We start from the raw sequence: 287,950 nt of genomic DNA, 5'->3' as shown, positions 1-287,950 counted from the left end.
TATTAAGACATTTTGCTTTACTCTTTGTCAAAAAATGAAAAAGAAATTACACTGATTGATAGAAGCTTTTCTCATGGTCACCAAGAACGAGAAACCACCATCCACCAAAAGATGAATGGATATGAAATGCACCCCTGCTCTGCTATGCCCAGAAATGAACTATTGATAAATGCTGTGGTATCTATGGCAATGTCAGATGCATAAAGACGAATGAAAGAAGCTAAACTCAAATGGTCTGACTCCCTTCCTTCTGAAAAAGGCATGCAGATGGGGACAAACCAGTATTTACCTGGTGTTGGCGGGCAGAGGAGGGCTATTGCAAAGGGCATAAAAGAACTTTGAAAGGCATGGGGCTGTCCTATATCATGATGCGCCGATAGCTACACATGACTATGCTTGAAATGTACTTCTCAGTGGAGCAAACTTCAATTGTGTGATAATATTTCAATACACCCGATGCTTAAGAGGAATGTGGTAATAAAGGAAAAAGCAAGCACACAAAACGTATACCCTGGTGAATTGTTAAGTGGTGAATACTGCTGTGATTGCTACTCGGTCCAAAAATAGAACTCTCTGGGCAACCTCAGAAGCCCCTTCACATATCCAACCCCACCACGGCCCCTCCCTTCCCCCCTCCACATACCCAACCCCACCACGGCCCCTCCCTTCCCCCTCCACATACCCAACCCCACCACAGCCCCTCCCTTCCCCTAGGTGAAGCGTCCACCTGGCCTTGCTTTTTATTTTCATTCTTTGTTTGTTTGTTTGTTTTTTTGACAGGCAGAGTGGACAGTGAGAGAGAGAGAGACACAGAGAAAGGTCTTCCTTTTCAGTTGGTTCACCCTCCAGTGGCCACCACGGCCGGCACACCATGCTGATCCGAAGGCAGGAGCCAGGTACTTCTCCTGGTCTCCCATGGGGTGCAGGGCCCAAGCACTCGGGCCATCCTCCACTGCACTCCCGGGCCACAGCAGAGAGCTGGCCTGGAAGAGGGGCAACTGGGACAGAATCCGGCTCCCTGACCGGGACTAGAACCCAGTGTGCCAGCGCCACAGGTGGAGGATTAGCCTATTGAGCCACTAATAGACTTTTATTTATTTTTGAAGAACAGTTTTAGGTTTATTAAAAAGAAAGTGAAATTCCCAGGGCTGATGTTGTGGCATAGCAGGTAAAGCCAACACTTGTGATGCCAACATTCCATACGGCCACCAATTTGAGTCTCCATTTCTAATCGAGTTCCCTGCTAGTGGCCTGGGGGATAAACGCAGAAGATGGCCCAAGTGTTTCAGCCACCGCCACCCTGTGGAAGACCTGAAAGAGACTCCTTGCTCGCAGCTTCAGCCTGACCCAGGCCTGGCTGTGGCAGCCCTCTGGAGATTTAACCAGTGGATGGACCAGCTCTTTCTCCCTATCTTTTCCTCTCATTCTGTTAACTGTGCTAAATAAATAAGTAAATCTTATTGGCCGGCGCCGCGGCTCACTAGGCTAATCCTCCGCCTTGCAGCACTGGCACACCGGGTTCTAGTCCCGGTCGGGGCGCCAGATTCTGTCCCGGTTGCCCCTCTTCCAGGCCAGCTCTCTGCTGTGGCCCGGGAGTGCAGTGGAGGATGGCCCAAGTGCTTGGGCCCTGCACCCCATGGGAGACCAGGAAAAAGCACCTGGCTCCTGGCTTCGGATCAGCGCGGTATGCCGGCTGCAGTGGCCATTGGAGGGTGAACCAACGGCAAAGGAAGACCTTTCTCTCTGTCTCTCTCTCTCACTGTCCACTGTGCCTGTCAAAAAAATAAATAAATAAATCTTATTGTAAAAAAAATGAAACGGATGTTAAGTTCCCATAAGCTCCTACCCAACCAGCGGCTTTAACTATTATGCCTTTATCTCGATTATGCATTTGCTAACTGAATATCAGTGATGCAGCTTAGCGTGTTTCCCTGTCCTCTGCACTTCCTGCGCATCCTTGGCTGGACACAGAACCTTACTGCGATGTATGAGATGTGTGCCCTACCCCTTTGGCAGACTGTGGGTGCCTTCTTCCCAGAGGAAACATATGTGTTGTGAGGGGCCAGAGCCACGCCATGACAGGCTTCTCACAAGACAAAAAAAACTGCCTAGGCCCAGGATGTGCCTGGTGTGAGAAGATGAAACCTGACACCGGGCAGTCCTTGGTCTGGTCCGCAGGACCAGGTGGAGGCAACCAATAAGGTGGGCCGTCCTTGGTCCTGCAGGGCCAGGGGAAGGAAGGAATGCGGACGTAATACTTGTTTGCCTGGGAACTATAAAAACCCCCGAGAACAAAGAGAAGGGGGTCTTGGTCTCCCAGCACTACACTGAGCGGGAGGTCAGGCCCCAGAGTGCTGGACCTACAAATAAAGCCCCTTTGTTCTTTGCATTACGGTGAGTCTCGCTGGTTCTTTCTATCTGGGCAATCCGGAACACAACAGTGTCTGTTTTTCACACTCTGTTAATGTTAACAGTCCTTGTTTCTCAAAACCTACATTACTTTATTGGGGCTTTCACAGTGAAAATATACTGATTCTATCATTTTGTTTATGGACATGAGTTATAGACATAATTGTGTAAGGCGACACCTCGTAAGAGTGATTCGGTTAACTCAGGGAAGGAAGGATTAAAGCTCTCCTTTTATATGACATAACCAGTTTCCAACATGATCAGTTACTTGTCTTCCCAGAAAGTAAACATTGACTGATGTTTTTAATGACTAAAGATGTGGATATATGGAGTCCTGCTTAGTGGCACAAAGGGTTAAGCCTCTGCCTGCAGCACCAGCATCCCATAGGAGAATCAGTGGCCATTCCACTTCTAATCCAGCTCCCTGTTAATGTGTCTGGGAAAGCAACAGAAGATGGTCCAAATACTTAGGCCCCTGCCACCCACATGGGAATCCCAGATGTACCTCCTGTCTCCTGGCTTTGGCCTTGTCCAACCCTTGGCCATTGCATCCATTTGGGGAGTGAACCAGCAGATGGGAGATTTCTCTGTGTCTCTCTTCTCTGTAACTCTGCCTTTCAAATGAAACAAATCTTTGTTTAAAAAATGAATTTTAGCATATTTTATGAGTTTTAATTCATTACAATTTTCATCACTGTTGAAACTTAAGTTGTCTCATTTTTGACCAATGAGTGCATCTCCGTAAGAATTCCTGTCCTTTTGAGATGACCTTGAATAATTCACTTACCATTTTGCATACCAAGATGATTCAGTTCCATCTTGTAAATTTCCTACACTGGTCAGCAATCAGAATCTGTTATGTGTCCAGGAAGTCTTCAGTTCTTTTCATGCTAAATGGTATTGGTTCATTCCCCAAATAGCCACAACAACTGAAGACAGCCCAGGCCAAACCAAGGAGCCAGGAACTCCATCTGGGTCTCCCATGTGGGTGGTAGGGGCCCTAGTACATGGGCAACTTCTCCTGCTGTTTTCCCAGGCGCTTTAGCAGGAAGCTGGATTGGAAGCAGAGTAGCCAAGACTGGGACTGAAACTCTGATATGGTATACCAGCCTTGCAGACTGCAACTGAGCCCACTACACCACAACACTGGCCCCAGAGCCACTTGTACTCCAATGAATGCCCATTGCGTATTCAGAGAGACTGACAGATGTCTAATTGTCTCCCTTTGTTTTCTCTGGGGCAGATGCTGAAAACACAGGTCTGGTGATTGACAATGGTTTTCTACCTTCCATCAATATTTTGGGGATATTTTGTCACCTAGCTTTATTGTAAATATTCTCCATATATTTCTGTTTTTATCTACAGTTGTTCTGCAAGTTTATAAAATTATTAGTTTATTTTCTCTAATTCAAGGGCAGAGAGACAGAGAGGTAGATAAGTAGAGAGAGAGATAGAGAGAGAATGAGAGAGAGAGAGAGATCTTCCACCTACTGGTTCATATTCCAAATGCCTGCAACAGATGGAGCTAGCCAAAGACAAAGCCAGGAGCCATGAACTCAATCCAGGTCTCCCACATTGGTGGTAGGGCCCAACCTAGCTACAGCTACTTGAGCCTTCAGCTGTTGCCTCCCAGGGTGCACATTAACAGAAAATTCGAATCAGAATCACAGTCAGGATTCAAACCCAGGCGCTCTGATGCGGGATTCAGGTGTTCCTAATATAACACCCTTGCCAAATGCCCACCCACTGTGCGAATTCTGACATGGGGATTTTCGAAGTTTCAAATCATGCTATTACTATCACTGTGCCCTCACCAAGTACTCTTGGATTTCTTTCCAGTGGCGTTAATCCATTTTTGTCCTCCACGTCTTCTTTGGTCGGTCTGTTTTACTTCATCTCAGTGTTTATTCAGAGGTTAAAGGATGTCTGACAGGGTTTGTACTTAGGTAGTTTCATCAGATATCAGAAGTCTCCAAACGTATGGGAGAGCTTGGATTTTATCTCCTACTAAATATTTTCCTATTTTTTTCCATTTCTAGTAATAGGTCTATTAAGTTGCATTTCCTGGAAAGGTATCAGAGTGATCATCTTTCTACATGTAAATTCTCCTTATTTCTCTATATTTTTCTTATTTATATGGCAGTTGTTGGTATTAGATAAAGCTAAGCATCTTTTAGGCAACTTTTAACTCTTTTATTGAACCATCTGGAAGCTTATACTTTAAGGGTAAGTGTTGAACATTACTGAGATTTTTCGTTTTCATATTTTTCACATGGTGACATGCCATTGTAAGCCATAAAATGGGAAAACAAAAGACAAAGGAGATTGACATTAACATGAAAATATGAAGAGAACAAGAATAATTTATCAATAAGACTAATAAACTGTGATTTTAATCCTGTTTTTGTACACACAGAACCACTTCCTGAAAAACACACACCCATAAATATTTAATAATTGCTTATGGTGAAATATATGAGCTTTATTAGGTCAGCTGATGAATTTGGGGCAACATTTCCTCGAGGGGAAAACTACCCTTAATGGGATATTTCATTTGAGCTGCTGACCTAGAAAATCTCTAAAAACATGGTGGGGCTTCTGATTTGTGCAAACAGCTGGAATGACTCCAATATGCCTTATTGCTTTTTGATTTTCAAATCATGTAGATTTTGTGTTCCTCTTGTTTCAATTCACTTCCTCCCTCTTAAAGGCATAGCATGTAGATACATCACAGCAAGATCTAAAAAAAAGTTTACAATTTTATAGCTATTAAATTTTTCAAAAATACACTAACAAGATCTCCAGGGCATAACTATAAAGCATCCGAGATTTGGGGGATTGGGAAGTTTTGAGCTATATCGACACCTGCCTTTATTACAATCCTACATTTGCAAATCTTCTACCTCTTCTACTTGTCTGTCATCATTTCCTCTTGTCTTGGTAAGTATTCCCTTAGAGCATTGCTCTCAGAGTCAGCATGCATCCTGACTGTTCCATTGATTTCCTCCAAAATTCTATGTATTTTGCTTTGTATTATAAATTCTCCTACTGGGAGAAGCTACATGCGCCTGATTCCTGGGAGGAAGAGGCAGAGTCCAAATGATAAGACAAGTTGACAGAAAGCTGAACACTTCCAAGTAATAAGAAAAAGCCAAACTTGGACACATGTTTAAATCATATTCCCCAGATAGCTACATAATTCAGAGTTATTCAAAGTCTTCTTGTTTCATATTTCACATGATTGGATTTGTTTAGGTAAATTGGACCTATGTTTATTTATGGTTGTAAGTTAATCACATTTTACTTTTCTTATCTAATTTTTTCCAGGTGAATCAAAATGAATGTGCTGTGTTTCATCAGAGATAAAGTGCTCCTGTTACTGTTTTCCTGACTGCTTCATTCAATTAGAAAGGTCAGGCCAGTTGATTCTTTAAATACTCAGGATGCTGTGTCGTGACTCACCCTACATGTGCCAATGGCTTAGAAAACAAAATTGAGATGGCAATCATATTTAGATAATACTTACGTCTCCTGAAAATAATATGAGAGTCACCCAAAAACACTTTGATGCTGTGTACCGCAGTCTCTAATGAGAGATTCCATTTCTCCCATTGGCACAGAGGTTCTCATCACAATGTGGTGTGGATCAAACTCCCCACGTACTGGAAGCTAACACTGAACCCTGTTGACTTTAAGTTGGCTGTCACCAAGACGTTCCGCATCCTCAGACACTCACCAAACATTCCCTTCATAGTCCTGGCCTATCCGAAATCAGACTACTCCTGGAGGGCACTGCTCATCCAATAAATGGTCAAGATGGAATCCATCCCCTCCCCCCGCCGCCAGTACTCCACTTACCATGGCTGAAAGTCAGTAGTAGTGGATCTCATTGTACAACCACTATGAACAAGGCATTGATATCCACTTCACTTACATAATCCTTAAATCAACACATGAGACAGAAAACCTCCTACCCCATTTGCTGATGGGAAAAGTGAGAGCCCGGGAGCTTAACTCACCTGAACTCACCTCATGTACCAAGTGGCAGAAGTTAATTTGGTTCTGATACTTGGAAAATCACCCTAATTTTATACTTCCCCATGGCAACATATGTTGTCACTGAACATCATCACATATTCCAGAACATTGACTTTCCTCTCTTCTGAGAAAACACAACTCCCTGAAAGTCAAATCACCAGACATCACCTTCATCCCCTCCGTCAACCACCGACCTCCTTATTAGTGTTTCTCCTTTGCTGCAATACTAGAGTATTCATCTCCACCAACACCCACACCATCATCTGGGTGACTTTATATCCATGTACAAGATCAATTCCAAACCCACTCAGTGCTGGTCATGCTCTATCATTCTTGCCCTTCCTCACTGCTGCCCAACTCCTATTCTCTGGTCACAACCCCTTCCTTCTTCCAAGGAACTTGCTCCAGGAAAGCCCCTGCAGCAATCCCGTGATCCCATTGGTTGACCTTTCTGAGTGGTTGCCTCCTGAACCAATCAGCATTTAGCACGAGCCGGGGCCCCTGATTGCACATCTTGCAGGGAACTCCCTCATCCACACTGCAGGGTGACTATTGTGCTCTTATTCTCCCGTTCCAGTTTCTCAATACTCACTCTCCTCCCTCTCTTGTGAATGGTGACTTGGCTTCTTATTTCACTGGAAAAATAAAATCACTAGAAATACATGTACTTCCTCGTTGCTCCACCACCACATCTATAAACCTGTGTGCATTTATGTTCACCGCCAATCTGTTTGAAAGCAAACGTATATGTCCACTCCACTCTTGGTTGAAGGACAACTCCTTTGTTCATGCACAAGACCTGCCTATCACCTCTTGGTCACACCAAAAAGGCCTCTGTCCCTGTCACTCCGTGACTTCGCTCTTACCAGGCCAAATGGTCACCTCTTAGTCCTCATTTGATTCCACCTCCCAGGAGCACTGACCATTATACACCAATCTTCACTTCTTAAAAATTCCACTGTGCTCATTTTCCTCTTTCCTCAAGCCTTTCTCTCTCTCTCTCTCTCTCTCTCTCTCTCTCTCTAAGGCAAATAGGCAAAATGTTCCTAAAAAAATGGAGCTTATTTTGATGCAGTGTTCTTTTTGGCATACATACATAGGAGGGGTATTTTAAAAGTTCTTGTAAAATGGATACAATGAAAAAACTATGCATGGAGCTTTTAAATATCCCTCATATACGCATGGATTTCAAAAAATAACGCACCAAAATAAACTTGCCCTTTAATTCAATGTTTCACAAATTTTTTGAAGTACCCTCAGATTGGGAAGAAGAGGGAAAAGAATAAGAAAGTATTTCAAAAACATTATATAAATATTACATTCTTGCACTCTGTTCACTGCTTAGCAAGACATTTGTTTTTAAAAGGCTGAAGCTAGAAAAGAACATTTTTGCTAAAATGCTGTATAGACCGAAATATCATATGTACCAAAAGGAGGAACTGTCTCCCCAGCATTGGCGATCAATTTATACATCACCCATGAGCCCGCATCCCTACAAATTTGTTCAGACATTTCATTGAACTGTTGTCATACATATAGTACTCAGGTTCCAGAATGGAAAGAAAATTGAAAATCATTTTCATGGAGGATATAGAAAAATACAAATGCCATTACTTTTTAGACAACCATGGAAAATTATGTCATTTCATGAACTTAAGCTTCCAAGAATTTAAGTTAAAATCTGTGGGAAATATGCAGTGTTAGCATGTGAAAATGGCATAGAAGAAATGAGAAGGAGATGGAAGACTTATTCCAAAGCGTTTGAAAGGATTTAAAGCTCACTCTACCTTAGATGAAAGGTGTTGCCCCGGTTGCAAAATTAATTTAGGCTATTCTGTGGTTATTTCTGAGAATTCTTTTTCTTATTTACTGAAGATCTCTTCATATACATGAATAAAAACTCACGTTCCCAAGGCTGTGTCATTTTTCCATCTAAGCAGAGGCTTGCAATTAAATTGACATGTAACCTTTAAACATTAATTTGATTTTCTAAATTATAAGCAAAAAAAACATATTATCCCTCCACTCCTCATCTTCCTTGAATGCATGCATTTGTCCCCAGGGGAGCTGGCCTCCTACTGAATACCCTACAGGGTGGAGTGAAGTTAGATCAGCAGTTTTGTTTGCAGCCCACACACTGACATGGTGTGGCTGTGTATTACATCCAGCTCGTTCCCTAGACAGACTCCTGGGCCAAAGCAACAAAGGAGGAGACAAATTCAAGCTGCAAATAGCTTTAGGACGATCGCTGTTGAGTAAGGCTTCAAGGTCAGCTCCTCATTGCTGGCTTTATTTTCTGTTTTCCCAGAAAAATACACTTGATGCTAATTTCTTTGTAACTTACACAGGTAGTTGTCTGGCCATTGAGATCAGAATGGTACCTGCTCAGATTCTTTCGCATGAGCTGGTTCAAGGCCATGTTGTTTTCTATTTACACAGAATTGTACACTTAGAGGCAACCGTTACATCAGGCTATAACGATAAATGTGTTGTCCCTGGTGCTCTGTTTGAACGGATTTCCAGCTGCTTGGCAGATGCAGTTTTTCCACTACACCATCTATGTTCTTTGCTCCATCCATTCATCTCCTCCTGCAGACACATAAGTTGGTTTCACTCATTAGGTTAACACCACTGTTCTGAAAAATCTTAAGCTTCCTCTATAAAATAGTCTCATCCACCCAGGTGAGAGAACTGAGTCATTTTGGGTGCATCTACATATCTAGATCATGCATCCTGCACACAGGATGTCTCTCTTGATGAAAAGAATCATCCCCATGCAGCATTCAGTGTTTAAAGTAGGCTATATTTTCTTTTCCTAATTATGAGTATTTGAAAGGGAAGAACCAAAGTAAACATTAGTATCTCTGTTTCTAAGGAACTATAGTCCAATCGATTGTTTCTGAATGTGTGATTTTCCTTGAAGAAGTTTGCTAAGAAGTAATTATTAAAGCAATTTTCTTGATTTTACACTAATTCTACATTTCACAAAGAATGAGCACGTCTTTTGTCTAAAAAGTATATTATATAAAAAACAACCCAATCATGTAAAAAGAATACATTTAAAAGACTACAAGCTCTGATATTTTAAAAAATTCTAAAACAGGCCGGCGCCACGGCTCACTAGGCTAATCCTCCGCCTAGCGGCGCCGGCACACCGGGTTCTAGCCCCGGTCGGGGCGCCGGATTCTGTCCCGGTTGCCCCTCTTCCAGGCCAGCTCTCTGCTGTGGCCAGGGAGTGCAGTGGAGGATGGCCCAAGTGCTTGGGCCCTGTACCCACAATGGAGACCAGGATAAGTACCTGGCTCCTGCCATCAGATTGGCGCAGTGCGCCAGCCTCAGCGCACCTGCTGCGGCGGCCATTGGAGGGTGAAACAAAGGCAAAGGAAGACCTTTCTCTCTGTCTTTCTCTTTCACTGTCCACTCTGCCTGTCAAAAAAATCTAAAACAGTGTTGTAAACTATTTTAAAAAACACTAAGATGCTGTGAGATAATAACAAAGATTCTAGGATGAGGTGTTCCATGAATGAATAATAAGGAAAACTTCATGCCCTATAAGTTCACTCAAGATTCATAATGCATGGAACCATAATAAATACTCTTATTTGATCCATAGTGAAGAAATAAATTAACTATTGATTCTCTAAAAATTGATTATAGAACTTTTTTTGAAAGCCCATTAATTGTTGATATATAATTTGGCCAAAACGCTAATGAGATAGGAAGGTTAGCTGTATACTATTTTATACTTTGGAAAGTTTTTCTATTCTAATTTATTTGAGAGAGAAAGACACACGTGTGCCCATGCACGTGCACACGCATACACACAGTGAGAGAAAGAGGGAGAGAGAGAGCAGGTCCATCCACTGGTTCACTCTTCATAATGCCTGCAATATCCAGGACTGAATCAGCCTGAAGCTAGGAGCCAGGAATTCAACCCAGGTGTCCCATGTGGGTGGCAGGGACCTGGTTACTTCAACCATCACCTGTTGCTTCCTAGGCAAGGAGCTAGAGTCAGGAGCAGAGCTGGGGCTGGACCAGAAGCACTTCAACATGGCATGCAGGTGTCCCTCTCAGGCAAAGGCATGCCTTTTTTTTTTCTTTTTAAATAAATTGCATAAAAATTGAGTTCTCATGACCAAGGAGTAACTTGAGATAACTTTATAGAAAGCTATAAATAATCATGTTTTTAAAATTGATTTATTTGAAGGTCAGAGTTACAGAGAGAGAAGGAGACACACACACACACACAGAGAGAGAGAGAGAGAGAGAGTCCATTCACTGGTTCACTCCCCAGATGGCCTCAAGGCTAGGTAGGTCTAGACCAGGCTAATGCCAGGAGCCGGGGCTTCAATCAAGTCTTCCACATGGGTGGCAGGGGCCCAGGAATTGGGCCATCTTATACTGCTTTCCCAGGAACATCAGCAAGGATCTGGAACTGGAAGCAGAGCAGCCAGGACACAAACCAGCACCCATATGGGATGCTGCTGTCATGGGTGGCAGCTGTACAAGCTACACACCACCAGCCCCTCCAAAATCATTTCTTTTAAATCAAAGATATTTTAAAGAGACCTGCGGAAGTAGACTGGTCATTAGATAACTAATTCTGTCATCAGTAAACATGTTGTACAGAATTTTAAAACAGGGATCCGTGTTGTGGCATAACAGGTGGAGCCACCGGGAGTAGCAGTTTGAATCCCAGCTGTTCTGCTTGCCATCGACCTCCCTAACACGGCACCGAGGAAGGCAGTGGAGGATGGCCCTAGTATCTGGACTCCTACCGCCCATGTGGTAGACCAGGATAAATCTTCTGGCTCCTGGCTTCCACATGGACCAGCCCTGTCTATTGCGGCCACTTGGGGAGTGAACAAGCAGGTGGAAGATCTCTCTCTCGACTCTTATCTCTTTCTGATTCACTCTGTCTTTCAAATAAATAAAAAGTCTTTTAAAATACTTACAAACAGTACCTTAGCCAGTTGATGAAAAAAGTTAAAGATATAAAAAATAATGTGCCTAATGATCATCATTAGTCATTTCTTTCACGCGCCATATAATTCTATTTCCTTTAACACCAATCCGTGAATATGCATTCATTGGGCAAAACGGGCATAAAACCACTACAATTATTTTCATGAAAAACAGCGTTTGCTTCCCAGGAGTCAGGTGTTTCAGAAGTCGTGTGGCTGGCAGTAGCGATTCTCCTCCAACCGTCAGCATCAAGGCTGCTCTGCACACACCTCCTGCTAGGGTCTGGATGTGACTTCTCCAAAATTCAGGTGGAAACTTACTGGCCAATATTGTGGTGGTGTGTGTGTGTGTGTGGAGGGGGGCGTTCTTTAAGATGCGATTCGATGGTGAGGCTTCCTCCCTCAGAGCGACACGGAGGTGCTTACAAAGCTAGCTCCTCTCAACATTTGGACCCCGTGTGAGGACACAGCCCCTTCCCCTCCTGTACATGTCTGGGTCTGGGACTCGCCAGCCGCCAGAACTTGGCCAAATGCATCCCTGTTGCCTTTAAATCCCCGTGTTAGAGTAGCACACAATGGATGAGCCCCCTCCCTACCTAGCTGGAGTTAGTGCAAAGCCTCCATGAGACTTGTGCAATTTAGAGACGCAGGATGGAACCTGATTTGTGTTCTGCAGGTGACTCTTCTTCCCTTGCTCTCTCCCAAAGCTTTTCCCTCTGAAGGTCCCATCCCTGCGTACCCTCCTGGGTACCTTCTTCCCCCTGCACAGATCACCTTAATTTCTGGTTTACAGAAGACATGCTATCCCAGTTTTAATAGACAATCGGAGGGGTTGGAAATGTTTCTATCATGCTTTGGATCATCTTCTGCAATTCAGAGGGAGGACAAGCTATACAAATGTCACAGCATTCTGAACCAGGGCTGTGCTCCATGACGATTTCATTTGTTTGGGTTTTCACAAATGAATGGTTTAGCTTTGCTTCCGTCCAGCAAGAGAGAATGGGCATGATCACCACACACTCTCATCTGTGGACCTGGAAACCAGAGCGGGTGAGGTAGAGTCCCACTGTGAGTTTGAAATTCTAAAATGGAAATCACCTCAAAAATCCTACACGTGTGGGATGGATTTTTAATTTATAAAATTTCCTGTCATTGATTTCTAAGCCCTCAATAAAGTGCTATGCGTAATAACCCTCCTATCTAGGAGAAATATTTTCTCTCAGGCTTTCTGCTCTTGAATATAATTATAGTGCTTTTAGTGAATGACCTTCCCTGTGAAAATCATCAGTTAATTTAGTGACACACGACAAAGTTTGGAGTCTTATTTAATTTTATCAATCTCCTTTATGCTGTAAAGGCCAAAAAGACAAACATTTAAAAGTGCCCTATTTCCAGTGTAAAAGTGAAGTTAGTGACACTGGGTCAGCCCAGCCTACTCACTGGGTTCGAATTTATTTTTTCATTCATTTTTATTTTCATCTACCTGAAAGGCAGAACAAGAGAGAGAAAGACAGACCTTCCACTCATTGCCTCACTCCCCAAATGCCCACAACAGTCAGGGCTGAGTCAGGCCGATGCCAGAAACCAGGGAGCTCATCCAGGGATCCCAGGTGAATGACAGAAACTCAAATACTTGATTATTATATAAATAATTATATAAATTATTATATAAATACCTGATGTCTCCTGGACTGTTCATTAGCAGGAAATAACTGGGGGCAGAGCTGCAGGGAATTGAACCAGCCCGGATTTAGGCTGTGGAATCCCCAACAGGCTGCTCAACCCACTGCACCACAATGCCCACCCCAGCTTATTTTTCTGATCTTAATTTATGAGATATTGTCCATGATTGGAGACTGTCATTCTACTCTATAAATAGCACACTAAGACCCCTAATCAAGAAAAAGCAGGCCTGAAAACCTAGCAAATGAGAATTCTGATGTGCACTGGAGTTCTAAGCAAACTGGAGAGAGTTGGCAAGAAAATCCCACTAATCCTTTGAAAAAATATATACACAAATAATGCACATACTTATTTGAGGGAATTCGAATAGAGATTCTAATAGCTAGCAAATGGAACAGGTAAACAATGAGCGCTTAACAAATCAGAATCCAGAAAATCCACACACATGTGCCAGTATCAAGTAGACCATGCAAACATGCAAACCCGCCCCCTCGGTTTTGCGCCCCCTGCTGTTTGTAAGCGGAAAACGTTTCCACAGGCAGGTAGTTGATTGGCTTGGGAAACCTCTAATCCTAAAATGAGCAAAACTGCCTACTTTTCTCTCTTTGCTTATCGCCCTCTTACCCTTCTTCTGCAAAGAAACACACGATGATGCCCTTCCAAATGGGCTTTCTGGTCCTCTGAAAGCAGGGGTGGCTACTATTGGAGAAGGTTCTGAAGGAGAAATTTCTTATCACGGCTCCCACAGCGGATGCCAGCGTAGCAATTCCGCCTCCAGGAAATGTGTAACAAAGCGCTGTGCAGTTCTGCCCACCCTCTTGTGTAATCCGAAAGAGACGTCATATCAGAAACCACAGATGATGACAAATACAATGGGATGGTGGATGCTGTTTGCACGCCATGGTAACCATGGCTGTGTTATCACCGCTTGTGCTGTGAAACACATTTCTCAAGACTCTAAATCACATTAGCCATAAACTACGTTCCAGGTTGGACTACAGAGCCATGACTGAAAGCAACGTGTTTAAGCCAAGTGTCAAAAGAATTAGGGTTACACCATTGTAAACAAAATAGAAATTCAGCAGCTTTAGGATTAAGGTAGTAATTTAATTCCATAAAGGTTTTCTATTTTTAAACCATCTTTTTCAAGGCATGAACCCAGGACAGGGAATTCACAATGTCAGCTTTGTTTAGCCCACAGTCCATCACTATGTCAGATGCCAAAGGGAGGAGAAAACTTGCATAGAAAGGACTGAATGTAAAAAATTAACAGAGATGGCAACCATAACAAAATGCAATTTCAAGTCAGATTCCCACGGATTCAAGTTCTTGCTGTGCAGGCTGCTCTAAACCTATAGTTAGCTTTAAGAAACTGTTTTCTTTCTACATGTACCAGTGTCTCACATTATCCACTGGGTGGTCAGCGTTCTCTGGGGACAGATGTATGGTCCACAAAGAGGGAGGGGATGTCTTTGGGGCTTGGTCCCTGTCTTTTCCCACACCAGCACACCCTCACACACCTGTTGTGACTTATAAAACTAACTGGCATTACCTGTTTACCTGGTACTCCACTAAGGTCGATGACTTTATGTGTTTCAGGGGTCGCCAGGGTGAAACAAAGGAGTGAGGAAGAGCCAAGGAAATAGAGTGGGGAGTGCTTCAGTGTGGGATGAAGTGTGCTGGAGTGCACCTGCACTGACTAGAAACCCTCACGTTAGAAAAATAATAGAGTGCTGGTTCAAAGGGCCAGAATGAACATCCCTGGATGTTTCTACATTGTGTTTCCTAAAGTGTGCACTTCTCACAGCTGAGACGAATCAGCAATGTGTTTTGCGTCCCTGAAATCCTGTGTCATACCCAAAATTAAAGCTTTTGTGGTGACTGTTTGCTAGATTTGAAGGATTGCTGGTCAGATATTTATGATGCAATAGGACATTCAAAACCCCATCTTACTCCTCTACTCCCCCTCTGAAGGCATTGGAGTCAATGAAGAGGCTTAGAGACTATCAGACAAGCAGAAAACATGGGTATGGCCACAGCTTTGGAAACAGAGTGAGTGAATGTGGGTCCTCAGAGTTCGCTCAGGTGCCCTTCAGGGATCTCTCTTCCTCAATCAGTAGCTTATAATTGCTCCATCAAAAATTTCAAGGGTGAGAGTTAAGACATCCGCACCCTCAACAGAATAACGAGGTCCAGTTCCCAGCTCTGGCTCCTGTTTCCAACCTCCCGCCAACACAGACACTGGAAGGTATCAGTGCTGATGCAAATGATTCAGTTCCTGCTGTCCATGGAGGAGACCTAGACTGAGTTCCAAGCCCCCGGATTCAACCTCAGCCCAACCCTGGCCATTGTGAGCATTTGGAAAGTGGACCAATGGGTGGGTTCCTACCCGCAAAAATAAAAATTAAAACAACAGAATATCAAGATCTATTGGCATTTCAACAAATGATCGGTTGAACCAAAATAAAGGTGCTAATGATAGAATTTTAATAAATAATTTGGGACTACTTAAGAAGCGGAGCATGCTACTGGAATTAACATCCTGACATAAAGAACTAATAAGTGAACCACGTGTGGAAGGAAAGGTATTCCTGGAATTCAGCTGAATGGAGTCAGAAAGATCATAGAGGCCATGTGGTCCTGTCGTACTCTTTCACGGATAGAATAAGTGGTGTTCTTTTCTCAAGACCTATGGGATCTCCAGGATAGAGCCAGCGCTAGACTGTGATTCCTAACCCAGTAGTCGTTCCTTCTATCCTCATATGATCTTCTTGTCAGAGCAAATATGTCACAATTGACTGCTTCATGTCATCCATACCAGGCGGACAGGGGGAAGGATAGCCTGGAATAGAGAGAAGAGCACATTCCTGAGACATCTGCGAGGTAGAAGGGGTAGTAGAGGCAAGAGAAGTCACCTTACTCTCTCCTGCAGAGTAAAACAAGCTGAGAATGGTCCAGGAAACATAAATTTATAATGAATTTCATCTACTTAATAAAAATAAGCCTAGTAATTCAAATAGAAAAAACCTATAGTTGCAATTAAAATCATATTATTGGCATAAATCTACCTTTTTCAAAATTACAAATTCAGTTATTTTCAAAGATGCATAAAGTTTTGCACTGTTGCAAGCATTAGATGGAAGTAAAACAGTAATGACTGGGACCAGCATTGTGGCACAGCTGAGTTTAGCTGCTGCTTTCAATGCTGACATCCATATTAACATGTCGGTTCGAGTCCCGGAAGTTCTGCTTCTGATCCAGCTTCCTGATACTGTGTCTGGGAAGGCAGTGAGTGATGGCCCAAATGCTTGGGCTCCTTCCACTCACCAGTGAAACAGAGATGGCTTCAGCCTGGTCTAGCCCCAGCAGTTGCAACCATGAAGCCACTTGGGGAGTGAACCAACAGATGGAAGATTCTCTCTCTCTCTCTCTCTCTCTCTCTCTTCTCTCATTCTTCCTTTCAAATAAGTAAATAAATAAAAAAATAAGAACTTAGAGCTTAATAGCTTTTGTACAAAAGAACCAAATCCTTTACTTTTCCATTGACACGTAGCTTTTCCAAAAATATTTTAATATAAATGTTGATAACTTTTTCCACTCATTTTGAAAATCTGTGTAATTTTGCATATATTCTGTCTTTCTTATCTCTGATATGTGCAAATATGCATATGGACCTGAAGTTCCAACTCTGTGTGTATATCTATTTGTTTCCATATCTATATATATGCTATATCCATGTACACACCTATATTTTTGTGTATATATAGTTATACATTTCATATATATTACATAAATACACACACAAAGAAACATTTTGGATGGGATATACAAAGGGTCTTCCAAAAGTTCATAGAAAATGCATGTTATAAAATTTGCACTAAATAAACATTCATTTTCTCCTCCTGAAATCGTATTTTCCACTTTGGAGAAATTACCCAGCTATTATCCATGGAGAACAGCCTTATGTTTTAAAAAAATGACCTTCCTCATTGGTCAAATAAAATTGTAGTAGGGCTGAATACTCATAGACCTTGTATTAATAATATTATCTTTGTTAGAAATTTGGCAATCAGGAAGAATTGATCAAAAGAGAGACAGGAGCTGGCATTTGCCCACGCAGTTGGCATGCCAGTTGGGGTGCACATACCTGCTTCCCACATTGGATCCTGTGGGTTCAAGTTCTGATTCTAGCTCCTGACTTCTATTCTAACATAATGAAGACCATAGAAGGCAGGGGTGATGGCTCAAGTAGTTGTGTCCCTGCAACCCATCTGGGAGACCTGGATTGAGCACGAAGCTCCTGACTTCAGCTCAGCACAGCAACAGCTGATGTAGGCATTTGAGGGGAAGTCCAGCTCAGGGGCAACACTTTCTCTCCCCGTCACTCACTCTCCATCCCTTTCAAATAAAGATTAAAATGATTAAAAGAAATTAGACAGGAGTGACTCAGGGGGAAGATGGGCACAAACAGAGAGAGACACTCAGTGGCCTTGCAGAGTGGCAGTTTTCCTGTACCTTGTGAGCAAGGTTTAGGGCAAACAAAGCGAAGAGAAGGCCTAGGCTTGGAACTTGGATGATTCAGGAAAAGAAAAGGAGGCAATCTGAGTTAGAGCAACACGGAAAACTTAGATTTGACAGGAAAAGCAAAGCAATGCATTTGTATGTGAAAAATTTGACACCTTTAAAGAGAGCTAAAGTAGCAATTCAAAACTGAAGGAGACACAATTCCTACGACTTGACAATTCTTTAAGTTAAGCATAGGTTTTCTCCGTTGTTCAGAGAAACACAAAATACATGGTCATTGGTTCTATCTCATTGAAAGAAATAATGAATGACTAATTGACAAAAAATAGTGTATGGGTGAAATGGTCGTTTTTCCATTCAATTACAGCTTACAGCCGTGGTCCATATTCCCACTAAGCTAGGCTCTTTTTGCTTTTCGCTTGTGGAACTGCTTATTTGGTGAAGTAGTAAACCTTTTTACTGTAAACTAGATTTAAAATATGTTATCTCAAAAACTAATAAAAAAACACATGGAAGGAGGGTGAAGGGAGAGAAGAGGGGAATATCATGTTCTTAGACTTGTATCTACAAATCATATTGAATCTGTTAAAAATTCATTAAAATGAAAATGAAAATAAAAAAACACAAAATAAAGGAGTCTGACAAACCACCCAACTTGACTCAAAGTCTCTCTGAAATGAAATAATAATATAAGTCAACAAGTGCTCTGTTTTGTTTCTCAAAGAGAATTTTGATGAGTGTAGGAGGAACAACTGGGTCAAATCTCAAGCAATCATAATCCCGGGCTCTCCTTTTCAATAAATTTCAGTTCTTAAAACTGGCTTTGTATATAACAGATATTATAACTTTAGGCTTTTATAGGTTGAAAGAATCTTCTATTATTAAATGACTGTTAGCATATCAAGAAAGCCAGTAGGTAGCTGCAAATCTAATTTGTATTTCCACACTCTTCCCAATGACAGCCTGGTGGCCTCCAGCCCTCAGGAGTTATAATAGCATGAGAACGAAATGGGAGGTGGTAGCACACCCAGGGAGGAGACCACAGAAATAATCTGGATAGTGCCTCTGGTAACCAATAATTCTAACACATAATGGAATATTATCTGATCTCTGACTTTAAAGAGCTTGAGAACATCTCATCCTTTGAATTGGAACAGATGGGTGTATCACAGGCAATCCTAGTCTAACACCCAAGGCAATAGCCTCCTCATTCCCACATGGTTTGCACATTCTTTCATTATTTGTTCATGTATTTTGTCAAACGTTAGAGGGAATACAACACCAGATTCGGCATTGCTTTGGGAAAGGTCGTTCATTCTACATCTCACAGAGTCCTGGGGTCCTGTGCCCAAGCTCTGCAAAATAAACAAATGTTTCATTGTTGTGCTACTGACCATAAACTTGGCTAACTGTGGTTTTTCCTCCTTCATTTTATTTAATTCAAGTCTGAGAAGTCACATCAACCAATAATATTTGAATCAAAATCCTTATCTCTCATGCAGTTGAAAACTAAGGACTTCAAATTTGATTGGTGAAATCTAGTTGCACTCTTTACCTGTTCTGTGAAATGCATTTTCATGGCATTTGTTTTTTCCAAATAACAAATCTATCAGCCAAACCTTGATTATTGTTTTAGGATTCAAACCTGTTGCTATCAGGATGTTTTATTGAAAAATAAAATATGCACAGAATAGTACAGAGCATTTTTTTCAAACTAAAATGATGTTAATTCTTTTTTTTTTCCATAGGTACAAGCAATCTGAAGCAGTCTAGAACCCCAGAGGTCATAATCACAAATTTGTATTTCTTGGGAAGAGTCTGTCATCAACTACAACTGGCAGCAATAGAGTATCCGTGGGATAGGACCCCAGAACAGAAAGTGGTACCCCATACAAAGGTACTTGAACTTCAAAAAGTTTACAGGAAAAAAATGGAATTAAAATATGTGTTCATTTGGGTGGAAAACATTTTGAAATCCACGCACAGTTTCTAAAACCCCTTAAATGTACTTTCTGAAAACCTCTCAGAAATATTCCCAGCAATTGTAGTTGCTAATCCTTGCTGCAAACATTAATAGAATATCTTTTTGATCACTTGTTTCTCCATTAGATTGTGATGGTTTGGGGTTGTGTATACTTTTGGTTTGGTTATTCTGGTTTTCTAGTTTGAGAGATTTTTTTTTCCTTTTTTCTTTCTTTGTTTTTGTTTAGGTTTTTTTTTTCTTTCCTTTTTTTTTTTCTCAGTTACAGAAGAAATAGAAAGAGTTTATTAGGCCAAGATAAAAAAAATTATTTGTTTTCGTGTTTGCCTCCCTATCCAGCCCATGCATCTCAGAGCTTGATTCAGAGTGGGAAATCATTTGTGCTTCTTCTGCTTCTTACCGTGGTCATGAAGGGTCATGAAGGAACAAGACATCTTTAGCCAAACGGGCAGGAGTGCTCAGCGAGACACTTTCCTCTTTGTCTGCCAAGCATTTTTGGCTTGGATTATCTGTATTCTCCTACATAGGACTTCTTTAAACTATTCAATGAACCACATCGCAACATTATCCAGTACACACATCTTTCGTTTAGAAATCCACACACCTAAAAGAAACCTCGTCTACAAGCTGCATCAAGAAACACCAGAAAAATACATTATGAAGTGACCCATGCCGAATTCTTTCCAAGGGGCCCAGTTATATAATTTCTGGAACAGTGCTCTGCAAGATGGGCTGACCCAGGGCGAGTCCACAGTGAATCCTGAAAATGTGCAACAACTCGTCCAAAGCGTTTAAAAAGAGAGTGAGAACTGTAAGTAGCCAAACACATTAAGAGGATTTTGAAGTTTATTTTCTCTGAAGCAAGAAATTAATAATGTGCTGTGAGGGCAGAAGACTTCAATCAAACTGCTGCAAATAGAACCACGTCTACAACAGCCCCTGTGAGTTTTTACCACTTCTTATACAGCTTGTTGCATATGGGAAAAATTCGACTGAGGTGTGGTTACGGATCATGTTCCTTCCTTGAGTCTTACAAACTATTACTAATAGAAAAGAATTCTAGTGATTTCTAACCCAACTGGCTGTGCCAAGAATGAAACAAAGTGGGCGTGTTGCAAAACTCTCTCATTTTGTATACTAATGTTTTATGAAGCCCCTTTGATGATAAATGATAGTTTTTCCAGTTATTTAGCTGTCAAGCATAACTATATGTCTATAAAAAGTTAGATAAACTAAATTAATTTACTTATTGTGTGAAAATTTGAAACAACTATAAATCACCTACTACTGAAATCTGCTGTAACCTCACATTGGAGAATGGGCCCTTGCCTGGATTAAAACCAGGTGTGTAACCTCTGGGGTAGAAATATATACGAAACTCATTTTAAAATCACACACAAACATAATGCTGAATCGGATTTGTAATAACTTTTCACATAGATTTATGAGCTGGCTAACAGACGGGAATAATAACATTTCAAGTAATGCACTTCAAGGTAGTGTGAGTCCCAAGTACAAAGACAGTAGCAAACAATACATGTGCCCTGCTTTATGAAACAACTCCCGAATACTTACCAGAAAGTTTGAACACTGGGCAAAATTAATTTTAACGTGCACTTATTTCAGGGATGTTCAGCTCTGTGCCAACTTAATATTTTCCAGCCACGTTCGCGAGAAATCCTCACCACATCTGGCCGGGCCGACATCCCCTGCCTCACTGTTTTTCCCTAATGTTTTTCTTTACTGTCTTCTCTTGAACAATGCCCTAGTATCTAACCTCAGCAATTTGGATGGGAATATTCCATTCTTTAGGAATGACTTTCTTCTGCTTAGGTGGCTCCTCAATTCCTTTTTATAATTTAAAACTTGTTCCAAACCCCTTGACCACACAAGACTGAAAAGATCAACTCTCTCTTCTTTCTTATCTCCTTTAACATCCATATACCGAATCCGGACAGCACTCCTACAAGATCCGCTATCTCTCTCTTTTGTTGCATATAACAAGTTTTTTATCCATCTTGTATTATTAAGACTCTGTGTGCATTTCATACCACTTTGAAGACAACCTTTGTGTCTTTAATTTTAAATTATTCAGTTTTATGTCCAGTGTTGCAGAGACCTAATAGGTATTAGTCTCCTGGTAAATATCTTTTGGGTTGAATTGAATGACAACTCATTCGTAATAAAATTTGGAGTCTGATTTTTTTTTTTTTTTGTCCAGAAATCAAATCAAAGCTACTGCTTTGACCAAAATGTCAACAAATCTGATATTTGTTTTCCTAATACTTCACAGTTCCTATGAGGCCAGCCAAACCATGTGTCATATTTACAAAATATTGTTTTATTTGTTTGACATATTAAGTCTTTGAAGGATTTTTTTAATATGTGTGCCTCATGTTAGGAGAATTGTTTTGGAAGATGAAACTTGAAAGAAGACATTCAAATGAATCGGGCAAAGACTAGAGCTATGAAATTGGAACTCACGCACTGACTGTCACACAATTAAAAGAAAATGGCGCTATAGCGTAGCAGGTAAAACTGCTACCCACAGTGCCGCCATCCCACATGTGTGCCGGTTCAAATCCTGGCTGCTCCTCTTCCGATCCAGCTCTCTGCCATGGCCTGGGAAAGCAGTAGAAAATAACCCAAGTCCTTGGGCCCTTGCACTTGTATGGGAGACTCGGAATAAACTCCTGGCTCCTGGTTTCAGAACGGTGCAACTCCAAAAGTTGCAGCCATCTAGGGAGTGAACCAGCGGATGGAAGACCTCTCTCTCTCTCTCTTTCTCTCTCTCTGTCTCTGCCTCTCTGTAACTCTGCCTTTCAAATAAATAAATACATCTTTAAAAAGAAAAGAAAAGAAAAGAAAAATAGAAAATATCTCAAAAAAAGTGATTGCTAGTCTGTATTATAGGTCTAGAAAGTGATTAGTAATCTCTTAAAAGACTCAATAGTAATAAAAATCAGTGTTGGAGGTATATCTGGGGAAGACAGTACAATGTACCACTCAAGCAATTTTTGGGGTGTAAAACTATTCTTAATGGAAAAGGAATAGTAAATGTGCAATTAAAATAGCAGATAATTTGACAATTTTGACACAGCAACAATTGCTTAGGGAAATTTGATTCTACCATCTGTAATAGTGGCAAATAAGACTTACATTTAAATACAAAAAGCTAAGGCAGAAATTAACCTATTAGATGCTTTCATTATTAATGTTAATATTTACATCACTGATGTTTTAGTATGTCCAAAATACTTTTCTTTAAATTTTGTGCAAATGATCTCATTTTCATTATTAACCAAGTTTACTCAGTTGCCAAGATTAGTACTATTTATAAATAACAATAATTGCAAAACATAAGTAGTAGAACTAGATTAAACTGAAAATTATCTGACTCTATAACATTTGTGTCCAATCACGCTCTTGACAAGCTTTCATCAGTGGAGTTAACCAAATTACAATTAACTTTATAATGTAAAGTCATTCAGGGGTTGAGATTAACATTCAGTGTTTCAACACCATAATACATTCCTCATCTTTATAGCTGCTTAATGTATCTTCATCCAATTAAAACAGTCCTGTATTTCTTTTGCACAGTGTACTAAATGAGATGGTACGCAATAATAATAAGAGTTTACTTATAAAACGAACACTTCTTTTAGTCATTATAATTTTGCTTTGGCCAAGAAAGCTTTTATTTTTCTGGGGAGGTCTGATCAAAAAGTCAGTTTTTCTCGAAAGAATCATATGTTAACAGTTACTCACAGATGGAAAAACTGAGTGGCAGGTCCAATATACAAGGAAAAGTTGAGGTAGAAACTTCAAACTGTTGTTAAGTTGATACAAAATGGGAATTAGGCGTGTTTGCATCATCTATGTTACTTTCATCGTATGTGAAAATGCACATGAATTCTTTCACTCTTCCCTAATCTACAACAAAAATAGACAAATGGGATTTTCAGTTTTGTTATTTAAGAAAGTCACTGTACTTTTAAAAGAAAGAAATTGTGATGAAATCTATTTGGATTTAATGCTGCAACTCATTATTGCTGTAACAATTTGGATCAGGTTTCTTCTGTTCACATGAGAAATTTTACAAACTTTAGACCCAGAGAAAAATCAGAACACTTTTTTTTAATTCTCTCAAAACTAAAATAATACATCTATCTTACATTTGCAAACTACCATTTTATCCTGTCAACATCTTGGCTTACTCGGTTTATTCAACTGTTACTTGGTTTATTCAATGATTGCTTGACTGGATGTTTTTCAAGAATATTTAGTAGGAGAACATGTCTTGAGCTGCCTCATAACTTACAATGTCCCTTTATATTGTAGTGGCGATCTGGCTGCCTGTAATGTTTGACAATCACAGCTCTAGTAAGTTCAGTCTATATCCAGTCACCCCACAAACATTTGTTGAGCATATGCTATGGGTCATGTGCTGCTCCAGGTGGGTATTTAGCTGTGAACCATTCCGATCTGGTTCCTACTGGCGTGGGAATTTCTCCTCTTCGTGTTCCCTGTTTTATCAACATTGAGTGCCTGAATAATTATATTTTCATTCTGAGAGATTTCCACGGCTCTGCTGAGCTAAGCTTCGATACGTTGCATTTCATCTGAAGACTCAGTCATGTCTTCATTCCAGGGATTTGTTTCATGTAGTAGCAGGTTTCCTTTTATGTGGATTAACCATTTCAGGGATGTCGTGATCACATCTGTCTTCCCTATAATGGCCTCCTTTTCACTTTAAGTTTTTTGGTATTTTTCTCTCTATCTTTACAGTGATTACTTCGATCTTTCCTTCTATTTCTGCAACTTACTTAGTATTCCACTGGGCCTATTGTCCCCTGCAAGATTTCTCTTCTTCCACAGGTTGTTACTTTGGCCATCTGGTGTTTTGCCATATTGTTTCATGCTTATTGTTCATGCTTACCTCAGCTCAAGCTGTGTCCAAAATCCCTCACCATACTTATGGAGTGTGGCAGGATCTGACATTCTATGAGATTGCATTTCCAGATTATCTGAGAATTGCTGGTCTTCTCTGGCTGCAGCAGTTTCAAGGCTGAATATTGGGGTGTATTCACTGGAAGACAAAAACAAAAACAAAACCAAGCAAAACAATGAGCAGAACCAGAGTTCTGTGGTTACTGTTGTGGGCGTGGGGCTCTGCTCCCCTGTTCTTCCATTGACCAGTTCTCCTCCAAGGTCCATCCCACCCAGTGAGAACCGTGCTCTCTTCATGGGATGGGGGATATCCTTGCAATTTGTGGGTCTCTTCTCTTTTATATCACTGAAAATAACTTTTGCATAAGAAGTGGAAGCTCATGTGTGTGACTTGGATGAAGCACCAGGCTCCTGGTTTCTGCTTGGCCCAGCCCTGGCCATTGCGGCAATTTGAATAGTAAACCAGCAGATGGAAGACTCTTTCTCTCTCTCTCTCTCTTGCTTTCACTCTCTCTTTCTTTCCTTCCATCCCTCTATATAACTATGCCTTTCAAATAAATGAATAAAGCTTTTAAAAAAGAAGAGGTGGATCTACTATATAAAAAGACAGCCCCACTTTTACATTATTCTTTCCACTTATCCACAGAATGAACATTTGCATCAACAAGGTATAAACCTCAAGGTTGCCTCCTTCCAAAGTAGAAACACTATTGAGGATTCTTCCATCAAGTCATCCCAACTTCCTGGGCGAGAGTGGTACTGAGGAGGGGAAACCTTCATGGTTCCTGTAATTATGTGGTCCATAAAGGCAGAGGTCATGGGTTATCCAAATTGGGGCCCTCACCAACGAAAGCAGAAATGCCTAACCAGAGTAAAGCTTTGGAGAGATGCATGCTTTAGATCCACTCACAAGCCATCTGTGCTTATTGAGTTACGACATTGCAGATGTCAGTGGTAACGTCCATGAGTGTGAGACTTCAGTCTGAGACAGAAGTCAGTGTATCTGAGATCTGCACTGTATTCCATAGGTCAGCAACACCCACTAGCTCTCACGGGACACAGGCTCAAAACCCACTTCAGTTTCAGACTGTTCATGAATGCCACTGGGGAGTTCACCAAGGTTCTATCATGTTCTTTGAGTCACATAGGGACAACACTGTGGAGATAGTCTCAGTAGCTAGAAACCTCTAGAGAACACGAGAGACCAGAAAGGTCAAAACAACAGAATGAGGCCAGTAGGCGTTGTCACCAGTGGGAGTAAAGGAAGTGATTGGAGCTGAGGGGACATCAACTGGCAGTATTGGAAACCATTGTCCGATGTCTCCCAACTGGGAGGTCTCAGAGGCAACAAGCTTTGGGGTGGCCAACTTAACAACACCCGACAGTGGATAACAACATGACACCAGAAGACAAAGTATAAATTGTTGATTTGGGGGCCGGCACTGTGGCATAGTAATTAAGCCTCCGCCTGGGGCACTGGCATCCCGTATGGGCGCCGGTTCGAGTCCCAGTTACTCTATTTCAGATCCAGCTCTCTGCTAATGGTCTGGAAATGCAGTAGAGGATGGCTTAAGCGCTTGGGTTTTCGCACCCACATGGGAGACCCGGAAGAAACTCCTGGCTCCAGGCTAGGGATCGCCCCAGCTCCAGTTGATTTGGGGAGTGAACCAGCAAACGGAAGACCTCTCTCTCTGCCTCTGCCTCTCTGTCTGCTGTCTGTAATTCTGCATCTCAAATAAATAAATCTTTTAAAAATTGTTATTTTTTTTCAAATACCCCTTATTCTATAAAGAAAATGAGATGAGTTTCCTCTAGGGAACTTGGTGAGTTCTCAGGGCTTTACCCCCAGGTATGCTCTCCTCTCAACCACTGAGAGTTTGGTTTTTAAACACATCCACTGCATCCCACTACAGAACATTGCCTAGGAAAATAAAGTTACCTTTACGCAAAAGTGAATTACACACATCTGCAGATTGTCACGGAGTCGATCACTGTGTCAGTGTGGCACGCAACGCAGATCGGCCTCCTCAGTTTTCAAAACAAAATGTCGTGTCTGCCTCCTGTCCATCTGGAATTTAAAACGCATGCATACTCCTGTAATCAACTGGAGTAGAAGCACTACATGTCAGGCACTTGTAAGAGGATTCAGCCGTAAACAGCTTTGGATGCTGGACTTGCCCAGTGTGTACTTGAGAAAGCTGATGGATGACAGGCCCGGTAGAAGAACCCGTTAACCCTTCATTCCTTGGGTTGCTCCATACCCAGTCCCTGCAGTAACTCAGAGGTCTGATTACAGAAGAAAAGGATCTGGATCATATTCCCTGTAATTCCCTGAAGGAGGGATCTTAGTGAGCTAAAATCAGAGTCATCATTAAAAGTGGTCTAATACGAAAAAGAAGTATTTTTCATTTCAGAAGTCTAAACTGAAGATCCAAGATGATTTTGATTAAACGCCTTGTGATCCTTGCTTTCATACACTGCTAGAATAGTAGTATTTGTTTCTCTAGGTCAGGTTCCATAATGTTGGGTGTAATAATCAGGAGCCCAACAGACCAGGTTCAAAGTGCTGGTCTTCTAGTTATTGCTGATGCAATATGAAGAAATCAGGGTGAATGATACACCTCCTAGGGTGAGGGGTAAGTAAGTTAATACACACAAGGGCTCAGATGACCGGCACATGAGCTATTGCTGCAGGTCAGGGAAGAGTTACAATAGTTAGTTAGCAGTTAGTTACAATAGAGATGGGGAGGAGTGAGCAAATGTGAGAACGTTGGAGATAATACTGACAGAACTCGCTATTAGCCTGCATACATGAGGTAGAGAGGAACAATTTCTACTACAACACCTGGCACAAGGTTTACTCAGAAAAAGAACAGAGACAGCATGGGGACAGAGTACACAGGAAGAGGACAACATTTAGCGGGTAACACCCAGTCTGCAGCCAGGATGTGTAATCAGTAGATTGATCCTCAGGTTGGGATCATCATGAAGCCATCTGAACTGGCTATGAAAACCTAGATGCTAACTGTTCCAGATGAGAACGAGAGGTTAATAGGAAGCAAGAATGATAAACATAGATGACCTCAAGTTGAAAAAAAAGCAAAGCAAAATACTTCAAAACATGTTACGAAACAGTTTTAATATAATTTTCTAATAACTATAAATAATACTGAGAAATTGAGTGCACTTAATGATTAACTCTGGAAGTTCTAAGGATCATATCACTGACACTCTCCCTACGCCAAGCGACCTCACCATTTGGTGATTCTGTATCGAGCTATTCACAATCGGGCTTCATGGTCTTTCTTTTCCCCAAGTCCAAATTTTAAAATAAATTCTGACTTTCTCAATACAATTCTCAAGCTACTTTGCAAAGCATCTCACAAACTAACTGGTTGATAACCATGACATTAGTGCAGCAATAGATCTTCAATGCATGTAAGTCTCCAGAAAAAAAAAAAAAAAAGACAACGGTATTACATTAAATGAATGCTATAAGCAAAACAGATAAATTGCATTCTGTGAAAGATTGTTGAAGACTGAGAAGGACTATGATACTTATTTTTATTTTAAATGTACAGCAGTTTTTCTATTTATAAAAAATTGATACCATCACAGCATTTGTCTTATGATAAGGTTTGTTCTTCTATTATATTTTTATTTATTTGGAAATCAGAATTACAGAGAAAGAGGGAGGGATAGTGAGAGAGAGATCTTCCATCTGCTGTTTCACTCCCCAGATGGTTGCAAATGCCAGTGCTGGACCAGACCAAAGCCAAGAGCCAAGAGCTTCTTCTAGTTTCCCCCAATGTGTGGCAGGGGTCCAAACACTTGGGCCATCCTCTGCTGCTTTTCCCAGATCGTTAGCAGGGAACTGGATTTGAAGTGGAGCAGCTGAGATACAAACTAGTGCCTGTATGAGATGCTGGCGCTGCAGGAGGTGGCTTTACCAGGTATACCACAATGGATACCAATGGCTTCTAAGAATTAAAGATGTTAAAATAGGGACTGGCACATAGACAGAAAAACTTAATAAATATTTATAGAAAATTGCACAATGAAGGGTTTTTGGCAACTTTTCACTAAGCTAATGTGAAGTTTTAAGGAAATTATATTTTAAAGCTTTATATTCACATAATAATTTTAGAAAGAAAAACAGTCAAGAAGAGGTTGAATTCAATTCCTTAGTTGTTGAAACTTTTATAAGATAAAATATTAAGTAAGAAAGTAAACTATTGGGAGCAATTTACATAAAATTTAATACATGTTTGGGCAACAAAATGCAATTTATGATTATTAACCTAATTATGTCATTCAGAAAATTTAATAATGATGCAATGCTCTCATTTTGATGATTAATGTTCAGACTTTCCTAAGTATGTCTATTAAAGTCAATGATTAAACCTAGTGAAATGTCCACATCTGTCTATATATCTATCATCACCATATACACGAATATCAGGGAAATTAAGTTGTTCCTACAAAGCAGCTCATCTAGTATAGCTAATTTTCTTTGATTAGCCTGTGAAAGTTTCACCTATGAATTCAGTTATCTACTACAATACAATGAAAAGAAGCAGCTTACAAACACTCATTTGGGGGCAGCATTGTGGTGTCCTGGGTGAAGTTGCTGCTTATGATGCCAGTGTCCCATGTGGGAGCCCAGCCCTGATTCTTGTGGCCATTTGGGTAGTGAATCAGAACATGGAGGATCTCTCTCCCCCTCTCTCTTCCCATAAATCTGCTTTTCAAGTAAATATTTTTTTAAAGTACCCATTTCTATTACTTATCATCTATTGAAACATTTAAAGAGGTTAGCTTAGGGTTTCATCGACTACGATTGTAGTGGACACTGCTGGTGCCTTGTCCAACCCTACGGGACCTCTTTCACCCATTCCTCTACACTCTCCCATTGCATCTGTGTGCTTTTACTCCCAATGGCCCATCTCTGACACTGACTTCCAAGAACTGGCCTTGGGCTGCGCACTCGCTTTGCCCACAAGACAGAAAAGTTTACCTCCCCCACCCCAGCGCCCTGGGCTCGCCCCTGCTGATGACTCACCCGCGAGCCAGCGTGCACACCCAGCTCCCTCGACTTGGGAAAAACATCACTCTGTCGTGTGATTTATATTTCACAACTGCCTTGGAATCGTAGCCCTCGCTTGGTCTCTTCCCTGCCCCTGTTTAATTTCTCACACGCTCATTCTCAGGCTTTTCCTGGAAGCACTTGTGTCCAAGCCCTTGTTTGAGCTCAGAATAATTCTAAGACAAGTTTTTGTATGAAAATAAACGTTTATATATATAGATATATATGCCCCCATGCAGATAGTAAATTAGTATTCTTTCAGATATCAATTGTTTCAAAACAATCATTTTATTTGGACCTTTCTGCTCCCATCATTTATTTTAGTAAAACATTGGCTCCCAGGAAAAAAATGAATGCTCAAATTCCAAAGCTGCAGACTAGAGAAACTCATAAGAAAGGAGCAGATGGAGAAACTGCAATAAGTGTGACACACAGCAAATGTTAAAATAGACTCTCCAGGGGCCTGTGCCATGGCTCACTTGGTTAATCCTCCGCCTGCGGCACCGGCATCCCACATGACCGTCGGGTTCTAGTCCCGGTTGCTCCTCTTCCAGTCCAGCTCTCTGCCGTGGAGGATGGCCCAAGTGCTTGGGCACCTGCACCCGCATGGGAGACCAGGAAGAAGCATCTGGCTCCTGGCTTCGGATCGGCACAGTGCCGGCCGCAGCAGCCATTTGGGGGGTGAACCAACGGAAGGAAGACCTTTCTCTCTCTCTCTCACTGTCCAACTCTATCTGTCAAATAAAAAAATTAATACACTCTCCAAAATTCCAAACCTCAGAGAAATCACTTGCTAAACCCTCTTTCCCATCTCTGACCCTAGAAAAGCAACAAGCGATGGTTCTGCTGTACAGTTCTCCTCTCCTCTCTCCTTCCAGCTTCCAGATATTTTGTATTACTGCATGCCCACACATCCACAGGCACCCAGAGATATAACATATATGCACAGGTACACATCCATAGACATTTTATTTGATTGCGACATATTTTTACTGATTTCAAGGCAGTGTTTGGTTAGCTTAACATATTGTGCATTTCAATATCCAATCACAATAGTTTAACCTTATGTCTCCATCCTGAAAATTCAAAGCCCTTAGATTAAGAAAAGATAAAACTGAATTTAACTATGTCTCTCCTCAATAGGTATTCTTATTTATACTGAATTCAGGAAATATCTAAGCTATTTGCAAAGATAGCTAAAATAAAGCAAAATCAATAAAGCGGTGATTGGTAAGAAAAAGACAAGAAAATATGGGGGAAGAGATATGAAATGGAGCATGGAAAGTAGCTAATGTCATTGTGGAAAGAACGTTTGAATGAATCTTGGACAAGGAAGATAGCAAGACTTCTTAGGCACCAAAATGAACACTGTTGCAAAACACAGTGCTCCTCTGTGACATCACTTTAATGAATGTCTCTACATATTTTCTATTAATTAAATCAGCAGGACTCAGGAAAAGAGACTGTAGAACAGAAAAATAGGTTTAAAAAATCATCCTAATAAGCTGGTTATCACCCAGTGCCTAATATTAAAAACAACTTTTAACCTAGAAAGGCAAAAGTTGTCTATTGCACAAAATTATAATATTCACTTTTTTATTAAGCTCTATTTCATAATATCCACCCTAATAGAGTATAGTGATTGAGAGAAACATAAGTGTCAAGAGTCATTTTAAAAAATATGCTAAAATTTTATAAATACTTTTAATTACTTGAAAAGTAAATTGATATTTTCTTTGAAAATATGAGAATGCTTCTAAAAGCTCATGGTAAATTGAATGAAAAGATGTTTATTTTGGCGCAAGAACAAAATTGAAATCCATTCATTATTCTTTTTTTTTTTTTTTTTGGACAGGCAGAGTGGACAGTGAGAGAGAGAGACAGAGAGAAAGGTCTTCCTTTGCCGTTGGTTCACCCTCCAATGGCCGCCGCAGCCAGCACGCTGCGGCCGGCGATGATCCGATGGCAGGAGCCAGGTGCTTCTCCTGGTCTCCCATGGGGTGCAGGGCCCAAGGACTTGGGCCATCCTCCACTGCACTCCCGGGCCACAGCAGAGAGCTGGCCTGGAAGAGGGGCAACAGGGACAGAATCCGGCACCCCGACCGGGACTAGAACCCGGTGTGCAAGGCGGAGGATTAGCCTAGTGAGCCGCGGCGCAGGCTATTATTCTTTTTCTGTGAACTTTATGGAGACTTCTCATATAGTTCCCTATTGAATCTACTGTAAGATACTCTCTTTAAAATATCATCAGGAGATTTTGGCAGAGCTAGAAATGGCACAGAAGCACGTTGTGAAAACAACAACAACAAAACAAGCCCTTGCCTGGAAGGGACCCCTCTCTGGTTCCTCTCCCTTCCAGTGTTGCCCCCAGCTGTTTTGGCCTTGGTTCTGATACTTTTCAAGGTTAAGTTGCTTTCTTGCTATAGTAGTTACACTTCTTATATTTCAAGAGTTTTTTAAAAAATTGTTTGCATTATTAAAGACAGCTGGATTGAAATTGTTTTATAACGAGAAACAGCACTTAGCTCCAAATTGTGTGATAACAAATGCAGTGTTCCTCTTGTTTCTATTTGGCTCAGAAACATAAGGAAAATTGTAAGAAAAGGTGGAAAAAAAACTAGCAAACACTACAATGTTGGCTTTATGCCTATTCTGAGGGCAATAAGCATGTGTTCACTACTAAAAACTCTATTTTTTTGAACTCTAAAAAGCAAAAACAAAGGGAAATTAAAAACTTACCCTTGACCCATTTCCCAGGTCCAATATGTGGAGAAGATCTATAACTGGTTGACCAGCAATAAGCAATGCTTCCACACTTAAAAAAAATTTTTTTTGCTGCCACATAAGTTGCCTTCATCAGTTAATTTCCAGTTGAAATACAACTAATGCCACAACTGAAGCCAAAAAAAAAAAAAAAAAAAAAAGTTGCCAGTTACTGCTATAAATCAAACTCATTGTTTTTGACCTGAAGATTTTGTAGAAAATGTAGAGTGATCTTATGGTAGTAAAAATCATGAACTTAAAAAAAAAGCTTTTACTAGTTTCTAAAAATATTTCACATATATTTTTCTTAATTCATTCCTGTTTTTTAAACTCATTGAAAGTCTTATCTGCCCAAATTAAAATGAAATTATAAATAAAATGATTTAGATTAGAAAGGAAACTAGAAATGATATTTAGTAAAAGAAACACTTAAATCCATTGGGTTATATCATGTTGAGGCCTTACTATTTTTAATAAAATACAGTTAGTCCTATGGACTCATGTATTAAGCTAATCATGGATCAGAAATATTTTTTACATTTGCATCTCTATTGAACATGTATAAAGTTTTTTCTTGTTATGATACCCTAAGAACAACAGTATAACAAATAATTATATAGCATTTACATTGTATTAGGTACTATACATAATCTAGAGATAATTTAAAGTATGTAGGAGGATGTGTGCAGGTTATATGCCAAATACTAGGCCATTTTACTTAGGGGACTTGAGCATCTGTAGATTTTAATATCTGTGGGGGCTCTGAAATTAATCCCTTAGGGATATCTAAGGATGGTTGCATATATTGCTGCATGTTGATGTGCACTTGGATTTCTTATTATCAAGTGAATCATCATTGGAGAGCGTTTCCCTAGATGAGAAAATAATTTGGGGGAAGTATCCTAAATGTTTTGGTTAATGTACGAGGATGATTAACATAAGAAAGTTGAAAGTAATAATAACAGAAAATGCAATGATATCCTTCGTTCCCTCCCAGGAAAGTAAAGACAAATGGTAAGAGGACCTAAGTGAGTAATGGGATCGCTTGATTCAAGGACTAAGACACTGCGGTCAGCAGCCCCTTAGGAAGCCCCTAGTGATGCGTCCTTTGTGTGATCCCTCCCACCTGCAGGTGGGCTGCACCTAATGACTGAGCCCTAGTGACTAGGATATGGCAAAAATGAAGCGGTGTCTCCTGGGAGACCAGTTTTTAAAATATTGCTATTTGTGTGTTAAGTGTGCTCTCTGGCTCACTTGTTCAGTCTCTCTGAAGGAAGCCCCTGAGATGTTGCAAGCTGTCCTATGGAAAGATACTCCGCACTGGCACAGCCCTGGCCAACACTCAGTGAATGACAACCGTCAGCGAATGAAGCCTCCAGTAACTTCTCTCTTAGCCAAGCCTCCAGAAGAAGTCATAATCCCAATGGACACCTGGATTGCAGCCTTGTGAGAGCCCTGAAGGCAAAGACACCCAGGTAACACCTCTCTGCTCCTGATCCATGGCAACTGTGGGTAATATACATCGGGGATCCAAAGTCGCTTCACCTTAGGGTGACTTTCCTGTGGCGTGTGGTGTCTGTTTAGCGTCTGGTCCCACCGCCTTCTGTGAATTTCCAGAGCCACAAAATTTAAAACTCTATTTCTAATAATTACTTGAAATTAGGGGTTTTGAATCAAACTAAATCTTCCCAGTTGCAAGTTATCATGTGAATTTTTGCTCACAAAAAATGAGGTGGAAACATTGCTGTGTTCAGCTGAGCAGCTTGGGCATGGATGTACAACTTTCTGCTTAACTGTCCCTGGGCCTCTCCCCCAGTTTCAAAGGGGTCAGAAGTCACTACTGCCCATGGGAATCCCTTTATAACTACAGTGGCCATGCATTGTGTTTACACTTTACTTATTTATGTGAAAGGCAGAGTTACAGAGAGAGAGGGAGAGACAAAGAGAGAGAGAGAGAGACAGAGAGAGAGAGAGAGAGAGAGAGAGAATTGTCCATCCACTGGTTCCCATAGCTTCACCACACATAGCTTCTTCCACCCTCATAGCTTCTTCAACAGCTAGGGCTGAGCCAGGCCTGGAATTCCATCCAGATCTTCCATGTGGGTGGCAGGGGCCCAAGCCCTTGGATCATCTTCTGCTGCTTTTCCAAGTACATGAGCAGGGCGCTGGATTGGAAATGAGGCAACCAGAACCTGAACTGGTGCTCATATGGGATGCCAGCTCATATGGGATGCCAGCACTGCAGGTGGCAGCTTAACTCCCTGCACTGGCCATGTGCCTTTGAGTTTGAAAACCCAATAGGCAACCTCCCGACTTCTGTCTCCAAGACTATGGCAGAGGGGGCAGATCTCTTGGGAGGTCAGCTGTGTGATCTCACGGAGTGGCTATGGGCAGCACAGGTGTAGCTGCCTCTCCACTCTTCTCACAATTACGCGAGTTAATACTGATCCACCATATCTTCTAGTTCCTGCACTGAACTCATGCTTGACCACACACTTATAAAAGGCAGGTACTATATCAAGTTACCTAGTTTAACAGAGTTTGTTTGAGCACAGAACCATTCATGAATTGGGCAGCACTCATAACCAGAAGAGATTCAGAGATTCTGCCCAGCAGTATGAGCCGTGAGCTTATACGTACTGGACTCAGAATCAAAGTAGAGATTAGCTATAGCATGGTATCTGCCCTTCTGGGCATAGTGTGATCTAATGGCTATTTCATTAGTTTTTAATAAGAAACTGACAAATTACAAAGAGATAGAATGGAGTAAGTGTTGTTTAACCATTGCCTTCAACCCACATGATCACCGGTTTGAGTCCTGGCTCCTCCACTTCAGATTAGCTGGTCTGCTAATGTGCCTGGAAAAGCAGCTCAAGATGGCTCAGGTAGTTGGGTCCCACATAGGAGACCCGGATGGAATTCCTGGCTTTGCTCTGTCATAGCCCTGGTACACGCAACCATTTGGGGAGTAAAACACTGAGTGGAACATCTCTTTCTCTCTGTGTCTCTCCCACTCTTTCTGTCACTCTTTCAAATATATTTTAAAAATCTGAAAACAGATGATAGTATTATTTATGCATACAATATGGAACAATCAAATCAGTTAATATACCCATTGGTTCAAATATTTGTGCTTTTTGTGGTAAGAACACTTGAAATTCACTCAGTGATTTCGAAATGTAGAATACATTATTATTTACTATGTTCACTATACCGTGCAGTGCAGCTAAAAAAATTCCTCCTAAATAATTGAGGTTTTATATCCTTTGATCACCGACTTTCCATTCCCCTGACACACACACTCTGGTCCCACCATTCTGTTCTCTGCTTCTTTGAATTTGATTGTTTTGGATTCCATATTTAAGTGAGAACATGTGTCTTTCTGTGCCTGGCTTATTTCATTTAGCATAATGTTCTTCAATTCCATCCCTGCTGTCACAAAATGGCATTTTTTTTCCTTTATAAGTCTGAATAGGATTTCATTGTGTGTGTATGCCAAATTTTCTTTATGTCTTCATCTGTTGAGGGACACTTAGGTAGATTCCATAACTTTGCTATTGTGAATAATGCTGAAATGAATATGGGAGTGCTAACATCTTTCCAATACATGAGGGGATTTTTAAAATTTCATGGAAAATTGAATTAAAATATAAGGCTATTTGGGTCAGAATAATTTTTAAATCTGTGCAAACTTTTTTCATAATAAGCATTTTCTATGAATTTTTTTTTGACAGGCAGAGTTAGACAGTGAGAGAGACAGAGAGACAGAGAGAAAGGTCTTCCTTCTGTTGGTTCACCCCCCAAATGGCCGCTATGGCCAGTGCGCTGCACCCATCCAAAGCCAGGAGCCAGGTGCTTCCTCCTAGTCTCCCATGCGGGTACAAGGCCCAAGCACTTGGGCCATCCTCCACTGCACTCCCTGGCCACAGCAGAGAGCTGGACTGGAAAAGGAGCAACCGGGACAGAATCTGGTGCCCCAACCAGGACTAGAACCCGGTGTGCCAGCGCCACAGGCAGAGGATTAGCCAAGTGAGCTGCGGCGCTGGCCATTTGTGAACCTTTTTTAACCCTTACTACTGATTTCAAATCTTTGGGCAAATACCTGGAAAACAGATTGCAGGATGACATAGTAGTTCTAATTTTGGTGGTTTTTCTTTTCTTTTTATTTATTTATTTTTTTTAGGACGTGCATGCTATTTCTCACAATGGCTGTACTAAGTTACATCCCTAACAACAGGGCACAAAGGTCCTGTCTTCTGTGTGGCATTGATAGACATACTAACAAGTGTGAAGCGACATCTCATTGTTGTTTTGTGAAGATTATCTATTCATTTATTTGAGGAGAGAGAGAAAGAGAGAGAGAGAGAGAGAGAACTCTCATCCACTGGTACACTCTCCAAATACCTACAATTGCCAGACTTGCGTCAGGACAAAGCCAGGAGCCTGAAACTCAATCGACATCTCCCATGTAGTCAGCAAGAACCCAATTGCTTGAGCTATAACTACTGCCCCCTCTCCTCAACCTCCCTGGGGCCTTCATCAGCAGAAAAATGGAATGAAGAGGTAGAGACAGGCACTACCCCAGGCACTTTGACATGGGATAGGAAGGAAGGAAGGAAGGAAGGAAGGAAGGAAGGAAGGAAGGAAGAGACAGGCATAGAAATAGAAAAGAAGTAAGTGAAACTGGTCATGTCTGCCAGCAACATGGTTTTGTTTAGAAAAATCTAGATTCCACCAAAATCTGTTAGAGCTATGAATATGTTAAAGTTTACAAGACACAAAATCAGCTCATAAAATTCAGCATTTCTATACACTAGAAACAAATCCTCATCTCACACCTATAGACAAATCAACTGAAACCAGATTAAAGATTTAAGACCAAAACTTGTAAAACTATTACATGTAGGCCTGCACCGCGGCTAATTAGGAGGCTAATCCTCTGCCTGCGGCGCCAGCACACCGGGTTCTAGTCCCATTCGGGGTGCCAGATTCTGTCCTGGTTGCCCCTCTTCCAGGCCAGCTCTCTGCTGTGGCCCGGGAAGGCAGTGGAGGATGGCCCAAGTGCTTGGGCCCTGCACCCCATGGGAGACCAGGAGAAGCACCTGGCTCCTGGCTCCTGGCTTCGGATCAGCGCGGTGCGCCAGCCGCACTGCACCAGCCGCAGCGGCCATTGGGGGGTGAACCATCGGCAAAGGAAGACCTTTCTCTCTGTCTCTCTCTCACTGTGCACTCTGTCCAAAAAACAAAACAAAACAAAACAAAACAAAAACAAAAACAAAAAACCAACTCTTACATGTAAAGCTACATGTAAAATTATTACATGTAGAAAGAACAAGGAGACAGTCCATGATATTAATTTGGCCTCAAAAGCACAGGCAAAAATAGACTAACAGCATTACATCAATCTAAAAATCCTTTGTGTCGCTCCCCCTCTTCACGGAGGAGCGGCACAGGACCCTGCCTAGGCTTCATATCCGAGTCACGGCACCATTATGTCGCTCCCCGTCTTCGTGGAGGAACGACAAGGACCCTGCTTTTTCTTTCGTCTGCTCGGCCCTCCCCGGGTTTGCTGCTGGTTCTTCCCGGGTTGGCTACCGTCCCTTCCACCTCCGTGGAAGGGCCGTTCCCCCTGCCACTTTCCCCACTTCCGCGGGGGAGCGGCACACCGCCGGCCAGCGCTCTTGGGGGCTGCACAGGTGTTCCTTCAGATAGATGTTCCTGGTGCATGTTGTCTCTCTCCTCCTTTATAGTCCTCTTCCACCAATCCCAACTCAGCTGCCCACACGCCGAGTACGCTGCTCTCCTCCAATCAGGAGCAGCTCCTACAGTTTATTGGTGGAACTGGAGGCAGCTGTGTAGAAGTTGTTTCCTCCTCTCCCAACGCCATATTGTGGGAGAGCAGATGCATAGAATAAGTCTTAATTCGAGTAACTTAGTCTAGTCCGAGTTGCTCCCAGTTGCTCCCCACACTTTGAACAGTAAAGAAAACACTCCAGATTGAAGAGACAACCTATGGATTAGGAGAAAATATTTGCAAGTCATGCATCTGTTAAACAGTCAGTATCAAAAACACATAAGGCACTCAAGTGACTGTACAGAAAGAAAACAAATAATCCTATTCTTAAAAGTGGGTGAGGGACTAGAAGAGACATTTCTCAAAAGAAGACACACAATTTCTGCTTACATGTGTGTGACATACTTGTGTATGGTCACCTCCGTGTGGTCCTGCCAGTCACTCTTTTTTGCTGTCAAACATTTCATTGGCTCTTTCCTTGTGTCACAAGGAAATTTTTTTCTATCACAGTTCTCTCCCTCTAGCTAGCATTTCATATTTTTCCTTTGATTTGAGTCCCAAAACCTGAAAATTCATTTAAACAATTTAATACAAACGAATAGCATCGTTCCCAAATCTGTACCCAAGGAGTTTCATTTATAGTGCCAGCGGGTTTGCTCCTCATCCTACATGTCCTACGTCTCACCTTTGCGTTGTTTCCTCATCCACCGAGTACCTGATCCATTTTTGTTCCCAGAATTTCAGAGAAACAAAAAATTGGGGGGGGGGATATTAAGCGGAAGTATAATGCATGCACATTTAATATCATTCTGCTGTATCCAATGAATATGTTTGTATTCACTGATTAGTAAGGCTGAAAAAGGCCTTTCTTTTAAGTTACACAATTTAAGGTAGCTAAGAAAATATTTGCTTAAAATGAAAATGTAAATTATCCTCATTGTCACTGAAAATAAAATTTACTAGAGTTGCTCTAAAATGATCCTAGTATCTTACTAAAATTTGCCATTTTATGATCTAAATAAAATGACACAAACAGAAAAAAGAAAGTCACTTTTTTAATTTAAAAGAACAGATTTCGCAGTTCTGTAACAAGCTAAACATATTTATGAATATAAAAATACAGCATGTTCCCTATTCATTGTTAAAGATGGCAAATTCCCTCACCTTCACTATTTTGATTTTTAATTTTGTATCAGGGTTACTCAGAAAACATCACAGATTTCAGGACTTGGTTTCTGGATAGGTAAATTTTAGTACATCAGGTTAGCCCACTGTAATCAATTCAATCCCATTTCAATTCAATTCATCTTAACCAATCTATATTGGGAATAATTTATTATGCAATTCTGTGTAGGTAAGGAAAAAATCAATAATGCTCCTGTTTTCAACAATCTAAAAACTTCCCACAGGAAAAAATCAGCATAAGAATAAATTCAATCAGCATAAGTAACTTACACATGAAGAAGTGCAGTCAGTGTAATTTTCAAGATCTCTTCCATCCTGCTTTTAACAACATTCATACATTAGAACCACAGTGAAGTTCTAAATTGATTTATTTTACCTCTCCACAGTTACTTAAAAACTCCAAACAAAAAAATCCATATGATCTTCATTTTTCATCAAAAACGTGCTAACAGAAATGCTGTATAATTTGGAATATTTGAAACATTTTTCTCATATTTATTAGCTACTATTACAATCTCTTAAAAATCAACAAGGCAGAAAAGCACCAGAGTGATCTATAAAAAATCAATTTTTGAATGCATTCCCTTGAAGCAGCAACCCATACTTTGTTTAAAAAATGAAGTATAATTCAGAATTTATTTTAATTGAGGATTTCCCTTTGAACATTATCATCTGATACGCAATTACCTGGTCCTGCTAACACAAAGGTGTTGACTGCACTTTTTGTTAATTATCTTCCATTGACAATTATTTTTTATTTATTTTAATAATTCTATTTCTAAAGAACCACATTATTTGTTATCCTTTTTCTCTAACATGTGATAAAGCCTTTAGGACATGGATCTCTACTAGATTTATTATTATTTGTAACTGTCGTATGAAAATTGTACATATTCAGGGAGGGCCATGTGCTGTATACCTTGTATAATGTCCAATTCCAGGTAAACATAACTATCGCCTCAAACATTTATCACTTTGTTAATGATGAAAACATTTAAAATATTTTCGTCTATTTTTTTATATAAAATTATAGAGTACGTTCTCATTATAGTTACCCTAAGTGCATCAGAACATCAGAATTTTTACTCCTCAAAATCTGTAACTTGTTACTTGTAAATCAACCTTGTCCTACCCATGCCCTTATTCTCCCCACCCACTGGGGCCGCCCCCTACTCTCAACTTCTAAGAGATCAACTTGTCTTTCTGGTCTTGACTCAATTCACACGGATAATGACCTCCAATTCCATGCAGTTGCAAATGACAAGATTTCACCCTTTTTTAAGATTGAACATTATTCCGTTAAGCCTATGTACCACCTGTTCTTTATCCATCATCAATTAATTCAATTACCAATTTAACATTTTGTCCCAATAACAGTTCGACAAAGAATAACAGTCAGTCTCCACACAGATCCGTAACCTCTCACTCTCCATGAAGGTTAATCTGAAGGGTATGCATTTGAGTTCATGGTTAAGACTCCAGTATCAGAGTGCCCGGCTGTGGCTCCCTGTTCCAACGTCCTGTCAGTACAGACACTAGGAGGGAGCAGTGCTGCCTCAAATGACTGGGATCCTGCACCCTTGTGCAAAGTCCCGCTGTTGCAGGCATTTGAAGAGTTGAAGAGTGAAACACTGGATTGCGGGGGTCTCTCTCTCTCTCTCTCTCTCTCTCTCTCTCTCTCTCCCCTCCTGCCCCCCACCCTGGGTTCATAATATATATATATATATATTTTTTTTTTTTTTTGACAGGCAGAGTTAGTGAGAGAGAGAGACACAGAGAAAGGTCTTCCTTCCATTGGTTCACCTCCCAAATGGCCGCTATGGCTGGCGCACCACACTGATCCGAAGGCAGGAGCCAGGTGCTTCTCCTGGTCTCCCATGGGGTGCAGGGCCCAAGCACTTGGGCCATCCTCCACTGCACTCCCGGGCCACAGCAGAGAGCTGGCCTGGAAGAGGAGCAACCGGGACAGAATCCGGTGCCCCAACCGGGATTGGAACCCCGGGTACCGGCGCTGCAGGCGGAGGATTAGCCTAGTGAGCCGCGGCACAGGCCTAGTTTCATAATATATTAATTTTTTTTTTCAAAAAAGAAAAAGCTAATACCTGCACAGGAAGAATAGCACATAGACCGTTGCTTTATTCTCCACCAGTTCCTTTGTACCTGAGCCTTTGACTCTAAGTCCTGGCTTCCTTTGTGACAATTCTTGGGGCTGGGGCTGTGGCACAGCGGGTAAAGCCGCCGTCTGCAGGGCCCGCTCCCATACGGGTGCCGGTTCGATCTGGCTGCTCCACTTCTAATCCAGCTCTCTGCTATGGCTTGGGAAAGCAGAAGATGGCTCAAGTGTTTGGGCCCCTGTACCCATGTGGGAGACCTGGAGGAAGCTCCTGACTCCTGCCTTCAGATTGGTGCAGCTCCGGCTGTTGTGTCCAGTTGGAGAGTGAACCAGCAGATAGAAGACCTCTCTCTCTCTCTCTCTCTCTCTCTCTCACACTCTCTCTCTCTCTCTGCCTTCTCCTCCTCTCTCTATGTAACTCTTTCAAGTAAAATAAATCTTTAAAAAAAAGAATCTTTTTATCACAAACACCTTGTGATCTTGGAAAAGGTATTTAAGCTGTTTTATATTAATGATTTTCATCTGTAAAATTGAAATAATAATACTTCTTATTAGGTTGTCATTGTACAATATATAAATGATGAATCTGAATTAAACATCTACATAGATACATATCAATTATACCTTATCTTAGAATCCCTTCAAAATATGTTTTTAAAAAGACAGTTATTTGGGGGCCAGCACTGTGGCTTTGTAGGCTAAGCCTCTGCCTGTGGTGCCAGCATCCTGTATGGACACTGGTTCGTGTCCCGGCTGCTCCTCTTCCAGGCCAGCTCTCTGCTGTGGCCAGGGAGTGCAGTGGAGGATGGCCCAAGTGCTTGCGCCCTGCACCCCACGGGAGACCAGGAGAAGCACCTGGCTCCTGGCTTTAGATCAGCGTGGCCTGCCGGCAGTAGCGGCCACTGGGGGGTGAACCAATGGAAAAGAAAGACCTTTCTCTCTGTCTGTCTGTCTCTCTCTCTCTCACTGTCCACTCTGCCTGTAAAAAATAATAATAATAATAAATTTCAGTTTGTGGGAATATATTTTTACATAGCTGCTCATTTAAAAATAGTCCCTTATTTAATTCTCATGATTGTATATTTACTGAAAACTTAGAGGGCCATAAAATATGCTATAAAATGTACATCTCTAGTGTCATGTCATTTTGTGGGTAACAGTTTTATATATACACACATATACTTTTATATACATTGCATATATGAATATGGTGGGTTATGTACTTTCTCCTGATTCTGTATATGTCGTTCATATCCTGCCCTGGAGAATGGAGCGGGTCCCTTTAGACATTTGCCATTCCCATCCTGCTGTGAAGCTTGACCAGCAGGGGGCGCTGTGGGTGCTGCTGGAAGCTGAGGCTCTTCTTCCAGTTCCAGGGTCCTAGCCGGTGCAGTCTCCCCGCGCCCAGCGCCTGGTGGTGCCTGCAGCCAAGAGTCCAGGAGTTTTTTTCCACAGCCAGAATGGAGTTTATGGTCAATGGGATGGACATCTTCAAGGACTACATCCGGGCTAGTAGCTATGGTCACGTTCCCGCCAGCGGCCGGTGGAGATTCTTGTGCTCCTTGTAAGCCCCCGCTAGCGTGGGAAGATGCACTTGCATGACTGTAATGCTCTAATGGACAGAGAGAGTGTCTGCTGCTATGGTTTGGATGCTAATGGGAGAGTGGCTTCATAAGGGAGGGTGAGCATGCGCACTCCCTCTTGCTGTAGGCACCTGTAGAAAGCACCTTCTCTGTGCCACCTCATCACTGCCAGCAAGAACACCGTCACCAGACGCTGAACCAGTGGAGGCCACTAGGTCTTAATTGGTGAACTTCTTGAAGCCTGAACTGAAAGAGGCCTTCTCTCCTGGTGAACCCGGTTTCCTCGGGTGTTTCACTGTTGCAACTGAAAGCTGACTACTACAATATCCCTTTTTTGTCATTTGAATTGTCCAAATAATGTCATATGTCCTCATCCCTTTATGGACTAGTCTGACTTCCCCTTTTGCGAATTCCCTGTAGGTATCCTGTGCACTATCTTTTTCAGTAGGCTTTGTAGATAAATAGGCACTATGTTCTGCCGTAGAACTGTTCTTGCCAGAGGATAATAGCCTTTTGTAGCTCTTGGATTGCAGTGAATGGATTTGGCTCATCGTCTATGGGGCTGTTGTATGGCATTGAATTTGAGGTTTCCTTTGTATAATCTTCTAATCCTTTGCCAGGTAATAGATATACTGCAAATACCTTATGTCTTAAAATTTCTCTGCTTGATATCTTAATTATCATCACGGATTACATTTCCATGGTCTTGATAATTGTTTCTATATTTATATTCCATACTTATCCAAACTTATGATTCAATTTTCTGAATATATAATCATTGAAGAAGCATTCATTTTATTGTAAGTAATCGTAATGCCTGATACTTTTTTACTATTACTATAGAAACACCATACATATTTGCTTATAATTGGCCTGATGTGATTCTTTTACGTTTTCAGTTTCTCTGGTACTATTTTTAACACATCTCCTCTAAAAGCTTATAAATGACTGTAATCCAATCCAAATCCAAACTTTCCTTAAATTGGAAATTTTAGGATATTTACACTTATTGTAATTAACAATATATTTACTTTCTTATTCACAAAATGGGGACAGTATAATATAATTCATATATCTGTAAGAATTAATCCAATATGCCAAGAACTTAGAAAAATGCCTGCTACATTTATTTTAAATACTAAGTATTAGAAATTACTGTTTCGCTAACATGTATTTGCTTTCCATTTCCCTGTTTTTCTATGTTTCCCCTTATTATACTACCCTTAAGATATACCATTTTATCTTTTTAAAATAATTAATTTATTTGAAAGAATGAGATAGACAAAGACATTTCTCTTCCACCCACCCACAAATGCCAGAAATGGCCAGAACTGGGCCTGACCAAAACTGGGAATCTATTGTAGGTCTTTCACATTGGTGGCAGGAAATTGGAATCAGGAGCGGAATTGAGACCCAAAACCTACGTAGGATGCAAGCATCTTACCTTGGCACCAAGCATCCATGCCTAAGAGTTTTCATTTTAAAATGACCTCTCTCTGCTGGTCTAGAACTTATGGGTTCTACTTCTGTTCTTGTTCCTCTTCACTTTACCTTGTATAATTAACAAAATATAAATACTACAAGGAACTTAGAACCTTTCAATTCAATTATTTTCAGTGCACTTTTTTTTTTTTTTTTTTTTTTTTTTTTTGGACAGGCAGAGTTATACAGTGAGAGAGACAGAGAGAAAGGTCTTCCTTCCGTTGGTTCACCGCCCCCCCCCCCCCAAATGGCTGCTACGGCCTGCGCGCTGCGCCGATCCGAAGCCAGGAGCCAGGTGCTTCCTCCTGGTCTCCCATTTGGGTGCAGGGCCCAAGCACCTGGGCCATCCTCCACTGCACTCCTGGACCACAGCAGAGAGCTGGACAGGAAGAGGGGCAACCGAGACAGAACCGGCGCCCCAACCAGGACTAGAACCCGGGGTGCCGGCGCCACAGGCAGAGGATTAGCCTAGTGAGCCGTGGCACCGGCCTCAGTGCACATTTTTAAATAATTCAATTTTCTCTGAGAATTAGTCCTCTACATTGTCTTCATGGTGTTACTATATTTTAACCAGCACATGAACACCTATTCTTCAATCATTATTTTTTCTTGTATCTCATTCATTTGTTTTCAATTTTCTTCCAGTAGAAAATCCTTTTGTTGTTTTGCAATGAAGTTCTGGTAGTTGTAACGCTGGGTTTTTACTAACTTGTAATGAGCTTTATTTAGTTCCTATTTGCATGTAGTAGTGTAACAGAATATAACGTTTTAATGGTGAAAATTATTTACTATCAGTATCTTGAAGACATTTTTCACTGCATTCTGCCTTTTAATATTGAGAAGCTTGCTTTACTTTTCAAAGTAGTTCCTTCCAGGTAATCACTTCCAAGATTTTCTCTTGAACTGTGTGTTGAACAATTTCCGGCCTGTGTGTCTACGTGTGATTTTATTTTCTTTAGATATTTATTATATTTCCTGAATGTGAAGATCTTCCAAAAATCCAGAAGTATTTTAGGCATTTATATTGAACATTTGATTCAGCTCCATTTTCTAATTGGATAACTCAAATTCTATTGTACATTTCTCTTAAAGTTTCCCTTTTTAAAATCTATTTGCCTCCCATCCTTTGCAGTTTTCTGTATGATTCTTATGCTGTTCCAGTTTGTACATTTTATCATCAGCTGTATATAATATGAATTAAAATTTTTTTATTTACTTGAAAGAGCTACAGAGAGAAAGGGAGAAAAAGAGGGAAAGAGAGAGCAAGTGACATCTTCCATCCACTGGTTCCCTCCCCAGATGGCCACACTGGCCAAGGCTGAGCCAGGCCAAAAGCAGGAGCCATGGGCTTTGTTCAGGTCTCCCACATGGATAGCAGGGGCCCAAGCACTTGGGCCATCTTCAGCTGCTTTTACCAGGCCATTACCAGGGAGCTGGATCGGAAGTGGAGCAGCCAGGAAATGAACCAGCAGCCGTATGGGATGTCAGCATTGCAGGCAGCAGCTTTACCCCCTACACCACAATGCCAGCCCCTGTAACCTGGCTTTCAAAAATTAAAAAAATAACACTGCAATATATAAAAACTATTTATATATTTTACTTGAGAGAGAGAGATCGATCTATCATTTGCTGGTTCACTCCCCAAATACCTGTAATGGCTAGGGCTCGGGCTAAACCCAGGCTAAGAAACTCCATCTACATGGATGGCCAGGAGCCAACTACTTGAGCCATTCCCCTCTGCCTCTCGGAGTGTACCACAGGAGAGTGCTGGAATCGGAAGTGGAGCTGGGGCTCAAATACTCAGATACGGGGTGCAGCTGTCTCAGCTGGGGTCTTAAGTTGCTCTGTCAGACACCCATCCCTGGTCTTACTCTTTCACTTCATTAACTGTACTTTTTTTTCATTTTTCCAAGGTCAATTTATTTTTTCAAGTCTACTCATGATTTTGATAGTGCCTATAACTCTTCCACGTAGTTTTTCTTTATTTGCTCATTCTAATGTGCTTTCTTTTCACCCTACACGCTAACTCCAGTGCCCGACATTCTTAGAGTCGACACTCACAACCGCTTATTTCGGAGTATCTTACTTGTTCTTGTGGAACTGTACGCTGTGAAGTGCCCGTGAGTCTGACACGTTGCCCTGTGGCAGGTCTGTGCCTCCAGAGCACACACTCATGTACGTGTGTGCACACGCACACACACACACACACTTCAAAAAGTTCATAGAAAATGGAACTGAGATAGTTGATTTTGATGCAGAAGTGTTTGAAACCCATGCCAGGTTTTTGTTTTCATAATATGAGTTTTCTGTGATCTGTCTGTCTCCCCCACCCTCACCTCCACATCATATACATTTCTGGAGCAAGTTGGCATCACAGGAATTTACTAACATTTGAAAGTTACTTGTTGACTTAGGTAGGAGGCAAACAGTGAGACACTTCACTGTCTTGCAATCATACTACAATTGGAAAAATCTCCTTTCTACCTCTTCAGTCAGCATTATTTGGAAAGAATGGGTTCTAAGTGTTTTAATGTTTGTTATAATAACTCCAGTTTATCAAGAACTACTGGTACTGGTGCTTTTGTGAATTGTATTGTTTACAAATAGCCCCCATGTGCATACCGAAAATCTGTACTTACCTTAAAAGTTGAAAATACAAGAGATTAATGCGAAAAACTTTTATAAGACAACTGAATATTTTAAGTGCACAAATGCACCTTTTGCTAACTTAGTCTCAAAATACAAGCTATGCTGTTTAGAAAAGCGTTCACAAAACATAAGTAAAATAGACACGTATGTTTGGTTATTTTAAGTTTGACTTCGGGAGATGATGATTTCATTTTATTTAATGATTTATTTATTTATTTGAAAGTCAGATTTACACAGAGAGAGAAGGAGAGGCCGGGGGTGGGGGGGTCTTCCATCCGCTGGTTCACTCCCCAGTTGGCTGCAATGGCCAGAGTTGTGCCAATCCGAAGCCAGGAGCTTCTTCCGGGTCTCCCACGTGGGTGCAGGGGCCCAAGGACTTGGGCCATCTTTTACTGCTTTCCCAGGCCGTAGCAGAGAGATGGATTGGAAGTGGAACAGCTGGGACCTGAACCGGTGCCCATATGGGATGCCAGAACTGCAGGCCAGGGCTTTAACCTGCTGCGCCACAGTGCCAGCCCCGGGGGGATTATTTTTAATTAATGTTTGTCTAACTAGAATTTAAGCTTTGTGAAAGCACAGAATATTTTTTTTCTTTCTTTCTTTACCTTTAATTTGTGATACATATTACAGTGCTTGTCATATGTAGGCATTAAATGTTTGTTTAATGAGTAAGTAAATAGGATAAATGAATAAAGTATGTGGTTGTAATATATCTTTTGGTTTGAAAATGACAGATGTTATTATAAGGAACCACTTAATCCCAGGGAATTCCCACACCACTAATAGACATACATGGTCTACAAAGGATTTTGACAAATTTATTGGATCTCTGTGGAAAGTTTTCCTGCAGTGTGCTTTAAGAAATATCCACTAAATATTGCCTTATGATATGGTTCCATATTTAAGTTTTAATATCTATAATCCCTGCTGCTTTACTTTTCCTTTCTGGAAAATCTGTTTAAATAATCTCAATGGTATTTCTTGAAATAAACCCCCTATGTATCTCACTCTACCATCACTGTTTTATCACTGCCCGCTATCACTTTTGAGAGACAATAATTCTAACATAAAATAGCATGAGGGAATATATGCTTTTAAATTTTGTTTGAAAGTTGTTATTTTTAACCAAATTTGTACAAGTGTTCTTCTAAAAAATCTTAGAGCATTCACAGATAAGAAATTTTCCATTTCTGGTCTTTGATTGATTGTAGAATTAAAGGATTCATAGGACCATCCTATGTTATCCAATAAAACACCACTGAGCCTGTTTTTCAAGCATTTGTACATGGAAGCATTGAGCACATGTTTAAATGGGAGAATTATTTTGCAGAACTTCCATTACTATTTTTGTGTAAGATGCAAGTTTGCTCTGAAAATTTGATAGTTGGGGAAAATTCATGGAACTGGGTGATGTCAGAGGGACTGGTGAAATGTTTAGTTTGGTTTCCTATAGAAATAACCAGAATAACACAATTCCATTACTTACTGAGACAGCTATGCTCTAGGAGGAATGGTGAACTGATTCCTGCTTCCAGGGCCTTCTAACTACAGGCATGCCTCAAGCAACATGCGTTTCTTAGGGCTTCTCTTTTTGATTGTTTTTTTTTTGTGTGTGTGTGTGTGTGTTTTTTTTTTTTAATCCAGATACATTTCCATCTAGTCTTTTAAAATTAGAAATTGATATCCTATTGTACTCATTTTTTATTTAAGATAGTGCATGAGACAGGTTATATGTAGTGAGATGTGTTTGGGCCTTAATAATAGCTCTGGAATCATGTTTCATTGGTCCCTGCAGTGGGGTGTCATGGTTGCAACTGGAATCCCATGGTCAGGTTCAATGCACCAGCCTGAGTGAAAGGTAGGCAGGTTGAAACCTGCACGGTGAAAACAGCAGACATCAGAACAAAGTTGGGAAACTAATTCCACTACAATAAACTGCATCAAAGCTAGAAACCCATCACTTCCTTCCTGAACATTGTAATGACAAAGTGTGTACATTTTCTAACAAGGACACTAACAGCTAAATATTCATTGGCAGTCATTTCCTACACATTGAAGCATAAAGAGCTTCAGTTCATCCACAGACCCCGTGTTTTCCTGGTAAGTTCATGGTACATGTTTGTTGCTGTAGAACGAGAAAGCAATGCTGCCATTGAAACTACAGTCCTTGGGAAGCAATTATTTCTCCTATTAATCTCCCGTTGGTATCAAAGATTTTCCAAAAAGCAAGTCTCATTCCCATTTTCACTAAAAAGTTTCTAAACATTTTGAGAATAGTTAAAGTAAATGTTATTTTTAATGTCACAAATGGTGATAGTTCTGTTTAACCTAATTGCATGTTTCTTGGTTAAAAATAATAATAATTGTTAACCTCATGAAGAACAAAATGAGTTGTTAGATGTTTTTAGGGATTTTCTACATGAGAACAAGAACAAAATTTGGTATTTGAAGTTTACCCTATAAAAAATACAGAGTAGTAGAAACCAACAAAAAGAGACTAAGGCATTTCAATACAATTTAACAGAATTTGAGCCGGATACTACGACATATTAAAATTAGTCCCAGAGGGCAAAACTCCAGCCAATAGAGGTATGAAATATTTGCAGACTTTGGAAATATAATGACTGCTTTCCCCCCATTTCTTTAAAACACTCCATTGTGCAGTCATAAAATGATAAACTCCTTAATAACGTAGATTTATTTTCAAAATGGACTTTTAAAAATAATATAATAGTGAGAACAGTTTTTCCCTGTGTATTATCAGTGAGGAGTCTAAGAGTTAGGAACTTTGGCGAAGACAAAGCACAGCCATATACTGATGTAGGGGTTGAAAATAACTTACAAAATTAATTTAATAAAATGCCTAGAACAGTAACTAACAATTATTAACAAAACCATAACAAAGCCATTTGTATTAACACATTTAAGGAAAACGTTGAATTAATATAAAAATAATACACAATAAACTGATATCTGACATAAGATACAATAAAAATGAATGTTCACGTCAAAGAACTAAATTTCTGAGAGCGTCTCTATGTGTCTTCTAAATATTTTCTTTAATTTTCCTGGGTGTGTGGAGCACAGCTCACTGTAGCCTAACAGCTTATCAACTGGACTAGCAGAACACTTTCCCAAAACAGAACAGCGCGTTTCCCTTACCATGCCAGGGAAAATAACTTAACACATTTATCCTAACAAAAGACCCATACTAACTCCAAACTAGAATTTGTTTCTTTAGTCTCTAGTGCTACTTCTGGTTCTTAAAGATAACTACATTTGAAATTCTAATTCTCATGCTGTCCCTGAAAGGAACGATATTTTTATCCTGAAGGTTTTTACTGTAATTCATCCCTAAAATTTACTTTATGTGGAAAAGTTTTATCTTAAAAAAAAACCCACAATTTATATATGTCAAGATTGATTCCACTACATTTTCTAGAACAAACACAGACTTTGATATCAAACAAGCCGGGTTTCAAAATTTAGCATTACACTGTGACCCTGGGGAGGCTACCTACCTTCACTAAGCCTCAGTCCTGAACTACAAAGTGAGAACATTGCCACAGCCCCAAAGGGTAGCATGGCGTTCACAAAGAACTAATGCGTATGCCTACCACAGGGCTAAGAGAAGTGTGTATCCCTAAAAGTGTTAAGGTATTCTTCTCCTCTCTTCCCCATTCCTGGCATATTTTTGGCTAATCGGAGATTAGAGGAAAAAAATATGGAAGAAGTCACTGGAATAAATCAGCTCCACTAAGAGGCTCATCTACATTGCAGGCAATAGTTCTACACTTGGAAGTAACTTTCAATAAAATCAAAACACTGGTTTTAAAAAATGTATTTACATTTTACAATTTGTAAGGAAGAAAAGATTTTTCAGGGCAACAAAGAGAGAAAAACAAATAAGCTACATCTATGTGTATAGTTTAATTTTGTAAAAATGAAGAAATAATTCTATACCCAATTTTATTAAAATTGGTATATGTTGAGTGTTCATGGACAGGTAATAGAAACAAAGCTACTTCATAAATAGCGATTTCCATCAACATCAAAAATATCAAAATAGAGTTTTTCTAAAGGAAAAGCCTTTCTTTAATGGGACTGATAAGAATTAGAAGTTCCCATTATTTGTCCATGAAACCTAAGAAAGGTGCTATTTCATACAGGATTCTAGTAGAACTTGGCACATACATTTAACTTTTCAACTACTCATTATTTTCATTTTTTGGTAGCTTCACTCACTCAGACAATCTCACATATACATAAATATTAAAAGCACGCATAGCTTTAAAGCAGAAAATTCATTCTAAAATTACATTTTCTACAGTAAAAGCAAGTCACCATATTTATATCCAATGTGTTTCGGTCACAGAAGCGGATCTTTCTCAGAGAGCTACTGAAGAATGTGTATGGTTATGTTCAACATTTCAAAAAGACTTCTCTCTAGGAGGATCCGTTCAATCATGTGCAAGAATTCTAAGGCATTATAAGTAGTTGTTCCACAGGACAAGGGCTGCCCTGGCAATGATGCACTCTTGATAAAATTAGCAAGTCTTCCGTCTTCAGATGCCAACAGCCAGACACAGGGACGCACTCCCAGTCTACAGGTGGTTGGCTCAAAGGTCAAAAACTTGTTTAAAAAATATTTCTTGGAATAGCACCATAGGAAGTCTTTCAGCAACAAATCCTTTTTTTTTTTTTTTTTCATAACATTGCATCTTTTTTTTTTTTTAACTGAATGCCAGAAGAGGAAAAGAAACAGTGAGAGATCCTTCAGTTCTCTTAAGGCCTACGTCCTCGTCCTTGCTTCATTTCATTTTGTTTATATACACTAACCGTAACATCGTGAACCAATAATAACTACAATAAGAAGACTAATAACAAGAAAAGGACAATAGCAGCAGTAATACCTTGAGTATGAACCATCCAGCACACCGCGTGGGGGTTTTGTTGTAAGGTTCGTAAGACATTACAGGCTTCTTGGATTTGGTGTGAAAAGGCAACACTTCCGTAGAAAGAACTGAAGTAACAATTAGCTGTCCATCTCCAGCACTTGAACAAATAATGGCAAGAGTTTAACTGCAACAACAGACACTACAGGTTTTTCAAATTTGTCCGAATGTAAGTACAATGAAGTGGTTTCAAGATCATTTGTGTTTCAAAGAGGTTAAGTTGGCCTGCAAATGAAAATTATGAAGCTGAAGTATTCCAGTTTCCAAACATCACAGAATACACACACACACACGCACACACATACACACACAAGTGTACACACACAAATACACACCACCCTTCAAAGACTCCCATCTCACATCACCTTAGACGGATCTGGTTTATATGGTATCCGAGATACAAAGTCAAAGCAATTATCCCAAGACACAAGAAGGGGGGTTTCCAGTTTATGACCAGCGAGGCCACTTTGTGCCCCCCAAATCTTGAGCGCAGGTCAGAGAGAGCACTCCGCAGGGTCACAGCCCCTGGATGAGCTGTCTGACTTGTGGGGCGCCTGTTTCAAGCTTCAGTCTTCCTCGAAGCCTGGGAGGTCCTCTCGCCAGCTTTGTCAACACCATCGAGCATGGAGTTCAAACACCCTTGCACGGCTGATTCGCGTTGATGGGAACTTCTCTTTGAATAAAGAGAGGATCCTGGTCTTAAAAGTTTTCCATTGTTGAAACTCATTATATAAAACATTTGTGCTAATATCTTCAGTTTTTTAACAAAGAAAAAAAATACGTTTTCTCTGCATTCTGCACATCCCTTTAAGTTCGGACAGCAGTTTCTGCTGTTAATTTTTGGTATGAGAGGTTTCTGGATAGCGGATGCTTTTGTATCTTACATGAAATCCTTTCTTGTTGATGGTGTCATCGGTGTGAAAATGAATTAAAACTGTATCCCCAATTGAGTAGATCTCTTCTGGTGGCTGGGGGAAAAAAAAACAACAGGCAAATAAACAAACAATAGAATGAGTTACTTTTTCAGCAGTGCAGGGCACGTCTGAAGATCTATGTTTGTTATGAGTGAATCCTCCTGGCGACCTTGCAAAGTAGATATGATGGATGTCTCACAGGTGGGACAACACAAAAATGAGAAGACACTGGGTGCCAGGCTTCCCTGGGCCGTCAGTGTCAGTGCTGCCCCAGGAGCATACATTCAATACACTCATCTGTTCCCAGGAGCTGTGCATTCTCCTCTCCAGAACCAGGCGCCTTCTCTCAAACCCTGGAGCCAGTTGGTCTGCTTTACAAATAAGCACAGCGAGGCCCAGGGCTATGCAGAGCCACTGCGTTTGTTTGGCAGCTGCCCTGAGCTACAGCCTCCTCCAGAATCGCTATCAGCCCTCACTTCTGGTTGTAATTTTCTCAATACCAAGAAGCTTTTGTTTCATTCCAGTTGCTATCTGGCCAGGGGTTCAACAGTTTAGTTTAAGCACTAGATAACAAGAGCCAATCAAACATTTGGGAATGAAGTGTGCATACAGAAAAGTACTCTGGGGCCCGCGCCATGGCATACTAGGCAAAGCCTCTGCCTGTGGCCCCAGCATCCCATATGGGCGCCAGTTTGTGTCCCTGCTGCTCCTCTTCCAGCTCTCTGCTGTGGCCTGGGAAAGCAGTGGAAGATGGCCCAAGTGCTTGGGCCTCTGCACCTGCATGGGAGACCCAGAGAAAGCTCCTGGCTCCTGGTTTCTGATCAGCCCAGCTCTGGCCATTGTGGCTGTTTGGGCAGTGAACCAACGGATGGAAGACCTCTCTCTGTGTCTGTAACTCTGCCTCTCAAATAAATAACAAAATCATTTTAAAAATGCTACTCTATATTAACACAAGGAGTCCAAGAGAACTGGCCCTGAGGAAACCTTCAGGGTTTCTTTTTCTTGCCCTCTGGATGACGGCCTCTGGTCCACGTGGGGCACCCTGTATGTGCATGGTGGCCCCTGGGTGACAGGAGGTGACAGGACAGTGCTCCTTAAGCACTGGCTGAGCCCACACACCAATGGCTGACCTGGCCACGCCCACTGAATATGAGGGGTCTTTAAAAATTCCCACAAAATACATATTATGAACAAACTATGGATGGATTTGAAATTTTTTCTGCAAAAATAAACTTAGAATTTTATTCCAGTTCCCATGAAGTTTTTGAAATTACTTCATATATTGTTTTAAAGATTTATTTATTTGAAAGGCAGTGTGACAGAGAGGGGAGGAGAGGGAGAGAGTATACGTATGTGTGAGAAAGAGAGATCTTCTATCTGTTGATTCTCTCCCCAAATGACAGCAATGGCTAGAGCTGGGCCAGGTCAAAGGCAGGAGCCAGGAACGCCATCCTTGTGAGTGCTTGGGCCATCCTCCACTGCTTTCCCAGGCACATCAGCAGGGAGCTGGATCAGAAGTAGAGCAGGCAGGACCCAAAGCAGTGGGATATGGGATGCCGGCATTATGAGCAGCAGCTGAACTCACTGTGGCATGTTGCCAGCACCGAATACTTGCTTAGATTGGTGTGGGTATTCTTTTCTTTTATGCTTAATTTAGAAGAAGGGGAAATTGACAAAGGTATATGTTTCAGTAAACTATTCTTAGATTCTTAAGTATTTAAATGTATATTGCACAATAAAAAGAGCATAGAAGGCAGTAAGAAACCCCCATCATTGAATTCCTCTCTTATCTGATATCATCAGGCAGATACATAAGAAGTGGGGAAGTGGAAGGGTGGAAGAGCCACACTACACTTTGTCAAGCCGTTACTACAAGGAGTCTTCAAAAAGTTTGCAGAAAATGTGTATTATGGAAAAATAAAAAGCATTGCAGAATTTTTTTTTAAAGTTGTACCAAAATATTTTAAAAATTCCATTCTTCCACAAAGCTTTTGAAGGGCGTTCATCATATAAAGCTGCTATTGGTCAAGGTCATTGCCGGTCAGTTACTGTCACACATGTGACTCGATCGGCACTGTTTCGGTCAGTGAGGATGTGTTTACCCCAGAGCCGCAGAAGCGACCCAGCCCCACGGCTGCGGGCTCCAGGCCGTCAAAGAGCTCCACGTAGTCGTAGCCGCAGTCCGCTTCTTCCTCCACTTCAAACGTCTGGAAGGACAACTCCAGTCGAGAGCCTCGTTCCGCAACTAACAGCCATTCGCAGTCCACCTGCCCCGGGTAGTTGTTGTCACCAAACTGCGCGTGCGAGTACAGATCTCTGGGCTTTGGCTCAGCCCTCAGTCGGCCGCCACACTCTGTCAGGAAAGAGAAATGGAACGGATGAGCTCCACGACCCTGCACGGGTCCAGTGTCCAGGTCAGCAAAGCCCGACCGTTCTCTGACATCTGTCCCCGCTTCCCACACCAGACAAACGCTTGTCGCATCTGGAGAATCTAGGATGTCGTGTGATGGGCACAGGTCCCCACACCTTCTGTCCTGGCTGGAATTTCAGCTCCCATATCTTCCAGCCCTGCAACTCCAGGGGAGCCAGGTCACTCCTCTCCTCAGTGCAGGGTACAAATGCAGGTGATAATACATGGCATCGACATTAGAAGTGTGGAGAATTTAACACAGAGAAGCCTCTGTCATAGCCTCTGTCATAGAGTACCTGCTCTCAGTAAATATTCTTACTGTTATACCGAGTACTGTTTCAGTCTCAGCTGTGAGAGTACTTCAAAGTGCTCATGGAAAATGCATCAGGAGATAAGTTGATTTTGGTGCAAATAATTCTGAGAACATACATGAGAGCTCATTAAGAAGTTTAGAAAAGTACATAGAATCAAAAAGCTATGTGTGGATTTCATTTTTTTTGCAACAAGATTTTATTTTTAGATTCATATTCCATGAGTTTTGGTGTACCCTCATATTTTCACAGAGAAAAATGCCAGGGTCATAAGTTTTATATTTGTTAAGAACATGGAATCAAAATGAAAAAGAAATAATGATTAACAAAGGATAACCTTGTGTGTGTGTGTGTGTGTGTGTGTTACACAGAGCTTTCCACAGGGACTATACAGAACAGTATTGTTTTGCTGAGGTAGATATATTTACCTAAATATATTGGGAGAAACACGCACATTATTAATTATAATTACTTTGTCCCTCCCGACCTCTTCAGGTAGTTTACTGCTTATTATAAGGAAAAAAAAGTAAATGCTATTTATATAGCATCTGCTTTAGAGAGACACTAATAAGCCTATGGTCTTTGTCACCCCAAAGAAATATCTAAGTGTGCATGAAAAGATCCAACGCCTAGCATGATGTGGAGGATACATTCTCAGGAATTCTTTGGAGGCAGCATCACAGAGACCATATAAAGGCAGAGACATCCATGTGACCCCGCAACACACACAAACGCGAGGAAAGTGAGGTCAAGGGCAGGAAAGGAAAAACCCCAGGCTGACACAGGGAGTCCTTCAGGCCCCTGTGTTCCAGTCTACACCTCAGTCTCAGTCACAGGTTGGCGGATGAAGGGCGGAGGCTTGATCTAAGGTGGACACCGGAGTGGTGGGCCTTCTGGGAGGTAAGGAAGTCACTGGGGCCTCTCTCCCTGCTTCCTGGCTCTGCACCTGTCCCACCACTGCCTCCAAACTGGAAACAGAACAAAAACCGCTCCTTTGCAGGAAGTGCCCTCAGGTATTTTGGTTAAAGCAACAGAGAGCTGACTAACTCAGCTTTTTCATCTCTAAAATGGGTCTATACCTGGGACCTGTGTCCAGGGGTCTTGATGACATGCTGTTGGGGTTCTATATGGAAAATGCTTGGAAGGTGTTTGACTCCTGGTAAAAGCCACTCAAGTTTAACCTTTGCTATTGCTTTGTTGTTGTTCCTCTGAGAAATGCCAATATCTGTACTTTATGATCCACTCAGATATGAAATGAAAAGTAAAAAACAATTGAACATCTATTAAACACACTTAGTCAACTACTAGAAAGAAGAAATTATATTCTAGAAAGAAAGGGATATTTTGTGAAAAATATTTCTAAAATCAAGACAGACATGTGGAAACCATCGTAACCTTTCCAGACACTTAAAACTTCTACTTATTCTCCAAGTTCGATATAAATTGACGGACTTAGGAGCTGGCATTGTGGTGTAGCGGGTAAAGCTTCCTGTGACACTGGCATCCCGCGTGAGTGCCGGTTCGTGTCCCAGCTGCTCCACTTCCAATCCAGCTCCCTGCTGAAGGCCTGGAAAATCAGCGGAGGACTATGGCCCAAGTGTTTGGGCCTCTGCCACTTATTCAGGTGGGAGACCCAGATGAAGCTCCTGGCTCCTGGCTTTGGCCTGGCCTGTTGTGGCCATCTGGGGAAGTAAACCAGCAGATGGAAGATTCTCTGTTTCTCTCTGTGTAAGTCTGACTTTCAAATAAACACACATTTTTTTTTAATGACAGCCATTTTATTTTCTGTTTTTTTTTTTTTTTTAATTTTTGTTAATTTTTTATTTTTGACAGGCAGAGTGGACAGTGAGAGAGAGAGAGACAGAGAGAAAGGTCTTCCTTTGCCGCTGGTTCACCCTCCAATGTCCGCTGCGGTCGGCGCACCGCGTTGATCTGATGGCAGGAGCCAGGTGCTTCTCCTGGTCTCCCATGGGGTGCAGGGCCCAAGCACCTGGGCCATCCTCCACCGCACTCCCGGGCCACAGCAGAGAGCTGGCCTGGAAGAGGGGCAACCGGGACAGAATCCGGCGCCCCGACCGGGACTAGAACCCGGTGTGCCAGCGCTGCAAGGCGGAGGATTAGCCTAGTGAGCCGCGGCACCGGCCCTATTTTCATGTTTTAAAAAGTGACTGCTTCTTCCTCCCAGCCTGGGGAGCACTGAGGTGACAGAGAGCCTTGTTTTGTGTGTCTGCTTCCCACGAAAAAGGCAGCAGAGGCAAAGACAACAGCAGAATCCACAAGGGTGGCGCCCGGCCAAGCCCAGCTTGGAAAACAATCAAGGAGGAAGTGAAACAGTGGAACAAAACAGGAAAAGAGATTTTGCGGAAAATGGCTTTATGTATCTGAAAAATCACAGAAAAGTGCTATTGCTTCATTTTACTGGAAAATTTTAGAAAAATGTCTCTTGCATTTAAAAGTAAAATAGTAAGGGGCCAGAGCTGCGGCACAGTGGGAAAAGCCACAGTCTGTGTTACCAGTATCCCATATGGGTGCCAGTTTGATTCCCGGCTGCTCCACTTCTGATCCAGCTTCCTGCTAATGTGCCTGGGAAAGCAGTAGAAGATGGCTCAAGTGCTTGTGTCCCTGCATCCAATGGGAGACCTGGAAGAAGCTCCTGGACCCTGGCTTCAGACCAACCCAGCTCTGGCCACTGTGGCCATTTAGGGAGCGAACCAGTGGATGGAAGAACTCTCTCTCTCTCTCTCTCTCTCTCTCTCTAACTCTTCCTTTCAAATAAATAATAAAAATAACTCTTTAAAAAAACAAAAATTATGTTTAAGGACGACTTAAAAGGTTGCAGAGAAGTTTTTCCTGGTTTGCATTTATCTGTCTCAGGGCACACACTCATTCTACATATCCCTCCTCAAATTACTACTCTGGGATGAATATGCTCACCACAAAAATAAACAAACAAAGAACATTTTTTCCGCAGGATAGATTTTTAAGGATGAATATTAGAACATTAAATGCACAAGAGGTGTGGTTTTCAGATGCCTGGAGAGAGATTCCAAAGCGGAAAGGAACAGGTGGATGACAGTAATTCCTTGCTTATGACTGTTTCAGATTCCCATGGCAACTCAAACCATGGTCAGCACACCCTTTAATAAGTCACTTTAAAACCTGGCTTTTAGACAGACTCAACACACTTTCAGCCAACATCCCTAGCTATTTCCAGTGTCTCAAAAACAGAAAACCAAGTACTTCTTTACATCAGTTTTTTCAAAGTGCTTTATAGAGGCCAGCACTGTGGTGCAACAGGCTAAGCCAGTTCAAGTCCCAGCTGTTCTACTTCTGTTCCAGCTCCTTGCTAACTGGTTTAGATAAAAAAAAAAAAAAAAAAAAAAAAAAAAAACACCTTCCTTTCTACAAAGCTTGATAACATATTACTTGATTTCTCAATGTCATTGACAAACAGCACCGGGCTTTATACTAGAGAGGAGTCCCAGCACACAGCACCATGTTCTAAAAGCCATTTTCATTCCCTCGTCCATATCCTCTTCCCATCCTCCAAGAGAAGACATGGAAGTTTTTTAAACCAAAAAATTGGTTTCTTTCAATTAATTTAGTTAAGCCTGGAGAAATACCATTTGTTAACTGGTTAAAATAAATTTGGACTTAGAATTTGGACCAAGGTTCAGAGCAAAATAGGGCTCCAATCAAAAAATTCATGGCCCCAAAACTTAGTATGAAGTGTGAAAAGTAGCCATAAAAATCTAGTAAGCAATATTCCTTATCACCTCATTAAGAGTTAATAGTGTGAGGTCCTTATGAATAAAAAAAATAAAATTAAAATTCTATACAGAAATACAAATTCACTTAAGCAAATTCAAATGAACACTTCAGGGTCCATCAAAAATAGTCTGACATATTCTAGAAGGCCGTAAATGATGACATGCTTTGTTCATGTAGAAAAAGTAGATTGATACGGTATAGGACTTGGCTATCTTTCTGTTGAATCTGAAGAAATAAAATGAAAACCAAAATAAGACTGGGTAAGCTGTCAGCACGTAGGAATTCCTTCTACTGTTCCAAGATTCCCACAACTTTCTTTTTTCTGTAAGTCACTAATATTTTAGTCTAGCTAAAGAGAAACCAGATGAATAATTGATGAGACGCTGTAGAACAAATGAGTTTGACAAAGAGAATCTTTGAGGAGAAATAAATATCAGGCAATAGATAAGAGTATTTCAGCATTTATGGTGACTAGAAAATACGATAAACTAAATCTACTCAGTGGGTAGGTTTGTGGCTCAGCAGGTTAAGCCTCCACTTGTGATGCAGGCAGTCCTTACTGGAGTGCTGGTTTGAGTCCCAACTCCTCCTCTTCTGATTCAACTTCCTGCCAATGTGCCTTCGGTACAGCAGATGATGGATCAAATACTTGGGTTCTTGCCACCCACACGGGAGACCCAGGTGGAGTTTTTGGCTTCAGATTTTAATCTGGCCCAGCCCTGTCTGTTTGTGGCCATTTGGGAAGTGAACCAGCGAATGCAAGATTCTCTCTCTCTTTCTCTCTTTTCTCTCTCTTCCCACTCTCTGCCACTATGCCTTTCAATTAAATATTTTAAAACAACAACAACAACAAAATAAATCTACATAGAAAATTCCAAGAGAGCTGAATAAGCAAGAACAGAACTTTGTACAAAATGAAAAAGTTGAATGCATAATGTCAAACATTTTTGAAGATAGTAAATTAACAAGAGTTGGGAAATCATGACCTAATTCAAGCAGTTAGTAACTTTTTCTTTTTGTACCACTTCAGTTACCACTTATGTGTTTTTTGTTTTGTTTTTTTTTGTTTTGTTTTGTTTTGTTTTTTTGTTTTGCCAGTCAGAGTTAGACAGTGAGGGAGAGAGAGACAGAGAGAAAGGTCTTCCTTTCGTTGGTTCACCCCCCCAAATGGCCGCCATGGCCGGCTCTGCGCCGATTCAAAGCCAGGAGCCAGGTGCTTCCTCCTCGTCCCCCATGTGGGTGCAGGGCCCAAGCACTTGGGCCACCCTCCACTGCACACCCGGGCCACAGCAGAGAGGTGGATTGGAAAAGGAGCAACCAGGACAGAATCTGGCGCCCCAACCGGGACTAGAACCCGGGGTGCCAGCGCCGCAGGCGGAGGATTAGCCTAGTGAGCCGCGGTGCCGGCTTACCATTTATGTTTTTACCTTCAACTTCCTCATTTCCAAAATAACAGGGCTGGATTATTAAATATCCAAGGACCATTCTGTCTAGGAGAAAGTGATTGGGTTTGCTCATGTAGGTGTATGAATGGATGTGAACTGAACGGGGCAATGAAATTAGCCTCATGATCTACAAATCGGAACATACAATTTGCTTAAAACTTATATTAGGAAGTACTCCGTCTTTATTACTCCAAATAATTTGAGTTTTGTGGGTTTTTTTTTTTTCCTAATACAAAGTTTTGCTTTAGGAAAATACACCACAGTGGAGAAGACAGGAGCTCATCAGGATCAAGTCCCAAGCCTTGATAATATTTTAGAAACTTTTTTCAAATTAATTAGTCACCCAGATTTTCATCTCTTCATCTGCAACACAAAGATAATAAGTATCTCATGGAGTTTTTTTTCGGAGAATTCAACAGATATAAAGTTATGTAAACATCACAGGACTACTTACATAGGTTGTGGAAAATGAATTAAAAGATCAGTTTAGTACAAAAAAATGAAATTTATGTACAGCTTCTCATCGTATGTATTTTCTGTGACGTTCTGGAGCCCTCCACTCCAAATGTGCGTGTGTGCACCTGTTTGCATGTGAGTATGTGTGTAGGTGCGTTCTACACTTTGGATATTCAGATATGACTCCTCCTATAATGGAATCTACCAATGGAGTACTAATCATAACACAAACACTAGAAATCGGTGCGTGGGTAGATATTATGGAAATGAGGACGTCACGGAGTTTTGCAGCGCTAAGAAATCACTTATTATCGAAGTTATTGTTTTACAGATGAGGAAGCTGAGATCCAACGGAATTATCTTTATCTGCTGGATAAAGGCACACTGGGACCAAGAGTTCAGAGGTACCAATGCCCCATCTTCCACTTACAAGAGAGAGACATGGGAGAAGTTAGTTTCTATGAGATTAAAAAGAAAGGTTTATAGCTAGCTCATTTTAAACAACTGTATCACCAGCTATTTCAAGAATTTTACAGCATATTTTCACATTGCATTCTTGGAACCTGTGGTAACCAGAATATCAAAGGGAAAAAATGCCACGGACTCTGAGATATTTAAAAAAAAGTGAAGCAATAGGAGTCCAATTTTACACCGTTTCGATATGTAACTACTTATCAGGAACATATGCATAACAGTAAATGACAAATGTAGGGACAACCTTTCATTAAGTTGAAATTTCTATGGTGCATGAAAGATTTTCCTCAATCCATAAATCGTGGATTATTTACGAGAAAGAACTGCCGGTATTACTGATAGTGCAGTCATGATTAATGTAAGTCATGTCAATATTTTGCCAATTAACAACCTCTTCCTCACAGACTGCAATATAATCCTAATACTCATAATAATATATCTAAAGAATTCAATAAAGGAAAAGTTAAAATCCTGCTTTCTAAAATAAAGTGAAACAAAAAGAAAAGAAAAACAAGTGGCAGTAACTCATGACAGAAATTACTTCATTAACATAATTTTATGGATAAATTTGTATGCTGTCATACTGTTTCCACCTCCTCTCCCAGAAGTGCAGCCCTTATGCATCAGCATTGCCACTAGGTGGCAATATAAGCTCAGTGATGATGGCAGATAGCTACAATTCACTTAAAAAAATCAATGAAAAGACATTCCTTAGACTTTATGAAACATATAATTGGCCCAAATCGTAAACAATCTTATTTTATATTTATGCATAAAATTTTCGATTTTTTCTAAATTAATCTATTTTTCTTAAAAATTCCCTAAGTAGCTGAAATCTCTGAGTCAAACTAGAGATCAGGATTAGGACAAAGACTGGGTTGCGAACCAAAAAAAGAAAGGATGAATAACACAGCCCTGTCAGGATTGAGGGTCTGTGAAACACAGTGACAAATCCCAAACCAATTACAGAAATATGTGCACACAGAAACTAGCCAACCAGGTAGGTTATTAAGTAAAATACACCTTAAAAATACCACATATAAATCAAACTGCTGAAGCTAATACGAAACACATTATACATTTAGAGATAGTTCTAGTTGGCCACGCTACACTAACCACCACCAGACTAAAACTATGGGGTTTCCCCTAAATGTTTATCAACTGCAAAGATATTTAGATAGGAAGCTATGTGGTTTGTCACAGTGCTTTAGTGAAATCTCATCTTCTACACTTGGTGGTTCATTCACAATCCTGCTACTGCACTAAATACACACATTAACCAGAAGAGAAACCTGAATCTTAGTTGAGAGGGGAAACGAGAGCCCAATTTGCTGACCTGTCGAATGCGTGGCTTGAAAGCCTTTTCTTTGAACAGATGCGTCAGAAACAAACCTAACAAACATTTTATTTCCGGTAGCCACGAGGGGATCTGGTATCCTGTTGCCACACAGTCGTCCAAGAATTGGCGATTTTTCTGTTTCTCCATCGAATACTTCCAAGTGATCATAAGCACATTCTTGATGCTGTTCAATCTCAAATTCACTAAAAGCCTATTAAAAAATAAAGAGGCATTTTAAAAACCGCAACTCTCTCAAAAGGAGTTCTTGTATATAAGGCAAAAAATACATGCTAATAAGATAGAATGAGTGTACCCAAATGATTTAATCCACATTGCACAGTTTTGAAAGGGGTGTAGGAATCAACAGCTTAATCTTTGGGGAAAATGTAACGAGGAAGACAATGTACCAGTTTCAGGTTTTTTCAGGGATTCTACTATTTGGCCATTGCTACTAATTCTATGATTGCAATTACTTTAATTTAATTTAAACATTATACTAAAAGTGGTATTTTCAATTGAATCCAACTGATTCATCAGCAAATTTCACAGAATCATTTTTAAAGATTGATTTATCCTGGTTTTGATGATCATAAATGACTGGCCATCATCTTACTTTTGAGTTCTTAAACCCAGAAGAAAACCCAAAAAAGTAATAATTATACTTACACAAAATTTAAATGCAATAAATCTGTATATAATACTTAAGACTAAAAGGAATTTTCATTATATATTTCTTTAATTCACTCTTGCAAAGCCTATTACTAGAAAATACTAACATGACTCTGAGGTGGAATATTTTTAATTTAACTTTCAAACACACAGAAACACTTATTTTCCTACTTGACATCTTGGAAAGTTTGGTAGGCTTCGCTATTAGTTGTGTCATTGAAGAAATCATTGCAAGTTTCCTGTGTACTCATTTCTGTGTGTGTGTCTTGGCAGATTTAAAATGAAAATCATGAAACGTGTAACATATTAAAGGTCACAAAGGACACTTTAATTGAAATGGACTGAAATTGCCAAACTGTTACTAATTCCAGGAATTACAGGATACTTGGCATTGCCCTTTAAGGCTCTTTCCTTTCCCCAGGAAACCATCACACACTGAAGAAGTAAACCATCCCCCCTCCTTGCATTTCTAGAGCAAAGCTAAAATTTAGAAAGTAAACATGAAGACACATGAACCTGCCTCAAACTTCATTAAATTTGCTACAATCCCTGCAGCATAACACATTTGCTTATAAACGTTTGGCATATATGATTTTTGACGTAATTTTGTAAAGTTACCGCAATTTAATTGAAGATATGCACAAAACACAGCTAAGAATGGTTTTCTCCCAATTATCTTTTCCATACCACACCACGTCACCTACTATCATTTATTTTGGAGGAGTAGCGAGGAAATGAAAGACGCAATTTATATAAAGTAGGGAGTAAGAGAAGGAAATGAAGTTGTTGGGAAGAGTCTCTCTTGACTCACTGCAATGCACCCTACTTAAAAACTATCAATGAAAATGGTGTCGATAGTATTAGAACATTATTTGCCGTAATCATCATGGGTACTTTGAAAAGCTCATTTTCTGCAATCAAAGACAATGAGCGGTGCGAAAAAAGCTTGACAACCAGGTGATTGGCCTCATGGTTAAGACACCTGTGTGTCCCATATGTCCAACGTGGAAATATCTGGATTCAATACCAAGTTTTGCCTCCTGATTCCAGCTTCCTGCAAATGTGCAGCCTGGGAGGCAGAAGTGATGACTCAAGTAGTTGGGTTCCTGCCACCCACCTAGGAAACCTGGACTGAGTTACTGGCTTCAGCTTCAGCCCAGCCCAGCAGCAGCCACCACAGGCAATTCTGGAGTGACACAGCAGATGGGAGCTTCCCCATCCCACCCTACCCATTCCCTCCCTCCCTCCCTCCCTCCCTCTCAAGTTGAAAGCATGCAAGAATGAAACAGATTGGACATCACAAATAGGATCTCACTGCAAATAAAAATCCAGTGATGGGAAATCCAGTGATGAAACCTGCGTTAGCTGAGTTTTCCTTGAAGGTTAGGACTTGCTGGTCTCTGCAACCCAACGGCAGGGCAGAGTAGGGCAGACTCAGCCCAGGAACGTGGAAGATCTTGAACAGCTGTCTGGATAAATCTACTGATTCCTTTATCTAACCACCTGTCTCACCTTTATGGCCAACTTCATACAGGAGGCCAAATAAAACTGATTATTCTGCCCCTGCTGAGGTGTTTCTCAGCCAGCCCTATTAACATTGTGCACATGCGTCCACCCTTAATATCATTTTGTAACTGACCAAAACCTACACTAAGCATAAAGAGTTCTTTATTAAATATGAAAGCATACTTCTGAATCAGAAAAATGGTGTTTTTTTCAAAGTAAATAAAAACAGGCAAACAATAATATCTGAAAATCATTGCACGCCAACGAACTATCTCTTCTTACTGGGGTTCACAGTCATTGACCTATAAATATGAACATCAGAGAAACCCACTGTGTGGAAGAGAACCCCGAAGGAAAAAAGGGGGTACAGGCATTCAACAGGATATGCTTCAGGCAGTTGCTAAAGTGGAGTCACAATTTACACACATTCCTAGGTCCATTCCAAATGGAGTGAATGAGATAACCAAGTGACTAGTTCACTGCCTAGTGAAGTACAGGATGCCTGAAGTAATCATTACATCCGTTTAGCCCAACAGGGCAGCGCCACGAGAAGTGGCATGGAGCTGGTGGGCTAGGGCCACGCTGACACCTGCTCTGGAGCCAGCTAGCCCCAGTATTTTTTTTTTGGTTACATTACTAACAGGGTCAGACTGAGACTGCAAGAGTCAAATTGGTCAAAGGATTCACAGCTGACATATCTTCAAGTGATGCAAACAATGCTTATGCATTAAGGTATCCATGAATGTTCCTCGTAGAATAGGCAACGGCTTGTTAGGTCACCTGCAGACATGGGCTGGTGCCGTTCCAGAAACCAGCCTGACCTAACGGCCTCACCGTGGGCATCCAAAGGCACGACTCCTTCCCATGCTGAACTCTCCTCAGTCGGGCCCTAGGAGCACAGAGATACCCACCAAGAAAGAACTCCACATATACTCCCTTCACATCAGTAAACAGTGTTCCTATGCCACGGAAAGCTATCAGAGAAGACCATGGATAACTGAAATAACAAAATATTGTTTTAGAATTTACAGTGATAGTGTGATATATGATTTATTATTTTATTCCATGACACAAGCCAAGTCATGACCCTCTGCATCTCAGTGGTTTAGAATGTGAAAATATGCAACCATCAGGAACCAAGGCCACAGGAATGTTCCCAGAAGACACTTAGAGTCCCCAAAAGTCCTCTGAACTCACAGTGGGGACAGGGCAGCTGGCAAAGCTGATATTATAGAGGTGGCTTCCACTAAAACACTATACTAGTTTTTGGAACTTAAGTATTTATTGTTATTATCTATCTATCATTTATCTATCTATCTAAAAGGCAAAGAGAGAGAGAGAGAGAGAATCATTTGTTTGTCCACTTCTCAATTGGGCTGGAACCACTGGGCCTGGGCCAGGTTGAAGTCACAAGCTTTGAACTCCATCCAGGTCTCCCACACGGATGGCAATGACCCAATCAATCGGACCATTAGCTGGATGGGAAGTGGAGCACTAGAGACTTGAACCAGTGCTCATGTGGGTGTTAAGAGTCACAGGCAACAGTTCAACCTGCTGTACAACTCTGGTCCCTGAAGCATTTTCCTTAAGTATTTCAGATAAACTCTGTAAGCATCTCAGTATTTTTAGGGTTATTAATCTAGGCTCTATGAAGGCCAACAAAAGAGTACATGCCATATGCTGTAGTCAGAAATCCTAATGTATTTCCCATAAGCAAACTAAGAGATTGGGACTCCAGTTCAAAAGAAATAAAATTGAACTGTAATTACAGACTGGAAATAATAACTGGATATTTCCAGAACACCCAAGCGAGCTAATCTACCTGGCTGGCCCCAGGCCAGGCTTCCATATGCTGACCTTCGTGGAAGCGTTTGTAGAGGTTCTCTTATTGAAAATACAGGCTTTGGCTAGAAGATGAATCCCTGAAGAGTAGCTACACGTATTCACAAAGAACAGGCTAATAAAACGATTGCACTTAACACGGAAATAAACTTTAGCTGGGGTGAGAACCAAGAGAAGTCAAGAGCCTGATTCTATCTGAGCAGCTACAAGATAAACTTTACAGCATATAGGCCTGGCAATATTTCACCTTTTCCTGTTTTCAGTAAGCACTGTCATTTGGTTCCCAACAAGATACTGGAAGGATTAGAGGCCTCAGGGTGAAAAATGGCAGAGTGGCATACAAACTCATCTTCTGATTAAAAAAAAAAAGCCCTTTGTTGTCCATGAGCCCCGTGTGTGGTCAAATATAGTTTTTATGGATATGTGGTAGAGAATGACAACGGTTGCAGATACTTCTTTTCTAAATATCCTATATAGAAACCTATAAATTGAAACTATGTAACTTAGCAAAACCTAACGATGTGATAAATCAAATACAAATGAAATAAGCACATTAGTCTATTGAGTATGTTCCTATGTCAAAAACTTTGGTTTGTTTTTTAAGAAAGATTTATTCATTCATTTGAAAGGCAGAGTGTCAGAAACAGAGGAGAGAGGGGGACAGAGAGAGGGGAATGGGGCGGGGGGAATCTTCCATCTGCTGATTCAATCCTTAAATGGTTGCTATGGCTGGGATTGGGCCAGGCCAAAGCCAAGAGCCCAGACCACCACCTGGTCTCCTATGTGGGTGGCAGGGGCCTAAGCACTTGAGCCATCATCTGCTTTCCCAGTTGCACCAGCAGAAAGCTAGACAGGAAACAGCCGCTGGGACTGGAAACAGCACCCAGATAAAGGCTGTAGACATTGCAAGCGGCAGCTTAACCTGCTGCACCACAATGCTGACCTGTTTTGTTTATTTTTAATGAACATTAATTCCAACTATAAAACACATATCAAAAATGTTACTGATCAGCTGAGGCTCTTAGAACCAAGAGAAGAAGAAAGCAGAACAGAAGAACCTTGTCCTTATTCCTGCAGGACTTCATACCTTCTCTGGCGAAGACATTTTTTCTAATCATCTTTGGATTAAGTTTTCTGTACTATCATCACGCAGTCTGTATCTCTGCTTTAAATACACACAGGCACACACGCACACGTGCACACACATACACACACTATCAAGGTAAATGTATTCGTTTTCACTGCTGTAGCACATGATCACAACAAAACAACACAAGTGTATTCTCTGGTCTGTGGAGCCAGTCATCCAGAACCGGTGGGCAGGGCTGGGTCCCTGCAGGGCCCAGGGCTGCCTGCATTCCTGCCCTCATTCCCTTTCCTCCCACGTCACAGGCCACAGTGTGTGCAGTCCTTGCTGACCTTCTGCCTCCCTGCCTTGCGATCACAGCAGGCACATCCCGATAACATGGGATAATCTCGTTTCGTGATCCTTAACTTCATCCCGGCTGCGACGTGCCTTCTGCCGTGCACGTGGCACCATCACAGGTTCTGGGGACCAGGTCAAGGGCATCCTTAGGCAGCTGTTACTCTTCCTACTGCAAAGAGCAAGGGTCCAGTATTTCCACCCTCTCAGAACAGCTGATTTGTAAGGAAAATGAGCACAGACACTTAGGAATCCAGGATCACTCTTTACAGTAAAGTACTACGACATGAACTTTGTGTGCGAGTTCATTTGCTGTATACCAAAATCCATGAGCAAGCAGTGCCTCCAGTTTTCAGATGAAAACAATCAAAGCTTTATAAGGTTCACCGTCTTTCTGAAGTTAACATGATTAGTAGGCAGACCCGTTAGAACTGAGGCTTGTCTCTCTCAGTTCAAAATTCATGTTACTAATCCCCCCATGTTTCTCTGTTGTATGTCAGGGTGTTTTTGTTTTGTTTTTTTTTTGTTGTTGTTTGTTTGTTTGTTTGTTTTTACTTAATCACTACAGCTTTCTCTTAAGAATAGGATGATATTCCATAAATTATTATATCTGCAAGTACACACCACATTACAGATCTCTATCGAATGCAAGAATCCTCAATGAAAAATAAGGTAAAATGTACATACAGATGGCCTGGGTTTGAGGATCAGACTTCTAAAGCTTTACAAACTCACCAGGTCACCTCAAGCGCCTGCGGGAACACACCCATCTCTGACACCCGCCTGAGAACATATTCATGTGTCACTTTGAAACCACTGGGGGCTACGCACGTGTTAGTTCTCAGTGTTGTTCAGCCCAAGTGCAGTTTTGTGTAGCATACCAACTGACTACTAGAGTCACATTTTTTTTTTAAATTTTGGGAGCACTTTCAAGAACTGGAAAATAGAAAACCTTCATATTTTAATTTGTAGAGTTGCATACGAGGGAGTACTTATTTAAAAAATACAAAATGTATGGGATACTCCCTATCTCTCTGATTCCCAGCTCTCTGGCTTACTATACTCATATAAAGAGAGTATCTCAGAGTGTAATAAAAATTGGGGCAAACAAAGGTACTTTTAAAAGTTCACAGGGGCCGGCGCCGCGGCTCACTAGGCTAATCCTCTGCCTAGTGGCGCCAGCACACCGGGTTCTAGTCCCGGTCAGGGCGCCAGATTCTGTCCCAGTTGCCCCTCTTCCAGGCCAGCTCTCTGCTGTGGCCAGGGAGTGCAGTGGAGGATGGCCCAGGTGCTTGGGCCCTGCACCCCATGGGAGACCAGGAAAAGCACCTGGCTCCTGGCTCCTGCCATCGGAACAGCGCGGTGCGCCGGCCGCAGCGCACCGGCCGTGGCGGCCATTGGAGGGTGAACCAACGGCAAAGGAAGACCTTTCTCTCTGTCTCTCTCTCTCACTGTCCACTCTGCCTGTCAAAAAAAAAAAAAAAAAAGTTCACAGGGGATGGCGCCGTGGCATAATGGGTAAAGCCACCGCCTGCAGTGCTGGCATCCCATATGGGCACAAGTTCAAGTCCCAGCTGCTCCACTTCTGATCCAGCTCTCTGCAATGGCCTGAGAAAGCAGTAGAAGGTGGTCCAAGTGCTTTGGCCACTGCACGCACATGGAAGACATGGAGAAGTTTCCTGGCTCCTGGCTTCAGATCAGCATGGCTTTGGCCCTTGCAGCCATCTGGGGAGTGAACCAGTGGATGGAAGACCTCTCTCTCTCTCTCTCTCTCTCTCTCTCTCTCTCTATCTCCACCATTCAAATAAATAAATAAATCTTTAATAAAATGATCATGGAAGGGGCTGGCATTGTGGTGAAGCCACCTGAGCCACCATTCGCAACACCAGCCTTCCACATGAGCACCAGTTTGAGTCCCACCTGCTCCATTTACAGTCTAGCTCTCTGCTAATGTGCCCGGGAAAGCAGCACAAGATGGTCCAAGCACTTGAGCCCCTGCCACCCATGGGGGAGACACAGATGGAGCTCCAGGCTTCTGGCTTCAGCCTGGCCCAGCCTCAAACCACTGGGACTATTTGAAGAGTGAACCAGCTGATGCAAGATGGATTTCTTTCTTTCTCTTCCCCCCACCCCATCCTGCCCTCTCCCTCTGTAACTCTACCTTTCGAATAAATAAGTAAATATTTTTTTAGAAAAGTTCATGAACAGTGGACTTAAAAGATCAGGTTATTTTGGTTGAAAAAAACTTTAAATATATACATATCAGGGATTCATGGAGACAGTGGAGATTTGTCACAGCAGTTAAGATATCACTTGGAATAGTCACATCATAAACATATAATGACAAAAATTTAGTCCATTTTCAACAATCTAAGTAATACTGTAATATTCTATCACCAAAAAACATTTAACACTACAATATGTGGCAATTACTTTGAAAAATCTATACATTTTTTCTTTTTTTTTTTTATTTTTTGACAGGCAGAGTGGACAGTGAGAGAGAGAGACAGAGAGAAAGGTCTTCCTTTGCCGTTGGTTCACCCTCCAATGGCCGCCACGGCTGGCATGCTGCGGCCAGCACACCGCGCTGATCCGATGGCAGGAGCCAGGTACTTCTCCTGGTCTCCCATGGGGTGCAGGGCCCAAGCACCTGGGCCATCCTCCACTGCACTCCCTGGCCACAGCAGAGAGCTGGCCTGGAAGAGGGGCAACCGGGACAGCATCCGGTGCCCTGACCGGGACTAGAACCCGGTGTGCCGGCGCCGCAAGGCGGAGGATTAGCCTAGTGAGCCGCAGCGCCGGCCAAAAATCTATACATTTAATATAAACATTGTTTGGTATCATAAAATGTGTTAGAATGCACTTGTTAAATGTCTTTAGACACTTATTTTTTCCTAGCTTGATTTTCTCAGCTTTATAAATAAAATGTGGGGTAAGAATTTGGCACATTGCTTAAGCCACATCTCAGGAAGTTGGTATCACACATTGGAGCTCCTGGGTTTAGGTCCTCGCTCCGCTCTTGATTCTAGCTTCCTGCTAATGCAGGTCACGGTTCATGTGGCTGGGCCCCTGCCTCCCCTGTGGTAAACGTGAATTGAGTTTTGGACTCCTGGCTTTGCTTCGGCCCTTTCCCAGCTGGTTGGAGACATTTGGAGAAGAAGCCAGCGGATGGAGGATCTCCATCTAAATGTCTGTCTGCTTGTCTCTCTGCCTTTCAAATTAAATTAATTATTAGAATTGAGAAAGTTCATGGAAAGTATCATAAAATTTAAAAAAAACACATTATTTTCAAAAAAATTTTGCCAACCAAAGCAGGTGGGCATTTGGTACAACTGTTTAGATGCCACTTAGGATCATGATTAACTGGAAGCCCCTAGTTAAAGTAAGGTTCTATTCCAACCCAGCTTATGGCTGAGGCGCACACTGGGAGGCAGCTGATGATGGCCCAAGTGCTTGAGTCCCTGCTACCCATGTGACAGATGTGGACCGAGTTCTGGGCTCTTGGCTTTTGCCTGTCTCAGCCCTGGATGTCGTGACTATTGAGAGAATGAAATAGCAAGATTCTCTCTCTTTCTCTCTCCCTTTCAATTAAATGAATAGACTTAAAAGACTAAAAAAAGCCCCTCAAATTTATCTTTTAGTTTTATTTATACATGATCTTTTGAGTACGATGTATGCCAGAAAAGGCATGTGAAAGAATATAAAAAAAAACTGAAATGCTCACCTCTAAATACAACTTTACACCTAACTATCATACTTAGCTTGATAATTTAAAATTTATTTATTTAGGTACAACATTTAATGGACATATGTATCATGTAGTATATAGTATATACAGAATCTAAGTCAGATTATTTTCAAATTGTTTTTTATATTCATGGACATTAACTTTAAAAATTAAGATAATCCCTTTCATGATTTCCTGTGTATATAATAGGTGGTATACTTCAAGAAAACAGCATTATTTTTTAAATATTTACTTTATTTATTTGAAAGACAGAGTTACAAAGTTAGTGCTGGCTCATTCCCCAAATGGCCATAACCATTGGCGATAGGCCAGCCAAAAACCAGGAGCCTGGAACTCCATCCAGGTCTCTCAGCTGGGGATCTTCTGTCCTGGACCATCCTCTGCTGTCTTTCCAGATGCATGAGCAGGGAGCTACACTGGAAGTGGAGCAGCTGGAACTTGAACCAGCACGCATAACCAGCTGGTTAACTTGCTGTGGTGTAACCGGAATGGATACATAATAGCTCTGACTATCCCAGTTAAGTCAGCTGTTCAGCCTCTCCTTCAAAGTGACAGAAAGACACCTGAAGCCACCTTGACATGCCACACCAGATTGTAACCCACTGCACATCACTGCCCAGTTAATAAATTCTGTGTGCAATAGAAGAATTGTCATCAAAGTACCACTCAAATTCTAACTCTACCCTGAACCACATGACATAATAATGCTTGTTTTATGCTGACAGTCTTCAAGCTAGTTTACAATGCAGTAATAAATGAGTAGAATAAGACACGCAAGAAAATAATTGTGCAATAATGTCAAAAATCTTAAACCTGTGTAAATTTGTAATACACTGACCTAGGATAGTTCAGTCTTCATATTATTGTACAGTAATATACACTGGATATGAATAGTCACACTGTGAATTGAATACATGTATGGTAAGGGAACACAATGTACAAGAACATGTCTATCTCACCAAAGACATGGATTTTATTGTGATTCCTGGCATCCATAAGTGCCACATTTCCTAAATAGCCTTCATATTACAGTCTTAAAAATAAATACAATGAAGTATAATTACTGTTATCTCAGAGACAGTGGATGGTTTGCTTTTCCAAGTCACTTCCTGTATTTCACTCCACACAATCCTAAAGGAACATTTAGATTAAGAAGAATAGGAAGGCTCTCAAAATTCAAAAACTAGGTATATATTTTTAAAACTTAGCCTCATAAAAGTTGATTTTACTGACATTTTCTCCTTCACTTGAATGGATAAGATGAAATATTCAGAAATATTTGCTTACCCAGATACCAAAGCCAGACAAGGGCAACACACATACACACAGAGAGAGAGAGAGAGAACTACAAGTCAGTATCATTGGTGAACGTACAGGCAAAAACCCTTTTCAAAATACTGGCAAACTGAATTCAATGGCACACTAAAAAGACTGTTCACCATGATCAAGTGAGATTTGATCCAGTGATATATTGATTCAATAATTGCAAATCAATATACATGTTAACTAAACTAAGAGAATGAAGAACAAAACCCATATGATCATCTCAATACATGCATACAAAGCATTTGTCAAAAGTCAGAGCTTTCATGATAAACATTTTTTAAAAAACTCTACAAAAATCAGATATAGAAGAAATATAGTACACAAATCAATGGGACAGATCCGAGAGCCCAGAAATAAATCCATGTATTTATAGTCAATGGCTTTTCAATGAAGACCCCAAGAACACACAATTGAGGAGACAGTCTTCAATAAAGGATGTTGGTGAACTAGATGTCCACATGCCAAAGACTGCAATAGGGCTCTGATCTTATTCCTTAAACAAAAAGAAGCTAAAAATGGATTGATGACTGCATATAAGAGCTGAAACTGTGACACTACTAAAAGAAAACCCTGGGGAGAAGTTCTATGACAATGGTTTGGGCAATGGCTTATTTGCTATAACTCCAAAGGCACAGGCAACAAAATCCAGTAGGGACAAACAGGATCATATCAAATAAAGTTTCTACACCGGAAAAGAGTAGCAACCTGCAGAGGAGGGATGACACTTATAAAGCATCTATCTGATGAGGAGCTAATATTCAAAACATACAAGTAACTCAAGTAGCTCAACATCAAGAAACCAAATAACTCAATGAAGAAATGGCCAAAGAAGGTGGCCATTTGTCTTAACAGTTAAGACAGCAGTTAGGGCCGGCGCCGTGGCTCACTAGGCCAATCCTCCGCCTTGCGGCGCCGGCACACCGGGTTCTAGTCCCAGTCGGGGCGCCGGAGTCTGTCCCAGTTGCCCCTCTTCCAGGCCAGCTCTCTGCTGTGGCCAGGGAGTGCAGTGGAGGATGGCCCAAGTGCTTGGGCCCTGCACCCCATGGGAGACCAGGAGAAGCACCTGGCTCCTGGCTCCTGCCATCGGATCAGCGCGGTGGGCGTGCCGCAGCGCGCCGGCTGCAGCGGCGGCCATTGGAGGGTGAACCAACGGCAAAGGAAGACCTTTCTCTCTGTCTCTCTCTCTCACTGTCCACTCTGCCTGTCAAAAAAAAAAAAAAAAAAGACAGCAGTTAGGATGCTCATGCCCTACATCAGAGTGCCTGGGTTCAACTCCTGGCCCCAGATCTTGGTCCCAGCTTCCTGCTAACGTAGACACAGAGAGGCAGCCATGACGGTACATGAGGATGGATTCCTGATACCAGCATGGGAAACGCAGATTGAGTTCCTGTCTCACAGCTTTGGCCCATCATCATTTGGGAGAGGAGCAGCAAATGGGAGCTCACTCTCTCTCTCTGCCTCTCAAATAAGTAAATGAGTTTTGAAAAATAGACAAAGACCTAAATAGACCTTTCTCAAAGGAAGACATGCAAATGGAAAAATGTATATGAAAAAATACTCAACATTATAGTAATCAGGAAATGCAATTTAAAACCACAAGATGTCACCTTATATCTGTTAGAGAAAAGAAAGCAGATGTTGGCTATTGGCAAGAATGTACAGAAAATCAAACCCTTACAAACTATTGGTGGAAATCAAATTAGTATAGCCATTATGGAAAACAGTATGAAGGCCCCTCAAAATATGAAAAGTAAAACTCCCAGATGATCCAACAGTTGCACTACTGGCATTTATTCAAAGGAAATGAAATCAGTGTGTGGAAGAGACATCTGCACAACCATGTTTACTGCAGCACTGTTCACAGCAGCCAAGATATGGAATCAACCTAACTCCATCCGTGGATAAATGGGTACTAAAAATGTGGTAAACATCCTTGAGGAAATATAACTGAGTCTTCAAAAAGGCAGAAGTGTTGTCATTTGCAGGACATGAATTAAGCTGGAGAACATTATGTTAAGTGAAATAGACCAAGCACAGAAAGACAAACACCACACTCTCACTAATACCTGAAATCTACAAAAGCAAGTCTCACAGAAACAGAGCCAATGCTGGCTACCAGGAGCTAGGATGGTTGGGGGAGAAGGCTGGGCAGATTCTGGACAATTATTTGAAAGGCAGAAAGACAGAGTCCGACAGACAAAGACTTCCCATTTGGTTCACTCCCCAAGTGCTCATGACTCACACCATTACACCAGGCCAAAGCCAGGAGCCCAGAACTCAGCAAGGGTCTCCCACGTGGTTGGCAAGGACCAAACTACTTCCCATGAAGCAGGAAGCTGGAACTGGAACTAGAGTTGGGACTTTAACCAAGGCACTCTGATAGGAGATGCGAATGCCCCAAGTAGTGTTTTAATTGCTACACCAAACACCCACCCTATGTTTCAAAGTAGATAACATCAGACAACAGTTCTATTACAAGCAGGCAGGTAAACTCTGTAAGCATGAGCAACAACACTCTCAAAATGGGGCCAGCACTGTGGTGCAGCAGGGTGAAGCCCTGGCTGGCAGTGCCAGCATCCCATCTGGGCACCGGTTTGAGTCTCAGCTGCTCCACTTCTGATCAAGCTCCCTGCTAATGTGTCTGGGACAGCACCTGAGGATGGCCCAAGTCCTTTGACCTCTGTACCCACGCGGGAGACCCAGAAGAAGCTCCTGGCTCCTGATTTCAGATCAGCTCAGCTCCAGTCTTTGCGGCCTTTGCTGGGATTAAACTAGCAGAAGGAAGACCTTTCTTTCTCTGTCTCTACCTCTCTCTCTAACTCTGTCAAATAAATAAAATAAATCTTTAAAAAAATCTCAAAATGGCAAGACTTGAAAAAAATAAAGAGCTACCATACCACTTAGAGTCAGTAGCAAATCTGCTATAACACATTTTCTATAGTTCCTGAATGCGAGGGTGACACGGGGAGTCTGGTGTTACCCCTGGATGTGAGGGTGACATGGGGAGTCTGGTGTTACACGTACGTGATTAATGAGACAGGAGAGTGGGAATCACAGACTCTGGGATGAAGGGTAATAACCAGCCTTCCAGGCAATTCTGATGTAGCTATGTTTGAGAAAACCTGGCCTTACATGGCTACTTCTTCTGACCACAAATTGAAATACCTAACACAAACATCAATACTTGCATGCAAGCTCGCATTTTGCTTCTGAATATGACTTACTCAGTTACCAGCAAAGTCATGGTTTGTGTCTTGATCCTCAAACAGAATATTGGCATGAAACAAACAAACAAACAAACAAACAAAAACCTTGTAATTCCTGAAGGAACAGACGGGTCCAGAGTTAGATGAGCCATTTCGTAAGTTGAAAGATATTTGGAAATGAATTAACTATCATTATTTTTAAAACATCAATTCACAAAATTACTTGGTTCATCACTGTGCATTAACAGTTAAAGCCGCCTCCTGCAGTGCCGCCTCCTATATGGGCACCATTTCAAGACCCAGCTGCTCCACTTCCAATCCAGCTCTCTGCTGTGGCCTGGGAAAGCAGCAGAAGATGGGCCCCTGCACCCGCATGGGAGACCCAAAAGAAACTCCTGGTTCCTGACTTCAGATTGGATTAGCTTCTGCCATTGTAGCATTTTGGGGAGTGAACTAGTGGATGGAAGATCTCTCTCTCTCTCTCTTTCTCTCTCTCTCTCTCTCTCTCTCTCTCTCTCTTCCTGCCTCTGCATAACTCTGCCTTTCAAATAATTAAGTACATCTTTTTTTAAAAAATTTATATACTGAAACTCTAACCTCCAATGGGAATATATTTAGAGATAAGGTCTTTAAGGGAGGCAATTAAGGATAAATGAGGGTGGGGTTCAAATCCTGTAGGACTGGCATCTTCATATGAAGATTAAGAGGTTCTGGAGCTCTGTGTCTGTGTGCACTCAAGGGGAGAACCGTGAGGACACAGTGAGAAAGGGGTTTCCCAGAAGCCAGCGAGGACCCTCCCTACCCAACCTGGTAGGCACCACGATCTTGGGCATCCAGCTTCCAGTACTGTAAGAAAACAAATCTCTGTTGTTTAAGCCACCAGGCTGGGATTTTGTAATGGAAGCCTGAGCAGACTAGCACAGACAGAAACTTTAAGAATGAGTCAAATATAAATACAACCAAGGGAGGAGGGAAAAAAAAAGCCTGCTCAGAGAGATAGTGTTTAACAGATTCAAGACAGCCAATGAAATAGCCACTCTCTGAAGACAGCTCGGTTCAATTTACTCACACTTAAACTGAAAAAGAGTAGCAAAAAATGGAATAACCAAAAGATAATATCCAACAACCCAGTACATGTGTAATTCCATCCCAGAAGAGATACAATCAGAAGAATTGTGTGAAGAAATAATGATTGGGAACTTTCAAAACTATATGATCCTTAAGTACACTGAAAATAGATCTTTGTAAAAAGTAAGAGTGGGAATGTGGGAGGCAGGAGGGTTGGAGCATGGGCAGGAGGGAGAGTCGGGGGGAGGGGGGGAGTATCACTATGTTCCTAAATCTGTAAATAGGAAATACATGGAACTTGCATAACTTAAAGTTAAAAAAATTTTAAAAATAAAATAAAGATACCACAATACAGATGCCAGAAGAAAATCAGAGGATTCGGAGAAGGGTAAATGCTATGAGCTCTGTACACACACACAGAGGCACACACACACATATGCACAATACATGCCCCTAGACACAATATATTCCAATTGGGGACAAAATAATAATTTGAAGACAGTCATAGAAAAAAGATCATTACTTATACTGGAATACATATAAAATTTACAACAGAATCATAAGAATCTATGAAACCTAGGAAAATATGGAATCAGGTGTTAAAGTGAAGACAGGAAAATTAACTTGTCATCCTGGAATTCTACACCTAATGAAACTATCTTTCAAATGTGATTCTGTACATACTCTATAAAATCTATAAGGAAGTTCTTCAGCGAGAAGCAATATGATACCAAAGTCTACAGAAAGAAATGTCTTCAGGAAAATCTGTTTTTCCAACTTCCTTACCAAACTGTATTGGAGAAAAGTATACAGTCTCTATATTTCAGCCCAAAAGGTTCAGAGACTTACTCTCTCAGTCAGGACCTTGGACAGGACTGGAAGGCAGCCTGGAGCTCCTACCAGGTTTCCTCCCAGCGTCCAGTGTGCCTGAAATGAATTCTAGAATGTCACTGACAGATGGCAACCTGAAGGAATTCCACAGAAGGAAGGCAAATATCTAGGTGACTGTCTTGGATTTTTTTGTAATGTTGTGTATATGTAAATAAGTCTTTTTCATTGGGCAAACAAGCAAGTTTGTGGAAGAGAATGACAAAACAGGGAATTTTTAAATTAACCTAGACTGGTCCAGTGAACTACCTTGGATTGTTAGATTCATCTCTAAGACAACTGTTTTTTATTATAGTGCCTGCCAGACTCTATTCTGATTCTTGCTAGCTGACACTCTTCCTGCTTCTAAAAACAGCCATTTGGCAAAAATTATTGAAATTTCTATATTGTTATGATTTTATTTCTTTACATTAAACTCTTCAAGCGTGGTCTAGCCTATAATGATTTACTATCAGAAGAACCAGGCCAGAATGCAATACTCATAGGGTGCAGAAAAGATGACAAACATTATATTCATATTGGAGTTACTCCTGCAGAGTAGTACATTGGGAGAAATTGAAGGATAGCAGTATCCACCTATAGAGGAAAATGCATTCTGCATAGCCAACCATATACGAACCACAATACAAAATTTATCTTATTATAAAAAACATGCAGGGGCCAGCACTGTGGCATAGTGGGTAAAGCCATCGCCTGCAGTGCCAGCATCCCATATGGGTACCGGTTGCGTTCTGCCTGCTCCACTTCCAATCCAGCTCTTTGCTATGGCCTGGGAAAGCAGCAGAAGATGGTCCAAGTTCTTGGGCCCCTGCACCCACGTGGGAAACCCAGAAGATGCTCCTGGCTCCTGGCTTCGGATTGGCACAGCTCTGGCCCTTGCAGCCAATTAGGGAGTGAACCAGCAGTTGGAAGGCCTCTTTCTCCTTCTCTCTCTCTGCCTCTCATTCTCTTCTGTGTAACTCTGATTTTCAAATAAATAAATAATTCTTTTAAAAAAAATGCATGGTTCATAAATGAATCATACAGAACTGACAGATCTAGTAGGGTTGTTTTGCTTTTACTTGTGAAAGTTTTTATTTGAGCATTAAACCTTTGACTGTAATGTAAATTAAAAATATTCTATAACAAAAATAAAAGGAAGGAAGAAAGGAAAGAAGGAAGGAGGGAAGCAAAGAAGGTGGAGGAAGTAAGGAGGAAGAGAAGAAGAGAGAGGTAGGAAGAAGAAGATATATTAGAATTGTATCTATAAACTATATTCAATCTGGCAAAAACTAAATATAAAAAATAAAAAATACATACAAAAAGCACAAGTGAACTTCAAAAAGTTCATGAAAAGTAGAATTAAAAGATAAGCTTATGTGGTATAAACATTTTAAAAATCTATGCATAGGTCTTTTTTTCATAATATGCATGTTCCATGAACTTTGTGAAACCCTGCCCCTCATATCTGCATTGTGTTTAAGTGACTGATAATTCTACTGTCTTCTTGCTGAATTTCTGAATTTTGCCCCTTTTTATTTCCCCATCTGGAAACATCATGAAACACTGGGAAGAAGAGCCTACCCCTTTTGCTAATGCTATTTAAAGCACCCAGGATAAGAGTCCAAGAGCAGAACAATGTGGCTGCCACCTTGATCTAAGAAATCAAGGATCTGTTTCATGTAAGCAGGAAAATCTTTTCCATCTGCCAACTAGTCCCGCTGAGTTCAGTAAGCACTCACGTTACTCCCAGGTGCTCGTTACGGACGACGCGGGCGGTCAGCTTCACTGACACGATGTGCTCACTTACTAGTTTGATGCGGTGACCGGGAGTGGCACTGATCTCCCACGTGCACTCCTTCCTACTCGGGTACTTGTCTGGCCAATTGGGACTGGTGATGAGGCCACTTGGACTGTGGATCTTCTGCTCACACTCAGCTGTGCCAACAACAACAACATCAGTCAGTGTGCAGCTCTCACCCCAGACCAGACCAGAAAGCAAGCATCGATTGCACTCCACCCTGTTGAAAGATCTGGAACACTGGTTGGTCATCATTCCAGTCTCTGTTATCACGCCCATCTACTTTGACAAACACCTTGCTGGACACGACCAAGCAGTCTTTGTGGTCTGACTCAGGAAACTGAGTGTTTTCCCGTGAATCAGACAATTGCTGGGTCTGTAGGCCCAGACATTAATACAGCAGCATATATTCACAATCAAGAATATCAACACTGGGTAAGGACACAATATTTAATGCAACACCACAAATAAAAATCAGTGGACTATGCTATTTTCACTTCTTTTCTTTTTCTAATGAACAGAAACATCATTTACAGCTAATTAACATCATTAAGGCACTTTATGAATCATGTATTTACATCTTTCCTCTCCCTTAGTTAATTATATATTTGAATACTCTAAGCCATAATTTTAGCTGTTAAAACAATCTAACTCTAATTTCATGGAAGAAAAATGAAGCACTAATGAGAAAAATAAGTGAACAGCTACTAGTCCTGGAGAAAACTTCTGAACTAACTTTGAAGAACAGCTCGTTCCATTAACATGGAATTTCTTGTAAGTTTCATAATTTAAATAACCTTGTTCCACATGGTTAGTATCAAATTTCCAATTTTTTTCCACTTGAGAAGCAGACAGACAAGGAAGTAGAGAACTCTCTTCTGCTAATTCTCTCTCCAAATGCCCACAATAGTCATGACTGGGCCAGGCTGATGCCAGGAGCTAAGAATTCAATCCAGGTTTCCCACGTAGATGGCAAGAACCCAACTACTTAGGCCATCATTTCTGCCTTTTGAGGGTCTGCATTTAGAAAGTCAGAATTAGAAGCAAGAGCCAGGACATGAACCCAGGCTCCAAAGTAGTTCACAGTTACCTTAAGGGCTAGCCCCAATGCCTGCCTCAAATTTCAAATTTGCTTCATATCTCTGGGCCATGTTCATTGCACACAGTTGGTTCTCAATCTATTGATTTAATAGCATACCTTACCCAATTACAAATATCATACAGGAAAAAGAAAAAAAATCTCTAGATGCATATGATTAAAAAAATCTTTGAAATTTTCTAGGGCTTGGGGACAATATCTGGTAGACTCCTGCTGTGCCACTAGTATGCTTTCTTTGGCTAAGACCATGACATAACACTTTAAATGACACAATACCTACCATTTTCAAATGTTTTTCCTTTGGCAGGCATTTGAATTTGATACTCCTGATATTTAAAAGGACATCACTTACATAGCACATACACGAGATACTTTGGGGTGGGATATTACACCAAATGCAAAACATTTAGCACAGTTGAGATTAAATATGGATAGTGCTGCAAGGCCTTTTCTACAAAGACTGGGAAATAATGTGATTTTTCTGGCTACCAGGTGGCCTCAAAGCCAATTCTATGTTTGTTATACAAAATTACTCTAAGGTCACCAATGTGTGAAGTGCAAAATCTTTAAGTAATGCAATTATGAGGTTTTCAATAGTATGCCTTGAATCTTTGAGCACTACCCAGAATTTTTTGTTTGACCTTTTAATAGTCAACAGTGATGTTACTCATTGATATGGTCAACTCTGTTTGAAAGCAGTGCTTTACTAAAACCACATGAAATGTTACATTTCGTCAAGAAAAACAGCATTGTCATCCATACCTTCTTTGCAATCATGCTTATTTTCATGCAGCACAAATCCATTACGGCACTGGCACATGTAGCTTCCCATTGTGTTGACACATTCATGCTGACACCCGCCGTTATCCTTAGAGCATTCGTCTTTGTCTGGCAAACAAATAAACCCTACAGTTTAGCAAGTGGCTTTAGAAACAAAGCATATCAAAAGAGGTATTTAGTCATAATTAATATTAAGCTGGCAAAGGGTAAACTAAGTCACAGCTTTTCCTGTTTCCAACTTAAGACAAATAAAAAGTATAGTGCCTTAGATTTACTCTTTCCTTGTTTAGCTTGGGGCCTTGTATATGTTGAGTTTCCAAGATCATTTGTGCCAGGGAAACAACTTGTGATCCTCCTGTACTTCTGTGATGGAGTAGAAGTGTTGAGTAAGAGAAAGGATATCAACAGATCCTTGTCCAATTGATCTTATACATTTATTGCCAACTTTAAAATTGTGAGTTTAAATAAAGGCAAAAAATGGCATTTAAGTGGAGGAAAACCCTTCGGTGTAGTAACCATGGTGTGCAGACAGAGGCTAAACAAGGTTCCAAGATTTGTATGTAATCACCTTTTTAAAAAAATCACTCAGTAGGATGACTTAGATTTTTTTTTTTCATTAACGTCAAATTAATGAATCTGGACATTTCATAACATTCCAAGATAGAAAAAAGGCACCATTAGACCATCCTAAAGAAGAAACTCAATTTATGTATTTTAAACAGATCTACTTTGGCAGACCAGTTTATTAACAAGTAATCCCCTAAAAGGGTGGTTTAGTGTGCTAGAAGAAAAATAGAGGTTAGAGTGGGAAATATGAGCTTTAAGAAATAGCCAGATAATTCATGACAAGGAAAAAAGCCAAACTAGATGAACAGAAAGTCAATCCAGTGAGAGGCATCAGCTATTGCATTATGCCATTCAGCTGCCCTTCCATGGCTGGATAGTCCATTAAAGCGAACCTGGCAGACTTCTGACACTCACATATGTGTCTCACCACTAAGACCTCTCCCTCTACACAGAGAGAACAAAAGGGGTGCCTTACAGTCAGATCAGGGCTTGGGCTGAATTCAGAGTTGACATGTTCTGCTGACTTTTCTACTGAGAACTGGAGAGCTCAGGGTGGCATGCAAAATACACTGTTTTTGCTCTGTGTGTGTGTGTGTGTTTAATCAAATCAATATTCACGCTATGGAGAAAGGTTTAGAGATGGTATTTTTATCAAGTAATCCTATAGTACTCTTTGAAGTTGCAGCTATTTTTCTACTTTTGGAGGTTCACTGCATGACAAACCCATACATATTTACAGGATACAGCCCTGCACTGACAATACTGGAATATTTCAAATCCATACAAGCAATTTCACAGATCTTAAAGAAGATATCAGAATCCATATAATTAGGGTTTAGTGTTCTCCATCTGTTCTTGACACCCATTACTCTTAATACTGACTATGGATTGCTTCTTGGCCTTCTGGCTAAGAACAAGTGTAACACTGACTATGGAGACTAAGACAACACTGACTATGGAGACTAAGAAAAAATGTTTATGAAGTGGAGGAGAGAAAATTATTCCCTAAAAGAACATCAAGTAATAAAATGTATAAGAAATCAGAAGGTAGTAGAGGATTGGTTTGTAAAATTGACTTTAGAGTAACTGATCATAATTTTGAACCCCTATCCTCTTAACTGTATCAACAATGCAAATTATGGTTTATGAATTATGAACGTCCCATACCGAAGGGCTGGATGGTAAACCACACTTCCTAACACCACGGTGTCAGCTCCTGTGCTTTCTAATTCAGGCAGTCGGGCAGTAAATTATTGAAAGTTATTATCTTACTGTGGCTTCCCAGAGACTCTGTACTTAAAAGCTTTAGCAAAATGTTTCCTCATGAGTGACTACAGAAAATAAACCTTTTTTTTTGTTCAATGCAAAGAACCAATAAAGAAATTCCTGATGCCAGAATTACCCTGAAATAGACATATATTTCCTATGAAAATGTTTATGTAATGGTGGTTTTATAGATTTGAATTAAGACCGGAGAGAGTGAACTTTAGCTGTATTGTGGGTCAACTAGGCTTTTCAGAGTGGTTCAGAAATGCAACCACCATTAGCTCACATTTGCCATCAACTGGTAATGAACCAGTGAACATTGACCAATGCACAGCACAGGGACCAACCCTGAGGAGGTAAAGGCATCCACACACATAGCCCTGCACTGTGGCATAGTGGGCTGAGCCTCTGCCTGCAGTGCGGGCATCCCCTGTGGATGCCAGTTCATGTCCTGGTTGCTCCTCTTCTGATCCAGCTCTCTGCTATGGCCTAGGAAAGCCATAGAAGTTGGCCCAAGTGCTTGGGTCCCTGCACCAATGTGGGAGACCCAGAGATAGCCCCTAGATCCTGGCTTCAGATCTTGGGGAGTGAACCAATATGTGGAAGACCTTTCACTCTGTTTCTTCCTCTCTCTGTCTGTAGCTCTACTTCTCAAACAAATAAAATAAATAAATAAATACTGCTCACATCATGCTTTTTTCAGCCTCCATTTGGAATACCATGCATGACAGATACAAAAATGTCAAATACAAACATTAATGTGTATATTATCCAATAACACATATATTACTGCTCAGTGCTTGAATACAAACTCACGTTACAATGAAAACAATTCTAACATGTAAAATATTACATGTAAAGTATGCCTAACATCTAGACATTCTAATTCCAATGTCATTTAACTAGGTAATATTTCTATTTATAATTATTTTTATTTTGTAAGTTTTTATTTTTAAAGATTTTTTGAAAGGAGAGTTACAGAGAGGCAGAGGCAGAGAGAGAGGAGAGAGAGGTCTTCCATCCACAGGCTCACTCCCCAAATGGCCCCAAGGGCTGAAGCTGGGTGATCTGAAGCCACGAGCCTGGAGCTTCCTCTGCTTTTCCCACGTGGGTGCAGGGCCCAAGGACTTGGGCCATCTTCTACTGCTTTCCCAGGCCACAGCAGAGAGCTGGATCAGAAGTGGAGCAGCTAGGACTTGAACAGAAGCCAACATGGGATGCCAGCACTGCAAACAGCGGCCTTACCTGCTACACCACAGCGCTGGGCCCAGTGTAATTGTTTCTAATAGTTGATAGCATATAAAGTGACCTGTGACAATGGTAACTAGAGAGAAATACAAGTGAAAGAAAAATCAATTCTATCCTTTGTAGCCAACTATTAAAAGTTCCGATATGCTGGGAAAATAATAAATTTAAGATAATTTTTGGAAAAGCAAGAATGGAAAGGGAAGAAAGAGAATAGGAAGAGGAGGAGAAATAGAAGGGGAAGAAACTTTATCACTTTTATAGTCATTATTGTCCACGTATGTTATTTGTTACTTTCCTGGTTTGTCAGTGTTTTCCTACCTTCACCCCCATATATTATTCTGTCTAATTTAATCAACATCACATGAAAATTAAGATTCATTAGGGCCCTAGCATATACTTATGGGTTACTCTAAATTTTAGCTATCCAGTTTAAATACCGTTAGAAGCAGCAACGCAAGTTATCATGTCTAGAAAAAGTATCATGCGAAACTACCTCCATGTGTCAGACATACAAAAAAAGAGAAAATTTCAGGAAATCAATGGATTACTTAAAATTATCCAGATGTTTGACATCATCATGCCCCCCAAAAGCTACATTTTTAACTTAATAGCTTAAGATGTCTCCGAGTTTAGAACAGAGCGTAGTGATTTGAAGACTACTTTTCAAATTAAAGGGTCTGCAATTTTGGATCATCCACAGTGATGAGAATTAAATACATCATAAAGAAGAATGCCGTAAACATTTTCTAGACTTCTTAGTTATGGAAGATCATCAAACTAGGGAGGGAAAAGTTATCAGCAGCATGATGGAGTTCTGCTTTCACTTTTCTTTCCTCCTTGTAGGACACAATCCCTACAGACCTACTGACAAATCCAAATCCAAGGAGAGTGAAGGTTCAGTTTTAAATGTTTCTCATAATGTCTGCATGATACACTCAATAATTGAGAGCTCTATCAATAATTCATTTGAAATTTTCTAGCATTTTCATACAGTAGACACAAAAAGAAAGGACATTTTTTATTAGTGATTGAGAGAAAAAAATGTTCTGTTAAAGAGAAATAAAAATATTTCTATTAATGGAAATGGTGCCCTCCCTGGGAAGGGCATATCTGCTTCTCATTTCTCCACATTAGATGAAGAGAAGGCTCGCTATTAGGAGGCACAGGGGTGGCGTTTTCCTATCAGAAGCCTGCAGCGGGCCTGTGAGACTCTCAGAGGTCATTGGTCTATGAATAATACATACTGGACGGAACTGAAGTGGCAACCTGTCTCAAGTTCTTGCAAGATTCAAAAATAAAAATTTTCTCTGTGCAGAAAGTTTTCTTATCTGTAGGAAAAAAAAGAAGCATATGGTCCCCGCAACACAACAGGAACATCCATGAGGGAATAGTCTCAAAATGAATGTTCAAGATAAGACGCAGATAAATGCCTGCCTATGGATGCACACATAAGGCGGCACACACAGTTCACCACAATCCTATGGAATAAATAATCATCTTCAGAGAAGCACTAATAAACTAATGAGAGCTTCCAGAGAGACAGTTTGCTGTTTCCATAAACACACGAATATTGACATTTCATTCCCAGTGAAAACTTGGAAGGAGGATTCAAAATCATGTAGGAAAGTTGCAATCCTGTCACTCTTTGTAACTTATTGCACTAATATTTAAAGTTTGATTAGAGTAACATCAGGTTGACTCTCCCCCACAAATATCAACACACATACCATGAGAGACGTGATGAACGTTTGTGAAAGAAATAATTATACACAGTTTAAGGCAGGTGTGACGAGGAGCCTGTAGATGGAGTCGCTGCAATTTACTGGTAGAAAACAGCAGCCTCTAAACTATTTTGTCTGACTCCTACATTCATTGCAGACAGAAATAAACTGGGAGTCAGGAATCCTGGGTTTTATTCCACTTCTGCCAATGAGCAGATCACTTAGTCCATCGGTAATAGAGTGCATTCTCATAAAATTGATCGCTGAGGGAGAGGCCTATTAAATTAGCTTTATATTTCAAATTCCCTGTTGTCGCTGCGGCGGAATCATAACCAAATCTCGTTATTAATACAGGCTGCTTATAGAAGGTAGTTTTCCTGTGCTCAAGTCTTATTGCAGAACATGGTTTTTATATTATTCCCCAATTACAAATCTAACAATTAGTTTTAAAAGCACGTCAGCTTTCCAAATGTGGCTGTTTTATATTCGTGAAGTCCTACTAATCTCCCCCTTTAAGTATAACACACTTACAGAAAAGACTGCTTTGCTCTGAGGAAGATGCAGTAATTTTGTTTCATCTCTTAGAATGAGTAAATGCATCAGGTATGTCTCTGCACTTCTGTACACCCACATCCATACACAACATCATATCAAGCTATGTTTGATTTTGCCACTATATAAAGTGAACCATTTCTGTTAATCTGATAGCAAATTTCACTCAGTCCCAGATAATGACAGCAAAAGATGGTTATTTTATGTCTTCCATAAAATACGTCTGTCTCTATATTCTCAATTAGCTGAATACATGAAGACCCATCATTCCATAAAATACCTAAATAGCCTTACTAAGACAATCCAAACGTGTTTACTTGCCTTAATATCATTTCATTATGTTGCTCTTTAAATAGACCCTGGAATCAAAACAAGACATCACATCTGGATTTTTGTAGAGAAGTTTAAATATTTTCTGCTATAAAATTTAGAAATTTTTTCTCTCTCTTTCTGTCCCTCTGCCTGTCAAATAAATAAATAAATATTTTTAAAACCTAGTAATTTCCAAGTTTTCAAGTTACAGCATTTTAATGAATAATTTGTGATATATCAAAGAATTTACATGTAAGAGTTTCTTAATTTTATGAACATGGGAGTGATATAAATTAGTGATTAATATTTTGCTAATATGTTCTTAGGATGGCTCCAGCAATTACAGTTTTTAAATTTAAAAAGTGCTTATTTAAAAATTCAAAGCTATGTGCAAAAATACCTAAAATCTGCGATGTAATTATTTCATTATATAATGATATGTTGGAAGGAATATTATGGATACATTATTTCACTGCACACATTAAAATTTAAACATACTTCTTTGTCTTTTTTCCAGATGGATCACTTAATTGTAAGAAAGCTAAAATTTGTTATTAAATAGCTTTCTTTCCAAATAATAAAAAACCCCTTATTATCAAATGTTTCTTTTTACTATTGTTGAATTCCTTGGTACTTATTCTTGGAAAAAGAATGTGGAAAAATAGCTGAATATGCTCTACTTCTAATTAAGTTTTCATAAATCCATAACTACTTCTGAGAGTTTTAGAACACTGGCTATAAACATAACCATTTAAAACAGAATCTCCATAAAATATCTCTTGTTTAATGGATACACTCCAGGGACATTTATTCCACTGTCTGTAATAAGAAAGTTAGAAATTAACCCAATTCAACACACTCGTACTAGTATTAACTTGTATTAATATTTATTAACTAATTAATAAACAGAAAAATTTAATAGCTCCTTCATTCTAAAAGAAGATAAAATCTGTTGGGCAATGTTTATGAATCTAGAAAATTTGGGTAACAGGTGCAAAAAAAAGTTCTCTTTTTCTAAATATTTTAAATATTCAAATCAGGGGAAAATTAAGAGTAGTTGGAGTAAACCATAATGCACGTTGTCTCCATCTAGACACAAGTACTCTGGGCAGCTTGATAATACAACTTTCAGGTTTGTAGCCACCCGTAGGCTTAGCTGTAGGCACAGTGCATAGATGGTTTGTGCACAGATTTCCATCAACATTTTATGACAGTCTGTTCTTTACACCATGATATTATTACTGTGTGAAAACCATAAAGTACATTTGCTATAACTTATTTATAATTTTCCTATTCTCACACCATTAACGTGGTCCAAATTTCAGTCATCATCGCATCATACAGAAATCGTTCTTCCTGATTTTCAGATGTTTCTTTACAAAAGAGTCCCCAAAATGACATTTCTGAAGCAAACAAAACAGTCATTTTGATAACTCCTGAATGTTGGGGCTGCATTTATTTCTGTGAAGTCGAGTACATCCATGGTTTTCATGCTTTCTATTAATGTAGTTCTATATAAATATAATACAAAAAATAGCTACACATTTTTTAAACTTAAAGCATTATTAGAACTCTAAAATAGTATTCTCAATGTGAATACACTTATCCATTATAAGGGATGGTCTTCTGTAAATTATGATTTTTTTCAAGATGGCAACATTTCGCCATCTAAAATCTTGGCTGCACTCTCTTGATATCTGTAACAAATTGCACAACAGCAAATACAATGCTTAGCCTTGTTTTTTCCTGATCAAACATCCCCACTGACAGAAACTCCAGGAAATTAATATGAAAAAGACCCAACTGCTCATCCAGAACCATAGTATTTTAAATGCGAATCTGGCAAACTGTCAAAACTTTTTAGGGTATTCAAAAGGGAACACTGGAAGTCTAGACTTAAAGATAATTACATTGGACTTCACAAAGCAACAATCTACTAAAGAAATGAAAAACGCATCTGTTGTTGTTTTCCGGGTCATACTACGTTAGTGTAAGGTATAAACAGATCGCGCTTGCAAGACACCATGATCAGCTCTAACGTTTATAGCAGTTGTCTGTGGAAAAGAATTACAAAGGTTTAAATGCTTTGTGACACTGCATAGCTTACTGAACTCAGTCACCTCATCTGTCAAACCAATACGTAGAAACAAATGTGACAGAGGTAGCGTCCAACCTCTGGTTAGGACACCTGTGTCCTGCATCAGAATGTCTTTGTTTGTGTCCCTGTTCTGATTTCCTGCTAAAGCAGACTCTGAGAGACTGTGGGTGATGCTTAGAAGACTGGATCCCAGCCACCCACACGGGAGACCTGGACTGAATCCCTGGCTCCAGCTTTGCCCTCTCACTCCCCAACTCTGTGGGCTTTTGGGGAATGAACTAGAGTGGGAGTTCTTTCTCTATCTGTAGTCTCTCTCTCTCTCAAATAAAAAAAAAATAAGTGAAGATAATATAAAGGGTTTTCAAGAATTCATGGTGACTGGCATAGCGGGTAAAGTCATCATCTGCAGCACCAGCCTCACATACAGGCACCGGTTCAAATCCCTGCTTCTCCACTTTCAATCCAGCTCTCTGTTAACGCACTTGGGAAAGCTACCGAAGACGGCCCATGTGCTGGGGTCCCTGCACCCACATGGGTAGCAAGGCCCCAAGCACTTGGCCCATCCTCCACTGCTTTCCTAGGTGCATTAGCTGGTGCCGGATTTGAAGTGGAGCATCTGGGTCTCAAACCAACACCTTATGGCATGTTGATATGACTGCGGCACAACAACTGTCCCAATTTCAAATTATTTTCAGAAAAAAACTTATTTTTAAGTTTATTTATTTATTTGTATTATATGAAAGGCAGAGATAAAAGAGTAAGGGAGCTCTTCCACCCAGTGGTTCACACTCCCAAACGCCTGTAACAGCCAAGGTTGGGCCGAGCTGACGTCAGGAGACAGGAGTTCCATCCTGTTCACTCGTGTGAGTGACCAAGTTCTTGAGCCACCATCTGTTACTTCCCCAGGAATGTTAATTAGCAGGAAATTGAATCAGAAATAGAGGGAGGACCGAAACTCAGGCTTCTAACGTGGGATGAGGGTGTCCACACAACAGCTTAAAGTGCCGTACAATATTGTTTAATATGTAAGTTATACACACCCTTGTATAATATGAAAATATGGGGTTTAATTTCTCCTTGACCTTTATTGCCCCCTTCACTTAGTCACTTTTTTATTTTTTTTTATTTATTATTTTTTTTTTTTTGACAGGCAGAGTGGACAGTGAGAGAGAGAGAGACAGAGAGAAAGGTCTTCCTTTGCCGTTGGTTCACCCTCCAATGGCCGCCGCGGCCAGCGCGATGTGGCCGGCGCACCGCGCTGATCCGGTGGCAGGAGCCAGGAGCCAGGTGCTTTTCCTGGTCTCCCATGGGGTGCAGGGCCCAAGCACCTGGACAATCCTCCACTGCACTCCCGGGCCACAGCAGAGGGCTGGCCTGGAAGAGGGGCAACCGGGACAGAATCCGGCGCCCCGACCGGGACTAGAACCCGGTGTGCCGGCGCCGCTAGGCGGAGGATTAGCCTAGTGAGCCGCGGCGCCGGCCACTTAGTCACTTTTCATGCCATCAAACAATCTAGGCTGACATCTGAAAATAAAATACGGCCAGGCAATTGATTTATATATATTTCTTCTTAAAGCACTGAAAAATGCTAAAAATGGAGAGGATTTTCTAAGATGACAGTATACAGGAGCCTGATTTACGGATTGGTTATTATGAGCTCTGATACTACGAGGGCACTCAGTGCATTTCACCAAGCACAGGTGCACAGAAATAAGATTCCCGCCTGTCCTGGAGAACAGCATTATCTGCATGTGTGTTCGATATGAAGTACAAGAATTAAAGAAGCAAATTTCATATTTTAGTAATGTGACTCTAAAGCCACAAATGAATGTGGGTATGCTTATGGTTTGGAAAATTTTCCACAATCAAAAATATCAGAAAATGAATTTTAGATGTTGTTTTTATATTTTGTACTCAGTATGTGCAGCATCTTGCAAATATCTTTTAAATAATATGTATGGCTACAGTCATGTAAAATGAAAAGTACCCCAAACACCTTGAATAATATGAAGAAATTTGTTCATTTCATAATTTCAACTTTAAAAATAAATATTTAGACGGTCCTAAGGTAAGTAGCTTTGTTGCCATGGATCACTCAAATTTGTAAAATACACATTTGTAAAATTGTAAAATCTAAGAAAGTATTCCAGTCATTAAGAAAGGGTATTCAGGGGCTGGCACTGTGCTGTACAAGGTTAAGCCTTGGTCTGCAGTGCCGGCATCCCATAGTGGTGCTGGTTCAAGTCCTGGCTGCTCCACTTCTAATCCAGCTCCCTGCTAATGCACCAGGTAAAGCTGCGGAAGATGGCCTAAGTCCTTGGACCTCTGCACCCACGTGGAAGACACAAAAGAAGCTCCTGGCCCCTGGCCTGGGCTGGCCTAGCTCTGGCAGTTGTGGCCATTTGGGGAGTGAACCAGCACTTCCTTCTCTGTATCTCTGCCTTTCAAATAAATAAATACATCTTTTTTAAAAAGGGTATTAAAATCAGCTTTGAATAGAATAAACTTTAAGTGGAAGCATGAGAAGACTTTTTTAAAGGTAAACTTAGAAGAATGGAATGAAAAAAACTGGGGAATGGAGATCTTTGCAGAAGACTTCAAAAAGTTCACGGAAAATGTGAATTATCTTTTAATTCCATTTTTCTGTAACCTGTATTTTTAAGGGACTTTTGTGTTTGAGTTGGCACTCAGTGGCACTTGTGAACCATTAACTTCAATTACACGGAAAACCCCAAACAAACCCTGGGCATTGTAAATCTCATTAATTTTTAAACACATGGGGACTGGAATAAATGGACTTTGAATTAACTCAATCCAAATTACCTGATATGAAAACATAATTGCAATTCCGTTGCCTGAAATCAGTCGCCAGTTGAAAATGCAGAATAGTTTGCTATGCTAAGGTTTATTACAATTTTATCTGTTTTGAAGTTTCATAGGAATGTTTTCATAAAACATGAGTCTGAGATTGAGAAAATAAGGGATTTTAACGGACATTTCCATATAATTTTGTAAACCTCGGGGAGCATTTCATCAAATGTCCCTTCTTTAAGAGGGGCATCTTTGAGTTGCTTAAGCAAAACATTCAATTCAAAACATACAACTGCAATCCTCAAGCATACCCGCTAATGCGTCATCAAGAAGGTCAGGACTCGCATATTTCTAGACTTCCTGCTTTGTTTCTACAGCAGTAAGGTAAAGCATAATATTAACATGAGCCTAACAATGAGAGTGAAAATGTGAAGAAATATGCTATAAGAAAAAAACAATGGAAATGTTGCTAAAATGAGATATTTTCAAAAACCAAAGAAAAATCACATTGAAAAATCTGCTGCTTTTGGGAAGTCTGGTGTCCTTGGTTCCATCTACCTGTAGACAGTAAAGTCACCATATAAACTTTTAATATTTTTGTGTTGTTTTACCAAAGTTTCTATTTCTTAGTTAGATCTTAAAATAATCTCTGATTGGAGGCAGGCCACATTTCATGAGGGATCCTGTTATTAACACCCTCATTTAAGTGAAAAATTATGAAACACAGAATAACGTCCATCCTATGTGCCTTACAGAAAGCTTTAAAGATTAGCCCCCATGTACCCAACCCACTTGGAACACAGTAACACCCACAGACAACACGTGAAGGCTTATACCTGAGAAAAAATGTGCTTTGAAGCCCTTCTTGGAAACAGTATTATCAGACTTGAACTCGATTCTCATGTTGTTGAACTGGGACGTGATCACTTCGGGCACTTCAGCTCCGCAGAACTTGCCGTGTAACTTAGCCTCAGAGGAAAGCCCACTCCAGATCTCCACATAATCATATTTGCAAACCTGCAGAACACGTTAATGTGGTCAACAGACCCGAGAGTCGCAGATGACTGACATTTACACATGCATTGCGTTTTTATTCCTGTATCTAGTATGATGTTTTTATTCCCCTCTTTATTCCTGTGTTAATGTTAAATCAAGCTGAAATAAACAGGTAAAGGAAAGATAAACAAGACTAGCACAGGGCTCAACCATGAGTCTGAAGGGATGAAACAATTAGAGAGATGAGAGCCCCAGGGGGTGCACACACATATGTATGCTTGTTTACATCTTTCCTAAAATATTAAAGGAGAGTTGAGATGAATGTTTGTTGAGGCATAGGCACTGATAATCACAAGACAAGCAACTCTGCCCTTTCAAATCAAACTCCTGAAACCTTCACCAGGGACTGTGAAAATACTTCTTACATGTGGTCTTATTTAATACTGACAGTATATGACATAGCCTATGAAATCACCAATAGCAACAGAAACTGTACTTTCTATGGTAGAGATGAGAAAACTTAGCTCTAGAAATTTTTTATACAACGTGGTCAACATTTTCTTAGCCTACAAGGCAAGGTGGTGATGAACAGCACGGAGTGTGGTTTAGAACCGGGCTGTCTCACAAGAAAGCCACATTCTTTTTTTTTTTTTTTTTTTTTTTTTTTTTTTTTTTTTTTTTTTGACAGGCAGAGTGGATAGTGAGAGAGAGAGAGACAGAGAGAAAGGTCTTCCTTTTGCCGTTGGTTCACCCTCCAATGGCCGCCGCGGCCGGCGCGCTGCGGCCGGCGCACCGCGCTGATCCGATGGCAGGAGCCAGGAGCCAGGTGCTTTTCCTGGTCTCCCATGGGGTGCAGGGCCCAAGCACCTGGGCCATCCTCCACTGCACTCCCTGGCCACAGCAGAGAGCTGGCCTGGAAGAGGGGCAACCGGGACAGAATCGGGCGCCCCGACCGGGACTAGAACCCGGTGTGCCGGCGCCGCTAGGAAAGCCACATTCTAATCAGAGCTGCACCATAAACAACTTTCCAAGTGAAAGACAGATACTTGTTATATAAAAAGCAGGCATTTTGCCTTTCCAATTTGCTAACGTCTTGGAGTTGCTACATACTAGCGAGTTACTCTGTATGATTACTGTAGAATTGCAAACAGACCGGAACTCTAGTAAATGGGACAGAGGCAAAAATCTAGCTCATTGTGACTTACATGAAATGCATTAACAACAAAAGGGAAAAAGCTAAGCGAATCTCAGGCAATAAGCACTGTTGTGGCCACTAACAAACATTGTGTAAACACACTTTCTCAAAGTTTCTGTAATAGGACATGTTCTATAGAGTATATGTTGTATGAATGACCTTCTTACATAAATGTTTAATTAGCAACATTTAACAGTTTGCAAAGGATCTTTCTGCAACTGAGGAGGACCCCATGAGAATCATGCTTTGAGAAAACAAAGCTCAATTTACGTAAAACCTGAACAGAAACCTTCAGCCTTTTAAGCAACACCTATCAAAAATGAGTCAAAGAATGTCACATCCGTCATAACTATAGTTTTATGGAAAACCATGAAAACAGAAGTCATTCAACACTGAATTCATATGAAATCACAGAATGGGTAGTAAAATTGAGATTTTCAAAATGTGTAGCTCATAAAAAGTTTTTGCAAAAATATTACAAAAATCATTTTCATTATTTCAATACTTCCCACAAACTCAAGCTAGTATTAATGTGGATAAAGTATGCTGAAAAGAGTAACTCTATTCTTTTCTATCATGAAACTTAATCATGATGTTAACAGAAAAAAGCTGAAGACGTCCAGTCAGTTCTAGGCTTCTACAGTTCTCTGAAATACATCTTTATTATGGTTCAGATTTCAATTCCCTTTAGGTAATGAAATAGCTATATCTTTTACATTGAAACCACTGATATGGACTAATCTCATGGTATAAAATGCACAGATATTACAAACACCTCAACACGTACTGCCCTCAGGCACACATGCCTTACATTTCTGTTCTCACACTTCTTTGCAAGTGTTCATCAGATATACATCAAAGACATGAGTTATTTTTAATCACGTTTAGAGGTGATGAGTCATGTTCATTTTCAAATAAACACAGAAACTAGTTATTGGGACCAAAGGTGTGGAAGAAGTTAGTAAGAGAAAATCAAGTATGAGAGATTAAATAAATACTTATAACCTTTTCTCTGGAATTAAACTTGTGTAGACCAATCATACAAAGGACATTCTTCAACAAGTTCTCATTCTTATTTCTAGGCTTGCCATTCATTTATATTTGGTGTACTATCATATAGAAACTTTCAAATAAATAACTTCACTTGTTTAAATGTGGTTACCTAGCAGAAAATGCTACTATTGATACAGTATGCAATAATTTGTAGAAGATAGCTTCAGCTCAACATGTCTTACCGAGGTTAAAAAATTAATTATTTATTTATAAAGCATGCACACATTCATAATGAAAAATTACTTTCATAATGAAAATACACCCACTTCTACAAATAAGATATACCAAGTTGTTCCAAATGGATATTTTTGTTATGACTCAAATCAAAATCCACTGGGTATTTTTTTCCCAGCCATGACATGAAGCTGACCCTAAATACTCCAAGTCTCTAACAAATGGAGAAAATGGTGTATATTAACTACATGAATTAGAAACTCCCTCTAGGTAATTTCCTATCTCCCAGAAACAATCTAAAATAGAGTACTATGCTCTTTTTTAAAAAAAGTTTTCTGATTTGCCTTCAGGGATTCCTTCATTTAAAAAAAATCTATTTATTGCTCACTTACTTCATTGCCTTCCAATTCAAAAAACTCAAACTTCATAGATATTCTGTACTGGGTTGGTGCAACCACTTGCCACACACAGTTTTTATTAGGAGGATACTCTTTGGGCCATCCTGGGGTGGTGATGGTGCCATTAAGCTTGGTAAGAAGTCCGCCACAAGCAGCTAGAAGAAAGAAAAGGAAGGGTATTCCCTTATTAAAGTCACCCCCTTCTTAGCACAGTTCCACTGATACCCAAACATTCAAAATAGCCAAGATACAGGACCTACCAGGATATGAATGAATGGATGAAGAAAATGTGGCACATAATAAAATGGAATAGTATTCAGCCATAAAAAAGAATGCAGTCCTGACATTTGCAATGCATGGATGGAAGTGGAGGTCATTATGTTAAACAAAGTCAGGCACAGAAAAGTCAGTACCAAATGTTCTCACTGTATGTACAAGGTAAGTTGATCTCATAGAAGTAGGGAGGAGAATAGGGTTGACAGAGGCTAGGAAGGTTGGGCAAAGAGAAGATGGAGAGAGGTTAGTGATTGGGTACAGAAATCAAGTTAGATAAATAGAAAAAGCACAAGTGGTCTCTATATAGTACAGTAGGGTGACGATAATTAACAGTTATTTACTACAGATTTCAAAATACCCATAAGAGAAGTTTTTCAATACTCCCAACACAGAAAAACAATAATTATGCTGATGTGATCACTACACATTGTACACATGTAAAGAAATAACATACTGTGCGTCATGAATACATGTAATTATTAGGTGTCAATTATATAAGTGAATGAAAAAACCGCCTTCTGGATTCCAACAGACACTGAAGCTACTGTTCTTTAGTTTTTAGAACAACTATGGCAATCATGAAACCACAGTTACAAAATATCACTTTGCAGCTTTGCAACCAGGCAGATAATAGATGTACAACAATATTTTAGATCACTTTAATCTTTGGCAATCAACCTAAAGGAAACTGGGTGTCAGTTCTTGTATCTCTTAAATGGGTTCACCATAATAATATCTTGTAGTGTGCCTTGGGTACTTCAGAATTCACAGAAAGAATACATTTTAGAATTGATAGAGTTGTGATAAGGAAAAGATATATGTAAAGCATAATATAGTCCAAAATCATTCTTTCTTCAATCTCTTTTTTGCCAAGACAAGCAATGATGTATTACCTGAGTCAGCGGGCAAGATAAATTATGACAGATACAACATATTTGTTATTCCACAAATCTCTGTTTAACAACTGGTTTTCATTTCCTGTGGATGATCTATTTAAGAGAGACACCATTTACTTCCCTTCTTTGCTAACAGCGAAGTTAGCAAAATCAAAGTATCCCAGAGCAAGTTGTGTGAAAAGATCATATGCACATTTTATAACTAATTCCCAGGGAGTCAAGAATTGCTTAAACTAAATGGTCTCTTTGATTTTATGTACATGTCACTGATGTGCCAAGTCCTCTTTTTGAAAGGTATGGCATTTTGTTCATAACAATGTATCTTAATTAACAGAGAGAGGATTAAGTGTTTAATAGACAAAAAAAGATCAACTTTTACAAAGAAATAAGGAATCACTGTTTTTTTAGGTTGGCAGATATGGAATGAATTCATTAAGGAAACACCTTAGGCACCTTTGCCTCTTACATCCTCTAGCAGAGACACAGTAGAGAACAAAGTGCTTATTTTCAGGGAGCTTGCATTTCAGTGGAACACACCAAAACAAGTTAATAAATACAAAAATACAAGTATTGCTGCAAGTCCTGTGGTGATGCATTCGACAGGAATTTCTAAAGAGGAATAAAGGGGGGACAGGCTGCAGGAATGAAGATCCAAATGTTTATTCTCTCTCCAGTTTGAGGTGTGAGGCCTCTGGTAGGGTGGAGGAGAGGGAAATGAGAGAGCCAGCTTCAAATTGAGGGCAGAGATCTTAGGACATGGTAAGACAGCCTGGCAAACAAAACCTCACATGGGACTGTAAAGAAGAAATGTGGATAACCATGACAAAGTCATCTTTGTTTAAAGAAGCATTTATTCATGAAATGCATGTCTGGTTTTAGGCTAGATGCTTTCTGTCTACTACATGCTGGAGGTAACAAAAGCAATTCCGGTTTAGGGCTGCTGACTTAGAGACCACAGAGACCACAGTAAGAAAATATCAAGTCATGGATGGATGGATGGATGGATGGATGGATGGGCGGGTGGGTGGGTGGGCAAATAGGTGGGTAAAATATCTAGATTTAGAAAGAGACAGAAATGCATACATGCACACACAACAGCATAGTAACCAAAGGAGGACAGAATTGATTACATAACAAGAATTTGTTATCAGCTGTGACTTTGAATTAAGTCTTAGTAGTTTTTGGAAAGAGGTTATTATAGGGGACAAGAAAGGCATGAGGGAAAGATAGAGATAGAGATAGAGATAGAGATAGAGATAGAGATAGAGATAGAGATAGAGATAAAGGATGGAGACACAGTTAGAGACACAGAGAGCACATGAGAATACAAAACAGTCATCCCTCCATAAGTGGTTCTTCAACACCTCTGGATAAGGAACTCTGTGGCTGCACAAGTCCCTTATACAAAATGGTGCCGCATGTGCAAATAACCTGTGCACACCCTCCTGTATACTTCAAATCATTTCTAGAAGACCTGCAATATCTCATACAATGTACATGTTATGGGAATAGTTGTCTCACTATCCTGTTTAGAGAATACATACAAGAAAAATGAAAGAAGGCTGCACTTGTTGAGCACATGCTTAATTTCTTTTTGGAATATTCTGGATCAGTAGCTGATTGAATTCGCAGAGGGGCAACCCGTGGATGTGGAAGGAGGACTTGGGCAGCAATGAGGGTGCGTGCAGGTGCTGCCCGGGCCCAGCCATACCTTCGCAGCTCCTCCTGTCCGGCCCCAGCTCGTAGCCCGGCTCACAGGCACACTGGTAGCTGCCCAGGGTGTTCAGACACCGCTGCTCACAGCCGCCTCGGTCAGCTTTGGCGCACTCGTCTTCCTCTGCAAAAACGGCAGAGTTACAGGATGACCACCGTGTTGTGCTTTCATAGGCCATGTTTGAAAACAGGATTCTACCTGGCTCTGAGGACAACGAAGACAACGACTCACCTCTCCAACACAAGAAGAGGGAACACAGCCTTTGCTGGATGACTTGCAAGAATTCAGGTCCCGCAACCCATGAATTAGAGAAGCAGGCTAAGTCCTGGATCTACAGCAGGGCTACCCAGAGCCCACATTATCCCAGCGTGTGTTTGCTCTGAATTTGAGCTTAGAAGGGGATGATTAATGAAATAATAATAATAAAAAAACAGCTGCAATAGCATAGCTTCACCTACTGATTTCACAGAATAGTTGCAAGATATGTCTCAAAATGTTTTTAAAGAAATAACATTAAGAAAGAGATTGTGGGAATAAAAATTAAAAACAGATGAAAATCCTAAATTCACTGGACCTCTTTCAATTGAAAGCCTTTGGTGTTTCTTACAAATACATTTTGAGCCAGAAAATATAACTATCTCACATGTTTGTGAATGTATATACTATTTAACTGTATATATACATATGAAAATATGCATAGGAAATATATATGAAATATGTTATTTTCATTTTCTAGATTTATTTATTTATTTGAAAGTCCGAGTTACAGCAAAAGAAGGAGAGACAGGGTGAGAGAGAAATCTTCCATCTATTGGTTCACTGCTGAAATGGCCACAGTGGCCAGGGCTGGGCCAGGCCAAAGCCAGGAGCCAGGAGCCAGGAGCTTCATCTGGGTCTCCCATGTGAGTCTTTGCTGCTTTCCCAGGTTCATTCGCAGGGAGCTGGATCGGAAGTGGAGCAGCTGGGACTTAAACTGGTACCTATATGGGATTCTGGCACTATAGGTGATGGCTTTACCAGCTATGCAATGGCGCCAGCCCCAAAACATATATTATTTTAAAAAAATGTATGACAGAAAATCTTAAACATATAAATGAACATTTGAATAAATATTTTAATACATGCAGTAAAAGTGTCAAGTTGCTCTGCTTTTTTAATTCATATGGTGAATATTTAAGCAACTCAGAGAAAATGTGTTTTACTGTTTTTTAAGTAACAAAATATTTAGGTTATCTGTAAATTTTCATATATACAACTGAGTACATTATGTATCCTATAAAATTAGTATAGAGGAAACATTTTTCTCTTTCTTCATAACAATTTTATTGCACAATGACACACTTAAAATAATTTCCTATGAATTTCAGAAAGCATATTTGATGCTATTTACCCCAAAGCAACTTTCTTATCTCAGTAATATGCAGCTAACATGGAACTAGAAAGCAAACTGAAATGCAGTTATGTAATCACAAATTAAAGTTGATCAGTTCTGTCTTTGTCAAAAAGACACTTTAGATATCAGAAGATCCTGTTAAGGAAGCCACCGGGAATTTCCCAGGGGGGAACAGCATCCTGTAAAGCTGAGTTTAGACGCGCTGGCATCTGGAAATAAATCGATTGTCTGTGTGTCAGTGCACTCTCTTCTCATTGGGAATCTTTTATTGATTATATGCACTGCAGATATTTAGTCCTGTCTGTGTATCCCTTTCTGGATTTTGCTAGTTTGACTATTTCATAAGAAACAGATGGTTGAGTGCCCTAACGGAGTTCTTACTCTGTGCTTCAACGTTGTTTTACAAAAAAAATGTTTTCCACCAAAACATATCAAATCATCCTTATAAACTGTACCTACTCCAACTTTTAATACAATTTTAATTTCGTCCTCCCCTGGAAGCTAGATGCTGTATTTACTCCAAAGAAAGTTCCTCATTCGTAAAGGACTTCCGATTACCTTTAAAGAAGTTAGCGGCAAACCCAGCCTTGTTCACAGTTCCGTCAGAAACAAACTTCATCCACAAGGTGTTGGAGGTAGATCTTATGTCTTCAGGCTTATCATAACCACAGAAACGCCCTATCAAAGGGCTGTTTTCGCTGGTTCCATCTCGAACCTCTAGGTAGTCATAGGCACAGTTGTCATGTCTTTCAATCTACAACAGTGAATATAAATCTTATTAATAGGTGAAACAGGGGCTGGTGTTGTGGCACAGCAGGTAAAGCCGTGACCTGCAGTGCCCACATCCCATACGAGCACCGGTTCTTGTCCAGGCTGCCCCCTCTTCCGATCCTGCTCCCTGCTAATGTGCCTGGGAGAGCAGTGGAGGATGGCCCAAGAGCTTGGGCCTCTGCACCTACACGGGAGACCCGGAAGAAGCTCCCAGCTCTTAGCTTTGGCCTGGCCCAGTCTAGCTGTTGCAGCCACCTAGAGAGTGAACCAGTGGCTGGAAGATTTCTCTCTCACTCTGTCTCTCCCTTTCACTGTAATTCTGACTTTCAAATAAATAAATAAATAAATATTTTTTTAAAAAAATAGATGAAACAATTCTTATAGGAAGATAATTAAGTACTCTCAGTGTTATAGTACTGACATAGTAAGACTGAAGATGACTTATATTACATAAGTGCACATAAGCATTCCTTATGAGTGTATATGATAATGCATTGCACATTTTTTATTACAAAAACAATACAGGGACAAGTACTTTACTTGGGTCAGGATCAACAGAAGATAACTAACTTTTTAAATGAAATTAACTTCTAAGTACTGATTCTTTAGTAACTAAACCTGAAAAAAATACCCAGACTTAAAATGATCATTGAAAACACTGGCCATATAAACTGTAAGCAATGATTTGTTCTGAAACATAGTCATAAAAATAGCCCATCACTCATCAACAGAATCATTATTTTATTCACAGAGAAGCTGAATCCAAATTTCCTTAACAAATGTAGTACAAGTTTAGGCTACAAATATAATTTTGAAAAGTGACTCTGATAATTCTAGAGGACATTTCTTTCTAGTTGATGACTCTATCCATAATTAGCATGACTGTATGTAGACTACTGCTTGACTGTGGAGTCAGCACTGTCTTGCCCTTTCTCAAGGTAACATGGCCTTGTTTGGATGAGCCCTGCCACCTCGACACACTCTTCTTTAGCCAGATAGCCTGGGGAAATGCAAGCTCTTTCCTTATCAACGATCACACTATCGGTCTATGTCTATGAAATTTTATGGAAAACATATTCAACGACCTGTGTTTTGGTCCTGAACTCCTTAAAGCCACAGAACGAAAACTTACAAATTATTTTAAAAATAATAATAATCTTTAAATAATATTTTTGCTTTTAATTTCAAAATCTTAAGAGTCAACTCCCTATTAGATATTTGAAACTAGAAAACAGATACACTAATCTACAAATCAAAAACCATTGAAAGAACCACACGTTATCTATCATTTATCATACAATTTAGTAATTTGTCCATTTTCTTGTTACAAACCAATGTCAGGAAATAGATTCTTTCCTTGTAGCTACAACCTGAATGCATGAGACTGCTGTTGTAGTTGCTAGAAATCTCTTTTTTATCAATATATAGACAGCAACAGTCTTCAAATTAGGTAGCATAAGGACAACCAGAAAAAAAAATTTGGGGGGAAACACAAATGTAGTTGGAACTAAGTACTGCATTTGCTGCTTCCTTTTCCCAAATCAAAAAACAAGATTCATTCATTCTTTCATCAAATACTCCGCGTCTCCTCTCTGTGCTAGGCACTCTTCTCTGTGCCTGGGTACCTGATGTGCATCATTCACTTAGCAAAACAACAAAGAACCTGTCCTTCTGGAACCCACATTCTACTGACAGAAAAAAAATAAAACCACTGAGTGGGGCTGGCACTGTGGCTGGTGGGCTAAGCCTCCACCTGCAGTGCTGGCATCCCATCGTGGGTTTGTATCCCGGCTGCTCCTCTTCCGATCCAGCTCTCTGCTTACGGCCTGGAAGAGCAGTGGAAGATGGCCCACATCCTTGGGCCCCTGCACCCACGTATAAGATCTGGAAGAAGCTCCTGGCTCCTGGCGTTGGGTCAGCCCAGCTTCGGCTGTTGTGGTCATCTGGAGAGTAAACCAGTGGATGGAAGACCTTTCTCTCTGTCTCTCCTTCTCTGTCTGCAAGTCTGCCTCTCAAATAAATAAATTTGAATAATCTTTTTTTTTAAAAAAATCACTGAATCATCAAATATTAAAAAGTAGTAAATTCCTTGGAAAAACATAAAGTGAAACAAGCTAAGAATTAGAAGGGCGGATCTTTATGCTAGCAGGTAGGAGGCTTGTTAAGATATCTGTGTCCCACAGGTGAATACTGGGTATGATTTTCAAACCCAGCTCCTGATTACAGCTTCCTGCTGATGTGGATCCTGAGAGGCAGCAAGAGATAGCTTAACTGGTGGGTTTCCCACTACACATAAGGAAGCCTGAATTGAGTTCCCAGCTTCTGGATTCAACCTAGTTCAGTCCTGGTCAGCGTGGAGATTGGTTAGTCAATCAGCTTACGGGAGCTGTCATTCTCTCTCCGTTGGTCTCTCTCCGATAATAGCTTAACTTTAAAAGGATCTCAATTATTCTCTTCCTTTGCACCATTTAAAATAAATACACATTTTTTTTAGAAAGGGGAGGAAAGTTTGCAGTTTTGAAATGCCTTCAGGGAGGGGCTCACTGAATATGATTCATAAATCTAGATTTTGTTCTGAAAATAAATCCTCTTTATATGTGGGGTTAAGGAATAAATGAAAAATATTTACATAAACAATGTCTTGTTTCAAAGCACACTTTAAAAATGGATGCTGTTAAAGATCTCTGTGAGTGAGATCCCAGTGGAAAGAACAGGTCTTCAAGGAAGGAGGTACCTTTCTCTGAAGGGAGGAGAGAACCTCCACTTTGACTATGACCTTGTCTAAACAAGATAAGAGTCGGAGAACTCAGAGGGCTTCCATAGCCTTGGAAACTCATGACTGGAGCATAGGGAGATTACTGATGCCATAGACAGGAGTGTCAATTTGTAAAGTCAACAACAGGAGTCACTGTGCACTTACTCCTCATGTAGGATCTCTGTCCTTAATGTGCTGTGCATTGAGATTTAATGCTATAACGAGTACTCAAACAGTATATTTCACTTTGTGTTTCTATGGGGGTGTAAACTGTTGAAATCTTTACTTAATGCATACTAAACTGATCTTCTGTAAAAAAAAAAAAAAAGAAATTATCAATTCCCAACTTGACTCTCATTGGGATTAAACATGACAATAGGTCTGATCTGATTTCATCATCATTTAAAAAATCATCTATTATTTTTCACTTTATGTTTCTGTGTGGGAGCAAACTGTTGAAATCTTTACTTAATGTATACTAAGCTGATCTTCTGTATATAAAGAGAATCAAAAATGAATCTTGATGTGAATGGAAGGGGAGAGGGAGTGGGAAAGGGGAGGGTTGTGGGTGGGAGGGACGGTATGGGGGGGAAGCCATTGTAATCCATAAGTCGTACTTTGGAAATTTATATGCATTAAATAAAAGTTCAAAAAAAAACAAAAATAAAAAAAAATGGACGCTGTTTAAATAGGGATTGATTCAGAGCTGGCAGGGCACAGTTCTTCCAGCTACTCACCAGGGATAACAGGTGCATACGACCAACTGTACATACATACACTCTCTGGTCTCAATCTTTCATACACTGTCTTCTTCATAAATATGAGAATGTTCCCAGATGGCCAAAGGCCATTCATCCGTCAAAATGGTATCTACAGGCCGGCGCCACGGCTCACTAGGCTAATCCTCTGCCTTGCTGCGCCGGCACACCGGGTTCTAGTCCCGGTCGGGGCACCGGATTCTGTCCTGGTTGCCCCTCTTCCAGGCCAGCTCTCTGCTGTGGCCAGGGAGTGCAGTGGAGGATGGCCCAAGTGCTTGGGCCCTGCACCCCATGGGAGACCAGGAAAAGCACCTGGCTCCTGCCATCGGATCAGCGTGGTGCACCGGCCGAAGTGCGCCCGCCGTGGCGGCCATTGGAGGGTGAACCAACGGCAAAGGAAGACCTTTCTCTCTGTCTCTCTCTCTCACTATCCACTCTGCCTGTCAAAAAAAAAATGATATCTACAACTTTCAAGGTATGGGATTTGATAAATGAATAAGCAACACTGAACCAGTGACAAAGCTGCAGGGGAAATAACCGAAGGTCCCAGCAAGTCGTCCTGGCCTCCCCTGCTTCGAGCAGGCAGAACTGCTCCTGATTTTCAACTTGTACTGGAACACTGGGGCTGGGGAGTATTTTAATAAGACTGCTTTAAAAAAAAATCACAGTAAGGGGCTGGTGCTGTGGCGCAGCGGGTAAAGCCATGGCTTGCATCGCTGGCATCTCATTTGGGCACCGGTTGAAGTCCCAGCTGCTCCACTTTCGATCCAGCTGTCTGCTTTGGCCTGGGAAAGCAGTAGAAGATGGCCCAAGTCCTTGGGCCCCTACACCCGCGTGGGAGACCCAGAAGAAGCTCCTGGCTTTGGATCGGCCCAGCTCCGGCTGTTGCAGTCAACTGGTGAGTGAACAAATGGATAGAAGACCTCTCTCTCTACCTCTCTTTCTCTCTGTGTGTAACTCTTTCAAATAAATAAATAAATCTTAAAAAAAAAAAAAAACCCCACAGTACTACGAATGAAGAAAATAAGACACATGATTGAAGAAAATGAAACAAAAGTCTACATTTTCTCAGTTATTAAGAAGAAATGGGACAACAGATATTGTCTTCATAAAATTCACACTTTTCTTCTAACAGATACACAATAGATTGCTATAATTTTAATATAAAGTATATTCACTGGTTACTTAGCTAAAATTGGATGTTTAAGTATTTCATATGATACACAAACTATAAATATTTCATGGGTAAAATGTATAAAAATGGGCATTTTAGGATGAAAACCATTAGTATATAGTTATCTATATTGTTTATTAAATATTACCTGTCAGGGATGGAGTAAGGAAACAGAAACATAGACTGTATTCCCACATAGTAAATGCCAGTTGTTGAGTTGGCTAGACAATACAATACGCATCATACAAAAGTTCATAATATTCAGTAATGCAGTACTCCCAGCAGCAAGCCCGGATACTCAACAGTGACCGGAATGTTCTGTCCTTTCCCACTTCATTCCCAAGTGCAACGCCTGCACGATGAGCCGACGCTATCGTGTCAATGATAATATGTTAGGAGTCATAACAGGGAACGCAAATCAAAGTTTGGGCTGTATTACTTATGCTATTTGTGCAACTTTTTCTCCAGCTACCTCAAGTTTCTTCATCAATTAATGTTCAGAATGGATACAAGGAAATATAGCTGGGGCTAAAAATCAAGTCCATTGATGCTATGCCAGTAACCTTAATTTCCATGAGAAAAAGAACACCCAAATCAATGATATACGAAAACAAAAACAAAATAAAAAACAAAAAGCAGTCCCTTCTTGAGCTACAGCATGCACACAATTCAAAGACCTGGGAGCTGAACACAAAGTCATGCATAATTACACATATAATAAATGCGTCTTGATAATGATGGTGCTGACTTCTTACAGATTTTGAGGTAATCAGAGCATACATCGTACATAAGTATGGCCGGTATATCATAACATAAACCGGACCTAATATGCACATAGAAATTAAAGTGAAAATGATAGAAAGCTCTAAAAATTTTCAGAAAATTAATAATTAAACGATATTGGAATCAGATCCCAATATGCAAAGAAGGAAGAACGAGTACTATGACTTGCCAGATGGGTTAATATTGTATTTCATTACTAAGTGGGGGATCACACCTCTAATGGCCTAGTAGACAGAAACCACAGAAAACTGCGGAGATTTCCACTTGGCAAAAACAAAAGTAAATTGAATTGAACCCACAGCCACCAACCTCGCATCCTGAAGCGGCCGCAGTGTGCGGTGCGCTGCGCTCACTGCGTGCGTGTGAGTTCTCTCGGAGAAGGAAAGTCAGCCCTGGAGGAGGGGCCGGCTCCGGCGCAGGGCCCGTTCCCACGCCTCTGGGACCACTTCATAAATCTCCAAACAGTTTATACCCGGCAGACGCATCTACTGCTCTGGCAAGAGCTCTCAGAACCCTGAAACTCCTAAACAACAGTTTCCTTTAAAAGGTCCCTATGCCACCCAAGAAGTTAAATAATGAAATTCCCATGGGATCTAGAAATACTCCACTGGGGTAAATATTCAAAAGAACTGACAGCACAGTCCTGCATTCCACGTTCATAGCAACATTACTCACAACAGTCACAATGTGGAAGCGACCCAATTGGCCATGGATAGATGAACAAAGAAAATCACAATGGAATATTAGTTAGCCTTAAAAAGGGAGAGAATTCTCATATATTTCACAACATGGCTAAACCTTGAGGCTTATGTTAAGTAAAACACTAGTTGCAAAATAATAAACACTATATTATTCCACTTCTATGACTTACTTAGAGTACTCAAATTCATAAACTGAAAGGAAAGTTGTTGCCAGGGACTAGGGCAGGGACAAATGAGGAGTTATTATTTAATAGGCACAGAGTTTCAGCTTTACAGAATGAAAGAGTTGTGGGAATTGACTGCATAATAATGTGAAGATACTTAACACCACTGAACAATACATTTAAACTTTGTTATGATGCTGAATTTCGTGTTATGCATCATGTACTACAATAAAAAAATTCTACTGTGATGTAGGTTTATTATATAATTACTGCAATAAAATGCAGTAAATGCAATAAAAATGATACTACCTTTATAGATAATATAATTTTAAGTAACGTATTATACAAACAATATTAAGACTCTTTTTTGCTTTTGGAGAGAATATGAAAGAAAACTATGACTAATAAAGACAATATGAATGAGCATTTATCATTCAAGCTTACATTCGTTTTAATAATGGGAAAATCTAGTAAAGTCTAGGAAATAATGTTATTAGCAGAAGAAATTTTGGAAAAGATGCATGTAAGCTTAGTGATTAAGATGCCTGTGTCACCCACTGGGCCTGCCTGGGTTTGATCCCTGTCTCTGGGTCCTGGATCCAGCTTCCTGCCAATGCAAACCCTGAGAGGCAGCAGGTGATAGCTCAAGTAATTTGGTTCCCACCATAAACACGGTAGACCTTTACTGCATTTCTGGCTCCTGGTTTCAGGATCTATTGCAGGCAACTGGGGAGTAAGCCAGCATTTGAAAGTTGTCTCTCTCTGTTTGTCCATCTTTTTCACTCTCTCAAATTTAAAAAAATAAAATCTTTTGGACAAATGGGAAAAAGTTAATATACAGATAATTATTTTAAATTTATTATCTTATTCAAAATTTATTAATGACATTTAATATAGCCTTAAAAGTAATATATAATTACTCAAGAAAGAGGAGAAACAATATGCTCAAATGTTAAAATCAACAACATGGAAGGTTTACAGGTTTGCTTGGATAGGTTTATTTTCATAAAATCATTCATTTAAATGCTGCCAATTCATGATGTAGCATTTTTCATCTCATAAATTTAAAAATCTTATTGAAAACCTGCTATAGCCAGAGAGTATGCACTCAGTGGTATGTGAACAGTGCTAAATTAAAAAGAATGTCTTTGACAAATGAGGATGCATCAAAACCTTTATGGAAAATTGAATTAACTGATATCCATGCATATGAGTGCAATGACAAGTAGGTGAACTGTGGAACGCATTGGCTGCTATGAGAAAATGTGATGCTACTCTCTACTCCCAGGGCCTGGTGACAGAAGTGCACAGACCACAGACTTGGTTTCAATCACTGCACTACCAACTGTATGACCTTGGGCAGGTTTACTTAAACTAACCAGGGCTAATCTCTCACAGTCCAAATACATCCTGAGCCATAATTCATGAAGAGCTGTTTAAATCTTGTCTTTTACACTCATTAACCAATGTATACTCTTAGCTGAACACCCAAAAATAGTACATGGCAAGCAGAAAACCATTAACCCCCTTATCTGGTCTTCTTTCACTCACAACAGAAAGTCTACTTATCATCACCTATTAAAAAATAGCTAAAGGAATTAAAGGATTATTTTGCTCAAGCAATCTACCAAGCACCAAGATAAAAACTTATTTACTTAGTTTAGAGTGTTGCAGCTGGCAGTAATGAGGGTTAAAGCTATTAAATATCTCTGGTTTTCATAAGGAAAAGTTACACCAAATCCGAATGTGCAGCAATGTTGACAAGTACCTCAAACATAATCCCACTTGAATTCATGTATGTGGGGATTCAATTTAAACAAGAGTTAGCTCCAAGTTTATTTCACTTCTTTGCTGCTTTATTGACATTTCTTTGAAGTTGTTATTATAAACATTTCCACTCTCCCAAACTTTCTCTCCTGTATTTCTGCAACTGAAAAGTCCCCAAATAGATTAGTAGTACTAGAAGCTTCTTTACAAACAATGCTGCCGCGGAATTGGGAAAAATCTGCCCAAGTTAATTTCAGAGGTGAGAGATATTCATAAAAACATTCATGCCAGTGTATCAGTCATAAGAATAATGCATCCAGTAACTATTTCCTGTCCTAGTCCATCCAGGACGCTGGAAGAAGACAGCATGGCGTGAGCTGATGGTGACCAGTAGAAACCGACTGCTCACAGTTCTGGAGGTTGGGAAGTGTGAGATCCAGGCCCTGGTGGGTTCAGTATCTGATTGGCACCTTCTCGCTACATCTCATATGGCTGTGGCGGAGGCTCCGGGGACTCTTTCATGAGGGCACTAATCCCATTTATGGAGGCCCCATCCTCATGATCTCATCACTTCCTAAAGGGCCCACCTCCTCAAAACAGTACCTTGGCAGCTATGAATCTGAGCAGAACACAAACATTAAGCTCACAGCGCTTCCTAAATGGCATGATATAAGAAGGAAGGGAATTTTGGTATATGCTACAGTAGCATGGATGAATTCTGACAACCTTATGCTAAGTGAAATAAGCCAGCACAGAAAAAGTAAATATGGCATGAATCTACTTAAAGTACATAGATTCATAAGCCAGAAAGAAGGGCCATTGGCAGAGACTGCGAGAGTGTATCACCCTCGAAATAGTGTCTCTTCCTGCTCAAAGATGTCTAAACTTCATTCACAAAGACACTTATTCCGGTTTTCTTTCTGAAATTACACTAACATCCAAGTAGCACTGGGAAGGGTAGAGCTATGACGTAAGTTCACGGGAGGATATAAACGACAGAGAGCCAGAGAATTCTTTACAGTGTATTCGGGCAGATTGATGGGTGCATTTATCTTACTGGCCTTTTATCTGCAGAGGAACAGAGTACCACAGAGAAGGGAAATATCGCCAAATCAGACTGCGCGGCGATGTTGACAAACTTAATCCCAAACTTAATCCCACTTGAACGAATGTATGTGGGAATTCAATTTAAACAAAACTGCAAAGCTGGAAACTGTTTGTGAGGAGTGGAAAAGACTGGGATCAGTAAGGAAGAGCTATATTTTGTGAGACAAAACCACAGAACTCCAAGAAGGTGTGAGGACATTTTCTTTAATTATGTATTTTAAATATATAATCTGCATATTGAAAACATTAAATAAATAAAAATGAAGTGACAGAGAAAACAGGCAAGGTTAAACAAGGCAACTGATGCCCTATTAGAACAAATAAGAAAATATTTAGAGGGGCAGGGATTCAGCCTGGTGGGGAAGACACTAGTTAAAATGTTCCCAGCCAATATGAGAGACATGAGTTTGATTTCCAGCTCTGATTCCTGACTCCACTTCTTGCTAATGTGGACCCTGGGAGGCAGCAATGATGGCTTAAGTAACTGGGTGTCTGCCACCCATAACAGGGACCTGTATTGAATTTTAGGCTCTTGGCTGCAGCCCCAGAGAGGGGCCACGGGGAGCACGTGGGAGGAAACCAACAGATGGGATTGCTGACACTTCCTCTGTCTCTTAGATAACAGGAAAATCTCAGAAAATACTATATGATCTATTGAAAGACAGCTAATTTATTAATCTTTAAGATACCACAAAACACAGGTAATAGCCATTGGTTAGATAATTTTCAGTGAACTGGTTCTTTTAGTCTAAATTAGAGGTGAAATCATCTATGCAGTTTAATTTCACTTTTAATAACACACAGGTCTATTTGAACAATGTTTGTTATCCCACGAGTCCATAAAAATAAAAAAAATTAAATGTGAATCAAATAACCTTAAAATCAAGATTTTTAGATGTGCAAAGTGGTTAGGAGCATAAAATAGAACATCACGATCAAGGCAGAAAATGTTATTCCATGATAAAGGAAATAGGTATGAGAAATTATATGGTACCTATAAAGGTGCCGAGGCCAGTGCCAAAGAAACACAGTGCACGTGGGGCTGGTATTGTGGTGTAGCGGGTAAAGGCCACCTCCAGGCCAGCATCCCGGATGGGCACCGATTTGTGTCCCAGTTATTCCACCTCCAATCAAGTTTCCGGCTAACGGCCTGAAAAAGCAGCAGAGGACGGCCCAAGTCCTTGGGCCTCTGCACCCACATGGGAGATCCGGAAGAAGCTCCTGGCTCCTGGCTTCAGTCTGGCCCATTGCGGCCATCTAGGGAGTGAAGCAGCAAATGGAAGATCTCTGTCTTCCTCCAGCTCTCCCTCTCACTGTAAGTCTGATTTTCAAATAAATGAATATATTTTATTTAAAAAAAAAAAAAAAAGAAAGATAGTGCACAGGCGTGCAGGCAGGTGTGAGCCTCTGTGGGCTCGTGGGGGTGGTGCCTGGACTGCCCAGGCCTCCAGCTTCCCTAATGAAGCTGAAAGCAGCTCAGAATCTCGATTTCTGATATAAACACTTATCTGTGTGATGGTTAAAAAAATACAAAAACTGGGTCCCCCCCCCCCAACAAAAAGACAGTCTACCTTTTAACCTCTTAGTTTAGAAGAGAAATAAAAGTTCTATCACGTAATGGACCCTCCAAGAGTCTCATGAAACAACTCCACGCATTTGTCAAAAAAAAAAAAAAAAAAAGATTGTCAGTAGTTCAAAACATTCCGATTCAAATAGAGCAGATAATGTAAACGCACTTTAATCTTCTTGGAAATGTCTACGAGGAGAGGAAAGGAAAAAATCCTGTCCCTCTTGATCTTGCATTTTATAGGCAGTCCTTGGCTTCTTCGCTGATTAAAAGGCCGATTCTCCGGTTCTTTGCTGACTTAATGAGGAGTCCCTTACATGGCACTGTCATTTATGGAGAACACGCCCAGTAGAGTTCGCCTAAAAGACTTTACCTCAAAAGCCTGAAAGGTCAGTCCCACGTGGTAGCTCTCCGACACCATTATTCGCCACACGCATTCCTTCATGGGTCTGTAGTCGTCAGGGTAATTCGGAGACTGAATCTGCCCTTCATTTTTCCGTATCTCACCTCCACAGATGGCTGAAGTAAGCAAAAAAAAAAACACAAGCAAATAAATAAACCTCGACGACGTGCCCCTCCACTTCCCTTTCCTTCTAAGGTGATGTTTAAGTTCAGTTCCTGGAGCTGAGTACATAAAATTATCAGGTTATAAAAATCAAAGTTGACTGGTTGCGCTGTTGTAAAAATTTATACGGTTAAAAAAAATGTCACTTCACTGTAAATGTCAGATAACAATCGGCCAAGGACTATTCAATTTTTAATCACTGTTATTTCATATTTTCACCAAAATGAACACTTCTTTTTTAAAACTTTTAAAATCCTTCGGGGATTTGGTAAATGAATTCCATGTGAGCTTGTGCGGTGCTTCTCTGATTTGGCTCATTCCCTCGTTTGGACCACAGGTGAACAGCTCATCAGAATGGACGTCTTCCCCAGAGCGGCACTCCCGGGGCCTCTGCAGGGAGCCATTGCCATGTGCTCAACATCTGTGGCCCCAGCCCAGCAAGCCGCTTCGCTGCTGTGTGCGTCATTCTGAAGACAAAACGCTTCCGTCGACTTAAGGCTTAAGGGAAGCAGAAATCGTCTTTGAAATCACCTAAACGCGTGTGCCGGGGTCTCCTCCACCCACAACCTGGCAAGAGAGGAGCTGTTCTGGAAGCCAGGAGGCACGATGCCAGTGTACCGTGTCAGAGAAGTGCAGAACAAAGCATCTAATAAATCCTTCCTTGAATGCTGCCTCTTGTTTAGACAAAGCACACTCCAGAAATGTGCACACAATTCCTCTCTGTTGCAGTTTCCTAGAATAGAGCCCTTCAGCAGCCCAGCGAATCAGCCCAGAGAAAAGCAAGAATGCCTTCATAACATTTTAACGTTATTGTCAAACGAAGTTTAAGAACTCTTGTGTCATGTGTATTCTTTCACATACCCCTAAGCACATTTAGAAGTTACTGTGACATTGATAATGGGTCACAATGAGTTGTTCTCGCACTTTAAATTTATGGAGTATTTTTATTCAAATCATCCTTGTGAATATTATGAAACAGGTTCAGAGAATTTAGTAATTTAGAAGCATGACTTAAATATCATTCTAATGAAGCCGAAAGAGCAGACACTTCTGTTGTGAGATCTAAGATGGACAGATCTCTGCGATCCAGTGGGACTTGCCTTCATAGACAGCGGCAAAGCCTTTTCCTACCCAATTACTGCTGCTACGAAACTCGATCCACATCCTGCTGTCTGTAGAGGCGAGAACTTCTGGCACTTTGTCCCCACAGAATCTACCTAAAAGAAGCAAAGGAATAAAGAGAGATTCCTAAATATGACTCAGTATGATCATGGATTTTCATGATAATTGCAAAGTCTATACAAGGAAGCTCCGAAAGTTCATAAACAACAGAATTAAAAGATGTGTACTTTGGAATTATCACATTGACCGACTCATGTCTGTACCACTGGCATACAGAATTAAGACAGGCTGTTCAGAAAACACAGTTGTAAGAGGCCACGTGGGGTACGGAGGTAGGGAATTTACTCGATGGACAACAGAAACAGGTGCACATCACCCCAAGACGCTGGGTCGAATTCTTCATCAGCTCCTTAGCATGGGATGACTTGGCCAAGGCTGTGTTCTCACCTTGAAGTGGAGTTCCTTGTCCAGACACGTTTAAAGATCGCTCCTCTAGAAACCCCTGGGCTACCTCCCGTGTCTAATAGCAATGCTCACCTTCCATCCTACCCACGGAGCCATCATCTCTAGCCATGTGGGCAGAGAGGCAGAACTCTCAGCTGTAAGTTACAATCTTTTCTAACTGTGTAGTCACAGATAAGTTGAACAGAAAACACACATATAAGACCTATCATTTCTCTCACTCTTCCCTCCACATTTGTATTACTTACATTATGTCTGTCACTGTGCTCTAGGCTTCCACATGATGACAAAATGGTTAAATGTGACAATTTATATGAAATAATTCTATACACATATTAATTGTTATCCATATTCTTTGTTCTGGAAAAATGCCATACGTAGTTTTAACATACGAGAAATGCTGGCTGACTTGAACAAAGCAAACCTCACTAATAGCTAGTGAAAAAACACATCATAAATTGCACAGTCCATCCGAGGCAGGCAGCACCAAGCAGTACTTCTTAGAGTGTGCGTGCGAATGGCTGGGAAACTGACAAAGTTCAGTCTGCTTCAGAGGTACGCAGTGGGACCCGAGTTTCCACAATCCTAATGCCTTTCCGGATGATTCTGAGCCAGCAGTCCAAGGAATACACCCCTCAGAGCAAGGCCCAGGAAGAAAAGGTGGGGAAGGACTTGCCCATGAAAACAAACACACTGAGCCAGTCCGGTGGACCACTCTACGCTGAACCCTGTCATAAAGACGCTCCTCTAAACAAGTGCTTTCTCACATTTTACATTTGGGTCTGATTTTCCAATATGAGCTCAATGAAATGTTTTCTTCTGAAGGCACATCCCTATGTAACAAACTGCTTCACCCAGGCTGCAAAATTAAATGTAAAGATAACGCTTCCCTCAATGCAACTTAGCCGCATTTGTTCAAGCCTTCCTCTTCCCTTATTTTTAAACATTTCCTCTTGGACTTACTCAGGTTGCTGTCACTTTTAATGTAAGAGTGTCCACTCAGCAGGTTTTAGAAAAAGATCTGCATAGCACACAACTCAACTGAGCACAGCTGCTTCTAAAAATAAAGGAGAAGTCACAATGCCTAGAAACGAGATCCGGATAGAGAAGACACTTGTGTGCTCATACGGCTCTCACCTTTAAGTAATACAGAGGCAACAGAAGCCGACGCATGCAAGTTAACAGTGCGGTCTGTGGTTAAACGTGGGTGGCAGACTTTGGTGAGCACCAAATCTGAGCTACGGTTTATGAGGCAGACTATAAATGCCTCTTTTCAGCCACAGAAAAGCTGTCTGAGAAGTTTCAGGAACACGGAATCTGCTTGTTTTGGGAAACCACCTGCCCTACATGTACCTGACAGCTCACTGGATTACATGAACAAAACACACACAAACAGCCCATACACAAGGAATGTGTCCATTTCTTCATCAAAACTGCGTTCAATTTTATTTATTTATCGAGAGGTGGAGAGACAGAGAGAAGATAAATAGACAGATAGAGACAGGCAGACCAAGAGAGCTCTCCAAAGGCTGGCAACAGCCCGGGCTAGGCTATGCCAAAGCCACAGGCCCAGAACTCAATCCAGATCTCTCTATGCCTGGTAGGGACCCACCTATTTGAACAATCACCTGCTGCCTCCCAGGGTGCACCTCGCAGGAGGCTAGAATTGAACATGGTGCCAGGACTCACCCAGCCCACATTGATGTGGTATGTGGGCATCCCTTTAGGCATCTTAATTGCTAGGCCAACCACCAGCCCCAAGCTATGAATCTTAAATTTAAAATGCAAAGACATTGTTCAAGCTAGCCACAGTCGTTACAATTCACGGGAAAGCCATTGTCAATCATGTTCAGAAGCAAATCTGGTTGACTGATTAACTTTAAAAATTGATGAATTTAATTAGTGATTTGTTTCTGAATATTTTGTGTATGGTTGAAAAAAGTATACTGAAACTAAAGATAATACTGATGGCACATATTTTTATCTCTACGGCAACTCTGGGAAGAATCAGCTTTCTTTAGACAGGTCAGATAGCATGCACAACAATGCAGCAGGCAAACAGTGTCTTACCAAGGAGGGGTGACTTCCTCCAGTACCCATCTCTCACTTCAATGTAGTCATACCAGCACAGACTGCTCTTGTATAAGTCCATCGTGGTGAAATTTAAAACAATCTGCAAAACAGAGGGGAAAACACACAGAGTAAAAATGATTGTAATTCATTCTACACGACGATGTGATTTTTGGAAGTGAGGAGCCCAGGTCTACGGTGAAAGTGTGTTCCAGGCTAATTCCTTCTCTTTTCTTTATTAGCATCGCCCTAACATCTTTTCTTCACACACACACCTGGAAAACATGTTGTCACATTCTCATTTGTAGTTGACAATGTCAGTAGAAGCACAGTGTTAATAACTGAATAAACCAATATTTTAGAAATTAACCCAATTTGTGTAAAAAATGTGAACAATTCTAAAATAGACAGAACTCTTTAGTCAAATAGTTTATTTTGAATTTTCCCAGGATAAACATGCCTAAACCAAGAATTCTGATTTTTCCACGAAGGTCTTCTTTTTAATAATTTATTTCAAAGATGACCAGTCAGACATCTATAATTATGTTAAAAATAACCACTGTGTGCCATTTCCCAGAACATAATATCATTGTGTATGTAGAAATGTTTTAAATACAGCCTAGGATTCATATTTATTCATCTAACTATAATCAAAGGCAGATGTCACTGTGCTTCTGTAGCTCCAAGAACATGGATTCAAAGACCTTCCAAGTTCAAAGCTATTGTACATGACCTTTTATTCTGTGCTTTGTTAGTATGATGCTGCAATTCTAGGAAAGACAATCTTACAACCTGATAAAAAGACTTCACTTTCAAATAATTACTTTTCAGTTTTACTTGATTATACCAGAAGGAGGATCCAAGTTACACAAAGGATGCACTTACTGATGATTTGGAAAATATTTGCTCTAACTCTATTCTACTTTTCATATATATAATTTTTTATTTACATAAGGTGAACAAATTTCATGTATTTCATATACACAGATTTAGGAGCATAGTGATACGTCCCACTCTACCCTCCTGCCCACGCTCCCACCCTTCCTCCTGCATTTCTATGCTTCCTTTTAATTTTTACAATGATATACTTTCAGTTTATTTTATAATCATAAGTTTATGACTCCTACTCTTTACTCTAGAAACTGAAATGGACTTTGGCTAAAAGCAACAAATTATGGGTATTTGAAATGCTTCCATTACAAAAAATAGTTCATACAATATTAAAAGACACTTTGCAACAGATGAAAAAGCTGAATATGAGGTAATTCTCAAGGATTTAAGAGTGTAGGGATGATATCACTGAATCGATCTTGAAATCCTTTTCTAGAAGAATCTACCAATTCTGGGTCAAAAAACATGCTTCTCCCCTTTGTTAAACACAAAATTTAACATAAAGCTAAGTATTAATAATGGCAAATCAACCTTGGACTAGTTTACTCCTTCGCAGAATGAAGAAATAATGTCACCACAAATATGAAAAGTGTTCAAAAACTTCATGGAAATGGAAGTAAAATATATTTTGGAAGAAAAATTGTTGAAATGTATGCATATGAGGAGCTCAAAAAGTTTAATCATGCTAATTGTATATTTTTTAGAAACTGCATGAATTTCAAAAAATTGCATGAAAATAAGTGTCTTCTAATTCCTATTTCCACAAAATTTTTGTATTTCTAATGGCATCTTATGTCTGGTACCACAGTGATCACCAGTAAAACTGTATATCAACATTGGTTTCAAATCACATTAACATGTATCTTTTTTTTATTACCCACACGGAAATTTGCCAAGGACAAGAAAATAAAGATATGCTGTTTATTTTTTAAAGGTAAATCAATAGGTTATGGCATAAATTGGTTTTGTTCAATAGAATTATTCATCTATTTTTGTCTTTCTTATATATGTTTTTCCTTTTTTTCTTTCTTTGTCTTTCCCTTCATCCAATTTTATTATTCCAAATATTTTCAATAATTTCTCAAATACCTGAGCAAAGTACATATCATTCTTTTCTTTCTTAGCCAGTAATCCTCAAAGTTTGATTATCAAAATGTATTAGATCACTATTAGATTTCAGATTCTTCCCATGAAGTTTCCAGACATTTTCTCCACTTGTAAATACCGAGGTAACATTACATTATCCTTCAGCTGTAGCTGGGAAATCATTTCTGTTTTTCTCCTCTTAACTTGGTGTTTACTTTACATCTGTACAAATGGGGAATACTGCCTGTTATCGAGTTTCATTCTGCATTTTCCCCCATAGTACCCACCAAGGATTCAGTTCATGTGCCTGCTTAAGAATTCCTTCTTACAACACAGACAGCAAAGCTAGCATACAGACACCAAAGCTCACTCAGTGGCTTTCCTCTCGCATTTGAAAGGAAGCTTTCCAATGATGAGCAAATATTTTCAATTTCCTCCTGGATGTGGAAAAAAGTCAGCTACATTGGAAACATGTAAATCATCAAATTTCACCAAAAACTGAGAATAATCTGGTTCTACTGCTAACAGTTAATATTTGAACTTTCAGAACACACACACACACTCATAAACACATACACATTTGGAAGTTTCCTATCTTGTTTTTGATCTTCTAGTTTAAATGCCAACTGCCATGGAGGAACAAAGTTGACCTTATATTAACATAAAATATAGAGTCCTAGAAGCAGAAAATGTAATAAAGATAGGTTTCTAAAATCCAATCCTTAGAACTCTGACAACAGAAGCAAAATGCTGGCTTTTGACTAAGGTTGCTAACAGAATCATACTTCAGTTACAAATCAAAAGCTCTTGGAAAATATTTGGTGGCTTCATATTATGCTACTTTGTATAGATACATTGCATCTTTTCCCAAAAAATAACAATATGAAATTATAGATCACAATTATGTAAATATTTTATTTCTGATGGCAAATGTAAGTATCAATTTCAAATCAATCATAGTTTCTTTAGAACCTATGATTGAGGGAGTTTCTAGAAACATGCACATTCAGTTCTTGGTTAGGAGTCTTGGTTGCAAAGTTAAGTTGATGCAACTGATGTCATTTGCTTACTAAAAACTTATCTTCCAAGCCAGCTCTCTGCTGTGGCCAGGGAGTGCAGTGGAGGATGGCCCAAGTGCTTGGGCCCTGCACCCCATGGGAGACCAGGAGAAGTACCTGGCTTCTGCCATCGGATCAGCGCGGTGCGCCGGCCGCAGTGCTCCGGCTGGGGCGGCCATTGGAGGGTGAACCAACGGCAAAAGGAAGACCTTTCTCTCTGTCTCTCTCTCTCTCTCACTGTCCACTCTGCCTGTCAAAAAATTTAAAAAAAAAAAAAAACTTAGTCTTAGATTGCTACAGAGTAAAAAATCATGGAGAAAGACAGATCAAAAGTTCAAGGGACTGGCTATCTGCAAGTCTCCAGGGAAAGACAGAATCAATGAACTTTAGTTGGCACAATTAAGATATTGACTTCCTAAACAGATTCCATTGGCAATATAAAAAGGCTAATTAGAAAAATTTACACCTTTTAGTGCTTAGGATAAGGACTATACAAACCTTGCCAATCAGACCGATATTATTAAATGGCTTTTCAGAGAGAGATTAGAACAAAAGGGGCAAGATAAAATAGCTTACTGGACTCCAGCCAGAAGCAGCTTGGACAAGTCAAATGAACTCCCTAGAGTGAATACAGTTTTCTCTTTCAGAAATAAGGCTCAAAGGGAGCAGATCAGGGATCAATAAACCATAGCCTGTTGGCCAAATTCTGCCTGCATCCTGTTTTTTTAAAAAAATAAATTGTATTGGAGTCATTCCCTTACCACACAGTCTATGAATATTTTTCTACTACACTGTTAGAAATAAATATTTGCAATAAAGACATTACATTCTAAAAAGGCAAAATTTACAATATGTAGTTTGCAGAGAAAGAAAAGTATGTGAATCCCTGATATAACTAATTGTGAAGGATTTGTTCAGCTCTGGAACTGTAAAATTTTAAAGGAAAAAGAAATCACATCTTTTCCTATAACCAGAGATTGTTCTTCAAGTTCTAGCTTCCTAGTTCACTGGCTTGTTTTAACTTTCTGGGGTCAAATGAATCTTCTTATTGCTAGCTGGCAGCCACCATATCAGACTTATCTTAGCAAAATTAAGTAATAATATTTAATTGAGTGATGTGCAGCAAAACACTCATGGATTATCAAAGAAGTGCTAAGAAGCTCATGTATTAATATTTTCACATAAACATCAGTCATCGTCACAACATAAGCCATGAAATAATATAAAAAGGAAATAAAAGTGTTTCTCTGGAGTTGGGCATTTAGCCCAGCAGTTAAAATGCCTCTTGGGATGTCCACATTCCATATTGGAGTGCTTGGGGTCAAGTCCTGGCTCCACTCCCCATTCCAGCACACCCTGGGATGCAGCAGATGATGGTTCAAGTCCTTGGGTCCCCACCACCTATGTGCGAGACCTAGACCGAGTTCCCAGTTTCAAGCTTTAGCCTGGCCTATCCCTGGCTGTTACGGGCATCTGGGGAAGTGAACCAGTGGTTGGGAGATCTCTCTGCCTCACAAATAAATTAAATACATACATTTTAAAAATAGGTTTTCAAGTCCCTTCCTTACAACAGATTAAGAGTGTGTTCTGTTTGGGATTAATTACAAGACAGATGGAAAATGGAAGTTAGACTATGCTATTAAAATAATCTTTCTGTTCAAACCAAAATACAATATTTGTACTTCGAAATTTTGATCTGTCATGCCTACTTTTCGTTGGAAGATTTTTTTAAACTTTCCTCTCCTTAATCCCCACTCAATCCCATTTCTTGTTAACTGCCAGTTTCTACAGAGAGAAGATAGTCTACAATATCCCTAAAAATGATCCCTGCTCATTTTGTACTGCCAGTGCTGTCCTTATATCTCTGGATACCCTTCCCAACTCACGCTACACTCTATGGCCACGTGAGTCTCAACAAAGCCTGCGTATCAACGGGGAGAGTCATGCACCACCTTTGCTGCCTCATTTTTCACTGTCTCAAATACCTCACTTACGTAAACCTTCTCTCTTGCTATTGCGCCCTGAAAAACTCCTCAAATTCATCCCCTATTCCTATACACAAGGTGTCCATAATTCAACTGAATTCCACTTTTTCTCGCCCTGTTCCTTGAAAATGTTTACATTTCTGCAAGTCTGTATAGAATGCAACCCTCTCTTCAGTAATGCCGGAGTTTCAGCAAGATCTGAGCTTCTTAAAATTCATGCCAAGCTGTGTCTTGCTTCCTTCACTCATATTTCAGAGTTAGACAAGTACATTACTGAGCTATAACTTTGTAAGGTTCTTGAGAGCAAGAATTTATCCCATGCATCAGAAGACACATCTATTTTAGCAGAATCCATAATTTATGTATTTAGTATTTGCTAAATGTAAGCAGTGCTGTTGGCAATATAAACACTATATTGTGAATTGACACTGTGTATGTAAAACATAGATGAGTGATTAAAAAGAAATATTTGCCAAAGATAAGTAGTCAAATGACAACATTTAAGCAGAATGTACAGGAAAGGAATTACATTAACTCCATTCCAAATGCAAGTGATATGCCCTTGCACAAAGGCTAATCAATTCTAAGAGATGGGAGAATCAATGCTGTGTGCTTTTGTCAGCTTAAAACAGCTGCATTCTTAGTGGCACATGCTTGATCATCACCAGCATGAATAGCCTTGGATAGAACAGGAATCACTTTCTACCTCGGGAGGCTCAATCCCAGGGAGACTGGAAACTTGGTGTTCTGACTTTGGCAAAATGGGCATTAACAACAAATTTGCCATTTTAGCCATTTTCAGTGCACAATTCTGTGAAATTAACTAAATCCACATTGTTGCAAAACAACATTTTTTTAAAAAAAAGCATTTTCTTCTCCTGCACAAAATAATATGTGGATAACACAAAAAAGAAAAAGAAAAAGAAAGAAGAAATAAAACCTACTTGTGATCCCAACAAGTAGTCCATGTGGTAGTGTGTGTGTGTGTGTGTGTGTATTTAATTCTACAATTTTGCCTCCAATGCATGTAATTTTTTTTCTTACTTTTCCCAATGCATGTAATTTAAAAACTAGACTATTTCATGCCTATAACTTTTAATCTGCTTTAAAATTTGTATATTATATTGTAAACATTTTCTCTAGTAATTATTTTCATTTTCAAAATTTCTTTTGTTTAGAATTTTCAGCACTATAAATAACTATATTTACACAAACTCAGATAATTGCTCTAGGATACATTTCTTGGTAAAATACAGTTTTGTTTTGTTTTTTTTTTAATGTGATACAGATAACCGAATGCCTGTCAACTTCTACTTCCAGGATCTGTGGACCTCAGGGTCAGCTGCTAATCCCATTCTATTCCATCTTTACCTATGTTAAGCTACTGTTTGTGACTGCAGCATCCCATATCAGAGAACCGGTTTCAGCCCCCACCTACTCCTCTTCCAACCCAGATCCCTGCTAATGCACCTGGGAAAGCAGTGGAAGATGGCCCAAGGATTTGGGACCCTACATTTCATGTGGGAGATTGATGGAGTTCCAGTCTGCTGGCTTCCATGGTGCCCTGCACTGGCTATTACTGCCAATTGGGGGAGTTAATCAGTAGACAGAAAATTCTCTCTCTCTCTCTCTCTCTCTCTCTCTCTCTCCCCCCCCCCCCACCTCCCGGACCCCCCTCCCCTGCCCCTACTCTCCCTCTGCCTCTCAAACAGTAAGTAAATAATAACTTGGCATCTTTTAGGACAGTAGGAACATTCAAGATGTCTTTTCATCTCTTCCTAAGAGCTTAAGAATACATTGTAGAAATTTCCTCCTTTCATCTGAAGTTTATACGTTATGGGCATAGTTTCGAAAAGATTCATTTATAGCCATTTTGGTGCCTAAAGTATCTATTAAGGGGCTTCAAAAAAGTTCCTGGAAAGTGGAATTAGATGAGAATGCATGTTTTCCATGAATTTAAGGCAATTATTTAATTGAGAGGTAAGATAGAGTGTGTGCTCCAATCAGCTGGTTCACTTCCCCAGATACCCAAACCAATGACTGCGGGTGGGCCAGGGCTGAAGCCAGGAGTCGAGAACTCGGCCAGGTCCCCACCAGGGACCCAAGCACTTGAACAGTCACTGCTGCCTCCCAGGGTCTGCACTGGCAGAAAGCTGGAGTCAGGAGCGGACGCTGGGGAGTGAACCCAGGCACGCTGAGGTGGGATACATGGGTCTAAACCAGCATCTTAACTACCAGGTTACACATACACCCCTTCCAGAAATTCTTTGTTTTCTTTTTCAGTTTATTTACCTATCTGTTTGCTTGAGAGAGAAAAAGAAAGAGAGACAGACACAGAGACAGAGACACAGCCCAGAGTCGGATCTCTTCTGGGTCTTCCACATGGTGCCAGGCACCGAACAATGAAAATGAAGATATTATCATACTACAGGCTCCTATTTGAAAGGTCAAACAAGAATAAAAGAGAAAGAAAATGGCATTGGCAAGACAATGAACCTCTGAGAGACACTACACTTATATGAGACTAAAATGGAACACACAGAGGCAGAAGCTACCTTCTCCCCTGGCGTCACAGACACTCTCCAGACGCAATGCGTGTAGGAAGGGTAGCCGTTGGGGAATCCTGGGGAGGAGAGGTTGCCATTGGACTCCTGTAGGGTTTCACCACATGCTGAAAGGAAAAAAAAAGCAAGGTCACCATTCAATTTTTATGAAGCACACGGACATAATAAATAAAAAGTTGTCTGCGTGTGTGTGCACATGCCTGTTTTGTTGTTAGATGACAGTATATACAACTGCATTTTATAAAACACTTACTTTCTAAGTAAGTTATTTTTATATCTCTTTTCAGATCTTCAGTATACTTAATAGCAGCATAGGGAATAACAATAAAATAAGATTATGAGATAAATACCCTGGCATTCATAAAGTTCTCAGGGAAGCCTTTCCCACTCTTTCCCCAGGAGCAGGTGCCAACCTAGCGGACACCCATCTTCAGATTCTAGTCAGCGATACCTTCTTGATATGGTTGTGGAACCACCTGAAACATTCCCTGAATACAGCCAGTGTGAATTAAGGCTAAGCTTAACAGTGAATAGCACATCAAGATTTAAAATATAAACTCAAAAATTAATAACTAGCTAACATAGGTGGTATCAAAAAACACACAAAGTTCTTTTTACAAAATAAAAAAAAATGAAAGATAAAACCATACTGGAATATTCAAATTTTCCAAAGAGATCTAGACATTTATTTACCATCTCTGTTCTATCAATCAGACATGGAAATATGTTTTCCCCTTATTAAGCTTGTCTCACTCCACGGAGCACATCATCAGCTGCACAGGTTCAAGATCTGTGTGCGGCCATCACTGTGCTTTAGGCTTGCCTGTTGCTTCTGTGAGGCCCCGTTACCAGCCCAAACCTAGGCTGCTTGAAGTATCTGTAATCCAAGAATGTTTTCTCCATTGCAGGCCACCTTTGTCACCTTCACTCAGCAATTTGAATGGACAGTCTTTGCCCTCTGAAGCAGACTACAATCAAACCTGAGATATTACCATATTCCAGAACCACCTCCCTCTCCCCCAATCCCCAATAAATTATAAATGGTGCAGCACATCCTGTATTAAATATGGAAAGAAACATTATGACCCTCTAAGCAAAACAGAGCCATAAAGATAGTCTATTGTGACACAAATATTTATTCAGGAAAACAGACTATGTTTGCATAATAGAATACATTTAAAGTAGGAGCAAGCAATGTTTATTCTGATGAACAGGCAGATAAAAGTAAATTTAGCACAAAACGAAAAGCTCAAGGTCAAGAATCCATAATTCAGCACTGTTCTGAGTCATCTAGCACACTTGATAAATGTAACATTGCAAGAAGACTTAGAAAAATGAAAACTGATTAAGATTTTATGAATACAAACAATATGCTTCCGAGTAGGATCATTTTAGATGCTAAATAATGACTTGGAAGTTGACTGAGTTTCAATGAAAAAGACTACAATTTTCATTCTGTAATATTTTAAAGCACCAAGAAGCCACTGAAAATTCTGGTACTAGATTTGCTAAAGTGAAGCTAAAACCATGAGACAGATTGAATCCATAGATACATCCATACAACCCTGCTCTTATAAAGATAAATATTCTCTAAACAAAATATAAAACAAAATATAATATACAGTTAAGAAATTAAATCTATGGCCAGCGCCGCAACTCACTAGGCTAATCCTCTGCCTGCAGCGCCGGCACACCAGGTTCTAGTCCCAGTCGGGGCGCTGCATTCTGTCCCTGTTGCCCCTCTTCCAGGCCAGCTCTCTGCTGTGGCCAGGGAGTGCAGTGGAGGATGGCCCAAGTGCTTGGGCCCTGCACCCCATGGGAGACCAGGAGAAGCACCTGGCTCCTGGCTTCGGATCGATGCAGCGCTGGCTGTAGCGGCCATTTAGGGTTTGAACCAACGGAAGGAAGACCCTTCTCTCTCTCTCTCTCTCACTAACTCTGCCTGGCAAAATAAATAAATAAATAAATTAATTAATTAAATATATAAAATAATGCCTGTATATAAGGTAACAAGTGCAAAAAATTGTATTCATGTTGCATTTATCATTTGTGAATTTTCCTCAATAAATTTATATGGACAAAAACTCAATATTGCTTGCCACCAGGAAGAGACAGATCAAAACCACAATTAGGTATCATTTCTCTCCAGGCAGAATGGCTATCAGAGAAGAGAAAATCATAGATATTTCTCAGCAGTGATACTGAGAAAAGAGAACCTCCACTGTTGGTGGGGATGCAAATAAGTCCAGTCATGATGCAGAAGAATACAAAGCTCTCAGATAACTAGAATTAGGTCTACTGTATGAACCAGCTATCCCACAGCTGGCTATATACCCAAGAGAGATGAAATAAGCCTACAGAGAGATACCGCCACTGCCAAGTTCAATGCAGTACTATTTTCAGTAGCCAGGATATAGAATCAATCTAGGGGTCCATTGAAGGATGAATAAAGAAAATGTGGTGCAGGCCGGCGCCGTGGCTCAATAGGCTAATCCTCCGCCTTGTGGCGCCGGCACACCGGGTTCTAGTCCTGGTCGGGGCTCCAGATTCTGTCCCGGTTGCCCCTCTTCCAAGCCAGCTCTCTGCTATGGCCCGGGAGTACAGTGGAGGATGGCCCAAGTCCTTGGGCCCTGCACCCCATGGGAGACCAGGATAAGTACCTGGCTCCTGGCTTCAGATCAGCGTGATGAGCTGGCCGTAGCACGCCAGCTGCAGCGGCCATTGGAGGGTGAACCAACGGCAAAGGAAGACCTTTCTCTCTGTCTCTCTCTCTCTCACTGTCCACTCTGCCTGTCAAAAAATAAAAAAAAAAGAAAATGTGGTGCATATACACAGTGAAATATTATTCAGTCATGAAAAAGAAATGGCAGCAATATGGATGGAACTGGAGATTGTAATGTTCAGTGAAATAGGACAGCCACAGAAAGACAAATAGTGCATGCTGTCTCTTGTATGTGGGAGTTAAACACAGTCCAGGTGAACTTAGAATAGTGGTCACTACATCCTGGGGTGCCCTGGGGGGGTGGATGCAGGTTGCATAATGGGTACTGGATCAGTTAGTTTACTTTCTCGGGAGGAAAGGGTGTAGCTGTTTCTGCCCGTGCGCTCTGCCTCACCCTTTTGTCCATCTGTTTGGGGCAGGCAGTGCCACCCACTGTGGTGAGCTCTCTGCCTGGTGTGCACATTACAAGCGGAAGGCCGCATTGTTACCCAACAAGAGACATGGAAATGTGTTGCATTCATTTGCTGTTTTTGTCTAATCTTAATCATCCTTTCTGGTGCTATATTTCTTGATTCTCCCATTTCCCACGTAAGAAGCAAAGTGAAAGGTAAGAACAACCAAAAAGAAATCCATCTGCAATTTCATTTGCGAGGGGTAAGAATTAAAGAATTACAACTAATATGATGAACCCAGGCACTCCACTGTGGCATGTTCACCACGAGGCTGAACGCTGATCCCAAACTTAATTTTTAATTTCATTTTTTATCATATATAACTATTTTAATGAAAATGCTGACATGCTAGGAAACCATTAAAATGTACGTAAATGGTTGCACAAGGAAAATGCCATCATTCAAAGTGTGTAATCTTTATTTACAAGACATCGGCTGGTGCCGCGGCTCACTAGGCTAATCCTCCACCTGTGGTGCCGGCACACCGGGTTCTAGTCCCGGTCGGGGCGCCGCATTCTGTCCCGGTTGCCCCTCTTCCAGGCCAGCTCTCTGCTGTGGCCCGGGAGTGCAGGGGAGGATGGCCCAGGTGCTTGGGCCCTGCACCCCATGGGAGACCAGGAGAAGCACCTGGCTCCTGTTAAACACAAACAAACAAAACTTCATGCTTTGAAAACAGGATCTTGTCTTAGATTCGACTTCTCACTGCCTGCCTGAGGAAGAGCCCAGATGAGGGGGTTCCACTTCTGGCAACAGCGTGTTTGTAGGGTGTAGGGTGCTGCGGTAGGAAGGCTGTGGTCTCGCGGCCAACATCCCTGGGTTTTCTTGTGAGACAAGAGGTCCAAGGCCCAGTACGTTGCTACTAAAAGTTGCAGCCTTAGCTGGCTCCAGAGGCGGCCACGTGGTGGAAGCACTGGGTGAAGACGGCTCCGCGGTTTCTCTAGGTATTGTTCTGCTAACGTCTGGGGGTGCGCAGGGAGTTCAGATGAGAACGCTTTTCCGGGGTGAATGTCTCCCGAATGCATTGTTGCCTCTCCCTCCAGTTCTTGTCGGGTTAACTCCATGCAACGTTTCCTTTTGGAGCCGCCGGCTTCCAGACCCTGAATGCTGTATTTCCCGAGTCTCTGGGAGGAAGCTCGCTCGCTCTCTCTCTCTCTCTCTCTCTCTCTCATGCTGTGCAGTCTCTTCGAACGATGCTTACGCCCGGGCCTCGGTACTTCAAGTCCTGTTTGTTTATCCGGTGTTGCTTTTAGTTCCTAGCGTGGTGGAGGGTCACCGATGGAGTCTAATTCAGAGTCCACGGTTTCAAGAAGCATGCTGAGTAGGTCAGGTGACTTATACTGCGCTGCGAACATGAGCGTGTCCGCTGCTACTGTCGACCACGTGGACGTCTGCTTCATGCACGAGGAGAAACTCGGACATTTCCGCAGGGCGGCCCAGCCCAGGAGCAGGAGCTGACGTACTCTGCCCACGTCGCCCACGCGGGGCGTGCTGTGGGTCTCCCCCAGGTCCTTTCCTCTGATGTTGCACCCGAACTGCGGCTGCAGCCCTGAGCTATTTTGGCATCCAACCTTGGCTCTTAAGAACCTCTTAGGCTGCTTGCCTTTCCAATCAAAACTTTTTTTTTTTTTTTTTTTTCATTTTGGAGGCTACCAATTGCTAGTCGCCAGCTCGCGCATCTACATCAGCGCCACCGTTACTCGGTCTGGCCAAAGGACGGGACCAGCGTCACTCAAGAGGCTGCAGAGCTCTGACGTCACCACACCACGAGGGCCGCCACGCCGCGCGGCCGGACACGGGTGGGCAGGCCCCGGCACAGCCGCGCAAGTGCACAGAGGCCGTGGGCGCGCAGCCCTTCACTCCGTTTTTGACCAACCCTTTGAAGTGCCCTCAGATGTAGTCCTTCATGCAGCAGAGAAAACTGTTGTCAGATTATATAAACCTCATGCAGAGCCGCGACTGCCTGCCCACCTCAGCACTCTCGGCTCCACTGTCCTCCTCACACAGTCCACGGGAGACGGGAAGTGGGGACAACGCCCCGTCCACATCCCCTGTGTAGAAGCACCTTGTGCTCATGGTGCCTGGGATACAAGGAAGGGTGACTGCGCCGGCAGCGACAGCATTAGCAGGTGTCCTTTCAGACGTCCTAAAGCTTGAAAGACTTGCAAGCCGCCGCAGGTCACAGGACTGACCTTTGGGCAGCAATGTCCAGGACCTCCCCAACTCGGGCTTCTGTCTCCGCCCGGTCCCGGGCTTGCAGCCTGGCAGTGGGCGCACGGGTCCCACGTCCGTGCAGCGCCAGGGCTCTGAAGGATCGTGTGCTGTCTCACACAGGCCGTCTTGTCCATCTCCAAAGCCAGGAGCCAGAAATGGCAATGAACAATTCGAAACTACAAGAAACTTATCCTCAGACCGTCAGTGCAGAAAGCCAAGTTTATTCCTGTACTCTGACCTTTTGTATGAGGACGGGCTGACCGTCCAATAAGGAACTGGGATTTCATATTTTTATATGACAGCAAACACAAATAGAAAAAAATGCAAGAGTGGATTGCAAAGTACCAGCTATAAGTTTCTGAAATAAGTTAGTACTATTTTAAGGAAATTAAATATATGCATTTCTAAGTCTGCGCATGTCCTGATAAATTTTAAAATAATTTCTCTCAAATATTTAAGACCGGTGAACAGTATTTGCAGCTTGCCTACTAGAAACATGCCTGTGAGGATTCAGGTCCTCTATGACAGACTGTCCATCTATCTGCTTTACTAGGTCAATATTCCTTTCAAAATTAAGCTCTAAGAATTGCTCTGTAAAATGCACATCTAATAGAGCTCTGAACATAAAACAAAGAGGAAAAAGTTGGCATAAACAGCAGCGAAATTCACTTTGCTGGCTCTATATTCCAGCAATTTCTAGTAAAACAGTAAGGATAAGACAAGCTACAAAGTTGGTAACCTCCTTCTTCCGTATTAAAACCAAGGCACAACCAGATCTCAGCTTGTAAACTCTTTTTTAATCATTTTTATTTATATTCAAGGGAACAAATTTCATGCATTTCATATACACACTTTTAAGAGCATAATTACATTTCCCACCCTCCTCTCCTTCCCTCCCTCATTCTCCCCCTCCCCCTCTTCCTTTCTTATTTTTCTTTTAATTTTTACAATGAGATACTTTCCATTTACTTTTTAATCACAAGCTTAATCCTCTACTAAAATAAAAATTTCGACAAGTAGAAGCAGGAAAAAAACACTGTTCCTCAAGAATATAGACAAGGGTTATAAACAATAATCACATCTCAAAATGTCAAATTCACTCATACACATAACATTTTTTTGTACTCCATATAAATCGGTTACCACAAATAAGGGCAAACATATAATTTCGTCTTTTGGAAACTGACATTTCACTAAGCATAATGGTCTCCAATTGCATCCACTTTGCTGGAAAAGATAGGGCTCCATTCTTCTTATGGCTGAGTAGTATTCCATACTGTGTGTATGTGTGAGTGTGTGGGTGTGTGTGTGCACGTGTGTGTGTGGGTGTGTGTGTGGGTGTGTATCACAATTTCTTTATCTGGTCCTCAGCTAATGGACATCTGGTTGACTCCATATCTTAGCTATTGTGAATTGAGCTGCCAAAGACATGGGGTACAGATAACTCTTTCAAATGCTGATTTCATTTCCTTTGGGCAACCTTGTGAATTTTTTAAATTAATTTATTTATTTGAGATGCAGAGTTATATAGAGAGGAGAGACACAGAGAAATCTTGTACTGATTCACTACCCAATGGTCACAACAACCAGAGCTGGGCAAGGCTGAAGCCAGGAGCTTCTTCTGGGTCTCCCACATAGGTGCAGGGACCCGAGTACTTGGGCTATCCTCCACTGCTTTCCCAGGTGCATTAGCATGGAGCTGGATTGAAGTGGAGCAGCTGAGACTCAAACCGGTGCCTATATGGGATGCTGGCACTGCAGGCGGCGGCTTAACCTGCTGCACCCTAAACAACATCCCAACCTCGTAAAGTCTTAATCTCCTCCTATGTAATCCTTAAAGAAGTTGTCCTGGGGCCAGCACTGTGGCTTAGCGAGTAAAGCTGCCGCCTGTAGTACCAGCATCCCATATGGGCGTCAGTTCGAGACCCTGCTGCTCCACTTCCAATCCAGCTCTCTGCTATGGCCTGGGAAAGCAGAAGATGTCCCAAGTCCTTGGGCCCCTGCACCCATGTGGGAGACCTGAAAGAAATTCCTGGCTCCTGGCTTTGGATTGGTGCAGCTGCAGATATTTTGTCTGCCTGGGGAGTGAACCAATGGATGGAGAACTTTCTCTCTCTCTCTCTCTCTCTCTCTCTCTCTCTCTCTCTCTCTCTTTCTCTTTCTCTTTCTCTCTGCCTCTGCCTCTGCCTCTCTGTGACTCAGCTTTTCAAATAAATAAATGATTCTTTAAAATAAAAAGGAAGTTGTCCTATTTAGACTTCTGTGTATAATCATGTATCTTTCACCTCATTCCATTGATGATGCTGCTGAACTTCATTTGGTGTATGGTGAGTCTACAGACACCACTGCCATTGTCCTAATCACCAGCGGTGCTCCCCACTTAAGGGATGGAAAACTTTAAATATAATGTGTGGGGTTTAAATTTAACTACATTAGGAAATGAGACAGACGGATGCAGAAATTTAGAGAGAAGGAAAAATGGAAAACAATGGGGGAGAATTGTTTGGTGAGCATTGAGAAAAAATGTCATTCTCAAAGATTTGGTGAACTAAAAGCTAATTTATCTTCATTCAAAAAAAAAAAATCCCGTAACTTTCCCTTACTCCATGTAATTCATAAGCTATAAAACAGCAACTGGCTTTTAATTCTGCTTTAGAAATACAGACATCTTTTGTCACAGAGAAGAGTGCTTTCATGACTGTGCTTTTACTATGTTAAATAAAGTAATGTATACATGAATATTTACTCTGGTTTGAATAAGAAAATGACCCATTTGTGCATTTATATCATGAAAATCTCAATTAGAAACCACACTTCTAATTTTCTTTCTGTTAATAATGGAAATATTTAAGAGTCACTGGCTGAAATTTAAATTAATACAATTTGATTATTTTTGATTCATATTAACTTTCCTCCAATTTAATGCTCAAATGAATCTCCAGTGTGATTTTTAAGTGTGATGCCTGAATGCACACATGGAGAGAGACAAGCAAAATTGTTTACAGGCAAAGTGGTCAGTTATTTAATTGCTACTAATCATAAAACCTTTCTCTTTCTAAAAGATTAAAAATATCTCACGCTAAATGTTGCTAGAAATTAGTCAAGAATCACCCCTGACTTTTTCATAGTGGTGCCATTCTCTTACAAGTGTGTTTTTCCTATGGAAATCTGAATTTAAAAAAATTAAAGAAATACTGCATGTGCCTGTATATTTTATAAACCTACATAAAACATTTAAAAGATATTTATACAAGTATGAATCCAATTTAAGTATTCATGATGTAAATAAATCTATGAATACTAAGTATTATTAGATACAGGGCAAAATTCTGTAGGTAAGCAGTCAGATGGCTACAGATAGGATTATGTACAAAAGAAAAAATTTTAAAACTTACTTTCAGTATTGAATCACTAAGATGTAAAAGGCCTTAAATAAACTTTGCATTTAAAAAAAAGTTAACTGTCCTTCTGAAAACTTAATAGACCTAAATTAGAAGAAAATGAACCATTACAAGATAATTGGGAAAGCCGTAATATCTTATAATTTACTGTAGCCAATTTGATCTTGAGGGAGTGGAAACCTCTTTTCTCAGCAGAAATGTTTACTAAATTCACCAGGCTGAATCAATGAATTAAATAATCACATCATACTGAATGACCAACTTCCTAGCTATTTCCTGTGACTATCCAGCCAACTCACTTTTTCTTGCTTGCATCTGAAACCTGAACTGCTCAACAAAAGCATACTACCCCATATGTCAAGGAGCACATATTAAATTGTTGTGAATGAATCAGCTTGCTTTCTCCTATCCCCTGAGGGCATATCTTCCCAGACTCACACCAGACTCGTAATAAGTGTAATGAACATAAGAGCTTCCCTATCACTCAATACATAAACAACATCAAGGTAAATTTTCAGGGATGAATATAACCATTACACCCCTGATAATCTGCAAACATTATTAAACTAGCAGGAAATTAAAACTGTTATAGTTATTTTACCTTCTGCAACCTTAGTGATCTAGAAATATTTCCAAATGTGAATGCTGTTAGTGTTAGGTAAAGGGGGTTTCTTTGGAAATTTAGTTTGGGAAAACTGTATTGAATCTTTCACGTCTGCTCTTTCAAAGATGATCAGTACTCAGGATGTGAACAGAACTCACAACATAGCAAATTTGCAGCAGAATCCCTTTTCTTCCTTGAACCATCAATGTACTGGAGTTCCCTTAGAATATTCTTGTTTTATAAATATATTTTTTAAAATTGTATTTAAGTTATACAAGGTTCATGTATTTCATATATACAGACTTAGGAACATAGTGACACATCCCCCCACCCCCCACCCCGCTATGCTCCAACCCTTCCTCTTCCCTCTCACATTCCCACTCTTAATTTTTACAAAGATTTACTTTCAGTTTACTTGGTGATTGTATAGCTAACCCTACACTAAGTAAAAGAGTTCAGCAAATAGTATGAAGAGGAAAACAAAAACAAAACAACACACGCTTCCTCAACGGAAAGCGACAAGGCTGCAAACAATCACCAAGACTCTTTCATTCATCCTTTCTTCAAAATTTCATTCAGTAGCAAAATACACAGTGGCTCACCAGTAACTTCGTGAGAACTTTTTTTTTTTTTTTTGAGCAGGGTTATAAATACCTACTGCCAAAATTTTCATGTATATACCATTAAGGAAGGGACTTGAAAGAAAAGGTCATTCAGGAACCAATTTTGCAGTTCAAATAAAGGATATTCTTTCTCTATTGGCAAGGAAACTCAGCACTTGATTAGAAAATCATGCAACTCCTTAGTAACTATCAAATAACCATTCTATTTTGCTCTTTTACTCATGAAATTAAAAGAAAACAATGCGTATTGCCCCAGCTCTTGAAATCTGAATTCTAACAGCTTGTTTTGATTTGTAGCGATGAGTATCCCAGAGTTCCCTCCTCGCTCATCCCATGATTGCTTGGAACTTTGCATGTCACTTGTCAGCAAGGAGAGAGACAAGTAAACAGCCGGGTAAACCATGGCTTGTCCATCAGCAAGAGCACAGCCCAGCACAGCCCAGCACAGCCCAGCTCAGCCACGTGCCTGTGTTTGCAGAGAGCAATACCTGGACATCGATACAGCTTTCTTGCCTGTGCAATATCTCCTTTACTTAAACGCGTGCGTTGACCGATGGCGGGACGTATGCCATTATCATCGCGGGAGGGGAGAATCGTATCCAGAAACATCCCCCTGAAAGAGAAAAGAAACGAACCACCCCTACGTCACCAAATCAAAGCACATATCTTGCTTACCAATATACGGTTGCTTTTTAAACTCAAGTCAATCAAATGGAAAATACAACGGAGTGAGCTCTAGGCAGTGTGTCAAACTTTCAAAACACCAGCATCATGTGTGTGTAGCATAAAATCAATGATGACATCCACGTGTTCCTTAGAAAACTGTATTATGTGTTTATAAATTCATGGAATAGTTTATAGTCTCCCACCAAGTACACCATGGCTCTGTTTTTGTCTCCCAAACAGATCTAAGAATCCCTTAGATTGTCAGATTGTAAAACAATTCTTCCTCATGATATATATACAATATATACAATCAAGACTTCTGCAATTACTAAAATTCAAAGAGTCAAACAAAATACACCTTAATATTCTTTGAATTAAATTCTAATTTAACTATCTATGCATTTAAGATTTCTTACAAGTCTAAATGCTATAACGTATGTTAAAAAAGAAGGAAAAACAATGTCAAAATGTAGACAGAACAGTGCAAAACAAAAGTATTATGTATCATTTTCAATGTTTCATGGCAAAATTGCTTAGCAAAAAATCCTAATCAGTGCCCCATTGATTCTAAGCTATAGATATTGAGTTGCTTTGGACTCAAAGTTTTAGTAGAAGAATTACTACTTTTCCTACTATGTTATGAGTTAAAATTCTTAATATAGTACACTAAAGATACATTCTAATTTTGCAATATGTATCAAACATTTATAACTATAAAGGAAGTGCCTAGGTTAAAAATACAATGAACTGTGAAACTATTACAACAGGTTGAGAAGGAGGGAGTTTGCCTGTGTGGATTTTTAAAAAACAAAAATTGTTTTTCAGAAAATAAAGAAGGAAATTTTCCACAAAGATATTTTAAATTAAGAAATAACCTTAGCACCAATGCCTGCAATGGGCACCCATATGGGCACTGGTACGTGTCCCAGTGTTACTGTTCCAATCCAGTTCTCTGCTAATGGCCTGAGAAAGCAGTGGAGCACGGCCCAAGTCTTTGGGTCCCTGCACCCACATGAGAGATCGGAAGAACTCATGGTTCCTGGCTTTGGATTGGCCCAGCTCTGGCCATTGTGACCACTTGGGGAGTGAACCAGCAGATGGAAGACTTTTCTCTCTGTCTTTTCTCTCTCCCTCTCTCTGTCTATAACTCTACCTCTCAAATAAATAAATATAATCTTAAAAAAAAAAACAGAAATGACCTTGTAAGATGTCTTTTTTTAAAAAAAAATTCTCATTTATTTTTCTGAGAGGCAAAGAGACAAAGAGAAAGACAAAGAAAGTTCTCATCCTCAGGTTCAATCCTCAAATGCCTGAAACTTGGGGGCTGGAACTGGGAGCTAGAAAACCAACTTAAGTCTCCCATGTGAGTTACAGCAATCAAATCAATTTGGCTACCACTGCTGCCTCTCAAAGTGCAAATAATTTGGAAGCTGGAATCAGACTCTGACCTCGAAAGTGAACCCTGATTCTTTGATGTGGGACGTAGCATCATAACGGGTATCTTAACATCCAGAAGAAATGCCCATCGCGTAAGATATCTTTTAAATGGAGATGAGTGATGGGACATGCCTTTTCAATATTTACAATATCACACATTTATACTGCAGGTTAAAGAATAACACTTTAAGCTCTGCTTAGTCCTCCCCTTTAGGAAACACTCGTTCAGCACTGTTCTAGGTTTGGATTTATAGCAGTAAACAGACTAACAAAAATACTACTCTTTCTGATTTTAATATCCTAATGTGGGGAGAAAGACATTAAAATGAAAGACCAATAACTTGGGTAGTGATCAGATCAGCACTGTGGAAAAAATAAAGGACAGAAGGTGGGTATCGGCTGCACAGCAAGTCTTACGGCTACCTACCAGTAGAGAGTCCCCAGAAAGAACCATTTAGAGATGCAAGGACTTCTGAAATGTTTGAGCACCAGCTAGATAATGTGTTTACCTGGAGGACAACAACTACTAATTTATAGGACGATGGCAAACAGAATGACATGGTTAACTTATGACTTATAGCTTTTAGGTAAGCAAAGGAGTGGTGATATACAACCTGGCCATCTCAAATCCCAAGGCGGCAACTCTTTAAAGCCAGATCTAAGCACTTATAGAACTCCATCTATATACTGCCCGAGACAAGGGCAGACAAGTAGAGACTAATGATTTATGGGAACTGACCATCAAAAGCAAGAGCTCGCACTAAGATGCAACTTCGGGAGGCCCCGTGTAATTGGAAAGGGAAGCTGAGTTATAAGGTAGCATTGAGAAAAGCCATCTCTCAATGGCACCGCATGAATCAACAGAAACATTAAGTAGGAAAACGGAAATTGATGGAGTGTTACAATTTCTGCAGTCCTCCAGTACTAAGCAAAGTATTGACTATTTTCTATTTTCAAAAATAAATGGGCACTCTTTGACGAGTTTCACTTTTTAAGCTTTCAGGAGATTCAATATTTAAAAAAAAAGTTAATGACATTTTGGAGTGGATATATGCTACCTTGGCCAGTAGAATAATGAATTTTGACTTATTCTATATACTGAGGTATCCTTTCTTACATTCTAAAGGGGACCAATCACCCATTCTTTTACTTTCTTTATGGTCACGAAGTTAACAATTCTGTTTGTCCAAGACATGGCCATTGAGCAAGGGAGGTGTTATCAATAGGCCAGAGGCAAATCATACTGAGGTTCCTTTCTAATAGCCATTCTTCATTTATTTTGATTGTGTAAAAATGGCGAATAAGCTATTCTTTTAAGAAACTTTGTAAAATTTTACAACTTTTCTTTGTTTTAATGAAAAAGAGAAGTTATCAGTTTGCATGAATTTACCTTACAGAATATCTATGCATTTGAAGGCCTCATATGCCAAGACTTCTTCTCACCATGATTTCCTAAACCTATTCCATGGGTTACACTCACAGAAACAACTGGAACATTGTAGACTCCATGAGTTCAGAACAGAAGAACTATAAAATCCCTCACTACTGTAGAGAAAGCATTTGACAAGATTCAAGACGCTTCCCTGATTAATACTCAACAAACCAGAAAGTGAAAGAAACTACCTCAACATAATAAAGGTCACAAATGAAAAGCCCACAACTGAGGCTGGCGCTGTGGCTTAGCAGGTAATGCCTGCAGTGCCAGCATCCCATATGGGCGCCAGTTCGAGTCCTGGCTGCTCCACTTCTGATCCAGCTCTCTGCTGTGGCCTGGGAAAGTAGTAGAAGATGGCCCAAGTCGTTGGGCCCCTACACCCACGTGGGAGACCAGGAAGAAGTTCCTGGCTCCTGGCTTCAGACTGGCGCAGCTCTGGCCATTACAGCCAACTGGGGAGTGAACCAGTGAATGGAAGACCTCTACCTCTCCTTCTCTCTCTGTGTAACTCTGACTTTCAAATAAATAAATAAATCTTATTAAAAAAAGAAAAGTCCACGGTTATCATCATATTCAGTGGTGAAAAACAAAGCTTTTCCTCTAAGAGCAGCAACAGTGAAAGGATGCCTGTTCTCAGCCCTTCTGTTTAACCTGGTACTGGATGTTGTGACCACAGTAATTAGGAAAGAAGGTGGAAGACAGGAGAAGGAGGAGGAACAAGAAGGTGAGAAAGAGGGGAAGGAAGTAGAGAAAAAGGAAGAAGAGGAGGACTAAGGAGGAGGAGGAGGAAGAAGAGAAGAAGAAGAAGAGGAAGACTAAGGAGAAGGAGGAGGAGGAGGAGAAGAAGAGGAAGAAGAAGAATTAAAATTAAGGAAGTAGGAGGCATTACCTCTATCTGCAGATGATATGGTCTTACACAGAACACCCTAAATGCTCCACAAGAAACTGTTAGAACTAATAAATGAATTTAGCAAAATCAAAACACAAAACCAGTTGTCTTTCTACACGCCAACAGTGAGTTACCCATAAAGGAAATCAAGACAAAAAATTGTACAAATACTTAGAAGTAAACCCGACCAAAGAAACGAAAGACTTGGACAGTGAAAACTAAAACAACATTGCTGAAAGAAATTAAAGAGATAAATAAATGGAAAGGTCCTGTGATGCTGGATCTAAAATTAAATAGTAAGCTCTTATTATTACTCAAATAAAACTATAGATTCAATACAATCCCTATCAAAATTCCAACGTTGTCTTTTTGTATTATTTTATTTGAGGTAGAGCTTCAGACAGAGAGAGGGAGAGAGAGAGATCTTCCATCTGTTGGTTTACACCCCACATGGCTGCAATGGCAAGAGCTGGGCCTATCTGAAACCAGGAGCCAGGAGCTTCTTCTGGGTCTTCCATGTGGCTGAGCACTTGGGCCATCTTCCACTGCTCTCCCAAGCCATTAGCAGAGAGCTGGATCAGAAGAGGTGTGGTTGGGACACAAACCAGTGCCTATATTGGATGCCAGAGCCCCAGCAAAAATATATTACAAATCTACGGTAATCAACATATTATGGCACTGGCATAAAGATAAACCTCTAGACCAATGAAATAAAGTAGAGAACCCCCCCCCCAAAAAAAACTAATGTATATAATCAAATTCTCTTCAAGAAGGATTCCAAAAGGCAGCCTTTTCTACAAATGATGACAAAAAAACTGAACATCAACAGCCAAAAAAAAAAAAAAAAGAAAAAATGAATTTGCACCATTACACTATGTAAAAGTATTAACTCAAAGTCAACTACAGATCTAAACATAAGACCCTGAACTATAAATTCCCAGAAGGAAAAGTAAGGGGAAAGCTTCATGGCTGTCATGATTTATTGGATATGACATCAAAAGGCAACAGTATATTTAAAAAGAGAGCCACACACAATGAAATCAAACTTAATAGATTTTGGTCATATAGGACAAAATCGCCAGAGTGAAAAGGTAACCTGCGGAATGGCAGAAAATATTTGCAAATCATATATCAGATTAAGTGGTTAAGAGCCAGAATACACAAAGAACTCTCACAGCTCAATGACAAATCAAGTAGCCTGAGTAACAACTGGGCAAAGGACTTGAGTAATCATTTCTCCAAAAATGACTTACAAGTGACCGCCACGCATCTGAAAAGATGTTCAGCTAATCAATACACGATGCCCATCAATGATCACAAAAATGTCAATCTAAACCAAAATGTGGGGTAGTCACTATGGCATGGGAAGTTAAGTCGCCACTTGGAATGCCTGGTTCAAGTCCCAGCTACTCTGCTTCCAATCCAGCCCCCTACTAGTGCACCTGGAAAGCAGAAGATGATGGCCCAAGTACTTGGGTTCCCGCCACCTACATGGGAAATCCAGATGGCTTTCTTAGGCCCTTGCATCTGCCTGGCCAACCTCTTGCTGTTTCGGTCACTTGAGGACTGAACTTACAGATATAATATCTCTCTCTTCTCTGTCTCTCACTCTCTCTGGTCATTCTGACTTTCAAATGAATAAATAAATCTTGTGATGGAAATTATCAAAACAAAGGAAAACAAGTGTTGGTGAGGACATAGAGAAAGCTAGAACTTATAAACCGTTAGCAGGATGTTAAATGGTGCAACCACCATGAGAAAAGTGTGCAAGTTCCTGAAGAATTAAAAGTAGAAATGCCACTGGGGTCAGCAATGTGCACAGTGGGTTAAGCCACTGCCTGCGATGCCAATATCCCACATAGGTGTCAGTTCGGATCCTGGTGGCCTCACTTCAAATTCAGCTGCCTATTGACGCGCTTGGGAGAGCAGCAAAAGACAGCTCAAGTCCTCCGGCCCCTGAACCCATGTGGGAGACCTGGATGGAGTTCTAGGCTCCTGGTTTTGGCCTGGACCAGCTCTGGCCTCTGCAGCCACCTAGGAAATGAACCAGTGGTTGCAAGATAGAGCACTTGCTCGCTCTCTCTCTCTCTCTCTCTCTCTCTGCCTTTCAAATAAGAACTACTACATGAACCAGCATCTCATGTCAGCTTAGATAGTGCTAAAGAATAGAAAGAAAGATCTCTGAGGAATAGTTACACACACATGTCCCACAGCAGCACTATTCACAGTTGTCAACGAGTGGTAACAACTCAAATGTCTGTTGATGGACAAAGGCATACATAAAATGCGATTATACAATCAAGTATTAGTCATCATTATTACAGAGGAAAATCTTGTCGTATGCTACAGTATGGATGAACTTAGAGGAAATAATGCTAAGGGAAATAAGCAAGTCACAAAAGGACACACTCTGTATGGTTCCAATTATACAAGGTATCTAAGGTAATGAAGTCCACAGAAGCAAAAAGCAGACTGGTGATTGCCAGGTGCTGGAGAGAGAGAATGGGAAGTTGCTGTTTAATGAGTACCAGGGTTTCAAGTTTGCAGACGAAAGTGTTCTAGAAATGTTTCACAACTGTAAATATACTTAACACTTTAAACTCTATACTTAAAAATGGCGAAGGAGGAGCTGGTGTTTGTCTAGTGGTTAAGGTGCCTACCTCCCACATCAGAGTGACTGATTTGATTTCCAGGTCTGGTTTCTGACTTAGGCTTTTTGCTAAAGCAGATCCTAGTAGGCAGTGGTGATGGCTCTAGGAACGGAGTTTCTGCCACTCCCGCAGACCTGGATTGACAAGTTTCCGGTTTCACTCCCAGCCCAATTCCAGCACTGGGGCAGTGACCAGTGGAAGGATTTTTTTTTCCCTCTTTTTCTTTCTGCCTTACAAATAAATAAATATTTTTAAAGGTTTAAAATCATAAGGTTTTATTATGTGGAGGAAGGACTGAGAACTGTGACAAATGCTTCATTACCTGAAATCAATTACATATGTCAATAAGCAGCCTCTCTTTTTGGAAGATTTATTTATTGAATTGAGAGGCAGGGTTACATAGAGAGAAAGGGAGTGACAGAGAGAGAGGAATCTTCTGTCCACTGGGTCATGCCTCAAATGGCTGCAATGGCCGGAGCTAGGCTGATCTGAAGCCAGGAGCCAGGAGCTTCTTCCGAGTCTCCCATGTGGGTGTAGGGGCCCAAGCATGTGGGCCATCTTCCACTGCTTTCCCAGGCCATTAGCAAAAAGCTGGATCAGAAATGGAGCAACCGGGACCCAACTGGTACCCATGCGGGATGTCAGCACTGCAGGTGGAGGCTTAGCCTACAACGTCACAGCGCTGGTCCCCAAACACCCACTTTAAAGACTCAAGTTTATAAAATAATATGAGTGAGGATCAATCAGATATTATCTTTCCTACTATAAGGTCTTTTGAACTATAGAAATCTGTTTATTTATGAAAAAATGAGTAGCATAACTTTGAATCAATATGATCGAATAAAAAGTCAAGACTGGGGGCCGGTGCTGCGGCGCAGCAGGTCAACACCCTGCCCCGAAGTGCCAGCATCCCATATGGGTGCCAATTCAAGTCCCGGCTGCTCCACTTGCGATCCAGCTCTCTGCTATGGCCTGGGAAGGCAGTGGAGGATGACCCAAGTCCTTGGGCCCCTGCACCCACATGAGGACCTGGAAGAAGCTCCTGGCTCCAGGCTTTGGATCGGCGCAGTTCCAGCCATTGCAGCCAATTGGGGAGTGAACCAGCATATGGAAGACCAATCTCAATGTCTCTCTCTCTCTCTCTCTCTCTCTCTCTCTCTCTCTCTCTCTTTCTCTCTCTGCCTCTCCTCTGTGTAACTCTGACTTGCAAATAAATAAATAAATCTTACAAAAAAAGTCAAAGCTGGTTGGCACACAACACAAAGGCAGATGATGGAGGAGACAGCAGCAGGCAGCATGAGAAGTGGTATATGGAGAAAACAGCCAGGCGGAAAGGCAAAGCAGGACATACCAAAGGGACAAGTTCCAAGTTCAGGAAAGACTCAGCATTTCTGAAGAACAGGAAGCGTTCATTATTTTCTGCACTCTTTGCTACTTCCTGTCTTCCAAATAATCAAACCTCAGGTTAATTCTAAGTAACTGAATTCAGCAGCATAAGAGAGCAGCCTTGTCTAAACTTGGACCAAATGTTCATTTCTTTCACATCTCTATGGAAAACTCCCTTCCAAACATTGGTCTGAAACTAAAAATTTTATTATTCTTTAAGAATAATTGCAGGCTAAATTTCTGACTGTCATTTTTACCAAATCCTAAATTCAAATTCCAGGAACAATAAGCATGGGGATAGTTATTATATTTTAACAAAGATATATATACATGCATATATTATATATGCATGCACATGCATATATACATATACATACATATTTATGTGTATATATATATGTGAAACATGTACTTCAGAGGAGAATGGTTTTCAAAATGAAAGGGTTTCATAAAGTTCACGGAAAATGCATATTGTGAAAAAACTATATATGAATTTTAAAATGTCCTTACAACAAAACAAACTTATCTTTTAATTCCAGTTTCCATGAAGTTTTCAACATACACTGCACAGTCAACCCTCGCTTTTTTTTTTTTTTTTAAAGTTTGGGTTTTTATAAAAGAATGATTCTAAAATGCGTCCAAGTACAAAGGGCTCATTAACACATCCTTCTCTCCTTTTTGCCAAAAATCTTTTATTGAACACATTTGACGTTTTCTTTCCTTCCTGAGCCTGCCTTCATAAACAGTTGTTAATGAACTGTGAGATGGATGTAACTGGGCAAAAGAATGAATAGAAATGGATGTAGGAGGGTAAAATGAGCCTGAGTGTGCCAAGGGAATGGGTGAGTTCAGTGGTTTTACAGCTCCGAATTCCTTACCTGGCAACTATTTCCTGGATGCCATCATCTTTAGAATGAAGTGGATCAAAACCCAAGTTTATTTCACTCTTTAAAAAGAGTATTCAGTTAATGATAGAATCTTAAGGTTAATAATTAATGAACGATAATTGAACACTATATGAAGAAAAATATCTTCTTAACTTGTTGTCTTAGAATTCATTGAGTAATAGTCTTTCTTGAGCATTGGTGGTACTCGAGCCACTGAAAATGCACAGTATCCAACCGGAGTTGCATGCAGAGTGTGACATTCCAACGCAGCAACCAAGTAAACCATTTGACTTTTCACTACACTACACTTTGGCAGTTTAATACACGGACTGGTTTGGTCATGATTTTAATTGACATTTTTTAAATAATTAAAATATACTTTAAATCCTTGATAATATCCTATCACTTCAAATTGTATATATTTGATAGGAAAGGCAAAAATGTGTTTTAATACGTCATTAAAATGTCTGTTGTTGGCTATATTCTTCACCATGATTTTTTACTTATTTTGCTTGGTTTATTTCTGCCATAGAGCAGCAACATTTGAAAGGTATTCTCATTCTAATGTGAAACATAGCTTTGAGAGGAGCTACATGGAGGGAAGGAATTAAAAGTCAAAAGGTATAACCTGAGAGTCCAACCTTGAGAAGGTGTTCCTGGCATAGTGCATGATGCTGTCAAAGTCGTATCTTTCCCCAAGTGAGTTCACTTCTCCAGGTTCCATCTTCAGAAAATTGTACTCTTGACCTAAGGATCAGGGACAAACAGAATCTCAGAAGCCTGGAAGAGGGGAGAGCACCACAGCCCTCCCTCGACTCGCATCTGCTCTTCATTAAATGACCCGTCTCCTTGCTGGCTCCACTTACACTCTCAGCCGGGCGCAGGTGCCAAGGGCAGAGGTTTTCACTCGAGCTGCTACTGAAAGAATGGGTTAATGACTTTATCTCAGAAAAAAAAACTGACAAAATCAAACTTTGTATGTTTTTGATGTATGCTCTTTTACTACCTCACAATATTCATTTCTTTAAAATCTTGCTGCTTTTTGAGATACTATACAAATCCTAATAAAAGTTGGATTTTTATCCAATGAATTTGTCACTTTTCTCTTATGACTGTACTTGCCAGGGCCCATAAAAATTATCTTCTTCTTGCTTTGGAATTTTAGATCCTTTCTATGAAACACTGTGAAAAGGTGTAGGAACAATATTAGTATATATTAGACTAACTGCTTGGTTTAGCAATGTGACTTCAACATTAAAGATAAAACAGCCAGAAATCTACTTTCATTCAAAAATGAAACAAGGCTCTCTTTTATGAAAAGAAGTTTCTATTTGGAAAGACTTTTTTGATCCAGAAGAATATGACAGGGGACTGTCGCTGTGGTGTAGCAGGTAAAGCCGCTGCCTGAAGTGCTGGCATTCTATATGGGCACGTGTTTGAGTCCTGGCTGCTCTTCTCCCAATCCAGCTCTCTCTGTGGTGGCCTGGGAAAGCAGTAGAAGATGGCTCAAGTGCCTGGGCCCCTGCACTCGCGTGGGAGACCTGGAAGAAGCTCCTGGCTCCTGGCTTCAGATCGGCACAGCTCTGGCCATTGCAGCCAGTTTGGGAGTGAACTAGTGGATGGAAGACTTCTCTTGGGGGCTGGTGCGTGGCTCACTAGGCTAATTCTCCCGTCTGCGGCATAAGCATCCCATTTGGGTGCGGGATTCTGTCCCGGTTGCTCCTCTTCCAGTCCAGCTCTCTGCTGTGGCCCGGGAGTGCAGTGGAGGATGGCCCAAGTGCTTGGGCCCTGCACCCCATGGGAGACCAGGAAGAAGCACCTGGTTCCTGGCTTCAGATCAATGCAGTGCTGGCTGTAGCGGACATTTGGGGGGGTTAACCAATGGAAGGAAGACCTTTCTCTCTGTCTCTCTCTCTCACTATCTATAACTCTACCTGTCCAAAAAAAAAAAAAAAAAAAAAAAAAAAAGACTTCTCTGTCTGCTTCTCCGTCTCTCTCTGTGTAACTCTCACTTTCAAGTAAATAAGTAAATCTTTATATATAAAAAAAGAATACGAATAAGAACTAAGGGAGTTTTTGTTTTACTTTTCACATGTTATTTTAACTTCATTTTTAATAGATTTTTTTCAACTGCCTGTTTGTATCTGCCAAGCAGTATTATTTCTTTAAAACTGAAAAAAAAAACAAAAGAGAGATAAATATATAAATCTACATTGATGGTTCTAGAACAAAGAATTGCTTCTTGTTGACTTCAGATTTCAATGACTCAATTTTTGCAATTTAAACAGCCAAAGGGGCCGATGCTGTGGCATAGTGGGTAAAGCCGCCGCCTGCTGTACTGGCATTTCATATGGGCGCCAGTTTGAGTCTCGGCTACTCCACTTGCGATCCAGCTCTCTGCTATGGCCTGGGAAAGCAGTAAAGGATGGCTCAGGTCCTTGGGCCCCTGCACCCACATGGGAGACCTGGAAGAAGCTCCTGCTCCCTGGCTTCAGATCAGCCCAGCTCTGTCTGCTGTGGCCATTTGGGAAGTGAACCAGTGGACTGAAGACCCCCCCCCCCCTCTCTGTAACTCTGCCTTTCAAATAAATAAATAAATATTTTTTTAAAAATCAATATGACTTTAGAGCTAGAAATATGTATTTAAAAAAATAAAAAATAAACTGCAAAAGATGGTACATGACATACTATTTGTGTAACCTAAAGAGCTTTGAGAAAGTATAAAAGTGAACTACTGGAATTCCAAATTCATGCCTGGATCTCAAAAGGGGACTATTACATCGCTCATTTAATTGAGCATTCTAACTTCAATATTTGCATTGAATAATATCACATTAATAGTTTTCCAAAAGGTACTAAAGAAATGGAGTGATGTCCTAGAATAGAAGGTCTCTCCTCCCTGTGATAAGGAAGCCTGGGAACATGCATTTGAACACTAAAGGTTAGAGACTCAAGCTGTAGTTACAGAGCCTGCCTCTCAGTGTAATGTATTTTAAACCATATCTGAATAATTTCACATGGTAAATGATTCTGACTTCACCAGCCAGCCTGTAAACTGAAATGTGTGCTCCTCAAACCTCTGATATGTCTTCGTGTGTTAAAACCATTCTTAGGGAATACGCTGCTCTCGCCCCAACCCTGAGAGGAACAATTGTTACAACTGTGATCTCCATAGAATTTGAACCTTTTTTTTAACATATCCAATTATAAGGTGGAAATTTTAAAGCGCTGTGGATCTGATTTTATAATTATAAACTTTCAAGATTTCAGTATAGAGCACAATATGGAAAAAGGCTCTCTGATCAACAAGAAATGCTTCACAAAATTTTTGAAAGTAGAACATTCAGTAACTATAGCAATAGTTGCACATTCCAAGCCCATAACTGAGCACTTAACACGTACATGAGGCTTTTTTTTCCTGCTAGTTAAAAAGGACATGGGCCTACACAGTCCAAATAAGAGAAACTTAGACCTACGTCATGAAGGAAAGGAGAAAGTCAGAGATACAGAGCAACATGGAAAACTATACTTAATAATTCAAAAATTTTAAAGACATCCCTCTTTATATGCACATTCTGATGCAAATTAAAATAAATCTAATTATCATACCAATTTAGTACTCTCATAGTCATCTCTTGTGCATATAAATTTGAAGCCAAAGTTTTTGCTTATTGGATACTCTACTTGAATAACATTTGATTTTAAGTTTCTGAGTCACAGCAAGTCATAAATTTGTTGAAGATTAGTCTCCAACATGAACGCTTTCATACTGGAATTGCTGATCGTGGTTCCAATTACAGGAAATCTCACACAGTAATTTTTTTTCTGTTAGCCAGAATGTTTAGTCAAAAACCTAGTAAGAGTCATAATTTTTCTAGCATTGTGTTAAGTATTATAAATTTATTTATACTACTTATACTAGGGTACTTCAAAAAGTTCATAGAAAGTAGAATTGAAATATGTGTTTATTTTGGTGCCAAAAAACTGAAATCCATGTACATGAGGGATCTTCAAAATAACTTCATGAAGAATGCATGTTATACAAGAACTATGCATAGATTGTAACATTTTGGGCACCAGAAGAAACCTATCTTTTTTTTTTCTTAAGATTTATTTATTTATTTGAAAGGCAGAGTTACAGAGATAGATAAAGAGAGAGAGAAGCAGAGAAAAGAGAGGTCTTTCATTTACTGGTTCACTCTATAAATGGCTGCAACAGTCAGAGCTAGACCAGGAGCCAGGAGCTTTTTCTGGGTATCTGGGTATCCCACAGGGGTGCCGGGGCCCAAGGACCTGGGCTGTCTTCCACTGTTTTTCCAGGCACATTAGCAGGGAGCTGGATTGGAAGTGGAGCAGCCGGGACTCAATCCAGCACCCATATGGGATGCTGGCACTGCTGGCACCTTTACCACTACACCACAACACAGGCCCCAGTAAACATCCTTCAGTGGACACTCTGAAGTACCATGTACATCTCTTCCTCTATTTGGATACATATTTATATTGAATCAAAATTCTATTTAAGTGTAAGAACCATTTTTGGAAGTTGCATTCATTATGAGCTTTTTTTTTTTTGTCAATATAACAAAATGTTTGACAAATACAGGAAAACTAACACCTGCTTAACAACAAACTTCTCATTGACTTGGTAGCTGAGACAATTTTCAAAAATACTGTTTCCTCTTTACGTCCTTCTTAATGATGAAAAATATAAGATGAACCTGGCTGTTTGGCTCAGGCGTCGGATTCTCAGCTGAGGAGTCCCATTCTTTTTCTTACTTACCTTCCATACCCAATTCTGCAGGTTACTTCACCGTTCTGAAAGGATTCGCCCTTTTGCAACGGCTATCATATTCCACTGAGTTTTCTCTCACTTTCTTTCTACTCATCAATTCTTGTTTTAACGTGACACTAATAGAGAATGGGCTCATGTAGTTCACAGACACAATTCTGATAATACAGTAACACTTCTATCTCTGTCTCTCTTATTTTTGAGATAACATTCTTACCCTTTTGGTAAATAGTCCACCAAATTCTGCTTAAATACCATTGTTCTCTATTTTGTATCCTCAATTTCTTTTAAAAGATGAATTTGTTTTGCTTGAAAGTCAGTTACAGAGAGGCAGAGGCAGAGAGAGAGAGAGAGAGAGAGAGAGAGAGAGAGAGAAAGGTCTTCCAGCTGCTGGTTTACTCCCCAAATGGCCGCAAAGGCCAGAACTGGGCTGATCGGAAGCCAGGAGCCAGGAGCTTCTTCAGGGTTTCCCACATGGGTGCAGGGGCCCAAGCTCTTAGGCCATCTTCTACTGCTTTCCCAGGCCATAGCAGAGAGCTGGATCAGAAGTGGAGCAGCCAGGATTCAAACCAGTGCCCATATCGGATGCCGGCACTGCAGGCAGCAGCTTTACCCACTACACCACAGTGCTGGCCCCTCAATTTCTTTCTTCTCATTCCAGTATCTTCCTAAATAGGCAACTCCCGACCACATTTGTATTGCTAGACACCTGCCGAGGTCCTCATTCACCTTCTCTTTGTCTACTAAACCATCATCATCCAAGGGCTTCTCAAATTAAAAAAAAAAAATGCTAAATGAAATCACTGTTTGTCTTTCTCTTCCTCAAAAACATGCTGCTCTATCAGTATTTCTTGTTTCATCTGATAGTTTCACCCTTCTTCTTGGGGCCTAAGAACGAACTTCCGAAGATTTCCCTCACGCGATGTTGTTCCTCTTAAATATTTCTGAAGTAGGAGTTCCTCTCGCTCATCTTGCCCTGTACTAGAACACAAAGGGCATCCACCTCCCCCACGCGACTAAGGCTTCTCACAGGTTTCCCCGACTTCACCCTCACCAGCCCCATAATGCTTCCTCCAGCCAACAGAGTTCCTGTTGTTTATTCTGAACGTGCTCCCTGTACGATCCTTCAGTTCCTCGTCAGTACTCAGAGGATGCTTTCTGGATCACCCACCCAACCTCAGTCATTACCAACTAAACACTCCACTTTGACTTCCCATGCAGCCGTACTAGACAGGAGGAAAGGGTTTGATTTTCCATAACTGTAGCTTTGATGCTCGTGTTCTTTCAGCATGGATATCTCCTCACTCTTCTATTCAACTTGGACATTTCTACTTGACCTATAAATCTCAGCCATTCTGTGGCATCTCTCTGGAGGCGCCAAGATGCAGGTTTTCACATGTTGCCTGGACGACACATTAATCTCAACTTAAGCCTCTTGTTAGTTTTCTCACTCACTCCTGGTCATCTGCCTCTATGCCTACACCTTAGACACCATCTCCAATCCCAAACAGCACCTCCACAAACAGCTGGCATCCAATACTCAATAAGCAAATAGAAAGATCAATGCTATTAACGGAAGACAATTCGAAGGAATTCAGTGTGTTTGTAAATTACAACTGGACATGAATAAGGAAGCTAAGAATTCATTTTGCTTAGGCAAGTCACGCATACCATGAGAAAACCATTCACAATGGGAAATTTTCTTTTTTGGGGGCAACTGAAATGCACCCATCTTATGAAAGGTAAAGTTAAACCAATCCAAAGCTCTCTAAGGAGGTTATTATCACACACCATTGTTAGAGAAAACTGGATTAATCATAAATTTCATTTCAACTATTAAAAACAGTCTCAAAGAATTTGAATCTAGGGCAGTCACATTTAAGAGGAAAACCTCAAATACACCATCTAGACTATCTTGGAAATGACTCATTTACACTGGATTTTTCTCCAGAAATTATACCTGATAAAATGAAAATCCCTACAGTAGCAGCACATTTAATGGCAACCCCCGGCCCTTTTATAAGTCCCCACGCTTTAAATGATAGAACTAAGTACAAAAAATGCTTAAATTAAAAATTAATATGAATTTATGGTTCAATATTTCACACCCAATCTTGAAAACACTGAAGTTTAGAAATGATAGAGGTACATCTTAAGCAAGAAACAAAAAAAAAAAAGTCTAAAAAAATGCATGAGATGATTTAGTCTCTAGGGAAAAGAGCAAAAGTATGAAAACAATACAGGTAATTTTTAAACAAGTGAAACGTGGTTTCTACCAAGTTTAAAACAAGAGTTCCATTCTTATGAGATGTGCAATGGTGAACGGCATAACTATAATTCAATGCTATCTACGCAGACTTAAACCACACACACCCTGGAAAGTCTCTCACCTGGCTGGATGTTTTCTCTTATGATGGTTACATGGTTATCTCGATCTGGCCGCGTGTGCTCGTGCCAAAAGCCTATCACATGACCCAACTCGTGAACAACAATTCCAAATTTATCACAGTTCTTGCCAATGGAGATTGCCTGAGGTCCATTTCCCCTTCGCCCCACATAGGAACAGCACCTGGAACGCAGCAGAAGGTGGGGATGGAGGAGAGAGTGATGTTGGATGGGGTCCAGTGTAGGGAGACTTTATGAGTAATTGTGGTGAGCTATGAAGTCTGACTTGCCCAGACTTTCATTAATAACTAGGGCTAAATTCTGGCATCCTTTTACATTTATGGACAATTAAAGTTTCCAAACAACCAATCCAAGTGCTTTTTGATTATATATTATAGAATATGCTGTGAATTATTTTCATAAGTGTTCAGCAAAGAAGCAGAAGTCATGACAAAGGTGATGATTAGTGCACTCACACATAGACTCGGCCCCTTGTGTCCTTTGACTTCAAATCCATCAGTTCAACCCACCAGGAATGGGAAAATAATTTTTTTGATTAATGTTGCTTTTTGTAATTGCATCTGCATTGACTATGTACACACTTTTTTCTTATCATTCATTTCCTACACAATGTAGACCAACAGGGGCCGGCACTATGATTTAGCGAGTAAAAAGTCCCAATTCCTCCACTTCCCGTCCAGCTTCCTGCTAATGCACCTGGGAAATCAGTGGAGATGCCCCAAATGCTCAGGACCCTGCAGCCACATGGGAGACCTGGAAGAAGCTCTTGGCTCCTCAATTTGGCCTGGCCCAGCCCAGGTTGTTGTGGCCAATTAGGGAGTGAACCAGCAGATGGAAGACCTCTCTCTCTGCCTTTCTCTGAAACTCTGCTTTTCAAATAAATAAAATAGTTCTTTAAAACTATAGCTCATCAATATAACTCTCTGTCCTCTTAGATAGCAATAGAAAGCACTAAATGATTTGTCTTGAATGGCAGGAATCACAGTACAGCAGACATTCCAAACATCTATTTTTCTGATTTATTAAATTAAAAGGAAAAAAATCTCAAAAAACAATTGCTCAAATCATAAAGAGAATTTCAATATTTCAACTTGCAGAGTAGTACATGTGACTGTTCTTTTGATTTTTCCACAAATATAAATTCTATGATTCCACCTCTACTGCCCACCCCTCTTTTTTCCCCAAATAGTTTCTTTAGGCTTTAAATATATTCAATATGCATTTTAATCCACAGAGTGCTAGTTAGAGACCTAATCTATACTCATTACTTATAAACTATACTCGTACTTATAAATCTATTGCAGTAGTTAAATTAAGCTTAGTAAGTCAGTAATGGCAAGCAAAGAGAGGTAACTAGGAATTGGTAATCAATGAATTGTGGTTTTCTCTGGTAGTATTTTACATTGACACGTCTTATATATCCATAAACCATTAGGTGCAAAAAATTAAGACTTTCCAAAGCTTGAAGAGATTTAAACTGAAATATTTGCTATCTTACAGGAACAGTAATGAAACTGAAATATATGATGATTATAGAGCAACTAGATTACCCACACTGAGTCATTCTGACTGGAGTTACATTCAAAGAAGAAAGTACTTTTGAAATAAAAATCTGGGAGACAGTAAGGCAATGTGGTCAATTTACTTAATCTAAAACACCCTTTTTTAGCATAATTGCACCTATAGCAATTCCCTATAAATAAGATGAGGTTTCACAATGGAAAGGAAATATAGATTTCACACTGCTTTATTCATAGAGCTATTATTTTACAGTCATCCTGCACACAAAGAAAATGATGGTGCTTTGACCCTTAACTAACTAAATATCCTGGGAACACAATTCTAGATGTTCAGATAAAAGAATAAGTGGAAGTATGCTTACACAAACATTAGGCACAGAATGACAGGTTTGATGTCATTTTCTTGTATTTGACACTCAAATTTTTGTTCCTAATTTGTGCACCACTTTAAAGGTTGGCCTTTTTTTAGGCCTACATGCCCTTTCAAGAAAAGCTTTCAACATCAATAAAAGTCTTGCCACTCCTTAAATTATGCAGGGTAAACCAGTAATCTAAAGTCTGCCATTCCCTACTTTCACCTAGAGTTGTTAGACCAACCTATCTTTGGAAACTTCCTCTAAGTAAACTCATCAAGACATCCAGTGAGTTGAAATTTTTTATGCCTTTTTACCTGCTGTACTTTAAGCCCTTCCAAGTATCAAGTCACTATATGCCTTTTTATGAAAATTACTCATTTATTTTGTTAGTGTTCTAAGACAGCCTCCTTAAAAGGGACTACAATATCTGATACATGAAGACAGGGAGCTTTCTCTCTGACTCACAGATTTGTCACAAGCACCTAAACCAGGGCCTATCCCTGGGCAGGCAACATTTGTTGAACAGCAGGCTCAGATTTCCACCTACTTTTCTTCGTGAACAAAAAATACTTCAATTTATTTTGTCCCTAATTTTCTTCTCCCAAATCTTCCTCCACCTACTGACTTCCCCATCCAAGTTACTGGAAACTCCAACTTTGCTCCAGTATTCCCAAAGCCTCCATCTCTCTCACAATAATAAATCTTGTTGTCTCTACCTTCAGTCTGTACCTGGAATTGATCCACTTATCATCATCTCCTAACAGCCTAGGCAAGGCCATCATCTTTCACCTGAGTTGCTGGAATAATCTGCCAGCTGGTCTCTTCCTTTCTGGTCTTCTCTTGCTACAGCAGTCTTGTCTTAGCACTGAAATCATTTAAAACACCACGTCAGATTGTGTCATTTCTGCACCCCATATTCTCCAATGGCCCTGTGGTAAATGGTGTCGATGTTCAAAAATAGCCATTGCTCCTCTCTAGACAATGATCATATTTCCCTGCCCACTAATTCCAGGTTTCATCACATGGCGTGCTCTGGACAACACTACAGTAGCACAGAGTGTTTGTGTCATTTCTGGAGAGAGTCTTCCAAAGCCAACACGTCGTTGGCCATAGTGCCCCTGTTCCATCTGCCATAGGAACTGCTATGTCGTAGCATAGGATTCTCCCTGGGACTTTATATAAGAGGGACGCTTGTGGGGCAGAGCTAAGTGGTGTATGTGCACTGTAAGGAATGCATGCTTGTCATAAAGTCACTGAGATGGAACGATCACTTGTTACCATTCTGTAACTTCACTAAGCTGCCTGAGGTAGGCTCTCTAAAACTTCTTCCCCAAAACTGTAAGAGCCCAGTGGTCCTTAACAAATATATTTCACCACACATAGCACTTCTGGTACGACTGTGCCTGTCATTATCCCTCCTCTAGTCATGCTTGTTCTCTGCTCTGCTTTCAACCTACTGGCAAGCTCTTCACATTTTTTTCCTCTCTGTCTCCTCCATCAGGAATTCTACCCTCCTCGTACGCGTGGTCTCTTTTCCCTATCTTTTTCAAGTCTGCATAAATGCCATCTCCACTCTGCTTACTTGGCTTTCTATTTACATATGGTAAATGATACATAATTATTTCACTCATTTTGGTTTGTCTTTGCTGCTTTCCCTCCATGGAATGTAAACTCTCTGTGGGCACAGGTCTCAGATGCCTTGTTCACTGCGATGGCTCCAGACCCTAGAGTACAACCTGCTGTACAGCAGCGTTCAGCTGCTACACGTGGGAAGAGCAGATCTCAAAAGAGCAGGAGAGGAAGACGACTTCTCTGTAGGCAGAGCTTCCAGGGCAGCAGTGGCGACCCAGGTGCACACTCTTGGAGACAAATGAAAAATCTCATGTACTTTCATATATAAATACACCCATATGTATGTATGCATGTATACGCAAAGACATATACATGCATATAAACAGTTCTAATACAATTTAAGAATATGAATTGCACTGGGGAAAAATGGTCAAAAGTTCTGACCTATGTTTAATGTTTTACTTACTATAGTGTGTTGTTTCCCTCCTACCATATTTTCCTGATATGGAAAATACAGCAATAACATTAACCGGATAAAAGTCAACAATAGCAGAATAAAGTGGGAAATACAATGCTCTAAAAGACACATGTGGTTCCATTTTTAATTGTCCTCCCCATAAACATGGAGTTTAGCTTAGTTTTTAAAAAATAAACAGAAGATACAAGTTTCTTAATGTAGCCAATTAAGTCAAAGTGATACAGTGATATTAAATGGTAAGATGTATTTCCTATTAGATTTTAAAATAGAAATAGATTTGATGAACGTTGCTATCAATATCTGTGGCACCATGCTGCAGGCTTCCATGTCGAATACAGAGGTGCAATAAATCTTGTTAAGTGCTACACATTACTGCCACAGCTCTTATGAATTAAAATACCCCATATTGAAATCCATCAGGAATGTTAGGCATATGACTTGACACATATCTTACTCTAGTTAGCCCTAAGTATTCTGTACAACACCAACTGCTGAACCCCTTAATAATTTAAATGATAACTTTATGAGATTTAGGTGCAGCATTCTCACAGCAAAAATGATGAAATAACTGTTTTATGAAACTGTGGTCGATAAATGATTCCAATGAAATTATTCGAATTTTTGGCAGGCTAAAGAGCACTTCTTACATAAAGCATCTCCCTTTCTATAACTAACAAAGTCATACAGGTCAAACTGGGAACTGCAAAATGAATGCTAAACACATCACCCAAATGTGACACTGCTACTCTAAAAATTATAAATATATGAATATGTCAAAATTCAAAAATATGACTTCAATAGTGCAATAAAAGCTTTACGAATCACTGGACAAATCACAACTTCAGTGAGTACAGGTACTTAAATATCCCTTTAAATTCTTACAGTATTTCATGTGTGGGAAGATCATATACAAGGAACATAGATGATTCTGATATTGTCAGCATTTTCTCAATGTGCCCACCTGTACAGTGGAGTATGGGTATCATGAGGGCCACAAAAGTAAGTCACCCACCTTCACCAATGACAAAGACAGGCATTTGAACAAGCTGTAGTGATACAACTGATGTGATACGGGTAGAGCAAAATCCCAAAGTGAGCCACTCAGAAAAGCTGAGAATGAAAGCTGGGAATGATTTCCACTGATTAAAAAGGAAAGTGTAGGTGTTCCAAGAGCAAAAGCATTATGAGGAAAAGCACTAAGACGTGACAGTGAACTGGGATAAAACAAGTGTTGAGGGGTCGGCGCCGCGGCTCACTGGGCTAATCCTCAGCCTGCAGCGCCGGCACACCGGGTTCTAGTCCCAGTCGGGGCGCCGGATTCTGTCCCGGTTGCCCCTCTTCCAGGCCAGCTCTCTGCTGTGGCCAGGGAGTGCAGTGGAGGATGGCCCAAGTGCTTGGGCCCTGCACCCCATGGGAGACCAGGAGAAGCACCTGGCTCCTGGCTTCGGGTCAGCGCGGTGCGCCGGCCTTAGCGTGCTGGCTGCGGCAGCCACTGGAGGGTGAACCAATGGCAAAGGAAGACCTTTCTCTCTGTCTCTCTCTCTCTCTCTCACTGTCCACTCTGCCTGTCAAAAAAAAAAAAAAAAAAAAAAAAGACAAAAAAAAAAAAGCCACAAGTGTTGAGGAACTCTGACAACAAATCAAAGAAAATGTGTACAAAAATGAATTTATTGCACTCAAAAACTGAGTGAAAAAACAGAGTAAGTTATCAGTGCTTTGGATGTGCTTATTTTTTAGAATGGGAAGGCGGGAGAGAGGAAAGATATATAGATCTGAATATATTTTGTATTTAAAAACATGTAAGCTGAGTTACAACTATTCTCTCTCTCTCTTTTTTTTTTTTTTTTGACAGGCAGAGTTAGACAGTGAGAGAGACAGAGAGAAAGGTCTTCCTTCTGTTGGTTCACCCTCCAAAATGGCCGCTATGGCCGGAGCTGCGCCAATCTGAAGCCAGGAGCCAGGTGCTTCCTCTCAGTTTTCCATGCGGTTGCAGGGTCCAAGCACTTGGGCCATCCTCCATTGCCTTCCCAGGCCACAGCAGAGAACTGGACTGGAAGAGGAGCAACCGGGACTAGAACCCGGTGCCCATATGGGATGCCGGCCCCGCAGGTGGAGGATTAACCAAGTGAGCCACGGCGCTGTCCCCACAACCATTCTTATTAAATAACTGGAAGGATAGAAGGACAGTCACTATTTGGGCCTTTTAAATATCAAATCAATAGAAAATACTAGGAAGAATTTCAGATGTAAACAAAAGTTTTCAAGCCAAATATAGAGTGATTTAGAAGGAATCAGTGCTGAGTAAGTCATAACTAAAAATTTATGGCACTATCCAAAAATATCCATGAAGGTACTGATGTACAATTTTTTCTTACTGTCAAATAAGTCAAAAACTAATATATATTACCTTTTTAAGTTAAGAGATCTAGGCAAATATAATGTACAGAAATAACACAATGCCCCTCTCTAAGAACTACTGAAAATATATATTTTTCCTCCCAGAAGTGCATGTCAATAGCTCAAAAACTATTTTCTCTAGCAAAACTAAGCATTTATTTTGACTTGCCTAACTGAACTACACTATAGGGTATTCAAATGACTGTGGTAGATTAGAGAAAATTCATCTATGTGGAAAAATTTCAGATAATAAATGTGGAAAGAATAAAAGAACAATGATGGTTCAACATATGCAAATCAATAAACTTGATATATTACATGAACAAATTGAATAAATTCATGATTATCTTAGTAGATGCAGAGAAAGTACTTAATGAAATTCAACATCTTTTCATGATAAAAACCTCAAAGAAATTGGTTATAGAAAGAACATACCTAAATGCAATCAAGGAAATACATGACAAATCCCCAGCCAACATTATACTGAATGAGGTAAAACTGGAAGCATTTCCACAAAGATCCATAACCAGAGTAGGATGCTCACTCTCACTAGTACGCAATATAGTTCTAGAAGTTTTAGCCACAGTCAGAAAAATAAATCAAAGGGATGCCAATGGGAGACGAGAAAGTCAAATTATCCCTATTTGCAGATGACATGAACCTATACATAGGGAAACCAAAAGACTCCACTAAGAGACTACTTAAACTCATAAGAGTATCTGGTAAGGTTGCAGGATATAAAATCAAGACACAAAATCAGTAGCCGTTGTATACAGAAACAATGACATAGGTGAAAAAGCTTGTGAGATCAGTCCCATTCACAATATCTAAAAATATTTAAATACCTTGGGATAAATTTAACCAATAACATGAAAGATTTCTACAATTAAAATTATAAAATATTAAGGAAAGAAATAGAAGAACCAAAAAATGGAAAAAAAGCTTCCATGTTCATTGATTGAAAGAATTAAGATCAAAAATATCCATACTACCCAAAGCAATTTGCAGATTTAGTGTGATACCAATCAAAATACCAAAGAAATTCTTCTCAGATCTAGAAAAAATGACCCTAAAATTCAGATGGAAACACAAGAGACCCTGAGTAGCTTAAACAATCTTAAACAATAAAAACAAAGCTGGAGGCATCACTATACCTGATTTCCAAGACATTCTACAGGGCAGTTATATTCAAAACAGCTGGTATTGGCACAAACATAGACATGTGTACTAATGAAACAGAATATAAACTCTAGAAATTAATCCACATATCCACAACGAACTAATCTTTGATAAATGGGCTAAAACCATGCTCTGGATAAAGGACAGTCTCTTTGACAAATGCTGTTGGGAAAATTTGATTTCCACATAGAGAAGTGTGAAAGAAGATCTTTACTTTTACCCTACACAAAAATCAATTCACAATGTGTTAAGGATTTAAACCTAAGACGTGAAACTACTGAACTACTAAAGGAAAACATAAGGAAAAACTGCAAGACACTGGGATGAGCAAAGATTTCCTGGATAAGACCCCAGAAGCACAGGTAAGGAAAGCAAAGAGAGACAATTGGGATTATACCAAGCTAAAAAGTTCCTGGACAACAAAGGAAATACTCAACAAAATGAAGAGGCAACTGACAGAATGAGAGAAAATATTTTCAAACTAAAATTGCTAAAGGATTAATATTCAGAATATGTAAGGAGTTCAAGAGACTGAACAACAACAAAACAAACAATCCACTTAAGAAATGGGCTAAGGACATGAACAGGCATTTTTCAAAGGATTAAATATAAATGGCCAATAGACATCAGGATCGGTAGCCATCAGGAAAATGAAAATCAAAACCACAATGAGGTTTCGCCTCACCCCAGTTAGAATCCACAGCAAGTAAATGTAAAAAGTAACAAATGTTGGTGAGGATATGGGGAGAAAGGTACCCTAGGATACTGTTGGTGGGAATATAAACTAGTACCATTATGGAACACAGTATGGAGATTACTCAGAAAGCTAAAAACAGAACTACCTTATGATCCAGCCATCCCACTCCTGGGAATTTACCAAAATGAAATGAAATCAGCATATAAAAGAGTGATCTGTGACCCCCTGTTTATAACTAAGATATGGAATCAACCCAGATGGCCATCAGCTGATGATTGAATAAATAAAATGGGATATGTACACAACTGAATACTACTGAGCCATAAAAAAGAATGAAACCTGTCTTTCACAACAAAATGGATGGAACTGGAAGCATTGTGCTTAGTAAAATAAGCCAGCCTTGAGAAAATAAAAACAAATATCATGTTTTCTCTGAGTTGTGGTAACAAATATATAGAGTATAAAAAAGGGCAATTTTTAAGTGTGAAATTGACATCTTGATATTTGATTATTGCTTATAGCCCTTGTCTATACTCCTGAGAAACAGGGATCTTTCTACTTGCTACTTGATAAATTTTTTATGTAATGGAGGATTAAACTTGTGATTATAAAGTAAAGTGGAAAACAAAAGTATGGCATCACCAAAAATCAAAAGAAAAATCAAAAAGGAAGGAGGAGGGTGGGTGGGAATTATCATCATGTTCTTAAAACTATATAAATGAAACACCTGAAACCTGTTCCCTTTATATAAATAATTATTTTAAAAATCACTGTTTTGTAATATTGGAGACATTCACAATGGAAGCACCTGCCCACCAACACTCCATTCAACTGAGCAATCACTAAACCCAGTAGAGCAGTCACTGGAACGGCAGACCCAGGCACGCTTGCCTCCTGAGGGGATGCAATATAAATTAATCCAGTACCAAGTATTCTTGGCAAACAAGCCAAAACTTTAAGCTGGAGTGAATCAAATCTTTCGATATAATTTCCAAATAACTAAAAGTGCTGGGAAGAGAAGTTTGAAAACTCTTTTGAGAAAAAGTCTTCTAAGACATAAATTACTTGGAAAACGGCTTGTCCTGTATCTTGGTTGGATTCTGGGATATGTGGAGAGATGTGGAGGAAGAAGGAGCCAAAAATGGAAGCTGTGGTAAGTTCGTGGCGTTCCTTAAATGTTATACCAAGGACTTAGGATTTTACTCTCAAGCCAGCATTTCCCAAAATGTTCTTGGGATATTGAGGTATGTTCTTCTCTTTTAAAAGGTGAGGTGGATATTCCATATTTTACATAAGTTTAGCAAACATACTCCTTTCGGTTAGTTAAATATTAATAACATTCATTAGCACTCTGCTATAGAAATACCTACTGGAATTTAACATAGCACTTCCAAAACTTAATGATTTTATTTGGAGTATTTTTCATCATCCTGTAAGAAAACAATCTAGAAAATATCACCCTAGGTGGAAACATCAATGAATCTCAGAAAGTGGCACTTGCTCTGGCCAGTATTTAGTCATTCATTCATTCAATCAATCACGCATTTATCTGAAATGCAGAGAGGAATGGACACAGAGAGAATTAGACAGAGATCTCCCCTCCACTGGTTCACTCCTCAAATGCCTCCAGCAGCCAAAGTTTGGTCAGGCCAAACCTGGGAGCCAGGAATCTAATCCAGGTAGCCCATGAGGCTGGCAGGACCCAGCTGCTTGAGCCATCGCCAGATGCCCCCTAGAGTGTGCGTTACCAGGAAGGTGGAATCAGAGAGCGTCAAAACCATGTCTCAATTGCTGCACCAGACACCAGCCCCTGACCAGTATTTTCGGAAGATAACTCTAGTGGCAGTGAATTGGTAAAGCAAGAAAGATCAACCGTGAGTTGATCTTCATAAAACAGCTGAGGTGGTGGACAAAATACACCATGGTCAGATGCACAAAGATCTGTTTCAAGCAATATGTTTAGATGTGGGGTCTTCAGAAAGTTCATGAGAAATGTCTGTTCTAAAAATTCCATGTGTAGCTTTCAGAATTTTTATACGAATTGATATTTTAATTCCTTTTTCATAAATTTTTGAAGTCCTCTCAAAGAGTAACATTTGCATATGTAAAAATCACACCTTTCATGGCCAAAATACAAAGCACATATTACAAAACAAATCCTACCCATGAGTTTTAATTTTTTCCTGCTAAACTTATATAGGTCATTTCCGGGCTCTACTTACCCACAAGGCCTGTAGGTGAATACAATATAACTCTCTTCGTCACTTCTTTCAATGAAAGTCACACACGTGTGCTTTTCCCAGTGTCTCATGGCCTGCTTGAACATGGCTCGCTGGCTGCCTGGAAAAATTGAATGATGTTAATAAAAGTGTCCACCACCCCAGAGAGGAGTGCTGTGTGCTGGCTCCTCCGTTCTGTGTGGCTTAGTGATATACAGATGCCACTGCTATCATCAGCCAACGACTACTGATTCATAGCACCACAAACGGGTCCTTGTTGAAAACGGGCACTCCCTTTACAATCAGAAGATGAAGGCTCCTTCACTCTGCATATGTGTGTACAAGTCTCTATAAATGGGACATACATTCACCCTGTCAGTTGAAAGGAGATCAGCTTCCAGATTTCATGGGCACATTTGAAATTCAGTTTAAAAACAAAATCGGGGGGTTGGCGCTGTGGTGTAACAGGTAAAGCTGCCACCTGCAGTGCTGGCATCCCACATGGGTGCTGGTTCGGGTCCCAGCTGCTCCATTTCCTATCCAGCTCTCTGCTATGGCCTGGGAAAGCAATAGAATATAGCCCAAATCCTTGGTCCCCTGCACCCACGTGGGAGACTGTGAAGAAGCTCCTGGCTCCTAGCTTCGGATCGGCACAGTTCCAGCCATTGCTGCCAGCTTGGGAGTAAACCAGCGGATAGAAGACCTCTCTCTCTCTCTCTCTCTGCATCTGCCTCTCTGTAACTCTGCCTTTTAAATAAATAAATCTTAAAAAAAAATGGAACTCCACACTCTTAGAGCACAAGGTTAAATTTATTTTTTTAATTCAAAAACATTTTAAACTAATAACCTAGGTTAACGGAGTGTTTTTACAAGTATGATTTCATACTCCGTTTTTGACAATATCCTACGAACATACTGAATCTGTATGACAGTTTTTACTTCTCCATCAAAGTAAACATTCTGAGAATCACTTACCAGTGAAGTTGCCTCCAATAACGTAAGGAATAACCCCTCCAGGCCAGATTCTCTCAGTTCTTGATGTGGCAGCTCTGGGAACTCGGTTTTTCTCATTTGGCCCTGAGAATTTTGGAGGTACTTTTCCCTTAACTGTGCTGTTTTGCTCCAAGCCTGCAATGACATTTAAAACATTCTGTGAAACAGACGTCCTGGGTCAGGGAACCGTTTACCTCTTAAAGGACAAAAGATGAAATGTCTTATTTACATATGTATATAAATCAAGGCACATTAAAGAAAAACTTGGGATATTACATGCTTGAGAGGAGCATTACAATGTAGAAGTATTCCACATCAAAACATTATTTATTGAGATCCCATCGATGAGTTTTGATGAATCTCCAGACAACAGCCTACACCAGACAAAACTTAGGTCATAGAAAAATTGTTGATGTTTGCTAACTTGGTAGTTCACTAACAAGGCACAAACAGGTAATAAAACATATATTGCTACCCTGAATATCCTATGATACCCAAAACTAGCCTTACTCATGCTAAACTTCCAATATTTAAATCAGACTGCTATTTGTATGAAAGCCTAAAATAATGAATATTTCATTTTATAGACAGTAAAATAACATCAAGATAGAGACAGTCCGGGTCCAGTTGGGACGAGGAACTCTGTCCATCTTAATCTCCTCCTCATCACGATTTAGAGGTCAACACAGGCTAACATAATCTGGAGCAGCTTTCACGGCTACAGGTTTCCTCTTTTCTTAATATTTATTTATCTGAGAAACAGAAAGTCAAAAAGGGACAGACACAGATAGATAGGTTGTCATCCACTAGGTGACTCCCCAAATGCTGCCAACAGCCAGAGTTGGATGAGCATCAAAGCTGGGAACCAGGAGCTCAGAACATGGGAAGCAAGGACACAAGTACTTGAGCCCTCATCCGCCTGGCCCCTCTCAAGATGTACATTAGCAGGAAGCTGGAATTGGAAGCTGGACTTGAACTCAGGCGCTCTGATATGGGAGGTGGCCATCTTAACAGCTGGGCTTAATGCCCACTCCCTATACTTACTTTTTTTTACTTTCCTTAGTACCTTTCATAATATTTTTTACTGTTTTTGTTTTTCTTAAATTTGCTTGATTATTCTCTTTATTCAATTATTACTATTGGTAGAAAAGCTCTCCCACTGTGCTCGCTTCGGCAGCACATATACTAAAATTGATAAAGCTCTCCCACCAGTACACACATTAACATTACATACATTAAATGTCTCTAACACGTCTTTTTTTTTTTTTTTTTTCGATATTCTGGAGCAAAGCATCTTTGCTTGGGAAAATTAGTAACTTAAAGTATGTACTTCAAGTATTTAATGACCAACTTAAGGGATGTTCGGATGTGAGCTATGAGGAAAGGGCTTTTATAGAAACTCTTAACTACAAATAGTGACTAATAAACACTATAAATACTAATCATGAAACCAGAAGGTAGTTTTCATGAATGTTTACATATATTTCTCCCAAAGATTCAAAACATTTTAAACTATTTTGCAACCTAATAAATCAGTTTGTTAACTTTTAAGTAGATTTTTTTCAAGACAAATATTCATGACTTTTAAAACATTTAATTGAGATTGAATCAGCTCCATGCTTTATATCAAAACTTTGGTGTGATGTCCAATTAACTGAAAATTAGTATCAACAATAAAATAAACAAATGCCAAATCAATTTTCACTTGGGAAAAGCCTGAAATAAGTTAAGGGAACATTTTGAAATTTCCTATATAATGAATGAGCCAACAGATATGAACCAACAGAACAAAAAAGAATAAAAGACCCTCAACACATATTCTTTGCATCATACTGCATACTGATTTCAATGAACTGAACTGCTATGAGTATAATATTTACTGTACATCAAGTCAAGCGTCTGCAACTTTAAACATTGATATACCAGAGCCGATTCTTCTGATCCTGTCTATAAGCTGGTAGAGGGCTCCTCGTTTCTTTGATACACCATGATCTCCAAGTCCACCTTAAAGAATCAAAGAAAACAATTAAGTTACATTTAGCATACTTTAGACTTATTGCAAATAATTAATGGTAATAGAGTACATTGATTATGCTTGAACATCTTTTTGCATGTGCTATTAAAGTATTAGAGTTATGAGTAGCCATAAATCTTTGTAGAGGGTAAAAATTCTATAGCAATAAATGAAGATAACTAAAAATAAGGTGGGCGAGCAGAATTCCGAGAGCAACGTAAATGACTTTATTTGGACATTAAGATAATTGAGTCATCTGTTGCTAATGTGAAATGTTTTTCTTCACTGTGACCTTGACATCACATGCTGTTATACAGAATGACAGCAAGGAGTTCTGTCCTACTTGATTGCATTCCAGCTCTTTCCCCAATGCAAACTGAATATTTCCAGAGGCCAAATTAGCAAGTGGAAATAAGAACACTGGAAGAGAAAATATGCATCACCAAGTTTTGCTCCGAAGTTTTCACCAAAATGGAAAACTTTTAAAAAGCATATCTGTAAACCTTTTAAAAAAATAGTTTCTCTCATCCATAAAAACCAATAATCTATCATTAGAAAAAATCATAAGAATCCAAAAACAATGTTCACCTGCAAAATACATTCTGCTATGCAAAGTAATTTGAAAAATTTATAAAAATAGATGTGCACAATTTGGTTGTACAAAAAGAAGATAGAAATAAATAAATGTGTCTTCGTGCAATTTACCAGATAGAGACTAGAAAAAGTAGGTTCATATCATAAGTCAAACAGCATAACATTCAACACAAATCCAAGCTCCATAATTCTTAACTTGGGGTTTCCTAAAATGCAATATGCAATTTTATCACCTATTTCTTTAAGTTCTTAATCAATAAGCGAGAAATATTTGTCACTAGTAATGTCATTAGAACAAGTACAGATGAAATTCTATCACTATCACTAGAGTGTCTGGTGTATTCATGGAGTCTTTTCGGGCTAAGACAATGAAAGGCAGCCCAAAATCCACCGAGAAAGAAAACTTTTCAAACTTTAAGCTATTTCCTTCCAATATCTACTTTTCCTTTGAAATTAATGCTGAAACCTAATTTCCTATATTGGAGCTAAAAAATAATAATAACATCTATTTCCGTACAAGTCCTTTAAAGGAAAAATCACTTAAGTCCTTATAAGGTAAGTAAGTTAGAGTGCTTGTTCAGTGGCTAATAACCTGCTTAATTGTTTGCATTACTTGGTCACATTTCTGCTATGCATCTTCAGAAACATTTTTGAAATTTTTCACTGAACATTCTAGCAAGATGAGATAATACTTAAACATATCCATTCCTAAGCAGTTACAAGAAACATTTTTAAAGTATGGCATCTATGTGTTTTAAATGACCATTATGTAGCAACCATTTGTGTTAGATGGGCCTGAAACAGATATAAATAGATTTAGGAGGGAACTAATCATGAGAAAAGAAAATGTCTTCATTAATATTATAGTAATTATAAAGATAAGAGTAATTACCAAATTGCAAAAAATATTGTTTCAAGAGCATCAGTGGCAAAAGTGTTCCTAGTAATATTTTTAGCAATTTTGAGTGATTCTATAGCAACTGAAATATAATTATGTGTAGGTAGTTCATTGAAATATAAAAGGAAGAAGACTGGTTATTTCGTACATGTTCTAAAACATAATGAAAAATGCAAAACTTAAATAAATTTTTACTGAAAAGGCCATATATTTTGAAATTGAAAAATTCTGAGAAAAGCAATCAAATCTGTACAAATTAATATGAATAAAAAAGACATAGTAAGAAAAAATGCTATACACTTGTACATTGTTTGAATTTCAAAACTTTCAAACACGTGTACCTTTCACACACATTTTTAGTAAATATTTTTACTATTAGGAGTATATGTTTTACTCTATAGATTTAAAACTACAGTATATTCCTCTAACTATTAAGATATCAGTTTAACCTTAAAAATGATAAAATTAAATAATAGTATTAAAAATCTTAAATCACAGAAAATTAATGCCTCTAGAGACTGAAGCTAATAAAAAGTTTAATAAAAGTTGAACACACAATTTAAAATAAATCTAGAATTTTGCTTGAGTTGTATCATTGTTTTCCTGTCCCTATGCAGTTGCCTCCATGTCAGTGTCAAGTGTAACACAGGAGAGACTCTGTCAATGGACATATTCTTCAGGAATGTAGAATGAGTGATTCCACTGCAAAATAAGACTTTCCCCCTACGTTGTGAGTGCTTCAGAAATGATGACCACTCTAAATAACAAAGGCACACCATTTTTAATATTGCTACTATTTTGAACAAATTTCTTAGGTTTCATCTTACATGTTTGTTACTTCAAATAATCGCCATAGATGTGACAGTAGCATTTTGATTACCTAGGATCTTCTTATTCTTCGACAGTGCATGCTAAACTACCTAATATTAAAGTGTTATATTTTATATAATTAATGTAAAAATGTTGCTTTATGCACACTTACACATGTATATGCACACACACACAGGGCATATATGATAAACTAATGAATCCAAGAATTGTACTACTCTGGTGGTCCTTGCATGTCCTATCAACTTTTCCATTTACTAAAAATTTGTAACAATAAAAAGTTACTGAAAGAGAAAATCAGGTAAACAGATATTGACAGTCTGTATCTGTCTGCTAGATAACAGAAACTATATATTTTACTACATATTTTACTCTCCATGGACAGAAAAAGAAAATAAAAATGGTAAAGGTGGACAGGGGAAATGCAATGAGATCAAAAAGCATTAAATCAAGTAAATTTGGAAGGTATAGCCAAAACAAGAAACTTTAACCTTTAAATCTTTCTCCAAAATTTAACATGAATTAAAATAGAATTTTTTAATTAAATAAAAGTATTTGAAAAATGAAAAGAAGAAAATCTTTTAAATATTTCAAGTCTCACATAGGCATAATTCAACATGTTCAAAACAACTGAAATTACATTCTGGAGTTTTCATAAACACTGAGTACACAGACATCAGTATAGATATTGATGGAGTCTTCTCAACCAACAGCTATATAATTAAGAATAATTTACATTCTGCAACTGATACCCAGATGGAAAGCAACATAATATCATGTTCAAGAGTATGAAATCTGGGCTTTCTCAGAACTGAACTCTGGGGCTGACTCAGGTACTTCCTGACTCTGACAACAAGAAATCATCTATCTGCTCACTTGTGAATCACGGTAGTATCAGTACTTACCCTCCTGGGGTTGCTATGGGTACTCAAAGAATTAATATCTCCATATGGTCTAAGCCAGGTCTGTACAGTGTGAACACTACAACGTGTTGACTAAATTAACATGATGAAAAATATGAATAGAATCTCAGTTTCGTAATATGTTTATTTGTGTGCAGGAAACCACAGGCGATCTTCGGAACATTGAAAATGACTCAGTGTAGCTACAAAATTTCAAAAAGTATATTTCATACAAAAGGAACACAAAGTAAATGAAAAAATCAACTGTACCTGTGGTATGTCCAAACTGTCCAAAAGGATTCTGTGTAAGATCAATCGTCCTATCTATTTGAAAGATATTTAAGTCTTCATCATCTAAGGCAATATCACCCCAAAATACAGCTAAAAAAGAAAAATTGAATTGAAATGTAAAATATTTCAGAGTGAAATCAGTGCAAACGAAACTAATTAGAAAAGAATTCTATTCCTAAGGAAATATGGCCCAGAAAGAGACAGATATTTCACAAAGTAACTAGAACTTAATTTCCAGACTCATTACCAAGTAATTATTAGGCAGCTGTAGAAGAGCAAGACCCCCATATTTTTACTTTAATGTTTGTGGGGAGGAGAATAGTTTCTTTGAATGAGATCAGTGCTTCATGGGCGTTCTAGGAAAAAAGAAATCATCAATCATGAGCTACTCTACAAATACCAATATGTGAACATCTGATGAGAGATCGCCATACTGTTTTCTATGATGGTTCCATTAATTTGCATTCCCACAAACATTATATAGAACTTTATATATAGAGAGAAGGCCCTTTTCTCCAAAATTTAAAGAAAGACAAATATTAATGTTTTCTCCTATTTGTGGAAGTTAATATAGACAGAATATAAAAATTGTGAAGATGTTGTATTATTTGGCATGGAGTTATAAATACTGCTCACTGAATTATACCATGCACATGACAATAAAGCTTAATTTCCCCACTGTATGATCACTGCCATAAATCCCACAGTTTGTGATAATACTATCCTGGCTTTCAAGAAACATAGTATTTATATATGTACGTGTATAGTATCTACATACAAAGTGAATTTGGCAAAATGCTAAAAATCACTCAATCTTAACATTAAAATAATAGTTTTTTCAAAGAAAAGAAAATCTGATGAGAATGCCTGCATTTTCTGTGGGTGCTTGTGGCCCTCAGCATGTCTTCAGCGACAGGTGGAAGGAGGTGCAGTAACAACTAATGCATGTGCTATGGTAATTTGAGAAAGCAAGGTGCAATCAAGACATGAGAATACTGTGCTTTTCCAGCCACTCATTCATTGTAGTTCACCCATAAATAATGATCTTCTCTAAAGATGGCGTTGCCTCAGAATCTCCATCAACAACACATAGAACTATCAACAGCAATACTTAAGTCAACATGTATTTAGCCCACAACCAAGTGTCAGGCCTTTGGTCTCCAATGCCAAACAAGGCATGGCCACATCATCAGGAATCCTAAAATCACTGCCCTAAAATGTGGAAAGACAGTTGGCTCTATGTTTATACCTGGTGTGTTTTGCTACTTAATAAAGCAAAGCTCTACCAATCATTTTGAAGTAATGGGAGAATTCATTTATAACTAATGTGTAAACTTGTCTCAAGATCAAAAATACACATTAGCCTACTTGTTCATTGAGTCCAGACAAGACCAACCAACCCCTTAGTGCTGCCAGATGAAAATGCAGTAACTTTAGAAAACACACCAACCCCAAGACAGAAAATAAGTTAATCAAGAGATAACAAAATATTGACAAATTTCTAGAAAACTTGGAATATTTAGTTTTTGACACAGTTCTACAAATTTTCTTTTTTGTCCTTAACTTTCTTCCAGTCTTATTTTGTAAAGCCAAGAGGGAAAAGAGGAAAATGCAATAAAAATTTAGGAAGTGACATACTCGAGGCTATTCAAGTCACACTTTTACTAAATTAGCATTTTAGTATTTATGAATTTTCAGCACCATGAAACATTAGCTAACAAAATTAGCCAGCATGAAATGTAAACATTTGTCTTAAAAGCTATGCCATCCTTTATGCTTCTATCAAAGTTTTGTCATATAAAATTATTTACTCAGTTTATTTCCCTCACATAAAACTGGCATGAGGTAAGGAAGGGATTAGATTTACGCATAAATCTAGAAGAAACCAGAATTTAGCTCAAAGTGTGTTGTCAGTTCAAGTAAGAGAAATCTGTATCAGAATTAGAATGCTCTCCTCAATCCTTTTCTCCTTTCTATTGTGAGCTTCCTACAGTGAAGATGTGCTTATCTTCATTGTCATAGAAACAAAGAGAAGAGTTTAGAGAATGCAATACTCAAAAGTTATTCTTGATACCTGAAATTGATTCCTGATTCTAATCAGTTCCATACACACGAAGCAAAAAGCTGGAATGTTTGGATGTCCCTAAAGCTAGACACCCCAAGAAACATGAGGGGTCTTCAAAAAGCTCATGGAAAATGTACTTTACAAAAAAAAATCTATACATGGATTTCAGATTTCTTTGCACCAAAATAAACTTACGTCCTAATTCCATTTTCTACAAACTTTCTGAAGTTCCCTAAAGCCAGCTTGCCTAAATCAATCATTTTGCCAATGCACGACTTGCTGGTTTTCATAAAAATGAATTTCATATTACCTGTCAAGATTTAAGGTAAATCTGAGTTTGCTAGTTATTTAAAACTGACATCATGTGTATTACCATGCAAAGAGTTGCGGCCAGTAACTGGCAGAGACCCAGCCCATCTCTTCCTTTCTTGGTGCAAGGGGTAACTGCAGAGAGAAAAACAGCATAGCAACCAGAGCCCACTGCTTAAAATGCAGACAGATTTAGCAGATCTGAAGAGCAGCCCCAGATCCTGCATTGTTAACTCCCAATTACAACAAATGATCATCATTGTCATCCTCTTTCGGAGCATAGATTTTTTTCTGCAAGAATGAACGTTCACTCTTCTCTGAATAAGCCGGTTGACTGGAAAATGGAGGCATCCAACCAAGCAGAATGTAGCTTGTCAGAACTGCATTTGATATAATAAAAGTAGCACCAGTGAAATAAAACTCCAATGTGTTTCAGATTTTTATTTCCTCCTAATGACTTTTCCCATGCAGTAGGATTCCTGTCTTGATGGATTATATAAAACACAGATCAGAAGTTCAAGTATAAATCACTTCACAGAAGCAAAAGCATTACTAGTGGGGAGAGGAAAAGACACAAGGGTAGCTGATACTTAGAAGGAGATGAAACCATTCTGCAGTACATAAACGCATTTTATTTATTGCTTTTTTAAAATTTTTTTTTTTTTGGTAAACTAACAGTTTCACAATAGTTTGGCAGTTTTGCATATGACATAAACTGCTCTTGGAGAAAACCAAATATTTCTTTGAAAGTAAGCAACAATGATTGACCAAGGCAATTCATTTATGTGCAGATGTGATGTGCTGCAGACCATATATGTCACTAAACCTTGATATTATTAATAAAGAAAAAAGACATTTTAGTATTTCCAGTACATCTTATAGTTTAAAATGCATAATATTTTCTTTATGTGGCACATGGTTGAAAATCTCCTTAACTCACTTCTTCCTAATTCTAAGTGTCCTATTTCTGAAAGCCAAAATGTTTTACTTATGCATTGGTAAAGCACTGGACCAATGGACATTGTATATATAACAATGTGTGTTAATTGTACATAGAAAAATGTATGTTATGTATTTGACATTTAGGGGAAAAGTGGTATATGTGATTCTGAAGTCTTATTTAGAGTTTTTTTGGTTTTCCATTCTATTTGGTATTTTCTATTTATTTTACATCAAAAAACAAAAGTTATAGAGCAAAGTTTTAAAAGTATGAATTATCGTTCATTTGGTCCATTTAATACAGTGATTTGAGGTTAGTGAGATCAGAACTAAAAACAATATGGGAAATGGGTTCTAAAGGACAATTTCTAGGGAAATGTTCAAGTGCAATTAGAATATTTACTATCTGTTTGGAATTCTTCTTGGATTCCTATGGTCAAATGGGAGCCGAAGCTAACCAATAGGCCAAAATTAAATGTCAGAAAGAACAATTTTTAAACTTCACAGAAAACCGCAGGTTCTGTTTTTCTCCTAAAGGTCATTTGCCTTTAATGTACTAGAAAATTTTCAAAAGAATCAGAGACCAGGAAAGAGAGTGCTTTTATTACATTACCCAGTGTAGACATACTTCATGAAATAATAGACATTGAGAATAAGCCATGTTAAGACTATTATTCCTACACCCTAACTCTGCGAAGCTTTGAACTTCTAACTTCCTGAACCCCCAAGAACCTTTTGTCCTTCCATTCTGGAGCTGGTATCCAGGGATCAGCTTAAAGGAGGCTAAAGTCTGTGATTTAAAAAAAAAGTATGCAAGAAATATGGATGATTTTATAAACACTGACACCACATACTCTTCTGGGGAGAGGTCCATGGTACATTGTCAAAAGAGATCACACAAAGTAAATGTAATCACTTTTGCCAAAAGCAAATCCTTTCAGTCATCTTGGGAGAAAAAATTTGCATGCCAAATGCCCTCAGGAAAATGAAAATATGATTGAATTAACACTAAATATCTGATGTGTGGCTACCACTTGATAGCACAGGAAGAGAGAGTTTGCAGGCCTATCCAGCCTATCCAGAAATGCCCCTTCCCACTTGACCTGGCTTGGGGTCTCATTTGCTTCAAGTGTCCTGACTCTGTTTCCATCCATAATTGGCCAACACACTGGAATTCATAATGTTGCTTTTACTCATCTGTTTAATTTTGAAAATGCTGACCATGCCGGCGCCGTGGCTCACTAGGCTAATCCTCCACCTTGCGGTGCCGGCACACCGGGTTCTAGTCCTGGTCAGGGCACTGGATTCTGTCCCGGTTGCCCCTCTTCCAGGCCAGCTCTCTGCTGTGGCCAGGGAGTGCAGTGGAGGATGGCCCAAGTGCTTGGGCCCTGCACCCCATGGGAGACCAGGAGAAGCACCTGGCTCCTGCCTTCTGATCAGCGAGGTGCGCCGGCCGTGGTGGCCATTGGAGGGTGAACCAACGGCAAAGGAAGACCTTTCTCTCTGTCTCTCTCTCTTTCACTGTCCACTCTGCCTGTCAAAAAAAAAAAAAATGCTGACCACATAGGGAGCATAAGTGGGCCACCTGTACATTCTCAATGCCAAAGTGCCCGAAATAAATATGAGGGTACTTCAAAAAATTCATGGAAAATGAAATGCAACAAGCCTCCTTATGTCTTCAATATATAAATATATATTTTGGTGCACAAAAATTGTGAATGAGAATACACTATGGATTGAGGTATAAGTTGTATGACACAAAAATGAAGCTAGGTGGGCTATATATTTGACAAATTTGCCTTAAAATCAAAATACTAGATATTTAACCATTCCAAATAATGAGTATTTCCAAATCCTTCAGTCTTCTAATCTAGCATGTTACTGCTGTATGCCTTTTGTTACCAACTAAAAGGAAGCTATCTTTCTTTTGAATTATAACATTATACACTACTAAGTCCAGTTACAGGTAAAGTTCTGTTCTCATCACTTAGATGATCAGGAAGTACATGACTGAGCTAGGAGATCACTTATCTTGAAGTTTATGGGAATGGGAGAGAGAGCTCCAAGCTCCCATACCAGCCAAGAGGGTCTGCTCATTGTACTTGTTCTATAGAGTTCACACTTACTGCTTTCCCTGACACTAGACTTAGGGAGAAAGAATGATGTCCTTTGAAGGTGTCACAGGGCCCCTCCAAACACTCTGACCACAAGGAAAGCACAACGAAAACTTTCTCAGACAAGGGGAAGAGTGAAGGTTAAAACTCAGCTGTCGCCGGCGCTGCAGCTCACTAGGCTAATCCTCCGCCTTGCGGCGCCGGCACACCAGGTTCTAGTCCCGGTCAGGGCGCCGGATTCTGTCCTGGTTGCCCCTCTTCCAGGCCAGCTCTCTGCTGTGGCCAGGGAGTGCAGTGGAGGATGGTCCAAGTGCTTGGGCCCTGCACTCCATGGGAGACCAGGATAAGTACCTGGCTCCTGACTTCAGATCAGCATGATGCGCCGGCCACAGTGCACCGGCCTTGGCGGCCATTGGAGGGTGAACCAATGGCAAAGGAAGACCTTTCTCTCTGTCTCTCTCTCTCACTGTCCACTCTGCCTGTCAAAAAAATAAAAAACAAAAATAACAAAAAAAAAAAAAAACACACCTCAACTGTCTTTACCCAACTGACAATCCCTAAGCAAATTCCCAAGGTAAAGGATGATTTTGCAAAATCTGTAATACATACTCTTATGGACAATGTTATATCACTTAAGAGAGAAAATCATTTTCTTATGGCATTTAATGTGCACATAATGAATTTGTCCCCCAAAATTATGCAGATGAAGCAATATGAATTCCAAGTTGGAGAAACAATTATCTAAAATGTGAAAAATCTATACAAAACTAAACAAAAATATCATCTTTATTCTCATAAATGTTCTTCAAATATATAAAACTAAGAAATTTTTTCATAGTGTATGTGACTTTCTTAAATTTCTAATACTAAGAAGAAAGTATTTGTAGTCCATTTATTTTGGAGATTTTTCATGAGAAAGTATCCTATGCAGTGATCTATTTAAAACATTTCATTGTGTTTTTTTTTTTTGTAATACCTACATTTTCACATAAACTCAACAAAATCATGTAGTCCACAGCAAAAGAGTGCTTGCAGTGAAATACTAACCATGAGTTTAAAATTGTTTACTCTTCCCTCCCTCATTAATTGAATGGGAAGGTACATCTAGGCAACATGAGTATCAGCAGACCACTTTATTTTATTATTATTTTTTTTGACAGGCAGAGTGGACAGTGAGAGAGAGAGACAGAGAGAAAGGTCTTCCTTTGCCGTTGGTTCACCCTCCAATGGCCACCGCGGCCGGCGCACCGTGCTGATCCGATGGCAGGAGCCAGGTACTTCTCCTGGTCTCCCATGGGGTACAGGGCCCAAGGACTTGGGTCATCCTCCACTGCACTCCCTGCACTGCCACAGCAGAGAGCTGGCCTGGAAGAGGGGCAACCGGGACAGAATCTGGTGCCCTGACCGGGACTAGAACCTGGTGTGCCGGCGCCGCAAGGTGGAGGATTAGCCTAGTGAGCCGCGGCACCGGCCCAGCAGACCACTTTAAAACAGTATGTTGTTATCCACAGATTTTTTGGGGAACTGATAGGAATATTAAATAAGAAAAAGCTCAATTTTGCTTAAGTCTTTGATGATGGAAAGAAAAAAAAATAGGAAATACTCCACACTCAGAAGTCCCTTCCAGAAAGCAAAACTGGTACTCAAGTTAAACAGTATCCTTCAATTACTTTTTAAATTAGGCAATAAAATATAATCTCAATACAAATGTCAATGTTCAGCTTAAAATGCAAAACAAAGAAATGTAGACTCAAATACACTCTGCTAGAACAAGGACTATCCCTTCAGAATGTGCAGAGGAGATAATAAAGTCATTTCTACAATATTTATTAGCTTCAAGATGAACCTAGATAAACCAATCCATTGTGAACATAGAGCACAGGCAGCCAGCTGTCTTCAAATTTCTTTCTGCTTTAACAGAATCTTACTTTATGGATATGATTTAATATCAAATTTTCAAATAAATATCTTTAAGTCAGAAAACAAAAATTTTTCTCTTAACAAAAGATCCATTCAAATACCAAATCAATCTGCATGTACAGCCCACAATGTCTGTGGATAGGACTATTCAGAACATTTCTAAAATATCACCCATACCACAAATATTTATTTTCAACTCTTTGTCTCTAAAGAGAAAACGTTGACAGTAGTCAAGAAATGTCAAAATAAATATTGAATCCTTTTTGTGTGTGTATCCTAACATTTTCTTGCATAAGCCTTAAGGAAATAAGTTACTGTGATCCACGAGTTTTGGAAAACAACCATTCTTACACTGCTCAAATATTGAACATACAATCCACACTAGCAAGATCTGCGGTATTTATATTTCCCAGGCCATACATCTTGTGGGGACAGAGCAAACACTTGTCGTCTTCTTCCCTTAGGCCCACAACTGTTTACACTTATGGTCCCAGGGAAAGTGAACCCTGATACTTCTTTTTTAATTAAGTTTGTTTATTTTCTAAATATTGACACTGGCTAGTGCAGTGAATCTCCGGGAAACTGGCTCCTGCCAATTGCTATGTGCTGGCGTTCAGCTATGCTTCGCCCACTGGCTGGCTCCCTTGTCACACACACAGCTATCTTTTTCCTCGCTTGTCCTCATTTTTTATTTATTCTAATATTATGATAGGGCCAGAGAAACTGCTATTCTTTGATCTTTCTGGTTCCGATTATCTTTATGAATAACTTTTCTTCTGGGAATGAGTCAGACTGGAGTACCTTTTCTTTGGTTGGTATTGCACACTGACAGCAGCAAAACAGCACACATTAAGTGAAGCTAACTTTCCTAAATTGCAGAACTCACTGACATCTTGCAACCTGGACTTGGTACACTGGTTTCTATTTGCTCTCTTCATAGTCTTCAATACCTTAAACAGTTGCAGGACACTGAGAGAATTTTCTTCCAAACAAAACTTGCAAGATTTGTAAGATATCCTACTCAGTATTATTTTCAATACTTTAATGTTTTACTTTAAACTTACCCTATACTGCTATTAAATGTGTGACAGTTAATTTATTAAGAAAATACTCTCCTGGCAGCCATTGTGTGCCACTGAGAAATCAGCATCCCACATGGGTGCCAGTTCAAGTCCTGGCTGCTCCACCTCCAATCTAGCTCCCTGCTAATGACCGGGAAATCAGTGGAAAATGGTCCAAGTGCTTGTGCCCTTGCCGTCTACGTGGGAGACTTGGCCCAACCCTGACCACTATGGCTATGAAAGATTCCCCCGCACCCTCTGCCCCCATAACTCTGCCTTTCAAACAAAAAATATTTTTAAAAACACCCCCACCAACACTATCACGTTGAAGCCTTAAAATATATTATGGCATTGATTATTACTAGCAACATGTTGATTAGATTTACTTTTAAAAAAGTTTTCCTGTTCTCCTGTCATACTATTTTGTCTATCCTTTACTTGATATAACAGTTCGCTAGCTCTGGCGATAGGTCATTTCTTAAAGCTAGACAGTTTTGCTTTGGGAGTTCCATTTGTAAAAGGTTCCATTTGAGGCTATGCGAGGGCCACATCTTAAATACAGCAAATTCTCATAGAGGAATTGAAGGAATAAATGGTGCTTTCCTCTTAAGATTTGCAAAAACTAGGCTGTTACCTGCACTAGCATATGTAAATAAAGTACTGTTTTGGAAAGTTGAAGCAATATACAAAATAAGCATTTAAGGAAAATGGGAGTTCTTTGCACCCTGCATACTGGTAGGGGTGAAATCAGCTATGACTCTGCCCATGTTCTAAGTATAATTTCAATGTTGTGAAACAATCTGCTAGTATTGTTCCCAGAGATAATAAAAGGAAAGAAAAATAAATACTGAAAGCCAAAGATACTCATGTATCCTCTGTAAATGAAATCTTTGTAAATACTAGATATCATGGGCCTTATGACATCATTGAAATATACATATATACACATTTGAAATATATGTGTATATATATTTTTGAAAGTCAGAGTTACAGAGAGAGGAGGGCAGAGAGAGAAATCTTCCAACTGCTGGTTCACTCTCCAGATGGCCCCAACAGCCAGGGCTGGGCAAGACAGAAGCCTATTCAGCCTCCCACATGTGTACAGAGGGGATAAGCGCTCAAGCCATCTTCTGCTGCTCTCCCAGGTTTATTAGCAAGGAGCTGGTTTCCTACAGGGGGCAAGAAGTCAAGTGCCAGTGCCTCAGCCAACACTTGCTGCTTCCCAAGTCCATTAGCAGGGAGCTGAATCAGAAATGGCACAGATGGGACTTGCACTGGCACTCTGATATGGGATGCAGGCATTCCAAAAGGCAGGTTAACCTTCTGAGCACAACACCTGTGCCTATAAAACACTATTATTACTTATTATTAATTATTAAACTCATATTTTATGCCTAATGTGCTATTTGGAAGGAATTCAAAAATAAATAAATGAAGCAAAATTGCTTTCATTTTAGATGCTAACAATTAAGTACATCAGGATCCTATTAATAACCATTCAAAGTCAATTTTTAGCTATTTGACCCTCTAGTGACCGTCCAAAAAATTACATTAGGCTCCTGTATTTTAAAGATACTTTGAATAACTGCAAAGATATTAAAAATGGACCTCGCTGCAGAATTAATCACATGACCTTAGCAACTGGTTTTACCAGTTCTATACCACTGTTGCCAATTACACATAATTCAGACTGTAGCTGAATGATGACAGTCCATCACTACAACTGGCTGCACACTAGAATTACTTCTTTCTTCAAGACCCTGCTTGGAACAGCCATTCACTTGTCACTTCACAAAAAGAATACACTGTAGAAAACCGAGGAATACTTCCAGGGAGGAGTGTCTACAGTAGCATCTACTTTTTTTTTTTTTTTTTTTTTTTTTTTTTAACAGGCAGAGTGGACAGTGAGAGAGAGAGACAGAGACAAAGGTCTTCCTTTGCCGTTGGTTCACCCTCCAATGGCCGCCGCGGCCGGCGCGCTGTGACCGGCGCACCGCGCTGATCCGATGGCAGGAGCCAGGAGCCAGGTGCTTTTCCTGGTCTCCCATGGAGTGCAGGGCCCAAGCACCTGGGCCATCCTCCACTGCACTCCCTGGCCACAGCAGAGAGCTGGCCTGGAAGAGGGGCAACCGGGACTAGAACCCGGTGTGCCGGCGCCACTCGGTGGAGGATTAGCCTAGTGAGCTGCAGCGCCGGCCCAAAGTAGCATCTACTTTTGATGACTTTGCCCGAAGTTATGGTCTGGCTCCATTTTTCAATAGTCAGAAACTCCACCTTTTCATTGTCTTAGAATCCATTTTACTTGCTACTATGAAAATCAAATTTCATTCATAACAAGAAATATAATTATGAAGGGGATTAAGCAATCAGGGTTTCTGCTCAACATACTGTCAATATAGGTAAGTACATTCATAAGAGTGCCTGTTAAACATGGAATCAGAACAAGGGAGTTTACTTCTTCTAACGCTTAATGGCACAGTCTATTAGGTGTCTGAGCAGAGCAGCCTCCTCTGTGGATAGAGTTTGGAGAGCTGCTTTCATCATCTGCCTCTTGAGCTATCTTTCCCCTGGCTTTCATGTCTAACCTCACCACCCATGTGAATAGATTCAATCAACAGACTGGTCCTCTTTATTTAGACACATTTCAACAATACAGAAAAGCTACCCACCACCTACCTTTGCAAAAGTCTAAACATCTGGCATAGTCTCCCCCTGATCATTACTATTTTAGAATAGCACATACATGGACTCTGTATTAGTTTTCCATGACCATAATAAAAACACGAATCTAGGTGCTGCATAATGAGCACAGTTCTATTTATTTCATAATGAGTCTGGCAGTCTAAAAAGCATGGTCCTGGCTCTCGTTAGCACCCCCTAGCTGCACCACTTCATGGTGGATGGCATCATGGTGGAGTGCATGGCATGGAGAGAGTAGGTGCTGAGATAAGAATGTGCTGTGTGTGGCTTCTGGTCTTTCGCCCCTTTCTTTAAAGTCACCAGTGCTCAATCATGGGGGCTCCACCTTATCTGATCCTAACCACCTGCCAAAGGCCCCCAGCTAAATACCACACTAGGTTTTCTCTTTCCAATAACTCACAGTGGGGATAAATTTCAATGCATGATCCCTTGGAGGACACACTTAAGCCATATAAAACCACAGCAATCCACACATCCCTTCCAATTCCCCTGACCAAATTTTCACTCCAGAGTAACCAGTATTGTGAAAACAGTATTTATCATTCCCACATATGTTTCTACTCTTCCACAACTGGCTTGAATGTACCTGTAGAAAAGTGTTGCTTTCTTTTCCATGATTTTAAATTTTATACAAATATCATCAAAATATATAGTGTTTTTTTTAAATTTTTGTTTGTTTTGCAACTGGATTATTTTTGCCCAATAGTGAATAGATAATGTTTATTTGTGATATACTTTGGCTATAGGCTTTTTTTTTTTAATTTTTTGACAGGCAGAGTGGACAGTGAGAGAGAGAGACAGAGAAAGGTCTTCCTTTGCCGTTGGTTCACCCTCCAATGACTGCCGCAGCCAGCGCACTGCACTGATCTGAAGGCAGGAGCCAGGTACTTATCCTGGTCTCCCACTGGGTGCAGGGCCCAAGCACTTGGGCCATCCTCCACTGCACTCCCGGGCCACAGCAGACAGCTGGCCTGGAAGAGGGGCAACCGGGACAGAATCCGGCGCCCTGACCAGGACTAGAACCCGGTGTGCCGGCGCCGCAAGGTGCAGGATTAGCCTAGTGAGCTGCGGCGCCGGCCGGCTATAGGCTTTTACCTTAAAATACTTAATTAAATATAACATTTATTTGTATCGTTTACTGTTCAAAGCAATGTATGTATTATTGAAACTTTCCCTATTACAAAGAATACTCTACTAACTGCCATATAGTGTGCAAGACTTTCAGTGGGATATAAACAGGAGTTCAGTCAGTTAGGTCATCAGATATGATTGTGTAACCCTTTTACAGATAGCACCTAGATTTTGAATGTGGATTGGTAGTAGTGACAGAAACAATATCACAATGGAATATTGTTATCCTACTGCAAAAATACAAAACAGATAGAAGAAAACCAAAACCCATAGACAATATCTAGCATAGGATTAGGATATTAGGTATCCCCAGAGCCTCAAATACAAATGGATGGAAACCAACCATGTTGATACCAAACCGCTATAAGAATCTTTGTCTCAGCACACAAGAAAGGAAAAATAGAAATAAGGCAACTGATGGCCTGAGAATAAGAAAATTTCAACATCAAGAGATACCCCCAGCAAAGACAGCAGGGCAATCTGAAAACAACAGCCAAGCTTGGGAGGAGGTTCTACAGAACCCAATTCACAACTTAATGCAAGGAAACAAAAATGCACCTGTGCAAGTACCTGGGGGCACTGCACACAGAGGGAGTTATTGCAACTGGCAAAAAAAAAAATATTTTGACTCTGTATATCCTCAAGATATCCCCTAAAAGCAAAGTACATTTTCAAAGAGAAAACAAACTTTTCAAGAATCCTGTGGTTGTTGGTGGTTGATGATGCTAACATTTTTCTGAGATTCTGTGTTTATTAGGTGATAAAGTATAAAGAGTAAACAATGTTATCTTTGAGAACCCAGATCTTCATGATGGTTGAAGGATGCTGATTGTGAGATTAAGGAACTTAAGTAAAAGCTTTGAGTGAATTATCAGGATAAAATTATGATGAATTTCAAAGCTAAAAATTGTGCACACAAAATTTTCAAATATAAGTTATACAAAAATCCGGGAAACAATCTACGCCTTTGATTCACAATGAACTATTTTTTCCCTTTATGATGAAGATAAATGTCTTTTCTTCTACATGGATAACTAATGCTCCTGGCCCCATGAAAAGAAAGGCAGTCTTTTAGCAAATCTTTGCCATGTCCTACTTGTTGTGTGTGTCCTGGAACGAAGCCATCTATTTGATTTCATTAACTGTCGCTCCCCCTCTTCGTGGAGGAACGACACTAAACCCTGCCTAGGCTTCATATCCGAGTCACGGCACCATTATGTCGCTCCCCCTCTTCGTGGAGGAGTGACACTAGACCCTGCCTAGGCTTCCTATCCGAGTCACGGCACCATTATGTCGCTCCCCCTCTTCGCGGAGGAACGACACAGGACCCTGCGCTGTTCTTTTGTCTGCTCGGCCCTCCCTGGGTTTGCTGCTGGTTCTTCCCGGGTTGGCTACTGTCCCTTCCACCTCTGTGGAAGGGCGGTTCCCCCTGCCACTTTCCCCACTTCCACGGGGGAGCGGCACACCGCCGGCCGGCTCTCTCGGGGGCTGCTCAGATGTTCCTCAGATGTTCCTGGTGCATGTTGTCTCTCTCCTCCTTTATAGTCCTCTTACGCCAATCCCAACTCTGCCACCCACACGCCGAGTACGCTGCTCTCCTCCAATCAGGAGCAAGTCCTGCTGTTTATTGGTTGAACTGGAGGCAGCTGTGTAGAAGCTGTTTCCTCCTCTCCCAGCGCCATATTGTGGGAGAGCAGATGCATAGATAAGTCTTAATTCCAGTAACAGTCTAGTCCAAGTTGCTCCCCACAATTAACCTTTAGTGCCTTACAGGATGGGTAACATTCACTTTATTAGGAATCTTTTTATCTAACAGAAGCAGTGCTCTATTCTCTCAATGTTTTCAAAATATTCTCAGTTCTTGGCAACCTGACTTTTTGAGAAGCATAAAGTCAAGCTATAAGAAAAATCCTGTTGGGTTCCTGATTAGAATTTCACTGAGACTGTATGTTAATATAGGAATAATTGTTACTTTAAATATATTGGGTATTCATACTCAAGATCATATTTCAAGTTATTTTGGATTTATTTCTACATTCCCATAAGATAAAACTTTCACCAGTCATTCACATTTATTGCTGAAAAGCTGCTTCATCTACAGCCAAACACACTTCCTATATATAGCCAGCACCCAATGACTAGTTGAGAAGGGTATAAAAGTTCCCTTAACCCAACTTGGGACAACTCTGATGACTCATCCTAACTTCAGAGCTCCAGATTTGTCTGAGACCTTCCTAAAAAGAACATAGTAGCCCCATAATCTCTTCTGCCCAATGATGCTTGTTTCTTCTCCTTTCACAACTGGTAAACCCAAGAACTCCCCCATGAACAACCCTCATGTGCTAACTTTCATTATGGTGTTTGCTTCCTAAGCAACCCAACTTCTGAGAGTTGGTGCCAAAATTGGCACACATAGTAGGCATGAGAAAGATATTTGGTAATGGAGATTTGGGGTTGGCAATGAGAATCCTGTCCTGGAGTATAGTGGAGCTCAAAGAGCCCTGGGAATATAGTTGTTAACTCTCCTGTAGTGATGGTAGACTGTAAAAAGGAATAAAGATGTGACAGATCAAGTATATGTGGAATATAGTGTCAACCTATGGTCTAAGACAGTTAAAATTGGTGGCTAATGCTAAATCTTATCAATGCTCCCTAAATGTTAACAAAAGACTGACAGCAATGTACAATTATAAGGCAAAGGTGAAAGCCAGGCAGCCTTCTCAGTAGCATAGAAAAATACTCTCATCTCCTACAGCTAGACAGCAAATTTAAAATTAGTTATATCACTTATTCTTAACAGCTATGGTGCAGAGCTGGCACTGTGGCATAGTGGGTAAAGCTACTTCCTGCAGCCCTGACATCCCATATGGGTGCCCATTTGAGAAGCAGCTGCTGCACTTCCCATCCAGCTCCTTGCTAATGCACCTGGGAAAGCAGCAGAAGATGGCTCAAGTGCATGGGTCCCTTCACCCATGCAGGAGACCTGGAGGAAGTTCCCAGCTCCTGGTTTCAGACTAGCTCAACTCTAGCCATTGCAGCCATTTGGGGAGTGAATCAGTGGATGCAAGCACTCTCTCTCTGTCTCTCCATTTCTCTCCCTGTTTTTCTCCCTTTCAAATAAACAAATAAATCTTTTAAAAAGAGTTATGGAGCTCCAAGGCATGGTTAGCCTTCCAGTTTCAGCATGTCAGCTGTGCCAAGGTCCAGCCCCACGTGGGAACCTTGACACATGGGATAAAGAAATACAAGTTGTTGTGCCTGGAAATTTGAACCTTCATATTTCTCCAAACTTCTGAGTCTGAAAAGTGGACTTTTAAATAATAACTCTTGGGGGCTGGCGCTGTGGTACAGTAGGTTAATCCTCCACCTGCAGTGCCGGCATCCCATATGGCCACTGGTTCTATTTCCAGTTGCTTCTCTTCCAATCCAGCTCTCTGCTGTAGCCTGGGAAAGCAGTAGAAGACAGTCCAAGTCCTTGGCCCCTGCACCCACATGGGAGACCTGGAAGAAGCTCCTGGCTCCTGGCTTTGGGTCAGCTCAGCTCCGCTCATTGCAGCAAATTGGGGAGCGAACCAGTGGATGGAAGACCTTTCTCTCTGTCTCTCTCTCACACTGTCTGTAACTCTACCTCTCAAATAAATAAATAAACAATATCTTTTAAAAAAAGTAATAACTCTCCTCTTGTTTAAAGATGGAGCAGTGGCCTTTCTCCTGAAAGATAGCCTGCACCCCTTAAGAACTCCTTACTTTTACTTCTGGTCACTAAACCCCTTATTGTTACTTCTAGTCACTAAAGCAGGAATAGAGTTAAACCACAAGAAAACCTGACCACAGTGAACTGGATTTAAAACAGAAGGCTATGCTCTGTATTGAAAAGGACATGCAGAACCTAACCAACTTGCACCTGCACGAGCTCCAAGAGTTCTCCAGGACTCAACTGGAAGGATGGAACTTGAGGTTGCATAGAGAAAATACTCCCTTGGGAGCCGTATGCCAGGGTACAGGATCTGATGCCCTTAAAAGGACACAGGAAGATGATACACACATGCTTTAGTATAGCTCCCGGAAGAATCAATAAAAAGCACTGACCTGACTGCACTAAGCCAGAACTACCACTTCAGAAAAAATTAAAAGGCTCCGAGAAGTAAGCGTGCTTGAATGGATACACTACAGTCAGGGAGAAATCCCACCAGATAAGTGTACCACAAACAAATAGATACATCTTCAACCAGCATCAGGAAGATGTTCAGCAATGACACTCTTCTGAAGCCCAAGACTGGGATGGAGGACGCATGTTGTCCCAGAACTGGGCTCACAGACGACAGAAAGGCTAGACTTCTCCAAAAAGGGAAGTCAAGATGAGGTTGCCTCTTGGAACCTCCCCTATGCCCTGGACTTCTCTGAGGCCAGCAGCTATACAACGAGAGGCCCAGAGCAGCGGGCTCCGCCCACAATCACGGACTCCATGTCCAACCAGCAGTTTGCGGGGTCGCGCTCAGGACTTAGCGGGGACACCTAAAGATGGCTGCACCAAAGCAGCAGAAAAGGCACCAGAGGAGGTGCCGGAGGACGCTCCCCAGGCAGTGGACAAGCTGCTGCTGCTGCAGGGGCCTGCATCAGTGAGTGGTGCAACATGGGCATGGGCTTTGGCTTCCTGTCCCTGACCGCCCATGCTGGAGTCACGATCAACCCCCCAGATGGAGGGCTTCTAGAGACAGAAGGAGTGTGAAGCAGAACAGCTGACCTTCAAGGAGTCTGCCAAGAACCTGGAATCCACTCATGTAACTGGACCTGGCAGGATTCTCTGTATTGGGAGTGAGAGGTGGCCAAAGGGGATGAACAGGCAGCAGCACAGATCTAAAGGAGACAGGTGCTACAACTGTGGTGGTCTAGACCATCATACCAAGGAGTGCAAGTTGCCGCTTCAGCCCAAAATGTGCCACTTCTGCCACAGCTTCAGCTACATGGTGGCCTCGTGACCCCTGAAGGTTCAGCAGGCCCCCAGCTCCCAGGAAAAGCCAACCTACTTCCAGGAGGATGAAGAAGAACCCCAGCTCTGCCCTGCTACCTACCTAAGGCCTAGCATTGAGCCACAGTGGGTGGGGGCTATTCTTTTGCTATCAGGAATTTTCAAGGGGCAGACATCAACCACAGAGAGGAGAAAGTAGGGACAGGGTGGTTGGGGGAAGCTGGCACTGCCGTGTATCTCAGGCTGTGAATAACAGCATCCCCCCCCCCATTCCCCTCTTTCTGGCAGGAAGTAGTGAGGCAAAAGAATTCCAACCATGCTGAATCCAAATGCAAGTGAGGGATTTGGAGGGACATCACCCTGTAACCTGCATGCTTTATCTGAGACTCCCACATACACAATCTCCAGCTTAGGAAAGTAGCCCTGATGGGAAAGTTGTTTTCCTGCAATGAAGGATATGGAATAATACTCCCCTCACCAGGGTAAAGATTGGTTGTGGGACCAGATTAATGGGCCCAACCCATAAGCCACTGTGTTCCATGGGAAGGAACCTCTCAGGAATAAGGTGGGATTTTCCATTTCTTGTTTCCTCACAACTCAATTCTTGGATAGAGTGCTGGGAACTATCCCAAGCAATGGTTGTGATGGTCGACAAAAAGGGTGATTAAGGAAAAGCTGCAGTGGTGTAGAAGGTTAAGCCTTTGCCTACAGAGCTGGCATCCCATATGGGGAACCATCGAGTCCTGGCTGCTCCACTTCTGATCCAGCTCCCTGCTAATGCACATGAGACATCAGTGGAAGAGGTCCCAAGCAGTTGGGCCTCTGCAGCCATGTGGGAGACCTGGAAGAAGTTCCTGGCTCTTGGCTTCGTCCTGGCCCAGCCCTGGCTGTTGCAGTCATTTGGAGAGTAAACCAGTGGATGGAAGATCTCTCTCTCTCTCTCACTCTCGCTCTCTTTCTCTCTCTGTATTTCCGACTTTCAAATAAATAAATAAAATCTTAAATAGAAAAGAGAAAAAAAACTAAGGCCAACTACCCAACCCCATAGACATACATAGAAAAAAAGAAAAAAAAAGGGGGTGGGGATAGCTGGAGACTCACTGCTCCTGAGCTCATTCCTATCCCATTCTGGGCCACTGTGATTTATTTATTTGCTCCCTTGGATAATGGTGCCTTAGGTCCCACTTTCTCCAGGATGCCAACTGCACAACATTATCTTATGAATGTTCACTTGCTTTTTTTGATATAGATATTCTAGTTTTGTATTTTTGACATTTTAATCTAAGACTCTCATTCCTGCACTGTGTTCTCAAGTGCATGAGGCAATCTCAGGGATAAGTCAGCAGCAGCTCCAGGTCTGCACAGCAGGAAAACTTTTTGTTGCTTTTATCACCATGGAGAGCAACTATCTGGAGTGCGAAGCTACTGAACTACCTTAGTTTGCCTAGCAGAGCTGGCTTTTTTGCCAGTTTTGTCTTGAAACCCCCTCCACGTTAAAAATGGTTCACAGGTGATGAAGTGTTAATTGGGTTTCCCCATGACTTGATCTCCTCTTCCCAGAAGATTGAAAATTAGTCTAATCAGGACAAGGCAGTGCAGAGAAGTTAAGAGAGGCTGAGCCAGGTGAAAGGGCCAGAGAGGAAGCCATGGTTAGGGTTGCCTGATCCTAGGACACGGGTCTTTTGCTTCATATAACAGATCCATCCCTCACCAGATTAGGCCAGGCCCACTATGAACAACAAGGTGTGTGTGCGTGAGTGGTTGTGTGTGTATGTGTACACATGTAAAAATATGAGCTGTAAAAAAAATGTGAGTGTGTAAAAATTGTGAGCTGGTAAGGATGAGGTTGAAGACCAATCCCCCTGCACCCATCATGTGATGTCCCGAGATAGAATCATGAAGCAGGTGCCAGCTGTGGCACAGCGGTTGGTTAACGCCATGGCCTGAAGCACCGGCATCCCATATGAGTGCCGGTTCGAGACCTGGCTGCTCCACTTGCAATCCAGCTCTCTGCTATGGCCTGGGAAAGCAGTAGAAGATGGCTCAAGTCCTTGGGCCCCTGCACCCACATGGAAGACCCAGAAGAAGCTCCTGGCTCCTGGCTTCGGATCGGCCCAGCTCTGGCCGTTGTGGCCAACTGGGGAGTGAACCATTGCATGGAAGACTTCTCTCTCTCTCTCTCTCTCTCTCTCTCTGCCTCTCCTTTCTGTGTAACTCTGACTTTCAAATAGATAAATAAATCTTTAAAAAAAATCATGAAGCAAGGATTAAAAATCCTTAACCTTCCCAAAGTCTTGGCTTCCAAGGAGACCTATAAGTGAGAGCCTCAGGGGTATGCAGAGCCAGTGTCCTGCCCTGTGACAGTAGTGATTATTATTGCCATGGTAACTGAACAATTAAAAAGGTGGTTTGTTTACATGCTGAGAGATCATGCAAACCTATCTCGCTGTGCTGAAACACGACAAATGCAACAGAACGCACTGGGTGATGTGTGTCTGGTCCTAGGTTCCTGTCTCCCCCAAGTGCTGTCCCTCCTTTAGTTACTCTAGTTGTCTGAACTTTGTAGGACTTCACTGAGTCTCCGTGTTGGTGATTGCTAGGTGGCCTAGTTTGTGTATATATAACATGTTGGCCTTTCTCCATGTTCTTTTGGGGTTTTATTGTTTATAAACTTCCTTTTGTATTGAGAGAAAGACAGCCAGAGCACCAAAGCATCTCTGGCAGAAGGTTCTGCACCAGGCAAAAGGATCTGGATCATTAAGTTCGAGGGCCCTCTTCTTGAAGTGGGGATCTGAAACCATCTTCTCTTGTGTTCCCCTTCCCTTATCCTATTTTAGATTTTCTGTCCTCAAAATTTGACTCCTACCCTTCCCGCTTCATCATTCCTCCATCCATAAAAAGAAACCAACACATCCATACATAAGCATTTAATTCTTGGGGTGTCTCCACAACTCTAAAGGATTCATGCAAAAAAAAACCCTGAAAAATAGGAAACCTCTATCCCTTGTCCCCAACCTCCAGAGTCAAAACCATTTCTTGATGTAATTCACAGCAAAAACTTAATTTATCCATGCTTATGGATGGATCAAACCTTCCTAATTTGTATCCTAAAGAAGAGAAGCTACCGGGGAACTTCTGTGTAAAAAGTGGGGTTTGGAGACCAGGAAGAAGATTATGATTCTATTTCCAAGTTACTCAAGGACTTCTTGCAGGTGTAAGAAAGTTACGTCAACGTGGCCACGAGATTGTTTGATAGGAGACGGACAAATGTAACTCTATGTTTACTGCTAGAAAACAAAGATTTGTGTGAATTCTTGAATTTATGGAGGGGGGCGGTAAGAAAGCTTGTGTCTTCTTTGTCATGAATCTCTTCCACTCACTGCTGAGTTGCTGAAGACAAAGTCGCACTGGGGTGTGCTTATTTGAAGACTGATTTATGCTGTACTGGGTGCTTCTTTTCCCATTTTCTAATCACTCTGTAATACATATGCTGGCTGTCCCCATCCCTTCTCCTTCCCTGGAAAAATACAATGAACAAACCAAGACTTATGGGTTAAGAAAAGACAATATAGGTCAAAAGGTAATATTCAGTTATCATAAGCCAGATGGGGGCAATTATTGTTACGCATGGTAAGGCTGTAGTCCCATACAGGAACTGTAACCTTCAGAGAATTATGACATAGTTTACAGAACAAGGTTTCTAGGGAACAAAATGGATGGGCATCTAACCAAGGGCATCATTCAGCATACACAATCAAAAGATATGAAGACTGGATAAGCAAAAGTGGTTACACACTACCCTCAAAAAATTATATTCCTCAGCTTCATGATATGAGCTAGTTTTCTGACCTGGAATCCATACGCTGAGGAAGGAACAGCAGCAACCTTGAAGCATCATGGAAAGAATACAAGACAGTGAATCTGAAGTCCTTTCACCGAGAGGCCTACACCCACACCCTTTGATAACCACACACAGACATTTTAGGGGCTGTCAGAAAGAGGGTCATTGGCAATGACACTGGGGAGCCCAAGAGCTTTCCTGGGTCTCCTGTTAGAGTGGAACTGTGGAGCAACTTAGAAATGGAGTCTTGGCCCAAGTTTGACTCATTGCATATTCCACCTCTGACAGAACATGAGAGGAAGATGCCCATTAAAAGTGAATCAGGGCTGGCGCCATAGGTCAATAGGCTAATCCTCCGTCTGTGGCGCCGGCACACCGGGTTCTAGTCCCGGTCGGGGCGCCGGATTCTGTCCCGGTTGCTCCTCTTCCAGGCCAGCTCTCTGCTGTGGCCAGGGAGTGCAGTGGAGGATGGCCCACGTGCTTGGGCCCTGCACCCCATGGGAGACCAGGAGAAGCACCTGGCTCCTGGCTTCGGATCAGCGCGGTGCACCGGCCACAGCGCGCCGGCCGCAGCGGCCATTGGGGGGTGAACCAGCGGAAAAGGAAGACCTTTATGTCTCTCTCTCACTGTCCACTCTGCCTGTCTAAATAAATAAATAAATAAAAATTTAAAAAAAAGTGAATCAGAAAGAGAACATAAACAAATTCTTGAAGAGTGAATGTTTGTTAGGATCAGAAAAGCTGGGGAGCTGCATCACTCCCAGTGACCCACTGGAGATCCGAGCTTCTCAAATTACATGGCTCTGGATCTCTGGATTCAGAGAGCTTCATTCACGGAAGTTAGTCGTTCTACCAGAAGACATGGCAAGAATGCCACTGACATGCAAGCTAAGGTCGTTACCCATGAACTTCAGTGCGTTGTGCCGAGGGACCAACAGGACTCAGCACTGACTGTGCATGCAAAAGTTATGGGCTATTGACGGTTATGGTCAAGGAGGTGGGAGTAGGGGGCAGCACTAAGTAAGCTATGTGGATCAGCCGAGGGGACTCCAATACTGCCCACAGAGAGTATGTCCTTGGACAGATAAATCCCTTAAGAGTTGTCATTCCTGTTTCATATGGTAGACATTAGCTCTCCAACAAACCAAATCAACTGTATGTATATTATGTATTTTTCAAATCAGAATAATTATAATCATGTAAATCACAGAACATACATTTTTAAGAAGCACATTTTGGAACAATAAATCTAAGTGAAACAGTAAAGGTAATATTCCTAGAGTCATGTCATATGTGGTTAAAAGAATATCAACTTTTTGGCTCTTGGCTTCTCTTTCTCTCACCTCCTCTCACTCCTCTGCCTCGCTCTCTCTTCCCTGCACTCTCTACTCTCCTCTCCCCTTTTCATCTCTTTTCTCTCTGCTCTCTCTCTTCTCTCCTTGCTAGCTCCTCTCCTCTCTCTCTCTTATACTCTCCTTGTCTTTTGCCCTCTTCACCCCTTCCCTCTGATCTGCTGGGTTTTCCCCAATAAACCCTTTCTCTTAAAAAAAATTTTTAGATGATAACATTCTTATGAAACCTGTGAAAAAAAAATTTTAAACCCAATCTTCTACAACTTTTACTTTGTGAGGAGAAAGTAAGACTTGGGCATGGGAAATAATATTATCTAACGCAGCTTGGATATCTTAAATAATTCACTGCCTAAGAACAGTATGTTTGGCCACATTCTAGTTCAAGATCATACTGGATATTTCCATGGGATCATTTCCAAAACTAGTATGAATGTGTATGTTTGAACTTCTTCTTTCATACAGTTAGAAATTAAAGCAAGGAAGATTCCTTAAGGAAACAACACTGTTACAGCATGTTACTTATAAATTGAGCATCTTTAGACACAAATGTAGAGAATCACAAATATCTAATTATAAATATTAATAAGCAAAGACTAAGCCTTTAAAATTTTTAAACAATGTGATACTCCCATATGTTTAGTTTTGCCTTGGTTTCCTATACTTTGAGAGTCTCATCCAAGAAGTCATCACCTACACCATTTTCTTGTAATGGTTCCCCTACATTTTCTCCTAGCAATTTCATAGTCTCAGATCTCAAATTTACGTCTTTGACGTATCTTTGGTTTTTGTATGTGGTGAGAGGTAGGATTCTAATTTCATTGCTCTACATACTTACATCCAGTTTTGCTAGCACCATTTACGGAAACAACTATCCTTTCTCCAGTGTCTGTTCTGGGCATTTATCTCAAAAAACAATTGGTTGTGTGTATGTAGTTAATTTCTGGATTCTCTATTCTATTCCATTTACTTATGTGCTGATTTATATACCAGTGCCACACTGTTTTAATTATGATAGCTTTTGTGGTATAATTTGACATCAGGCATTGATTATGAAACCTGTAGCCTGACTTTTTTGCTATTAGTTTAGCTGTTCTGGGATCTTGCAATTCCATATGAATTTCAGAATTATTTTCTAATTCTGTTAAAAATGTCATTGATATTTTAATAGGGATTGTACTTAATCTGTAGATTGTTTTAGGTAGTAGTACAGATATTTTAATGACAGTAATTCTTCCAATCCAAAAGAAAGAAATATTTTTCTATTTTTTTGAATTCTTGATTATTTCTTTCATCAATGTCTCATAATTTTAATTACAGTGATCTTTCATTTCTTTGGTTAAATTTATTCCTAAATATTTGAATTTTGTTGTTATTATGAATGGCATTTCTTTCTTGATTTCTCTTTCTGCAAGTTCATCACTGAATGCTACTGTTGAAATCAATTCCAAGATGGTAGAATAGGGAGGGAGCTTACTGCTCTAGTCTAGGGGAAGATAGTTAAAAAAAAAAAGTGGAGAAAGTGCAATCTCGGGGAAGAGTTAGAGAGAAAAGTGCAGAGGAAACTCCATGCAAATTAGAGGGACACTGTGGATCTATGTGGACGATGTAGACCCACACAACTCAGGACCCCAGCAGCTGAGAGCTCAGCACCAGCGTTGGAGAGTGAAGTGAGACCAGACTGCAGCAGCCCATGCCACTGGCGATAAAGCTGCGAGAAGAGCCTGGTGTGAGTCTTGTTTGGAGCCCTGCGGGAGACAGGGTACCTGTCAATCTAGAAGAGAAAAAGGGAGAGGGGCAAGTTTCTTTGTCCCCAACAACCCAGCACCGGCATCCTGTAGCTAGCTGACAGTGGGCAGGCACCATTTTAGACATGCATAACAGCTGTGCCAGCTCATGCCCGTGCCCCCAGCAACCAGCTGAGAGCAGACACCTGAGTCTGCCTGGAAGCACTGACAGGGCGCTGGGTGCTCATGAGTGTGGGAGCCTTATGTGTTGGGCCTGTGAAAACACTGGCTGTGTGAGAGGGTGCAGGGCATGGCTGGGCCTTTGGGTGCTCACGATGGGAAGTTCCACACACTTGAGGCTCCCTGATTTCCTGATGAGGATCATTGCTGTGGGATTCATGCTCACACAATGGGAAACTCATGGATTCTTTGAGTGGTTCTTGTGGCAGTGTGGATAAATATTATACCCAGTGGGGCTAGCGCCCAGGCATTGTTCTCCTTAAAGGAGAGGAAATGAGCATGAGACTACACCAAAAGAGCTGACCATATCTCCCATATGATAAAAACGAGAGAGATTTACCACACCTAACTTGGTGTCACTTTGGACGTTCCCCTCAACCGGGAGTACTGAACAGAGCCCCCTGGTTATACCCAGCACATGTCCCTGGGTATTCACTAAAAAAGAGCACACTCCAGTAAACCACTGAGGCATAGTCCAAAGATAAAAGCCATCACAGGGGAAAAACAAGTATCTCCACAAATGCCTAGAAATAAACACAGCAATTCAAGAAACAAGAAAAAGGAAGAGAACGCAACACTTCAATACTAGAATGTGAAGATGAAGCGACTGAAGAAATACCAGAAACATAATTCAAAAAGTTGAACGTAAGATTACTTAGATGTAATCAGAAGTAAACCCCCGAATTAAAGAAATCTGTAATGACTAGATAGAAAAATTTTCCCATGAAATTGAGATTTTAAAGAGAAATCAAAATGAAATATTGGAAATGAAGAATTTAATAGAGGAAATAAAAAATGTGGCAAAAAACCCTAATAATTAACTCAGTAAGGCAGAAGAAAGACTATCTGAGCCAGAAGACAAATCTCTGGAAATTTTACAGTCGGAAAAATTAGAAAAAGGAAAAACAGTGTTGGAGATTTATGAGATACTATCAATGACCCAACATACTGCTATTATGAGTTCCTGAAGGCTTGGAAAGAGAGAATGGATTAGAAGACCTTGTAAGTGAAATAATTACAGAAAACTTCCTTAATTTGTAAAAAGAAAGAGATGTCCAAGTACAGGAAGCACACAGAACTTCCAACAGACATGACCAGAAAAGATCTTCACCATGACACATTATAGTCAAAAAAAAAAGATTCTAAAATGTGCACCAAAATCAGTTTACAGATTCAATGTGACACCAATTAGTACACCAAGGGCATTCTTCTCAGATACAGAAAAAATGATGCAGAAATTCATATGGCAACACAGGTGACCCCAAACAGCAAAAGCAATCTTATACAACAAAACAAAGCTGGAGGTATCACATACCAGATTTTAAGTCATACTACAGGCAGTTATAATCAAAACACCTTGACACTGATGTAAAAACAGACTTGTAGACCAATAGAACAGATTAGCAATCTCCAGAAATCAACTCACATATCTACAACCAACATATTTTGACAAACGTGCTAAAACCAATCTCTGGAGCAAGGGCAGTCTCTTCAACAAATGGTGCTGGGAAAATTAGTTTTCCACATGCAGAAGTAAAAAAAGATGTTCATCTTACACCTTACACAAAAATCTACCCAAAATGGACAAAATATCTAAACCTTTGACCTGATACCTTCAAATTATTAGAAAACATTTGGGTAACCTTGCAAGACATTGGCCTAGGCAAAGAATTCTTGGAGACTCCAGAGGCACAAGCAATCAAAGCCAAAATTGACATATTGCTTTTACATTAAATTGAGAAGCTTCTGCACTACAAATGAAACACTCAGCAAAGTGAAGATACAACCGACATAATGGGAGAATTTGCAAACTAAGCAACTGATAAAGGATTAATAAACAGAATATACAGAGCTGCAGAAACAACATGCAAACAAACAACCCAGTTAAGAAATGGGCAAAGGACTTGAATAGGCATTTTTAAAAAGAGGAAATCCAAATGGCCAATAGATGCATGAAAAAATGCTCAGGATCACTAGCCATCGGGAAAATGTAATTCACAACCATAATGAGGTTTCATTTAGAATGGCTTTGATACAGAAGTCAACAAACAATAAATGCTGGCAATGACATGAGGAAAAAGGTACCCTAATACACTGTTGAAATATAAATTGGCACAGCCATTATAGAATACAGTATAAAGAAACCTCAGAATTCTAAATATGACCTATCATATGACCCAGCCATTCCACTCCTGGGGATTTACACATCAGAAATGAAATCAGCATGGAAAGACTTATCTGTACCCCCATGTTTCTTGCAGAACAATTCACAATAGTAAAGATATGGAACCAACACAAATTTCCATCAACTGAAGACTGAATACAGAAATTATGGATATCTATATTGTGGAATACTATATAATGGTAAAAAATGAAATCTTGCCATTTGCCAACAAAAATTGATGAAACTAGAAAACACTGTACTTAGTGAAATAAGCCAGCCCCAAAAGGGCAAATAACATATGTTCTCCTTGATCTGTTGTAACTAATAGAGCACCTAAAAGGTAATCTGTAGAAGTGAAACTGACATTTTGAGATGGCAATGACTTCGAACAGCCCTTATCTCAACTATTAAGTTTTTTTTCATACTATTTGTTGAACTCTTTACTTAGTATAGAGTTAATCTTATGTATATAAAGTTAGTTGAGAATAGATCTTATAAAAAATAAGAATTAGAATAGGAGAGGAAGGAGGAAGAAGGGTGGGAGTGTGGGTGGGAGTGTGAGTATGGTGGGAAGACTCACTATGTTCCTAAAGTTGTGTTTATGAAGTACATTAAGTTTGTATGCCTTAAATAAAAGGTTTCTGGGAACAACAAACAAAAAATGCTACTGTTTCTGTATGCTTATTTTGTAAGCTGTGACTAGACTGGTTTATCAGTTCTAAGAGCTTTTTGGTGGAGTGTTTAGGTTTTTCCATGCACAACATCATGTCATCTGTGAAGATGGGTATTTTTACTTCCTGCCTTACAACTTTGATGCCCTTTATTTCGTTCTCCTCCTGAATTGCTCTTCTAATATTTCCGAAACACAGAAGCTTCTGCACAGCAAAGAAAACAATCAATAAAGTGAAGAGGCATTTGGCAGAATGGGAGAAAATATTTGCATTCTTCTTGTCCAACAATGGATTAATATCCATAATATATGAACAACTCAGAAAAAAACTCAGCAACAAGAAAGTAACCAGTCCAGTTAGGAAATAGGTAAATAATCTTAATAGTTCTAAAAAGAATAACAAATGGTGAACAAATATGCTAAAAAATGCTCAATATCACTAGTGGAATTAAAATCAACTAGATATCACGTCGTTCCTGTGAGAATGACTATTAACAAAAAGACAACAACAAATGCTGGCAAGGATGTGGAGTAAGGGGAAGACTTATCTGCTATTGGTGCAAATATAAATTAGTGTGGAAGATGGTATGTTGAGCTGTCTAAAAAACTAGAATTGGACATATGATCCAGTAATTCCACTACTGGGTATATACCCAAAAGACAAGAACTCATTTTATCAAAGAGATGCCTACTCCACATTTATGGCAGCACTGTTCACAACAGCCTAAAATATTGAGTCAACCTTGGTATCTATCATCAGATGAATACATAAGGAAAATGAGGTGTGTGTAAATAAATGCACAACAGAATATTCAGCTTCGACAAAGAATTAAATGCTATCACGTTCCACAAAATGGTTAGAACCGAAAGACATCTGAGTGAAATAAGCCAGACATGGAAAGACAAATTCTGTATGTTCTACATTACATATGGGAGCTAATTTTTTATAGAGTTAGAGAGTGAAGGAGACAGGCAGAGAGAAAGGTCTTCCTTCCGTTGTTTCACCCCCCAAATGGCCACTATGGCTGGAGCTACGCTGATCCAAAACCAGGAGCCAGGTGCCTCCTCCTGGTCTCCCATGCCAGTGCAGGCACCCAAGCACTTGGGCCATCCTCCACCGCCTTCCCGGGCCATAGCAGAGAACTGGACTGGAAGAGGAGCAACCGGGACTAGAACCAGCACCCATATGGGATGCCGACACCACAGGCAGAGGATTAACCAAGTGAGCCACCGGCCTGGGAGCTATTTTTTTTTTTTAAAAAGAGAGAAATGTTCATGTATATCAGTTTTGTTGCAAATACACCATTTTTTCAAACTTTTGTTTTAAATCTCTGTCAAACAAACTCATAGGACTTGTATACTACCATAATTTTTATGACTTTGTGACTATATTAAAATGTATTTTATATGAGTGATAAAGTTTTACATTTGATGGCCTTAGAACACTCATTAAAAGTTCAGTGTTTACATCTTACAAAATAATGAAACTTGCTCTTAATCCTTCTTGGTTTATGTATTTAATCCTAATTAATTCCCTTGGAGCTACAAAGGATGAAAATCTGTGTGGGAACTGTACTTTCCTATAAAATTATACATATAACATCACATCCTAGAGTCTATCTAGGAATAACAACTGCTCACAAATTAATATAACTATGTGCCTTAGTATTAATGTACAAACAAGATTTTTCAAAGGGTCAATGTTTTTCCACATTACGATATGAAAAATTCCAGTCAAGTAGAGTGATTAACAATTCTGAATGTGTGTGCTCTTGCTTATTTTCATGACATCAAGAATGTCACACATCCCTGAAAAGTAGAAAAAAGCAGACCCTGAGTAATTTTTTAGGTAATCCCTAAAATAACAATAACAACAACAACACAATCAATTTATACCATTTTGCTATTGTGACTTATAATCTATTGAGAACAGAGAGAGAAAAATTTCAATATATTGTTTTCAAAACTTGGGTTAGAAATGCTGGAATTGTTGACTGTGAAGTCCACCTGAAATATTCAACATGAATGAAGCATTTAAAATTATCTGTGTATGTGTGTGAGTTTTTATGTATGAAAGTACTTCAAAATGCTCATGGAAAAAGAGAATTAGAAGTAAGTTACTTGGGCATAAAAAAAATTGAACTCCATGTGTATTTGTTCATGACATAGTTTTCATGAACTTTCTAAAGATCACTCATATGCATGGATTTCAACATTGTGTTGCCTCAGATAAGCTTATATTTTAATTCTATTTCCTCCAACCTTTGTGAGGTAGTCTCATACAAATACATATGATGTTATGCACTCGGATATCAACAAATAAAAGTACTAGAGAACCCCGATGTTAATTATGCAGGGTCATGAATTCTTTCTAAGTGAATATCCACAGAAACATGTAGCGGTCAGATGATGTATGCAACGGTAATGCAGACTAATTAGCTATTTCAATACAATTAAAAAGAAACACAATGGAAACGACTAGTGATATCTGGCCAACCAACAAGGTCCAAATTAGGAATATTTAACTGGACTCAGACTTTCTGGACTAGAATGCGATGTAATATTGGCAAGACAAAATATCCAAGTTCAAAGAAAAAGTCCCATGGTTATCAGAAATCTCATAAACTATTGGAAATGAATCAGAAAAAAAGTAATAGGACTTAATATACCTAGAGATATAAACTTAAGTGAGAAAGCAGTTCTCAAAATATGTTTTGAGTTTTACTAAACACAAAACATTTCAATGTGTAATTTTATTTTGCCAAGCTCAAAACACTTCCAGGTTTCCCAACGCTTAACACACACACATATGTATTCTTTCTTTTCACCACTCAGCCAGCAATGAAAGTAGCTTTTCCAAACCACAAGAGGCATTTCTCTGACCTGTGGTATCACAGTTCTCTACGGAGGTCATCATAACTATTGGAGCAATAACATGGCACTAGGAACTCTGCTTTTTTTTAAATGAGCTACTACAACAATTCTGATCTCATGGATTGAAAAAAAAAATGACATGATGGTAGAAAACATGATTGAAATAATTTTCCTTACAAGACACTGACAAAACAAAATTCATCATCTTCCCCCTTTAGGCCATGAATAAGGCTGAGCTGACTTGGATTTTTCTTTGAGAAGGAGCCAATACCTCCATATTCATTTTAATATTCATGTATCTAATAAAACAAGCTTGACAAAAATGGTTCTGAGCTACAACGGGATAAGAGCTGAATCTGAAACTTATAATACTCCCCTATGCAGCAGTGAAATAGCACCATTTTTTTCTTTAGTAATTTGCTTGATTGATGTCTCTAGGCAGAGAACTCATGAGTTAGCAACTGGGAATAAGAGTTCCAAATTGGAACTGGGCAGAGAAAAAGTGTCCTTTGAAGGCCTTTGGCCTAGAAGCAACTTGTGTACCATCACAAGAACACCAGTCCTGTAGGGATACAACATAGTGATTACTAACATCATACTTCCTCACAAGTAGTCAAGCTTATTGAAGAAACTTTGTTGTATGCTTCTTGTTTGGAACTTCTGTGTTGTTTTTTTAAAAAATGATATGTAAAAATACATTAAATTTTTTTCCTTTGACTAAAGACAAGCAAAGTATTCAGACAGCTCTTCCCTGATGTTTACAACTTAGAGTAGGGTGCAAAAAAAAAAAAAATGCTCAGTGTGTACATAACTACTCCGTGAGGTTGTTCTACACTTTTTACAGATAAGATTACTAAAGTTCAGTGATGCAAAGAAACCCATCTCAGGTAGAAAGGGTGGAACGCTAATCCAGGCATTTTCTCACTATGTTATTTTAACTCCCCAATAAACCTGAAACAGAAATCAACCTAATTATGACCAGATAAAATTTATTTCCTTCCCCGTAATATCTCACATCAGCTTTGCTATTGCTCTATCCCTTGCTTAAAGTGAAGCATCGAGTTGGGTTGCCTCTCCTCTACACATCCCTGGTAACTTTTCTGTCTTTTCTAACCCTCTTGTCAACACTTGCCAGGCTCTCATCACCTCGTAGCTGAACTAATTAGTAGCTCGCATATTGGCCTCCATGTGCCACTCCACCAAATTAATCTTCCTAAAACATTTTTAACATGAACTCTTGGCACAACATGCTCCATAAATGTGTCCATCTTCCCTGGCTCTATTTCTCCAAGTGTGAGCTTTGGATCATATGTATTAGAACTCATTGGGAGACAGAAAAAACTGGATATCTGAGCCTAACCTCCAATCCATTGGAACACATGCTGTGAAGATAGCACCCGTAAATCTCCATGATAACCAGCCCACTGGGTGATCCTCATGGATCCCGTGGGGACAGCCCTCCGCACCTTAAAGTCAGGCTACCTCTCTGGCTCCACTCTTATCCACCACCCAGAGCCTCATGAACAAAGGTTTAGTTCTGCCCTTTGTCTTCATTCAGGTCGTTTGTGGTAAGATCCCTCTCCTCTCACCCTTGTACCTTGTAATCTCAAATACATGTTACTCTGCCCCTCAAGAAACCGTGGTGCTTCTTAGTACTCTGGGTAAATAAACATCCCTCATCAAATTATTGGATGCTGGCGACCTTCATGTACTTCAAGATCCAAACATATGCTCTAGAGGTTTGAATTAGCTCTCACTCTGCTTTCAGAGTACATGTGGGTTGATAAAATCTTTTATAAAGAAATTTGGACATGCAGGATATTTTAGGTAAGTACAATCCCACCAAAATTATCCCAACATTTCATGAAATAAATTATATCTGTTTGGAGTCTACATGAGGGGACTTCAAAATGTTCATGAAAACATGGAATTAAAACTAAATTTTTTTTGTTGCAAAAGCTTTTGAGATCCATACACCGTCTTTCTATATTATGCATTTCCCACAAACATTTGAATAGTCCTCAAATATATCTCAACATGATATGTCTAAATTTAGATTTTGATTAACTTATTAAACAGAGAAATAGCCATAGCTAGAATAAAAAGGCAATTTGAGAAATCTAAATTATTTTTCCCTTTTTTATTTGGTCATAGTGCTAGATTTTAAATTTTTTGCTAATATAAAGAAAACAGATTTCATGTATTTCATAGGTGCAATTCTAAAAAGATAACCAATAACATCACTCAACATAATTTCATATACTGAATTAAAAAATATAAATGCCCCAAATTGTGCAAGGATAATTGAGATGGGCTTGTTTATTTGCTTCTGACTATATTTTTCTAGAGTCTCTTTAATACCCTTGGAGGTATGAATTACAATATATGAGGAGGCTAAAAATAAGAGAAATTTTATCAAAGTCACAACTCAAGAGCTTTAAGGGCAGAACTACAGCCTAGATCTGTTTGACAACCTTAAATTCAGAGCTCTTCTACCCATTGTGCCCAAACACACACACACACACACACACACACACTCACACATTATCACACACACTCACACATACACAACTCACACACACACACACACACACTCATACACACACACAGAGGTTTAGAAGTGTTGAGGCCTTAATAGATTGCATATCACAATGTTGCTCTCAATAAACTTTGTTCTTATTTATCCTCTTAGCTAACTCACTATATGTGGCAAACACAAAGATAGGAAATTACAAGAATTCTTACACATCAGCCTACTATTTAGTCCAGTTATCTTCCCAACTGTGAAAAACTGATAAAGAAACTCAGCCTAAGAGAAAAATCACAGAACAGATTCAAACCCAGACAGTCTGATCTCAGAGTACAAATATTTAACAATTCTATTCCTGATGTATTTCTTTGAAAGCACTTAATTCATTGTCATGTATATGCTATGCTATGTGTCCCCATTAGGTAGTAAAATCTTAGTGGGACTGTGCCATATCCAGCTTAAAAGTTTGGAGTTCTGGCAAACAGTACAGCACATGGACAATTCTCTGTAGGAGTCCATGACAACAGAACTCTGGCAGATGCATTACTTCAGTATGGCTGCTGCTTCTGATCACATGCTACAGGATTGGTATCTCGTTTCTCCCTCCTATTTCTCCCCAACCACCCTTTTTCACATCATCAGGTTCACGCTCAAGCCAAGAACAACTGCAGCAAACCCGCAACCCTGAGAGCAGCCAGCAGGGAGATCTAGCCTCTCCCACCACTTAGCCAATGGGCTACACACTTACCCAATGAGCTACACACTTCCTTTTCTCCACGATGATAATTTGCAGAAACTTGCAAGCCTTCCAGCCTTCCAATAATACAGTGTATCTCGTTTACTCCCTGTATTGTCTTTTCTGATTACCTTGCCAATCTTCAATTCGTACTATAAAAATCTTAAATCTGCAGAACATAAATTCAACCGTCTCTGAGCTACAAAGAGAATATAATTTCCCTCACTCGCCCTGACAAAGAAAATATGTGAAAGAGACAGTAGTGAAAAGATCAGAATGGAAGAAACTATAAGCCAAATATGTGTTCATGTCACAGACTCGGCCTGAAATACTGAATCTTAAACCCCTAGACTATCGGACTCTCTGGTCCTTTTTCTTCTATTGCTATCACACTTTTAAAGTACTCTGCTTAGCTTGGTTGTCCTCCTCACACCAGGACAATCATTAAGTTGTGGCCATGTTTTCTTCCATTTATCTCTTCATGAGTCCATCAATATTTTCCAGAATGTTACCAACATCTTCATTAGTCCTGTTTGTACCCTTTACCTACATTTCATCCTTCTGTACTTCTCAAATGCACAAGCATACTTCAGGAAGTTTGTAGAAAATGGAGTTAAAATGTTAAGCTCAGTTATTTTGCTACAAAATATTTCTGAAATCCAAAGTGTCTTCAAAAAGTTCACGGAAAATGTGCACTGTGAAAGGATGATGCACGGATTTCAAAATCTTTTGTTCCAAAATAAAAATGTATCTTTTAATTCCGTTTTCCATGTGTGAGTATTCTGAGTGTTTTTGACAAATATTTATGGTCTATCTTAATCAAAAGCACTCGTAACAGCTCCCTTGCCCCGTATCCTTTGGCATCCCCCAGCTTCCCTGGGAAACATTCTGTAGGTCTTTGCATCATTCTTGCACAAATCCAATTAGGAAAACCTGGAAAGAGGCCAACTGTTGTTTCAGGAGTTAAATAATGTCTCAAATAAGACATCATAAAAATAAATCTTGAGTTTAAAAGTAAAAATAGTAAGTATCCAACTGAGAAATTCCAGCCAGAGAAAAGTTTGAAATAGAGAAATAAATTAGGTGAGCACCAAAGTTTGATAACAAATATCACTTCATGGAAAGTTTTTTTGCTTCCCTCCAAGAAAATATGTTAACCCTTTATTACACAAGATGTTGCCACAGGATCCCTTCCTGGGCCTAGAATCTTACAACAATTCTCCACTGGAATTAATTTCAATTTTAAAATGCTAGCAACCCCATAACTCCATTTCAGAAATACCTTCTCCCTAATAAAAGGTGCAAATAGTGATTTAAGAGAAATTCTGCCCTACTGTTAAAGAGAAGTGTGCAAATAACTAGCCTGGTGTCCTTGACTAAACCACGTGAAAAATTCACTGTCTTCATTTGTACAAAAAAAAAAAAAATCACAAATAGCAAATGGGTGACCTATCTCAAAGGTATTTTCCTAATGAAGAAAAAAATGCCAATGCAGTTAACATCTCTGCAAAGAGGAGGCAACAACAACACAACCAGCTGGGTGTTGCAGCATGAGGTGCTATATAAATAGATGCCCCAACGAGAGAACACAGCTTGCAGAGACAGGTAGAAGATCACTCTGGCACTGCAGTGTTGGCAAAGTTAAGCGGACTCCAGATGGAGAAGAGGATCGTGGGGGAGCCAAGGTACGTGAGGAGCATAGGCTGTCCATCTGGCCTCTTGGTTCCTGAAAACTGCAGGTTGGGTGAGAACCCGGACGATGCTGAAAAACAGCAAAGGACAAATCCCAGACACACTCACTGCTTCACACACTACATCCTCTGCTGCCCAAAGCCATGGTTCAGTGTCCAGAGAAGTCAGTCACCCTTTTACCCGGATGCTCATGATCATGGAGTTAAAACAGATACTCGAGGCCCTACCTTCACAATGCAACAAGTGCTTTTAGCGTCTTATTCTGACCTTTGTTTTGACTGTACATCACTCGCTATGTTATGTCTGTTTAGAAAGAAAGGAAGGAGGGGGCACTGAGTTAGGCAAACTTATTCTTGAAGTTTCGTGGAGGCAATTTGTCTACTATAATTTGAAATTTAAAAATGAAATTTTTCCTTTAAATAATTGCATCATTTTGCCTTAATATTGGTTTCCTGCACCCCAGTGACAGGAATGATGAGAGGGTTAACATAGGTATTTTGGCAATCAATTATATTGTGTTTTCTATGGATTACTAATACATTGGAATACTTCAGACAGTGACTATATATGTCATCAGAAGGCACTCAGTGTCTTGAGACTATAATCTTCATTTATTTGGGTTTTCAAATCCTTCAGTCCATTTGATGCCATCAATCTCCAAGGACACTTACTCATTGGGATGTCTCAGGCCACAAACTTAAGAGTGCTATCTTAAAATGCAGAATTTTAATTCCTTGCTCACTTCGCCTTATATTACTCAAAGCACTGTTAAAATATCAAGTTAAAAGCACAATTTAGAATTCATTCCCAAACAAGTTTTCCTTGAAACCTAGAATACAGGGAACAGTTTTCAGCTGGGTTTCACTCCCAGTTCTAGCTCCAGCTTCTGACTTCAGCTTCCTAATGCTGGGAGGCAGAAGTGATGCCTGAAGAAACTGGGTTCTTGCCAACCCTCCACGGGGGAGATTTGGACAATGTTCCTTGCTGTCAGCTTCAGCCACAGTCCAGCCTCAGTTGCTGCTGCAGACATCTAAGGAGTGAACCAGTGGATGAGGCTTCTCTCCACTCCATCTCCCCCATTCTCTTTCTCCTCTCTCTCTCTCTCTCTCTCTCCCCCCATAAAACACACCTAAAACACAGTATCATTTAAATAATCCAAGTGGGGCCGGCACTGGGGCATAGTAGGTTAAGCCTCCACCTGCGGCACTGGCATCCCATATGAGCGCCAGTTTCGGTCCAATCCAGCATCCCTGCTGATGGCCTGGGAAAGCAGTAGAGGATGGCCCAAGGGCTTGGGCCCCTGCACCTGCTCCCGCATGGGAGACCCAGAAGAAGCTCCAGGCTTTGGATCCGTCCTTCTCTGGCCGTTTCAGCCACTCAGGAAGTGAACGGGTAGACAGAAGACCGCTCAGTCTGCCTGTAACTCTGCTTCTCAAATAAATAAATAAATCTTTGAAAAATAATAATAATAATAAATAAATAAATATTCCAAGTACTTTGTTGAAATCGTACAATTTTTTGTATGGTGATATTTGATCCACAATATTTCATAATATAAAGATCAGGAATATGGAAAAACATAAATTACCATAGAAAGTTAATAAAAATTCTTTAGTATCTGTCATATTTGGAAGAGCATCATCTTGTATTTTCCTTACTTGCCCAAAACTGTAGAGTTTGTTAGAACAATTTGATAACTGGGAAATTCTCCATTTTGAATCACATGATAAATGTTTATACTACAGGTACTATGGGTAACTTCAAAAATTCAATTTTTTGTTTCTCCCTGTCCAGAGCTACCTTTACAAAAGACAGAACAGTTGCTAAGATTTGTAACAAGAAGCGAAAATAAGTAGAATGCTGCACATAGTTAGCCCTCCATATTTCCAAATTCCACAAGCACACATTCAAGCTAATGCAGATCACAAATATTTGTTCAAAAAATTGCATCTGTATTGAACATATACAGATGTTTTTCTTTTTTTAAAATTTTATTTAAGGTATACAAGTTTCATGTATTTCCTATATACAAAGTTAGGACCACTGTGATACTTCCCACCAAATCCTGCCTCCTGCCTGCTATGCTCCAACCCTTCTTCCTCCTCCCTCTCATATCCCCACTCTTAATTTTTACAAAGATCTATTTATATAACACTTGCACAGTATTTGTTGTTTGCCCAGCACTACACAGTATTGAGTAGTACAAGTAATATAGAGATGGTCTAAAGTATACCAGAGAATGTTCAGAGGTTATATTCAAATACTGCACCATTTTGTACAAGGGAGTTGAGAATCTACAGATTTTGGTGTCATGGGGTTCCTGGAACCAATATCCAGTGGCTACTAAGGGACTGCACAATTGGATAGTACAAAGTAGATTAGCAGTGTTCTAGCACTGTAGTCTTTCAAGATCAACAGCACTGCTACAAGAATAATGACATGCATTAACTGTAACCAGTTAGCCTTATGGAAAGGGACAACACTGGAACTAAAATTCTGGAGTGCAATGAGATGCCCGCGTTAATCGCCTGACGACATTTCACTGTAGTCTGGAACACAGGAGCTCAGAGAACCACTCAGTTCTGGAAGAGGGTTGTCTTGTCTACCAGGGCACAACAACTTGTGAGTCAAAATCCTTCCCCTCCACAAAGGCACTGTTTCAGTGATGTAATACATGTAACATAGCCCTTTTTCCCCTGAGTACTTTTGCATATTTATTTCTGAGGAAAAGAGACACAGAGACATACAGCCAGAGATCTTCCATTCGCTGTTATATTTCCCACATGCCCAAAACAGCCAGACTGCATCAGGCCAGGTGATAAACTGGGAACTCCATCTAGGGCTTCCACATGGGCAGCAGGGACCCAAGTACTCCAGTCATTACCTGTTGCCTCCCCAGGGTCTGCACTCACAGAAAGCTGGAACTGGAGGCTGGCCATTGACCAAACACTGCTACTCTGATTGGGATGCAGGCATTCTTAACTGCCTGCCCCAGCCCTTCCTTCAACACAGGACATGTTGTCCTCTCAGACTCCCTCTCCAAAGATCACCTAGATCTTCTTGAATGCAACTCTGATTACATTCCCCACCTGCATGTCATTAGTGGTCCACTGGAGAAATATCACCTAGTATTCACTGTGCATGGGACAACTGTGACCAAAACAGAGCTACTGTCAGGATTCCTTCCCACTTCTGCTATCAGGTGCAATACTTTCCCCTGGGTGCAATAATCCTTTGTTTGGACCATACTCTTCCCAGCCCTGATTTGCCTACTATCCAATTCCTTACCCTAAATCCTAGCCCTGCTGCACCTACAGTTTTTGTCTTTGAAGAGTTTTAACCACTAGTCTGATTTCCATAATACATGTAGGCCCCTCAGGTTATCACTTCTTCTTTGTAGTGTCTGTATTTCAAGGAATTGATCTCTTTCATCTAAATGTCAAAATCTCATGCATGGAACTTTTGTAGTTTCCTGCTTTAGTGATTCCAGAATCAGTAATTGTAGCCATGTTTTCCTTTCTTTTTATGATTAATTAATTATCTAATTAATTTGAAAGATGGGGGGAAGGAAGAAAGAGAGAGAGAGATAAAGAGAGACCTTCCATCCACTGGTTTACTCTCCAAATGGCCACAACAAGCAGGTCTGGGCCAGGCCCAAGCCAGGAACCAGAAACTCCATCCTGGTATCATACATGGGTAGAAGGATCCAAGCATTTGGGTCATCATCCCCTGCTTTCCCACACACATTAGCAGGGAGCTGGATCAGAAGTGGAGCAGTTAGGACTCCAACTGGCACTCCAATAAGGGATTCCAGCATTGCAAGCACTATCCCCACAATTTCAATTTCTGATGTTTATAATCCACTTATTCATTATTTTTACTTGTTCAATCTAGCTAAAACTTTATCAGTTTTGTTGATTTTCCCCATAGAATCAGCATTTGGTTCCACTGATTTTCCTCTGATGTTCGTCCCTTTTGAATTGGAAAGACTTTCTATTTAGTCTTTTTGATATTTTCCTTTTGCTTACTTCAAGTTTTCTCCTCTTTTTTCTAGATTCTGAAAGTAAAAGCTCAAGTTATTGATCTGAGAGTGTTTTGTTAAATAATTATTTAACATAATGAATCCCTCTCTGAAATTGTTTTAGCTATGTTATAAGCATTTTGGTATGTTGAATATTTATTTATTTCAATTTAAAATATTCCCTATTTTCCTCTGCCTTTTCTCATTGGCCCATAGATTACTTATTGGAATGGTGTTTACATTATTTAATATTTTCAAACATTTGTTACTGAAATATACCTTTTTGCTTATTAATTTCTACTATGATTCAATTATAGTCCAACATAATTTCACTAATTTCCATTTTTAATTTAATAAGCTTTTTGTGATTCTGTGGTATATCATGGTGAATATCCCAGGTATATCTGATAAGGACAAGCAGTCTGTCATGGTTGGATAAAATACTCTGTAAATGTCAACTGGGCAAACTGATTAATGATTCATTCAGGCTTTCCACTTGCATTTTCTCTTTGTCTGTGTATATATGTTCCATCAATTAGTGACAAAGGAATGTTGAATTCCCCAAATATAATACTGCATTTTTTTTCTCCTTTCAGTTCTTCTTTCACATGTTGTGAAGATCTATTGTAAAAAACCCACAAACATTTTCAGTCTTGGGGAACTGACTCTTTTATTATTCTATAATATCCTTTTTTCCCCCCTGGTAGTTTTCCTTGCTTTGAAGTCTATTTTATTCTATATTATTATCTACAAACAAACCTTTGTTTTGAGTTTGTAAAGTGTGTCTTTTTCCATCCTTTTATTTTTGACCTATTAACAAAATTACATTGCAAGTGAGTTTTCTGCGGACAGCATATACTTGGGTCTTTCTTTTATATACAATTTGGCAATCTATGTTTTTCAGTGGTGTGTTTAGACCATTTACATTTAATGTAGTTATTAATATGTTGTATCTATGCTCACCATTTTTCTTTCCAACTGTTTCTTTTTGCTTTATCAGATCAGTTTCCTATCAACTGCTACAGCAAATCACACTCATTTTTTAGATCATATTTCTGTGGCTCAGAAGTCTGGATGTTGTGACTCATCTAGTTCCTCCACTTAAGCTTCAGAAGGCTGAAAGCAAGATGTTAGTGGGGTTGTCTTTCTCTATGAAGGTCTTAGGGAAGAATTACCTTCCAACCTCATTCAGGTTGTTGGAAGAATTCAGCAATGGAGCCGAAGTCCCTATTTCTTTGCTGCTAACCAGGAACACTTACCAGCTCCTTAATGCAACTGCATTCCTGCTCAGCAAGCCCTGCAGTCACCGCGGGTCAGAGTCTTCTCATGCTCTCAGTCTCTCCAAATTCCCCATTTGCCGAATCTCTGTAACTCTGTCTTGCTCTTCTGTTTGTAAAGACTAATGTAATTATACTAGGCCTATACAGATAATATAGGATAAACTCCCTAACTTAAAATTAGCAGATTACATCTCGACTACGTCTTGCAAAGTCCCTTTTAAATTGCACCGGGATTCATGCTTAATTGAATAACCAGAAGACAAGAAGATTAAGGGAACATCTCTAAAATCATGTCTACCAGACTCTGCTCTCTGACCCTCAAGATTCAAATTCCTCCCAAAGCAAAATACATTCACACTCCTCCCAGTGTTCCCAAGAGTCTCACCCCATTACAGCATTAACTCAAAGCAAAGATTTTCATCTAAATTTTACCTCCTCCAAAGTCCAAAGTTTCTCCTCTAAATCAAATTTGGATAAGTAATCCATTAATTATAACCCTTGAGAAAATTTCTCTCTGGCTGCAGATCTATGAAATCAAAGACACAAGTTGGGGATTCCAGTAAAAAGCATATCAGTTCCAACAAGGTGAAAACGTAAGGCAAGACAAGGTCAAAGGTCAAAAGGAGGCAAAATACCTCGGGTGAAGGCCTTGGAAAAGTCCTCCATGGTGTTCAGCTCCATGCTTTGGGCTCTCAATTCCACAATTTGGCTCCCTCCCTACTCTGCCCTTTGAGTCACCCTTCTCTTTTTCTGAAAGGATGCACCTGCTGCCACTGACTATTTTATTAGTTTTATCTTCCAGGAGAGTGTGTAGATCAAACAGCCCTATTTCATTTCACTCTTTGCCCTTTTCTGTCTAAACTGACAGCATTACACTGACATCAGATTCTCAAGAATCCTGTAGGTTTGTGTGAATTTCATAGTTTCACTCCATTACCCAAGATGCCTTTACAGATATTTCCTAGGAAATCTCTTTTCTCTGTGTCTGGCTTCTACAGAGACGGATGAGGAAATACATACTTCAGGTGTCTAGAAGAACCCGGGCTTGAAAGAGGGGATCTGTAAGTCAACCCCTAGTCTCAAAGAGTCATTCCTGTCACTGAATCTGATGGTCTTTAGTGCGTCCAGGTTTCAGAGAGGATCCCTTCTGCAGTGTTTTCCCCACCAACCTCTTGATTCTAGAATCTTTGGCCCTCTGGAGAAGCTGAGAACTTCCAACATCATTAAGTCCCTGTTGTGTTTTACCTCATAGTTTTTTCCTCAACTTGTTTCTCTCCTCTCACCTCTTATGATAATCTCCAAGAAGGCAAGTGTTACAGGCTGAATAGTTGTGCCTCTTAGTGCTAAAAACAGATGTTAGACACTGAAGCTCTAATACTCTGTATGTCTGTAATTTCAAGTAAGGAAGTGATTAGGGGAGGGGAGGTCATAAGGATGGGGCCCTGATCCATAGGATTAGTGTTCTCCAAAGAAGATACACCACAGAGCGCCCTCTGCCCACCAGCTCACACATCACAAGCCATGCAAAAGCTCCAAGAGCTGATGGCCGGGAAAAGGAGCCTCAGAATGGAACCTACCCTGCAGACCCAGTCTTGGACTTCTTAACCTCCAGCACCATGAGACATCAATGCTGTTTAATCCACCTAAATCTGTGGCATTCTGTTATGATAGCCAAAGGAGACTAACACACTGCAACGTCCTCAACATTTTGCTTGGAAACATTGAGTTACTAACCAAGGCCATCAGTTCAAAGTTCTGCTGATTTTTGCCAATCTCTTTCTCACTATATAGCAATGCCCCCTATTCCTCAAGTTTCCAAAAACGTGTTCTTCATTCCCTTTTTAAAGTCCCACCAAATGTGTCCTTAATGTCCTCTAGGCTTTTACTGCCATAATCCTGAAAATTCTTCCTGCCTCAGCCCACAGCCTGCTCCCAAGGCCACTTCCATAGTTTTACCTGTTTGTTGCAGAAGCACCTTGCTTCCAGAAAACAAAATCTGTATTAGTTTTTGCTGCTACCATAATAAAGTAAGACAAACTTAGTGGCTTAACCCAACACTTTGTCTCATGAACGCTACACATTAGAAGTCTGGGCATACTGTGGCTCAACTGTTTTCACTACTAAATATCTCACAAGCCTGACACAGTGGTGTCAACACGGCTGTATTCCCTGCTCAAACTCAACTCTAAGATCATTCAAGTAGTTGGGAGAATTCATTGTCCTGTAGCCAGAGAGCCAATGCCTTATTTCTTTGGTGGCTGTTAGCTGGACATAGACATTGTGCCTCATCTGGCCCCTCCAAAACAGTAAAATGAGCCCTCATGCTTCAAACCTCTCTTACTTTCTCTTCCTCTGCTATATCTCCCCAATGAACTCTTTGCAATGTTCCACTTTTAAGAGATTATCAAAGGGAAGTAGAAAAGGGCATTTAGCGCAGTGGTTAAAACATCACTTGGGACACCTACATCCTATATCAAACTGCCTGGATTCAAGTCCTGGCTCAACTCCCGATTCCAGCTTCCTCAAATGCAGGCCCTGGGGGGCAACAGGGTCCTTATCACCCATATGGGAGACCTGGATTGAATTCCAGACTCCTGGTTTTGGCTCTACCCTGTCATTGCTGTGGGCATTTGAGGAGTGAACCAATGCATGACAGATCTCTTTGTCTGTCTGTTTCTATCTCCTTCCCCTATTTTTTTTAAAGATTTAGTTATTTGAAAGCCAGATTTACACAGAGAGAGGAGAGGCAGAGAGGTCTTCCATCCACTGGTTAACTCCCTCAGATGGCTGCAACAGCCAGAGCTGTGACGATCCGAAGCGAGGAGCCAGGAGCTTCTTTTGGGTCTCCCACGTGGGTGCAGGAATCCAAGGACTTGGGCCATCCTCTATTGCTTCCCCAGGCCATAGCAGAGAGCTGGATCGGAAGAGGAACAGCCGGGTCTCGAACTGGCGCCCATATGAGATGCCAGCACTTCAGGCCAGGGCGTTAACCCGCAGCGCCACAGCGCCAGCCCCTCCTTGCCTTTCAAAATAAGTACATTAAAAAAAAAAAAAAGACTTATGTGATTACAGCTGATTTACCTGGAGATCTAGAATCCCTTACTTTCAGGGTGGACTGTCTCTCTCTCTCTCTCTCTCTCCCTCTCTCTACCTTTCAAATAAACTGATATTTTTAAAAATGTGCCAAACACATCTGTTCATTATTTTAATTTCCTATCCTCTTGAAAAATACATGCCTGTATTAGAGAGAACTCCATTTTATTTTTTCCTCTTGCCATTCTGATTACAATAACTCCTATTTTCCTGTATGTAGACTGCATACCATCTTTCTAATTGTTCTAGTGCTTACAATATATGGTTCACACATCACACCATCTGTGGAGAATTAGTAATTTTACCATTTCAAATGAAAAACAAAAACATTTCCAACTACCTAAGTCCCTTCACTCCTCTTTTATGATATTACTTTTTTTTCTTGCATGAATTCACTTTTTTATTTTATTTTATTTTATGAACATAAATTTCCAAAGTACAGCTATGGATTACGATGTTTCATGCTGACCACATTGGAAGCCCTGTCACTCATTGCTGCTGTCTGCTGAGTCATGACCAGTCCTTCCACAAGACAACCCCTGTCAATCGGCAAACCTGCTCCAATGTTTATCATTCTTTTCAAAGTCATGTATGGACTGCAAATATTCCTACAGCTACAATACTGTTCTCAGCTCACCATTCAGAGAAATGTTCGAAAGAAGTGTGCACTTTCTGCCTTTTGCAACTCTCGCCTCCTTAATCAACTCCTGTCCAACTTTCACCCTCTCAACATGACTTAAAACTTCGATTACTAAGCTGAGTAACATTCAGATGGTTTAAGTCAGTTTTTCCACAGGCTGATCACGCACCCTGTTCTCAGTGGTTCACAATCCCAGTCTTCCTCCCTACATTTTCGGCTATTCCTGTCTATTTGCTGACTCTGCACAAATCTGCTTCTGAAATGTCAGATTTGCTCACATGTCTTCCCTGGACTTGCTTCTCTCTCCAAGATGATGGTACTCAGTTCTGTATACCTGAAGAAGAGGTATTAAACATGCCAAGTTCATGGTTTTAGTTAAAACTTGCTTTTTGAGATCTCAAGTCACACATCCACCTCCTTGTTGCTGTCTGTATTTGAATGTATCATACAACTTAAACACAACATATTCAACATTTTTTTAAGTATTTGAGAGACAGAGACAGAGATCTTCCATCTACTGGTTTGCTTACCAAATGCCTACAATAGCCAGGACTGGGCCAGGCCAAAGCTGGGAGCCAGGAACTCAACCTGGGTCTCCCACATGAGTGACAGGGACCCAACCCGCTGTTTCCCAAGGCCTCACATGAAGGAACCTGGAGTTGGGAGCAGAGCCAGGACTCCAAACCAGGCATTCCAATATGGAATGTGGGCATCCCAAACACATCTTAAACATTAGGCCAAACATCCACATTCAAAATATTTTAATTTTATTTTTAATTTGAGAGGCAGAGGCGGATGCAGGGAGAGAGAGAGACAGAGAAAGAGAGAGAGAGAACACTTCCAGCCACTGGCTCACTCCCTAAGCACCCATGAGAAGCAGAGTTGGGCCAAAGCTGAAACTAGGAGCTAGGAGTTCAATCAGAGTCTCCTATTTGGGTGGTGGAAACCCAATCACTTGAGCAACGAGTGCTGCCTCCAGGTGTGTGTTGGCCTGATGGTAGAGTTAAAAGCCAAAGCCAGAACTTGGAAACAAATACACCAAGAATGGACCATCTTAACCATCTGCTCAATCTTTACACCAAATACCCATCCTTCCAAAATCTTTTGAACTCCCACCTCAAGTGTGTAACCCCAACAGCAGAATTTCACATCTGTAGAAACTGTGCCAGCATTACCTTTTCTCAATTTCTATTTTCTTTTCATTTCACTTACTGCCACCACTGGAATCTAATCACCTTCTTCTTCCTTGGCAGCTGTGCAAGTCTCCCAGTATCTCATCCCCAGTTTGCTCTTGCCCACATTCAGTCCAGTCTCCTTAAAATTCAGACCTTGTCATTTCCTGCTGATACCCCTACAATGATTTCTCCTGGTACTGTGAAATAAACCCAACTTTTAAAATAAGGCCTTTAGAAGAAGGCCTGCTAAATTCTGTAAGCTCATCTCACATCATTGCTTTGCCACTCACCATGCTCCAGGCACACCAGGCATCTTGCAGTGTCAGGAACACACCAAGCTTGTATGTGCCCCAGGAGCTTTGTATAAGCTGTGTGGAGAGTTAGACCCTGTGTATGAAGGAACAGACTCATTCATTCATTCATTCATTCTTCTTATATTGTTTGAGTATCTATTATGTGCTAATCACAGTGCTAGATGCAAGAGTGGCTGTTATAAAGTATATATAAATTCTAGACCTTCAATGTGTGCCATTCAAATGAGAGAAGACCACCAATAAAAAGTCAATACAATATAAGAACAATTCTATAAGTGCATAATCAAGTAAAGGCTATTACAAATAAACAACATGGGAGCAGAGTCATTTTGTTGAAGGAGACAGTCTTTCTGATAAGATGCTATTTAAATTGAGGCCTGGGTGATGAGAATGAGTCAACTAAGCAGGTGAGCCAAGAACACTCTAAAGCAAAGGGCAGAGCATGTGCAGGGGCCCTGGGTCCAGAATAAATATTCTGTGTTATAAGCACTGAAATAGACCATAGATATTTAAGCGTGTTGAGTCGCAGAAAAAGGGCCTGCAATAAAATTAGAGATCAGATAAAACCCAAGTCAGGCAGGGCCTCGAGAGAGCAGACAAGGTGTGTGCATTGTATTGCAAGTGCATCGAACAGCTTTTAGAGTTTTTAAGCAATAGAGTAACAAAATGTGATGTACAAAAGTAAATTTAGTATGGTACATTTTAAAATTGTCCCTAAATTCAACTATTGAGACCACCACTAAAAGACCCTCTCAAATATTAAATGTGTCTCCAAAAGGGCATTTTACTCTTTTATTATGAAGATCTATCGGCAGAATGCTTATTTTCTTTTTTTAATTATTATTTTTGTTTATTTGACAGAATTACAGACAGTGAGAGAGAGAGAGAGACAGAGACAGAGACATAGAGACGGAGGGAAAGGTCTTCCTTCCATTGGTTCACTCCCCAAATGGCTGCAACGGCCAGAGCTATGCTGATCCAAAGCCAGGAGCCATCTTTCCTCCTGGTCTCCCATGTAGGTGCAGGGGCCCAAGCACTCGGGCCATCCTCCACTGCCTTCCTGGGCCACAGCAGAGAGCTGGCCTGGAAGAGGAGCAGCCAGGACTAGAACCAGCACCCATACGGGATTCCGGCGCCGCAGACGGAGGATTAACCCAGTGCACCACGGCACCGGTCCCAGAATGCTTATTTTCAAACAGCTGAGTCCATGAGGCCTGAAACAAGAATGCATTGGAAATGACTGACAACATATATGCACCAGCACAGGAGGTCAATCCCCAGAAGGAAGATGGCATGACTAACCCCAGCATATTACAAAACGAAGAAACCAGTATGTGGTCTAACTCTCAGTGTTCAATTCCCCAAAAATACACAGTATAAAGTAAGAAATAAAAAGTAACCCCAATCTACTTAAGCAGCTTTATGTTTATATAGCGCAAGCCTTTCTTTCCTTGGATCTAAACGATGAGGTCGATACTGAGCATTCTGCTTTACATTTTCCAAACGGAAGGTGTAGCGTAGGAATACTCTAGGAAACGATCTCCACAGAACCAGCACAAGAACTCAGATTCATGAATTACCTCAAATGTCCTGGCAGGCATGTTTTAAAGGTTCCATTTTGGGGCTGGCGCCATGGCACAGTAGGTTAATCTTGCGCCTGTGCACTGGCATCCCATATGGGCGCTGGGTTCTAGTCCCGGCTGCTCCTCTTCTAATCCAGCTCTCTGCTGTGGTCTGGGAGTGCAGTGGAGGATGGCCCAAGTCCTTGGGTCCCTGCACCCACATGGGAGACCTGGAGGAAGCTCCTGGCTCCTGGCTTCGGATCGGTGCAGCTCCAGCTGTAGCGGCCATTTGGGGAGTGAACCAATGGGAGGAAGACCTTTCTCTCTGTCTCACTCTCTCTCTCTCTCTCTCTCTCTCACTGTCTGTAACTCTACCTTTTAAATAAATAAATAAAATCTTTAAAAATTTTAAGAAGGTTCAAGTTTTAAAGCAATAAGCAGTTTTATTTTAAAGATGCATTCTCCACTACAAGCATTTATTCTATTTGTAGGGAAAAAAAATCACATTAGGAGTATCAAAAACAAACAAAAAATGTAAATACTACCAAGAGAGAAGAACAGTTGATGCGGTAAAATCTGGAACTCACAAACTCTCAGAGAAGATTTCCTCAGGCATAAATAAAACAAACAGCACAACGTATACAACTAGCAAAGCTTCTCTTTCTTATCAGAGCAATTTTTCCCAACAAACTTAACGCTTTGGATTTTTGCTTGAAAGGTTAAAATTTATTACTTGGAACACAGCTTTGTACATTTAAAATAACTATATTGTAAGATGAGAACTCCATTTAAGCAATTACCTTATTTGTGTGAGTTAGCAATCCTTTCTTATATGCTGAGTATAGTAAATGAATAATGGAGCTAACCTTGCAGTCCGTTGAATTTTGATTTAAGGTACCCTGATAAATATTGTAAATTAAAGGGAAATAAAAGGAAGTTGAATGTCCTATTCACCTATGATAATTGAATTCCCCTCCTCTTTCCTATCCCCCAATGAAATAATCTATCAGTGAAATGATCTGACATGGAATTAAATGGTTCTTAAGAACATCCAGGATCTGTGATCAAACACATCTCTTGGTTTTCTGATAAAGTTCCTGTATGTGAATAATCTAAACTACTAACACAATTACGAAAATAACTCTCACTTAATGAGTAAATTCTCCATGGTGTGAATGTACTTAACAAATTGTATTATTTCAGTTCTCACCATCATCCTAGGACAGGAAGGAAGGATACAGCATTGATCCCAGTTGTACAACAGAAGAAGCTAAAGCTAAAAGAAAGAACTTGTTCAAATTATAGTGTGTGTGTGTGTGTGTGTGAGTGTATGCATGTGCATGCACACACTATACTAGAAGGTACTCAGCTCGATTAGGTTCTCGTGATACAAGGACCTCAGGATGTGCCTCAGCCCAACCATATAACATTCACTACAGCATAAAAGGAAAGGACAAGACATAAAGGACACCCTGAGGGCCAGCGTCCCCGTTACCAACTCGGGTCACAGGCAGACTTCCTGCTATGAGGGAAGCTGGTGCTGGGCTGCAGAATGAAACACGGGAGGGTGGTAGGGAGCTCCACAGAGAGTGTGCCTCCCCAGGCGTCTGAGCTTTGAGACAGCCAGATTTCTCTCAGCTACTGTTAGTACCAGCGTCACTGACACACTAAGACGCAGCCAAAGCTGGAGCCGGAAGGGATTCGGCAGGTGTCCCTGATGAAGGATCTACAGCTCAACTGCTCTTGGGCAAGTGGCTGGATCTCTCCATCTATATAATGGTTAATCACACTTACTGGCTTGTGGGGAATAAATGAGTTGGTAACCAAAAATTAGAACAGCAGAATGACCTGGACACAGTACCTATTGAGTGACTTGAATTATTGCTCTTACTAACAGATGAAAAATGACTGGATCCAGATCAGACAGCTAGTCAATGTCTAGCTGGATCTAAACGCAGATAGGAAGCAGGCTGAAGCCCCTGATCCTAACACTATCTGAATAAGCCTGTTTTATGATGTAGGCAAATGGAAGCCAATAAACTTTAACTACCGGTTATAGCACACGTATACATCTCACAAGTAAGAGGGTTTAATTCAGACAATTATTTCTTATTTTTAGATTAATTTTAAGGTATTTTTCCAAAGGAAGGACTTGAAACTTAGATACATGTTTATGTTGATCTTGAACTATAAAAATCTCAATAAAGTCTTAAGGGCTAATTCTAAGTTAAACCAAATCCTAAATCTCAACACAATGGAATTCTAAAATATGTCTTAGTTTTATTCACTAGAAAACTTGGTCTTCTGTCGCCCTCCTCAGAAATATTAAGATGTGCTGTAACAATTTACGTTTTTATTTTGTCCACTTATGGCACATGTTCCTTTTTATGCTTTCAAAGATTTCTACTCTTCAAATTATTTCTACTCTTCTAAAATGGAATTGTTGTGTTATAATTAGAACAAGCTCAACTTGTTGGGCAGGACATCAGAAGTCTCGCTGCTTCTCTGAGTGTCTCTTCTATAAACATAAATAAGGAGTAGAATCCATCTTTGTATCATCTATCAGTAAAATCCCACACAGTAAGGTTTTGTGCTCAAAGATCACAAAATAAGAGTCATAAATAAATCATGTCTTTCCAACCAAAGAACCAAAAAGGCATCCAATTTAAATTTTATATAACTTTGACATATTTACAAAAATCAGAAGATATGAAAATACTCTCTTATTCTCAGATCTAAATAATGTAAAGAGATCACGAAACTTCTGATATAACAAAATGATGTTGAATTCTGAGTTATTCTGAAGATGAAATTAATAAAATAAGTATGCTAAGAGGCAAGACTCAGCAAATATATGACATTTCTGGCTAAATGTCAGGATGTAGAATAGAGGAACAAAACTGAAAAAAAATGCAGAATGTTTCAAAAACACAAGCATAGCTAACCCTGTCCAAAACTGCACCCCAATTGGGGAACCAGATAGCAAAGGTTGGGCATTTGCATTTTGCTCTTTAATAAAACAGATACATGAGATAAGTGAAAGGTCACATAACCATACTATGTCTTTCCTAATAATAACGCAGTCGGGAATATCTACAGGCAGAAATCTTACAGAATTCAGCTGGAAGCAATTTCTACTTTGGCCATGTGCACATAAATGAGAAATCTTTAATTTTGAACAAATTAAGAAATAAATTACCATTTTCATATAGTAAATTCAGCCATCAGTTATCAATCAAAATTATCAATCTGGTGATTTTTATGCCTAGTAGATGCATATAAGTATATGTATGTTGAATATAAGTGTGCATAACTAAGACTTCAAATATATATTTAAAGTATTCTTCGAAATTCCAACTTCCTCATATCAGTTTTTTGTTTTTGTTTTTGCTTTTGTTTTTGACAGGCAGAGTTAGATAGTGAGAGACAGATAGACAGAGAGAAAGGTCATCCTTTTCCGTTGGTTCACCCCTCCAATGGCTGCTATGGCCGGCACGCTATGCTGATTCCAAGCCAGGAGCCTCCTCTAGGTCTCCCATGGGGTGCAGGGCCCAAGCACTTGGGCCATCCTCCACTGCCTTCCCGGGCCACAGCAGAGAGCTGGACTGGAAGAGGAGCAACCGGGACAGAATCCGGCGCCCCAACCAAGACTAGAACCCCGTGTGCCAGCGCTGCAGGTGGAGGATTAGCCTAGTGAGCCGTGGCGCCGGCCCTCCTATCAGTTTTAAGGAATTTTTACTCACCAGAGTTCTTTAGTATAGAAATGGGCGATGTTTAAATCTCAGAACAAAAGGTGACGAGGCGGAACATCCTGATGTGCATTTAAGCAGTAGTGAAGGAAAGAAAACCCTGAATGCAATCACATACAATTGTGATAAAATAACCACATGGATTGCTTTAATTGCCAATTATATGTTAAAGGTAATTCCAAAGTGTCAAGCCTGAGTGCACTGGGTAACTGCAGTGTCATGAACTAGAAAAGTAAAGAGGAGAATCTGGTTCTGGCAAGGAAGATACCTCTAGTTTTATTGTTTGACTGGTACAGAAATGGGTAGGAACCTAAAGGAATGCCCGGCGTGCACATGGATAGCTGGTCTGTTTGGAGCTGGCAGAGACAGTCAGTCATCACTCACAGCAAGAGTAGGGATCATGATAAAATCTGAATTGTATTCATGTGCAAGAAGTCATATGGATGAAAAATGCCACCCTAACAATAGACAAAGAAAAAGAGAAATTTAAGAAGACCAATTAAAAACAATGAAAGTGGAAGGAAAAGATTTTCCCCAGTCTATTAATAGTTTCAAATGCCATAAAAGAGTGCAGTTTCCATACAAGTCCAGAGGAATATGTAAGGAAACAACTGTAGACTTCTCACTTAAGATGAGCATAAAACCACATCTCCATATCCTCCTGCTCCCCCAAATCTCCCTTACGCTAGGAGCAAGAAGACACAAAACTCTGTTATCATCTTGAATGAAACTATGAAACATCTATAACCCAAGTAGTAAGTAGATAGAGAGCAAGGCAGATTAAAGAAAGGGTAAACCTTGCAGAAATAATGAAGAGAAACAAATTAATTTGCCCTGCAGATCCCTAGGAAGGCTCCTAACAGCTTCCAACTACGGTGGAAGGTTGAGATGATTGAGATGAGTCTGGGGTTGAAAACATGTGGTCATTTGAAAATATCCAGATCCAATAGGCTACACAGAAGAGAGTTTTATAGATTCGCAAGATCTGAGGCAAGATTTAGGACACCAGGCATAGAATAAAGCCAGTGAGAGGTGTGAGATCCAGACTCAGAGGGTAAGTGATATTGCACATGTTTATCCTTGAGACCCAAGCCCGTTTTCCTGCCCCACGTCTTTATGACTAGCGACTTACATCGTCAGGAAGGACCCTGAGGACTGTTTCTCTGGAGGCAGCAACCCACACCAAGAATTATATTTACAGATGATTTTGAGATGAACGATGAATGGCCAGCTGGTCCTCCAATCACTCTGTAATGAAGTCCCCAAATCTCCCCGACCAACCCATGCACAAAGGAACTTCTAATTATAGTCAGCACTCCATACTTCACAGGACTCCACATTTAAGAACCATCACAGGTCTGAGAAAAATACTCAATTTGAAAAAAAAAAATATATAGCAAAACAAATAAGAAAAGGAAAGAGGAAAAAATAATCTTCCAGGAAACCATAATTAACACATAGAGAAAGTTAAAAGGATGGTGCAGGTGGGAAACAAGAAAGAGATGTTAGGACAATTTAAAAAAAATATAACCTAAAAGTTTATTAGAGCCGGCGCTGCGGCTCACTAGGCTAATCCTCCGCCTTGCGGCGCCAGCACACCGGGTTCTAGTCCCGGTCGGGGCGCCGGATTCCGTCCCGGTTGCTCCTCTTCCAGGCCAGCTCTCTGCTGTGGCCAGGGAGTGCAGTGGAGGATGGCCCAAGTGCTTGGGCCCTGCACCCCATGGGAGACCAGGAGAAGCACCTGGCTCCTGCCATCGGATCAGCGCGGTGCGCCAGCCGCGGCGGCCATTGGAGGGTGAACCAACGGCAAAGGAAGACCTTTCTCTCTGTCTCTCACTGTCCACTCTGCCTGTCAAAAAGTAAAAATAAAAAATAAAAAAAAATACATATGTAGCTCCCAGATGTTCCAGTGAATATACTGAGAAACGCCGGCAAGTGATAAATGAAGGGACCTTGGGATACGGAGAAGGTTGAAAGAACAAGAGGAGCAAAAATGTGGGTCTAGGGAGCCAGCGTTTTTGGGCATGGGTTAAGCAGCTGCTTGCAGCAACACCCACATCCCTTATGGGAGTGCCGGTTCAGTCCCAGCTACTCCACTCCTGATCCAGCATACTCTTAATGCAACTCAGAGGGCAGCCGATGACGGCTCAGGCACTTGAGAGAGAACAGGATGGAGTTCCCGGCTCCTGGCGTCGGCACAAGTGAACCAGCAGATGAAGATTCTCTCTCTCTCTCTCTCTCATTCCCTCTCTCCCCCCTCATCTCTCCCCCACCTCCACTGACTCTCTTGCTTGCCAGCCTTTCAAATAAATAAAAATTATTGATTTTTAATAAAAATATGGGGGCTAGTGTTGTGATATAGTGGGTTAAGCTGCAGCCTGTGAGGCTGCCATCCCATGTGGGCACCAGTTTGTATCCCAATTACTACACTTTTGATCCAGCACTTCACTAATATTCTAGGAAAGCAGTAGAACATGGCCCAAATGCTTGGGCCCCTGCCACCAAGAGTTCCTGGCTCCTGGTGTGTGTGTGTATATGTGTGTGTGTGTGTGTGTGTATCTATAATTCTGCCCTTCAATAAATGCATTTTTTAAAAAACTTTAAAATAATTACTTTTAGAGGATGAATGGAATCAAACTGTTGTCTTGAAAATTGTGTAAGAGGGAAGAATCAAGTAGTTATCAAGCACTCTTGCAGGAACCATACCTCTGGGTAAGCAAAGAAGGGAATAAGGGAAGTATGAAAAACAACAATAGAATATCATCATTTTACAGCTCTCTAAGAATTACCAATCATTTTAAGCATCAAGAATGAACAGCTGCTAACATTACAAAAAAAAAAAATTTAAAACCAGACATCATGTGAGTCCTGATAAAAGTACACACCATCCTGGCCGGCGCCATGGCTCACTAGGTTAATCCTCCGCCTTGCGGCGCCAGCACACCAGGTTCTAGTCCCAGTTGGGGTGCCAGATTCTGTCCCGGTTGTCCCTCTTCCAGGCCAGCTCTCTGCTGTGGCCAGGGAGTGCAGTGGAGGATGGCCCAAGTGCTTGGGCCCTGCACCCCATGGGAGACCAGAGAAGCACCTGGCTCCTGGCTTCGGATCAGCGCGATGCGCCGGCCGCGGCGGCCATTGGAGGGTGAACCAACGGCAAAGGAAGACCTTTCTCTCTGTCTCTCTCTCTCACTGTCCACTCTGCCTGTCAAAAAAAAAAAAAAAAAAAAGTACACACCAGCATCACCAGCATCCAAGTGATTAATGCAGATCTGATTACATCTCTTTCTCCAACAGCCAACAGCATGAAATAGAGAAGGCAGAGGGACAGGTTCAATGTCCTATGAGTCTCCAGATCAGCAAATCTAGACCATGGTAAACTATCCCAGTTAAAGGGTACAAGTTCTTCCTCAGATAGATTAAAAGGAAAGAAATATTAAGGGAATGCCTGTATATTCAGAGACATCTAAAAGACATTGCAATAGCCCATTTCTTATTACTATAATGAAATATCGGAGGTTGGATACCTATTAATAAAAGAAATGTTTTTGGATCACAGTTATGGAGGTTCAAGGGCATGGCATTGGCTCAACTCTGGTGAGCACCCTGTGGTGGCTGGTGCCACGATGGTGACAGTACACTGTGTGCATACAGCAAGGGACCCCGCCACCAGACAAAAACAGAGCAACTCAAGGATTGGGCTCACTCTTTTAACAGGACGCTTATTGAGAACAACTCAGGGTCCTATGAGAACTACTATTTTTTTTAGATTTATTTATTTATTTGACAGGCAGAGTTACACACAGAGAGAAGGAGAGACTGAGAGACTTAGAGAAAGAGAGCTTCCATCTGCTGGTTCACTCCCCAAATGGCCGCAATGGCTAGAGCTAGGCTGATCTGGAGCCAGGAGGCAGGAGCTTCCTCTGGGTACCCCACATGGGCTCAGGGGCCCAAGCACATTCCCAGGCACATTAGCAGACAGCTGGATTGGAAGAGGAGCAGCTGGGACAGGAACCAGCACCCACATAGATTGCTGGCTCCACAAAACTACCTTAATCACCTCCCAGGACAACACCTTCAATGCCCTAATCAAGACCACCATCCATCAGGCTCCAACACATTAAAAAAATTTGTATGTATTTGAAAGACTTACAAAGAGGGAGGGGGGAAGAGAGAGAGACAGAGAGAGAGAGAAAGAGAAGACAGATAATTGCAATGGCCAGGACTGGGCCAGGCTGATGCCCGGAGCCATAAGCTTCTTCCAGGTACCCCATGTGGTAGCAGGGGCCCAAGTATTCGGGCTATCTTCTGCTGCTTTTCCCAGGCCAGTGGCAGGGAGCTGGATTGGAAGTGGAGCAGCCACAGCATGAACCGGTACCCAAGTGGGATGCCAGCATTGCAAGTAGAGGGTTTACCCGCTATACCACAAAGCCAGCCATTCCCAGGTCGCAGTGCTTAACATGGCCACACTGGGCACCAAGCTTCCAACACATGAACCCTTGAGTGACAGATCATATCCAAACCATAGCAGACATCCAAGTTTAAAATGAGGCAGACCAAATTAGTGTCCATGATGCATTTTTTAGCTGACAAAACCATAAAGAAGAGTGAGTGACGATTATAAAAAGCGATAGAGTGGTTGTGTTCAGAGCTTGGGAGAAGCCTGTGACCAAGGAAGGGCACATGTTTAGCTTCTAGGACCAGCAGAAATGCTCTATTTGTTGACTTAGGTAGAAGCTACAGGCATTCGGCTTGTAATTCACTAAGCTATGTGTTTGTTTTGTCTGGTTTCCCATGTCTGAGTTTTATTTTGGAATAGTAAGATCCAAAAAGGTTAAACACAGATCATGCACATTAACTTTGGACTCCATCAAATTTATATACTGCTAGAGGAAAGAGATTAATGTCAGACAGGTAATATTTACTCTTTCAGCCTAGCTTCCCCCAGCGTGTTCCTAAGGTAACTAAGCATTCAATATTTATTTCTTGCAAGATTTTCTGTCACAGAGGTATTTTTAATATGATCTATTTACTGAAGCTTAATAACTTGGACAGGCATAGGTGCTGACCTCACACGGGCCTAATTTTCAATCCGGACTCCACTTCCTTTTAGTTCCACCGTTTAGCCTTTCTGAAGTTGTTTCTTTGCCTGCAAAATGGGAGTAACTATCGAACACTGATCCTTATAAAATTAGAAATGTTTGACTTAACATGCCTGCAAACAGATTAGGCATGGAGGAGATGTCAGCTGCTCTTTTGATCACAGAAATTCTTTTTTCTAACACTTTTTTCCATTTAGCAATATTGGCTTATAGTCATCTTGAACAAAAAGAAACATGACAGTTATCTGTATTATGGGATCCTGCAGCACGGTGACAAACACGGGAACACGCACCAGGCTCCTGGAGGCCACTAACAACAGATCCCCACCAGATCTAGGGTCATGGGAACAAAGAAGGGCCCTGATACGACACACAGGAGAAAGCATGTTCCTTTACATGGCTCCGTCTTTTCAAAAGTACACACTCAGCTCCCTGGGACATTCCCCGAAAGCACCACGCGCCGTCTTTGTTCACAAGCACCATGTGCTGTCATTTCTAGCAGGCCTCCGAATCACCACCTCACACACACAGAGGCCTCGTTCTCCTACTTGGAGATGCCGGGACGAATGCAGTGGCTTAGCTCACCTATCAGAGGTTGCAGACTGCTTTTGAAAACATCTGTGTGAGTTTGGAAATGTTCCTCTGTGATAGAGAGCGCCTCTCAGCAGGCCCCCTTCACTTACAAGCAGGAGACAATACCACCAGGAGAGGGATGACCTGACCCAGGGGACCCCTTCTTCAGGCCCTGTGCAAGGTCCCGGATGGGCCTGATAAGGCTGGGTGGCATGGCCAAGGCAGGGGTCCTGAAATTAGGAGCTGAAATTAGTGCTCTGCACTGCTTGCGATCCCTGCCACACCACCCAGGAGCGGGGCCTGTCGCAGCAAGGACACAAGCCCATCACCACTGGTTTGCACAGGGACGAATCGCAGCGGTATGAAACAGAATGGCTGCCCCCAGCAGAGGCCAAGGAGCACCCTCAGAACTGAGAGCTGCTCTCCTGCAAGACCACGATGTCACAGAGCCAGCCAGCCTCCCCACATTCCTGTCCCCAGATAACATCACGGGGAGCACACGGGGGAAATGTAGCAGAGGTGCAAGTAAACATGCTGAACCACTGTGTAAGGGGAGGCTGAGCTAACTGGACTTGCTGCTCCGAGTCTTTAACAGTGCAATCAGCACCAAGGAGCTTGAAAAGTTAGATGGAGAGAGACCCCAGAGGCCGTGTTTGTCCACGTGCTTGTTTTGGACACACAGTACGGTCAAAGTTGCCGTGCCCCATGCAACACACTTTGAGTAAGTTCACGTATAAGGGTACATCAAAAGATTTGTGAAGGAGAGAATTCAAAGATAAATTTATTTTCGTACAAAAATCCTTGAAATCCATATGTAGTTTTTTTCACAATATGCACTTTTCATGAACTTTGCAAACATTCTTCTTTTGCATGGATTTCAAATATGTTCACACACGAAAAAGCATAAACTTAGTCCCATTTTTCCACAAACTTTAAAATCCTGTCATACTTCAGTGGCTCTAGCTTTCTAATCAGAAGCAGTTAATGTATGCAGGTAATGCAGGTGTCATTGACAGGTGACAAATATTGTGTTCCATCTGATGAACTGCTCTTGTCCACACTGCTAACAAGCAAACATCCCATAGTTAAGCACAGTTTGTCCTCTCAATGCATATAAAACAGAAGGCTTGCGGTGGTCTTCTGCTCAGAGCTAGGATGCCCATGGCCCATGGCAGAGAAGCAGGTTTGATGCCCAGCTCGGCCTCCTCGCACGAACTCCCTGCCACTGCGCATCTAGGAGGCTGCAGGCGATGTCTCAAGTACTTGGTCCCTGCCGTTCACATGGGAGACAGGGATTGAGTTCCCGGCTCCTCGGTCCAATAGGGCACCCAGCCCAGTCCACGCAGTTGTGATCATGTGGGGAGTGAGCCAGTGGATGGGGGAGTCTATCTATCTATCTATCTATCATCTATCTATCTATCATCTATCTATCTCTATCTCCTTCCACCTGTCTCTCTCCCTTCGCCCAAATAATTTGTTTTAAAAGAACACTTTTTCACAAAGTGAAGGGAACAAAGAGCATACAACTGAGTCTCACTGTTGTTTGGAAACACCTTTCTGACATGTAATCACAAACCTCTTTAATAACAAGGGATCACAAACACATGCTAAAATACAGAAGAAAATCTGAAGTTTGAACGTCAGAAATCCGATTAAAAGCAGCGACAGCTTCTTGCTCCTATTATTTAGTAGGGGTCTTCAAAATGTTCCTAGGAAGCAGCCTCTGCCTAATCCCATTTTTCACGAACTCCATGAAGTGCCCTTGTCTTCCCAGCCTCACGGCTACACTCCAGAGTTGCACATGGTTACAACAGATGCTGGGGGCAGCTCCAACTGGAAAGGTTTCTAAGTTATCCTCATTGCGAACTTGCCCTTGTGCTTTGACAGAAACAGATGTCTCTACCTAGAACTCTATAAAGTGTATTAGGCAAGGGCGGGGATGTCTTCAAAGACTCACATTCAGGGGGCCGGCGCTGTGGCGCAGCAGGTAAAACCGCCGCCTGCAGTGCCTGCATCCCATATGGGTTTGAGTCCCAGCTGCTCCACTTCTGATCCAACTCTCTTCTATGGCCTGGGAAAGCAGTAGAAGATGGCCCAAGTCCTTGGGCCCCTGCACCCACGTGGGAGACCTGGAAGAAGCTCCTGGCTCCTGGCTTCAGATCGGCCCAGCTCTAGCCATTGCGGCCATCTTGGGAGTGAACCAGTGGATGGAAGACCTCTCTCTCTCTGTTGCTCTCTCTCTCCCCCTGCCTCTCTGTAACTCTGCCTTCAAATAAATAAATAAATCCTAAAAAAAAAAAAGACTCACATGCACCCACAAAGCCTTTGAAAAATCCACTGTGCATCTTCCAGTTTAAAGAAACAACCTGGAAGAAGGTGGAATGAGGAAGAAGTTAAATGTTTCAGAGTTAAAAGCAAACAGTAACAGGCCACATAGCTGAAACAGGGGTGCCACAGGTTCCGTAAGGCTGGGGGTGAGGGGAGGCAACACTCACGTGTAGGGGCTACCTGGGGCATTTCTGTTGTTGACTATCCAGTGGCCTTTCTGCACTGTGTCTTGCCTCTTTTCACTGGGTACCTTGTGCTTCCTCAAGACAGGTTCCAGAGTAGATGCAGAGGGACGTGTGACGCACTGCGTTGTACACTCCCCCTTGAAAAAGTACCACTGGGGGTCTCTCACGCCCCTGCAAGTCCTCTCTGCAGCTTCTACTCACAGCCATGGCCTGCAGGGTCACTCTGCCGACACTCTACTGATCAACTCGGTGCAGCTTCCACAGTACTGCTGAAAAGCTGAACTGGTCTGTGAGTTATCCACCCACCTGCTGGGCGTGCTTCTTAGTCCCAGGTCTTCCCCTCTTAGATCCCAGAATGAACCCCTGAGCCCAATGCCAAGTCAGCCATTGCAATCTCCAATCAGGTTTGAAATTTTTAACTTTAAATGAGGAGAAAAATAAGTCCAAATGAAACTGAACTGTATAAAAAGTTAAATTAAGCACAAAGAAGCTTGGGAAAATTAAATTAAATTTAGGACCAAAAACTATCAAATGACTATTTGCAATACTCTCCTATCATATTAAAGCTGTTCTCTATCATTCTTAATGATCAAGTCACGGAATACAGGCAATGCTTTGGCCTTCTGATCCCAAAAAATATCACTACTTATTTGTATCAATAAACACCCATGAACAAAATTATAAATGATATTTTATTACTTGTTTGCCTTTCAAATTGCATTCTTCAACTGTATGTACAAATTCAAAAAAGTCAGTTATTGGAATAGTAATTATCCTACTTCAAATTGTTGCTGGGGAAAGAAAAGTGAAAATGCTTAAAACAGCACCTGACAACCAAAGAACATTCCATAAACATTTGCTATTATTACTGTTACTTACTAATTTCCCTAACATAACTAGTAACATACTATTCAAGGTCATGGTAGAGCCTCTATACTATTATAAGCGCATGGTTTTTTTCTGGAATCCTTAAAGATATTAAGAAACATTCCTTTGGCATATTATTTTAACAACTGTATTTTGAATGAATTTCTCAAGTATTGTAAGGCAAATAAGAGGAAAAAAGGTATTTGGAGTTATCACCTTTTCAAAAGAAAAGAATTCCATTTGTCTAGATGAATAATCACCCTAAGAGAATTGATCTAAACTGCAGAAATCAGGTTTTGTTTAAAAAAGAAATTTCTTTAACACAGAGGTCAGCAAACTTTTCCTATAAAACGCCAAGTAGTAAATATTATATTTTAGTCTTTGTGGGCCATAAATCCTCTGTTGCAACCACTTAGCTCTGCCACTGTAACATAAAAGCAGACTACACATAAAAAAGTGAACATGGCTGTTTCAGTAAAACCTGATCCAGGCCTGTTCTAAAGCAATGGTGAAGGATTATTCCTGTAGAAAGAAGAATATTATAGGCAATTAAAAGAATATAAGCTTATCACCTGTTGCATAATGAGATGTCTTTAAGAACTCAACATACTTTAAACTCTCATATATCACACTTGAGATTGCTTATTCATTAATTCTTCATTACAGCCCCACATCTACTACCGTCACGGTTCCTGTACACACTCCAGGGGAACTCTGAACTCTCTTTGTACCGCTCCCTCTTCTCGCCATGCTGACAAAGCCAACTGACCTGCAGTACTTTCTGGGAGAACACACCAGGCCTTGACTTCTGAACGTTCCCCCTGAGCTCAATCCAGATTAAATCATATTGGCTTAATTTAGTGGCCAAATTAGTAAGGCTGCACTGATTCAACTCCAGCCAAGTCTGCTCTTTTCTGGAATGTTTATTGGGTTAAGTGCGGTTGTGACAAATTCGTAATGAAGAGTTAATCATGAATTTCATTTTTTAGCGGGGGGGGGGAAGGATTGTCAAATGTGAGGCTATTTTGAATTTAATTGTATAAACAGAGAATGAACTGATATCAAGAGTGGAAAAATACTTTTTTGTGTTAAAGAAGCTTTTTATTTTCACATGCGCAGCAGACATCACTTCATATGAGTAGCCTGTATTATTAGATTTATTTCCAGAAAGAGAAGTTCGGACATGAAGAAATAACTTGTCAGAGAGAGTCCGCTGCCTGGCTGGAAAGAGAAGACAGCCTGCCTGCCCTCCCGTCAAGTCATTGCAATGTCCAGTGCGTAACTTCTTTCTGGACATGTGCAAAGGAAAGCGCCAGAAAGAGTCATTCCACCGAAACTCCTCTCTCCTGAGAAAACGTCTCAGACTTGCTCAGGGAAAATTCAAGCAAAAGGTGACTTACAGACATGGTAAGATGCATCGCCCTCAAATGACTCACGCTGCCTTTTATAACATAGTCCAATGGAAGATTCTGACCTTCACATCCACCAAAGAAAACTGAGTATGATAGGGTCTTACGCCGCCCCGAGACCCTGGTTCAGCAGTGCAAGTAGCACTGGCTCTCCCAAAACCAAAAACTGGTGCTGCCTCGGACTGGCTTGTGCCAGAAGTCTTGGCTCTGCATCCACCATCACGCTGTGCACACTGCACGGAACTCAATGGGATGGTGTTGCTCTACTTGACTCACCTGAGATTCTGAATCAAATCAGCAGTTTTAATTACCTAAATCCAGGCCCCAAGGGGGTAATTAAAATTCAAAATTACTTCAAGTGAACTTGATGGGGGCGGGGGGAGGGAAGCAGGGACCCGGGTGTGTATAAATTGGATTTGTTGTACCTGACTTTTCTGCATTGCACATCTCGCTGTTAACTATGAGTCAGCACGTCAGGCACAAGTTAAGGCAAGTGCAGCAAGACAGACAGAGCCTGAAGGAATCCTGCACTGTAACTGAAGCTGACTGTGCCTGTGATACACACATTAGAAACCAATGAATGGCCGCGGTGTAAAAGCAAGGGCTAGGTGGGAGCACACATTTTCATGACTGTTTCTGGATTTTTTTTTCTATATTTCAGGATTATATTAAAAGATACCTTTCTGTGACTTTGGGTGAGCATTTGGCCTAGTGCTTACGTTGCCTATGTCCTACGTCAAATCCAAGTACTGGCTCTACTGATCGCAGCTTTCTGCTGATGCAGACCCTGGGAGGTAGTGATGACGGTGCAGGTGATTGGGAGACCCGGATTGAGTTCCCAGCTCTCCAGGTACAGCCCTGGCTGCTGCGGGTGCTTCAGGAGCGAATCAGCAGATGGAAGAGTGCTCGCTCTCTCATAATTGAAAAGAAAACACTGTTTTTTTCCTTAAAAACTGGTCAATAAGTTGCTTTTCTCAAATGAAAAAGAAAATACTCTAGACAAAGCACCACGTGGAAACAGTTCCATTTCTTGATTATAGTCCTCTAATGTCTATGAGATCCGAAGAGTAAAAAGCGGATTGGAAAACTCAATTTTTCTCAAGAAAAGCATTTTTATTCAGTAACTGCTGTGTTTTGGACTCACTGAAATTCTCCAAAATTAGTGAAGACACAGAGTCCTGCATGACTCTACGCATCTGCCCGTGCTGCTGCCTTCTCCTGGGACGCCCTTCCTCCCCGTCTGGAGAACACGTCCTCCCTGTGGTAGACAGATCAGATCCTCTCCTCCTATCTCCCCTCTTCTTTCCTCCCCTCCCCTCCCCTTCTGTCTTCCCTTCCCTCCTCTTTCTTCTCCACTCTCTCTTACCACCCCACCCATCCTCCTCTCCCTCTCCTCTTCTCTCCCCTCGACTCTTCTCATCACAGACAGTGGCTGCCTCCCACACTCTACCATAGAACTCTGACCACACCTTTATTGGACTCTCATCAGCAATACTGTCTACACATCTGTCTCCCAACCTATATCGCAGGGACTCAGAAAACAGAAATCTTTTTTTTTTTAAGATTTATTTTATTTATTTGAAAGACAGAGTTATAGAGAGAGGCAGAGACAGAGAGAGAGGTCTTCCATCCAATGGCCCACTCCCCAACTGGCCGTAGCAGCTGGAGCTGCGCTGATCTGAAGCCGGGAGCCAGGAGCCAGGAGCCACCTCTGGGTCTCCCACATGGGTGCAGGGGCCCAAGGACTTGGGCCATCTTCTATCACTTTTCCAGGCCAGAGCAGAGAGCGGGATCGGAAGTGGAGCAGCTGGGTCTCGAACTGGCGCCCACATGGGATGCTGGCACTTCAGGCCAGGGCATCAACCCACTGCACCACAGTGCCAGCCTCAAACATCTTCAATGTTGTGTCTCCCTTAGCAGACAGCATGTAGTTTCACACAGCAGATACTCCAATCAAGTTGAGTTTAATTATTTCAACTTGATTGGGTTAAAAGAAACCCTAGCTCTTGTTTAATTCTGATTCTTGGAGAGGAAGAGATTAAAAACTGATGTGCCCAAGATCACACAACTACAACGCATGAGTCTTTGTTCCTTTTTACACCCCTTGATAAATGATACTGTGAAGATTATATTTAGTGCAAGCCAGAGAGCTACTTTCTAACCTCCACACCAAGTGACACACACCTAACTATTGTGAGATGAATGGAAAAATAAAGAAGAGAAAAGAAAGAGTCAGGAAATAGGGAAGAAGCCAGGGTTGCCCACCCTCAACACTACTGATACATCTTTGTGGTGGAGGGCTTTGCTGCACATTTTAGTACATTGAGTAGCACCTCTGGTCACTGGTCACTAGATGCCAGCAGCCACCAGTTGTCATCCTGAGTTGTGCCCAGCAAAATGTCTCCAGACATCGCCAGATATTCTCCAGGGCCAAACTGCTCCTACTTGGCAATGACAGCTCCAGTTGAACAGTCTCAGAGGAGGTGATCGTCTAGATGACTTCAAGCAAAGTGTCAATCAATTAGCATGTAGAGTACACTGGTTTCAACCCACACTCTCATATTAAGCAAAGAAGCCAGACCCCAAGTGCTTAATCCTCTTACATTTTTGTTAATCCTTTTTATTAAAAACAACAGTGTTGTTACTTGGTCTTTGGCTACTCATGCAAGAGCTAGAGGGGAAAAGATGAAAAAAGAAACTAACTAAAGCTCCCAGTTCTAAAGGATATTAAACACATTAAGTTCTAGAGATATCTTAGCAGCTTTTACTTTGGCTTTACTTTATAAACTGCCTAAAGTTTCCTCCCCAGTATCCAACATAAGAATCATGGAGAATTCAGCACAGGGGTACTTCAAAAAGTTCGCAGAAAATAGAATTAAAAGACGTTTATTTCGGTGCAAAAAAAAAAAAAAAAAACCTCTCTAAATCCATGGAAAGTTTTTTCATCACATGCATCCACAATTACTACATAACGCAATCTAAGAAAATAAAAATTAACAAAAGACTAAGCAAATATCCTTCTACTTATTTTACTATGTCTTTCAAAATCATCTTCTTTCATGGTATGCCAAGGTTTCTATTGAGATTTTAGGAATTTGGGATGTCTTTCTTTTTAAATTCTATCTATTTGAGAGAAAGCAAGAGGACAGTGGAGCGAGGGAGAGAGAGAGAGAGAGCACACGCCTTCCACCTGTTGGGTCATTCCTCAGATGTCAGCAATGGCATGGGCTGGGCCTGGTTAAAGCCAGAAACCAGGAATTCAACCCATGGTCTTCTTCCTCCATAGGAGCATTGACAGAGGATGAGACCCAACTGCAAACCACGTTATATCCAAATCCTAGTTTACGGGGGTCTTCATAAGTCACTCATGGTTTTAAAACCCATTTAACAGTAATTTACACTTTCAGATGTGAAATTTTAACCAGAAATATTTCCCAAATAGCTGGCTATCTCTTCAGCATCAACTAAAAGCCTGAATTTATATGTTCAGGAAAGACATACAGACTATTTATTATTTTCCAACCCCAAAACCTGGTTAAGTAGCAAAGAAGCAATTTTTATATTTCAGGTTCACTTTTCTTTTTTTCTTCTTTTTTATTTTTGACAGGCAGAGTGGACAGTGAGAGAGAGAGAGACAGAGAGAAAGGTCTTCCTTCTTCCGTTGATTCACCCTCCAATGGCCGCCGCGGCTGGCGCACCGCGCTGATCCGATGGCAGGAGCCAGGTGCTTCTCCTGGTCTCCCGTGGGGTGCAGGGCCCACGCACTTGGGCCATCCTCCACTGCACTCCCTGGCCACAGCAGAGAGCTGGCCTGGAAGAGGGGCAACCGGGACAGAATCTGGCGTCCTGACCGGGACTAGAAACCGGTGTGCCGGCGCCGCAAGGCGGAGGATTAGCCTAGTGAGCCGCGGCACTGGCCCAGGTTCACTTTTCTAACAATTAATATTATATGGCTAGAATATTACTTTATTTAAAACTAAAATCTGTCAGATAAAGTACTGAAAGTCTCTTAATTCCAAAAGTCCACCGTTTCTTTTTTTATTAATATAAAGAGAACAGATTTCATGTATTCCACAGGTACAATTCCAAAGAGACAACCACACTTCTTTCCCTCCACCCTCCCAACCCAATCCCCATTCCTTCTTCCCATTTCTTCATAAGGTTTGCAAAGACATAATTTTAACCCAGTCTATAGTCACAGGTTGAAGTCCCCACAAACCGTAATATTCAGCAAGTAAAAAGCAGGAAGATCACAGTTCCACAGGAATGCAAATAGGGCTAAAAACAACAGTCATACCACAAAATGTCCATTTCATTCCTATATATTTTCTGGACTGAAAAAGGTTGTGCTCTATGTTGGTGACTTTATGCTTTAGAAAGCATCATCAATTGTAGGGAAAAGGCCAGCACATTTTTGCAGGGGCTACTGAATATGAGTGTCCTGGTTTTGTAAAAAAAACCTTTTATTTAATAAATATAAATTTCAAAAGAACAACTTTTGGATTATAGCATTTCCCCCCATAACCACCCTCCCATCCCATCTCCTACTCCCTCTCCCATCCCATTCTTCATTAAGATTCATTTTTTGTTATCTTTATATATAGATCAACTTAGTATACACCAAGTAAAGATTTCAACAGATTGCACGCACACAGACACACAAAGTATAAAGTACTGTTTGAATACTAGTTTTACCGTTAATTCACATAGTACAACACATGAAGGACAGAGCTCCTACATGGGGAGTAAGTGCACAGTGACTCCCGTTGTTGATTTGACAATTAGAGTGTCCGGTTTATTCATGTGCCAAAGTTCCTGGGTGGCAAGTAAGGCTCTCAACCCAGTCCAACCTCAATGCCAACCACAGCCTGAAAATAACAGTACCTTGTTGTAATGGTTTGGCTGAGAAGGGGCACTTTTTTGTACTTTGTCCAAAGACAAGTAGAAGCTAGTAATGATATGCCTACGTGGGAGACAGAGGCATCCTCCCGTGCTCAATATTCACTCCAAGGCACAAGCCCAGGCAGGAAGGAAGTGACCAGAGAGGGAGCCTCGCAAATCCTGTGCAAGCCACCAGAATCCAACCCTCAGAGAAGAGCGGGCTTCCTCCAATATCCACGTTCCAAAATTTACATACTTAGCTATTCTGAAAAATCAGGCAAATGTTCACACACTGCCCGAATTACTGAACATTCTGTTTTTTAATTCTTACATCTTTATTGATGCCAGTGTCACTGTGCAGCAGAGAAAACTTGACCATTCAACAAGACACAGGAACCTCCTTTGAACTGATACTACTTATCACTGACATGTTTGAGGAGAAATGTTTCTGAGGTATTACACTATCACGTTAGAACTTTTAAATCTCAGGAAATCATTCTCAAATCATGGATAGAATAGAAATCGAAAAAGGAAAGGAAGAAGAAAGAAACATGGGAAGAAGGGGAAGGAAGGAAAAAGATGATTACAAGGAAAGATGATGATAAGAAATGAAGAAATGAGAACAATGGACAAAAAACAACTCCAATTCTCTGCCTTAGGGGAATGAGAGAAAGGTAAACAATGTCCACACAAATCCTGGACTTTCCAAATTACTCTTTCAACTACAGGTTTCAAAAAGCAAACAACCAATAACAAAGAATCACAGCAAGTATATGATGCTAATAAGTTCAAATAGTTTCAAAATGATACTCCTCTGAAGTTTATAATGTTTAAAGTATAAATGCCAAGTCAAATGAGTTCCTTACCTCCTAGAACCCAGCCACTCTTGGCTTTGTCTTGCTTTCCAGTGTCTTGCGTAGGTCAAGTGGTGGGCACTGTTTGTCTCCCTGGGTTCCACAGCCCCAGTCAGATGTGCTGCAATCAGTCCTGTCAAGCTGAGAAATTCTGGCAAAATGCATTTTCTGTTTCTGTCCCTGCCTTCCCCTCATCAACCTAAAAAATTCACCTTGGGTGTGAGTGTTTGATGGAGCATTTCGGACACCACTTAGGATGTCTGATTTCCACATCAGAGAACCAAGTTTCAGTTCCAGGATCTAGCTGCTGATCCCAATTCCTACCAACGGAGACCCTGGGAGGCCGTAGTGATGGCTCAAATGGATGGGTTCCTGCCACCCACGTGGGAGATACAGATGGAATCCCTGGCTCCCAGCTTTGGTCTGGCCCAGTCTACCTATTGCAGGCATTTGGGGGTGTGAACCAGCAAATGGGGTTTCTTTCTCTCTTCTACCCCTCTCCTCCACCCCCATCTCTGACTCTCAAATAATTAAAAAGAAATTCACCTGGGACTGTTACCCTCTTGATGCAATCCAGGTTTCTATGTATTTCTTCTGAAACTCTGTTGACCCTGGTCTTTATGCACTGCTTTCCTACAGTTCTGCTCTTGCTGGGTTACTTTATTCTAAACATGTGGTGGTGTGGCTTCAAGGCATTTTTCTGAATTGTAAATGCCATGGCAGATAGAGCTAACGTGTTTCAAACCACAGAACAGTCTCAGCTCAAGTGTGACTCCACACACCTGTCAACACCACCCAGGACTTTATTAGTCCCTGGGAGCCAAAGACGGAGCTCCTTTTTTTCTGGTCCAGCAACTTAGAACTTCACCTTGTCTAACAATAAAGCATCAAGTGAGAGATGTCAAAAACACTTCATAGGAAATCTGCCAGGGAATTATCTAAGCGATAAAAAACTGATACAGAAGGGCCCATGTGGTATAAAACTTAAGGTCAGGAGACACTAAGAGAAAAACTTACCAACCTCAGAATGTAGGGAAGAGTAAAATAGGGGAGTAGAGGAAGAAAAGGGAAGTGGGAGGAGGTCAGAGAGGAGAGAGGGGAGAGAGGCTAACATAATCAGCCTGTCCCGGATCTGCCATGGTAACTAAAGCTGTGTGTTCATAAATATTTTGATGTTGCTATCATATGAAATTTACATATATATATAAATACACACACATACACATATAAACACATTGCTTCTTGATTTTAAAAAGTAGAATGTATTTATGCATACATCCAAAAGTTTGTGGAAAATGAAGTTAAAAGATAAGTTCATTTTTAGTGCAAAAAAATTCTGAAATCCATGCCTACATGGAGTCTTCAAAAAGTCTGTGGAAAATTCATATTCTGGGAAAAAAAACTGCATGGATTTCAAAACATTTTTGCACCTGAATCAACTTATTTTTCAATTCCACTTTCCACAAACCTTTTGAAGTATCCTCATTGAGATATAACCATGGATTAAATACCTGGAGTATTTTAAATATTTTTTAAGGGTTACATCTCAAAGATCGATAGATTCTGTGTGGTTTGTCGCAGCTGACCAAGTCCTTTCACATACATAATTGCACCTGGTCCCCACAAACCCAGGTGTGTAGGCACACCAGGAAATAAGACTTGATGCTCAGTCCAGTAAACAGCAATATGAACTTAAAGTATTCCTGGGGCCTTCATTACATCTTCCACGCTCCTTACTCACTTTTTTAAGGTGTTACAAGATGTTTTTTTAAAGTAGCCATAAGTAAAACATAAAGCTATACATTAATTGCTCAAGTCTCTTTATCTGAGTTAGATGCCAACCATTGGATAGAAAAAAGAAGCTAATATGAAACTTTACTACTACTGTAAAAGCTGGTTTCCTTTCTATATGATCAAAGTATGATATTGTTTCCCTAAAGTTATGGATCTTGGCTGTACAAGAGAAATTCTCATCATGTGACCTCCAAACACCATCACAAATGATTTACAGTTACAAAACTATTGGAAAAAGAGATTTAGATTAATTAGGACTTGATGAGAGTGAAACTTGAAGGTACTATAATATTTCCTATTATTTCATCACTGTCTCCTCTACCTGTTTTAATGAAAATCCCATCTTAATAAAAGCTTTGTGTTGTAATTTCATCCTAAAGGAAAAACGCAATCTCAATTATCAGTAATTTGTCACAAATGAACACTTTTGCTACTATTTGCATTATCCTTACACCAAGTGTTCTCTGATACAATTGCCTGGAATGTTACCTTCGGGAATTCTTACAGGATCAGGAATGCATGAAACTCTATCACCTGAGGAGAGAGAACGCTGCCCTGAGCAACAGTGCTCTGACTACAGCAAAGTTAAAACTGGTCTCAAATACAACACACTTTCGCCTTTGTCCACTTACACATGTATGCCTGGTAGGTAAATTCTGCTCAGCTTTCAAGCCCAAGAAAATTTTAAATTAGACTTTCTGAGTTTTCTCTCAATTGACTCCAATTTCCAAAATACCTCCAAGGCCCTCCAAATAATCCTTTCATTGAACCTATGGGTGGATAATCCTAAGGGAACAAAGCAGTTCGGTGCATCGTGCCTTTGAACTAGCACTTGAGAAACATTTCTGAGGTTGCATTTGAGGTCAACGACAATACTCTGGAGTAAGAGAATGACACAAAAGACACTAGAAAAAAAACGTGCTTGCAGCTGACTTCAACAGCCCTAAATCGCTGAAGGGAGTTAGCCCCCCAAATTAGGAAGACATCTGCATTGACTCTGCCCTCCCATCAGGAGAAGTCCAGGTGCTGCGGCTTCAAGGGCTGGGGCACTGCCCACACTGCTTAGAGCAGCGGTCATTCTGAAAGTAAAGCAGCACAGGAGGTTCCGAGAATGAGTGTTTTCAACAAGGCCTTCAAGGAGCACCGACACTGCGTCCATGTTGGCCACCTGTCATCTGAGATCAGAACATTACCTCCCCCCCCCCCAGCAAGAAGGGACGATGAAAGCCTAGAGTAGGCTGCCTCTATCCAAAGCATTTACCGTAAGAGGGTTATAAACACAAGGTCCCACGCTGCCATTCTTTTGGAAGTCAGCCTTCTGATGCAGTGACAATACTATAAGTCTACATTAAGCACAATTTTAGAATACACATAAAGTTAATTCATTGTTATAGGATATGAATTAAATTATCTATAAAGAATATTAGGATAATATAAAATAGGTAAAATTTCATTGAATGAGCTTCAACGGTGGTATACATTGATCTTTTTTATTCTACCATCTTTAAGAAAAACCTAATATATGCCTGTAACTAAAGCTAGTCTAAAACACATAAGACTTTATTATTACTGAACTACATAGACTGCAATTTAGTGAGCACAACGTACATAAAACGCAGATCAAACAGCTAGGAGTACTTCTGTGCCTTCTCTTGGCCACAAAAGAATCTCAACTGGGGAGCACTGGGCCAGTCCAGTGCAGGGAAGCTGGAGGGAAGACAGGTCTTCACTCACTCTCCAGTCCTTCAGGAAATGCAAGTATACGGTTCCTCTGAGTCATCCACCAACACAAGAGTAGACTACACACGAGAGGCCCGATCTACTGGTCTGGGGACCTACCCAAACTCATACAGCAGGGTGGAAGAGTGCCGAAACCACCGGTTTAAGAGGAGATGAAGATTGGTATTTCAACAATGACGATAAACTCTCTGTGCCTTCACCAAGGTCTCAAACAATTATGTTTCTCCTCAAAATGTGGCAAAAAAAAAATATCCCTCAGATGGTGGCTTCTTATCATTGACATTACAGTGGAATCACCAAGAAAGCTTCTGAAAACCAGAAATACTCAGATCCCACTCACAGAGAAGCTAGCTGAATGCGTCCAGAGTACAACTTAAACACTAATAATGTTTGAGAGAGTCCTCCAAATAGTCTTAATATGCAGCATATGCAGCAAAGGTTAAAAACCACAAATTTACAATTCCAGCTGACCTCAAAGCTTAGGCACAATCCTCCAATCTATGAGTCTGTATCATACACTCACTTATCACTCTTAAGAACTATGAAATAGCACATTATTTAAAAAGGAATTTCAAATGATGGACAAAAAAAGTATTACACACCTACTGAACGACAGTAAATATAATCTTGACAGTTTTTCCTTCAAATGACATATTATTTTATGCATACATTAGTTACTGTATTATCTTACTGTACTATTATGTGTATGTATGCTAAGATGTATAAATATATTAATCCAATAATTTTCCAGCTAATATTTTCATTAGTCTGAAAGTATATCTCCAATTGACATCAATATATTTATTCTCCGAATAAGAAAAAGTAGCACCTTTACATCTCAATTTTTAACAGTTATACTAATGATAAAGTTTTAATTACTGACTCTTGAAATTCTGCATTTCTTGGATTATGAATTGTACAATTCTACAATTCTTATATTTTGGATTCTAGAGGGAGAAATTGAAAAGGCAATAATTAATGCTAAAATCTGAAAAACTGAAAATAATCCTTCAAAGGATGGCAGAATTAGGAAATAAACTCAATCTTGAATAAATGTGCTTTATAGGTAACTCATGTTTTGGGGTAAGAAAACTGGTAAGAGTTACACCACGCATGCTTTCTTGACAAGATAAGACAAAATGTAAACCCCAAAGATATGCAGACCTAAGTCCCCTGTGAAAGTGAATGCTATAAATAAAAAGCAAATTAAATAAAACAAATATAAAATGTTGCAAATACAATATAAAGATATGTCATCCACTAGCAAATTCCAAGGTCACCACAAATAAAAGTCATACTGAATAATATTTACTAAACACTATGAGCCACTGAGGACTGTTTTTATGCCCTATTTGATACCTAAGGAAGAAAGGCTCAGATAATTTAAGTGACTTCCCAAGTCTCCCACCAAAAATTTTGGCAAAGCCAAAATCCAAACCTAAGGCACTCTGGACCCTAGAGATTCGTACCCTGCAAACATTCTAGAAGAGTACAACAGTAAAGGAGAAATCACTTTTATTTATTTCTTAAGTTTATCTCTTTTCACTTAGTTGAAAGGTAAAGTGATAAGGTTTGTGTTGGGGGGAGGAGGGGCAGAAAGAGATCCTCCATCTGCCGATTCACTCCCCAGATGCCTACAACAGCTGGAGCCAGGCAGGGTGAATGCCAGCACCCAATAATCACATCAGGGCTTCCCAAGTCCGAGGAATGGATCCAAGCCCTCAAGTCATCACCCACTGCCTCCAGCACTGTTATCAGCAGGAAAGTAGTTTGAAAGCAGAGGCAGCATCAGCCCCAGTCACTCCAGTATGGGATGTGGTCATCCCAAGTGGCAGCTCAATCTGCTGGGCCACAACACTGGCTCTGAAAAACCATTTTTAAAAAGTCCTCCAACATCACTAATGCTAGCCAAACATCAGAAGCAAATCCGTTTTGTGTTTCCAAAGACAGCAAGAGACTCTACCTGAAGTTTGTGGGCCGTTTCTAAAGAAGTTACCTTCATTTCTGCACTTTCAAAGGAAACCATTCATCAGGAAACATCATACGCACTTATGTGTATGTGAATAGAAAACAGAATGAAATGCCCCCAAATGCCACAGAATACATTAATTTACTATCAACTCTAACGTATTAAACTACAGGTGCAAAATTGCCTTGATACCAGCATGAAAAAGTAAGGTTAAAAGGTGGGGAAAGATAACCTCATGAAAGCAGTAGTTTCAGTACTCCTACAGAATGTATTTATTTTTCGAGGAGCCAGGAATTCAATCTGGGTCCCTCATGTGGGTAGCAGGAACCCGACTACTTGAGCCATCAACCCTGCCCTCAGCACCTGCATTAACAGGAAGCAGGAGTCAGCAGCCAGAGCGGGAAATCAAATCTAGGTGCCTGATGTATGCCAGAGCCTGCCTGACCAAATGCCTGTGCCAGAATGTGTTTTTGTTTTGTTTTGTTTTGTTTTGTTTTGTTTTGTTTTTGTTTGTTTGTTTTTTGACAGGCAGAGTGGACAGTGAGAGAGAGAGAGACAGAGAGAAAGGTCTTCCTTTTGCTGTTGGTTCACCCTCCAATGGCCACTGCGGCTGGCGCACCACGCTGATCTGAAGGCAGGAGCCAGGTGCTTCTCCTGGTCTCCCATGGGGTGCAGGGCCCAAGCACTTGGGCCATCCTCCACTGCACTCCTGGGCCATAGCAGAGAGCTGGCCTGGAAGAGGGGCAACTGGGACAGAATCTGGCGCCCCGACCGGGACTAGAACCCGGGGTGATGGCGCCACAAGGCGGAGGATTAGCCTAGTGAGCTGCGGCGCTGGCCCAGAATGTTTTTTGCCATCTTTCATAAGTACTCATGATTTTTTTTTACACTCATGTAAAGAAATCTTAAGCAAATGCTCAAATATGAGTACAAAGACAAGCAGCAAGCCAGTTCTTTAAAGATATTTCTGGTTCTGTCCCCATTCAACCAAATACATAGTCTCCCTGAATCACACAATTATTTACAAAAATTAGACAATTCAACTATGTTTTTCCACAAATGTTTATTACAAAAAATGTAAAACATGCAGCAAAGTCAAAAAGAATCATGCAATAAACACCCATAATATCTTCACTTAAAGTGTGCCTTTAATGTGTTACTATACTTGCTTTATCTTAGGCGGTACTTCAAAATATTCATAGGAACATGCAACTTAAATAAGTTTTATTTTGTTGCACAGAATTTCCAAAGCTATGCATAGTTTGCTCACAACATTCATTTCCAAGAACTTTCTGAAGACCTCCGATATATCTATCTTATATCCACTCACCACTCTGCTTTATTTTTGGTGCATTTGCAAAGTAAATACCAATCATCAGTATAACTTCCCCTAAATGTCAGCATGGCTAAACTGAGTTCAATAATTGCTTATGTGTTTTAGACAAAATTCAAAAACATGTAAAACAAAAATGTGTTAAGGGTACATTCACTTAGTTTTAATAAACCCATGTACTCAAACTACTACCAAGATATAAAATATTATATTTGGAGTTTTTTTTAAAGCTTTATTTTTCCTAAATAGCAGAAACTCTATTAGAAATAAATAAGAGAGGACGTCACCCTCAGTGTGTCCCTCCTCCTGCCCCAGGGGTGCCCAAGATCTTGCAAGCCCTCAAGAGGGAGAAAATCAACCCTTCAGCCGCTCTGTAAGATCCCTTCCAGTTCAACATGGCCAGTTCTCCGACTGCAGATGAAAGTAGTTAAACCATCTGCCTTTCACCAAGCACGAAACAAAGCCAATTCTTCAGAGACCGAAAGTTTCACTAATAAATTATAGCTGGTTTAATTCTTCACTGTGCTTAAGGCAACCCTGTATTTGCATCTCAGATAGTCATCTTTTGTAAGTGACTGTGAATTGCAATTAATGTTTTTCTCCACCAGGGCCAAGGTCTAGTCACAAACTGGAATCAGCCTTCATACATTCTAGCCAGTTCGCAAATAGGAGATTTCAAAAAGCTCTCAGAAAATGCAAATCCTTAAGAAACTACGTGCATTTCAACAATAGTTTGCTCCAAAATAAATTTAGCTTTTAATTCCACTTTTGCACAAACGTTGAGAAGTGCTCTCATACAACAGTGATTTGGGCAGCAATTTATAGTGACAAGAAGAGTTTTCTATACACAGAAAAAATATAATTCAGTTTTGTGAGTTCTCTCTCTCTCTCTCTCTCTCTCTCTCTGTCTCTGTCTCTCTCTCCCTTAACACCCCTGTAAGGTGCATCTTTTGAGTACATAAATGCAATACAAGGAAGCGAGAGAGGTTAGCTCTACTCCTCCTTCTTTGTGTGGTTTTAGGCAATGCTCCTAGTCTTCTTGGTCCTGGGTGCTTGAGACGGTAACATTGAGGGAGGAGCGACTAAAAGAATCCTTGACATTCCTAACCTCAATTATGTGAACAGTTTACACAAAACTCACGTCAAAAAAGTCATCCCACTGCAGGCAGTGAAGTACCTGGCAAAGAAAGATAAACCATAGTTCATCACATCACTCAGTCATCATAAGCATTCAGACCTAACCACAAGGTTTAACTCAGACAACAAAGAGACCGAGTCCTGTTCTCAGCATTAATAGAGTTTTCTCAAAAGAACTGGCTGCTCTTTCTTGCTTTGCCACATTTTCTTTCTTTTCCCCATTTCTTCTTTTAAAGAAAATTCCAGCTCAGGTTATTAGAGGGCACCCCTAATCTGAAAACTCTGAATTCAAAAATTATTCCAAAATCTGGAAATTTTGAACGATGACATAATGCCATGAGTGGAAAATTCCACACCTGACCCCATGTGATGGGTTGCAGTCAAAATCCACTCACACTAGCAATATTGCATAAAATTACCATTAGGCTCTGTGTATGTGAATCATAAATAAATTTCGTGTTTTGACATGGGTCTTATTCCCAAAATATCTCAACATGTCCACGCAAATACTCCAAAATCCCCCCCAAAAATATGAAGCCCTAAACACTTTGGGTACCAAGAATTTCAGAAAAGGGATACTCAACCTGTATTAAACATGTTTATAATATGGAATGTTTGTATGGAAGGGGGCCTGGCCCATGTTGAGTTCTCCTCAATATTTCTATTTATTTCTGTTTTAAGCAGAGTATTGGTCAACATTGCACATGATGAAATTAAGCACATCAGAACTAGTACACTGGGCAAAAATTCTGGGAGGGATAGTTTAGGCCATGAGCACATTCATTGCTCAGTACCACTGGTTCTCTTGGGTTCCTGCTTATCTTTCCATCAGAAATGCTGGTGAACTCATTTCTAGATTATCCTTTCGAGAACAGCCCAAGCAGACATGGCACAGAGCAGACTTATTAGTTGTTCAGTACAACGTAGTTCTCTGGGGTAAAGTTTGGCAAGGGTTACTTGCAGCCTATTGTGAAAGGGCTTCCTAAGCTCGGGGCCCTTGGTGCTGATGAGAATCCTGAATTCACAGCACCTGCCTGGCCCACTCCCTGTCGCCCCCGAGAGACTTAAGGGTACAAAACAATTCACACACACACGAAGTGCATGCTATCTGCTGTGCAAGGCGTAAGAATTGGCCTGAACACCATGCTGTCCCGTAACTCTCCTTAAATCAGAGGATGCTGCGGCTTCAAATAACAGCACAGAAAGACTGTCAAAGATTCAAACAATTATGTATGTCTATTTGGACAAAGAAACTCTGGGAGAAAGTAACATGAGTAAGTTCAAGACTTCTCCAAATCTGCATAAGTTTAACATGCAATGTACACGTAGTGGGCAGCAACGGAGAAACAAGCCTCATGAACAACTGACATTTGAGAATAGGTAAAAAGCCACGGAGAACACGTTATCTTCAGAGAATACTGAACTCAAAAGGTGAGTAAGCACTTCTGAAGCGTGTAACGTCCTTTGCTACTGGAGCTGCAAGTAGCTAAAGAAGGTAAAGAAGGAGAGGATTACAGAAATCTACACTGACTTCTTAAGAGTTTTTGAAATGCCCGGTGGATGCTGTAAATAACTGTGACCTAGAACATGTGTGTTACAGAGTTACCTGAGTTTCAGTGGCTGTGGCAGGACAGCTGTTACTCTGCATGACTGCAAATGAAGGCTAAGGTGCAGGACAGAAAGACTCAGTAACACGCACCGTGTGTAGAACACAGAATTACCACGTTTTCATCTAGACTTGCAGGATCAGCTTTGCCCTGAGCTTCTCAGTTGAATAAATTATATATTATTATTTTATTTGCTTCAAGATGTTCTCTGTAATTAAGCCATATCTGACCTGTCTTGAATAGGAAAATAGCATGAGGTGCCAAGCAAAAAAACACAGCCTGAAAAGGCTCTTTCTCCCCAAATAAAAAGACAGCAGTCAACAGCATGAGGACATTTCTCTCCAGCACCTAATAATATTCTTAGCATTTCATAGACATTCAGCAAAATATTCATCAAGCTAATTAACATGAACAACTTTACTTTCATTAAATACTTTAATCATAACAAAGTCATGCACAAACTGATCTTTTTTAAAAAAAAATCAGTGATCTAGATTTGTTATTCAAATAAGAAAAATATCCATTGGGAAATCTGGCTGAAATCTCTTATTTCAAAAACTGCTTGGAATAAACATGTAATTACTTCACAGTTCCTATGGCATCATGATGAGTTTTTTTTAAAAAGCCTGCTTGTGAACTCCAGTACATAATTAAAATTTTTTATATTTGATTAAAGAAGGAAAAATAACTCAAACCAAAAGGTCTTTGTTTCTTTCAATTTATGGTAAAATGACCACCTCTAAGGGAAATGTAATTCCAAATGTAATTTACTATGAAGTGCTTACACAACTAAAGTACAAATGAAGACATTTTCCTGGAGTTTATAATACATTCTTGTTCTAATTATCTTGGAATAATAAAGTTTCTAATCCAGGTACCAAGAAAAAATGATACCACATCCCTAACGTCTCATATTCTCAGAACCTCAGAGCACAAACAAGGAGAAATTCGACTGGAGAAGCTACTCCAAGTTATGCTATTTCACAGGGGATGGGTGTTTGGCACGACCATTAAAGACACTGCTGCAGATGCCCACATTCCATCCAGGAGTACCTAGGTTCAAGTCCCAGCTCTGCTCCTAATTCCAACTTCCTGCTAATGCAGATCCTGGGGGTAGAAAATTACAGCCAGAATAGTGGGGTCCCTGCCACACACATGAGAAACCTGAGTGGGAGTTCCTGACTCCCACATTCACCCGGGACAATCTCCAGCTATTATAACCATTTAGGAAGTGAGCCAGCAAATTGAAACCCTTTCTCTTTCTCCAGTCCTCCTGGGTCTTGCAACTAAATAAAATAAAATAAAATATCGAACATGTAGCAATACAGGTTTATTTTTAAGTTATCTCACAGTCAGGGATTCCCAAACTGGCCATTCATGAAAGGATTCTTTCCAGTAATAGGTCCCAATCCCAGCTACTGGTTTTGCACTTGGGATCTACACTTCAGCGTCTTTCATGTAAATTCTCCCAGTGATTCTGATTCTGTCTCAGGTTTGAGAGTTGTTCAGATGGGTCGAAGAAAACAAGCAGGAAAGGCAAACCACATCAAGTTTTGGGGTAAGGGGCTGGCAATATGGTGCAGCAGGTTAAGCCACAGCTTGCAACACCATCACCCCATATTGGAGCAATAGTTTCAGTCTCGGCTGTTTGCTTCAAATTCAGCTGTCTGCTAATACATGAGGGAAAGCAGTGGATGACTGCTCAAGCACTTGGGCCCCTGCTGTCCACGTGGGAGATCGGATGCAAGTCCAGGCTCCTGCTCTGGCTGTTGCTGCCATTTGAGGAGTGAACCAACTGATGGATGCTAGCCTTCTCTCCCGCAGTCTCTCTTGCAGGCTCCCCCCTGCCCATCACACACACACACACACACACGCACATGCACACACACAGACACACAGACACACAGTCACTCTGCCTTTCAATAAATAAATAAATCTTTTTTACAAAAAAAAGTTTTGGGGTGAGAAATAGGAGGCACACAAAGGATTGGCTGGGACCTGGGAAGGGTCCAGGGATAAGGAGACAGAAACAGATCAGACACTCAAGTTGTACCAGACAGTGCACGGTGCTGGGTCACAGGCAGGAAACCAGACACGTGAGCCCCTGCAGCAAGTATAACAGTTCTTCCAACAGGAAGAAAGTTTTCTGGATGCCGAGCTACACCACTTGTAAGAAAAACTTTGAGTTAAGTCTTTTCTGTAGAAAATATAAATGCTACCATATTAAACATATGTATGAATGATAAGACCTTTGTTTTTCAGAAATATTAGTTTTGTGGCCATGCTTTTTATGACTGAAAAGTTGAAGGGAGGGGTTATTTCACAGGAGGCACAGCCAGGACAATGGACCGTGAACTTGGTTAACTCAAAAAGCAAGAGGGAGTTCAGAAATGAGGGTACTTGACTAGCATGAAGCTCCCTCTGGTCTTCACACTTTGTGACTTCATGTATGTCAGTAATCCCTACAGCAGGGAAGGCACAGAACCCCCAAAATATAGAGAGAAGATACCTGCATATTTAGTGACGAAGTTGGAACAAACTCAGACTTGACTTAATCACTCAGCCGCGATAGGATTGTGGGCACGGCACTTCACCTGGAGGCCATCCAGTGTCCTCACATGTACAGCTGGATGGTGGACTATAAAGATAGTAACTACCTCAAGTGATATTGGCACAGGTTTTTTTAAACAGTGGGTAGCTGAATTAAATTACTGAGTACTGATCCAAATCACAATTTCAGCATTACATTGTATCACCGCATTTCAGTTACCCAAGTTTCTTAAATACTTCTCTACCAAGGTTCTCTTTTGGGATGATTGGGGTGCAGCAAGTCAAACTGCCACTTCCAATGCCAGCCTCCCGTTCTAGAGCGTCAGTGCAAGTCCCACCTGCTTCCAGCTCTCTGCTGATGTGCCTGGGAAGGCAGCAGAAGACGGCCCAGGTACCTGGGTCTCTGCCTCCCACCTGGAAGACTCAGATGGAGTTCCAGGCTCCTGGCTTTGGCCTGGCTAGGCCCCTGCCATTGTGGACATTTGGTGGAGTGAACCAGCAGATGGAAGACTCTCTCTCTCTCTCTCCACTTCTCTGTCACTCTGCCTTTCTAATAAATAAATGTAAATCTTTAAAAAAGATGACCTTTTATATGGTACAATTGCTCCTTAATGTACAATGCAGGTACAATAACTGGATAAATCGATCTGTAAGTTGAAAATATTGTAAGCCAAAAATGCATTACATTCAGTGAAGCTACTGAAAATCCCAGTTTAGCAACTGAGTGTGCTGTGGTGTGTTGGTCATCCCCCCTCATTGTAAATGACTGGGAGTTGTGCTCACTATTACACTGTAGCTAGCCAGGAAAAGGTCAATATGCAAAGAACAGTTTCTACTACATGCTTGCAACTTTCGCACCATCATAAGGTCAAAAGATCGTAAGTTAAAACGTTATAAGTCAAGGACCACCTGGTTAGTAGGGCTATGTGGGGGAACAAGATGCCAGATGGCAATGTATTTTAAAGACCCTTATCAAATATCTCTAATTTTAAGAAGGAAGAAAACTCAGATATAGAGGCCAAATGGCTATGAGCTACAGCTTTCTGTGGCAGTCTAGAAATTGCTTATTGAATTTTGATTACAGTTTTTCCCAAATCCACTTTTGATGAAACTGAAGAAGGCAATATACACCCATGATAAACAGTGCTGAGGAGGAAAGAAAATGGTCTCTTTGTTGCTCCTTTCAACTCTATCCGCTCCCCTGAACAAACTGCTGGATCCGTGAGTAATCCCCGGCCTTCTTAATGAGCTTGCAAAGCCTTTCCTATATGAAAGTCGTGCTCCCAGCAACGTTCTCAGCCCTACAGGGCTGCTTTCAAGGGTTTCAGAGGTTAAACAGCCAGGCCTGGAGTCCAAGTTTCCTGATTCCCAGCCAGGGTTTTTGTAGCCACACCAAGATTCCTCCTGTCCTTGTAGATTATGACACTTGACACTGTTCTAAATGTTCTTCAGTGATTATCCAGAATACGACTTTCCTTTACTTTGTTTTGGTCTCTAAGTGCTCCCTGCTTATAGAATATATCACCCTAGGAAATGGTCAAGACCTCTGTCAACAGGAACTCTATATTTAGTAGGTATGGGGAAAAGAATTCCTATTCTTGTATAACCACAAGCAATCCTTTTCGCTTCGCTGATCTCAGTTTCATTATATTAAAAACAAGAATGAGTCTCCATTACTTAGTACTCGTTCTGTCATTGTGAGTAGCACATAACCATTGCTTCAACAATTAAGTAAAAAACGTTTAACCCCTATGGCCATGTAGTATGGGCTTCCTTGAGCAATTCAATGCCTGATGTACTGTGAAGCCCACAGCATGGTCTAGGAGGAAAAGTCTCTCTAGGATGCTTTGAACTTGTTTCAGCACACCCTTACACCATTTCCCACACTCAGTGGACTTGTTTCAGCTCACAGTAAGACAGCCACCTTCGCATCAGATTCATGTGGGTCCCTGCTTATCTTCAAGAACGTAAAACACTGGGTGTCCCAGAATTAAGTCCTATTCTTTGTCAACAGTCTTCTCCTAGTGACAGCACCCAATCTCATCACCACAAATTCCATCTATATTCTGATGACATCTAGATTCCTACATTCAGCCTCGACTTTCTTCTGGACCCTAAACTCCTGTGTCCAACTGCCTTATTTGTATCACCATTTGGGTATCTAACTGGCACCTCAACTTCTCATTTTTAAAACAACTCTGACTTGTTCATCTCTCAGTAACCTCCTCATATTAAACCATAATTGTATTTTCCAACTGCCCAGACTTAAGAAACTTTGGAGCCATCCTCCACTCTTCTTCTTAAACCCTACAATCGATTCGTCAACATATTCACTTGGCCGAACCTTCAAAATATATCTAGACTTGAAATAATTCCCTCCAATTCCATTACTAATACCCTGGTCTGGATTGTTGCATGGTCCACTCATGTTTCCTTCTGTCTCTGCCCAACAAGTATATTCTTAGGCATTCATGGAGTTTCAGAATCTAGTCCCTATCTGCCTCACAGTCTAATTTCCACCCTCTTTTGTTTGCTTTCCATGCAGACTGACTTAAGCTTAGTGCTTTCCATTCTTCCCTTTAGCAGGTGCTACCATACAGAACTGAGACGATTCAAGGTTAGAAGACCTGCATACAAGGAGCACCTCCACCACTTACCAAGTAGAAACAAAAGCCATTTATCCCCTTTGCATCTCAAACTGTTTCTCAAATGAGAACGCCAATAGTACTGGTTCTATCAGTCTGTAAAATCTGATATGAAAGTGCTGAAAGAAAGTCAAGTGCTAGAGAAATGTTTAATACTCATTAAGTTACACTTCTCGTTGATGCCAAGTGCAGTGCACATCCATTTGTGAAGCATTCCCAAGGTGAACTAATAAAGCACGTCTCTTGATTTCCAAGTCCGATAGCACAGTTTGTGGGAAAGACTTATGATTTGTATCATCTTATACTACTGCATTTCAATCATCTGGCTGATTCTATTACTCGGAACCACACATATTTATGTAGCAAGACATTCTTTACAAGACGCCCTATGATTCATCACATATTTCACAGGTCGAACAAAACGCACACATTTTTGTAACCAATGTGGTTATTTGAATGCAATGAGCAGGGATTGCTTTAACCTATCATGATGAAAAAAATTAATGCTTCCTACATTGAAAGAAGTATCTATTATGGCACAAAAAAGGAAAGAATATTATGAAGAGTTCAAAAGTGGATAAAGCTGTGGCATGATGGTCTTTTAAGAAAAACATTACCCTAGCACACTCTTAAATATTAGTGCATGCTAAACTCTGGTCATAAGTATAAACTTCATAGGGAAATAGTTATCAAATTATATGTTCATAATTTTGAAATATTTTTGAAACTACTGACATATGTGTTAAAAATCCAAAAAGAAACGGTTTCAAGAAAAATAAGCAAGCTGCCAGAATCTCCGTAGCCTGTTTTCTTTCACATGTTTTAGTTGCAAACAATTAAATAAATAAATGTTTACTGATTGCTCTACTACAATGATGCAGAAAATAGAAAACAGGTTCAAGGAAAACTCAAAGTTAGGAGACTGAAACTTTGGAAATGACCCTGATTCCTTGTTGGCGCTGCTCCATGGCATGACACTGAACAACAACAAGATCAACACAGAAACAGAGAAGTTGACAAAAGGGCCCTCAGTCTTTTACCCCATAAATCACTACAGTGAGATACAGGCTGAATTCAAAGATACGATTTACTGAGGGTGAATACAACAACCACAGTAAAGAACAAGCTGGTTAGTCATACTTCTTTCATGGGAGAGCCTAAAAGCAAGGCAATAATTAATCTAAAACTAATTAAACATATCTTATTTTTATTCTAGAAACGTAACCCACAGAGGTTTTCACCTAAATTGGTTGGCTGCCCCCCATAAATCCAGCAAACCTGTTGTTGCTGTTGTTGTTTAGATATTCTGTATCTGCTTTAGTTCTTCCATCAGAGCAGCTGTATGAAACATGGTCTTTTTTAAATTTTATTTAATTTATTTATTTATTGACAGGCAGAGTGGATAGTGAGAGAGTGACAGAGGGGAAGGTCTTCCTCTTCCGTTGGTTGACCCCCCAGTGGCCGCTGTGGCCGGCGCACCACGCTGATCCAAAGGCAGGAGCCAGGTGCTTTTCCTGGTCTCCCATGGGGTGCAGGGCCCAAGCACTTGGGCCATCCTCCACTGCACTCCCTGGCCATAGCAGAGAGCTGGCCTGGAAGAGGGGCAACCGGGACAGAATCCGGCACCCCAACCAGGACTAGAACCAGGTGTGCCGTCACCGCAAGGCGGAGGATTAGCCTATTGAGCCGCGGTGCCGGCCAAGACATATGTTAAGAGCTCATGCTTTGGAGTCAAGCCACCCTTGTCTGAGTCCTGGCACTAACACTTCTCAGCTTTGTAACATAGAAAAAAATATCAACTGTTCTGTGCCTCAGTTTCCTTATCCACTAAATGGGTATTGTTACATTATCTATCTCATAAGGTTATTATGAATATTAGAAATAATGTTTTATTTAATATATTGAAATAAGCTGGCACATAGTAAGCACTGTATCTGCTAAGGCTACTACTAATAAACTGTAGGGGTTAGCAAACATTTTCTTAGAGGGCGCAGAAAATAAATATTTTTGGTTTTTGAGTGATGCATTCTATATGTCTTGTAACTGCAGGAACTCAGCTCTACTATTCTAGTGTAAAAGGAGCCATAGATAACAGGTCAAAGAGCAGGCCTGGCTGTGGTCCAAAAAAACCTTATTTTAAACACTTTTATTTATAAAACAAGTATTGAGCCTTAGCTTATTGAATCCTCAACTGTAATGTTTAGAAAACTGTTTCTATCCTAGAATCAAGCTGTGGCATTATTAAACATGGAAAAGACAAGCAAAGGAGAAAGAGTTTGGTGATTAAGACACCTGTATCCCACATCAGGGTGCCTGGTGCCTAGCCCTGACTCCAGCTTTCTGCTAATTCGGGTCCTGGGAGAAAGCAGGTGATATTTCACGTAAATGAGTTCCTGCTATCCATGGAAGAGACCTGGATTGTGTTCCCAGTTCCTGCCTCAAATGTGAGCCCAGACTGAGCAGTTTCAGGCATTTAGAGAGTGAACCAGTGGATATATGTGTCATCTATCTATCTATCATCTATCTATCTATCTATCTATCTATCTATCTATCTACCTACCTACTTATCCATCCATCCATCCATCCATCCATCATCCATCTCAAATAAATAAATTATTAAACAAAATTAAAACAAGGAAAATCATTCCTTTAATACAATGCAGATGTCTACCTCACTGGACACCTGTGGAGTCTCTCCTTGGTCAGTGATTGTGAATTGAGACAGGAAAGCAACTGAGGATGCTTTTCAAAAAAAAGGTTAGAAATGGTATTTGTTGTAAGACAGTCACACTCTCTGTCTTCACGTCAGCCCCAATCCTGAGCGTTTCCAATATTTGTCTCTCTTGATTACTCTATGCCTATTTCAAAGTTGTATTTGACACTAACTTTAATCAAATTTTACTTCTACAAGAATAGAGATGTAGGGCTGGTGCTGTGGTGTAATAAGCTAAACCTCCTCCTGTGGTGCCAGCATCCCATATGGGCACCTGGTTAGTGTCTCGGCTGCTCCTCTTCCAATCTAGCTTTCTGCCTATGGCTTGGGAAAGCAGAAGGTGACCCAAGCGCTTGGGCCCCTGCACCAGCGTGTCAGTCCTAGAAGCAGCTCTGGGCTCCTTGCTTCAGACTGGCTCAGCTCCAGGCGTTGTGCCATCTGGGGAATGAACCGGCGATGGAAAATCTTTATCTCTGTCTCTTCCTCTTCTGTCTGTAACTCTACCTCTCAAGTAAATAAACAAATCATATGTGTGTGTGTATGTGTGTGTGTGTGTATATATATATGTCCACCAAATCATATATATATATGTATATGATGAAGACACAGACACATATACATACATATATACATATATATATGTATGTATGTATATGTGTCTCCTATATATAGAGAGAGAAAGAAGAATAGGGATGTGTGTAAGTCCAAGGAGGAAGCATAAACTCTCTGTAAATAGGAAGGCAATAGAGACGAGAAGATGAATGGGTAAATATGACCCAAGAGATAAGAAGCAATTGAGGAGATAGAAAGTCATAACTGATAAGGAAGAATTTAGAACGCCACATTCTTTGAGAAATGAGACATACAAGACAGGAGTAAAGGAAAGTAAAATAGGGGATATTTAATTTGCATAGGCCAATATTTCAACTTTCTTCAATTAAAATCTAACATAAATTTTAACTTTTAACAGCTTTACTGATAAAAACAGACATATGACAAACTGCAGGGCATCTTAAGTGTATGATTTGATTAGTTATATATTTAACATATTATATATCATATGTGATATATTATATATATTTATCAGTTCTTCTACCTTTTTTGTAAATTACAATGGAATTCCATAACAGCAGATAGAGATTTGTTTCATTCCTTTGATTTCTTATTACTGACTTACTGCATTAGCCAGAACCTCTACAGCAATATTGAACAGATGTTGTAAAAGAAAACAGCTGGCTGGCGCCGCGGCTCACTAGGCTAATCCTCCGCCTTGCGGCACCGGCACACTGGGTTCTGGTCCCGGTTGCCCTATTCCAGGCCAGCTCCCTGCTGTGGCCAGGGAGTGCAGTGGAGGATGGCCCAAGTCCTTGGGCCCTGCACCCCATGGGAGACCAGGAGAAGCACCTGGCTCCTGCCATCGGATCAGCGCGGTGCACTGGCTGCGGCGGCCATTGGAGGGTGAACCAACGGCAAAGGAAGACCTTTCTCTCTGTCTCTCTCTCTCTCACTGTCCACTCTGCCTGTTAAATAAATAAATAAATATAAATTAAAATAAATTAAAAAAACAGCCTATATTTTTTTTCCAGATCTTTAGGAGAAAAGCATTCAGTGTTTCACCACTAAGTGTGCTGTTAGACATAGATTATTTCACAGATGACTTTTTTTTTTTTTGACAGGCAGAGTTAGATATTGAGAGAGAGAGAGAGAGAGAGAGAGAGAGAAAGGTCTTCCTTCTGTTAGTTCACCCCCCAATGGCGTGCTGCGCCGATCTGAAGCCAGGAGCCAGGTACTTCTCCTGGTCTCCCATGCGGGTGCAGGACCCAAGCACCTGGGCCATCCTCCACTGCCTTCCCGGGCCATAGCAGAGAGCTGGCCTGGAAGAGGGGCAACCAGGACAGAATCCGGCGCCCCGACCGGGACTAGAACCCAGGGTGCCAGTGCCGCAGGCAGAGGATTAGCCTACTGAGCCACAGCACCGGCCCACAGATGACGTTTCGAAGATTGATGAATCTCCTTTCTGTTATTACCTTGGTGAAGTTCTTGACAGGATATTAAAAGGTTAAACATAAAATGTGTCACATGCAACTTTTGCAAACCTTGACAACATAAATTTTAAAAGTATTCATTATTTACATTTGAAAACCAATCAGTGCAATTCACTACATTAATAAATCAAATATAAAACGTGCTCATGTACCGAGTTATAATGATCGGTTTTCATATGTTAATCTATTAAAGCAAACAACACTGGATCAAGATGTATTACCAATTTTAGATATTTAGGATTCAATTTTCTAAAATTTTGATGAAAATTTTCACCAGTATTCATAAGCATTATGAAGCATTAGTTTTATTTTCTCGTGATATTTTAATTTGCCGCAATTTCAGAACCATGATTACAAAGACTGAGTTGGAAGAAAATCCTTTCCTCTTCACATTTTTGGGACTCCTTGTGAAGAATTGTTATTAGGCTTCAAATGTTGGGTAAAGTCCTCCAAGGAAGCCACCTGGGCCTCAAAAATTTCTTGTGGAATTATTTTAACTTGAAAAATAATTTCTGTAACAGATATAGAACCATTTCTTGAGTGATCTTTGGTTTGTGTCTTTTATAGAATGCATACATTTTATTAAGTTTAAGAATATATTGCACACAGTTCCTCATATCTCATCCTAATCACTTTAATATCTGCAGAATCTGTACAGATTTCATCACCTTGATTCCTAATATTGGTCATTGGTTGCTACCTTTTTTTCCAGTTTGGCTACAACTGTGTCAACTTTATTAATCTTGTCACAATCATTTTGGAGTCTCACTTACTTTCTTTTTTCTACTTTGTTAACTTCTGCTCCAATTTTATTATTCCCTCTTTTATGCCTATTATTTGTTTAAGCTTCTCTTCTGTTTCCAATTTCTTATTGCAACAGCTGATGTCATGTAATGGAGATCTTTATTATGACACTGGCATTTGCAGTTATAAACTTTTCCTTATAAACTGCTTTAATAGCAAATTTTGATTTTGGGAATTCTCATTTTCTTTCAGTTCAAAATACTTCCTCATTTCTCTAGATTTCTTCTTTGACTCAAGGGTTAGTAAAAGTGTTAGTTTCCTAGTACTGGGAATTTTCTAGAAGTAGTCATATTATTTTCTATTAATGTTAAGAGAACATATCTTTTCTGTTTTTCATTTTCTGCCATTTCCATTTATCTTGTTTAAGGCTTACTATTATATTTTATTCCCTTTATTGACCTCTTTGCTGTAACTCTTTGCAATATTATTTATGATTTGCTTTAGAATCTGTATTATACATCTTCATCTTATAAGAACTCACCTTCCAGTAATATACCATTTCAAGTGTAGAATAAGAAACTTACAATGGTATATCATCACTTTTCCCTTTGTCTTAAAGCTATTACTGACATATATTTTACTTCTACCTATGTTATAAACCATATAATAAATTTTTCTTTTTATATTGAATATTTATTGAATATTGAATATTTATTGAATAAATATTGAATATTTATTGAATATTTATTGAATATTATTGAATATTCAATTATATTTTAATTAGGAAAAAATTTTCACCAAAAGAATAAGCAGCATGTCAGTGAGCTGTGGGATATCAGTTGGTTTCATATGCAATTAATTAGAATTCCTGCAGAGGAGACAAACTGATGTAAGGGAGAACAAAACATAGAAGAATGTTTGATCAAATAATGGCTGAAAATTTCTAAATTCAGTGAAAATATAGATTTGTGTGATCCAATAGTTTTAATAATACCCAAATACAAGAAAAATGAAGAAAACTGTACTATTTTCCCTTTTCTTTTTTTTTTAATATTTATTGATTTATTTGCAAGTCAGCGTTACACAGAGAAAGGAGAGAGAGAGAGAGAGAGAGGTCTTCCATTCGATGGTTCACTCCCCAACTGACCACAATGGCCGGAGCTGTGCCCATCTGAAGCCAAGAGCCAGGAGCTTCTTTCAAGTCTCCCACGTGAGTGCAGGGGTCCAAGGACTTCGGCCATCTTCTACTGCTTTCCCAGGCCATAGCAGAGAGCTGGATTGGAAGTGGAGCAGCCGGGGCTTGAAGCGGCACCCATATGGGATGCCGGTGCCTCGGGCCTGGGCATTAACCCTCTGCCTCTGTGTCACAGCGCCGGACCCTCTCTGCTTTTCAATTCTTTGAGTAGATGTAGATTTTACTCTGTTGTCATTTACTTAAAACTTAAAGGATTGATTTTTTTTCAACTTTTATTTAATAAATATAAATTTCCAAAGTACAACTTTTGAATTACAGCATCTTTTCCCCCCATAACCTCCCTCCCACCCACAACCATCCCATCTCCCACTCACTTTCCCATCCCATTCTTCATCAAGATTCATTTTCAATTATCTTTATATACAGAAGATCAACTTAGTATAGACTAAGTAAAGATTTCAACAGACTGCACCCACAAAGACACACAAAGTATGGAGTACTGTTTGGGTAGTAGTTTTACTGTTAACTAGCATAGTACAACACATTAAGGACAGAGGTCCTACATGGGGAGTAAGTGCGTAGTGACTCCTGTTGTTGACTTAACAACTGACACTCTTGTTTATGAGGTCAGTAATCACCCGAGGCACTTGTCATGAGCTGCCAAGGCTATGGAAGCCTCTTGAGTTCACAGACTCTGACCTTATTAGACAAGGCCATAGTCAAAGTGGAAGTTCTCTCCTCCCTTCAGAGAAAGGTACTGCCTTCTTTGATGGCCCATTCTTTCCACTGGGATCTCACTCACAGATCAAACTTCTGTTTGTCATGGAAGGCCTTTATTTCACCTTCTTTTATAAATGAGAGCTTTGCAGGGTACAGTATTTTGGGTTGACAGTTTTTTCTCTTAAGACTTGGAGTATATCTTGCCATTCTCTCCTAGCCTGTAAAGGTTTCTGATGAGAAGTCAGCTGTGAGTCTAACTGTAGACCCTTTAAAAGTAATGTGGTTCTTTTGTGCATATTTTAGAATCTGTTCTTTACTTTTCACTGTGGAAAGTATACAACGTGAATGGTGAAGATCTTTTCTGGTCATGTCTATTGGGAGTTCTACGTACTTCCTCTTGGATGGCCCTTTCTTTCTCCAAATTGGAAGTTTGTAATCAATTAGTTTCTACTATTGTGATCAAGCTTAGTTTTATCTTTTCTTCTGCAGAGTATGTCCTGTTGGGAATTCTGGTGTATTTTTAATCTTAGACAGAGGATACATTATCCCCAAAAATCTGATTTGGGTCTTTTTATAGTTTTCTTGTCACCTCAATCTCTCTTTTAGTTTTTTAAACACATGAAACACAATAATAATTACTTTAGTGTGATTATCTTGTAATCCTTTCATCTGTATTAATTTTGAGATACTTTTGAGTGATTGCTTTTTCCTCATGATGAGTCATGTTTTCACAATTCTTTGCTACCTGAAACTTATTTGCAGATACCTTTTATTATGAAGATAATGTAATACTACTAAGGCAATAAATAAAATATGTAAAATATCTTTATTATATTCTCTACTAGAAATATAACATATTTTCAAACAATCTTCCTAATATTTTCATACATTTTGTTTTTCTTTTGCCTCTTAGGACAGTTCTGCAGTACTGACTGAATGCCAGACATTACACTGATTGAATTTTAACTTGTGAGCTCCTAGATATGTTTATATGCCAGCAACTATTCTTGAATTCTGGTCTAGGAAATAGTTATTTTGATCTCTATTTTTTCCTCTCAATTTTGTTGGAAGGAACCACAGCAGTAGGCAAACTAGGAATAACACCAAAGTGCTTCTCAGTATCCCACCTGATACACAACAAATTATGAAGGTTTTCACGTGGTGCTGTGTCGGACCATGCACTATCACTCGCTCTGTGTGAGCCCAAAGGTATCCTCCGATGATCCTTGTGGGTGGTTATTTCCTTAGCTCTGGGTGATCTCACATAAGCACACTAGCCAGTAGCCAGCTGAATATTTGGGTTGGACATTCTGCTGAACACAATAGGGGAATTCTCTGCGGAGTTCTTCCTCTGCCCAGATCTCTCCTCTCTGCTACTTTTTGTCCTGAAAATTCTAGGTTCCTTCAACTCCTTGAACTCCCAACTCTGTCTTCTCAACTCAGGGAGACTTCTGATTTCTGCCTGCCCCTCCCTCCCTGTTCTAGAGACAAGGAGCTGAGGAAAAACAAGACTCACCTCATTTACTTCGCATCACCCAGCTACCACTATCCTCGGTTGACCGATGCCCAAACTACTGCTATTAGAAACTGCTTTTCCATACAGACTGCCCAGCTTGTTAGCTACTTCAAGCACAATGACAAATGTAGTTCCTGTTATGTCATATTGTAAAGAAGCAGTTCTCATAGCTTCAATTAAGATTTTACTCAGTCCCATATCAAGAAATATAATCATCAGATCAAATTGCATTAGAAACCTTGTTAAAGAAGTAGTTTATACATTATCAGCATTCTTTGGGAATTATGAGATTACTTAGAGATCAGAAACTCCATCTTAGCTTACAGGCTCACTAATGATTCAAAGTGGAAAACACAATAATGAGTTACAGCAATCAATGGACTTTAGGAAGGCAGCTAGTATCTTGAAGATTAAATTGCCTTGTGTGGGGTCAGAATAATTTCTTTAAAGTAGAAAATCTCAATTACCACAACCCAAATCAAGGCTAAAGAAGAATGAGTATCATGTGAAGGTACCAACCAGTATATGGAACCCAAGAGCTGGGAAGGGTGAGAGCCAGTGGAGTACCAATTCTGAGCTGCCTGACAGCAAAGTGTCAATTAGGCTAGCGTCATCCTCAAAACTGCTTCCCTCCCTTCCCAGTGCCTATGTTCCCAGAACATCTGTGAGCTTTCATGATAATGATTTTCAAGTTAATGATTTAATATTCATCCAGCAAAGATTATTTATGTTTTAAAAGAAAAAAAAAAGACAAACAGGGGGAGCACTGCTTAACGCCAAGAAATCATTAATGGGCATATTTTCAGGAAACCATCATTAATCAGTAAACAATACATTGTGAGTGTATTTCTCATTTACCTCCATTCATATACATAAGTTACCACCAACCCTGCCTATTAATCTGCACCTAATAGCTCAAACATGGTAACTGTGATTTGTTTAGGATTCAGAATTGAATTACAGTGCCTTTGATATGAGGTATTTGGAAATATAACCTCTAGCAGTACATTCAGAACCACCTTACCACAATTAAAGAGTAAGATTTCCTTTGAGGCCCTATAACTTAAGACAATATAGGACATTTTGAATGAGTGCAAATGTTAACTGAGGTCAAAGCTCTATTATCAAAAGTTTCAACAATCATGGGAGACTAGGCAAAGACAAATCTAGTTTATTTTAAATAAAGAAAAGAAAAAACTAAAAGCTTTGTTGGTGGCTTTCAAATCATTGAAGTGACCGAAACTGCTGACCTGCTTCTCAAAATTTTGATATCAATGAAATCACACTAAACATCAAACAAAATGTACAAACATATACCTCACTGACAAGTTTAAGAGGAAATCCTAGGTCCTCTTGCAAGACTAAAACATAATCAAACCTACCTGTGCAGAGCAGATCAGTGCAGGTGGCTACCTCTTCACTCAAGCAGCATCTTTCCTTAAGAAATCCATGAATACTGGGGCCCGTGCTGTGGCGTAGTGGGTTAGGCCACCGCCTGCAGTGCCAGCATCCCATATGGGCACCGGTTTGAGACCCGGCTACTCCACTTCCAATCCAGCTCTCTGCTTTGGCCTGGGAAAGCAGTGGAAGATGGCCCAAGTGCTTGGGCCCTTGCACCCGTGTGGGAGACCTGGAAGAACCTCCTGGCTCCTGGCTCTGGATCAGCACAGCTCCGGCCATTGCAGACAACGGGGGTGTAAACCAGCAGATGGAAGACCTCTCTCTTTCCCTCTCTGCCTCTCCTTCTCTCTGTGTAATTCTGACTTTCAAATAAATAAATAAATCTTAAAAAAAGAAAACCAAAGAATACTTTGAGGTACAAATAGATGTTCTTTCCCCAAGTAGTTTGAATTGAATGCCTTCAGGTGAGGGGTATACATCTGCAATGAAATCTTCACAAATAATTAAAGTTCTGGGTTTATCATGCATAAAAAGAACTGAAGAATACCCTCAAAAGTCAGCTAAAATAAATAGTGATCTGGTTGTTATGAAATTTCCATATTAACCACATTACACATATGGTCTATTGCCATAGGAGCCCTTAAGTTATATTTAAAAAGTAGTGACAGATGAGCTTCAAATGAAACCACTTAATCATCCTAAATTTTAAGTCCTATGAGGAAATTCCGGTGATATTCAACATTTAAAAGCCTTTGTTAAGAGTACTGTTTTGCCACAGTGATAGCCTAGTCACTGGAGCTGAGCTTCTGGAATCACTGAAACTGCTGAATGAAATATCTGCAAAATGTCCCCGAACATATCAATAGATGGCAGAAGAGTAAAAAGAAATTACGGCTGAGAAGAGGAGGGGATCCAGAGACAGAAGCAGAAGGCTAAGGGCAGCTTTCAACAGAAAAGGAGACTCGGGCTGGGTTGACATGACCGCTGGATTCCAATGTATTGTAGGGATGGATCAAAGGACAGAGAATATGATCTGAGGTCCACTCAGACTAGAAACTCTCAAGTGACAACCCTCAAAACTCAGGATTACCTAATTTGGGACTCATAAGAGTGAAAACCAAGTTTGGACAACGCAAGGAACTTGCTCAAAAACTGTTCTTCCAGCAGCTTGAACTAAGGGAAGAAATGCCACTATCCTCTGAGACATCGTAAGCAAAAAACCATTCCCAAACGAGGTTTGTATTCTGAATTGATATTTCTATTTTGTAGTCTAACACTGCCAAGTAGAGAATTTAAAGTCCTGATCTGTTAGTACTTTCACACACTCATCAGAACCAAAGGAAAAAAAAAAAACCTTTCATTAAATAATTAATTCCAATCTCCCACAAATTATTCAATTGTATTTACAAATCTTATATGACTTTGATGACAAAATCCAAGAGTAAAAGAAATTAAAGACGTATGAAGATAGAAACAGAAATCTTAAACTATTGATAAGCTAAATCACCATCAATGTAAAAAAAAGATTATATGCAGATTTGGTTCATCTCAAGAATGCTAAATAAGTTAATATTGGTTAGTCAATTATTCTAATTCACTACATTTAGAGGCTAAATAAGAATAATTACCATTTAAGGAAAGGCAGAATTCTTTAACCTGCTAAAAGGTATCTATGCTTTTTTTAAAAAAGATACTACATTGCATAATTGATAAGTAATTGAAAGCATTCCCTTTATAATTGAGAACAGAACAAGCGAGCTTTGAGTTATAACTTCTATTCAACATTGGAAGACTGTCAGCACAGCAATAAAATTAAATTAAATTACAAGCACAGGACCGAAAAGGAAGAAACAAAACTACATGCTTATTTGCAGATGACCTGATAGCCTTTTTGCAAAATACGGTGATAAAATATTTTGAAAGACTGAAAGGACATTTCATAAAAGTGAAAAATATCAAAATGAAATGTATTTCCTACACAACATCTACAAATGATTATAACGAATTTTTAAATATATATTGTCATAAAAAATAGAAAATATATTAATAACTCTACCAAAACCTGTATAAATTTTCCAGAGAAACATATTTAAAATTTATTAAACAGTATTAAAGAATGCTAAAAAATGTGTATGTATACCATATTCATGGACTAAAGACTCAATGTCATAAAAATAATCCTTACCAAATTAACCCATAGATTCAATGTAATTACAGTCAAAATCTAAACAATGAGACTTGACAAACTGAATTCCAAATTGATAAACATAAAAGTACAAATATAACCAAACTCCCAAACAACAACAGGAGAGGGCTTGTGATGCCAAAGGTCAAGAATTATGTGCTACTCAAAGGGATCTCAACACCAAATTCATTTGTTTTACAAAACACATGCATTTCATTGTTATTCTATGTTTCTTACATTGTTCATCTGTATCAGTGTCTATGTGGGCACTAAATTATGGAGCCACAGAAAAGTTCATTTAGACTCCTTTTACCTTTTAACTATCTTCACCTTCACCCCAAGGCCCTTTGGTTGGTCACTGGTCTCTTAAATCCAGTTCCTTTTCTGTAGTAACTGACAGTCCAAATGCATGCACTTACCCATGCTTACCTCCACTTTTATTAGAAGGTAAAAAGTCCCCCTGCTCCCAATTGCTCATTACTTCCTCCACCAACTACATCAGAGCAGCATTTACAGTCTCACATATCTTTAGAATGTGCCTGCAGTCAAGCCAATGATCTGCTTTAGATTTTCAGTAATCCCCCTTCTTACTGCCAACAGGATCAAGTTCACACCCTGAGTGTTAAAGATCCATTATGCTATATCTTCCAGAGTCGTTTCTGGCCAAAACCTAAACCGTTAGACACCCTTTGCTGTCCACACTAGACTAATTACTACTTGCTTTACTTTCACAACATTTATGAACTTCCACATCTTCAGCTTTTACCTTATTTGACTCTAAAATCTTGCCCCATCTTTCTTCCAGAGGGAAATACATATATACATATATATGTGTATATAAATGACTTCAAGATCCAAATTATATGTAATTAACCTTCTCTAAAAAGTCTTCTTGCACTTTCATATTGATAATTAAAACAAATATTATATTTTTTCTGGCAGATTTGGTAATATTTTCAGGAATGTAACACATCTGTATCCTCCAAGTACATTCCTGAAATACATCAAGTACAAAATATTGGCCATATTAACATCTTACAGTGCATCACAGTTTTCCAATTCCATGTACATTTAACCTTTAGATGTTTTATAGAATATGTATCACTATCCCCATGTTACACATGAAAGAACTTAATCTCAGAGAAGCATGATAAATAAATTAATAAAACAGAATCAGACACAATAGACCTAAGATTTGCATTAGGTCTCCTACATAATATTCAGTGCTCTTAATTAAATTATACCACCTAGATTTATGTTATTAATTTTATTGGATTTCATTCTGTTCCACTATGAAAGCCTCCAAAATGAAACCTGGGAATGGTATTTTGGAGAATTTCGAAGTCTGCATTAGAAAAGGAAAACCATGTTGTACATAAAATAAGTTAACATGACAAAAAGAACAGTTCTTTAGCAGACAACTAGGATACACTGAAAGTCTGTGAAGTTGAGTTTGATGAAGACAATTAAAAATACACACTTGTGTCAAGTGGAAGAATATTTTCAATGACATAGAAAGTGATGGATTAGTATGTGGGGAGCAGCTCGGACTAGACTAAGTTACTGGAATTAAGACTTGTTCTATGCATCTGCTCTCCCACAACATGGCGCTGGGAGAGAAGAAAACAGCTTCTACACAGCTGCCTCCAGTTCAGCCAATAAACTGTAGGACTTGCTCCTGATTGGAGGAGAGCAGCGTACTCGGCGTGTGGGCAGCCGAGTTGGGATTGGCAGAGGAGGACTATAAAGGAGGAGAGAGACGGCATGCACCAGGAACATCTAAGGGGAACATCTAAGGGGAACACCTGTGCAGCCCCCGAGAGAGCCGGCCGGCGGTGTGCCGCTCCCCCGCGGAAGTGGGGAATGTGGCCAGGGGGAACCGCCCTTCCACGGAGGTGGAAGGGATAGTAGCCAACCCGGGAAGAACCAGCAGCAAACCCGGGGAGGGCCGAGCAGACGAAAGAACAGCGCAGGGTCCTGTGTCGTTCCTCCATGAAGAGGGGGAGCGACATAATGGTGCCGTGACTCGGATAGGAAACTTAGGAGGGAAGAAATGGGAAAATACCGGAGAGAGAGACTAGCAAACAGCCTAGGGAAAAGCCGGACGGAAAAGGTGCCAGAAGAAGCTATTGAAAGCCTAGGCATAGACTCGGATACGGACTGTGGGAAAGAAGTTAGGATTTAAAGTGAAAGCAAGAAGAAACTTAGACTCAGATACGGACTGCAGGTTAAAAGTGAAAGTGAAACCTAGAAGAAACTTAGACTCCGATACGGACTGTGGGGAGAAGCCAGGAGAAATGAGGGAGGAATATTTTTGGAAGAAAACTTAGGGAAACATACCGGGTAGAGAAAAATGTTAGGGAGGATGAAGCCGCGAGTGCAGGCCGAGGCAGAAACGTAAGCCACCTTGGAATTCTTCAAGTCACCCCGGGGAGCAAGAGGCGAAGATCTGGAACCAGAGACGTGGGCCGCCAGGTTGAAATTCGCCAGGTTAGGCCCGGGGAACTTGAACTGAATGCCAGTGGCGGAGACGTGAGCTACGCTGTGTGATTCGCGGAAGCCGCCGCGTGCAGAGAGAGCACGGGGCGTGAATAGATAGGGAACGCGGGGCTGGCGCGAGGCCGTGGTGCGGGCGCGAAGTGCGTGGAGACCGCGGAGCGTGCGCGCGAAGCCGAGCTGCGCAGAGCCGGGAGCCCGCCGGCGGGGCGAGGCGCCGGGAAGCCGCGCAGAGCCGTGAAGCAGCCTCGGGGCGAGCTGCCGAGAAGCAGCCTCGGGGCGGGCGCCGGGAAGCCGCAGGGATAAGAGAAACAGAAGTTTAGAAGTAAAATGAGAGAAATAGGAATGTTGGCAGACAGAAGTAAAATGGGAGAAATAGGAATGCCCGGAGATAGAGAAATAGAGAAATAGAAAGGCCTCCCCACAACATGGCAATGAGAGAGCTTGGATTCGGTCTGCCTGATTAGTGAGGCGATGAGCACCTGCGGGCGGCTAGCAGCTTATGCGCCGCAGGTCACCGAAGATAGGCACGAATCAACACCAATAGGCCTCCCCACAATATGGCAATGAGAAGGCTTGGATTCGGTCTGCCTGATTAGCAAGGCGGTAAGCACCAGCAGGCGGCTCGACCAGAGTATGAGCCGCAGGTCACCGAACACAGGCACGCATCAGCGCCTAAAAACCTTCTCACAACATGGCGAAGAGAGGACCCGGATTCGGTTTGCCTGATTGATAGGACTTGTAAGAACCTGTGGCAACTCTAGCAAGTAGAGCAGAGTGTGTGCCGCGGGACACCGAAGACAGGCGCGTATCAACGCCAAAAAATAAAAAGAAAGGGGGATCTGTGGGGAGCAGCTCGGACTAGACTAAGTTACTGGAATTAAGACTTGTTCTATGCATCTGCTCTCCCACAACATGGCGCTGGGAGAGAAGAAAACAGCTTCTACACAGCTGCCTCCAGTTCAGCCAATAAACTGTAGGACTTGCTCCTGATTGGAGGAGAGCAGCGTACTCGGCGTGTGGGCAGCCGAGTTGGGATTGGCAGAGGAGGACTATAAAGGAGGAGAGAGACGGCATGCACCAGGAACATCTAAGGGGAACATCTAAGGGGAACACCTGTGCAGCCCCCGAGAGAGCCGGCCGGCGGTGTGCCGCTCCCCTGCGGAAGTGGGGAATGTGGCCAGGGGGAACCGCCCTTCCACGGAGGTGGAAGGGATAGTAGCCAACCCGGGAAGAACCAGCAGCAAACCCGGGGAGGGCCGAGCAGACGAAAGAACAGCGCAGGGTCCTGTGTTGCTCCTCCACGAAGAGGGGGAGTGACATTAGTATAAGAACCCACTTTTAATGTGCTGTGTAATTTGATAAAATGCTTCAAGCTGGAAAAAGTTCCCTGCAGTTTCCTTCCCTATACTTCCTGACAACTCCATCAGGAACACTGACCTCAAATTTGAGATAACTGAATGCTCTCCACACCCTGGCCATGTCCTAACTAATATCTCTCCTGTGAAACAAATTCCAGTGAGCAGCCTTCGATTCTGATGGGAATGTGACAGAGACATGCTCAAATCAGAACAAGGGTCACACCTGCCCACCCTGACTCCCCTTTGGCAGTTTTTTTATTTAACTGATGAGCTGATGTCAGAAAAGGAACATGAGAAATGAAGCACAAACTATTTCCAAAACTAAACTTGGCAAACATGAGTCAGAGAATTTCAGGGCCTATTACAGCTGCAGACTGCTGGTTGCCATGATTGTGCTGGGACCTTGAATCTGAGGGCCTAGCAAGAGTGACCAGCAAAGGTGTCCCATCTCCCCTTTCCACTGTAAGTGGCCCTGCGGCACCCTGGTATCACTTGAGAGCAGCCCTTGCTTCCAACGCCAGAGGCACCAGGATTCAGAAAGCTTTAGGGCTTGAAATAGCCTGAGAGATTTCCAAGCCTTGGAGACTGAGGCTTGAGAAAGCCAAGGAATTTCAAAACCACAGAAGAATAGTTCAAGTAAAAAGCCAGATTTCCATTTAATTTATCATTTGCTCTGCTTCTCCTGACCAGCAAACAAAGAAAACGTGAACTACATACCTCTAAATCTATGTAAGGATATAGTATGGCGAACAAAAATGTGTTTATTTGATAGTAGAAAAACTTGGGAAATCATGACAGCTAACTTGAAATATTAGAATGAGACTTTGAGGCCAAGTAAATGTGAACTATTTCTAAGTCACTGTTTAGGTAAGTATTGGTTGCATCTTACTCAGTACACTGTGAAATAACTAAGTCTAAAAAGTACTTATTTACACATTCTTGTGCTCCACACAGAGCTTTATTCTTCGTTATTCTTAAATAAAGAAAATCTCAGGAAAATTTTCTAATAACACATATTCTCATCATAATTTATTATAGTAATTATTTTCAGATGCTAAATTGAAATAACTTTAGCACACAATTATGTACTTAGTAATGACCAATCATTTATACATAAACATCTACCTGCAAATGGTGAAGACTAAATCACATCAGGTATTGCATCTTATTTCATACTTCTGTGACCCCAAGATTAACCCATGTTTCATTCATAGTAGGTGCTTGATACATTTTTGATGCATTACTGAATATTTGTAACTCAGAGCCATGTGCTTGAACTTAGTTCTGTGTAAACACAGAATTGTGAGTACATGAGCTCTTCAAGTCAATCCAGATGGCAAATGAAATCTGAACCAGAAATTACTGAAAGGCTATACAGCCAAGAGCCTATTCACACATTAGTGAATGTGAATTGAAAATTGTTGATATATTTGAGTGTATTAGGCATATGAGCAAATGGTCTGGAGAGTAACATATAGAAAATGTTTATATTGATTACATCTGATAACTTCCCACAAAAAAAAAAGGTCTACTTGGGGGTTTTATCCTCTCAATCACAAAATTTCATGGACTTAAGATATGAATGCATTTTGTATATGGTAAGAAAAAAAAAAGACCTTTATCCAACAAGTGTTTTTATAAAGATCATCTTTCCACACACACAAAAAAAAAATGTAGTTGTGATTTAAAACAACCATCTGTGACCTCTATATTTATGTTATAGTGAAAAAAGTAGTTTTCTAAGTTTCTGACAAAGGGATGTGTATTTTACATTAATTAAATGCCTATAATAGGTGTGAGGGTTCGATGCAGCAGTTAGGATACTGCTTGGGTGATCTGCATTCCACACCAAAGTGCACTGGACTCCATTTCCCCTTCACTTCTGATTCCACCCTCCTGCTAACATGGACCCTGGGAGGAGGCAAGTGATAGATCAAGTAGTTGAGTCCTGGGCGTCTACATGGGAAACTCACACTGACTTCCAGTCTCCTGGATTTGACCTCCCCCAGCCCCAGCATTTTGGGAGTGAATCAACAGATCTTCCTATGTTTATCTCTGTCTCTCTCCCTCTCTCTCTCTGTGTATCTCAGTGCCTTTCAAATAAATGAAAATAAATACATTTTAAAATTTTAACTCTTATTTTAATACTATGAATATCACAATATCATGTCCATTTATAAATCAGAAAATTGAAACAGAAAGGACTTAAATAATCTGCCAAAATAACAGTGATTATGTGGGGGTGTTTGTATTAGAACCCATGTACCTCTCATTCCCAAATCTAAGTTATTAAAAAATCATTATTTTGTGTTCCTGAAACCTTGCTGTTAATTTCTGAAGCCAACTCAAATTTGTGAAAGACTACTCATGTGAAAAAAAGAGAGAGGGAGAGAGAGATAGAGAAAGGGAGAGAGAGAAAGCGAAGAAAAACTGTCCATGGCACACTTAATTTAAAATAAATAACTAATAAAATTTTTAAAATATTTTTAAAAAGGTGATATATATGCACCCGCTATCCACTCAAGAGTTTGTATTATCTGATACATGAGAAACAACGAGGTGCTGTTCTCAAAAACATCCAGTTATCTACTTTCCAAGAATAACCACTGTTTTCTCACTCTTAGTCTTTGGTTCTATGTTATGGTTTTAATATTTTATACTTTTATATATAATTTATGCATATTTATATTTTCAACTAGCTATTTAAAGAAAAAAAATAAGTCCAGAATTCTGGATACAAATTTTGTGTTCAGCATGAAGTGCCATCAGGCAAGTTATCTCAAAACACCTAACCACGAGTGCCATTCCAGTATACAGGTAAGGACGGCTGGGTCACTGCTTATGATGCAGGCGTCCCATATCAGAGTGCTGGTTCGGGGCCCGGCTGCTCTGCTTGTCATCCAGCTCCCCACTGATGCCTCTGGGAAAGAAGCAAATGATGGCACAGGTACTTGGGACCATGATGCCCATGAAAGGGGCCAGAATGGAGCTCCTGGCAATTATCCTCAGCCTGACCTAGTCCCAGCTATTGCAGCCTTTTGGGGAGTGAACCAGAGGACAAAAGACCTCTCCTTGTCTCGCTCTCTTTCTCTCTCTATCCCTCTTTCAAGTAAATAAATTATATATATATATATATGATACATATCATATATATACACACACATGCATTTATACATATATATGTAGTAATAGAATACTTGTTTTTGAAGCATACCATTCTGTGTATGAAGTCCCATTCCATTCCTGAGCTCTGTTATATATACGGTAGAGATCTGTGCCTATAGTAAATATTTTAATCCTGGAACACACTGGAGATGTATCCTATATCAATATCATCTTTCTGTATGTCAACTCTTGGTCACTAGTCAACCCACAAAACTGCTTCCAAATCTCGTTCCAACAGAAACAAGGCAACCCAAGGCCCCTGAAGTGGGTCACTGCTTCTGTTATCCATTCCAGATAGCAAATCCCAATTATTCCAACCCTAGTCCACTCAGGACTGGGTATACAATATCCCTTCTTTTTAGAATACAAAATATGACAGTACCTCAAAATGCTCGTGGAAATGGAACTAAAAGACAAATTATATTTTGGTGCAAAAAATTTTATACTCCATGCACACATGGGTCCTTCAAAAAGTTTATGAAAAATTCATATTATGAAAAAACTATGCATATATTTCAAAATATCTGTACCACAGTAAACTTATCTTTCATTTCCATTTTCCTTGAACCCTCGGGAGCCCCTTCAAATACATGAAATAAAAATTTCCCAGTTCTCAGCTTTAGAAAAGAGGCCGCAAGAAAGAGAGCCTGTTTTGCCAGATCTTATGCTTACTCACTTGTTAGAGAACAAGTACAAGCAGGAATTCTTCCTCCTAGAAAACATGATAATTTGCTAAAAGTAAATAAGTTTTCTTCAAAGGAATTACAGTTTTGTCAATAACACATAGAGTATATTTTTTAAATGTGCCAGACATTCTATACTTCGGAAACCAGACTGGAGCTCTAAGAAGTTTCTTTGACCAAATTTTTTCCCTGAACTTTGTAAACCTTCAAACTTAGGGCTTTTAGACAAATTAGCATTGAAAAGGAGGAAGTTGTTTAAGCATATTCACATAGTATATTTGTTTTCTCAAAGGCATTACCCATCATTTATCACTCTCCTAAATCATATGCATCTGAAAAGATATTCTTTACACTTTTTATGGGCTCATAGCCAGCATTTCAATGAATATTCAAAGAGAAAGTCTAAAGTGCTAAAGAACTTAGTGCATTACCACCCCAAACATCAAAGCCCCCAAACAAGGGATGCTAATGACTGCATTCTACTCTCACCCAACTCAATTCTTGCCTCCATCAATACAGGAAAGCTAAGGCCACATTTTTTATACTGAGAACCACACACAGCAGGGCCTCCCCAACACTATTTAGCTCTAAAATATTTCTCTAGCCTTATTAAAATTAGTCACATGCATCTTCATTTGTTTCACACATACCCGGAGCATTTTTATCTGTAAACACCAGGGAATATTTGCACAAGAGTAGAAACTACACTATACACCAAGCAATTAAAAAGCATTGGTCATGTTCTGACAATACAGCTTATAAAACGCAAGAACACTGAAGGCAAGATGTATTCTTACTCATAAAACCCAACTTCTATTCTTACTCATGAAACCCCATATGTATTCTTACTCATGAAATCCAATGAATAGATGCTGGGATGCTGTCATGGGTCCCTTCCTAACTGCTAATCACAGACTGGCTTGATTATAAAGAAAAGAGGTTTATTTTGGTTCATACTTCTGGTTGAAGGGTTAGGGCCACATCTGGTGTTGGCCTTCTTGATGGCAGAGTCCAGAAGGGGCACAGGGCATCCCATGGTGACAGACAAAGAGTAGATGTCTGTGCGTGTATATGTGTGTATGTCCATCCTCTGGTAGTTTTAATATTTTTATTGATTGACTGATTTGAAAATCAGCATTACAAGGCAGAGAGAAGGAGAGATTGTCCATTCACTGGTTCACTTTCCAGATGGTCCCAACGGCCAGTGCTGGACCAGGCCAAACCCAGAGCCAGGATTTTCCTCCAGGTCTACTACATGCATGGCAGGGGCCCAAGCATTTGGGTCACTTGGCACTGCTTTTCCCAGTCCATTAGCAGGAAGCAGGATTGGAAGCGAAGCAGCTGGGACATGAGCTGGTACCCATATAAGATACCACATTGTGGGCAGCAGCTCTAACCACCATGTCATAATGCCAGCCCCTGGTCTCTCTTCTTAAAGAGCCATCAGCACTCAACTGAGACTCTACCCTGATGATTTTAGCAGATCCTAATCACTCCCAAAGAAGTCGCTTACAAACATCACAGAAGGACTAAGTGTCCACCCTCACCATGGGTATTAAACTCCAACATGAGGACTTGCATTGTGGCTAACAGGTTAAGCCTCCTCCCGCAATGCTGGCATCCCAAAGGGGCTCTTGTTGGAAACATGGCTGTTCTACTTCTGATCTAGTTGCCTGTTAATGTGCCTGGGAAAGCAGCAGAAGATGGCCCAAGTGCTTGGGCCCCTACACCCACATGGAAGACCTAGAAGAAGCTCCCAAGATCCCTAGCTTTGACATGGCCCAGCCCCAGCCATTGTGGTCATTTAGGGAATGAACCAGCAGACGGAGGATCTCTCTCTCTCTCTCTCTCTCTCTCTCTCTGTCTTCCTCTCTATGTCCTCTTCTCTTTTCAAATAATTAAAAAAATAAATCTTAAAATAAATAAACTCCAACATAAATTTCAGAGGGGACAATCCATAGTCCAACCACAATAGTTGCCCATGGCACAAAGGTTCTCTCTTCAACTTTCAGTCTCATTATGTTTATGCTGGCTGGAGGGCCCATCTGGAGGGTTCAAAGAAAGGCAGAAGGAATCCAGAAACCTAGGTTCAAGTTCTCACCGTGTACTACTTACTCCCTGTGATGACAGCCCCATCACGGAAACTTTCAGAGCCTCAGTTTCCTTATGTGTCCAAAGGAAATGATAAGGAAGGTCCATTTGATGATAAAGTTGAGAAGGTCAAAAGAATATGGGGAAGACAGGAGAGGCTACATGTTATCAAAGTAAAAATGTGAACAATGTGAAGACAGCATGAATGAGGAAGACAGTTCCCAGACGTGACACATATGGGTCTCAGGAGCCATTTTCTTTCATGGGTCTTGACCCATCTGATGGTTTGCTAGTGATTCAGTGTTCCTCCCTGGGGTGTTTTAAGGATTTTGATTTCCATACAATGAGGTAGTCACATACTGCTTACTGATGAGGATGTGTTCCAAGAAATGTGTGTGATGTGTACTATGCAAACATCACAGAGTGCAATTACACAACATGCGTGCCACAAGGGCACTAGGTGACAACAGCCTTTGGGGAGCAGTCATTCACCAGACTGTCACTAGGCAGCACATGACCATGAATTCTTCGCCTCAAACACAAAATGCTATAAGCACTCAACTACTAGGCATTTCTGATCAGAAAAGGCTATGGCAGGTGTTGTGGTACAGGAGTGAGGAAGCCTCTTAGGAGCATCCCATACTAGAGTGCCGGATTTGAGTCCTGGCTCCAGCTACTGCTCACTCAGGAAGGCTGGAGGTGACGCTCAGGCCCTTGGGTCTCTGCCACCCACATGGGGGACCCAGATGGAGTTTCAGGCTCCTGGCTTCAGCCCAACACAGCCCTGGCTGCTGCAGGCTTTGGGGAATGGGCGATGAGCTAGCAAATAGAAGTGCTCTCTCTCTCTCTCTCTCTCTCTCTCCCCCTCTCTCTCTCCCTTCCTCTCTCTGCCTTTCAAATAAATAAAATAACTTTTAAATTTTTAAGAAGAGTAAAAATTAGAGCAGAGGAATAGAATACCATCTTTTTAGAACGGTCAGTCAGCTAAACTGATGCCAAAGTGGTTTCAGACATTGCACAAGAACCTGAGATTATCCTAATAAGCACTCCAAGTCCACTTGCGGCCAAGGAAGAGGGCTCAGAAGACACTGATATCAGCAACCTGGCCAGGAGCCACTGGAGGCGACTGCGTGGTACACAGTGCATGTGCTGACAGTTCAACAGGGATGAGAAATGTCAGGAATGAGGAAAGCGTTCCACTCTCTTTCGCCTCCATCTCTGCCTCCCCATCACATAAATCAGATGTCGTCAATGGAAAATCCAACACAGGCAATATCAGATGTTGACAGTAAATATGGTTTTATCTACATCTCAGTCACAGTTCTCCAGCTAGTAAGACAGGTGTAGTGTGTTTAAAATTGTTAAAGTGTTCTTTAAACACTGACCTAAATGCTTCCAGTAGCAAACTGATACGTAAAATTTGATTTTGTTTGGAAACTCAACATACGTAGAAGAGGCACTTCTGACCTGTAAAGGTATGGTTTTGATTTTCTAGAATTATTATCATTGGGGGAGGGAGTGAAGTTCCAAGTCCTGGTTCACTCCCCCAAATGGCTGTAACACCAGGGATGGTCAAGGCTGGAGCCGGGAACTCCATCCAGGTCTCCCACACGGGCAGCAGCGGCTCAAGCTCTTGGGCCATAACTGCTGCTTTCCCAGGTATATCAGCCAGGAGCTGGAAGGGAAGCAGAGCATTCAATACTGGAACTAGCACTCCAGTATGGGATACCAGCATAAAAATCTGTGGCTTTACCCGCTGTACCCCAACACCAGCCCTTAAGTAGCTGTTGTTGTTGTTGTTGTTGTTGTTGTTTTTTTTTTAGAAATACATGATTGCTAGCAAGTCTTTTACTTTTACTTTTTTATTTTTTGACAGGCAGAGTGGACAGTGAAGGAGAGAGAGACAGAGAGAAAGGTCTTCCTTTGCCATTGGTTCACCCTCCAATGGCCGCCGCGGCCGGCACACTGCGGCCGGCGCACCGCGCTGATCCGATGGCAGGAGCCAGGTGTTTCTCCTGGTCTCCCATGGGGTGCAGGGCCCAAGCACTTGGGCCATCCTCCACTGTACTCCCGGGCCACAGCAGAGAGCTGGCCTGGAAGAGGGGCAACCGGGACAGAATCCGGCGCCCCGACCGGGACCGGTGCCGGCGCCGCAGGTGGAGGATTAGCCTAGTGAGCCGCGGCACCGGCCGTCTTTTACTTTCAACTACAAATATAAATTGTGACAGAAGAGCTGAGTAAGATAAATACCAACTATGCTCACTTTCTGGATTTCAATTAACACCTAATTTACAGTACTTCTTAATACAAATATGTGGCTGAGCTCTGAAGAACAACTTGACGGGATTGGCACATACTTCGTAAGGAGCTGACAAAACTAGCAGTCCACTAGTCAGCCCGCAATATCTCAAAATTCAAACGTCAATATCCGACTTTCAGGGCTGACAATGACAGGAACTAAGCAAGCAAGGGATTCTCTCCTCCTGCTTTCTGGAGAAGAATGCATTCTGTTTCATTCACTCATACCTCTGAGGCTAGAAGAAAACAAAAGCAAACTATTTCCTCCCCAAGTGTTACCATTCAGCGGATAACTAGAGGAAATTAATCACTAAACCATATTGCTAAGTCATCCTGCTATAACCAGGGCTAGGGCAAGGACTCTCCACTCCTCCACTGAGGAAGAATCAGTCCACAATTCATTCCAGATCCTGGAAGATGAAAAGCCTGTAAGAGGATTCGAAACTCTGCTAATGTAGGAAATCCTACTTCCCCAGGAATCTTGCCAGGCACCTGAGCCCTGGCCTAGCCTGGACCTAACTTGGAGCTCCAGATGCTCTGGGTGGGGAGGGGACTCATTCCTGCAGTTCAGGAGAGCAGCACAGCACGCCCCCAGCAACCCCCAACCTCCCCAGATACCAGATGGCCCCAGCAGGATGTGCAATGCTTCATTGAAATGGATTATTTGCCTCTGTCTTTTCTAGGTATTCTGAGCAAAGCTTAAGGAGGGTTTCAGTTTTGTTTTCTGACAGGCAAAGACACAGAGAAAGACAAACAATTTCCATCCATTGGTTCATTTCCCCAGTCCCACAATGCCTAAGGCTGGGGGGGATTGAAGCTGGGAGCAGGGACCTCAACACAGGTCTCCCAATGGGGTGGCAGGAACTCAATTATTTGTGCTATCACCTGCTGCCTCTCAGAATAAAGCTGGAGTCAGAGTCGAAGTTGAGTATCAGTGTGGGTACCTTAGCCAACGTCATACATGCTAGACTTAATGCCCACCAGGTGAGTCCCAATTCTAAGTACTTTAAGCAAAGCATATGAGTCTAACGCATTGTTAGAACAACAAACAATATTCTAAAATGAAGGCTGGTAAATCACCAGCACTTGATAGCTACCTGAGTCCCAGAAGACTTTAAAGGCCAACCTTTTTCCAGGAAACTACCTTGCCAGAGCCTCCACAGTTGGCAGTCCTAACTGATTATTCATGTGACTGATAGTTACAAGAAGATTTGAAAATAACATGTTTTAACTATAGATAAGACAGCTCAATTTCACACTGGGGAAAGTTGCTCAGATGTTCAAAAATAGGATTCAAACATATACATACATTGGAAAAGACAATATGGTTGGTTTCTGTGGAAGAAACTATAGACTTTTTTAGAAAGGAGATCATCACAATGGAAAGAGGAAAAGCTGTGGAATTGTATGTTAATTTTTCCAAAGGCATTTGTTAGACTCCTACAGCCTTTTAACTATTTTAGCATGGCTAAGTAAGCCCAAACAGAAAAAGTAGTCAGATAGGCAGCTACCTGAACAGAAACCATGACAACGTCATGTATTATTACATGAGAAGGCATGAAAGGTCTCTACAATGAAAGCTACAAAACAATGATGTAAGAAATCAAAGAGACACAAATAAATGGAAAGACATTGCATAAACATAGACTTGAGGAATTAATATTATTAAAATGTCCATCCTGCCCAAAAAGGACTACAGATTCAATGCAATTCATAGCAAAATATAAATGGACTCTTCACAGAAACAGAAAAACAATCACAAAATTCATATGAAACCACAAGACACTGAGTATGCAAACCAATCTTGAGCAAAAAGAACAAAGCCAGAGGCAGCATACTATTCAACTTCAAAATGCACTAAAAAGTTATCATCATCAAAACAGCATGGAACTGGCATTTAAAAAAAAAAAAAAGACAGCTACACAAGAGAGCCCAGGAATAAACCCACCAACTTACAATCAAATGATTTTCTGCAAGGTGCCAAGAACACATATTTAGCCAAGGACACACATTCTTAGAGCAGTGGGCTGGATGTCGACCAGTGAAAAAATGACTGTCCCCCATCTATCACCCTAAACCTAATCTAAATGGATAGAAGACATAAATGTAAAATCTGAAACTATAAAACCACTAGAATAAAATGGAAATACTCTACACCACTAGTTTGGGCAAGGACTTTTTTGGACAATAACATAAAAGTAGAGACAATTAAAGAGAGACAACAGATTATATCAGAGCAAAAAACTCCCCCACAGCAAAGGAAATAATCAAGAGAGTGAAGAAACAGCCTTCAGAATGGGAGAAAATATTTGCAAACTATGCTTCTGACAAGGGGCTAATATCCAGAATACACAAAGAACTCAAACTCAACAGCAGCAAAGCAAATAATCCAGTTAGGCTCTGAATTTGCAAATGAAGGATCTGCTTCAGAGACAAACAGTGGGAAGATGTCAGGAGGCTTTGCAAACACTCCCTCCCCCTACCAAAAAAAGAAAAAGACAATGAGGGAGTCTAGCGCTGGTCCAGTCCGAGGGTTTATATTTAAGAAAATATCTAATAACAGTAACTGCCATTTGTAGGCCCCAAATGGGAAAGAGCCCTTAAGACAAGGGCTCAATAATTCCTACTGGCAAAGGAAGAACAGAAGTCAAACATACGGAAAATGATGCCTTATCCCATCCCTTTTGCGAAAACTGTATTTTGGCCTCTTCTAAGTTGGCACCGGAGGCAGAAGGGGAAAAAAAAATCCATGATCTGAGGAATGAAAACTAAAACAGAAGAGACTGGTTAGGAGAAGCAGATCTCTGAAATACACTTTTTAAATGAGAACTTGGCAGTCTAAAGAGGCGCCGACTAAGAAATAAATGTTTGGATATATAAAATGATGATGGAATAAAGTAGAAGCTGAGTTGAATATCAAATTCTAAAGGGCCACACCTGACAGGCTGCCAGTCCAGCCAGAAAGTACAACGCTGAAAGCCAAAAGAATGAATATAATCTTACGTAGAAATTGCAAAGTTACAGAAATTATCCCAGGCTACTGTACCAGGACACTAGGGCACCGGTTATGAAGAAAGACAGAAAGAATTCTCTAGGATGCCAAGACTCTTTCTATATAAACAAGCTTGCAGAAGCTACCCAAAAGGCAAATTCAACCTTGCAGCCACTGACCTTTAAGCACCACTCGATTTTCCAAGGAAAAGAGCAATCAGGAGCCTTAAGGTGGAGATTCATGTTCTTTGGGGGTGGGGGGGGGGAGGCTGATGTATGTCCAAAGAGATTACCCTTCTGAACAAACATTTCACTTCACCAGTCTCACACGTTTCTCAGTCACAACAGTCTCGGTCTCCCTCATTAGATAGTCCATTGGCAACTGCCTGCACTTTGCTAACAGCCCCTAAAATACAGAAAAGAAAGAAGAAAGGAAGGGAGAGGGTGGGAGGGGGAGAAGGAAGGCCTTGTGTTAACAGATAGTCAGTTCATCAGGCCTCTGCTTTTCCAGATTTCTACACAAATCTGCCAGAAGATTAACTGGCAGACTGAATCTGGCCCAGCTCAGATGAACACTTACTGATACAGGACAACAAGGAAACAGGACACCACAGGCTGGGCGCTGGACCAGACTCCTGCAACATCAGCCCCCCAGTGTCCCCGGGGACCTGTCTGAACTAGAAAGAATAAGAGAAACCTGCCCATTCAGATGACCAAGGACTACGCCAAAGAGAGCCAGACGCTCCTCAGAATTACCTACACTTCTGTGTATACAAAGTACCTATGTGAGTATTCTGTCTTAATGGATCTGGCCACATAGTTATACTTATTTGAAGCTGTGTTTTACTAACTTGCCTTCTTTCATATAGACCAAAAGGTGCCCTCCTACATCAACATGCAATAAAATGAATACAAGGCTTCCTTCCTGCCCTATAGTTGCATAATTTGGTATCACAGTTCTGATAGGCATACAAATCGGATTCGATTTCACAAATATTGTAAGGTTGGCACAGTTTTTAACAAGTTTAACAAGTTATAGCTCAGGATAGTGCCCCATGGGCAACATGCAGTTGATCTTATTTAGAACAGAAGTTGGTAGAGAAGTAAGGCTATGCATCCCAGCAAAGCGCTGAGAACACACTCAGGTCTTATCAGTCATACCCCATCACCTGCCTTGATAAGCATTAAAAACCTGTTATGATCTCTGTCCTCAAGGTTTTGGGCTTGCAAAATATGAACCTATGCTTTTAGCCACTTCTTTTAACCAAGTATGACAATAACTGCAGCTCTATTACTCTGGATTCCTAGTAAACCTAAACCAATTTCTGCTGTTTGTCTCCAACAGCCAGCTAAAAGTGTAGTGTGATTATTAAATACGACCAGGCTCTACAGTCATCGGACTAGGAATCGAGTGCTGGCTAATCTTAAAAGAGGTTTTAGGCAAAGGCTGATAGAGGAACGGTTTTCCTATCTGTGTAATGGGGAGATTAAAAAACTTCTACCCTCTTGGGTTGTTCTGAACACCAGGTCAAATAATGTACTGAAAAGTGTTTGAAACATTCAGCTATGGGTGTCCTTAGGCCCCTACACCACGGAGTAGTTTGAGGAATATTGAGCCTCCCCTCACAGAAGTTCAGGAGGGCTCTTTGGAGTTCATGGGCCAAGGCCTCCATTCGCTACATGGAAAGGGAAAATCAAAGGCAGCCCCAGGGTGGGGGCAGGATGCTCCCTGGGCTTTGGCCTGGCCTCCATTCCCAGACCTGTTCTCGCCTTGTTACGTCAGTGACCTTGTGCACTCTCGTTAGGGATATCAGTGAATTACCTGGTGTTTTTCATTCTGTGACTTCAAATTGTGCTTGTCTCACTTAGTAGCAAAAGGAGACATCAAGATTTTTCCACTGTCACCAAGCCAGTAAACGAAAACGTTTCATTTCTCTAAATTCAGAAAGCAGAGTGGAGCATTTTAGAAGGAATCTTCAATTCTGCGAGTACTTCGCAGCCTTCCACCAGAGACATTATTTCTCTCACACAGGCAGGCGCTCGTCTCCTCCACCCAAAGATGGGGAGAAGTGAGATGACAACAATTGGCTCAAACTCGAGCTGTAGCTACTTTGAACTATAGTATCAAAGGGGGCGGGGAATAAAGGCTATAAATTTTTTTTTAATTTGCTCTATGTGTTTTCCCCCTTAGGAAAATAAACGTGGAGGCTCGATGTGCCTGTGAATACACACGGTGCAAACGCTTCACAGGGAAGGCTGGCTGAATTTTCCTAGACGGTCTTCAGAAATAATGGACCTCCGTTCTACGTCACCACACAGAAGCAACACAGTTTTCACTGGGTTGCAAGCATCACTCAGCACATTGGTAGCGGGGCGCCCAGGACCCACTCAGCGGAACGCCCTCCTCCTATCCAGACCACCAGGCAGGACGCAAGACACTTGGGTGGGAAACCAGGTGAAGTGTTTCTGGAGAGAACCTGGAGGTGAAACTGAATCGCGTCAGAATTCTCTGAGCTCCTCCCAGCAAGCGTCTAAGCTCCTCTGAGTTTTGAGTCTGTGCATCAAGGGTGCGCTCACTACTGGTAACTGGAATACAACACGCACACCCTCCGTGTCAGCACACGGCGTCATCAAACTACCCGGGGGACGGACGGGCAGCACTTCCCTTCGCTGGGGACGCGCCTCCTCCCTCCAGCACCAGGAGCAAGAAACGCCAGCCACAGAGGGCCAACCCCACCCGCCGCCGCCACCGCCAGCCCGCAGCGACCCTGGGAAGTCACAGGCGGGGACCGGAGGCACTGGCCCGCTCCCTTTCTCGAAGCTTCGCCACGGGACTCACGCAGCCCTGCCAAGTCCGCCCCCTCCAGCCCCCTGGAACCTCCGTCCCAAAGTTAGCCGCGGGTCCACGCTGCGCTCGGGTCACCTCTACCGCCACCCGGGCGAGCGAGGCCGCGGCCGCCTCCGGGCGCCGCGCTCACGTGGTCGCGGGGCGCCGCACGTGGGGGCTCCGACCTGGGGCGGCGGGCGGCCGGCACCGCCCCGCGCGCGCGGGCGGCGGCGCCAGATGCGAGCCCGGGAGGCCAAAGACCCGGGGCGCGGAGGGGGCACCCGGGGCGCCGAGCGGGTCCCTCTGCAGCTCCCGGGGCCGTCCTCAGGCGGGAAGGCACAAGTTTGAATGGGGTAGCAACTTGCAAGGAAAAATAATTAAATTTATGGGGGGGGGGGGGATTTTCAAGGGACAAATGCAAAGGACTCCCATCTCGAAGTGAGTTCTTCCAAGGTGGCCACAATCCCCTACTAGCCACGCTTGGAATGCCCGCCAGAGGAGGGGGGCGTGTAGAGGCGTCTCCAGGTGGCAACGCCATCCCCAGCCACCCCGTGGCGGCGGGGACCCTGCCCGCCCGGTTCTCGGCCGCCGGGGAACCGCGCCCTGGAACAAAGAGGCGGTGCGGGGAGCCGGCGGAGTGCGGGTATTTCGAAGCCAGGGGCAGCCAAGCTGTCTGTCTCCCTGACTCGTTTCGGTTTTGCTGGGGCAGGAACTCCAGGACGCGCGCTGCCCAAAACTAGGGGCCGGGAGTTGGCACGGGGACCCCGGGCTCCGCGCTCCCGCCGAGTCGGGACGGGGCGGCGGAGGGGCTGCCGAGCGCGGGGTGGAAGCAGGTGAGCTCCCACCGCCCCCCGTCGGAAGCGCGCCGCCGTCCCGGCCCCGGCCAGGCACTTACCGGCTTTGCACGGGTCCTTGTAATCTAGGCTCTCCGTCCTGTCCTCTTCGCTCCCATCCAAAGCGTAAAAATCGTCCCCGAGGCCAGCGCAGACCCACGGCTGCCCGGAGAACACGACCCCCGAGGCCACCAGCCACACGAGCATCCTCGGGGAAAGCGCGTCCAGCCCCATCCTCCTCCCCCGGAGGCCACGGAGGGGACGGGACGCGGAGCGCAGGCGGCCGCGGCCGTGCGGGGCGCAGGGGACCGGTGCTCCGCGCCCCCCACCCCCGCCGCCGCCGCGGGGAGGCTCCTCGGCGGGACCCGGGGTGTTCAGGTGTCCGGAGACATGCGGGTGCCGGCGGGACAGGAGAGAGGGCGGGCGCCGCCTGCTAGCCCCGCGCACGGGCAGGGGGAAGTTGGCCGGGGGCCCGCGGGTGGGCGGAGGGCAGGTGAGGCGCTGGGCTCCCGGAGGCGGGCGGCGCGGGCGCTCGCCGCCGGCCCGAGCGTCCTCCCGGAGGCCGAACTTCCCACGGCCGGCCGCGGCTCGGCGAGCGGGCGCCCCCGCGGGCTCAGCTGCGCCCGGAGCTCGGGCTCCCGCGCCGCGCCGCCGCCGCCGCGGCGACTACCAGGACCGAGCGGCCGAGCGCGAGCTGCCGCCGCCGCCGCCGCCTGCGCCCGCCGCCGCTCCGGGAAGATGAATCCGGTCTGCACATCAGCACCGCTGAACTGAAAGGGGAGACCGAGCAAGGGGGTGGGGGGCAGGCATCTCCGCGCCGCCAGCCCGTCCAAGCCTGCGGGAGCCCGCAGAGCGCCTGACGGCGAGGAGAGCGCAAGGGTGAGGCTTTGGGGATGCACTGTTGGCCCTTCTCCCCCGCCCGCCCGCCCGCCGGGCTTTTTCTTTCTTTCTTTTTTTTTTTTTTCCCCTACCCTCTTCCTAACTTGAAAAAAAAAAAAAAATGTTCGCAGCATTTAACCCAATCACTCGCATCCTGCTTACTTATTCATACAATCAGGGTCAGGATCCGGGCCGCAGCCTCCTCTCTGACTCCTTTTGATAGCCTTACACAAACAAACAGACACGAGCGCGCTCGCTCCATTGATGGCTCCCTAAAGATAAAAAAAAAAAAAAATGGATGCGTTAGGTTTGCGAAGTCTGCAGACAGCAATTAATGGATGACGTGCGTCCCTGCGGGGAGTGCCAGACCGGGGGTGGCGAGGGGGATCGTGACAACTTTGCTGCCGATCTGCGTCTCCCCTCCCCCGCAAACAGCTCGTGCGTTTCTCTCCCGGGCTGCTGCTGGCACCCTCGGGCAACTCAGGGAACAGTTGGGAAAGCGTGTGCGTGAGCCTTCGCCACAGCTGACTGTGAAAGTGTCCCAACAAAGTTTTTTTTTTTTTTTTAAGAACTCAGATCGTCAGAGCTGCAATTAAAAATATATATATATATGCCAAGTGGAGTTACTGACTGCAGCAGCGGGCACTGCCCAGATCGCCGGGGCTCACGTGGGCGCAGGGAGGGCCGGGGCCGGAACCCTCGGGAGCGCATTTTCCGGGGCCCTCCTGGCTGCTCTGCACCCCCGGGCTTCGCTCGCCTTACTTCGGGCGGAGAGTGTGCCAAGCCCGGCGGCGGAACCGGCGAGGTAAACCACACGTCAGATGGCGGACTCGAGACAAACACAGGTTGTGGGAAATTGGGGTAGGAAAAAAAAATCAGAGGGAATCTCTGCAAAAGCCCCCGGTGTGCGCGATTGCGAGGTTTCCCCACAGCTGCTAGTCGTTCCCAAAATAGGTGAGGAGGGAAGGGTGATTCGGGAACTGCGCCTTGTCCGGCTGAATCTTCCAACTGTCGCTTTAGCAGGGACTTCGAGGAAACCCATAGTTGCTTTCGCATCGTTATTGGACACACACGCCCCCTTTTCCAATTAAATGTAGACACGGAGTCTCATCTAGAGAGAGGTGTAGGTGCACACACACACACACACACACACCTTCCACGGACAAAGCCAGCCACTGGTTTGGAGATGTAATACCAGGCTTCAGATAAGTTTGTTAGAGGAAAGAAAAAGGCGGATGTTGAAAATTGTGGACCATCTGCCCCTTTGATGGAGATGAAGGGACAGGAGGAGGAGGTGGACCAGAAGTGACTGGGCGTTCTTGGAAAAGCTGGCACTTCCCAGGGGCCACTGCACTGACGATGCCTGTTCTGTATTCCTAAACTTCTGACCTCCCCAGGGTACACAGCAGTCACCAGATTTTAAAAAAGTTCCATAAGCAGGTAAAGGCCTTTGGTTTTGAAATCTCTTGCTGAGTCATTCTGAATTCTTTTACCCATCCAAAAAAAAAAAAAAAAACCAGTTTGCATAATTAATAATAGAGTTGCTGTAGTGCAGGGCTAACCCAGAATGCATCCAGGCCAGCCCTTTGGGAAGCTCAGAAAATGCAAATCTCCCTTAGAGGACCTCAGATCTACAGCAGCTGCCAATGTCTCCACCTGCCTCCCCCAGACTTGCAAAGTGTTCCTTGTTCATTTCAATGCCTGCAAACATCTCCCTACAAATCACAGGTAAGTTTGCAAGAGTTTGTACCTGGCATTTGCCTAAGCATCACTTTGTAGGAATGAGTATGTTTCGTCCCCTGTTCTGGGGTCAGGGTGGAGGGATGAAACCACACTGGGACAACAGCCTCGTTCTGCAAGGGAGCCTGTTGCATCTTTCTTCCACGTTTATCAGTGCTTGGTTTTATATATTTGTAATGCAGAGCTTAGAATGGCTAACCATAGAGCCTCAATTCAAAATATAGACATATTTCTTTAAAATACTTGCAGAGAATACTTAATCACAATATCGTGGGCCTGACTTTTTTCAATTATTTTAAAATAATAAACCTAAGTTTATAGTGATAAAATACCTACCTTTAAAACTCATTTATTTCTGTAGTTGCTGTGTTTACAAGCTAAAAATACATTTTGCCTCTTCCATTGAAAACCCACAGAATATGCTTGTGAGAAGGGAGTGTTCCATCAGCCTGCAACCACTGACATGTTCACTATATGAATCCAGATTACTCAAGAGGATACAAAGCAGAAATGCATTTTGTTAGTAAGATGCATGGAAGTCACCCTGGCTTTTAGCTGGCAACTGCTCCTAGGCCCTGTTAGTACTTAGTACTTAGTACTGCTTTGCATCCTAGTACTCAAAATAAACCTTACTTACAGATCATGTCCACTAGACACGCATGTTCTAGTCAACTTCTGAAAATCCAGATGATAGGTTTTTGTTATGAAACCAGGCAATACATGAGAACTTTCCTCTTGTGTCCCTTGTAATAAAAATAATTCTGAAAAATTTTTTGCAAACTAACACATGGGATAAAATGTGATTTTACTTCCTTGCCCTGGTCCCAGCTGCTCCTCTGAACTAAAAAGTGTTACCGTTAACCAAGTAGTGTGTCCAAATTGACTTCTATGAAATCTGAGGTCAAAAACCACAAATATTGACAAGTTTATATTACTTCAGTGCTTCACAAATTCTGCTTTGTATCAATGCCGTTGTTCTTCTGAACAAAACTATCTACCTCTCAAATATTTGTAAATGCAGAGATGATTCTCTGAGCATTGATGGCCTGTGACTTTCACATTTTCTTTTTCTTTTCTTGCATGTTATATCCTATGACTTCCTTTTATAATCACATTATTTTATATGCCACCATTACAGGATGATCCCAACTCTTAATATTTAGAGTGGTCCTTTATTCAATAAACATACGGACTAATTGCTATTTCCTAAGTAACAAATATAACATCAGAGACAGAATGAAAAAAGTGAGTGGGTGGCAATATGAGGGGACATTAGAAAGTTCATGGAGAGATGCAAGTAAAAGATAAAAATAAAAAATACAAATTTTCTCAACATAAGTTCATTTAAGTTCAAATCACTTTTGTAGGTAATGATGCCATGTAGTCCATCCCTAAAAAACTGAGGTTCCCGGTTTCCATTATCAACTAAAGAAACATGGATACCATTTAAAGAATAGGAAACAAACATAAGTCAAAAGATGCCAAATCAAGACTGTAAGGTGCATGTCCAAGGATATCCCAAGGAATTTTTCACAAAATTGCTCTCGTTTGATGAGAGGAACGAGCAGCAGCCTCTTGATGGCAGAGTGTCTTGGTGGAGCTGTACTGGGCATTGCTCTTACTAAAACTTGGCCTAACTGTCTCAAAACACTCTCATAATAGGCAGATATTATCATTCTTTGGTCTTTCAGTAAGTTAACATCTCATAAAGCAGTTGCTGTCACCTCCACTCCGGACCAATGCACATCAGCTTTGAAGACACCTTTTCCACCTGTTGGTAGCCACTGCTTTATTCTTTATCTTAAGAACTGTACAGGTAAAGCCATGTTTCCTCTCTTGTTCAAATTCTCCAAACAAGTGCTTTAGGTCTTGACCCTATTTACTTAAAATTTCCATTGAAAGCCCTGCTCTTTGTGGTTGATCTGGGTGCAGCAGTTTTGGCCTCCATAGAGCAGAAAGTTTGCTCCAGTTTAATTTTTCAAGCAGAATGTGCAAGGTGAACTGCTTGAGATGTCTACAGAGCTAGCTATGGTCTCCGCTGTCAATCACCAGTCCTGTTCATCTAGGGAGCAAAATTAAGTTGTTTTTCTCCTAAAGCGATGTGGATGATCTGCTGCTGTGGGCATCATTTTCAACACTGTCTAGTCCCTTCTTAAAATGAGTTATCTTTCTGTACCTTGGTTTCATTGGAACACTGTCCCCATAAACTTCTCATAAAGCATTAAGATCTCACCATTCTTGCACCCAAGCTTCACCATAAATTCGATGTTTGCTCTTGCTCCAGTTGTTGCTGAATTCATCATGTTCTGATAGCTGATAGTGGCACTTTTCAAACTGATTATCTTATCATCCTTAGTGCCTCAAACTAGATCCTGTTGAGACCTGTTATACAAATTAGCATGAGCTTACTTTGTTGCAACAAAATTTTGAAATCCATGCATAGCATATTACACATTTTCCATTAATGTTTTTGAAAATCCTTTCCTATTTGCTTCACACAAAAGGTGTGAAAGTTTTCTTGTCCTTAGAAAAGGCACACACCTCCTCAGATAGGAACAAGGAGACATTGCTTCTGCAGCAGGTTTTTTTTTTTAATTAATTTATTTGAAAGAGTTACACAGAGAGAGAGAGAGAGAGAGAGAGAGAGGGAGAATCTTCCTTCCACTGGTTCACTCCCCAATTGGCTGCAACGGCAGGAGCTGTACCGATCCAAAGCCAGGAGCCAGGAGCTTCTTCCGGGTCTCCCATATGAGTGCAGGGGCCCCAGAACTTAGGCCATCCTCTACTGTTTTCCCAGGCCACAGCAGAGAGCTGGATCAGAAGTGGAGCAGCCTGGACTCCAACCGGCGCCCATATAAGATGCTGGGACTGCAGGCGGCGACTTTACCTGCTACGCCACAGCCCCTGCAGCAAATTCTTAATTCTTCCCTGTTTAGGAGCCACTAAGCCAAAAGTCTCAGTTTACTCCTTAGCAGTCTGCTACAGCACCCTTCCTCTCTGCCATACCCTCATTATGGAGAACAGGGGCACCCATTATTCCATTGCTTTGGGCTACACAGGCCATTTAACTCTGCCTTTATTCCCATTGTGATGTTTCTCTGTAGAGGGTACATAAGAATTTACTTAAGCATATCTTTCCTCCTTGGGCTTTCTCTTAGCCATGAGAAATTCTACATGGCATCTCTTAACTCTAATAGTTAAGTGTTCCAAAGTGTAACACTTCAATCACTGAAGGTACATGAAATCACTTTAGGTAATACAGTGATAACCTTTAAAACTGCTTTTAATAATTATATCTATGTGTGTATATTAGAAAAATTATTAGATTTGCAATTACTCGTCTATTTGATATGAGGATGCTTTATGAAATGAAGTCAGTGATGAAGGTAGCACATGAATACTGTTGACGTTGGATGCAGACTGTGCTCCTTCAGGGCTCTCTGGACTATGGACTTTCCCCCCTCCCATCACATATACTCCAGTTGTGTTCCTTCCTTGACTGTTCATCAATTCCTTTCACTCACTCCCAAAACTAGAGCGGAATGTTTGGACAAAGTGGTAGTACAAAGCTACTTTTAGTACTTTAGTTTTGTTTGCTTTTCTTAGGCATTACTTGATACAAAAGGCTCTAAACTATCTACTGAATGTTTTGTTTAAAAACTGTTATTACTGGGGCCTGAGTTGTAGCACAGCAGGTTAAGCTGCCACTTACAATGCTAGCATCCCATTTTGGACTGCTAGTTCAAGTCCTGTCTACTCTGCTTCTGATCCAACTTCCTGCTAATGTGCTTGGGAAGGCAGTGAAAGATGGTCTGAATACTTCAGTCCCTGCCACTCTTGTGGGAGACCAGATGGCTTTGGCCTGGCCCAGGTCTGGCTGTTGCAGCCATTTGGAGAGTGAACCAGTGTATGGAAGATTCATTCTCTCTTTCTCTCTTTCTCTCTCTCCCTCCCCTCCCTTTCTCTGTCATTCTACCTTTCAAATAGACAAATGCATAATCAGTACTGTTGCCTAACATCAGGAAATGATTGCATTCTTTTGGGGCATTAGTTTTGCCAAAGGGAAATGGAATGGATTGAATGGAGTAAGAACAGGGTCT

General features: G+C 40.8%; 1 protein-coding gene and 1 long non-coding RNA gene across 4 annotated transcripts; both read right to left on the bottom strand.

Moving 5' to 3' along the window:
* Nucleotides 1-8,709: 8,709 nt before the first annotated feature.
* Nucleotides 8,710-13,861, bottom strand: LOC138843299 (uncharacterized). Its single transcript, XR_011377997.2, has 2 exons — nt 13,719-13,861; nt 8,710-9,036 (listed from the first exon to the last, which is right to left on the bottom strand). It is a non-coding gene; the product is annotated as an uncharacterized LOC138843299 (long non-coding RNA).
* Nucleotides 13,862-50,025: 36,164 nt separating this feature from the next.
* Nucleotides 50,026-281,848, bottom strand: TLL1 (tolloid like 1). 3 transcript variants are annotated; one of them, XR_016211612.1, is made up of 22 exons: nt 281,294-281,597; nt 168,114-168,224; nt 164,531-164,611; nt 162,590-162,742; nt 161,618-161,735; nt 151,181-151,359; nt 144,640-144,745; nt 135,136-135,260; nt 124,626-124,741; nt 117,051-117,153; nt 114,497-114,613; nt 113,205-113,350; nt 101,843-102,038; nt 99,889-100,014; nt 97,000-97,160; nt 94,026-94,206; nt 82,597-82,722; nt 80,745-80,872; nt 63,277-63,490; nt 55,176-55,426; nt 52,525-53,127; nt 52,028-52,384 (listed from the first exon to the last, which is right to left on the bottom strand). XR_016211612.1 is itself a non-coding variant. In XM_089301979.1 (21 exons), exons 1-21 carry the CDS (start codon nt 281,463-281,465, stop codon nt 52,993-52,995), a joined length of 3,045 nt encoding a protein of 1,014 aa, XP_089158105.1. In that variant the 5' UTR covers nt 281,466-281,848; the 3' UTR covers nt 50,026-52,992. The 3 variants fall into 3 exon arrangements, 2 of the variants coding, with proteins under 2 accessions (XP_089158105.1, XP_089158106.1); XM_089301979.1 differs by having other exon boundaries at nt 50,026-53,127; nt 281,294-281,848; XM_089301980.1 differs by lacking the exons at nt 164,531-164,611; nt 168,114-168,224; nt 281,294-281,597 and having other exon boundaries at nt 50,026-53,127; nt 144,627-144,745; nt 162,590-162,718.
* Between the last annotated feature and the right edge of the window lie 6,102 nt (nt 281,849-287,950).

The sequence above is a fragment of the Oryctolagus cuniculus genome, chromosome 8 (assembly GCF_051225735.1).
Source record: "Oryctolagus cuniculus isolate XC-2025 breed Fujian yellow rabbit chromosome 8, ASM5122573v1, whole genome shotgun sequence".
NCBI lineage: Eukaryota > Metazoa > Chordata > Mammalia > Lagomorpha > Leporidae > Oryctolagus > Oryctolagus cuniculus.
The sequence above is the reverse complement of the archived record's forward strand: the minus strand, read 5'-3'. Positions and strand labels throughout refer to the sequence as shown.

Bases quoted from the DNA above. Each gene is read 5' to 3' on its own strand.
- TLL1 (XM_089301979.1), bottom strand. From the start codon at position 281,465: ATGGGGCTGGACGCGCTTTCCCCGAGGATGCTCGTGTGGCTGGTGGCC. The intron at 168,225-281,293 runs GTAAGTGCCTGG...TTTCTTTTTTAG, and splicing joins CAAGGACCCGTGCAAAGCCG to CTGTATTTTGGGGTGATATT. The intron at 161,736-162,589 runs GTAAGTGATTCT...CAATTTTTCCAG, and splicing joins TATTGGAGGCAACTTCACTG to GCAGCCAGCGAGCCATGTTC.